Genomic DNA, 225,519 nt, shown 5'->3' with positions numbered 1-225,519 from the left:
CCAGATTTCTATAGCTGAGTGTCTTATTTGCTGGCATTAATCATGTACCATGGCTATTGAAAACCTGGACAAGAATGACCAATAGACCTTTCTTTGTAAATGGAACTTGGCAATAAAAATGGTATTACTAAGAAGGCCTTCCCTTTCATGTTCTGTTGCTGGATTTGATGGGCAAGGATGTTTAGTAACAGTGAAATTTGCTGGAACTTTCTTTTGTTAGTAAGAGTAGTGTGCATATGTGAATGTCAGACAGTTTCTTGCCCGAGCTAGAAACTGGAATAGCTGACGTATTTTTGCATTCTGTATGCAGGGAAGACATAGCATGAGAGAGCAGAAAAGCTTGTAGAGGTGATGGCAAGTTGATGAGGCCAGGGGTTAAGAGTGGCTGGGCAACATTTAAAGTGTCTATAGACCACTTTGAAAGTACCTGTCATGTGTAATTTCTTCCCTGAATATATCCTTGCACCCTCTGCCTCTCTCTGGTGTGTGTTGCCAGTTCAGTATATGGATTAAATCCAACTCAGTTATTAGCTGGATTCCTGTTAATTAGCCTCTCCATCTATAGGAATTAATTACAGTCAATACACATTCTTTGTGAAATGTTATTTCTCAAACTAGGCATTGCTCCAGAAGCTTTCTTAGGAAGAAATTAAATCACATTGTACTTTGAAATAAGCAAGCTAGGTATCAGGGGTAGGTGACAATGCTGTGCTTTCCTGTAGGATGCAACTGCTAAAACGTGGTGTGGTTACCGAATACAGCAGGAGAACTCCCAAAGACCAATGGAGCGTTAGGGAGTAGCATTTCTTTATCTCAGCACCGCACACAGTCTTTTTCAATCTCAATTTTTCTTTTAGAGTAGATTTCCTTGTTATTCTGGGCTGTCACAAAGGCTAGAAATGTTTTTACTCAGAGATGATGTTCTTGGGTAACACTAAGAAGGATGTTAGAATCCTAAGAGCCTTCCCATAGTTAAAAGATTCATCATAAAATCACAACAGTTAGCACCACCACATATTCTCCTAGTGTTCCTCTTGAGGTGTAGGAAGGATGCAACTGTATATTACTTTCTATTTGCAACAGATTTTATGCACTTGGTAGGGCAGAGTTCCTCTTGCAGTATTTGTCACACGTGCTAAGTTGAGTAACGATGTGCACAGGAAATCCTACTCAGTAACTTGTACCAAACAATCAGCTTTGGAGGTCGATTCCTCAGCAGGGAGATGTCATGCTTAGGACAAGCTGTTTAAGTAGTGGGTAGTACTCATGAATTATGGAAATTCATAAATTCATAGATTCACAGAATGGTTTAGATTGGAAGGGACCACAGAGATCATGTAGTTCCACCCCCCCTTCCATAGGTAGGGACACTTTCCACTAGACCACATTGCTCAAGGCTTCATCCAACCTGGCTTTGAACACCTCCATGGAGGAGGCATCCCCAACTTGTCCCAGTGTCTCACCATCCTCACTGTAAATAATTTCTTCCTAATGCCCAGTCAAAATCTGCCCTCCTCAAGCTTCAATCCATTCCCTCTCATCCAATCATTACAAGCCCTTGTAAAGAGTCCTTATCTGGCTTTTTTGTAGGCCCCCTTTAGGTACAGGAAAGCTGCTCTAAGGTCTCCCCAGAGCCTTCTTCAGGCTGAACAGCCCCAACTCTCTCACCCTGTCCCCAAAAGGGAGGTGCTTCAGCCTCTTGGTCATCTTTGTGGCCCTCCTGTGGACCCACTCCAGCAGCTCCAAGTCCCTCTAATGCAGGAGGCACCAGAACTGGACACAGTACCCCAGGTGGGGTCTCAGAAGAGCAGAGCAGAGGGGCAGAATCACTTCCCTTGTCAGGTTGCTCACATGTCTTTTGATACAGCCCAGCACATGGTTCCCTTCTGGGCTGCAAGTGCACGTTGCCAGCTTGTGTTGAGTTTCTCATCAGCTGACACCCTCAAGTCAGACTGCTCTCAAGCCACCCCTTGCCCAGCCTGGATTTGTGCATGGGTTTGCCTTGACTCAGGTGTAGGACCTTGCAACTGGCCTTGTTGAACTTCATGAGGGTGGCTTGGGCCCCCCAATCCACCCTGTCCGAATCTCTCCAGTGTGTCAGCCAGACCATGCAACTTGCTGAGGGTGCCTCAGTCCCTCTGCCCATGTTGCTGACAGTGCTTGCTTTTTGAGTATGCAACAGCCAGTATATTTCTGTCAGCAGCATTCTCAAGTTGAGCAGAGATACTGGCAAGTTTTAGCTTACTGTAGAGGTCTGCTGTGATTGAGTGGTCTAAAAGGACCCACTGCACTTGGTCACTACTAAAGCTGTCTGCAGCTTGATCTGTCTTGTCCTTGTAAGAGTTTAAAAAGCATCAAAGCTGTCATACGTAGTTAAAAATAAACTTTAATGCCCTGTTTAGAGGAGGATTTTCAAGTAAGACAGCAATCAGATTTTAATTGAATTTATTTTTATCTATTGAGATCTATGTGCAAATGGAACACATGAAATAAAATAACTGAAAGCAAAGCACCATAACAGATTCTATCTGTCCAGTAATCATCTAGCCTTGTGTTTCCAGTGTTTCTTACCCTATTTAATACATCTGTTCATCTGTATGAATGCAGTCTGGAATGCATTGTGATTTGGGAACACTTTCTATGCATGTCTTGTGATTTTTGCCTGAAATCAGTGATTTCTGCATGGAATCAGTGTCTTACAGAGGGTTGTCTTTGAATGTATGATTTACCTGCTGCTTGTTAGCTATCGCATCCCCCTCCAACTAGTTCAACTAGTGGCACTGCAAATAGTAACTGTTGGCAAGATTTACACCACCTAGGACTGCTTTGGTTAAAGACAGAACAAGTGGCTTGCTTCTGAGGCTGTATAGAAAATGAATAATCACAGAGAGTAGAAAGAACTAGACCTTTTTCTATCCTTAGACAGGAAAGGTCCCAACAAGCAAAAATGGGAATTGTTAGGTGAGAGAGATAATAACCAGAGAAATAATTCTGTCTTGCTTGGTGCTTGCAAAACAAAGGCAGAAAGGAGCAACTTTCTAAGTTCACCCTGTGTGGTTATTCTGTTCCTGCCTCCTGGTAGCTCTGATTATTGCCTTTGTGCTCTCCCTAAAGATGGCAATGTGGAGATAGGCCATCTAAGGCCTGAATGGTTCTTGCAGTGCTGTGTACCCACTGATTCATTGTTTAAATATTCCAGAGCGATTTCAGGAATTTACACCAATAAATTCCTGGCTCCATTCTGTCTAACTGTGGTAAAACAGAAGAGTTTGATGCAAAATTTGAAGTTAGCATTTTGGGGTCTTGTGTTCCCTATAAATAGTCCAGGAGGTTTTTATATACATTTCTAGTAGACAAGAGATCAAAAACTTTCTTTTGAATTTAAAGACTCATCTTTAAAGTAGTACAGTAGTTTCCAGTATCTTTAACAAAGCAGGCACATAGTGTTGCTTATGTGATTACAGCATTTTGAATGGTTAGGACTCCCCACATCTCTGACAACAGAGCTGTTTTCCCCAGTATAACTAGGGGTGCATTTTCCATAGCATGTCATACCTTAAGCTCAAAATGAAGTCCCTTTGCTTTGTCTCTGGTCACAGATGTTGCTGTTCCATTTTTACTTCTCGTGGTTCAAAAGCCTTTGTTAAGTTTCATGTAACTAGGTCTTGTTTCAGGTATTAAAGTTTTAAAGCTTTTAGAGAGAAGACTTCCAAGTCATACAAAGAATGAACATAGTAGCTAGTTTGACAGGGCAGTCCCAGAGCAAAGAAACATCTGTATGTAACTTTTTTATATGTAATCTTGATTTCTGTTCAGGACACCTGTTACGTTAACTGATGTATAAAACACATAGTCTGTAAGAATGTGCTCACGTTTAAGCCACACTCGTTTCCCTAGTGTGTGAAGGGTGTAACTTTGGTCCAAATTTCTTGGGAACAATATGTCAGCAGCTTTGCTTTGCTGCTTCTCCCTCATGCAGTTCACTTGAATTTGTTTATCAGAGTTTATCAGCTTCAAAGCTTTCCTGTGAAAGTGTTGTTTGCAACCACTGTCTGCTAGATAATTTGTAATTCTTACACAGCTGCCAAAATGCTTCAAAGGAAAGTAGGTTTGCTTGACTCAGCTAACGTTTGGTTAAAACAGGTCTTGCAAGCTTCATTGTGAGGTTCTGAACAGATCTTCCTATTAGATGTTTTGTGGGGGAGGGAAACGTCACATTCTTTAAAACCACAGATCTCTTTAAACCACAGTCTTGGAGCTGAGCTTCCTCTGGTTTTAATTTGAATCTGAAAAGAAAATCAGACCTGTTATGGGAAATCAGACCTGACTTTTCTGTGGCTGCCTTTAGTTTAGTTCTTATTTGATGCACAATGTGTGTTATCCTGGCATCAGCAGGCGTCGTCTTTGCTGTAGCTTAATAGGACTTTGGATAGATCATGAGCCTGTCTCTTCCTTAGTTCACCCTTTTCAAATATATTTACATCAAACAATTAATGAAGCACTTGTGATTGGTGTTGATGCTAAGCATTTATCTTTTTAACTCCTTGTCATAAAGGAATATTGCTAAAATTTACATTCCAGTCTTACTGCTTGCTCTAGGTAATGTATTTCCTGGTGAGTATCTCTTACTTTGAAATTCAACACAAAGGCCTTTTGACTTTTTGTCTGCTCCATAACTGAACATTCTGAACAACTTCCAAATGCTGGGGGGGAGGAAAATTCCTCTTAATTTCTAGGGCTGATTGAACTTTTCATCATAATTTGCAATGACTCACTGTTGTCCAGGCTGATTACTAATCTTTTCCATCCTTCCTGTTTCTTACTAATAATAGTAAGGAAATTGTTTATCCTCTAAGATGTCAACTGAACGCCTGAGTCAGTCTTAGAATGTTGAAACTGTTTTAGGAGTCTGTTTGTGTATAAGCTAGAAGTGTGAAAACTTAAGAAAGAAATTCGTAAGAACAGCAAGATACTGTGGAAAGTTTGCCTTAAATTCAGCCACAGCAGTACCAGTATGAGAGTACAGGCCATCTCTGAAAAAGCCTCAGTTATTCGTGGCAGAATTATTCTGAAAATAAAGAATTGCAAAAGCAGCATAGTTCAAGATACTACTACAGTGCAAGCCCAAGAGTCAGTGGAAAAGAAATGTGACTGGTTTTCATCTGCCCCAGTGACAGTCAGATGTCTTAGTGGCACTGATAGGAAGGGTATTTTGATCCAACATGCAAAGGTTGGTGTAGGTGAGTAGCTCTCAGACATTCCCTTTTGCTCTTTCTCTGAGTTAAGACTGTAACAAACTTCCTTCTAACAAGGCAAAGGAGGAGTCTTAAGTGTTGGTAATATGAAGAAATCTTTGACTGCTTGAGCAGTAACAGGACAAACCCAGAATGACTGTTCAGCCAGTCTGGATGTGGATCAACTGGAATGTTGCCTCAGCTGCCCACAAGTGTTGATGAAAGGGCAATTTTCTATCTCCTCCGTAATCTGAAAAGTGCAGAGAAATATTATTGACATCAAGTGTCCTTAATCAGTCCAACTGCACTTCTGCAGAGCCTTATGGGAACAGTAGCTGAGAAATCATCGTACCGTTATGATCGTTTGTCTACTCTGTCCTGTTCAGACTACGTAGTTCGTGTCATGCAGTGTCACAGGGAACGGTGCTGTGCCAAAAGGGAGCTATAGATAAGTTTCAAACATGACTCATGGCTTGGTTATATATGAAGTCTTTAAGCCAGGTTTTAGGGAACACTAACAAAATTTATGATGTCAAGCTTTGTAATGGAAAAAATGGAAAAAAAGGAATTTCAGGGGGTTTAATGAAACAGTATTTCATTGAAAATGTATTAAGCAACTTGCATGCAAGCCTGATTTAGCCAAAATTACTCTACTAGAGATTTTGCAAGAAGTTAGCTTTTCTGTTCAACCAGACCAGAGGTGCAAGGTGTCTGTCAGAGTTCAGCAGGATACACTGTTCCTCTGAAGAAGTGTGTTGGAGGAGAATGGCAAGCAGACATACAGACAGGTTTACTTCTGCTAGAGACATGTCAGTGTTAGCTCTTGTTACTCTGATTTACACATGGAGCTGTCATGTCTCTGAACTGCTTCTAGATTAAGCAAAAGATAGGAAAGAAAACCGCAGTATTTCTCAACTCTGAGAACTGAAGTATAATTAGTTCTGCGAATGGGCCATTCTCAGACATTGCAGTACAAGCAACAATACCCTGCCTATGTCAGTGTTTGAGATCTGGCTCAAGCTTGAGTTCTGGGTCAATTATTAGTTTACTGTTGTTATTTTAATTATTTTTGGTTTGTTTGTCTCAGTGTAAGAAAGAAAACCAAAAGAACGCTTCCACAAGCACTGACTTCAGCCTTTGTAAAAATGCACTTGTGTGCTTCACGCAGGTACTCCTTTGACTGGAAGAGCCAGCCAGCCTTACAGATGTGTTTGTGTGGAGAGTTCCTTTTGGAGCAAATCCACAGCAGCATGTTCCTGTAAGGTGTTTTGTTTTATTTTTAGGTGGTAGATCAAATAAACACCTCTGTATAATGAGCCAGGAGGATCTCTGGCAAGCCTAACCTGGCAGGCAAGAAGGAGCAGCTATACCTTGTTTTATTTGCTTTTCTCTTCCATTGCTGGAGACTTGGGAGGATAGATCCTTAGCTCAATGTACAAAGTGTAATCCTGCTCTTAGTATTAAAACAGGCAGTGAAGAAATATACTCAGGCAGTGTGAAATATACTCAGTATGCAGTGGAGATAGTTTGTAAAATGAGAGGGGATTATCTACCTGTGCAAGGGTATCACAGTGCTGAGCAGCACTGCAGCAAGGCAGAAACATCCCAAATTTTGCACTCTGCCATGCCAGGAAACTCCTTACCTTTGCTGCTGCTGTTCCTTAGGCTTTGATTCTGCAGAGCAACCTACTTTTGTGGCTAGTAGATAAATTTGTGTATGGTCTCCTGATTACAGGACCTAAGTGTGCAAGTATTTTGCAATCTCATTCATGGGACCTAAGCATGACAAAAGTATTTTACTATCTCTTTCATTCACTGAGCATTTGTTGCCCATCATAGAGGAGCATGTTTGGAGTGGTTGAGCCAATACTGAAACTTCTGAGCCACATTCCAGCTTCCACATGATGGTCACTGGCCTCTAGTGGAAGATCCAGTTGTAAGATTTATGTGAAGATATACATTTCAGCATTTAAAATAATATAGACTATTTATTTGTGTTTATATTAGTGCACTAACTCCACGCACACGCACACCCCCGCCCAGGGTAGTATACCATTTTGTGCACAAGATTACAGTTTGCAGTGAAATCTGCTTATCTTCTTAAAATAAAAATAGAATCCTAGAATGGTTTTGGTTGGAAAAGATATTGACAATCATTGAATCCAACTATTATCTAGGTATGGGGGGTTTTAATAAGGATGATCGTAAGTACATGTGTACATACATAAGTACATACAGACTCAGGAATGGTCTCTTTGTATCTCTGACTTCATGGAAGTCAACAAGAGCTAAAGTAGAAAGCTAAGTGAGAAAGTAAAGCATTACATGCTTTAGGCATTTGAATAGAATAGAATAAACCAGGTTGGAAGAGACCTTCAAGGTCATCGCACCCAACCTATCATCCAACACCACCTGATCAACTAAACCAATCAATCATGCACCCCATCAAGTCTTCCCCTAAACACCTCCAATGATGGTGACTCCACCACCTCCTCAGGCAGCCCATTTCAATGGGCAATCACTCTCTCTATGAAGAACTTCCTAACATCCAGTCTAAACCTCCCCTGGTGCAGCTTGAGACTGTGTCCTCTGAATAGAGCAGCACAGACTTCAGTGCAGTGACTGCAGAAGGGAGCCCTGCAGGACTGATCAATGAGCCTGTTCTGCCTGAGTAGATAATCTAGAGTTTGTTTCCCTCTTTTCTTTTCCAGCTCCTCTAGGATGTGGTTAATTCTACAACGTTGCAGTGCGGCTACAGGGGCAATTACTGCTTGTGAGAAACTGGAGAGAAATGGGTGGTTAGGTTTGCTTCAGTGTAATTAAGTCTGAAATGTCTCAGCGGTCACATTAGAAGCACTAACTTTAAGCTCTCTTACTGGTTGAGGCCATAGCCATTTGTTATGTAAGGAAGCAAAGGGGTTTTTTTGTCCTCCAAATTATTTTCTATGGGAATAGGAAAAAACAGCATCAAGACAGTAATACCCACTACAGACTCCCTGTCCTGCCAAAATAAATTAGTTAAGAAACCCCAAACCACTTTTTGAATGGGAAAAAATTATCTAATCATCATTTGTCCATCAGCAGAGCAGGTCATGCCTGCAAGTTCATCCCATGGGTGACTGTTTCTCTGTTTGTGAAATGTGAAAGAAGTTGAGAGATGGAATTTTCATGTCAGGTTAGTCATACAGAAGCTTATATTTAAATTTCAGTCTAAAGCATGTCATTTGCATGTATTTTTGCCTTGGAGAAGATGGTTTAAGAAGTCTGGTTTATGCATTCTCAGCCAGTGATCTTTGGACACATGTCACTGAAGTTTGCTGGTTCCATCACAAAACACATGTTTTTTGCATGTGCTGATCCATTGCAAACACGAATAGGTGTGGATGGTCAATATCCTTGCTTTTCTTCAAGAACCCGGTAACATTTGTGATGTTTAGAAACATTCCTGGTCTAAGTGCTATTGCGGAGAAATGGAAACTGAGCTCCTCCCTCGGTGATGGACACAACAGCTGAACAGAATGAAAAGTGAAACCGCCCTTGTCACTTCAAGGATTTCTGCAAAGTCAGTGCTAAACAGTAATTTGAAGTTTTCCCTGAGTTTGAACTCAGAGCTGCCTTAACTACTACAATTCATCATTCTGCTCATCCATGCTCTAGCTTTCTGCTGATGCATCTACATCAGCTAATGACTCAAAACATAGGAGTCAACAGGTGGTGAAAAGCCCGTCTGCAGACTGTGCTGCTGCCTGCCCACTGGTGAAATAGGTAGGTAATTCTAAAGTTTTTTTTCAGTTCAAGGTTACTTTAAATCACCTGTGAAAATGTATTAAAACATATGCTTATTCCTTTTTAATCTGATGTTTGAGTTGCCAACAAACTAGAGACCATTTCTATTACCTAGCTTTGAGTCTGAATGAGTTATGCTGATATGCTAACTTCGACGCTACTAAATGGCCTAATTTCTTCTGCCTTGCAGCCTTCACAGAAGTTGCTTTCACCTTTATATGACACTACAGGCTGAAGTGGAAATACCAAAAATACTCAGTTGACACAGACTACAGAAGAACAGCTGTTGAAGCTTTTCAGAAAACAGCTCTTGGACATCCTCAAGTTGCTTTCTGAAGCTGCCGTGCTGATCGCGGTTCTGTTTGAGCTGTTTGGTGGTCTGCTCTCTCACTCCAACCCTTTGTTTACCTAATGTATTCTGACATTTTTTCCCAGAAAGGATTTAATCATAAAACCAAAAAGTACTTGAAGCACTTGGGCAGCATCACATTGGTATACATCTGTTTGTCTTTTGTCTCTTCCCAAACCTGGGTCTCTTCTGCCTGCTTAGATGTGGCACTACTCAAACAGCACCCAGCGGTGACCCATGTTGGTTTGGAGTCTCATACATTCTCTAAGAAACAGTGCTCCACATGGTCAAGTGGACAGGGGTAGGATGGAATGGAGGAGAAGATTGACACTTCTATTTCTCTTTGTTTTTCTTGTAGGTTTATGGGTGTGAATTGATTATAGTGTGGAGCAGTAATGAAGGAGAGGACAGAGCAAAGGGCCTTAAGGGCAAATGAGAGTGGAAGCAGAACAGTAGGAGAAAAAGGACAATGTCTTATTTAGAGCAGCCAGAATATGCAGGTTAGTGTTGAAGCCCCCCTCCTCCTATGTGTTCAGTGCACACTGAAAAGGGAAAACAGGTACTTACACTAGACTCAAATTCAACTTTGAGCCCAATTCCCTCAGGTTGTTTGGTATCTTGTCTTCTAGTCATTGGAAGATCAGTCACAGCAGTTTTGGGAGAGTCACATGCATTGAATGTTCAGCTTTCAACACAGAAGGGGAAGCCTTAGTAGCACTGAGAATTGTTAAACATATGACATTCTCTCCAAGGAGTAGAATTCATTCAGCTTCTCACCCAGGAAATGTCCGTTTGTGCCCTTTGCTCAGGCAGGTACCTCCTGAGGGCACCGTTTCAGCTGCTGCATGTAACCAATCACATTGCTGTTCTCTGTGGTAGCACTTGCTCTTTATCAGCCCATTAAGCATGGGCTTTCAGCCAGTGAAAACATCAGATATTTGCCAAAGCATTTATAATTAGTAAGTGTTGTGGCAGAATAATGGAATCTGAGGTCTTGGAAACCATCAAGTGTGCCTGTTTCCAGCTGATAATCCCATGGAGGCAGCAGAATGGAAAGTGAAAAATACCAAATTGAAGAAGGCAGTATGCAGAGTTTGGATTTGCTGCAGTGTGTCTTGCAGCAATCCAGACTATTTCCAGTTTGGTACTCAGTGCTGAAGACTTTGCTGAGAAGGGTATTTTCTGCCCCCTTACCTGTGTTTCACAAGCATTACCATGCCATCTTGCCCTTGTCATTTGTCCCTATGCTGTTCAGAAAGCTTTCTGTGTTTTGATAAGGTGTACTTGGGGAACACATTCTCATATCTTGAAATAGTTTGATATTAAGGACATGGTCACATTGTTGGGAGGGGAGGCAGGCAAAGGCTTGAAGTATGCTTTCTCTTGGCATGTCTGGGCCAATTTCCACATAGTCTCACCATTTATAAAGTGGGAATCTCCTTAATTTGTTCTCCTTCATATGTTTTGGCTGATGATCTTGGATCTTTCTGGCCAGCTCTGAGCTACTTCCTGCTCTCAGGCATGGGATATTAAGACATAGCCACTTTGTCAACAATGTTGTCTTTTTTTTACATCTCCTGGCATGCATTTGACAAGCTTGCTTTGGCATCATCCCTGTCTCTCAGACTATTGATAGGAACTGGCTTCTGAACTTTTGATATTCTCTGGCTAGATGTCTTCCTCCCGTAGCAGAAATTCTTCTCCCCTCACATCATTGTCCATCTGGTATTCGGAGCCTATAGAATTCAGATGAAAAGTTTTTCTCACCCCACTTGGAGAGTCTGAAGAGAGTGTGCTCCAGTGGTTCAGTGTGTTGAGGCAACAGTACCCCTGTTGAGCCAAGTGTGGTCAGTGCTCAAGATTTAGTTTATTTTATACTTTGTCTAGAAGAATGCAAAGAACTGAGGAAAGGGCTTTGTGAATTTTACTAGCAAAAAGATTCAATATTTCCATTGACTGAATAAGGATCAAATGATAGCAGCATGACTCGTGTCAGCTTCAGCTCATCTGCTGGGGGTCCTGGCAGCCCTTTCTCCCTGGCATCTGCTGTGCAGCCCTGTCTCTCCTCTCCTTTGCATTTGTAATATTGGTGAAGCAGCTAACCTGCCTGAACTCTAAACTGGAAGGGAAAAAAAAATCCAGAATAATTTCTTTTTACTTTGCCAGGCTTTTTCATTACAGAGCCATGTGAACTTTAATGCTGGCACAAGAGAGATGAGGAGGGAGGGACAACAGGCACAGGACCACAGCATCTTGACTGAGATTCAGTTAAACTTCCATGAAATCTTCCTCAAAACTCTCAGCATGTCCCAGGCCCTGAGTGCCAGATACATGCTTTTTCTGAAGTACAGCCTTAACTGCTACTACTGCTGATTTCTGCTGCTTTATCTCTCTAATGAAACCATCCCTTCATTTTGAAACTACTGCATCTGTATCCAGTTTTAAGAAAGCCCTGCAGAACAATGATTTAGTCCATGCAGGATTTGGTATGTGTACCAGTACTGTGGGCTGTAACCTCCTTTTTTCTTTATCTATCAAGCAAATAGCTGCATACAAAGGGAGAGGATTACTTCTGTTCTTAGTCAAGTATTGAGTGAAAGGTGTTGAGCAGATCTGAGGAATTTGTACTGGCTAGGAATCAAAACTATACTATGACTGTAGCCTTCCTATTTAAAACAGAGGCTCAGATCATATGAAATGGATTTCTTCTAAATCCCTGAGAGGGAGGAAGGAGCATAGCAGAACACGTTATTTTTGAGTCGTATCATATAGTATCATAGTATCATTCAGGGTTGGAAGGGACCACAAGGATCATCTAGTTCCAACCCCCCTGCCATGGGCAGGGACACCCCACACTAGATCAGGCTGGCCAGAGCCTCATCCAGCCTGCTCTTAAACACCTCCAGGGACGGGGCCTCGACCACCTCCCTGGACAACCCATTCCAGGGTTTCACCACTCTCATGGGGAAGAGCCTCCTCCTCACATCTAGCCTGAATCTCCCCACCTCCAGCTTCATTCCATTCCCCCTAGTCCTATCACTACCTGAGATCCTGAGAAGTCCTTCCCCAGCCTTCCTGTAGGCCCCTTCAGATACTGGAAGGCCACAATAAGGTCACCTGGGAGCCTTCTCTTCTGCAGACTGAACAGCCCCAACTCCTTCAGTCTGTCCTCATAGGAGAGGTGCTCCAGCCCTCTGATCATCCTTGTGGCCCTTCTCTGGACATGTTCCAGCACCTCCACATCCCTCTTGTAATGTGGAGGTATCCAATGTCAGAACCAGCTGAGTCTATACTCCATGTTTTGCTTTGGTTTGATTTGTTCTTTGGAGCATAAAGGATTGAAGAGGGAAGATACTGGTTTGGCAAATGTAAGCTATGCAGTCCAGGGACTCAGTATCATTTTCAAATGGTCACTTCTGCGCTACTATAACAGGCATGAGTAGGCTGTGCAGCTGTGCACTTGCATTTAGGAATTTCCCTCTGAAGTCCAGACAGTGTCTGCATCTGTCTTGCCCACAGAATCCAGGCCCAGTGCATTACAAGTGTGCTGAGGTACAAGCTCTCCCAGGCTATGCTGCCACAGCAGCAGCAAATAAGTTGGAGTGAGCTCTGGAAGTGATGTCTGGCAGGTCTCATCAAAATTTTTGCAAAACTTGAAATGCAGGAGTGTCAGTGTGGGCTGAGTACAGCTGTATCAGACTAACACAGGTGCTATGATTACAGGCCAGCCTTATACCATTGTGCCCATAAACTGCATATAGTGCTTTTTTTTGTTACAAATGAGGTGAAGTTCTCCCTGGTTGGTATTTGGCCCAGTCCTAGGCGTTAGAGTAACTTCCTACAGAGCAAGCCTAGGTGTGATTTACAATGCTGTTTTATTTTCAGGACTTGTGGGAGTTTGGCATTAGCACAGTCAATGGGAAGGCAATATTGGACAAGAAAAAATTGCAGGGGTTTTTAGCAGAATGATTTCACTACTAGCCAGTGTTGTAGCCTGGATCTAATTAAGCCAGCAGAAAACTAAGCTTATTCATTTTTCTTGCCAAACTTGTAGCTATACCACATTAACCTTGATATAACCAGCAGACATGTTAGAGGTGGCACTGCAGCTCTACTAATAAACCTCCTTTTGTGCAGTCTGAGTATTAGCTGTAACAATGAATACTTGCAAGACTGACTTCAGTACTACTGAAGTGATCTCAGCATCAGAGACCTGTTCCTCCAAACTTTGGTCCCCTTGCCCCTCAGCACCAAGCAAGGCTGCTACTATATAGAAGCTTTTCCTAAAACTTGAGAGTTAATTTTCTACTTAGCCTTTTCTTGCATACCCACAGATTTAAGGTGTTCTTTTGTGTCACCACTGAAATATCTTTGAGGGTGGGAACCATGTGTTGTACATGTTTGGTTTTTGAAGCCCAGTATGACAGTGTTCTAGTAAATGCCTTGGTTTCTGTTCATCAGTTCTTGAGGTGTTGCAGCTCAGTGGCGTCAGTTAACTTGTAATGTGACTCTTAAGTTTCACTTTCATGTCCTTGAATTGATTGCATTTCCCTGCCACAGTGAAGGGCAGGGTGCTTGTTTAACTACAACTTTTCTTCTAGAGGTTTGAAACAGAAGTAGTAATCTTACAGGGTTTTTTCTGTTTAGTTTAAATAAATAAAAAATTGTTCTCCTGAAATTAAAAACAAAAGCAAAACAAAAAAAAATGAGAGAGACAGGAAATTTCTGAGCTAACCTTGCTTTGTGCTAGGCCCATCTCCTTGTATTCCTCCTTGCTGCTTATAGGTTTAGCTACTTCTTGAAGGGAGTGGATGTAAATACCAACGTCTTCATAGTTATGGGAGAAAGCAGGAGAAAAAAAACAGAGGCAGCAGCAGAGACAACTTCATTAAGAGCAAGCAGAAAATAAGCTTTGGGATAAATAATGAAGGAAAAATGAGCAGGTATGATAAGGAGCAAAGGCTTATTTGAATAGGGATAGGGACAAGAATGTTCTGGAAAATTGAAGAAGAATGGATCACAGGAGACCAAATGCTCCAGGGAAATAAATCCAGTGGTGCATAACAATGACTGCTCTGCCTCCGCGATGCTGAAAGCATTAGCCATAATTCAGAACTCATTTTAATCCAACCCTTTGAATCAGATCCAAACCAAATGTGCTGTCTGGAGAGCTGTTGAACTCAACACACGGTATCTGTAGAAGTAAACTCAAAAGAGATCTCTGGAGTCAACAGCATCTTTAGGGCCCAGCAATTGTCAGCAGAATCACACATTCATGATGAGTTTTGAATTTAGGATCCTAAATTCTGCTGTAATCTCACTTCATAAACCTTTATTTCTTACTCTGAATACTGGGGTTTGGGCTTTTAATGGATGACAATGGAAATCTCATCCTGTGAAAACATGACCATAAGTTGTGTCTTTTTGATTCATCAAGTGTAAGCTAGGAAGGAGCAAATATGCATAACATATGGTAAGACTTAAGATGCTATTACTACCCATCTTCATGCTTCCATTCTTCTCAGTTTTAATGTGCTTTGGAACTTGTTGAAATAAATATCTTTATAATGCAATTATGACATAAAGACAACAAGCAAATAGCTCGAGAACTTTAACCTTGTACACTAATCCACCATTAACAGCAAGCAGGAAGGGTAATTGTGACTTTCCTTTGTGTTCAGGTTCTTTCCACAAATTCCTTGTGAATCCCTAGTAAAGACAGCAGCTACTAAATAGACTAGTGTTTTAAAAATTGTGCACTGCTTCTGGGAGTGAGACAACAGTATTTATGTAGGACTTATTTTACCAGAAGTACAGATGGGGGAGGGAGGGATTCACTCCCTCACAGAAAAGAAAAATCAATCCATTCTCATAAATAATACACAAAATTCTCAGCAAGATCTAAATTCAGTACACTTAAGATGTCACTAGGGTTCTAGGGCTGACTGGCCAAGGAGCTGGCTGGGGAAAGGCTTTATTCAGTTCAATTGCTGTCAAAATTGGGGTGCACCTGATCACCCTTACTGTCCATCATATTCTCTGGAGAGAGGACAATTTATCCCTCTGGATAGCTGAACAGTCAATAAGTCACTGCAGTTGGGCATTTGGGAAAAGCAGAGGGTTGTTTTTACCAATTTACGCTAGGACATTAAGCAAAACAGCTGGAAGAATAGACTCAGTGGTAGGTTTTCAGCCTACAACTGCATAAACACAGAAATTGCCTAGTTTAATTCAGGAGTTGATCTCATAGTGGCTTAACATGGGCCAAGAGTTTTAGTTTTCAAAATAAAAATGCTAGCAGGTCTTGTTTAGTGGGGTCAGGAATTTTTAACCTACAGATCCAATGCTAGTTGTCCTATTTCAGATCTGCCTTACCACTTTTCCTCTATATTTGCAGAGCAAGGTAACTGAGTTACAGGGTGTTAAGAAAAGGCCATGTACAGTGACAATTCATTTAATTGTTTTCTGGATAATTGGCTAAATCAAGACTTGAGTACATCCAACTAGCAAAATATTGGAATGTTGCTTCTCTTGGACTTCAGTGCCTTTACCAGAAGTTTCATTAATTGATCCACAGCCTTGTTTCTGATGCTTGCTTTTGATTTCTGTCTTGAGATGTTGTAAAAGCATAGGAATTAAAATCTAGCAGTATAGGGAAAGTGTAGTTAATGTTTCTACTGATTCTAATTGCCTGTGACGGTAAGCACATGGGCTTTTTAAACAGGTGTGCTTGTTCAGGTGCTCACTGAATCTCCTTTGAGTGCTCCATTGTTGGGGTTTGGTGGTTGGTTATTTAAGATTGCTGATGTCTGTTGCTATTGTTGCTTTTCCCTGAGTGGTTATCAACAGAAATTGTAATACAGCAAGTTAAAGTGACAGATCATTAGTTTTCCATCGCTAATTAAGAGGGCTGTCTCCCTCTTGGGTGATGAGAGCAGCTAGACCATTAACAGCAGACCTTACAGAACTGCATCTTCCTATCAATTTGTCCTGCATTTCTGAATTCCAGCTCAAATCTTCTGTAAGCTCCTACACAGCTGTACATCTAGCTCCCTTACCATCTCTGTATGTAGTGGCTTAGCCTCGTACTGTTGGCTTGTACATGTCTGCACACACATGCCAAAAAGGCATACATGGTTAAGAGATGAGTAAATGCTGGCTGTTGCCTCCCAAATAAGAAGTGAGCCATCCCAAAAAACCCAAAGTTGATCTGTTTGTACTTTTTCCTTCAAGATTAGGTGAGCTGTCAAGAAAATTTTCCCCTCGCTTTGCAGCTGCAAGTCTTCAAAGGGCCAGAGGCAGCAGATAACTCTGGCACTTCAAGCTTTGTAGGAAATTGGTTTGGAATTTACCAATCCATTGAAGTCATCATGGCAGGAATAAGAGGCAGAAGAGGCAACACAATTTCCTGGCTGTCCCACGGGACCACATTTCTGCCTACACTGTACTTCTCCTCTTTATTTTTTTTATCTTAGGCACTCTTTCTAAAGGAAGCAAACACTTTCCTACCCCCTCATTCCCCCCCACCTCCAAACTAGCAAACCACCCCTCCCATATCATTTTCTAGAACTCAGTATGTTCCAGGTGGTTTTAATACCATTTGCCCTTTTTTTGGAAATTAAAGCCTCTTCCTTACCGCCAGGCTGCCAGATCTCTGAATAATGGATGTTTTTTAAAGCTATGCAAAGAGACCTTGGCAAATACTTCTCTGTCAGGGAGTAAAGCAGTAATTGAGTAAAGTCCCAAGTTGCTTGATGCTGTCCCTCCCTTTTCCCCTGAGATTTTTGTATCCATTGCTTTTTGCCTATAAATAGCACAGTGACAGCTAGAAAGGAAAACCTTTTTTGAGAGGTGATATCGTCATTTGGCAGCTACCCAGTTAGGCCCTATTGACTCCTATTGGCTTCCCTGAGAAAAAGAAAGTCTAATGCTGATTTAAAACAAAACAAACAAACAAACCAAAACAGAAACGGAAACAGCAGCAACCAAAACCAAACCAAAACCATCACTGTTAGCTGTTTAAAGGGAAAAGAACCGAGAATGTTTTATCTTCCTATACAAGTAGGCATGGAGAGACAATGCTGCAGCTGAAAGGATTTCTCAATCCCTTTTATCACTGGAGATATGTAGAGCTGTGGATGGTGCTTTATGGCAGATAGAGGAGAACCAGGCAAACTGGCAGCTGAAGCACTAAGTGGTTCTAGGTTACTGCCTGTGCAGTGAGCTCCAAGTGCTGAGAGCAGAAGCTCCTCAGTACTCTGTACATCTGCTTCTGTCTAAGTCTGCATCTCCCTGTGCCTCAGCTGCAACAATGCAAATACATAATGAGAAACCCTGTAAACCAGAGATTTCAGTGATGTTTGCCTATTGCTATAGGACATGTCCTTCACTCGGTTGTAACTGCCTGTGTGCTCAAAAGGAATACAGCTGAAAACTTTTGTGCCTGTGTGCAGACCACAAAATGTAAATGAGTGTTGATTTAATGGTTGAAAACATAGCAGGTCAGCTGCTTTGCATTAAAATCAAATCAGCATGTCTGTATAGTGGTGTTTGATGACCCAATACCTTCAAACTCTTCATGAGTTCTGTAAAGCTCATCTTCAGTTCCACCCCCCTGTACATCTTGCCCTTAATATAGAGACAGCCTTACACCAACTGCACCAACTGTTTCTGTGAGCCAAGGAACAAAGTGTTGTGGAAGTTTTCTGATTAAAATGGGTTTGTGGTTACATCTAACTATAATGAACAATCAGAAGCTGCTGCTGGGGAACAAGGAAGCCAAATACCCCATACAACCAAAGGGCCTTGATGAGTGGTGATATTTAGGGGTGACTAGAAAATGAGCCGGAGCTATACAAGCTACCACCTCTTTTCTCCCATCTGTATCATCTTTTGTCTTTATTAAAGCCCTTCATGCTTCAATGCCTATTCCTTGAACATAGCAATGTGATGTACCCCAAGTTCTCTTATACCTTATTTTCTGAGGTGCTTTTGGTTTGCACCAGGATGGGGGGAGGATGACCAGAATTTAGGTTAGCTGGAGAAGGATATAACAGACTGGGATAAGAAGTGTCTGGAGAAAGGTAGGCTCATCCTCATATCCAAAAGGTAAACAATTTTCAGAGAATGGCTTAGGCTGCCACATGGCATTTGAGCCAGATATTTACAGTGTTAGTGTAAGTCAAGGACACTTACATCATGGATGAATATCTGATGTGGATGCATGTGTGTGGATTGGCCTTAATGTTAAGGAATACATCTAGCAGAGACTTTGTTAATGTAAAAATACCTAGTTTTTTGTGATTCCAAATTTAAATCATTGTTACTACTTCCTTCTGTCTGGTTAATATCCCTAGAATTCCCTAGGAACTGTCTCCCAAAGAGGGGCTATCTGCTTTCTGTTTCTGCTGATATTTTTTTTCACTCTATGAAACAAGCAGATAATTACTTGCTCAGCTGAGGCATTTGGGAAGCCTGAACTAGTATCTGATTCACCACAAGGTGAAATTTGCTTTGATTAATTGCTGCTAGGTAATGAAATCTGGCTAGAGGCTTTATAACCAAATCCCTAATCCATGATAAGTAAATATGGCAAGACCAAGGAACAGTTGGTGGTTTAGGCAGTCTTTTCCTGGAACAATAAGGAAATAGTTTCTTTGTTAAAGCTGGTACAGCTCAAGGTTGTGTAATGGTGCTTGATGTTGCAAGGATAATGCTGAGATCTGCAATAACATTTTTAGGAATACAAAGCCCTGGCTGGGAAATGGAAATCAAACTAAGACCAACACTTGATTATAAGAAGGAACAAAAATAAGCCACATTTTCTAACTTCCCAGCAAGTCAGTAGAATGAGGCCTGTAACGGAGCAATTTTCTTTTGTTTAAAGCAATGCCAAGATAAGAGCATTCCCTTCAATCCTACTGCAGTCTCTACCCAGGGAGAGAGAGAGAGGCTTCACTTGCTCACTTTTGAGGCTGACCTCAGTGTAAGCATTATGACTGGGAGGTGAGAAAGGTTCCTGTTCTTCACAGAGTAAAATGTTCTATGTATGTTACAGTTTCCCTCAGCATCTTCCTGACTCTGACAAGCTTCTGTGTCTGTTGGGTAGTGTGTGAGCATTCCCTGGGCTCTGATTGCCCTGTAGGGACCACACAGATGCTTGCAAGCTGTAATTGCACTTCCAAAGTTGAGGCAGGGGCCAATTTTCTTCTATTTTATTCTGCTTATCTTGGATATTGGAAGCCAACAGAAATCACAATGAGTAATGAAAAGGATGTTTCTCAAGTAGCTTTTTAGGAGAGAGAGAGAAACTATGCCGGAAAGACTGCTGAAGAGTAGCGCACATCAGTTAGTTCAGCCTGTATGAGATGCTTGCATGCACACATGTGCACATCTCTTTTCAACAAAACATTTTAGCAAAAGCTGACTAGAGGGAAACTTCTGCAAGACAGAAGGCAGCAAGAAGTCACAGGGCAGTAGGATGGGACAGAGTGATCAGAAGACCAAGAAGCTCAGAAAGCTACTGAAAAAGGCTTTGAGAGGATTTCCTATATCTTCTCAAAGGCGGTTTACCAGCCCCTTCCAGCATACCACTGGCTAGCTGAGTGTGCACTGCAGTGAAATACCAATGAGGAAACAGTAACCAAATGCTATCTCAAATGAATTTAAATTTGAAGTACATCTTCAGACTGGTATTTTGGGGATAAATGAATAGGACTAGAGTCCATGAGAGGTGTGACAACATCCCTTAGATAAGATCTTATGAAACTCTTTGTATGTGTGCACAATCTGTTATGTAAGCTTAGTTTTATCCACTGTGTAATGTATAAGGTTTACGTAGTGTCCTAAGAGGTGGAAAGCTTTAGTTCAGGCAAGAATAGAGTAGAAAGTTATCAGTCAGAACTGTTAAAAAATTGTTTGACTTTCAGCTAGGATAGTTTTACTTTCCTTAACCTTCATTCTTCAGTGGTACTCTCTATTGCATTGAATCACTTATCAGAAAGGAGCCTTTCAGCCCTGCAGCAGAAATTTAATTGCTTCTGTTAAAGTCCACAGAAAATTTCCCATCTAGCTTTAGTTTCCATTGTGTTAAACACTCTTTCAGTATCTGAAGAAAGTCCCGTGAAATCAGCAGGAGTTACTTCCTTCTGGCTTAGTGAGAACTACAGTATCTTGTTAAAGAAATCAGTGCAAACTGTAGTTCACAGTAAGCTAAGGTTTGTGTGGTTTCACATTATCAGTGCTGACCAGAGTGCATCACCCCACAGCTGAACACTGCAGAGCCTGCCCTGGTGTTTGGGTTCAGCATACTGCACAGTTCACTGGTGCAGGCTGAGGCTGACAGGGCTGTTCCTCTATCACACAGTAGCTTGCTATCCCTTATACTATGGCTTGTCAATTAACCTGTCTCAAAACCAGTCAGTCTGTGACCATCCTTCTGTATGTAGCCCTTTATTGTGTGATTGACTAATAGAACTTTGTTCAGCCAGTTGCAAAAAGCCATTGGTAATAAAGGGCTGATTGTGCAGCACTTTGATCAGACAGTGTCCCCAAGAGACACGTAGATGTTGCATCCTTAGCCAGCTGCTGCCTCACATCTTCCTGTTGCCAAACAGAGTGCTGTAAGAGATGTCTACATTCCAAAGGAACTATTTTTGTTGCAGAGATGTTTCTGTGTTAAAGATATTTAGCAGCTGGGTGAAATTCCCCTGAAACCCAGTAAAGTTTTGTGTTCCATACAGTTCTAGATAACCTTTCAGATATCTCTACTTACATAGTTTTGACTTCTCAGCCTGGGCAGCAGCCAGGTGTATTTTAAATGCATTCTAAAGATGTTTAAATGTTTTGGCTAAGTTGGTGGTGGTGTTGCTGGGTTTTTTTGTTTTGATTTTTTTTCTTGGGGTTTCTTTTGTTTGATTATTTTTGGGTTGTTAGTTGTTTTGTTTTTTTTTTAGTAGAGCAATTTTCTGAGAAGCTTGATAGAAAATTAGGCACCACCATGCACACAATCATAGTATCATAGTATCAGTCAGGGTTGGAAGGGACCACAAGGATCATCTAGTTCCAACCCCCCTGCCATGGGCAGGGACACCCCACACTAGATCAGCCTGGCCAGAGCCTCATCCAGCCTGCTCTTAAACACCTTCAGGGACAGGGCCTCAACCACCTCCCTGGACAACACATTCCAGGGCTTCACCACTCTCATGGTGAAGAACCTCCTCCTCACGTCCAGCCTGAATCTCCCCACCTCCAGCTTCATTCCATTCCCCCTAGTCCTATCACTACCTGAGATCCTGAGAAGTCCTTCCCCAGCCTTCCTGTAGGCCCCCTTCAGATACTGGAAGGCCACAATTAGGTCACCTCGGAGCCTTCTCTTTTCCAGACTGAACAGCCCCAACTCCTTCAGTATCAGGATATAACACTCTTTGTATGTGGTCTAATTATGGCATGTGTCAACATTTGCATCCATCTATTCTGCTACGACTGTGTTGTGCAGCCATTGCCTTCCTGTTTAAATTCTGCCCAGATCAGGCTGTTTAGAGGTGGTTTTTCTTGGAATTGGCAGTGTTCTGTTATATTTGTCCTGGTAAATTACAGAGCAGGTGTGCTGCCAGGCAGCCTGCCATGAATGCTGTAGAACAGAATAGAGAAGCAGAGTGGGTGTGATACATCTCTTAGGATCCAAAGCTGAAGTTCTGCACCAATCAAGATCTAAGAGAGAAAAAGATGTCTGAAAGTTGGGGGTTTAAAGGAAAACCAATAAAAAGTCATCATGAAGCAGACAGTAAGCTGTTGCTGAAAAAATTTCTGTGTGAAACCACCCCCAGGATACAGGATACCCAGCAAGTAAGTGGCAGAAGATTCATAGTTACCATTACAAGTCCAAAACTGCATTTACTAATAGCTGAAGGAAGTATTAAATGTACCACACAAAAATTTTCAAGCTCTATCATTGCTGGAAACCTTTTTTATATAGCAGTTATCTGTGAAATTAAAGCAGATTTGTTCCTCACAGTATCTTTGTCTTTCTCTGCTGAGAGAGAGCTCTCCTTGTAGTGAGTTTGAAGGTGTATAGCACTCTATTTCATCCCATCAGATCCATCTTCCCTGATGTTCTTAAAGTAACCTCCTTGTGTTTTCATTCTTAACCTTTTGCCTTTTTTTTTTCCCCCCTTTATTGTTCATCATATCACCGAAATGACTTCTCATTGTCTGGGAAGAAGAAATTTCACTGCAAGTCAGATATAGTAGTGTATAGCAGATTCAGGGGTGTCATGTTCTACCAACCCAAGAGACTTCAACCAGTGTTTCTCTTGTAAAATGTTGCACTGTACATGGTGTGAAACATGACTCTCTAGTGTTTTCGTGTCTCCTGAGTGCCTCCCAGATGCTGCCATCTTGTTAAGTCAGTTGCCTTTCTGAGTTCATACTTTCCTTCACTTCTAGTGGAAGTCACACAACATAGGAGTAAAAAAGTCTGTCACAATGAAAACTAAAAAAAAGTCTACTAGCTCCAGCCACAGCATTTGCTTACAGTTTTTCTGTTCTTTGTCTTTAGGGTGGTTTGTTGCTGTGCTTTATGGCAAGGTAATTGTTACGGCTGAGAAAGATGATACATAGATAAACGTTTACAGGTGAATGGGAAATGAGTTTCAGTTTCTATTACTCTGTGCTTTTGGATTCTGCCCTTTTGCCAGGAATGAAGTGTTTACATACCAAATTGAAAACACTGCTCCCATGTCTGTTCTTTTGTTTATGGGCTTCAACCTGGACATAAAAATTGCCTTTTTAAGTTCATGGAGATAAAGTTCCACTACACTGTTCCAGCTGAGACAGAAATTTGTTCAGACTTGGTGGAATGAGAATGGAAGAATTTTTCACTTGCAGTATGTTCAAATGTTGCTGTTAGACTTAAAACTGCTGATGAGCACAGCAGGCATAGGAATGTTTGTGCTAGTTTGTTTTACTGGGTAATATTGTTACCATGGATTCAGGCTGATTGAAATTGGAAGGAAACTTTGGAGGTCATCTGGTCCAAGTGCCACCTGCTCATGTAGAGCTGGTTTCGCAAAACTCTGAATATCTCCAAGAATTGAGACTCCACAACCTCTCTGGGCAATCTGTGCAAGTGCTCAGTCACCCTTCTGCTAGGAAAATGTTTCCTGGTGTTCTGACAGAAGCTCCCATGCATGTTTCAGTTTGTGCACATTGCCTGTCCTGTCACTGGGTATCCCTAAGAAGAGCCTGACTCTGCCATCTTTGCACCCTACCTTCAGTTACAATCCCCCTAAGCCTTCTCTTCTCCAGACTTTCCTCCCAGGAGAGATGTTCCAGTTCCTTAGTCATCTTTGCAGCCCTTTGTTGGGCACTCTCTGGTATGTGGAGGTGTACTGGGAAGGTCAGAAAATAACAGCACTCCAGGTATGGCCTCACCAGTACTGAGCAGAGGAGAAGGATCACCTGCCTTGACCTGCCGGCAGTGCTTTCTCTAATGAAGCCTGGGATACTGTTTGCCTTCTTTGCCACAAGGGCACATTGTGTCCACCAGGACTCCCAGGTACTTTCCTGCACAGGTGTTATCTAGCTGTGTGGCCCAAGCATTTATTGGTGCAAGGGTGCTCCACAGGTGCAGAGCTCTGCCCTTCTCTCATTGTTAAACCAAGAAAGGTCTGTGTCAGCCCAGTTCTGCAGACCATCCAGGTCGCTCTGATTGGCAGCACAACCTTCTGGTATATCAGCCACTCTTCCTAGTTTGTCTTCTGCACACATGCTGCCCCATCATCTAGATCATTAATGCAGCTGTTTAAGAAGACTGGACCTAGTATTGATGCCTGAGGTACACCACTAATTGCTGGCCTCCAACTAGGCTTCATGCCAGTTTTCAGTCCACTTCAAGGTCTGCTCACCCAGCCCATAAATCAACAGCTTCTTTGAGGATTTTATGGGATAGAGTGTCAAAAGTCTTACTGGAGTCTAGGTATGCAATATCTGCTGCACTCTCCTCATCTACTAAGGCGGACACTTAAAGGGCTTTTTAAGTTGTTCAAGCATGACTTTCCTTTGGTGACACTGAGGCGATTCTTACACATTGCAGATCTTTGAACAGAAGAGTTGATAAGATAAATTGTGATGTTATTGTGGGGGAAAGGAAGCAGGAACAAAGATAATTTTCTGCCTGAGAATCTGGAGTCTGATTCTGACTGACATTACCATGAGGAACTAGACATTTTTGCTAGGCTGGGTTTTTTTGAAAGGGGATAGATAGCTCAAGTGGCTGTGTGAGGTATGAACTATAAACACCAGTAAAATAGATTATACTTCCATATGCTTTATGCTGTCCTAGATACAAGCCAGTCTCTGAAATCATAACTTCTGCAGCTTTCCATACTGATATCACTGATGCCAGAAAGGGTTGCAGTGTCTAAAGGAAAAGGAATTGTATGGCTGCACCCTTGAATGAGGAAAATAAAGACTGAAAATGTTCAAAAACTTACAGGAATCCCAGTGCAGGAACAGGACAGATATTTTGTGTCCTTAGGTTTTCTGCATTAGCAATCACTGCTGCCCTTCAGTACCTGCCATAGTGCCTCCTGCATGGCTACAGTGCACTCCTTCACCCTGGTGTTTTTATGTTCCACTTCCCCTTTTTCCACTGCTTTCTCATCACATCAGAGAGCTTCTGTCTCATTCCAGTATTAATAAGATGACTTATTTGCTATTAAAACTGTTGTTGGTTTTTAAGAAATACTTGAAGAAACCTTAGAAAATTTTGATCACTTCTTGGAAATGAGACTGAATTGCAGAAATGCCATCAGTAGAATTGTTTACTGTTTTGCTGCAGCATCAGTGCAGCCACCACGGCTGTGCAGGGGACATAAGGACAGAGCCATTGCATATAGCTTTGGGAACACCCCATTGGATTGAGTTGCACCACATAAAACAAGCAGTTGCCTTTTACAAGGATCCTTACTATAGTTTACTTTATAGCAGCTCAAGTGTATAACTTGAAACATTTGTTTTATGAAACTTTATGAAGGAGAGGTCAATAATTCACCAAAGAACTTTCTTAACAACCTACTCCCCAAAGCTAGTAAGCTCTCTGCATTATACAGCAAGGTGTAGATCTGTACAGAGAGGTGTGAGGTGTGGTGACACAATGTTCTTTCAGGATGAATAACTTTGCTTGAAAGCAGCCTCAGAAGCAAGCCTTTCAGTATAGCAGTGGATTAGGCAGTGAAAACTGTTGTAGGATGCCATGCTTTTGTGCATGGGCTTCACTTGAAAATAACTTGCTTTGCATCTGGAAAAGTAAAGTGACAAGGTTTCAAAGAGATGGGGGAAGACAAATGGAGGGAGGTCAGCTGAAGAGAAATTTGGGAACCAGGCAAATCCTAACAATTAAGAGAACAAAGGTCGTACTACCGACAACTGACTGTAAGGGCCCTTAACTTTCTGTTACAGGCCAAACCAGCAATACTGGCTTTTGGAAAGGTCATTTTGTTAGTATCTTACATACCTGTCCAGAAGTGTTGACCTTCACAGGGGCCTCTTTAGGCACAAACCACCAGTTAACACAGCAAAATTATGCTTTGCATGAGCAATAGTGTGTCTGTGTGCAAGAGGGGGCCCTTCCCTGACTTCTGGAGGGAGAAGCCATGCTGGCAGTGGGCAGACCCAGCAGTGAGGAGGATGGTGAGCATCTCATGGAGGACACTTTCATGCTGTCTGATGGTGTTACACTAAGCACATGGTTGGTACTGGGAAGGGAAGGGCAGATGTGAATGAGGCTTGGCCTGCAGGTAGCAGGACCTTTCCAGAGGCAGGAAACTGACTCTGTGGCAGTATCCTCCATTTCCAAGGATAGCAAAGCTTCTATTAGATTTTCTGAAGTGCTGCCAGGTCTCTGCCTATGATTGAATGTGGTACTTCATGGGATTTTTAAAGGATTTGATTACATTTGAAAGAGATATATTAGTTTGAAACATAAAATACTGCCTTGAATTTTGTTGGTATTTACATAGTACTTTTCCAAGACCTTTAGGTATATCTGCAGTCACTGGTGGTTTGTAGTGCTATGTGTAAGGTGAGCTATGATGTCTGTGTGTCTTTATTAAAATTTACTGGTGGCCTGTGGCTGAGCCTTTCACCCTGAGAAACAAGGGATATGTGACAGCTTTATTGAGATGCTGGTACAGATGAAATCCTAGGAATGGTGAGCAGAGGCTCTCGACTAAAAGGCTGAACCAAGGACAAGTCTGGGCCTTGTATCTTGAGTTCCCTTAGACTGGAAGACTGAGGGGCCTTGAGGATCAAAAGTCTTATGATTCTTCAAATTGCTGACTGTCTTGGAGTGCCTTTAGCTAACTTGAGATGCAGTAAGAAACAGTGTATTAATCCCCTCCCTTCAGCAAAAAAGCCAATAATGTTGGTCTGAAGAGAAGCTGCAGAGCACAAGTGACAGGTTAAACAAAGATTACATGGAGAATCCTTTGATTTTGCGCTGCTTCTCTCAAAATCTAGCTGCAAATGGAGGTCAGAGCAAAAAAACTACTTGGTCCAGAAAAATCCAGATGTGTAAAGACTGTGGACCCCTGTCTGTTGAGTGGTGGAGGACTAGCACTGACTCAGTCCCTCTCCTGGGAGATAGAATTATTTGTGAGAAGTTCATCAAGCCACTGCAAGGCCCTAGCTGCTCCCATCTGGGAACCTCATCTGAGTACAAATGCTGGAACTGCATTGGTCTTCTGGGAAGAGGAGGGAAAGTTGGTAAGGAGCCTCTTCCCTCTGTACTATCAGGCAGATGGTGATCCCCTCCCCAGACATAGTGGATCAAGGACTGCTAGGATTAATGACGCTTGTCTTGCCCTACACTACCCAAGTTAAAGCTTTCATGTTGAGAGGTGTAACATGTAATGCTCTGGGTCATTTTTCCTCTTCTTATTATTAGATGTTTATGAATATGCCATCCTGACACTATGTTCTGTGCTCTTCTCCGTGATCCAGAGCTTTGAACCCTGCTGGCACTTCTTGTGAACAAGGAAAGCACTGACCCTGACTGCCAGGCACATAGCAGTCACAGTTCCTGCTAAAGTGCGGCAACTAGATCAACCTGGTTCCATGGTGTGTTGGCTGCAGTCTGCAGGGAATGGTTCATTTGTAGCAGATGCAGAAAAGACCAGAACCTCCTTCCTTCTATTTCAGATTAAAAATCCAGCTCCTTTTTTTTTTTTAACTTTTTTTCTTCCTTATCCAAGCCCAGTAAATGAAGTGTTCTGTCCAAGACACTGATTTTACCCACGGACCACAAATAACAGTAGGAACAATGCACTAGTGGTCCTCTGCAATATTAAGTTTCAAAAGAATGTGGTCTCTTCCTCGTTTTTAAAAGAGCATATTTATGTGCTCCAAACCCCCTCTATGGGAATGAAAACAGTATCAGTTTAGATTTAGTTGATGTGAGCATGAACAGCTCCATCTGAAAAAACAGTTAAACAAGCCTTTCTTGCAAGAGAAAGGGAGGGCTTCGACACTCCCCATCCCCCAGCACAGCCACAGATCTCCTGTCATGTGAATTAAACAGGCTTGATGCCCTGGTGATAGAAATCTCAGCTGTTTCAGAATTTTCTCTGGGCTGGGAAGGGACTTGCAAAGCAGGGATGTATTATGTCAAGAGCAGGGGAAAAAACTCTGTGTTTGTCCTGGCATAACAATGACTTGGCAGGGGCTCAGTTCTGCTCAGCAGCTTTGTTTCTGGGGCCAGCCTGTAAGTTCAAGAGGAAAATATCTAACCAGCTGGTCCAATTGCTGTAGGGCGGTTTCTTTTTAGAAACCACCATCAAGTTATAACGTGATTTATCTTCTAATGAAATAACATCTCCACCCTTTAATCTCAGTTTAAGGACTCAGAGACTCTGGTGAGTCTTTTCTAAACAATGTTCTTAAAATCATTTAGACGTGTCATATGACTCTGCTGGAGGTTGCTGCGGCATTACCCTTCTCTTCGGAGGAAGAGGCTGAGACGTGGTTTGAGTGTGCGTGTGGTGTCACACCAGGGAGGTGTGATGCATAAGGGTGTTCATTTGCAGTAGGTTTTTGCATCCCAGTCACCTGAGCTGTGACCGTTACAAAACTGCTTACAACATCCTCTCGGTTTTACTTAAGCCTGCCTGTACATGTGATCAATGAAGGTAACAGTGACTCTACGCCCACAGCAGTATGCTTCAGGACAATAATAAAATTGCTTTCAGCTAATTTTCAAAATGCTGTCCTTTGCTGACAAGTGTGCCAGTAGTGGGAGGCCCCTGAGTCACTCGCGGGATGCTTTGCTGCCTGTGTTCCAGCAGTGCTCAGGCAGTTCCTTGCAGAGCACTAGCAGCTGTGTGGGTGGATCAGTTGAGCTGCTCCCCGCTCATTTGTGGCAGATTACTAGGCCTCCTCTTGGCACCCAGTGTCGTCATAACTGATGCATGACTAAGACCTCAAGCTTTAAGAAAAAGAGAACTGAATTTCTCATTCCAGACTTCAGTTTTAATCCCTGTAGACAAAGAATATTCTTCGCTCCTCCCTAAAGTACAAACACTAGTTGCTGAGGATCTGCCAGGTAATATGTCAAGCCAAAAGCTGATCAGATCAGCTGGAGGGATAGTTGTGTGTACCAGCTGCAGCAGAGAACAGGCAGCTCTGTGTATACCTGTTGGTGGCTTTCCAAGGTAAACGAGGGATCATCAGTACCTGGAGGAGGTACTTAAGGAGTAGGATGCAGGCATATCTTTGTAGAGAAGAAGACAAGACAGTGTTAGGAATAGCAGTTTCCCTTGAAAATTAAAATGCCTATAAATCAAGTGTTCTAACAGAAAAGATGAAGTAAACCATGTGCCTTTCTTACCCATGTTTTCCTCCTTCATCTTCATCCATTGTTTTTCACAGGTCAAGTTACCCTCAGGCTACTTTCTCTTTGCTTTTTCCTTCAAATGAATCCATCTATTGTTTTCCTCTTGAAAACAGCCTCCCTCTTCCTACCCCTGTCGGGTTGGTTTTTTTACCCTCTTTTTCCTTTCCTTCTCTAAAAGTGCTGTTGAAAAAGCTAGCACCACCACACAGTCTGTTCTGGAGTAGGAGAGACCATTGGATACTGGAGCACAAAGGTGGGATTTCCCTCCCTGGCAGTTAGCTACTTACATTATGGACTCAGTGGAGAAAAATAAGTATTTTGAGGGTATAAATGCCTCAAAGTGTGTTGGATTATGCTTTAGATTGAGATGAAACATACTAAGACTCTTTAGTGTCCAGAGGCGTAAGAGGTTGTGACTATGTAATCAATACATCATTTTTCAAGATTGCTACTCAACTAACTAGTGGGTAATTTGGAAAGTCACCAACCTGTAAAGTGAATTAGCATTGTGATTTTACTAAAGACTGTATTTTGGTTAAGTTTTACTTTGGCTACAGCAGGATTTGGCTTTGAGCAGTTACTTTTGCCTTCTTGTTTAAATTTTGGACCCTTTTGCAATGGGAAGTTGTCATTTCTTTAATTGGAAAAGGCTGGTCCAACATCTGCAGCCAAAGGGATCAGAGCTGGAGTTCTAGAAGACACCTCTTTTTACAGCTTCCTTTGTCTCAGCTAACCCTTCCCTGAGGGCTGCTGATGTTTTGGGGAAGAGAGTGGCAGAGGATATCAAATGCTTTCCTCTTTGCTTACTAGCAATTTCCTGTCCTCACTACAGGATGACAGTAGAGAAGTTCCCTGCATCAAAACAGCCCTGTGAGCTGTGGCAGGTATGAGTGGAGGTAGGCAGCAAGCTGGCTGGGGTTTGCTCCTCTGTTCTTTCTCCTTGAGGGAAAGTGAGGGTAAGTCAGCAGGAAACAACAGGTTACAGTGCCCTGAGTACTGCAGTAAGAGTACCTGAACTCAGACAAAACACAAGATGTGGGTGAAACGCTGAGCAGAGTGCTCAGAAGAAAACCTGCCTGATGCAGTGGCTTTGGCAGTGTAACCAGGTTTCTCAATTTCATTATGGATTTGTTATATTTTTCTCAACAACAAACAAACAAATCCCCCAAACAAAACCAAATTTTTGTCAAGGAGAAAAAGCTGGCAAATGCAAACCATGAAGTCTGAGACTCCAGATCAAAGCAAAGCCCTGTCTGCCAACAGGTTCCAAAGTTAACTGTAAATTTTCACGTTTTTACTCAACCCTATCAATTTCTAGGGTCCAATTCAAACCTTTTGAGCATTCCTGAGCCTCCTCAGTTTTGTCAAATGTTAAGACACATCAAGGTCAGCTCATGGTATTTTCTCTTTCACTTCTTGCTTTATCCTATTTTTTTATTGCATCTCAAATCTGAGGTCACCAGATGCAGCTGTGCTTTTGCACAATTGATGAGCTGCATATTAGCACAACTGAAACTGTTCTGCTGTTTTCATCTATGCATACTTTTACCAAACAGCATTTGTATTCTTTTTCATCCCACAGCTTTACCTAATTTTTTTGCAGTACAATTCTCTGCCAGGTTCCCCAAAGGAACATTGTGATTGGTAAAGGGAAGGACTCTCTATCCTCTGCATCTGTGATTGATTTGGTTTACAGCCTCTGTAAGCTGAGGTGCTGGTGATGTCCTTGGGGGAGGGGGGATGGGGGGACACAAAACAAAACAACAACGCACCACATGTTCAGTTCCATGCATGACAAATGAAATAATAGGATAGCTGGTTCTTCGTTTCCTTACATATTTCTGGCCTCTGGTAAAAGAGAAAGACTGCTTAGTCATTATTATGGTGACAGCCTTATACAGCTGCTCACTGTGGTGTCTTTTGCAGGAGCTCCCTGCTCATTTACCTCTTCCTGAAAGGTGAGAGCGCTGCAGTTCCAAGTGCCTACAGTTAGCAGGTGCTGTGCTGGTTTAGCAGTGCGCAGTCTAGCTCTTTCATTTTAGACCACAGGCAAGAAAATGGCCTGCACCTGTCAGAGTATCAATATTTAAATAAGACAAGATGGTTCTGATGTTGTGCAATGTACTGTGGGGATAAGCATTTTTAAGCTTATCAGTTATATATGCAGGACCTTTGGTCCTTCTTAGCCCTAACATTTGCAACTTTCAAAGTGTGCTGCTGGATAAATCTCATGCTGTGATGGTGGGGCAAAAAAAATATGTCAGAAAGAGCAGCTTCTCCATACAACCACTTTGGTTATGTCTTCTCTCCTTTCACTTCATTCCCATCACCTGAGCAAAACACAAACACAAAACAGCCAAGGACCACAAAAAACATTGTAGTGCAAAAATGATGCTTATAGTTCTCCCTCAGGTGACTGGTTCAGTTCTTCCTATTCAGGCTAAAGAAGCTGATGCAGATAGGTGTTTTCTGTATCCTCAGGGTTTTGGTAGTAGCACACACTGAAAGTATCTGAGAGAGAAGAGGACGGCAGCCTGAAACCAACAAGGACTGGCTACATTTGAAGCTGCATCATCTGAGAGTGGACCCCAGGACAGGCTGTGAGTTCCCTTTCTCCTGTTACATTTGAGCTTGTGGGCTCATTTTTAACTCCTAATAGTTAGCCCTGCTTGTAGAATTTACTCTATTCTGTTGTTCATGTATGAGGCCCAGGTTAGAGCCATGGGGATGCAGCAAGATAGGAAGTTTCTAGGAGACAAAGCTGAGAGCAGTATGCTGAAGTACAAGGATTTTCCCAGCTGAATGGCAAATTTGTACTGAAGCCTTTATCATTTCACCCACAACCAAGTATCTGACTTCCACTTTGCAAGTTGGCAGTCTTGCGATTAATGGAGCAGTGTAGCTTGAGGATAAGGCTCAAGATCCTAGGATAGATGAAGCCTTTCATAACAAGTTTGATCTCACTGCGGGAGGTCTAATGTCTGCCCTCCACACTTAATATCAGTGAAAGGGAAAATGTTTTATAAACAGTGGATTTTTTGCTAGTGTCATTAGTTTTAACCTAAAACAATAGCACTTTACTTCTGAAGATCTGCTGCTGCTATCATGCATAGGATTCGCTTCATCAACACACAAAGCTATGTGTCCCTGAAACAAAAGGTCTGCTGTGGCTGTGCTAGTTGATACTTTTTCTGTTGTCAGTACATCTGTAGTCAATCTGTTGCAGTCACAGATCCATCCCATGAGTACCCTAAGCAGTGGAAGCCAGGAGCCATTTTAGTCTGCAGCTGCTGCAAAAACCCTTCACAGTTTGCAGTTGCACATAAGCTCTACAGTGATCTGCTCTCCTCAGCAGCAGTCTAGGAAGTGGATTTGGAGCCAAGTGTTTTTTTTTCTGGTATATGATCAGGATTATGACAAAATCTTTTTTATACTTGGAGCTGGAGCTCAGAGCCTCCTCTCCTTGAAAGAAGAAAAGTCCCAAAGGAGAAGGGGAAAGGGTTTTGCAAACTGCATGACTCTTGCTTGTTGAGCTGCAGAGCAAGCTTGACAGATCACAGGATATTAGGGGTTGGAAGTGACCTCTGGAGGTCTTCAAGTCCAATCCCCCTGCCAGAGCAGGACCATATAATCTAGTGCAGGTTGTGCAGGAATGCATCCAGAGAGGTCTTTAAAGTCTTCAGAGAAGAAGACTCCACAACCTCTCTGGCGAGCCTGTTCTGGTGCTGTGACCCTTATAGTAAAAAAGTTCTTCCTCATGCTGAGGTGGAACTTCCTGTGCTGTAGTTTCCATCCATTGGCCCTTGTCCCATCACAGGGCACAAGTGAGCAGAGGCTGTCCCTTCCTTCCTGACACCCAGCCCTCAGATATTTATAGTCATTTATTAGATACCCTCTCAGTCTTCTCTTCTCCAGACTAAAAATGCCCAAGTCTCTCAGCCTTTCCTCACAAATTGTGGTCCACTCCCTTCAGCATCCTTGTAGCTCTCCATTGGACTCTCTCAAGTAGATCCCTGACCCTCTTGAACTGGGAAGCCCAGAACTGGATGCAATATTCTACGTGGGGCCTTGCTCTACTCCCTCAATCTGCAGATGTCACTGAGTTGCCCTCATAGGCAGCTGTGTGAGATGGTGCTTTAAAGCCCTATGTGCACATTGTCTTCTGATACAGCTCAAAGCAACCCAAGACAGCATTCCAGAAATCCATTTAGTTACACTCTGATTACTCTTCTCCCCCTACCCACCCCTGCCCCGAATCTTTTCATGTCACTTGCCTAATACCCAGGCCAAGTTTATTGTTGTTCAGCTGCTGTGCCCCTTTTAAGTTTGGGCCCCAGTGACAGAAAAGTTTTGTCATGTTAACCTTCTTCCAGGACTCTGCAGCACACGTTCTTCTTTTACACTAAAATAAATAAAGAACATTTTTAGAATAATAAGAAAGTGTTTATACTGAAATAAGTGGAGGGTTCACAGATAGGACAACTTACTGAGTGTTTTCAAATTAATATCAGATTCCTTCTCATCTCAGACCAAACTGTATCTAGCAAAAAAAGCCAAAGTAATATTGTACAATATCTGTGTTCCTGGAAATCATTTCTTCCTTAACTGTGTGCTTTAATCTTTTCTGCACCTTCATTCTTATTTCCTTCTCACCTCTATTCTGACTGTATCTGGATGTTACTCTTTCAGTCACCTCCAGCTTTTTGCTCTAGAGTTCACTGCAGACTCTCGTAACTCAGATCTTCCCTTTTTCATGCTATCAGTCTGTTAAAACATTACTTCTTGCTTCTCTGGACCTATGTGCATTTCCCCTGCTCTTAAAATATTAAACAGGTGTTCTTTTAGAGATAAGTTAGTTAAAAGTGCTATCTATTAGTTTCATTGAGTGTATCCTATAAAATCTGTGGTAAATATAGCTTTTTTCCACCTATATTAGACATACTTAGGATGCTGTGAATCGGAGTATTTACCATGTGAGTAATTTAATTTTGTGATTTACTAAAGCTAGACTTTTTGCAGGTTTTCTGCTTAATGTGGTCCTGATACGGATTATCATGTGCATGTTTCTGTCAGAGTGGCACAGTGTAACCTACCTGAAATGATATTCAACTTGTCCGGCTTAGCAGCAGGATTTCCCCTTCTCTCTAGCATGCTTCCTGATGCTTTTTCCAATAATTTTATCTACCAGGTAAGGATTATTCCTTTGGTATATTTTCTCAAGCTAGTTAAGCTCAGTGGTATTAAATTAGTTCTTTCCTTTGTGATGTTAAATTCTTCCTTGCTTACTCTTCTGTTGCCCTTTTAATCTCTCTTCCAGACCATTCATCCTGATTATTGGTTAGTATTTATTATATCAGAAGGATTTGTTCAGGAGAAGAAGGGTTTCTAGTCAAGAGGAGTTTCAAACCTCAGTGGGTAGATACACATCTGAATGAGCAGCCAACCAGAATTAGAATCACTTAGCATACCCTTACCAACATACAGCATCAACAATATACCAGCATCTCACCAACAAGCTGGTTTGGCTGAGTGACTGCCAGGTGATTTAAGTACTTACCTGTCTGAAGAATTTGCATGGAGTCAGGATGTGTGGGCATGATATATAACCTGAGATAGGTAACTTCCTGTTCCAAAATAGGTGAGTGGCATAAGTTCTTATGGGGCCTGGCACTAGGGCATTGTGGCAATACAGTCCTGAATATTCCTGGTAACAGGGCTTTAATTAAACATTCTCTCCTATAATACTGAATAAATTATTTCCTTCTTCCTATACTCAATCAATAAATAATCCACCTTTGAACCTTGTTATCTGTTACTAAGGTATGGATTGTGTCTCCAGCTCTTGCCAATTCCTGTAATTTCTATTGCAATAATGGAATAATCTAGTAGGGAAAGACCTGAGAAGAAAAATACCATCTTCTACCACTTCTCATCATGCCGAGTCAGTATCACAGAAGACAGTTTCTTTCCAGTCTAATGGGTTTTTTTAGTCATAAATGAAACTTTTGTTCCGTTAGTGACTGTTTCTGGTGCTTAAGTCCAGAGTTCCTCTCTCCAACTAGTGAACATACAGATCTCCAGAAATGGGCAGGGGTTAACTGGAAATGGTGATTAGAACAGGGGCTTTGAATATAGGAAGAAAGTAAAATGTAAGTCAAATGTAAACTGCTTTTGAACATTAGTGAAGGTGGCACTTACTCAAAATGCTTGCATCTTGAAGAGCACTGGATAGAATCCTTCAATGAGAGATGAATTTTGGATGTGATCTGAAAATATCTGAGTCTAGAGGAAAATGGACTCAAGTCCTGGTTAAAGACTTCAGCTTAGAATCTGTATCTTAAAAGTTTCCATAAAGAAGCCATTTCATCTCTGTCTCAGCCAGTCTAGGCTGTAGAATACTGGGATAAATTCTGTTACTTTCTATGTTGCTCTTAGCTGCTGAATGGGGAGAATTCTTGGCATGTTGGTACTTTGCAATGGGGTTATTAAAGTATCAATCATTCTCGATCATCACAGCTCTAGAAAGCTGACAGCTGAGGTGAGAGTCCTGTGTTCTGCAGAAATCAACACTGAAAGATGCTCAGTTTGCTGAGCTTTAATGGAGCTATTTTGGGACCTGGAATTCCTGCTTATCAGCCACAAACTTCTGGGCTAAATCATTCTCTCACCAGACTGTTTTCAATTAAGCCATCTAATGGATTGTGGGCATTGTAGAGTAATTCTGGTTTTAATGAAGACACCCAATTAAGTGACTTCTTGCTAAATGTGTCTTTAGCTTTATGTGTATTTCTGATATTGAATCACACAATCAGCCTACGCATAAGCTAAACATAAGTTTGCTGTTTCTTGCTCTTGTTCTCAAGTCTATCCTGCTCTCATCTGCTTGGCAGAAGTGATCTGAAGTGGCTGTACTCTCCAGGGACACCAGATCTGGAATACAGCCTTGTTTCCCTAGACTCACACAAATATTACTCAGTAGGCATTTGTGAGCCATATTTAGCCTGAAAGACGTGCTTCTGGTCTGTCATTTCATCCCATAGAAGATATTGAAAGCCTGATAACGTAGCAAGTATCATCTAGTCAGCCAAGTAGCACCACAATGGGAGATAAACATGGATCCAGGGTACTCCTGTCTGCCAAAGAGCGGGAGGGAGAGGGGAGGTGGGAAAGGAAGAAAATGTAGTCCAGTTAGTGCAGTCATAGCTGCTGCTGCTGCTGCTTGAGAGTTGGGATCTCCCAGCAACAGTGCCAACATGATCAGGATATCTGCTTGCACAGAAAGAAGTTGTGAGTAGGAAAGAGTTGGGACAAAGGCAGTTGTAGTTCTCTGGAATGGAGAACTGTTCAGATCCCTCTGCAGAACTTCCCTACCCTCAAGCACGTCAGCACTCTCTCCCTTAGTGTCATCTGCAGACTTATGGAGGGAGAACTCACTCCCCTCATCCAGAACACTGGTGAAGATGTTAAACAGAACTGCCTCAACACTGAGCCCTGAGGAACACCACTTGTGACCAGCTACCAACTGGATTTGATTTCACCACTTTTTGGGCCTAACCATTCAGCAAGTTTTTTACCCAGCAAAGTGTCTATCCATCCAAGCCAATGAGAAGCCAGTTTCTCCAGAAGGATGCTGTGTGGAGAGTGTTCAGTGCTTTACTAAATGACTTAGTAAAGACAAATTTCACTGAGATTTGGGGCCCTCCTTGTACATGAAGTTATTGCCAAGAATCTTTACAGTCCAGGTTCTTGAACAAGAGTATACTTTAGCCTGGGAATGATAGTGAAGATTTTGTCATTTATGGAAGGAAGTCTCTTGGCCAAAGTGCACATTTGTAAATTTTGGCTGATTTTGCTCTTTATTTTTTATCTCTCTGCTTATAAGCCCAGGTTTCTTCTACACAACAGCAGAAGTCTCTGTGGGAAAAGATTAAACAACATAGCTTAATCACAAACTGTTGTGGCCATGTTAAAACTCAATTATTCCTACTGAAAGAGGTGAGTCTCTTAAAGGAAAACTCTGGATCTTAAAAACTCCTGTCTTCAGCTGCTATTTCTGTTCTTCACTCCATGATTAACAACAGATGAGGCCTGCCACTTTTTTTTATAATACACCACTTTCAGCTTTTTCATGTGTGACTGACACAGTGAGCTCCTTAGAAGATTTATATACCTCAACTTCTCCACTGACCTAGCAGAAACCTGGCTTGTCTCTGAGGTCAGCTGATAGTTCTCATAGTTCAAATTAACTGAAATATCAGCCATAGCACATTCCCTTGCAGTGCTCAGTTCTTTGAGTTCATGGTCTGTATTTCCAGGGAAGGATCAGGTCGCTCATCAGCACATGAGGCTCTGGATCTGTCTACTGAGAAAATTTGTTAAATTATATCCAGACTTTTGCAATGTGATTCTCTCTCATGAACCTGACATTTCTGGGGAAAGAGAGAGGGGGTTTTCCTGAGACCTCTCATGTCTCTGTCATGATGACAGTTTTCTTACAAAAGAAGTAGGATTACTATAACCCATTTACAAGCCTGTGAATAGCAGAACAGAAACTGAAATTACACATGCAGTTCTGCTAATGAGAGGGTTGAGGTTATTTTGTTTGAATTCAATGACCATTTGACAGGAATACAATCCACTGACACTTTATTTAGAGTCTCAAAGGTGACATAATTTTTTTAAAACCCCACAACGTTTTGAGTTTTATTAGCCATGGCCCTAACATGATACTTGAATCATTTGATCCAAAGCCCAATCGTCATCTAAACCAATATTGTAAGTAGAAAAAGGCAGCTACTTCACTTCATGCAGGGGCTATTTCTGCTACATAGTTCCAGGCAGCTGCTGCACAATAAGATTCCAGATATAATTATCTGAAAGGCTGTACCTTGGAGTAAAAAGAATGCTATTGATTTTCATTTTGAAGAGTTACTGAGATCTAGGAGGAAAGGCAGTGAGGGATTGTGAAGTTCCAGGTAAAGTAAAACAGAGATAAAGACAACTGTGAGGAAGGAAAGTGGCTGGGCAGCCAGAACGTCTGGCTGTCTTTAAAGCTACATAATTCTGTAGCAGCAAACTTCGGGGAAACAGTCAGGTTTGTTTTCCAGGAAGAGATAATAACTTAGAAACCTCTTTCTTGTGGCTTTCTTTAATCACATGGAGGGATGGTGTTAAAAGCCAAATGCGAGCTGAGAGATGTTCCCTTTGAACTACAAGAGCACAACAGATCCCAGGTTCAGTTCACTGAGCGTGTGCTTTACTGAAAGTTAGTCATCTCTCATGTTCAGATGACCCTCTGCCTCTTTCAAAACCAGCTATTTTAGCAGCCTTTGGTGTTACAGTACTGTCAGGGCAACTCAAATATGCCAAGAGCATGCCACTGGAACTGATATCAACGTGTATGTGCCATGTTGTATGTTTCTCTTCAAATATTTTTGAGTACATTTACAATAGCTGCGCAAGTCCAGTCACAATATTTTCACTGGCTGAGTATTGTTTCTCCAGAACTCTGCTGGGAACGATTTGCTGATCTACTATAGTATCCTATTTCGTTTCAGACTGGTAGGTCACTGCTTGCTTCTAGTGCGGACTGAGCTGGCATTTTTTGCGTGGGCACAATCGAATCCCTGTCTTGTATCCCTTCAGTATTTCCTAGGAGGGATGAGTTGTTTGGTGCTGCACTACATCAGGAGCACCTTTAGAACCACAGGTATACCAGGTTCTGCTACAAGCAGAAACGCAGAGAAACATCTGTGATCCTAGCAGGAATCTTTGTGTGACAGAAGTGTATTTCTCCTCAATAGACCAGTGGAAAAGTTAGTCTGCCCTGCCTGAGCCCTACAAGGGCTGATTTTGGTTGCACTGTGATGAGGTAAGAGCATATTGTGACAGAGCAGTTGCTTTGCTAGGTTGGAGCTAGCAGGAGGAACTGGTTATAGCCCCTTTTGTTCCCCCTCTGGTCCTCACTAAATTTATGCTGTCTTCTTTAACCAGAACGTGTAACTGAAACACAGTAGACTTGGGAACCTATCCTCAGCCCACATCTCCCTGCTGCTTCCTTACCTGGGGAAGAACATTCTCCAGTGACACATTGCCCTGAGGGGCTCCTCACACAGATGCTACTATCAGACCTCAGGTATATGCCAAGCACTGAGAAAGCTAAAGTTTTGTTAAAATATCCTGCCTGTGAAAGAAAAGAACATACTGGCCTGAAGCCTGTGCTTTGTTTTCAGGGAATTATCAACAGGCAGATTACAACCATAGTTCTCCAAATTATAGTAACCAACCACATTTCCTGTGAAGATGATCCTGGATTCCAGTAAGTAAAAGTTATTGTTTTTTCTCCCTCTTTTTTAACTTCTTCCCATTTTCCGAAGAACTCAGCATTGTCTTGTGTGCCTGCTTTGAACCAGTAATGGCCTGTACCTAAATCCTCTGAGCACAGCCCTCTGGTAGGCCCTGTAAGTGCCTGCTGTAGGCCAAAAAAAGCTTCAATCTTCATGCACTCAGAAAAAACTCAGCTATTTCTTCCTGTTCTGATGTTTAAATCTCCACAGATCTTTGGAAACTTTCTGTCCATTGCCAATGGCCCTAGGATCAGATTCTCAGGCTCTTACTCAGCTGCAGACCTTCCCCAAAGGAGAGCTTAGTTTCTGGACAGCTAACATCTGATGGCCCTACCCTTGAAATCTCAAATTAAATATGACCTGATGTGGAAGATGTAACTAGGCAAATAAAATAGTCTGCTTTTTCTCCAGCCCCTCAAGTATTCCTTATGCCAAAGGGATTTCTTACATTTTAGCAAAAACTCAGATCCTTTTGAGATCTCTTTTGAACTCAGTTTTGCAATCTGTTAACTTTCTGCAGCAGCTTCAAGGGGAATCCCACCTTAAAAAGCCTGAGGAAAACTGAGGCCCTAATTCTGTATTGCTTGCTCTTGCAGTTCACTGTAAATCTAAAATGCTCTTGGATGTCACTAGCATGCTTTTTCTCCTGGTCAGTCTTTTATTTTACTCCATAAATATTCAACCTTAATTACAGCTATTTTGGTTTGGGTTGGTTTTTGGGTTTTGTTGTTTTGTTTTGTTTTGCCAATGAAAGCTAAATATAGCATTTAAAATTTTAACTTATCCTTCCTGGAGAATTAACAGAGAGAAAGTTTTGAGTCAACTCTTTATTCAGCAGGCTTTTCATATCATTCCCCTTTTGTGGCAAAAGCAGCAAAATCATTTACTTTACATGTTTGTTTGGATCCCACCTGCCACTCATAGACTCTGAATTATTTCTCTCAAATGTTTGGTACATGCTTTCAGTTCAGCATTTTATTTCCAGTGTAATCCTACCAAACTCAATAGCAGGCTCCTACAAGAGCTGTTCAGTGACTCTATTCTAGATGGAGAAGTTTGTCTTTTATTGACTTTCTGCATAACTGATTTGCCAGAACTGGTAAGCAAACAGGAGCTGGTACATCCTAGAAGCACTCCTTGTTCTGTAATGCACAAGGATGTTTCTTAATTATAACAGTGTGGGCATTAACACAAATAGCAGAACCATTAGTAAGCCTAAAATCTAAAAATTCTAATCTATCCCAGCTACATGTTCCTGCTGCTGTTTTGCACTGACTGACATTCTTGGATGCTTTCATTAGCCATTTTAGCTCTAAAAAGTTTTGAGACACCATAAAGGATGAGGTGAGATTCAACTGCCCAGGAGCGCAAGGCTGGAGAAAGGCCAAGTTGTGAGGGAAGTGCTGCACTGCCTCAGCTGTCAGTGACACCACACTTAAGTTGTTTCAAAACCACCCATCCTACATTGCTTCTATCACAGAAAATATACAGCCAGCAGCCTTCTAGTTGCTGTCTTACAGGAAAGAGCTAAAATTAGCGAGAAAAATGTCACATTCAGGAATGCAAAATATAGATTGGAACTGGTTTGACTTACCAGACTTCACCAAAGAGAGCACAAAATTAGACTTAGGGCAACTCAAAGAAAGTTATACTGGCCACACTGTTGAAAGTCAAGCTAGTTGGACTGAGTCCTTCAGGTTACCTTTAACACTTTAGTGTGGGGGCTACTAAAAGAATAAGGATAAGCCTGCTTTTTCAGCGAGTATCTTTTACCTGCTTATCAGTTTCAGTTTGGAGGATCAACAACTCAGGGCAATGTATATACTACAGGAATGTACTGAGGGCACTGTGTTTATGCAGCTCTAGAAGGGAAGTGAAAAGAATTATCTCCTACTGGTAAGAAGAGGAGCAGGATCTGCCATATATATGAATGGTTAAAGGAGTTACCTTATAGTTCCTTGGATGAAATATGACCCTACTTCCCATGAGTAAATGCATTTGCCCTACCAAGTAAGGACTCCAAAGTGTATTGAATCACCATTTTAAGGAAAAGCATGGAAATTTCACATAGCACATCATAACGAGTGAATGGGCACCACTTTCCCAATGCTAAATGTTTCCATCATTACTCTCCTCCTCTGCTTTGGCTCTCCCTTATGTGAGTATATTCCTGCAGGTTCAGCAGAGGCAGGAAGAGTCATCAGTCCATCATGTGTCTGTGTGCCTATCTATACCACACCCACCTCTTTTGTTTTCTCCCAGTTGCTGACACTGTGTATTTCAGCTGATATAGGTGCCTGAGACTCCTTCTGTCAGAAGTTATGCCCATGGTAGGTAGATTCAAGCTTGCCAACAGTAGCTGGGTGGCTGTGTTTAGACCATTATCAAGTTGAAATGACTAATGCCTGCCAGAGCAGGTTGGCTCAGAGACAGCACCTCCTATACTACATAACATTTTACAGGTACCACTATAGACACAGCGGGTGGAAGTCTACCTACCTCTGTCCTTTGCTGTCATCCAGTTCCAGCAAGTTACTACTTGCCAGCTCCCCCTCTGAGAAGGATAGGGCAGGTTTCACAATTTGTGTAATGATTTTGGAAGTCCCACAGGAGGTGACACACAGGTAAGGAAATGCCATGTTAGTTTCCTTATAAATTTCTCCAATAAAAGAGGGGGGAAATCCCCCAATTCCTTAATTACAGGTGAAGGTGTGGCCTCCACCTCCAGGTTGTACAGCTCTTTGAGAATGAGAAAGCCAGGACAGCCGTCCTTGTCATTCTGTCCTTTCTCTGTTTTGCTTACTTGAAGCCTGGTTGCAATGCAGCAGTTTTACAGGACTTCTGAAGACAGCAGAGGTTTTTTTAAAGGGGATTCCCATCCCCCAACTTGTGTGTGAGTGCAGATAATAAACTCCCTAAGCGTCTTAGAGGTATGGAGAAGGCCAAGGGTGAAGGACAACATGGGTTTGTGACATGATTTCCCTGTGTTGCCTCTATAGAAATTTCTCTGTAAAGCTTTGTTTGTTCACATAGAGCAACTGAGCCCTTTACCATAGAAGCTGGGAGCTTGGTATTGGTCAAAAATCATGATAACAAAATTATAGGGCATTAGTGGAGCCAAATCCTGACAGAAAACCTCAGTGTTACTCATACCACATACTAAAAACAGAACCTCTAATCATCTGAGCACTGACAAGCTGCTGAAGTATAACAGCATCCAAATTCATGTTTATCATTAATGAAGTGGCAAATAGAAGGTTAATATCCTCATCTGCAGTCTGATTATCCTAAAATAGGCCATATACTTCCTAGCTGTGTGCAAAACCAAGAGCTGGTGAGGAAGCAAATCTGACTTTCTTGTACTTTAGCACCTGAACTTCCTGTCATCTACCAACATCCTGTTTCTGTTACTGTCCGAACCATTTTACAGTCATATCTGATTAGTGCAGGCCAGGTTGGTGGGTCATATACAGGGAGTAAGCCTTTCTGCTGAAATTAAGGCTCTTGACTAGTCCTAGGAGGGAGAACACCTATTATGTCAGCTTGATACATGCACAACCTTGTCCTGCTTTTGCTGCCTCTGTGATCAATAGTGAAACTCTCTTGACCAGTAGAGATTCAGGGAAGTATTTAGTTCTTTTCATACTTCTATTGTTGGGACATGTTTGTCTTAGGCATATGGATGGCCTAGATGGCCTTGCCCTTTCACAGTGTTCCATAACCAAACATGAGAGTTCCAAGGTAGTTGTATTGTCCTTTCTTTTTTTTTTTGTCCCAAAGAGGCTTGTAACCAGAGCACTTAGTTCCAAACAGATTCAGTGCTGGGAGAGGATTTGGTTTAAGTCCTTGTTGACTGCCTCAGAGATGAAGGTCCTGCACTGCACAGGTTTCTGTGGAGGAGAGGAAGCATGTTGGTCTGTGAGGACAAGATTGTACAGACAGTAGTGCATCTCTTTGTCCTGAGCAGAAGAGAGCAGGGGAGGTCTGCTACCTTATGCTTCAGTTGCTCCCTGCATCTGAGAAATTCATGACTTAGTCATTGCTGCAGAAATATTTCTGGATTTTAGTTACTCACTGTTAAATTGTCATTCTTTCCCCCATGCATACTGAAGTCTCTAGACACTGAATTCCTTTTCCTGGACTTGCTCCTGTGTTACCAGCTCCATTTCCTAAAGTGGCTGAAACAGAGGTCACAGACTAAACTCCAACTTCAGCATATGAGGATATTTCTTTCATTTAAGCTTATACTAAAATTAATAAAGCTGGACCAGATATGGAATATTGACTGGTTCATCCTCCTCAAACCTCTTAAAATTAAACCATACCAAGCAGAAAACCTTAACTAATTTGTAAACCAGAAACTGAGTTCAGCGAAAAGTTGGTCGTTCCCCTCCTCCACCATCAATGACGTTAGTGAGTATTGTTTGATAATGCTCTTTCCTCTTCTCAGCCTATGATTTCCTGGAGGACCATATCTGACCAGCAAATGTAGAAGACTGTGCTTGTGAGAGATGTGCTTCAGCTGTAGTTGTTCTAGTGCTATACACTGTGTGTAGAACAGGTCACTGGCTGTTCTGGTTAGATTTGTAAGCATTATGTCTCTCTAAAATGGCATTAACAGCAAACAGCATTACCACAAGCAATTTAGCTGTTTATTAGTTACCAAGAGATAATATTTATGCCAGCTTTGCATGGCAGGTCAATTATTTTGTAAGCTCAGGCAACAGTATGTTTGTATTGTGCAACTCTTCCTAGGAACTGAACTCTGCTGGAGGACAGGAAATCATGGGAAGCAGGATGGACTTGAATTAAAGGGAAGGGAATTGTTTTTCATGTGTTTGGATGCAGTGCCGGTTGAGCTGCAGTGATATACTCTATCATCTGTGCATTTCCTTATGCAACTAAGCAAAAGGGAGACCTGCAAAAGATTAAAGTGAACAGACTGTAGTTATTCTTATTTTGACTTTAGTTTCTTTTCTCTTAATTTTTTTTTAATGTGGTGACACGTGGTCACGACAGGTCAAACATCTAGATTCTGGAACAGTTTTGCAAGATGCTATTACACAAAACTTCCTGAGCTGAATTTGACCAACCTGCCCTAATCTAAATGTATAAATAACCACCTAACCCAATGGGCAGTATTTCAAGTTCAGCTGCTTCTCTATGTTTTATAACTAGTGACGACAATCTGCTTTCATGATCTGCCTGCTACATGAAGACTGTATGATTCAGTCTGGGGAAGTTGCATAAATATTTTGTTCATTATTATTTAGAAAGATGCTATATGAAGGTGTTTAATAGGTGTCTCATCCCTCTCCTTTTGTTCCTCTACAATCAGCATATTATCTTAATTGTGCAGTTAATGTGTGTCTCTTGGATAAAAGAGAATGTATTCATTTCAGCTCAAGCACTAGAGGCTGTTAAAACTGACCTGCTATAGAAATTTGGACCAACAGCAGCATAATTTATATGGTGATCAATTAAGTGGTTTTTTCAAGTCCTTAATAAGGGCTCAGGCCTTCACTGTGTTGTCAGTGGAAATTGAGCAGTTTTAGGAAATATGCTAGATTATGCAACATGTCTGAATCTTGGAGTAAAAAGCTGTAAACTAGCTGCACTTGGGACTCCGTTTTTATAGCAGATTAGAGCTGCCAAGAGAACTTGTAAGAAACACCTGTATGCCCTTGCAGCTGTTATTCCCTCTGTGAAATTCTTTCTGAACCCAGATCATATTTTCTTTGACTCTCTCAAATGCATTACCTCCTTCCAAAATTTCACAGCCTTCCAGGGTGCTTTCCTCTGACATCTACAGTCTTCCCAGATTTCACACAGAAAACATTTTCTCTCAAGGTTAGTTTTGAGCTCAGTTCTTTTGACTTCACTGGAGACTGAATTAGGTGCTGTAGGAGACCCCAAAGACCACTGGCCCTAAGTTAAACCTGGCATTTGCTTCTGGCTGGCCTTGCAGTGATTTTGTTCCACCAATGGCCACCATTCAGGCTCATGGAGCTACACATGCACTCCTAAATTCACTCAAAGCCTATTTATACCATCTTGGACTACACCTGTGGGTTGGGTTTAATCAAATATATGCATCTGCCTTTGGGCTTCAGATGAGCTTGTATACAGTATTAACAGATTCCAGTCCCAAAATATATTTTGGATGGATGTGAAATGTGCTGCATTTTAAAATCACCATCTTCTTAAAACTGTATTGAAATAACAAAGGAAACAAGGTATGTAGGAAAGCAAGGGTAAAATAATATGGATAGCTGAGAAAGGCATAGCCTTACCTGTGTATAGGCATAGCCTTACCTGTACTCTTGTCTCTCTTAATGCAGATCTGGAAGTCAATATCTGGATTTGGATATGTCATTATCTGTGATTTCAGTTGTCATTGTGTTCACCTTGGCAACAAGCTCATATATGGTTTTGCAAACTGCATAAATTACACTTCTTGGGAAGAAAGATTACCTAGAGTTTATTAGTTCCAGAGCATAATAAAACAACACGCAGTACAGGCTGTGCGGTTCATGTAGACAACCTCTTCCTCATTAGGTATATTTGTTTTAAAAGGAGATATAAAATAACACTTAGACATATGAGCAAATAATCAGCAAATACTTCTTGGTACTTAGACATGGTTTATATTGTCCATACAGTTAAAAGAGGGAGAGATTACCATAAAAAGTAGTATGATGTATAGAATATTTTTTTGGCAGAATCCAGAATGAAACCCACAGTTTCCTCACGCCTTGGAACGGCCTTTCTCAGTAAGTCTGAACTATAATGCTTATCTCAAACTATTTATTAATAGATATGCTGCACAAACTATATAATGCAAGATTCCAGAATCAAATGGCAGGAAATAGTTTCCTTGTTTGGAGTTCAGAGTCCTAAGTCTCATTTCAGCAGCACTTCACCCAAAGGCTGGGTTTCTGTTCTTTTCAGTTTTGTTTTCCTATCCCAAGTTCTTCTGTGGTGAACTGGAGCATCCTTTGTGCCATTCAGCTTCAGCAGGCCTTGCTATTTCATACTCCTCACTCTCTGCCACTGAACCAAAAGCTGTCCTCCTTTATTTGCATTTAGACTCCAGAGAAAATCCCTTTGGCCAGTATATACATGGTTATTATTCACAAAATTCAAGGCCAGAGTGGCTTGTGAGACGCTCATTGAATTTTGCACATTAGAAGATACCAGCTGTTCCCAGTGTGTTCTGTATGGAGCTTAAAGTTCTCAAAACCGTGTCCCTGGCAGAAAGCTGAAGATATTTGAAGTCTCACCAGTGCTTCACACCTCTATGTTTGGGAAACAGAAACTGTTCAAATCCCAGAGAGGATGCCTAAAATCTCAGTATGAAATCTCAAGCTGACTCAAATGCAATTAGTTGTTAGTTTCTCCTGTAGGGAAGTTGATTTGGGGAAAGTTTGGTTAGGGTGAAAATGTAGCATAGTTACCAGTTTCAGTTTGAAGGGCACAGGGGAGACTTGCAAATACTCTGCCAGACTGGAAGGGATGGGGGCAGGAAATGGCACACAATCTTTTATGCATACTTTTGATATCAAAACAGCAGCATAGATAAGGTTTCATGTCACCCTCAACCTGTGAAGTTAGCTGGTGTACTATCAAGTAAGAAATTGTTGTGAGGCAACTCACAGATTTAATTTTAAAAGGATACTTATTGTTATTTAATAATATCATCTATAGAACAGTTGATCTTCCCTGCAAATTTATTTCACTGTTGCTAAGATTTCACTCCAGCTGTTTATATGTTCTGATGTGATAAGCCTGATAGTGAATACAGTTAATATTTTTCTTTTTCCCACAACATGTGTAAATGTGACTAGAGCAGATATTCCAAGAGAAATAACAGGTACACAGTACCCTCCCTCCCTATCTTCTTGCATTCACACTGTCTTGCAAAATGTCCTTCCATTCAGGATCCATGAAAACAGTACAGTGCTGGGAGCATCTCCATGCTCCCATGACTTCATGCTGCTGGCTGTCTTGTGCTAATGCCATCTCTAGGGTGCCTGTTAGACCAGTACAGTACAGCACCTTATTTTCAGTTTAAATTTTGTGAAAGATGTAAGAGATTGTTGAAATTATCACTGATCTTCAGTATAAGATAAAGGTAACTTAATTCTGAGGCTTCCTTTACAATGACAATGTATTAATCTGCCAGTACACTGATAACTTTTCAGTCTATCCTGACTGAACCTGGGAGCATTGTAACCATTTGAAGGATGGCTTTATAGTCACATGGAAAGTACAGACTTCAAGATTTAATCCCACTTGTGCCTTCCCTCTAAAGCTATATTCTCATCTCCTATTCACTGCTTCTGCTGACACCACCATTAAAAATGTCATTGTGTTCATCACAGTGGAGCCACCCTTTACTACTATCTTCTTTGAAAAGTTCCTAATTATTTTCCCTTTTTTTTTTCTTGGTTGCCACTAGGTTTATTCTCCTTTCTCACCATTAACATGTTCACCTGTGTACATATTTTGTATCTTGACTATTGAATCACCTATCTCTTTTCTGCTACTCGAAGTCCACAGTATCATCTCAAGAGGATATTTAGTGGTGGAATAAGAAAGGGTCAAATAGTTGTTTGCTTCTTTAATAGATCCAGGATGTCCATTTATGCTATGAAAAGAAACTAAATCAGAGCACAGAACCAGGAGATATCACAGAACCTAAGTAAAGGCCTAAATCCCTTGTATTACTTACCTAGCCAACTGGGTAGGCCCTTGCTGCTTTGCCATACTTGAGCAGTGGTTATGTGTTGGGATGGGTGGGTAAAGTTGGATTTTTCTTTATGCTCCCTGCTGGCATGTGTTTCTGTTGTTCCATAGTGACACAAAGAGAAATTGGACCCTGATGCAGCAAATTCAGCTGCTGTGCTGGTAGAAAAAACTCAGATACAGTGACAAGATCCCAGTACTATGCAGAAATATGATAACAGTCAAGTCAGTGGCAATGAAAAGCCTTGAACAGCACTTCCTTGCAACTGGGAGACACTGCTGGAAACCTGCTGCACATGAAGCTGTTAGCTTATGCTTTAACTGCACAGACAGCAATGTAGAGTCCGAATTAAGTTGCTGTAACACAGCCTTTGTCTCAAAGCTGGAATTAATGAATAAATGCTTTGCTCACACAGCTGTCACCAACATGAATGGACAGGTGGAAGGACAGCCAGAAACTGAATGGCAGCCCAACACAACAGAAAAGACTGAAAGAAAAGGAGAAAGCAAGCTATAGGAAGGAGATGGATACACTGTTCAATAGAGGATTAAGTACAAGCTGGGAGAGGAGTATTGATGGCTAGATATGGTCAGTGTGTTGCCCTAGGGAACACTTTTTTCTTGACTGTTGAAAATAGCATCAGTGCTGACTGCAGCTGAAGCCTCACTTCTTGTAAATGACTTCAATCATAACAGAATTAGTGTGACCACAGCTTCACAGTGGGTGAGGTTATGCTTGTCATTCAAAAGGCTCCTACTGAGCATTCAGTGACTCTTCACAGCTGAGTTAACCAGGTTCTCTGAACCCCTACAGGTCTATTCATTAGATCTGTTCATTAGCAAATGTTTTACAGCTGCAGCATGGCATCTAAATTAACCTACTCTGAAAGCAAATGTGCTTTTCAGTCTTTAAAAAGCAAGGAAGCCTCAGTCTTACTGTCTGTGGCCATAGGAGCACTGCACTGGAGCAGGGCTGAATACTATCCCAGTAAAATCTCTGTGGGACAGAGCCGCCCCCCCCCACCCCAGGTCCTTGCAGGTGACACAGCTGTGCTGCAAATGGTATTACTGTAAAGCTATCCCTTCCCCACTAACTATAAATATTGGAGTCTCTTCAGAAAATGGAACTTTGTTCTCCCACTGAGCATGGCTTAAATTCTTCCATAGTCCTTTACCAGATTGACTGTTTACTTCACTTTCCAGCCACAGCCAGGAGTGAAAAGGTCAGAGGAAAGAGCTGGGCAAGAGGGGGAGGGACTAGAAACACCACTCTTTACATACCTTTTAGCAGGGAGGATTAAAATCACTGCACTCTTGTGTTTCCATTGCTTTAGGTGCAGAATACAGCAAATTCCCTATTTGACCTTACTGGTACTTTAATAAACAGTGGGTCAGAGATTTGACAGATTGAATTAATACAGAATCTTTGTGAATCTCTTACTATGCTCCTTAGATGGGACAGAGTCCTTAAATTGGACATTTTAGAGAGCCCTTCATGAGATCTTAGGGCAAGGCAGAGAGACACTGAACACACATACTGTGGTAAGGGTTTCTTAGTTGCTAGAATAAGGATCTACCTACCCACTGCATTATTTGCTGGGCAGAGAGGAAGAGAGAAGGAAAGGAAATGGGAAAGGAAGGCAGGTGAAAAGATAAGTGGTTTTAAACTACAAGTCAGCTTAGTTTCCTCTTTCCTTAAGAGGTCTTTTATACAATTCTGACTTTCTTGTTCATGTTTATAGTCTTTTATTTTTCCTGAAATATCCTATGTTTGCATTTCAAATTAAATACAAAATTCATGTGAGAGGATAATTTCTGCTAAACATACTCTAAAGCAATAGAAGGGAGAAAGTAGGCTTTGTTTCTGCTAGGAAGAAGTTTAAATCAGTGGAATCCTCATGCTTTATGTTCTATGTGTCTCAGTAGGAAGCACCTAGTTTTGTTTGTTTTTATCAGAGGTAGTGGAGAACCTTCTAAATTATATTGTATTTGTTCTACCTATATTTCTGTACAGCAAGGCAAAAGCTGTTTGAGAATGGAAGGGTTAAAAGATTCTGCCGTGTGAGGCTGGGAAGATTGGGAAAGGGATAACAATCTCTGTTGACAGCAAACCAGTTTGGCAGCCCTCACCCTACAAAGACTTTCTTTTTCCCAATTTAACTTCTTAAAGCTATTCACATACAGTTACTTTGCTCTGCACTGGTATCTGCACAGCATTTTCTGCTTTCCCAATTTACATCCTTGCAGCTGAGGGGAAATGCATCATTTGGCAACAAATTCCAACTTTAGAATTAAGCAGAAATGCTGTCTGCTAATCTCAGCCAGGGATGGCTGGCAAAAGAAGAGACTGCTAAGCAGGGCCAATCCAAAAGAGCATTTTTGGGGAAGCAGCAAAGGGTCACAATACTGCCTATATGATCTTTTTCCTCTTTTCACAGTGTCCACTACACTCTGAGTGATCCTTAGTCATGTTTGAAGAGGAAACCTATTTATTCCAAAGAAACATCAGCAATGTAAGAGGTAGAGTAAATGATATTAAACAAATTACTCAGTAAGGAACACTATGTAACATGTACTCAATATTTCCTAAAAGTGGCTTTAGCAGGAACGTGATTTACAGTAGAGGGTTAGACCTTTTGTCTTCCAAACTCTAAAGATGACTTCATTTACTGCTCACAGTTACTGTAAGAGCCATAGATCTGTGCTGAGAGTACATTTCTGTGAAAGACTCTGCCTTCTTTGCAGTGATTTGGTTCAGCTGGTTTTCTAAGTCAGCTTTTCATGGATTTCAGGAAATGCTAGGGGGAGGGGAGAATAATAATAATGCAGGTGATATTTCACTGAATTAGGCATCTCATGTATAGTTCAGTTTCAGCTGATTTAGCATTTTATAAGCAGATAGAAAATCGGTGATGGGACCACTGAGTTTCTACAGATGCTAATGTATTTTAACTTTCTCTGAATGCAGTTCACCATTAGAAATTACAGCTGCAAACCTATAGGCTTCTGCTGTCTGGATCCTGTCACAGAGTTAAGTCATAGATTCTTTTAAAATACCAAGTCTGTGCTCTGTATATCACCAGGAACTTAAGCAACAGCATTTTAAAGTCTAAACATGTCTGCACCTTTGCAATTTTGTGTATGCTGAGCTAAAGAGAGCTAAAGCTACCCTTTCCCCAATGTATCATGATGATAGTGTTCACAGCCTTTCAGTGTATGAATGGCAATCCTGGTAAGTTTTATTTTTCCCTACTAATGCGGTTTGGTTATCTCAGACAATACCCTCTTCTTTGCGTAGACGTCATAGCTTTTAACAGATAAGGCAGGCTAGGATTGGTGCAACTAGCTCAGCCAAGGGTTTGAGTCACTCTTTCAAAAACTATGCACCACTGTAGTCTCAATACAGCTCCTGGTCTCATGGATTTAGGAAAGAGCTGTATTCCTGAACAAATTCATCCTAAGTACATTTTCTACTTGCTTGCCATCTTTCCCTTCCAAACTTTTTGGGGCAGGAGTCCTGTCTGCTGGAGTAGCACTAAAGCAGGCTAGTTTGGTAGGGCAAAGAACAAGACCACATAGAGACCTGCCTGCAACTGCACACCACATCAGTGGTTAAAAATTGTCATCAGCAGGAAAAACGACTTTTTTCAAAACTTCCACAATAAAGTTTATTATTTTAACAGCATTAAAAATATTATAAAATAATAAAATATTCTGCTTGGCAGAAAAATTATGCCAGGGTTTTAAAACCCCAGGTTTGTGCAAACAGTTTTTGTAAACATAAGAAGTCAAGTGTTCAGGTTCCATCCCAAAATACAGTAAATTGCTACAAAAATAGGTTTGCTCACTGTCAAACAAGTTTAAAAACCCAGAAAGTTGGATTTCTTTAGGCATTTCACACATTCCTATTCAGTTAATGCTCTACTTATATCTGAAATGGGAAGGATTTCAGATAGTCCTTTAGAACAGGATTGAGGGGGATCTGGTTTAAGTTCTCTCTTCCAAAAGCCTTCACAATGCTCTTCCGGCAGAGCTCCTGCAGGGGCTGCACACGGACTTTGCGCAGGGGGGTAACTAATACCTTCCTCGGGGAGCTTAGGTAATGTTCCAGCAGCTTAAAAAGACAGTCAAAACTCTCTTTGCTGCCATCCAGGCTGAAGCGTCCAGTCTGAAAATTTATCCGGATGCTGGTGGGCCCAGTCGCAGTCTTAACACTGATGGCAAAGAAGCAATTCTTTTGTGTGCTGTCCCTGATGAGGAAGGTGCCCTCAGGCTCAGACTTCAGCTTCTCATGGGCAGCCGTGACAGTCAGAGGTCCCCAGTAGAAGCCACAGGCATCCAGCAGGCTGCTTGCTCGAGTGATGCTACTAAAATCCGATTGTGAGCGAAAGGTTCGGAAATGCGTGTTGCTCTGTGCCTGCACAGTGCTGGGCCGGCCTGGGCTGCGATAGCCCCGAGCCTGTGAACGATCTGGTGCTGGAGGGTCAAGTAGACATCTCGGGTCTGCTGCAACTGCATTATCTGCTGACACTTTGCTGTGCGCTACCATCCTACAGCCTAGACCGGCGGATGCGGTTGCCCATAGCGTCAGTGGCTACGGCAGGGCAGCTTTCCAGCAGCTATTCTGAAATGCCAGAGAAAGACACAATGTGAGATCCCCAGAGAAAAGTGACTGCAATCTCTGAATGACCAAGTCTTCCATTCACAGGCCTCCTGCCCATTATAAAATAAAATATTCATTTGTCAATTCACACTGGAGAAACAACTGCTTACTTTCTGACAAGATTAGCAGTCTATCACTATGGCAAAGTCCAAAGCTCCAAAAATACTCAGCAAGGATCATTAACAGCCACAAAGGATAATGCAGTTTCCCTGCCATGAGCCCACAGTTTATCAAGACCTAAAGCGAGTCAAATGACAAGAGGCTCTCCACAGGATGTTATCTCGTGTATGCTGCATCAGATTCTCAAGTTTTTAGAGATCAAAGTAACAAGTACAAGTAACAAAGTAACAAGTACAGCTCAGTTAAATTCCTCTGTACTGCCCCCTCTCTTCCCCAATACAAACTGAGATGTCAGAATTTTGAAAACATCACTTGGTGCATTGTGTGGAAAAAAGAGAAAGGAGCTGAAGTAAATGTTAACTCTGCAGCTGAGCATGTCTGGGGGAAAAGGGTGAGGATAAATAGATGTCATTGTGTGACTGAAGTGTAACTTGGAAGGGCAGCCTGTAACCCTGCCAATTTACACAGTAATCCTAAAACTACTTTCCTCTCTCCTGTTAACCTGAGGCTCAGCCATAAATGGCAATTTCCCATTCCCCCAACTTTCCCTTGGGACAGCAACGCTACAACCTCACTAGCTTACACAAATCAACCTCTATGAACCCTTAAAGCATTACTCCTCAGTCTCTCTGTTTTTTGTATTACATGCACTTTAAGTGCCCCAATCTAAATTGCTTCCTATTGATATATCTTTCAGCATGAGGGACTAAATTCATCCCTCGTGTTACTTCAAAGGAATTAGTAGTGCGGCACCAGGAATGAGTTTGGCCTGAGATGTCTACCTCTGACAGTGTGGTTCAATACATCTCCGCTGGCTGCCTTGACCTTACTGGCAAGCATAGATTTTAGGATTTATTCCTGTAGTCAGATATAGATCTGCAGCAGAAGCTTGTTGAGAAACCTTGAAGTATTCTCAGAAACGAATCCCTCAGCCATCTTATGATTCAGGGCAACATGCTAATGAGGATTCCAAAGAAAGTATGCAGCTGGATTCCTGTCTGTGATAATTTAACAGCTTGATGTTTGATTTCATTTAGGTCATATTACCTCCTGAAACAGCACAGAGAGCTGTAAAATCCTTATGCTAGCAAGTGACTGTTAGAAAGTTGAAAGTAATGCTGGGCTTTCTTTACACAGCAGGATGAAACTGAAGTCAGTTTTTCCAGTTGCCGGGCCCGGATTATGGCTCATATTTAACGTTAACAAAAATTAAAATTCAGAGCACGCTGGTGACAAATAACTACTAAGACCGAGATGTAAAAATCACAGAAGCCAAGAAAGAGTTCGCGGTGCCTTTCCAAAGGACGCAAAGATGGGGGTACGCCAGTCTTCAGCGTCTGAAAACCAGAGCTGGCAGCCTCGACCCTGTCAGAGTAGAACCGCCGGAGGGAGCTCCTCCTGGCCCCGGCTCATCCTACCCAGCCGCCGCGCTCCGGGCCAGGGGCTGCGCCGGCTCCCAGTGCCGGGGTGTGTTGTCCCAGGAAGAGAGCGGGGCCGTGCAAACCGCCGCGTGTCCGCCTTCTTGGCTTTTCTGCTTTTTTTATACCAGGCACGACAGCTCCGTCTTGAGCGTGGACATGGAGCCAGAAAGGGAGAGCAAAAAACGAATGGAACAAGAAAACACCCAAAAAAAAACCTCCAAGCCAAAGGCAGAAGCCCCTGAAGCCACCATGCTCCCGCACATCAGTTCGGGCTCCCCAGTGACGCTTCTGCCAACAGTGGGGCCGGAACGCTCCGGCGCACCGTGAGTACAAGACCCTCCCTTACCTTCGCCCGGACCGCGGCGGGCGGGGGCCGTCCCCAGAGCGCGCAGCACACGCGCTGGCTGCGGGCAGGGGTGGCCGGAGCCGGCAGCTTATCCTGGCCGCGGCGGTTAGTGTTGGCCCCGGCGGCCGGCTGCACATCCTCTGGGCGGGGGCCCTGCGTGGCGCCGCAGCGAGCAGGGGCAGGTGCTCCCGCTAGGCGGGCTGGCTGGCTGCTCCTCCAGCCCTCTGGGCCCCCTCATCCTCTCTGCTTTTTATTTAACGCGGCGGCGCTGGCGCTGTTTTGCCCGGCTCCTCCCCTGCCTTCTCCGAAAACACGTGGCCACCAGTTCACTTTCACTTTCCGTAGCACTCACAACCCCGCCCCGCCGAGCCGAGCCGAGCCGAGCCGGGCTGAGCTCCACGCGGAGCGCGCGCGGGGGGAGCGCTGGCGGTGAGGCGGCGGCCTGCGCGCCTGGGTGTGCCCTGCCACCCTTAGCCCTGCCGCCGGTGCTGGGCTCCGATCTCGGGTGATCTGCTCGGCTAAATCGGGTTTAGGGTTTTTTGTTTTGTTTTTTGGTTTTTTTTTGCTGTGTGGCTCTGGATGGCCCCGGCGAGGCGGTGGTGCGGGGGCTGCCCCGGGTAGCGGCGGGTGCAGGGTCGGGCGGGCCCGGCAGGAGGTGCTGCCTCAGTGCGCTGAGGCCCCGAGAGAGGCGAGGGAACTAGAGGTGGGTGATGAATAATGCTCGGACCTGGCAGCCAGCTCAAAACATAAGGGAAAAAATACAAGAAAAATGAGCAAGCAGCCAGCGAGGGAAGTTTTAAAGTGACGATAGCTGCTCTCACAGCTGTCAGGTCAGCATGGACAGAACAGGTGAGAGGACTTACTATGTAACTTAAATGTACAGGAATGGGAGGAAATTTAGACCAATAATAATTTGAAAGTGAGGAAAATATTTAGGAAAATCAACGATCCTTCGACTGAGAGGACTCTGCAGGCACCACAGTGGGTTTTGAGTTCTCAGAACAGAATTTATCTGGGGTTTTCTACAGGGTCACCAGCTTTAAAAGTAACTTAAATCCCTAGCTGTATTTATAGCCTTGCAACAGCAGCCCATGCAAGAGTCTTGGGAGGCTGTTCTGCTTGCCCAGAGGGAGATTTGAAACCTCAAGTAGCAAACCAGTGTTTTATGTGCACCCTCATGCAAGCCCCAGTGCTTTCTGCCAAAGAGAATTTTTCTTATAGTAGTAACCAACATCTGTTTAAAAGTCCAAGAAGTCTTTCTTCTGGTAATTCTTTTTCCTTTTGAAAGCCAAGTGCCCTAATACGTACCTTGTGCAGTAAATTCATCTGAGTAAGCATGTCCAAAAATAGAAAACCTTTGTGAAGAATTCCACTGACCCTTGAATCTGGAATCACTCCATGAACATACTGCTTCCAGAGCAGATGTGGTTTGGAACATGTAGTATAATATTCAGGTTTTGCAGCCAGAATGCTTCTTTACATCAGGAGCAAAGAGAGGATGTTTTTCCCCTTGAAGTCAACAAGATGTTTTGTGACAATGAAAAGGAAATGTTTCTGTCAAACAATTACAGCGACAGGGGCAGGCAAGGGCTTGTGAGTTGTCTTTCGGGAAGTTGAGGGAATGTATTTTCTGAATATTCTTTTTTGATCATAGACTGAATTAACCTGACGGCAATATGGCACCTTAAAGGGATGTGCAGCCAGTGTACAATAGATGAACCTGGAAATTTCTGAGGATGCTTTAGTTCTTACAAATGGAGAGAAACAGAGCTTGTCATTAATGAGATTTGCTTTGTGCTCAGCTTTCTCTTGCAAATAATTTTGGAGCAGCTAAGCTTTGTCTAAAGTTTGGCTTAAGCAGCTGGTGGGGGAGGGAAAGTCAGCTGTTTTTCTGTGTAAAACAAAAGCATGAAGGAATAGTGGAACTGAAACTTACTTTAGAATTTGAATGTGCAACAGTGAGAAAGGTTTTGCCACTACCTGCTCTGGGGTAGTGTGTTCCATGCAGTGAGTAGGTTTGATGTCTGTTTTACATAAGGCACTCTTCATGTTCAGACATAGCTAGGCCTTGCCTGTATCATCCTGAAGTCTGCTTAGGCCAGACATAGTCCTCCTCCTCCCCCATACTCCTCCAAAGAAAAGGGTTTTGAAGTTCTTAACTGGGTCACAATAAGGCAGATCAGAGCCAAAAGTACAGCTCAGATCCTCTTAACTCCTCACCTAGCCCTTGAGGCACCCAGCCCAGCTATCTTTCTGCTACTGCATCACTGGCTTCTGCCATCACTGTGGCTGTAAGGAGTGGAGGCTGAAATGCAGCACAGCGGTATGTGTGTTTCTGAGATGAAATGGAAATTGGCTGTAGGTTCCTGCAGAAGTGCCAAGAAAGCTGTTCTACTCTCATGTAATATTTAATTTTGTAAGATCACAGGGGAAAGAAAGATCCTCCAGGTGCACGTGCAGTCTGTTCTCTTGTACTCAGTAATGCAGCTGACAAAATATTGGTCCAAAAAGTTGTCTTTATTGAGCAGGAATGTGGTAATAAGATATAGTGGCAAAGCTTCAGAGCCTGGCTTGAATGGGTAGGTGAGGTCGCAGTCACTGAGGACAGCGATGGAGTGAGCTGGCCAGCTTGGATGCCAAAAGCCAAGTGTGTCAGGCTGCTGAGTTTGATACCATCTCTATGTGAATCACAATGAAAGTGATCTAGGGTTCTCCATAAGGTGCCTTAAAAAGGCTTGTCCAGGAGAAGTGAGCAACAATTGTAATATGTGAAGGAGACTTGTACAGTGAATGAGTTTTAGATTTGACAGTCCCACATATTGGGCTTTCTTGGGATATGTTCAGTTTTGCCCACTTGTGTTTCCTTTTGAAATCCTATGCTTCTGTTTCCTTTCCTACCTCCTCTCCCTCTATTTAAAATATCCATGATCTGAGCCTTGGAAAGAACTCCATGCCAGCAGTATTGGATAAAAGGAGATTCCTCTACCCAGTAGGGGGCAGTGAATAAATTAGGAGCTGGTGCAGAGCTACTGGGCAGAGCACACATAGAAGGTCTCTAGAAATGACTGAAGTTGAAAGCACAGCTGCTAGTTCAGATGATTTTATCACTCATCTTAATGGGCACTTACTGCTTATTGCAAGTTGAATTACACTTAAGAGTCTGTTTGGTAAGTAAAGCCTTCCTTGTGAAATGTCCTTTTTGCTCCTCTTCACAAAGTACCATTTCACATGGAGAAGGAAACTGTGTTCCCTTTGCTGCTGATGGACTCAGAAAAGAAGGGCAGTGACTGGAGAGAAAGAAAATTTTTGGAAGACATTTTCTTATACCCCACTCTCCCTAGTTTCTTGGAGCAGGAAAGTAAATGCTTTTGGTCTGAAGGGTTGTATCATTGGCCTGGAAAACTCAGAAGAATCACTAGGTATTTGTGCAGCAGGAGCACAGCTTACTGGCTAGAAACAGGTCAAAGGCTCAAGGGATTCTGTTCAGAAAGCATTGGGAATGTGCATACCAGGAAAGGCCTGCCAGGAGGCAGCAAGGGAAAAAACATGTTTCTGAATATGCTTTTGAAGGTAGGAGAGTACAGTATCTATTTGGGATATGAGAGGCCTTTACCTGTTTGTTTTTCAAAATCCACACTCCTAACCCTACTAGCAGCAGTGGCATACAGGCAGAGCTTCCTTTATGCTCCAAGCATTTCCTCACATGTGAAATCACCAAGAAGGAGGTAGTTGTGATACCATATATGATATTCCGCATTATAATTTCCCTTTTGGGGCACTCCACACCCTGCTGAATTCTTTCCTTCTGCAGGGACAGCAGTCTGGGGGAAAACCAAACAAACAGAAATCCCCAAAAAACCCAACCCAAACAAAAAAAAAACCTTAAAAGGTATCAGGAACTCCCCATTCCAGCTTTGTTCTTAATTTTTGAGATTAGAAGCAGACACGGATTCTGTTATTAATTGGTAGACCAAGGAGTCTGTGGAATAGCATGTTGTTTGGTATAGCAAGTCGGTGCTCAGTGTGACAATTAATATGGGAATGTTATCGTTACGAAGACAGTTGTCATTGAGAAATCAGATTATTTTTTCAAGTCTATAAATTGCTATTTGCTTGTAAGAACAGTTCAAGTAAATAGGGTCATGTATTTTACTGTTTTGAGGTTAGAGCCTCTCTGGTGCTGATACTGTAAATGGTAGCTGTCACATGAAAGCACCCATTATTTAAGCTGACCGAACCAGCACCACCATTTTAGAAAGAGGAACTGAAGCACTAAGAGATTCAGTGATTTGCTTGAAGCCACATAGCAAGACAGTCTGCAGAAGGGCTAGAAATGGAACATAATTGAGGTCTTCAGAGCCCTGTACTAGAAACTTAACCACAATACCATGCTTCCTGTTTTAGTGGGTTTTGTTTTCTTCTCCAGAATCTGGATTTTCATTTAAATGAAACCCCTAAAATCAGAATTCTTTGATTTTACAAGTAAATTAGACACCACACTGTTTCTGAGTCTGCTTTCAGATGCACTGAAACCAGCAGCACTGACAGGAGTGTGAACTTCCATCACCCACTTTAAGTAGGTATTAAGGTCAGAGTTTGATGTAGCTGATTGAGACATGCCCAAAAGATGTGACTATTGTGACTAGACGTTTCTTTATACATCACCATTTCCATACTATTCTATACTAATAAAGTGGCCCTGGTTAATACAGCTCCATTCTCATATCCTTTTAGTCATTTACTCCTGGGGAAAATGGCTAAAATAATAACCCACTTTACATTGACCTTAATTGTTATGCTGGATGTCACTGTAGAATGATGTGTGTATGGCACAGTTATCACAGCATACACAAGTCATTATACCAAGTACAAAACACATTTTGAAATGTCACCAATTGTTATCAAGCCTTTATAAGCATCATACCTTTACCTAGACAAGGGCTAGTCAGTCACCACAGAATTAATAATTTCTGTCTGAACTGGAATTCATGCTGTTCTGCTGATAATGCACAATTCAGATTCCCTCCAGCTAGGATGGATGATAGAAATCAGTGTGCTTGTCTTCTAAAAAGGATCACTGTGCATATTAGTTGTGAGAAAGTGCCTATTTCTGCTGGCTAAGATGAAACACAGTGGAATTTAAGTGAATTAAACTTAACTCTTTACTAAAATTGAGTAAGAGTTGAGCCTCTCCCTCCCATAAGTTCCTTTGTAAAGTCCACATTGTCTGAAATGTATCTTTGTAAGAGATATAAAATGGTATTACTTCAAATAAGTAATAAATCATCAGAAGCTATGAGGTAAGTTTATTTCTAAGCTGGCTATTCTGGAATTGTTTATTTTAAATTATGTTAGTTCCTTCTTCTGGGGCAGTTAATGCTGGTTTCCTCGAGCCCAGACTAAATGGAACAGTTAACCATACAAAAATGTGGTTTGGGTTTTCTACATTAGAGTAGTTTAGAAATCTTTTGTAATTAGTTCATTTCAGGGGAAAAAAAAAAGGAGGGCGGGGGGAAAGGAAAGCCTCAAATGTTGGTAAAAGTGTTGTGAAAGGGCAGCCTCCTTTCTGGTGTTTTTTTTCATATGAATGAGAGTTCTGTGTTGCTTGGTGGAGTGTGTGTGTGTGTGTGTGTGTGTGTGTGTGTGTGTTCATACTCCACAACTGATGGAGGAAGTTTGGATCTCTGAAAATAATGTTGATGCTAATTGCAGAGGCAGCAGGCTGCCTTTCATGCAAAGGAACTGCTGTTATAAATGCAGAACTGGATGGATATCTTAGAACCATATGAAGGTAGTTTGACTTCCAGATACACTTACTGGACTACTGTGGTTTCAGTGCTGGCTGGAGAAATATTGACCTTGAATTCCAGAGCCATTTGCTAATTTTACTTCAGTCTGGCTACCTCAATACCTGAGTGATCCTTTCCAAATGAAGTCAGTACAGACCTCTGTTGCTTTTCCATTACCTCCTGTGATGTCCCAGCACCTCTCTCCCTTGCTGTTGAAGCCACCTTCTGTTTCTCCAGTTCCTTGATCTCATGTCTTTTCAGATCCCAAGCCCAGGAAAATAGAGTGGTAATACAGCACAGAAAACTCATCCATGGCACCAAACTCTGTTACAGGGTTTGGAGCTCAGGTTACTGTTTGAACCTGTAGTTAGAGTCCTCAGTTATATTATCCATATAACACAAAAGAGGATGCTGACTGTAAAGAGAGCACAGGAGAGGTTCTAAAAGGCTTGGGTGAAAAATTATTTATAAGTGGGAACCTGGAAGACACCAAGGAAAATGTCAGTTCATAATCCAAAAATGCTCCCAGTGTCTCTTGATTGCTATTTTAATGGTATCTTTACCCTCTGCTTTTACAGTTTCCCATTCTTACAGGTATTTTCTACCACTTCTCTTTATTTTCAGTGCCTGTTTAGTTTGTGTCCTGCTCCATTTATGTGACAACTTTGCATTTGCTACTGCAGGTGATCAGTGTTACTGCTTTTTTGATGTTCCCATAGTTCCATCTGTTCAAACCGCATGCAAATGCTGAGCTTCTGCTGAAGTAATTCAAAGGTTGTGGAATCAGTTTCTGATGCATTTCATTCATGGCCATAATCAACACATGACATTTTTATGGTTGGGGTGAGGTGGAGCAAATGACTCAAATGTTCCCTCATCTTTGGTTTTTAGTCCACAGAAGCTGATTAAACTTCATTCTTAATATGGTCAAACGGACCCAAATCTCAGTTCTATTTCCTTAAATGTAGAGCAACTCAGTAATCCAAATTAAAAGGAAAAGAATGGTCTTGTTCTTAAAATGAACAAAGACCAATACAGTGCTGTTACAGGAGACAGAAACAGCATACAGGAAAATGAGAAATCAAGGGATGTCATAGCAGTATGTTGTAGCTTTTCACCCAGATCCAGGTGGACAATAATACTTCTTTCACAATTCACTGAGACACTTGCAGATGACTGGGATGAATACTTCATGTGTGTAGGCATCAAGCTTGGATCTGAATAAGCCACTATTAATACTCAACTTCCAGAAAATCTCTTTTGTGGGCTTTCCTACTGCATGCCATGCTAACTTCCATATCACTACTGTGACTGTAATCTATCCTTAATTGACAGATCTTTGCTACAGTTGCAGTCTAATCTCAAAGTCATAACCCACCCAAACTCATGATGATGGAATATATTATGATCCTGCAGTACCTAATATCTGCACTTAACAAATAGAAAGTAGTGAATATGGATCTTTTACTGTGCTATACAGATAGATCCTGTATAGAGTTTATTATTATCTTATGGTCTTGGCTAGTTACATCATATATGTCTGCAAAGATCTAGGCAAGAAATAACTAATAGGAATTTTACTTTCTCAGTTTTCAGTGTACTGAGAAATTAGCCATATTTCTGTTCTTCCCCTGTCCCTGGAGGAAGGATAAATTCTGATCGGTTGGTCAACAGTCTACTTCAGAATACAAATATTAATTCCTAATTTCATAGTAGTATCATAGTATCATTCAGGGTTGGAAGGGACCACACAAATAATCTAGTTCCAACCCCCCTGCCACGGGCAGGGACACCCCACACTAGATCAGGCTGGCCAGAGCCTCATCCAGCCTGGGCTTAGACACTTCCAGGGACAGGGCCTCGACCACCTCCCTGGACAACCCATTCCAGGGTCTCACCACTCTCATGGTGAAGAACCTCCTCCTCACATCTAGCCTGAATCTCCCCACCTCCAGCTTCATTCCATTCCCCCCTAGTCCTATCACTACCTGAGATCCTGAGAAGTCCTTCCCCAGCCTTCCTGTAGGCCCCCTTCAGATACTGGAAGGCCACAATAAGGTCACCTCAGAGCCTTCTCTTCTGCAGACTGAACAGCCCCAACTCCTTCAGTCTGTCCTCATAGGAGAGGTGCTCCAGCCCTCTGATCATCCTTGTGGCCCTTCTCTGGGCATGTTCCAGCATCTCCACATCCCTCTTGTAATAGGGGCTCCAGAACTGGACACAGTACTCCAGGTGGGGTCTCACCAGGGCTGAGTAGAGGGGGAGGATCACCTCCCTCGACCAGCTGGCCACACTTCTCTTGATGCAGCCCAGGATCTGATGGGCTTTGCGGGCTGCAAGTGCACAGTGAGAGCTCATGTTGAGCTTCTCATCTACCAGCACCCCCAAGTCTCTCTCCTCAGAAAAGAAAAAAAATTTGCCAAGAAAAGAAAACAAACAAACAAAAAACAACAAACAAACAAACAAAAGCCCACCACAACCAAACCCAAACCCAAACAATAAGAAAACCCCCCCAGCCCACACCATTATTGCTCTTGTGGAAAAAAGAATGAGATTTTTTTTTCTTCAGACATCCTCCCTCTCCAGATGTATTGCAGACCTCAGCTACTTTTACATGTAAGCTCAATAAGATGTGTTCAGAAGAGATTATCTTCACCATAATCCAACTCCATTGGAATTTCAAGAAATCGAGAATATGACAACAATTTCTGGCACAAAAGTCATTTAAATGTAGGATTTTTGGCATCTGTTATTAAAGTGGTAAATTAGAAACATCATCCAAGGGTATTAATGAAGCATTCTTTAATTTTAGAAATATCTATATTAGCTGGATACAGACTTCACCACACATGTTTTTAGATTAATTAATAAGAAAAATTATGTAAATTTATTATATATTAGCCTTGATGTCCCCTATCAGTAAATTAGGTAATTGAGAATCTGAAAGTGGGAAGAGCACACAGCCTGGAGGATTTCCTCCTGGAGTTCTGGAGTCATCTCACTGAGTTGCTTGTAAGGATGTGACTCAATTTTTAAGGACAGCTTTGTCCTCTTACACTGTGAGAAATGCTGTTACCAGTTATCTTAAACTGGAGAGAAGTGCTATGCTGTATTTCAACTGCAGATCTATTTCAGTTTATAACAATGTCAAAACACTGGCAAAATGTCTGATGAGTCTAAAGGAAGTGTTAGACTTAGTCACATCCACAAACTGAACTGAACTTGCCAAGGTGACTTTCAAAAGCTTACTGAATGTGCAAGTGAATGTATGTGTGTACATGTGATGACCTAAACCACAAGTCATTCTAATACAACTTTAATCCAGAAAAACCTTTCAGTAAGGAGCTATTCCTATATGTAAATAATTTATATGTGTGCTTTTCATTCATTCTATGCGCCAGCTGTCCTATCCTGGCTGTGTCACACCATGACTTGGACTGTAGCCAGAATAACCTTTCAGTTTCTGCAGCAATACCATGACTTCATGGCTTTACTTCTAAACAGAATGATCTGTATGTTCCTTATATTACAGCCCCATCCAATACAAATTTATGCAACCTTCAGGCAACTGCTGTTTTAGTAGGTATCTGAGTAATCTGGTCTAGTGAAAGGTGTCCCTGCCCATGGCAGGAGAATTGAAACTAGGGGATCTTTAAGGTCCTCTCCAACTCATGATTCTATGATACCTAAGCTGAAGTTCTGTAATTAGATTTCTCTAATGACCAGTTTAAAAATTCAGATTATCTGGGTAATAACCTGTGAAGAAAAAGCAGAAATTATTTCAGATGTTAAGTGTTCAGGTGTTAAGTGTTTTCCTGAAGAACTTTTATAGGCAAACAGATGCAATTGAGCACCTACTACATTGCTACCAAGAAATACCAATGAACTGATGACCATGAATATAAGTACTGAGGTCTCTCTCATGGTTTTCCATATAAATAGCTTTCTATCCCCTCTCTCTGAGTCTATAAAGAAAGGTTAAAATATTTATAGGGAGTATGGATTTTCCAGTTAGTTAATTCCTTTGTAATGCTTGTAGGTGACTTACACACAGCGAAGGTGGAGCACTTATTACAGGCAAGGTCCTGCACATCCTGAGAGATCTGACTATCTTCAGAGAAATTCTGGGTACATTAAAAATGCCAGTATTGTTCCAAGTCCATGCTTATCTTTTGTCATTTTAGTTTTATTTGCTAAAGGCTTGACAGAAGCTTCATCAGAGCCCTTCAGAAGATGTTCAGTTATAGTAGTAGATAAACACAGTATCAATAACACAATGTCTGTAATCTTAGGACATTTTTCAGGGTTTGTTTTCTTTGTTAAGCAAAGTGGACATTTTGTTCTGTAATATGTGCTGGTTCTTTAATAGGACTTCATGTTAGACTTGACTTCTGTATCCAAAATGCTGCATTTGGGCAAAGATCTTCAAGTAGATGTTTTTAGCAAAATGGAAAAGCAAAAATGCCTCTAGAATAGAACAGTGGGGTACAGACCTTAGTGTTACCTCTAAAAATAGCTTATTTTTGAAGAGATGAAAAGCAAAGACACAAAGATCAAAACCAAAGATCACTTCCAGATGCACTTCTGTTGCAGATTATGAGTTAGCTGAAAAGATGCAACCTAATTCCACATATTTTCCTCCCTTCATCCTGTTTTTTCATTCCCTGTATGTTCTACACTTAGTGTCTCAGCATCCCATTTTTCCCCTCACAGTTACTGACAACCAGGCCACAAACCAAGCAGGGTGAGGCTGTGTACTGTGCCAGTGGAGCAGCCCAGGGATCCCTGCACTGGAGGGCTCCAGGTGTCAGGGCTGCAAAAGCAGCTTGCCTGGTTCAAAAACACACCTTCCTTTCTTGCTTGCTCAGGGGCCATTCTAAAACCAGCTCATCACTGATAAGTCTACAATATGTAATAATATGGTATTGCAGCACAAAGTTACATAGCATTCTGCATTTGTCCTCTTCTGTCTCTGTAAAAAAATCAATAAAAAACTTAGTCAAACACACACACACAAGAATACATTTACTCTCAGCGGCTGCATTTACCATCAAAGTTAGTAGTGCTTCCTGAAATTGGTTTCTGATCCCCCTGAAAGACTGGGGACTTTTTTTTACATTACTTTTTTGAAAGGTTAATTTCAGGGAAATTGAACAACAAACATGAAACTCTCAAATATCAAATGGGTAGATAAATTGTGGTATCAAGGGTGTAGTGCCTGTGACCTGTTTTCAGTTCCCTGAATTCCAGTGAATTCCCAGTTTCCACTAGCGGGTGGCAGGCAGATCTGAGGGTGGTTATTTTCTGTTCATTTTGTGCCTGCATGTGTGTGTTTGTGGTGGTGGTAGAAGGGTAGGAGACTTGTGATTTGCCAGGGAGAGTGGGAAGGCAAACCCATTGGGTTTTACAGTGCTGCACACATTGAGTTGTTTCAGATCACATCTGAATCCTCTTCATGTGACAGACATGCTTCATAAAATACCAAGAATGGTACGGTCTGCAAATCTTTGGCAAATAGATCATTCATCTATGATTCATTCCACATCCTTTCTCTGCTCTGCATATGCTGATCTCTCAAATGTGTCCCTGAAAGGCAGGGCTAAATCTGAATCTGGTTTTAAAAAAAATGAGTCATGAGCAGAGTTCTGTACGGCATAAAAAAGTGACCCTCCGTGTCCAAGGCTGCCAGTGTGCATTGCCAAAGCAATTGCTGCTGGATGGAAATGGATGTTTTTACTGGCTATTCAGAAACAGCTTTAGGAGACTTCTCTCTTAGTTTTACTCATACCTCAACTTTGAGACACTGAGACACTGACAATTTCCCAGAAGTCTTGTGGCTGATTCAGATTTGCATAAACTTTTCTGTATACTGGTATATGCAGAGAGGAATGCGTCCAGCTGAAGTATTTTCTTGTCTTTATGTCTCTTTCCCTTTCTCCCAGCCCCCCTTTTTCAGAGCTGGGGAAACATGATGGCATGCTTGTGCAAGAAGAAGCAGATTTGGGAGAGCAGTGTTGTAGCACTGTACTCCACCGGGTTTACTACACCAAGGAGCACTCCATAAATGGAGACAAGTCCTCATCACTGAGGATTCAGCAGCCATTCCCCTCTGAAAATGGGATTTTGGTGCAGTCACAATGCTGTGCAGCTCCCACTGCTGTACCAGACAATCACTACCCTATTTCCTCTTTACTACCAGTTTGCCCTTCAGTACAGCACATACCACAGCCTTACTCCCATCCTACTCCCTGGCATGCACTTGCATGGTTTACAAAGCCAAGAACTGTAAAACTGGGCAATATCAGATTTACATTTGCACATGAAAATCTGCCCACTCACACACCCCTGCACTGAGTGATGCAGGGGTGCTGGTGAAATGCATGACCCTAACTCACAAAACTAGGACAGAATTTGCAGGGAAAGACAAGGAAGGTCCTGTCTAAATTTTAAGAGCTGAAATATGCAAATAATTACATTTTAAAAGCATAGTTTCCCATAGATAATTCTGTATTTTACAGAGGGGAAAAAAAGTATAAAAAGAAGCTTTGCTAGCATTCCAGAATGGGGTTTTTATACAAACTTCTTCTTGTTTGAATTATGTTAATTGCTGGAAGGATAATGTGCTGTATGTGGAAGAGCAGGACTCTGACTCCAGGTGCTCAAAGTGGAGATCATGGAGTTGATGCAGGATAGGCTGGCAGAACTGTGGTTCCCCCACCTTTTCTGGATCACTGAGCTCCTGCCTTAAGGGTAATGATGAGACACCAGAATTGTCCAGAGTCTGAAGACAGGTGCTTTTGTACTACTGTAGCTGCCCATGCTTCTAAAATACAAAATAACAGCATGCTAGTTTCTAAACAGATACAGTTCAGCAATGCAAAGTATGCAGCAGGTCAAGTTTGACTCAAGCAAATCAGAGTGGATGAAGGTACTTTTGTACCTGAGGTAGAAGGGGTGGTATTTCTTCCACATATGGTGAATATAAAGAAACCTCATGAAAAACCCATGCTAAACATGTGGCCTTTTGGAAAGTGTCTCTGTGGAAATGCATCCACAACATCTAGAGTGATAAAAATCATCTACTGAGCTGAGTTGAATGGCATAGTTGAAGTGGAGCTGTAAATAAAGGGTAGGCGGTTTCCTGTTAAAACTCCCCTGCATGTCCAAGAACCTACTGTGACTCAGCCATTGCAGTCACTGGGAACTTGACACAGACACCCTTTTCTAGTTGGGTATTTTTGCTTCTCTTTTTGCACTGTACCAACAGGGGCTCCATTCATCCGTGGAGGAACCAAATTGACAATATGACCCATTGGTTTTTGTTGTGTTAAGGTAACGACCTTGCAGTAGGTCAACCAGACCTACTGTTACCAAGCTACCTGATTATCTATGACCCATGCCTGCAAAACTGCCTGGATCTGTGTTGGACCCTCACATGAAAGTTCCTGGGATTTACATTAACATCCTAACTGGGCTCTGTCTGCATCTCTTAATGGACTAAAAATTGAATTTTCATTCTTTCATTTCATATGCAAGAAGACTCAGGGTGACTGGGATTTTTATTTTTCAAAGTGTGTACCTCTGGCTGAATGGAAGGGAGACAAGTATTTGTTTAGTATTTGTCTAGTAGCTTTTTGGTCAGCAGCATCTAGAATATTGCCCTAGAATATTTTATGTTTGAACCTGTCAGATGTCACCTTACTTCCTCTGGGCTCATAATTTTGGTACAGCCATGTCACTCTCTAGCAACCAGCACCAGAACAAGAGGACACAGTCTCAAGCTGTGCCAGGGGAAGTTTAGGCTCGAGGTGAGGAGAAAGTTCTTCACAGAGAGAGTTGTTCGCCATTGGAATGTGCTGCCCAGGGAGGTGGTGGAGTCACCGTCCCTGGAGGTGTTCAATAGGGGATTGGACGTAGCACTTGGTGCCATGGTCTAGTCATGGGGTCTGTGGTGACAGGTTGGACTTAATGATCTTTGAGGTCTCTTCCAACCTTGGTGATACTAAGATAATGCTTTTCCCTGGTCCATTTTGAACCTGCACATATAATTGCCTGTCCATGTGAAAAGTTCTTTACCCATATGGCTCTAAACTTGGCACTGGCAGATAAATAAAGCAGATTTGGGAGATTTCCAGGTTCCCTTGAGCTGAGCTAGAATGGGCTGTTCAATTCTTTTTCCCTCTTTATTCCATGCAATATTTACTCTATGGATTCTTTCTGTCCTCTTTCATTTCTAGCTTGTCTCCTTTCCTCCAGTTCACAGCCCTTTTCTTTTTTTTTTTCTTTTTTAATTACTGCACTCCCTCTGTACTAGTCCCATCTAACTCCTTATTGGCTTCTTTCATAATGCTGCTGGAAGTTTGTCCCCATCTGACCCTTCTCAGAGTGAACAAATCCCGATGTCCCAGGTTTAAAATTCACTACTCCCTTTTTTTCTGCTTTCCAGACTGATGTTTTCTACTTGCTTCCTGTAATTTATGTTTAATACCTCTTTCAGTTTCAAGATGCCCTCTGTCTTTTGCTTTCTTTCTGACATTAACTATACTTGGTATAAGTTGTGGTTTTGTTTTGTTGGGGTTTTTGTTGTTGTTGTTGTTGTTTTTCTGAGAATTAGGCCCACCTTCTCCTCCAGAGTTTTCAGTTTAGCATCTGAAGGTTTTCTGTGGTTCCTTGTTAGTGAACTTCCTTTCTGGGAAGTTCACTCTCCTTGTATTTTGAGTCAGGTCATTAACATCAAAGTAAATTCTTTTCTTCTTGCAAATTCCCATAACTACACACTTTTCTTCTCTTTTCTCTTCCTCAGTCCTCTCCTGTACCACATGCAGCAGTGCTATGTGGTGCATTGCTTTATGAAAGCTGGCACCTGGTTGCTTTCCCTCAGCCCTCTTCTGCTGCTCTTAACAGCTGTGAATAGTGGAGTTTTGAAATTCTCCCATCTGAAAAGCAGGAGTCAGGGTTTTCACAAAGTGCACTCCAGGACTGGATACCCAGTGAGCTGGTGCCAGGAAGGAGCTTAGATTATTGCAGAAGCCAAAGGGAATGTAGGGATGGCTGACACTAAGGCACCTGACACTGGGAAATGGGACAAAAGCCAGGGACAGCACTTGGAGTACATGAGGCTTATGAGAAAGCAGCTCTGGGGTAATTCCAGGCAGGCAGAAAGGGATGGTGTGGGTATGATGTGTAGCCCAGGGTTTTGTATTAGAGAGGGGATGCTCTCATGTGGAAGGGTGAATATTTTTGTTTTGTGAGAAGAAAAGCAACTCTATATTGAAGGGAATTAGTTCAAAATGGGTTTGGAGAAATAGGGTAAAGGATGTGGAGGGTCCAAAGACTGGGGGAACTGACAGTAGTGGGTTGGAAGTGTTGTTGATAGAGTATGAATGAGGGTGTTCAAAGGCAGGAGGGGATCAGCATCTAGCAGAACTGATGCCATTAGCTGGGTTGCTGGTCTGGGCACTGAGGACATGCAGTGACCTGCCATATTCTGCTTCCTTCCTGTGGACGGCTGTAACCCTTACAGCCCGTCTTTTTCTTCTATCAGCAATACAGCAGTATATAGTGTCTCAGCGCTTGCAAAGAGAAAGTTTAACAGACAATCTGATACCCATACTAAGTGATAATTTTATTTCAACAGGTGACCAGAATTCTTCTCTTCTTCCACATACTCTTTTTTGAAGTATATTAGTACTGAAGGAAAATTACTGCACTACGTGGGTGACAAGTCTTGTACCCCACAAACACAGAGCAGCTGGTGAGACATGCCTTCTGAGAAGAGCTGAGCAGAATGACCAGTGAGGCCAGAGAGTAGGCAGAGCCCAGGCTGCTGCAGGGTGCTGCACCTATCAGCAGCCCTGCAAGCTGACTGCTGCTGTGCTTGTATCAGGACAGCCTGTCCTCATCTCTTCAAGGGAAAGTGATGCATCCTTATTGGTCATGGTGAGTCATTTGTACCTTGTGCTACATTTGGCATGAATTTAATTTTAAGTTACTCTTGTACATAATTATTTTCAGTATTTTCTTCACCAGAAGTTAGAGTCACAGGTGTGAAAATAATTGCACTTACTAGAGTCTGTCATTAAAACTGGCAGCTAGTTCTCCCTAGATATAAGGCTCAGATTTTGAACAGCACTGTACTCACATTCAGATACTCACCTGTGGAGTAAAATTCTATTCATCAGAAGTAATACAGTGAATATAAGTATTCAAATGCTGCCTGCACTTTGTGTAAGTGGAAGTCAAGCAAGGAACCCATTTTTGAGGGACAAATCCAATTAACCATGAAAAAGAGGAATTTACCATAAGACTAGCCAGTCTGTTTTAATTTCAAGAGAAGTGTGTGTCTTTCTGTTGTCTTGACATTAACACTATGTGCAACTTAACACTAAGCACTAGCTTTAAATGTGCTTCTGTACATCACCAGCTTGGATTGCATTCATGCTTTTGGTCTCACCCATACTGTGAGGTTGTGGTTCTTGTGGCCATCCAGGTTTATGTCTACTGTTTAAAACTAAAAGTGGCCTCAAATAATTAGATAACTGTTCTGTAAACTCATGGACTGCTCCAACAACATGTCCTGCTTTCAAATACACAGCTTTCTGGTGACTTGGAAAACTTTCCACTTCAATGTCTTCCCTGTTTTTTTGTTTGTTTGTTTGTTTCTCTTGTATTTGTATTGAAGTAGTTTACAGGCACAGGTTTAATAAGAACTTGGACTCAGCTTTTCAAAGGAATTAGGAGCAAAATCTTCTTTGCTCATACACTGTGCCTGTCAGCTCTAACTGCAAGGCTTTCTGCTGAAAGAGAAAAGACACTGAGAAGGGAAACAGAGATAGCCAAAAGAACGTTCAGTTTGAATTGTGTCTGCTTATATTTGTATCTCTTGTTTCTAGGAAGTTCTGGTTTTGTCTATAATATCATGCAAGTTCCTATAAAAGTCAGTTCAATGTTAGCATTACTCAATTTCCAAAGAAATAATTTGGGTTTGTGTTTAGAAAACTTACTGCTAAGCCCCCTCTGGTGGACAGAAAAATCACGTTTTCATCACTGCATGCTGAAGGCATCTCGTTAAAAGCATTCTCACCTATTACTGTTCAAGTAATTACAGCTCAGAGTTAACATGATCATTGCTATCTTTCTATTGTTATCTATCATTATCTGACATGAGTTGAGCTTTAGAGAAGAGTCAGGATGATCACTGCAGATGTGTTCAACTCCCTCCTTTTGAATGAATCTGTTGAAAATCCATCCTGTCATCTGCATATTTTATCATCCAAGTCATTTTCAGTAGTGTCCACCCTCTTCATCCCCCACTACGTCTCATATGTATTATTTACATCCTCTGTCAGTGATCTCATTGCACACAGGACCTTGCACAATATGTCCATACAGGAAATAATAACAATCTGAATCCAAGAAGCACACATGCTTTTCCAGGGCAGTCCAATCTGCAGAGATTTGTTTTGCTTGTCTTTATAGTGTGACAAAGGAAGTTCTCTAGGTGAAAGACAGTACTATGTGCTGTTTAAACCATGCTTGTCATGTGTGCATGACAAAGCCTTTTGTAGGGACCAGCTTTATGTGTACAGATCAGGAAATAGGCCCAGCAAGGAAAAGCAACCATTAGCTTGAGTTCTAAATTGGGGCATGGATTTAAGCCCTGCTTCTGAAACAGACTGCCTGGTGACCTTGCACTCATTAATTAGGCTGGAAGCCAAAAGAGAAGTGTGCTACAACATTAAGCATTGTCCAACAGTATTTTGAAGTTTCTGATACAAAGTGTTGGACCCATTTGTGGTCCTCTGTAGTGCACACTGAGAGGTGAGATACAGAGCAGGCAGTATGCCATACAAGCAGCTTCTAAGGCTGCCTTACAGAGCTGTGTCTGAAGATTTTCCCTTTCCTGAGCTTTTTCAAAACTTGGTCTTTGGAGAATGGCAGTCTTTTAAAAATGGAGCAAGCCAAGAGAACTGCTGGAGCAGCTGATTAATACTTACAAGGCCTCTTTAGTATGTGTATTTGTGTCCCTGCTTGGCAAAAGGGCAAATTTCTGTTCCACCCTTTCCTGGTAGGCAATCTAACTGCTAAGTAGAGGTCTCTTCTCATTGAAAGGGAAGAAGGAGTATGTTAGCCAAGAGCAACTTGAAGCTTAACATCTAGAGCACTCATGCGTCAATTCTAGTGCCATCTCTGAGTGCTGTTACATACACTGTACATTAAACAGTTCTTAGATAAGCCATGTAACTGGTATTTTAAGCTGAGCCAGAATTCAGTTGCTCACCTCTCTCAAATCAGTGCCCCCATCTGCAGACTTACAGACAAGTCCCATTCTTACTGCAGGTCAATGGCTCTTTAATTCCTTTCTGTGAACTAAAGCAAGTTGATGGGAAGACCAGAGAATGTTTCCTTCTATAGGCTTGCGATGAGATCAGCATTTCAAAACGAGCTTTACAAGCATGTCCTTGAGTCCCTCTATGCTGGGAAGGGATTTCAGCCTGAATCTCCCACTGGAATAATCTGCCCGGAGAGGTTGTGGACTCTGCTTCACTGGAGACATTCAAAACTCACCTGGATGCATTCTTGTGTGATTCTGCTTTGGCAGGGCCCCTTCCAACCCCTAGCATTCTATGATTCTGTGATAGAGCATGAGGTTAAATGAGTATTCAGTCTTAGCTGTAGTAACAAGTAAATGCTAGAATTGACAAGTTTAGACCAGAAAGAAGTCTAAATTGCCCTTAGTTCTATGGAAGTTAGAAAACTGAGCCTGTGTTGGGAACTTATATCCAACCTCTCTGCTCCCAGGCAGAGGGTTCAATGCAGGTTGTCTCAGTTTTTGTGTATGCAACATTTTGTGACTACATAACGTTTCCTGTCTGCTCAAGAGCAGCTGCATTGCCTCACAGGTTTAAGTCATCTGTTGCTTTATAACTACAGAGCAAGGAAGAGTTCCTTTTGCTTCTGACAGAGAAGGTTTTATTGCAGGCTTTGTGTACACTGAAGGAAGAGGAGAGGAAGAAAAAAAACCAAACAACACAATAAAACAAACAAGCAAAAACCCATAAAAAACCAAACTGAAGCAGGATGTACTTCAGTCCCAAGCAGTGGTAATTTGACAGCTCTACAACTGGGGCAGTAGTTCCTCCTCCTGAAGCATTTGGCCCATCTTAAATCTCAGAGTTTTCTAGGTCTTCAATCCAGTCTCACCTTCACTGGAATCTTGCAGATCTATGATCAGATACAACCTGCTTGCACAGAGGCCACACTGTGGCCTGACAATCTGTAGCACATGGTTAAAGCTGGGAGCAGAAGGCAGAAGTTCCTTCCTACCTGACTATCAGGGCTGACACAGGATATGACTTGCCATTTTCCTGAGGCCTTTTCATGCAAAACCTCTTCATTTCTGACCTTCTGAAATGCCCAGTCTGCCCACTTACACAGAGCTGCAGCATGAAGATACAACTTTAGAGCCATTAAAGTTGAGGAATATTTAAACAGTTACAGATAGTGTAAAAGTGTGAATGAAAAGTAGTGAAGAGAAAGCCATGATGGAAACTTGCTCCTCAGTATGTTTTTGAATGAGAAATGGTTACCAGGAGAGATAAAGCATTACTCCTAAACCATCTGCCTGTAACTTTACTGATGAAGCAACTAAGCAACAGTACAGCTTTTTCTACTTGCGTAGAACAGGGCTTAATGGAAGATTACAGACCATAAACTATAGTTTGAGATCATTACAAAACACACAAATGGCTTTGAACTCAAGAATGGAAACTTAAACGTTCCCCACAGTTAAGGAGTAAGAACTTAATGGTACTGCTTCTTTTTTTGACGTTTCAAGTACTCTTTGCAAACGTTATCAGCTTGCAACACTCCACAGCTGTGTGATGAAGTTTGCAGAAGTACTGGTGGAGGGAGCTCTGTTGTTTTACAACTGGGAAATATAGCCTTTAGGAGGAAATGTGTGTCTCTGTTTTACAGAGTAGAGGATGAATAGAAAAGATTCTTTTATTACTTTCAGTTCTGTTTCCTTTGGCTGGAATCATTCCGGCATGTGTCCAGCTAGAATCCAGGGTTGTACAATGACTTACAGGAAACAGAAGGGACAGTAGCCACAAGCGAAAGAGACATCACTGAATGCTGCCAGCTTTGAGTAAAATGTGGCATGATTTAAGTGAACACTCCTGTGACTGTAAACTTCAGCAATTTTCTTCAAAAGGTTTGTTCCTCACAGTCTTGATTTTGCAAGTCGCTTATCACTCAAGCTGATACCAAAGAAGGCTTAAAGTCAGAGGAATCAGTAGACTGATTCTGAGCAGTGGTGGGTTTATAGGTAGCATATCATGTAATTTGACTAGGACAGCCACAGTATTTCATTAACTCTATCCACATTATATATGCTAAATCTAACCTATACACCTAGATGCTTTATTTTACCAAGCCGGACAAAGAAATGGAAATGGAGAATTATTTGGGTCAGCCACACTGCATTTGAGAAATGTCTGCACTAAGCTGCTAATTCCTTCAGCAATGTGGTTAACCATTGATAACCAGCCTAGATGGAGCAAAAAAAGGGGCCTGGAGAATACTTTTGCTGTTGTCTAGATGTTCACCCCATTATTTGATTTGGCAGAAATGAGCCAAAAGGAGTTGCATCAAACGCAACACTGACTGTGCTTCAGCCTCCTTCACTCCAGTGGTGAGTGCTAAAGACTCTTGTGGACAAACATACCACAGAATTCCCAGCAAAGAAAGAGCCAGAGGTACCAGAATGCAAATAGACTGTTAGGCTCTGTCAAATAGAAGGTTCAACTATTCAATTTTCCCTCTGCCTTAAAATCTGAGAAAACAAAATACCTAACCCATATCTGTTTGGATTGTTTGTCAGTAATCACAGTATTATCTTCTAAGAGAGTCTAGATAAAGTATAGTCATTATAGAGAGATCTGTGGATAAGAAAAAGAAACTACATTGTGCCTTTCACTTTCCCCCTGCACAGTTTCTTGTAAATGAAGCTGTTAACAATCAACAGTCTGAGTACTCCAGTGAGCTTTGCCTTGCAAAGTGAAGGTCATGTGCTGTACTTTTCCGTTCTAAAATGCCTATTGCCTGAAATTCATATCTGTTCAGATCTTTAAATGCTCCTGCACAAGATTTGAAATTGCCTGAATAGAAGTGCTCAATATTTGGGACACTGAAACTCCAAAGCAAAAATGTGCACACGTTGTCATGCCTGCTCTGCCACTTTATGCTATATTGCATTTACATGAATCTTTGACACCATCTACACTGAACTGATGTCTCCTCGTTGGTTCTTAAAGTATTGACAGTTTCTATTTTGAATAAACAAGCACTGTTGGCATTTGCATAGCGTGCACAACTGCAAGTCTGGGTTTGTGGGCTTGTCAGGTTTTGAAAATAAGGCATACTGGATTTGCATTTATCATTTCTTGCTGATTATCATGACAAGCTGAAGGCTTGCTAAATTTTTGGCTTCCAAATTTCCGATACCTTTTAATTGTGTTTGACTTTCCAGTCCAAGTTTCGTTGTTCAGTTTTGAGGGCTGCCCTATATAGAGCTCCATTTAGAAACAACCATTGTGTTGCACAACTATGTGTGCTGTAGCCATCTACAAAAAGTGAACTATATTTTAATGCCATTCATTAACAATTATTTACATTCATTCAGATAAATATATGTGTGTATGGTTGACTCACTGCAGTCTTCAGCACAACCATTATTTCAGTAGAAAGGTGAGATTACATGTACTGATTTCACTATTTTGCCTTGAAGTGTTTGTTTTTTTCCCATAATTTCTTTGTGTGCTCCCCTGGTTCATTTTGTTTTTCTGTGTAGTTGTACATTAACAAAAACTGACTACCATGTGGTACTCATGGACCAGCTGTCAGTGATGGCTGTTCAGTAATAAAAGTCTGATCTTCATTATACCAAATTCATGTTTGATCCTGCATATTCTGGCCTTAGTGGAAAGAGCTGGATCTTAGTTAGAGAGTTGCAATATAATGTTTAATATAAGCACAGGTTACAAATTTAAACCTATGGTTAAAATAACATAAATGAAGAGGTGGGGGCAGCTTGTGACATTTTAATGTCAAATTGTATTTTAAAATGTGACATTTCTGTATGAGTTGTAGAGGTCTTTGTAAGCTGATGAGATGTCTCCCACTTGGTTCATGCAATCTTGTGTCTTTTGATTTTTTAGTAAATTAAAGAAGCCTAAGAATGTGAAAACATTTCAGCAATTACACATTGACTATTCTGATTCAGGAAGACTTGTGTGACTTTTACTTACCATTTTATGCCTTCTCTTAGAGCTGTTATGAGATAAATAGGCCTTGTACAGCCTGTACACTGATGTGACTTTCATCCAAGATGAATGCCATTGTGTGTAACAACAGTCATTCATTTGTGCCATCAGCAGCTGGGGGAGTGAGCTGCTGCTGTTTGTAGGTGGTGTGGCAATAAAGGCATTCCGTGTCCAGGCTTGTAACTGCTTCTAGGTTTGAACCTTGCCATACAAAATGCATGCCATAATGTGAGATATGGAAAAATCAAGCTTATTTAGTCCCCAGGCCTTCTAAGTACATCAGAACATATAAATGCTGTTGCTGAGCAGCTTTAAACAAAAGTTTCTGTTCTGTTGATTTCCTCTTTATATTAGTTTTGCCTTTTCGGTTCATTCAGCCGTTTGCTTCCATGCTGCAGAACAAAGTACTGGGCCAGGTGTTCCTAAAGATAACATTTTAGCTTTAGCTTTCTGAAGTACCAGTACCAGTGCCTTCCCACTCTTCGCTTGGCAGCACTCTTCCCAGTCAAGGCCATTTGTGCTCTTCATTCCAGTATTACCACCAGCACCAGGAGAATCAGGAGGCCAGCTGCTCACAAGCGGTTTCTGACAGAGGCCAGTGCTGCTAGTGCCTAGTGTCCAATGCAGGATCCTTTCCATCTAGCATCCCCAGGCAATCACATGGGGACTAAAGAGTGACAGCTTTACAGAAAACAAATGCAGCCATTTTATGTGGAGATTCTCAGATCTCAGAGCAAAAATTGGTTAGTTATGGAAATACCAGTAAAAAAACATTGGTCTTAGAATATGGAATAGTAAGGAGTATTCACTTTTCACAGATTTTCAGTGGCTAGAGAAGAGCTGACTGGTCTGCTTGGCTGTGTGACCTGCACCTGCCACCAAAGCTACTATCAAATCTCTGTCTCCTCAAGGCTGTGCAGAAAGCTCCATCACACAGCAACGGAGATGTGCTTTCTCTTCTCTAGCTCCCTTTGAACTCTTGGAGGCTCACTTCAAACCTTCCTCTTTAAGCAGCTTGTTTCCAAAGTTTTCTCCTGAGTGAATGCAGCTATGTGCCGACTGTAAGATTGGTATAAAGTTGCTGAGTTACTATATTAAAATTCAACTCCTTTTAGTTGTATTCTCACATTATATTGATTTCAAATTACCTTGATTGGTGGTGGTGTAGCTGTGATTTTTTGGTTTAAACAAGGTGAGACACATAGGGAGAGATGGTTTCTTTGATAAGACCTGAGAAAGATTTTGGCTGCTTGAAAATGTGACATTTGGTAAAAGCCTCTTACTACTAAGAATCAGAAATGTATTCCATGGATTTTGAATGGGCCTTAAATATTGCAGAACCCTGCCAATATGTATGCTCTGGAACTTCCCAGCTTCACTGGCCTCCATCTATATTTCTAGTATTTTACATCTCAGATTTTAAGTTTTCAAAAATAAAATGCTGTCTTCTGGTCACTTTTCTTTAGGGAAATGAGTGTGTTCTTACTCCACAGGATGAACCAGATGCTGACTATGCTAATCAGAGTACATTTATGCAAAGCCAGCAGCTGTGAAGGAGGTCTGTATTCCCCTGCCTTAGTTATAGGGGCCGTCCAGTGCTGTTAAGCCTCTCCTAAATATCCAATTCATTTTTGAAGTGTAATGGAGTGGGAAAGGCTGAATAACTGAAGTCTCCCAGCTACTTCAGCTAGGACGAAGATCTAACACTTTGGATGTCATTCATATTTCCTGTTTAGAAAGGGGCTTTTTTTTCCTGGTGAAGTTTGCATAAGCTCTTCTCAAAGCCAGCTTTACAGACTATTTCCAGAGCAGCAAGCAACACTGGTAAAGACTATGATTAATTCAATTTTGTTTTCTTTCATCATGTCATAGTCCTATTCCATAGAATGTTGATTTATTTCAGTTACATGCCAGCATATTTATAGCATGAAAAGAACAGAACAGGTGACACCCAGTTCTGCAGAATGCAACTGGATCTCTGTGAGCATTTCCTCTTATTCTTTGTAAGTGAAATGAGTCAGCTAAGCTGAAGAGCCTCTCACTGCTTTCATAGCCTGTAGGCTACCATCATAAGGGCTGTGGTAAGTAACAGGAACTGGTTAAATTTGCGTGATAGTGACACAAGTGAAATAATTTCTCATGTTAAGGCTGGCTGTACAAGAAGGTTTTCACCCCCTTTGAGGAGGTGCCTGAGCCAGATGCTGTGTTTCCTCTGCCAGATACTGGGTGCAGCTATCAGCTCCTGGCAGCTGCAGGAAGATCTTACCATAATACTCTACTGATTCCACTAAGCATATGCTAACATGCAATGTATAGCATCTATATTAGGTTCTCAAGAAAAAAAGGTTATTTCATCTTATTTTAGAGTAACTCTCATGCAGTTTTGGCAAGACAACACTATGGAACAGGCCACAGTGTTGTTAGTAGTAGCAATATGATGTCTGTTGCTCACATTTTCCTGTCCTTGTCCAAGTCATATCTAAAATGTCACTTATTCAGAGCTACCTGTTAACTAGAACTTCACCATGCTGCACCTAGAGTTTAGTTCTGTTGCAGCACATGACTTGCCTGGTTCCAGGTCTTCTGAAATGGTTGGTGGAACATAATTTAGCCTCTGTATGCCAGACTGATCAGACCCAAAGAATAAATTGCAAGCAACTGAAGCTCAGGTTAGGGATGCAAATATGGCTGACTTTCAACCCATTAATTCAAACCCATTGACCCATTAATTTAAAACTATTAATTAAATTCAGTTATGATGAGATAGCCACCCAAAAAAACCAACAACCCTGAAGGATAAGGATGGTTTTCTAGACTTAATCCAGCATGTCAGCATGTCCACATTGCATTTTCTATGGAGTACAAGTCAAACACCAGGAAATGAAACTATGAAACTATGAAACTATGAAACAATTGACTTTTATAGTCTTGTGATTGTTCCATATATTTCTGTGAGCATTATAATAAGCATTAACCAGGGTGGTTCTCTAAAGGTGAAACTTGACAAGCCTTGTCTGTTCTAAAAGTTGTCCTTCAGTGAAGCTCTATAGGGCTCTGCAGAGGGGCCTCGACCGACTGGACAGATGGGTGGACTCCAATGGGATGGCATTCAACAAGTCCAAGTGCTGGGTGCTGCACTTGGCCACAGCAACCCCATGCAGCGCTACAGGCTGGGGTCGGAGTGGCTGGAGAGCTCCCAAACAGAGAGGGACCCGGGGGTGCTGATTGACAGCCGCCTAAACATGAGCCAGCAGTGTGCCCAGGTGGCCAAGAAGGCCAATGGCATCCTGGCCTGTATTAGGAATAGTGTGGCCAGCAGGAGCAGGGAAGTCATTGTGCCCCTGTACTCTGCATTGGTTAGGCTGCACCGTGAGTACTGTGTCCAGTTCTGGGCCCCTCAGTTTAGGAAGGACATTGAGACACTTGAACGTGTCCAGAGAAGGGCAACAAGGCTGGTGAGAGGCCTTGAGCACAAGCCCTATGAGGAGAGGCTGAGGGAGCTGGGATTATTTAGCCTGGAGAAGAGGAGGCTTAGGGGTGACCTCATTGCTCTCTACAACTACCTGAAGGGTGGTTGTAGCCAGGAAGGGATTGGTCTCTTCTCCCAGGCAACCAGCACCAGAACAAGGGGACACAGTTTCAAGCTGCGCCAGGGGAAGTTTAGGCTGGAGGTGAGGAGAAAGTTCTTCACTGAGAGAGTAATTTGTCATTGGAATGTGCTGCCCAGGGAGGTGGTGGAGTCACCGTCCTGGGTGGTGTTCAAGAGGGGATTGGACGTGGCACTCGGTGCCATGATCTAGTTATGAGGTCTGTGGTGACAGGTTGGACTTGATGATCTTTGAGGTCTCTTCCAACCTTGGTGATACTGTGTGAATACCAAGGAATGCAAGGCAGTTTTTCTCAGATCCCTCTTCTCACTTACAGAGTAATACTTTTTACAAAGTATTGTTTGCTCATCTTGCTTCTGTCATGCCTAACTCCAGTATGCTGCTTCCTTTTAGTGAAGGTGGATACAGAACACACAGTTGTTTCACTTTGCAGTTTACTCTCTAATTGCAGGCAGGGTCTGCAAGAGACGCTATCACAGCAGCACGTGCCAGCAGGTTACAGAACAGACTATGTGAAGAGCTGCCACTGGCATTGCCCTATCACACTGGAATTCCCTGAGCTTCTGGGCTGCTATGGACATGTTTTTCTATAGTATCAGCTTTATGGACTTTTGTGAGCCACACAGACATGGTCCATCTATGGGGAATGGAACAAAACTAGAAATGGATAGATTCAAATTGGATGTTAGGAAGAAGTTCTTCCCCGTGAGGGTGGTGAGACACTGGAACAGGTTGCCCAGGGAGGTGGTAGAAGCCTCATCCCTGAAGATTTTTAAGGCCAGGCTGGATGTGGCACTGAGCAACCTGATGTAGTGTGAGGTGTCCCTGCCCATGGCAGGGGTGTTGAAACTAGATGATCCTTGAGGTCCCTAACAATTTTATGATTCTATGTGTTCAGCAGCCCCATGCTTCATGGCTTTTCTTCCAGTCATCTGTAGCCTTGTTTCTAAGGCAACTATTTAGAAAATATTAGAAATACATTGGGGAAAAAAGATCTTAATTGCTTGGATTCAAAATCTTAAAAAAATAAATGCAAAAAGGCAAAACTATTTGGAAATCTAGTTAGTGACTTCTCAGTACAAGGAAAGAGAAACTGAGAAATCAAAGAATCCTTTCTGTACACAGTAACCAATGAACTGGGACAGAGATCTTTTTAAAAATTCTTTTGGGTTGAGTGGAAAACTGAAATACCAGAATTCCTGGCCAAGGGAAAGAGGAGTTCTTCTGGTTGTGTAAGATCAGCCTGTTACCCAAATTAGAGAGGGCAGTAAAGAATTGCTTCCATTTTAAGTAGCACTTGTCAGTGAGCGTGAAAAGCTCCACCATGGACAGAAAATTTCAAGTTGCTGCTTTTCTGTAATCTTTTAATGGAGATGTAGGGTTGAATTATTTTCTAAGTTCCCTTGACACCATACCAACCAACCAGTGCCAGAGTAATTGCAGGAGACCTGTCTGTGGATAATCTTAACTATGCGTAGTCTGACCTCTTTTTATTTATATTGTGACAGCACCTCACATGCATGTCAGAGTGAGGAATAATGTCCTTCAAGACTGCTTTGAAGAAATGTGAGTATTGTAGTAGACAGCAGAAGATTCATTCCATCTTTTTAATCCATGCAAACCAAAACTGTTTCATCCAGTGTGCTCTCAGAAAATGTGCTCAAATTTAATCCAGTCTAATTTACAGCTTGTCAGCCACCCATTCATTGCCCTTTCCAGCTGTGTGCTGAGCTTCCTCTGCTACCCTTAAACCAGAGAATGATCACAGTGGGATTGTATCTAGAAAACAGTCTGTGAGGCATCAGCCATTTTTGCTGCAACTGCAGAACTCGTCTCCATGCTGAGTCAAACCAGTTCTTTCATAGTTTCATAGTTTCATTCAGGGTTGGAAGGGACCACACAGGTCATCTAGTTCCAACCCCCCTGCCATGGACAGGGACACCCTACACTAGATCAGGCTGGCCAGAGCCTCATCCAGCCTGCTCTTAAACACCCCCAGGGACGGGGCCCCGACCACCTCCCTGGACAACCCATTCCAGGATCCCACCACTCTCATGGTGAAGAAGCTCCTCCTCACATCCAGCCTGAATCTCCCCACCTCCAGCTTCATTCCATTCCCCCTAGTCCTATCACTACCTGAGATCCTGAGAAGTCCTTCCCCAGCCTTCCTGTAGGCCCCCTTCAGATACTGGAAGGCCACAATTAGGTCACCTGGGAGCCTTCTCTTCTGCAGACTGAACAGCCCCAACTCCTTCAGTCTGTCCTCATAGGAGAGGTGCTCCAGCCCTCTGATCATCCTTGTGGCCCTTCTCTGGACATGTTCCAGCACCTCCACATCCCTCTTGTAATAGGGGCTCCAGAACTGGACACAGTACTCCAGGTGGGGTCTCACCAGGGCTGAGTAGAGGGGGAGGATCACCTCCCTCGACCAGCTGGCCACACTTCTCCTGATGCAGCCCAGGATCTGATTGGCTCTGCGGGCTGCAAGTGCACATTGAGAGCTCAGGTTGAGCTTTTTGTCCACCAGCACCCCCAAGTCTCTCTCCTCAGGGCTACTTTCCAGCCAGTCACTGCCCAGCCTGTATTTGTGCCTGGGATTGCCTCGACCCAGATGCAGGACCCTGCACTTGCTCTTATTGAACTTCATGAGGTTGGCTTGTGCCCACCTCTCCAACCTGTCAAGGTCCCTCTGGATGGCCTCCCTTCCCTCCAGCATGTCTGCTGCACCACACAGCAGTCTTTGATAAGACCCTTGCAGGTAATTCAGTATAACTTTGCATTTTATTGAAATAGAAGAATTTTTCTGGCTTAAGAAAACATTTCTTGGTGCAGATTGCCAGTGCTTATGCCCTTAACAGTTCTTCAAGAAAAATCTTTTGAAAGGGACCTTTTAGTCTCTCCTGGAGGTTACTCTCTTGTAGGGGTCTTGCCTTCATCTGTAGATTTAATGGCTTAATAAGCATTAGACCCTCCTGTTATACAGTAACAAATAGGAATACAATACTTTTATCAATATTTGGCACAATTAATTTTTTTTAATGTGAAACTAAATATTGATGCTGTCAAGTGACTGCAGCTTAGGGACATAAATTACAAATACTCTTCTGTGAGCATTGCTCAAATTCTGCATTCATATACAGTAACCATCTAATGTCTTTCTGTTCCTGTAAGCCATATGATTTGATTGCCAGATTACATGTTTCTGTATTGTGCTTAGATGTCAGTGTTTTTATTGTTATTACCCATATTATCTTCTATTCTTACTGTAAATGGTAACAAAAAGTTTAACTGCTTCCTTACACTATAAAAGGAATAAAGTCCCATTTACCGAATGTTTCTAAAGAGAAAATACATCTGGAAAAAAAGATCAGCTGAATAAATAATTCATAACATGGTAAGTAGGAAAAAAAAAAAAAAGGTCTTGTTGTATTTTGCTACTCAAAACAAAATAGGATTTTTAAAAATAAAGTAACTTTGAACAGAGAAGAAAATCTGCTTTAAAGAATGATTGCAGGGGGGTCCATTTCTCTGCATTTTCACCCATTTTGCACATTTTTCAGTAACAGACCTTGTGAAATTGATGAATCCATCCCTTTGGTTTTTCTAACTCTTTTGTTTTTCTTTGTTCTATCCTCCTGTTTTTCCATTAGCTTACTCTCTAAATGCAATGTCAATCCACCCACCCAAAGGAAACTCGAAACATTTCAAGGATTTCAGATTGCGGTCAAGCAAATTAACCTGTCTGCAATATATACAGACAGCAAGTAAGATCTTAAAGGCCCTGTCTTAGACTTTCCATGCATTATGCTCCAGATTTCCACAGAAGTATGTACAAGAAAAAGACACCCTGGAAGCATCCCTGAGAAAATCGGCATGTACTTTCCTTTCTTCTCATTAAGCCAGAGGATCTTCATCAAAGAGCAAACATTATGTGATAATTTCTTGCTAAGTAGTGAAGAAATACCACAGAAAAATATCTGGGATGGCTCCCAACAGCCTGAGAGGAGGTGTGGACAAGATTTCCACTAGTGTAACCTAGGCTGGGGGCAAGGAGCTAAAACCAATCTGCAAACTTTACTCCCAGGAAGTTAAGGCACAGCAAAAAGCATTTTCTCCTCAAACCAACCACTGATCCAGATTCTACACCAGCTGTTGTACCTAAAGGAGTCGATCCTACATTGATTCCAGACGAAATGAGCACCATCTGGTCTAAAACTGGTGAGGCTCATAGTAAATAATGACTCTGTAAGCAGGGGTGCTGGCGCCGAGCTCCCGGTGCATTGCTCGCTCAACGATCACAAGCGACAGCTGCTGCACAGGTGACTTGCTCGGATCAGGCAAACCACCTGGGAGTTAATTGCTCTCGTTTGCAATCTGCATCAATCATTTGCACATGCGGGCAAGGTATTTTCCCTACAAGGACTTTCTGGTTTGGAGGCAGAGAACTCGGCAGCAGATGTGGTGGCTGAGCAAAACGGAGTGTCGGTTCCGGGGAGCAGGGTGTCTGCGCTCCCTCTACCTGCACCAGGTGAGTGGTTGATCGCTGACGGCCCTGCCACGGCGGGACACAAGCACCGCGAAGTCACTGCGAGTGCCAGGCAGCGTGGGATACTGCTTTGGCCTTGGTGTAAAGTGCCGCGGCCCTACCCTGGGTCGGGCTCCGAGTCCAGTCCCCGCCTCACCCCAGCCCTGCCCCTCAGGTGGCGGCGCTGAGCACGCGGTAGACGCTGAGGCGCCGCCGGGGCGGGGCGGGGCGGCCGCGCGGCCTTTCCCGCTTTGTGCTTCCGTCAGCGGCCGCTTCCCGCGGGCACCGGGCTCTCCTCAGCTGCTCCGGCCGCCCTTGGCGCCAGACTTCCGGCGTCACAGCATGGCCGGGCCCGGAGCGGGACCGCCGGTGAAAGTGCTGGCCTCCCAGCTGCGGGGGGCGATGCGTGACGCTGACGGGACCTGGCACTTGGGCCGGGCGGAGATGGGCCGGGCGCCACTGCGCTTGCGGGCCGTGTGGATGCAGGGGACCGTGCTGGAGGTGGAGCTTGGCGGCGCAGGCGGTGGCTCGGCCCGGCTGCAGGACGGCAGCGGCCCCTTCACCGTGCTGGGGGTGGAGGAGGTGCCTAAAGGTCGGCCCTGCCTCAGCGCAGGTACTGGCCGGTGCGGGAGGCGAGGGCTGAATCCTCCCCCTCAGGGGTGGGTGGGCGTGGTGTCGCCCCTGGGCGTTGCGGGGCACTTTCGTGTATTCTGAGGCTACTAAGCGGGTTCTTTCTCGGTGCCCGTCGGGTACCGCACCTGGGGCCGCAGGGGTCGGTGAGGTGTCGCTCCCCCGGGGGGGCACACACAGGATGCGGTACGCTCCCGCCTGCAGGCTGGGTGCGGGCCCCGAGGGCGTTCTCGCTTGCACCATGGGCCACTATTTCAAGTCCTGGCCATGGGTATAGGAGGCATCACGTGCCCGCCACTGTAACGGTGCTGCCTGCACAGGGTTGTCTGAAGGCAGGACGCTTGCAGGCCTGTGTGCGCACCGGCTGCACAGAACGTTAAGGTTAATGGTGCTTCTGTGCCTTCGGGGGACGTTGAGCTGCTGCTGTTGCACAGACGGCATACTTTCATATACACCACCATTCGTACAAGAGACATCCTGAAATGCTGTGCAGCTGCAGCAGTCACTGCAGGAGTGTGTGTGCTGCAGCAGGATGGTGGCTTCTTTTGACCGTCAACATGAAGATTTAGACTGTTTGCCACTGTGAGTTCCAGTAAGGGAGGGCCTTGTTTTCACTTCTTCACAGTTACAGGAAATGTTTGATCAAACAGGTGCTGCAGAGAAGAGCTCTGAGTCTAGGCATAAGGATAGACAGCTTTTTTTCCCCCTTGCCTTCCTTTCACCAGAACTATTAATTCAACTGAAGAAGTGCTAGACTGCAGCATTGTGGTACAAAATAATCACGTTAATTAATTTTCCATCTTCTGAATTGTTCTCTCTTGCATGGCAGAAGGAGGGATTGTGTGCAGGTTTTGACTCTTGCTGCATGTGAAAAGCTAGTGAAATCTACAGAAGTGGTTCTATGGATAATGAAGCCTTTTTCTGAGAGTGGTCTTGGCTCTTGGAGTTTTCTTGCAGTTATTGGCAGCTTTAAAGCAAACTGTTTAACTACTTGGTTTTAAATATTTTGCTTTTTGAATTAAAATGCAAAGGTTAATTGAATGTCATGCTTGCTTGGTTTTTTAGGGAAGTATGTAATGGTGATGGGTGTGGTGCAGTCCTGCAGTCCTGAGCCTATCCTTCGAGCAATAAAGATGACAGATCTTTCTGAAAATCCCGTGCATAAGAGTATGTGGAGCCTTGAAGTGGAAGATTTGCACAGAGTCATCCCATGATATTTTTACTTCTGCCTGAAATAACTGCAAATGCACCTTTTTGGGTATCTTTTTGGTGCAAAACATTGGGCTGTTACATGCATTTGTGGTTTAGAACACTTGGGAGTATACTGAAGTAAGGCTCAAGACTTAACTGGAAGGATCTGCACATATCTGATACTCAAGGTGTTCAACGTTTTCAGTCTTTATACCAAGAGGTTTGGGATACACTTGATGCCTTCTAAGTAACATCTATGCTGTTAAGAATACTGCATGTTCCTACATAAGTTAGCTGCTGTTTCTAGAAACCTATGTTGAGTCAGTCATTCCTATACCAGAGTATTCTTGGCAGCAGAACTACACAAAACCAGGGTGAACATGGTGTGTGGAATGAAGACAAAATGTGCTTTGGTCCATTGGAAAGGACAACTTCACCTGTGTTCTTCAGTAATAACCATGTCAGTAAACTCATAAGACAGCTGTCTCTTTCTATCTGTAAGCAGTCTTGTACATCTCTTTCTAGTTTCTGTGTTTCTCAAATACTGAAAGTGGTATGGCAATAACCACTGTGTTCCAGTGAAGTGGAATTAACTGAAAAGATGCACTGAAAAATTCCTTGGAACAGGTTCTTTAGGTTAGTAGGCAGATACTTTTACTACCTCATGAAACAAGCTTGCTGTGCCAAAGTGCATTTTGGGTTTTGAAAACTTCTGTTCCAGTGTATGCTATTTTTAGTTGTGTAAATGATTCTTAAATATATTTTATCCTTCCTCCTCCTGTGAAAAAAAGAAACTATGAAATCAAAAATACCTTAAAAAGCAGAACTACTACTATTCTTCATTTCCCCTCTTGTCTAAAGAGAATTTGGGTGCTAAAGAAAGCATTATCCCTGAGGTTTGGCTTTGTAAATTGGGACTGTCATCCAGCAATACAGCTCTGTTAATGAGGAATGCATGCAGAAAAAGAAGATACCCTCTGATTCTACAATTCAAGGCAAGAATCAGGTGGTGGTAGCTGAATTTAAAAATTGTGGGACTATGTTTTCATAGCATATGGAAATCAAATACTGTCTTTTAAGCAGATCTTTAAAGGAGAGCTTTACAGATTAAGGACTGGATTTCAGAGTGCAATTCCAACCTTGAGTTTAGTATTCCAAAACAGTCCCTATCAGAGGCAGTCATATAATAGAAGGCCTGTGCTGTGAAACCCAGCTGATAAAATGCCAAAGCATACACATACAGCATTTTGGCAGCCAGAGTTTGTTTACTGGTTTTATGCTGGGGGGAGAAAAAATGGCTTGTGGAATGCTGTAGTCTTTCAGAATCGATCCACATGGTCAGTGTATTGGCTGGTAACTTCTGGTTTGGTGATAAATACTTTTCCATCTGGGTGCTGCTTATGCCAAGAAGCTGAAGCTTGTTCCAAATAATTCACTTTGTTGTGTTTTGTAAGCCCTCAGCTAAGGCAGGTTGCTGTTGTACAGCAGAGCATGTAACAGAAGATACAGGGTGATGGACTTTTCTACCCTGGTCTTGTGAAGGGGAGATCAAAGCTGGGATCTTGTGCTAAGGTTGCTTGGTATTTGGACCTTGAAGAGAGCAGGAGAATGGCTGTAGGTTACAGGAGGGCTTCAGTGCATTCTACCTTAGCTCTGGTAACTGGAACAAATGTGGATTTATCTCCACACAAATGTGGAGAACTCAACTGGCAGAAGCCTAAGGGTCTGTGTATTTCAAAATTTCTCAGCCTGTGGCAGAACCTCAAAGCCTCAGCTTTGCTGTTTTGGGGCATAAACAGCTTGCATGGCATGTGCAAATGTCTGTGAATGCTGGAAATTTTGTGTGTACTATGTATAAAGCATATATTAAAGCTGAGTTGTAGGCACTAAAAATACTTTTGCTTGGCAGAATGACTTAATCTGTGTTCCTGCAAGGACAGCTGGTGTGGGTGGATGTTACTCTGATCAGCATGAATTACAGGTGCAGAAGTCCCTGGTCTCTAGCAAGCTGTGAGGCAGGATCAAAGCCATTTGTGTTATGTGATGTGTAGAATCATGAGCTGTTCAATGGGTTTTATGCATTTTCCATAGGACAGCAAGTTTGTGTATTAACTGGCCTTCAGTCAAGGTATTCTTAACTCTGCACTTTCATCAGGAGGTGTATACTATAAGGTTAGGTCTGATAAAGCCAGAGGTATTGCAGTAAAAAAATGTCCATTGAGAAATCCTGAAACTGAAATATTGACCTGAGAAATGATTTAGTCAAATCCTGCCACGGGGATTCCTGGATGATCGTATCTGTAAGGAATCACAGGCATACTTTAGTTGGCTTGAGGGATGCTTTTTGCTCTCTCACCTCATCTTGGCAGGCTCCTCTGCCGAAAGCATGTCAGCTTGAAGCAGGCCAGGAGACTGCTATCCAGCCAGCATGGACTGTTGGAATGTCCTTTTCCCTCAAAATCCTCTGTCACCTTCCTACTGAATGACTTGTTTGCTAACCTGAGCTGTCTTACATTGTAGCTGGCATCTTGCTGCTGTTAGGTAGGGAATGTGCTGGATTATTTCCAAGATTTAATTCTCAAGGTAAGAGATCACCGTGGCATGGTTAAAGCATACATAAAAGTCATGTTGATGGCAGGTTCCTTGGTTCAGTAAAGATTCTGCCAAGTTCATTTGAAGAGCCTCTTATAACCTGTGACAAACTACTGCATGTTTGTTGCTAATTATTTATGAGCAGGCATGAAAGAGGTTTCCTTTCCACCAACACCAGTAGTCTGTCTGGCACATGGAAAGGCAGAGCTGCCAATACTTAAAAATGGAGACTTGATTCACAAGAACTATAAATCAACACTAAACAAATTATGAACAAGGTCTTGAAGTGTGGTTTGTGGTTTGTTCGTTTTTTCCCCTCGTGTGCCACCTAGATCAGTATTCTGTTAGGTCTGTTCTGTGTAAATGGTGCTTTGTACAGCCAACCCTTTGTCACTGGTCTGATGCAGTATGTACTGCTGCTGTTGGTAAGCAGAGCTGCTGCGGCCAACCCTCGGAACAGCAGGGCAGGAGCTGCAGAGGTTCGTGCTGCCCTGGGTGCTGGCTCCATCTGCTGGTCCCTGAGCCAGGCCACCCTGACCTTCCCTTGTGGGTTGGAGGGACTAAGAGTTCTTGCCTTACTACTGATTAGACCCAGACTGTTCCCAGAGACAGCCTTATCAATGTGCTGAGCAGACTGGGTGTAGTTCAAAAGGTTTATTGTGTTTCAAATGGTATCTCTGTCATCTGTGGCATGTTAGCTGCAGCTTCTAGGAGACCCACCTGCATCCACCTCCAGACTACAGCCAAGTACATAGTGGAACTCTGTATTTTTCCTATTTCTGTACTCTTACCCTGCACTGCAGTTACTTGAAAAGCAAAGCAGTTCTTTGGACTCTTCTGCTCTGCTTGCTGCCATTTTACTTTACTCTTGTATCTCACCTCAGTATTTTTTTAAAGGTGCTGAGCATGCCTTAAGTGACTGGGGAGATGATGCAAATTTTTAAAAGAATATTACAGCAGTGACTGATTATTAACTTTCAGAAATATTTCATACAACTTTGCTTTCATTATAACACACCTCTGTAAGATGACACCAAGCTGGGGGCAGGAGTTGATATGCTGGAGGGTAGAGAGGCTCTGCAGAGGGACCTCGACCGGCTGGACAGATGGGCAGAATCCAACAGCACGAGATTGAACACATCCAAGTGCCGGGTTCTGCACATTGGCCACAACAACCCCATGCAGTGCTACAGGTTGAAGTCAGAGTGGCTGGAGAGCAGCCAGGCAGAGAGGGACCTGGGGGTAGTGGTTGATTGTTGGCTGAACATGAGCCTGCAGTGTGCCCAGGAAGCCAGAAGGGCCAATGGCATCCTGGCCTGGCATCAGGAACAGTGTGGCCAGCAGGAGCAGGGAGGTCATTCTGCCCCTGTACACTGCACTGGTTAGGCCACACCTTGAGTACTGTGTCCAGTTCTGGGCCCCTCAGTTTAGGAAGGATGTTGACTTGCTGGAACATGTCCAGAGAAGGGCAACAAAGTTGGTGAGGGGTTTGGAACACAAGCCCTATGAGGAGAGGCCGAGGGAGCTGGGGCTGCTTAGCCTGGAGAAGAGGAGACTCAAGGGTGACCTTATTGCTGTCTACAACTACCTGAAGGGAGGTTGTAGACAGGCAGAGGTTGGTCTCCTCTCCCAGGCAACCAGTACCGGAACAAGAGGACACAGTCTCAAGCTGCACCAGGGGAGGTTTAGGAGGAAGCTCTACACAGAGAGAGATTGCCCATTGGAATGGGCTGCCCGAGGAGGTGGTGGAATCCCCATCACTGGAGATGTTCAGGAGGAGACTTGATAGGATGCTTGATTGCATGGGTTAGTTGATTAAGTGTTGTTGGATGATAGGTTGGACATGATGATCTTGAAGGTCTCTTCCAACCTGGTTTATTCCATTCTAAGCAGTTATAAAACACAGGAAGACTTGATTTCTACCTAGTTTTATATAGCAGCAGCTCCTGTGTGGGAATCCTAACAATTCTAGGATTTTTTCCCAACTAATGTGAGAATTACATTTTATTTAGAATTTGTATAAAAGCACAGTGTAAGTGTTCAGAAAGCAATTCCAGGCTAACATAGTAAGCACAAGGTAACCAAAGCCAGCTGCTGGTTTTGTCCCTGTGAACCACAGGAGTCATTTAAACTCAGCCAGTCCCAGTTCTGTAGATCTGTATAACTTTATTCTTACAAATGATTAGTAAAAATCTACCCAGCATAAGAATAATGAAGTCAGATGTTTAACAACATTGTTTCATAGTTCAACCACAATTATCTCAGTGTTGGCAGATGAAGGATTTTGCAGTGTTACCTTTTACTAAGGAGTAATTGCATTCCTGGGACTGTGGAAAAATGTAACACCTGTTTTTAATCAACAGCCCTACACTACACAATGTAATTTGACACAGGAGACACTCACACAACAGTATCTAGAACACTGGAAAACTACTTTATGGGTAGGACAGGATAATGTAAACTGCTTTCTGAGAAGAGGGTTCTAAAGACACAAGGGGAGAATGTGAAACTGATGAACAGATAACAAGGCGGCTGTTTTCTATTATAAGGGAAAAATCAACTAGCATAAAAATAACATTATGAAGTGCTTCTAATTATTTAACCATCTTATTTCTGTCTTAGCATTCTTGCATGTTGCAGCACTTCCCTGGAAAAAGGTCACTTTCTCCAGAACTTCCTGAACAACTGAGTTTCAGTTCTGGAGAAAAAAAGAGTCAACATCTGCACAGGTTCAGAGCTGATAACGCTGCTGTCACACAGTAGCCCACATGTACTAATCTGATCTGGAAATTACCTTTTTGTTATCTTTTAAGTGCAGTAATGCTTGTTCAAGGCATGTTCAAGTTTTACCACTTGAAAGGGAGAATTTTTTGGAAGTAACTAATACTCTTAAGTCCAGTTTCTTCTGACTGATTATAGTTTGCTGTACTGAAATCATTCTTCTTATCTCAGGTGTTTCTTTGTGAAAGGCTTTCCTCTTTTACTTCACTATGTTTGTAGCCCATCACACTGTTACTGTTCTCCCTAATACTGCTAGCTTGTTGACTTTAAAATAGCTGTTTTATTTTGGGTGCTGAAAAGGCTCTTCCATCTTCAGGGCTGGTATCTGCCATTCAGAACTGACTCAAGCTGCAATAATGGAGAGATGAAATCCAGGTAAGTGCTTAGTAAGTACTTAAAGGACAGGAAGTTACAAGTGACAAATGCTGAATTACAAGAACTACATGAAAGAAAAAGAATAAAATATGGCAATCAAAAAGCTGTGGGGGAAAAGTCTAGAAGTTTTAGATACAGTTTTATCATAGATACACTAAACTGAAATATAGAAAGTTCTTTCTTGTTTGATGATAAAGTGACATGTAGGAGGAAAAGAATCTTAGAATCACAGAATGATAGGAAGTGGAAGGGACCTCTGGAGATCATGTAGTCCAAGGCCCCTGCCAAAGCAAGATCCCCTATGGCAAGCCACACAGGAATGCATCCAGGTGGGTACCTGCGCAGCATTATGACTAAAGTTTATGAGCTCTAGCTAGTTCAGCTCTCCAGTGGGAGCTCTCTGACAAGAATCAATTTCTAGGAGGTTATGCAGAGGTAGGCAAGTTTCTGTTTTGTTCTCATGCCCTCACATGGGGATCAGTTACAGTGTGTGTGTGGCCCCTGCAAACTCTTTCACTACACCAAGCCTAATTCTCCCGTACTGCAGGCTATTAAGCTTCCTTCTCTGTAGGTGGCTGTAGCCAGGAAGGGGTTGGTCTCTTCTCCCAGGCAACCAGCACCAGAACAAGGGGACAGAGTCTCAAGCTGCGCCAGGGGAAGTTTAGGCTCGAGGTGAGGAGAAGTTCTTCACTGAGAGAGTCATTCGTCATTGGAATGGGCTGCCTGGGGAGGCGGTGGAGTCACCATCCCTGTAGGCATTCAAGAGGGGATTGGATGTGGCACTTGCTGCCATGGTCTAGTCATTGGTCTGTGGTGACAGGTTGGACTCGATGATCCTTGAGGTCTCTTCCAACCTTGGTGATACTGTGATACATATTTAAAGACTTAACTGAAAGACTTAGAAGAGGCATGAGCTTTTTTCCCTGCACAGACACCTCTGGACCTTTCTCAGCAGGTTCACAACTTGACTAAAGCATGGTGTCCAAACCTGGATGCATAAAGTAAGCTAGATATGTTTATTCACCCAAACACTCCCAACTCTTGCTTGTTTAACAGCATGCTCTAATGGCATGTTAGTGTTGTGCACTGGGCTCATGATGCACTGGAATTCCAGTCCCTTTCCTCAGAAATGGGATCAACTAGCAGCACTAGCTGACTTCTGGCTTTTGGCTACTGAGCCATTCTGAAACTGTTTTCAACTCAATATTCAGGCTCAGATTTGTACCATTATTTCATACTCATATATTGAAAGGTTTATATAAACTATTGGAGCTAAACCCACTTACTGTTTGCCAGAATACTACCCAGAATTTTCATGTTGGTGAACTGAATACATGAGGTAGATAGAGACATGTGGCATTACAGCACATAGGAATGTGGACTTGCATGTCTTTTTTCTTTACAGAAGAATTACTCTTTCCTTAAAATTCTGCATTTATCAGGTAGTACAGGCACAGTTGACAGAACACAACTGCATCTCCTTCAGAGCAGTAACTGTCCTAATTGAGCTTCTGCAGCAATGTGCAGCTCCACCAAAGAATGGAAGGATCTCTAATTTGCACAATAACAATAGTGGATGGAAACACCAAAAATTTTAAGCCAGCACTATTGCACCTTTTAGTTTTTCAGCTTTCTTTGCATTGTTAAATAGATTCCCAGAAGATTGCTGCATTAAAATGTAAGTATTGGTAATTCTAAGCTTAAAGATAGGTTTCCTTAAAAGGGACTGAAAAGTACAAAAATAGGTCACTGAGTATGTTTAGTCTGCCTCTACAGTATGTATCACTGTTAATAGGAATCCAAACACATTACTCTGATGGGAAAAAAAAGTCCAAACAAACCCACAAAAATAGTATCTGAGGAATGGAACTCCTAAGAATAATCACACCATGTTCTGCAGGTATCTTTCTGCCTCCTACCTACCAAACTGGGAGAAGAATAAAGCCATTAGAGAGCATGATTTGGATGGGTTATGGTGTGCTTCTCAGTGAGCAGCAGAAAGGATGAAGTAGGCAAGGAATAAGAATAATCCCAGCAACACGATCGTCTGTGCTCATGCCCACAGTTAGATTCCTTAGTTTTTATTTTCTCATGCACTCTTGAATAATGCATGTCACAGTATCACAGTATCACCCAGGTTGGAAAGGACCTCGAGGATCATCGAGTCCAACCTGACACCGCAGACCCCATGACTAGACCATGGCACCAAGTGCCACGTCCAATCTCCCCTTGAACGCCTCCAGGGTCGATGACTCAACCACCTCCCTGGGTAACCCATTCCAATGCCGAATGACTCGCTCGGTGAAGAACTTCCTCCTCACCTCGAGTCTGAACCTCCCCTGGCGCAGCTTGAGACTGTGTCCCCTTGTTCTGGTGCTGGTTGCCTGGGAGAAGAGGCCAACTCCCTCCTGGCTACAACCACCCTTCAGGTAGTTGTAGAGGGCAATAAGGTCACCCCTGAGCCTCCTCTTCTCCAGGCTAAACAATCCCAGCTCCCTCAGCCTCTCCTCATAGGGCTTGTGTTCAAGGCCTCTCACCAGCCTTGTTGCCCTTCTCTGGACACGCTCAAGTGTCTCAATGTCCTTCTTAAACTGAGGAGCCCAGAACTGGACACAGTACTCAAGGTGCGGCCTAACCAGAGCAGAGTACAGGGGCACTATGACCTCCCTGCTCCTGCTGGCCACACTATTCCTAATGCAGGCCAGGATGCTATTGGCCCTCCTGGCCACCTGAGCACACTGCTGGCTCATATTCAGGTGGCTGTCGATCAGCACACCCAGGTCCCTCTCTGTCTGGGAGCTCTCCAGCCACTCCGACCCCAGCCTATAGCTCTGCATGGGATTGCCATAGCCAAAGTGCAGCACTCGGCACTTGGACTTGTTGAAAGCCATCCCATTGGACTCTGCCCATCTTTCCAGTCGGTCAATAATGGAGCAATGCAGCCACAATATTCAGGATGAAAAGAAACCAAACTTACCACTGAGGAGGAATTTCCACAGGAACAAAATTTCGGTTGCACAAATGAAGAAAAGCTGTGGCTAAACTGCAGGCAGCCTTCAGCTCCCGTGACTGACAGGTGTCATGTGTGCACATGCTGTAGAACGGTTCAGGGTCCACCTGCAACAGAAAAGGGAAGGAGGTGGTTGGAGGGGTGCGAGGCACACAGCTCTGCAGGTAGCAATCTGACAAACATCTGCAAGTGTATTGAAGGGAAGTTTGATTTGGGTCCCACTCCCCTCTAGGCCCGTGTTAGGACCATTCACAAACCTTTATTCTCCTTCTGTGGAGGCGTTTTCATTTGTATTTCACAATTCTACACCTGTATGATACAAGTGGTGCAAAGTCATGCCACTCTTTTGTGGATGTCAAGGACCTTAATTTGTATTTCTGCTGATGTAACACTTTGGTTTTCTGCCTGGGTGGTGTTCTGACGGCTCCTAAAGTTATCTGTAACTGAACTTCTGTGTTGTTGCAACAATTAGGTGTGCTCTTTTGATGCATGGTCCTGAAATATCCAGATAGCCTTTGGTGGCTGAAATTATACTTACAACTTTGAAGCAGTTCCTGAAAGGTGAATGAGAGTCTTCAAAAAACACTTTACAGAGTTTCTGCTTAGTTGTAACTGGGCACAGCTTCACTTTCCTCTGTACGAGGCTGCACTCGTTCACCTGGGAAAACAGAATTGCTCAAATTCAAGGATTTTTTTTGGTGGGGGTTGGTTTGTTTGGTTTTGTTTGTCTGGTTTGGATGTGGGGTTTTGGTTGGTTGGTTTTTTAAACATCAGTGTTGTGTGAATCCTTCACATGTCCAGTGTGAGATGGTTTGAAGGAAGATACGAGTAGTTCACTACGCTGCTCTGATTAGCGTTTATTGCTCATTAACGTTGAGGAGTACCTTGCACTCTTCCTAAACAGAAATGCATGTCTCCTAATAGTACAGGTTACAGACATAGTTTCCTCTTTCTGTTGCTTTTGTTATTCACTGAAGGACTTTGGTGTGTGGCTACTGACACAGTATGTAGTAGGCTGGTTGTCTTCACTTGTATCACAGATCTGAGTTGTATTCTTACCTTCTGTTTAAGAGAAAACAATCTTTATATCCTTGCTGGGTTATTCATAGCTAATAAACAAGAAGGGCTTTAAAAAAACCCCACCCAAACAACTGAGGTCCCTACAATCATCAGCATTTTTTGACAATAAAATGTGAATGGGTTTCTGATATTCAGGTGAGGTCCCTTAGCACACCACTCAAAGACTGATGATACCAAATATTAACAGAACTAGTAATGACCAGTATTTGCCAAAGTTTCTTAGGATTTCTTTTGACTGACAAATGCTTTTAGTACCCTGTATCAGATCAGCAACTTAATTTTTCTTCAGTCAGCAGAAGTTTAGAAGTTCTTCAAGTAAGTATAAACTCCAGTTACTTTAAATGCTAAGAAAAATTAACTGCCAGCTTAGCCTCTTGGATAACTCTCATTCTGCAGGAGTTAGGCAGTTGCAGTCTCCTAATAACCTCCTCACTTTGCACAATGGCAGTTGGTCTGCTAACACTAGAACCTTGGTGATCTTAGTGGCAAGGTCAGCTATGACAAGGGCTCATAAAAAAAGCTCCTGGTAGTGAGTTGCCAGTCTGAGTTTTACAGCTCACTGTGAGGTGACTCCAGCAATGTGGAGTGACTGACTGATTTCATTTCAGGCTTTGATACCTGGCCACATTTCACCTGATTGTATTTTCACTGCCCATGTCGTGTGCAGTTGTGCTAGAACTTCTGGCCCAGAAGGATTTTGCAAGCTCCATTTTATCAGCTTGTTTGAAGCAGGTATTTGCATCTCTTCCTACCACTTTGTAAAAGTTTCTCTAAGACTGCATGAACTCCTGACTTGGCACATTGGTGTGTCTGGCCATTGCTGTCAGGACATATGACAGCAGTACTGTATTGGCATCTCTGTCTTTTTATTACCCTTTGCTGAGCAGGATATGACTGCTAACAGCACAAAGGTCAGCTAGTGTCATCTATAAATTTTTCTTGGCAATGCACAGCACTGCAAAGATGCTGTGGCGTACAAATAAATTATACTGATCAATATGAGCAGACATGATGCCATCAGCCACATAAAGCAGCATGTAAGTGACTTCCCAGCTTGTTTATGACAGTAAGTTTCTTACGTATTGCTTTTAATTGATTATTAATTTTGGCTCAATGTCCCTGAGTAGTTCTGCATTAGATGTTTGCAGTTTTATGAATGTATAGGAAGCCAGTTTGTAGCAATGAAAAAAAATTGCATTCAATCACAGGTCACAGTCCCACCTCACTGTTTATGAAAATAGGCTACAAACTCATTAGGTGCATCCCTCCAACAGCAAGGAAAAGTACACCATATTTAAAACAATCTAAGTTGCTGATGTAAAGCTGAAACCAGGATTTCTGTGAGCAGAACTTGCACATCTGGTGAGAGACAGTAAAGGGAAGAGTCACAAAATCTCAGTACTAATTATACACTGGTTTCTTTTTTGCTTATACATTCTGAAAACCAGGCTTGAAGAGGTTTAGGGTATCCTGTTAACATGGCTTGAGAGCAGAGTGAAGCTGCTTTCTGGTTTGGGTCAGTTGCATTCAGAAAGGGCTATGTAGACCTGCCTGTTTTCATATTTAGGTTATGTTCATCTGATGATAAATGACATGAATTGAGGTTCAATCTCTGAAGCAAAGAAACAGAACACACTTCTACAAATCCTTTTATGCAAGTTAATAACTGAATTAGTAGCAGCTAACCCTCCAAAAGGGGTTCAGCACTTAGTAGTGTGGGCATGGAGAGCTCTTTACTAGTAACTGATCTCTAAAGCACACACAGGCTCAGCATGCCCAGCTTACAACAAAGAAGAGTTCTAAAGGAAACAAAGAGGGAAAACTTTATGGTACAAATTTGGCCTGACTGATAAACATGGATATCTGGCCCAGACCAAGTACCACCTGGCTCTGCATTCCAGAAAGATGCTCTATGAAGACAGCAAAGTTGCTTGGTTCCAACTTCAGTTTCTTTTAATAGCAGAAGCAGCCCCTATGCTTTACCTTAAACTGAGGCCAAAAATGCTCAACACCTAGATACAGGGAATTCTTGTAAGGTTTCTTGCAAATATGTGTAACTTTTTACCTGGTTAAACACAGGAACACAAATTATATCCAGTATGCTGCTGTTCTCACTATCCAGCTTACATTTATCTAAGCTAATAAATGTCAGGTGTATTCCAGCACCAGTGGTAATCTGCACAGAGAGAAGCCCTTCAGCTGTTACCTGCCAGCTCTGTGTGAACTCTTGCACATTGTCAGTGAAGGAATGATTAGGGAGCATCCATTCATTTCCAGCTTCATTGTCATTGGTACCAAGCAGCCCAGCTGAAATACCTGGAATGAAATTGAAATAAGGTAAAATAGTAGCTGTTAGCAACAGAGACAGGAAAACACAAGTGGTCTCTGGGCTGCAATTATTCCATACAGTAGAGCTCCAAAGAGGGAATGTATGCCCAGGCACCCAGAATAGATTCTTCTCAAACTGCTTCTCTTTTGTCAGCTCTTCATTGCTTCTCCTGACCAGATCAAGGCATCACAGCCACTCTGCTAACTCAGGGGTCTGAGTTTTAGTGTGAAGCACATCCATCAGAATGCATTCTAAGTGTACCAAAAACTGGAAGCTTTTAGGCTTCCCTCTTCTGTGCTCTTGCAGGTTGGACAAGGTAAGCCTGCTACAGAACAGGGATTCACAAAGAGGGTTTGGGGTTGGGCATTGCATTTGCCCGCTTTCTGTCTGCTTCACTGCATTGAAACAGTAACCCAGGTTAAACACTTGCTGTCCTCTGGAGTGGGACATTCAATGCTTCAATTGGCAATGGCTGGGAAAGCCGAGGGCCATTTCCAGGGTGTGTATGAATGCAGGTGCTAATTCAGAGACAGAGGGAAAAAACCTACCAGCTGACAAAAAGCTGTATGATCCAGACTCACCATGGTGCCAGCCAGCCAGAGTGACAGTACAGAGATCATACTGGAAGTCACAAGAGACAGAAACTCCTTTCTGGTTAGACACTTCTATTTTGTTGGCTGCTCTCCTTGAATTAGTGGTGTTCTTTTCAAGGGATTGATCCAGTAGTTGACAGTTCTCTTCTGTAAAATTGTACATCTTGGATATCTGTTTTCAAATGAAAATGTATTTTCAAATGCATCACAATAGAAGTTCAATGACAGGCAAGGTCAGTCTGGGTTTGCAGGTGGGATGGGATCCACCTTGCTCAGCTCATAGTTTGGGATTAAGTACCACTGAAACAGTAAGTACCCCAGGTTGTTCTCCAGACCTCTCTAACTGCTGTTCTCTTAGACCATACAAGTGGACAACTGAAGAGTTAAGTGAGCCTTATTTAAGTACCCAGAGAGCAAAAAGCCAGCCCTTGAGTTAAAACTTGTTTGTTTAGGGCTGTTCTTTACTGACTAAAAAGTGGTTGCATTCTGGCACTTACATCTGAGAGGTGTTCAGATCTGTATTTTGAGTACTCATATTTTGAAGACTTTTGGGTTTTGTTCTTTTGTTCTGGGTTGAAGGTAATTTCTGCCCTGTCAAAGAAAAATGTTTGATTTTCCCTTCCTACCTTCAGTCTTGGGTAGATACTGATCACGGTCTGGTTCATCTCCACATAGAGTGACCTTGAGTTACTAGTTTCTTCATTTAGTATTACAGTGAAAGTATTGTGAACAAAATCCTTGGCAAGAAGCACACTGCACTTTGATGGCAAGTCATAAATTTTCCCATCAAAAGTCATAAGATGCTTGGTTCCCATTAACATAGCATGATCTAGAGGACAGTATGTCAGAAGAAACATCAGTGAGTTTTCTACAGAGCAGTAAGTGTTGTGCTGCAAATTTCATATTCTCACACAGTTTCTGGATGAAATAATTTCTTAAACTATTGCTACAATTTAATTAGCTACAAGTTACTCTGCAACAAAAATCTCATGCTGCTTGACAGTCAATTTTAAGCACACACCATATACACATTATACATTCCCTGGCAGAAAACAGCAGGAACACTAAGTGTCTAAAGAAAAACCAGCCCTGCCAAACCAAAAGCATCAGTCACAGTCCAGCAAGCCCTGCTGATGCATCATGTAAGACCTACGTTCAGTGTCCTCCATTGTGTCTTGCCTACTGGGAAGCCTTTAAAAATGGCCATTATCTCTAAGGGACAGCTGGGACTGATAATGTAGACCCTGCTTTTTCAGATCCTACTGTCCCTGCAGTTTTGGTAGGGCTGAACCTTTTCATCCTAAAGTCAACAGAAGTGACATCACCAGTTCCAAAGTACAGACAAAGCCAACAAGACACAGGGCCACCAGGGATGACTAGCACTGAATTACAGTGTCAGCACACAAGAGCATGCAGGTAAGACAGGTAAATGCCACCTGCTGATTTCTAGGCTCAGCAGTAGGAAGTGTAGGGAGTGGCAAAGTTTGCCTGAATATTACATAGAGGAGTGTTTATTTCATGTCAGCTTTACCTGAAATGGTGACATACATACAAGTAGTCTTCTACAGGAAACACTACATAAACAGGTCATGGGAAAATTATTAATTAGCAACCATTTCTGTAAATTACTATTCCAAATACAATGTCCAAAACCAAAGCAGCAGTCTGAAAGGGCTTACACTCAAAGGGGCTCTCCATCATCCTCCGTTTGAATCTGTAATATTCTGCAATGATGTTGATACTGTAGAGGTCTCGGAGAGGCCTGATTAGCCTTTCTTCAATGAGATAATTAGTAACCTTTGCCAGATCCAGGGAGCGGGCTGCTCTGGGTAGCACTGGCAGTTTTACTGCCACTGAACAGTTCCTGTAGAATACAACCAAGAGAGTGTGTGCCCTTGTCTGGCAAGCTGATGAAGTGCAGTACTTTATTGTTAGAAATGAGCAGTCTGGTTAGAGTGGCAAAGCAAAGGTACACAGAGGCCAAGAGCTGCAACACACCGTGCCGCGTAAGGCACCGTTATTGCTATTCTGTGTGCTGCCGAGGAGCCGCCTTTGAAATGCAGCGCGATGATGCCAAGTGCTCAAAGCAAAGACTGGTCAGGTGGTTATCCACAACCAGCATACAAGCTGGTATGAAGCCTAATTATGCACATATTCATTTAAACCCCTACTTGGCAGCAGGGATCCTGCAAGAAAGCAGCACTTACCTGGATGAAAAATTGTAAAGATTGAATAAGGGCTTCCGGATCTTGCTCACAGCTCTAGAAAGCATGGCCTCTGCCCACCTGAGCATCTGCTGTGTAGTCTATTGGAGAACCAGAAAAGAAGATACAAAACTGACTTCAGTATGGCTTCAGGGCAGGGTCAGTACCTGATAATGAGTTTTGAATCAATAGCTGGTGAAATAGCACTTTAGTCTCTCTTGCATTTGTCACTTGCCTGACAACATTTTACCGTTTAGCAGTTAATATCCAGAGGACAGACACTAGGCACTAGAGCAACAAATAATGGACAGAAATGTAGCCTTCCTAAAATAACATTACTTAAAGCATACCAATACTTCACTGAGTTAATGTGCTTCAGGAGCTTACAAAGAATTGGTATCTTTGCTAATACAAACTGGTGTCATGATATATCCTTTATGCTCTTCACTTCAACCAGAGGAGCCCAAACCTAGCCATGCCTTATTTGTTGGAATGACAATCCCTCCTCTCCATGGACGAAAAGCAAAAGCTACATAAATTGCAGATTAGTACTGATGTGATTTCAACTAGACTGGTAAAACAATTTCTCCTGTGGCTGGAAAAGCAGTCTGACTGCTTTCAAAGCAGGGCAGATCATTCAGGAACAGCAAATAAGCTGTGCACAACCGTGTTCTGTGGAAAGATAACCATACTATTGCCATAAACTACAACAGTTGCTTTTGTGTACCCACAGTTCACAGCTGAGACTTGACTTTGTGGGCCTTGCTTTCGAACCATTAAAAATGGAGAACTGAATGATACCAACCACATCCACGCCTGCTTTCACAGCCTTTAACGCCACCTGGATTGGTTCCATTAGCCACACATCTTTTACAATCTTGGGTAAAAAAGCCTGGATTTTCTTCATGTACTCTTCTGTCTTCTCTTGCCAAACTTCATCCAGTGGCTTTAAGGTTACATCATAGTAAGCATCCTTCAAAGTTGCTAATGGCTCTGAAGCAAACACATTACATGAAACAAACCTTAGCTAGTATGTTACACAGGGGTGTTTGTTACCCCACAGCTTCCAGGAAGTGAAGGAGTGACACAGAGAACAGGAAAAAGCAGCTTTGTTTTCATGGCAATTAGGCACACTTCTCAGCTGGTGTGGGTGGACTCGGGAGAAGCTGAGAGGTATTTTGCTGTAACCCTGATCCACTCATACACCTGACATTACAAATACATGGCTGCTTTCCAAAAGGAAGGTAAGGAATGCTTTGCAATGTGCCACCATCAGAGCTGTGCAGCTCAACCTGCACCTGCTGAAGGACTAAGATGACAGTTTGGTCACAACTGATTTCAAATCGGCTTTATCAACTAACCTAGCTTCTTTCCACTCAAAAGGGGGGAAGTGGCCCAAAGTGAGGTTTTAATCTGAGAACTGAAAGTTCTTTCACCTAATTTCAGCTGACCACACTTCTCAATAGTTTCAGTATGGCCATAGTCCAGCTGAACAGTGGATTAGTGGCTACTTACTGGATAGACTTGGACAAAACAAATCAAGTGAAATCCAATTAGTCCAAGCATTCAAAACTCAAGGATGGATATGAACAGCCCTTTGGGAGGAAATGCTTGCCAGGGAACTGCTGGCAGAAATGCTTCAGCTTAGGAATTAAGGCTCTCTTCTCATCAGATTGAACCCAGACTTGTGTGTCCAAGAGAATTCTCTTCAATGATTCCATTAGAAAGGTGTCACACTGAGGTTACTTAGAGCTTATTGCATCAAGGCTCCCACTTTGTAAACCAAGAGCCAAGGTCAGCACTTTCTGCTAGATCAAAATAGAAACAGTTGTGCTGTTCAGCATTTTTTTTACTCAACTTTGTTTTGCCCTGCACTGACATTGTCCTTATTCTCCTTGCTTTGCATGGTTTTGCTTACTTTGCAATTCGTTCTGCATTTGCTGGACAACATCTTGAATTTTATCCAGGTAAAGCGGGAGCTTGCTTCTCAGTATCTGCCTGATTCCACTCTGCTTCCACACCTGGGCAACAGCTCTACCCACACTGTGGAGGAATCCTGCTACCTTCTGCAAGGCTACTGAAGGCCAGTCAGCTGCTTCAGACAGAAAATCAATCTGCTGCACCTACAGTGGTTCCCCAAAAAGAAATACCAAAATACACAGTGATCACAAACCAAGTTTTGACTTCATTCCAAAGCAGTTCTGAACGCCTCAGTGTTGCTGCAGAGCTATAGGATCTTAACCTTGAAACATGCTTTTGGCTTACATGTGAATTGCAAGTTAGCACAGGATTAGCCAGGTAAATGTTTGAGCTAAAGGAAACAAATGGATGCAATATAATGGCTTTTAATTAAAACGGCATGATCATTTCATGGTGCTTTCACAGGTGATGCAGATACTTACTGATCTCCTGAATCTCCACATATAGCCCTCAAACTTCTTCATCTTCTCCATCAGTTTGACTTTCAGAAGGCTCCCAATTTCATTAAGTTTGTGCTGTGAGAAGATGAATAAACCCCTTGAATTTATGATTCAGAATTGCTTGTGCTGTATTGTTTTTACTAGTTTAAATGCCAGCAAAGATGCACAGTGACCTCCCATTTCTCAGGGGAAAGTGCTTCTGTGTTCTTCAGGGAATACAAATGGGAACAGAAGAGCCTAAGGATGAACCGAAAAGCCTCTTCCAAGCAGAGTATGTGAACCCTGTTGGCAGTGAAAGCACTTTCAGGAGTTCTACTTTTGGTTTGGTAACCAACGTGCTAAGCAGCCCTGGCATGGTACTACTGCTCTCACTCGATTTACCCTTTAGGGTAAGAGACACCTTTAGGAAGGGTCCCCTATTTTCTATGCTTTCTAGGTCTGGCTCCACTTTTTTTTATTCTCAACACCTTATCTTTTCACACCAAAGTGTAAAATGCTGTTATTATGACTTTAAAAATTGGGAAATTCTCCCTTTTGTCTAGTTAGTCACCAGGTTTCATACCTAAAGCCTACTTGGAAGATGCTCCACCAAAGTGGTAAGATTAAACAAAAAAAAAGAAAATCACACTGCAATTAACTGCCACTGAAGGGTCTTACCTCAGCCTTAAGAACTGGATCCCCACAGCCATGAGCTAGAAAATTCAAGCTTCCATTAGCAGCTGCTAGAGTCATTTGTGCCATGTTTTCTTGCCTTTCACCGTTAATGTTGAGATAGGTGTTAACGGCAGCCATCTGTTGCCCATCAGTACAAGCACTGACTTCCATTCCTTCTTCCAAATCCCCTCAGAGAATGAAAAGAGAAAGCTTAATCTACAGAGATAGCACTGCTAGACATTGTTTCAAAGCCATTTTTTTAATTACTTAGGTGAGTCTGAGTGTGTTGTTTGTGGGGAAAAAGCAAGGAGATAAACAGGAGACGATTAGATCAGTGCCACTGATTTTTCTGGTGTGGCTCGTGAACAATTCCCAAATACAGATTTGCTGCTGCAAAGAAAGCAGGGCATTTGTGTTAATAATTAAGTCCAAGGGATTTATAGGCCGTTTTCTGTGAGCCACAACAAAAAGCACTCGCAGTTAACTGTAGTTATCTAAAATGTAGACACAGTCTGAGCCAACAGCGCTGTTTCCTCAGTCAGTCAGAACTGCAGAGGATGATCTCTCTCAGCATTGGGCAGAATCAGCCTCTGGAGGTGCTTCTCTCTTCCCTTCATTGAAATCAGAATGTAATGATTACTTTAAACATGGCACACAACTTTCAGTTGGCTAAATCAAGATTAAATGAATCCTGTCTCTGATCACCATATATTATAATCCTTCCCTAGGTAGTTACCATACCAATGTCTCCTGAACTGGTCTCTATGTAACAAGTTTTAAGCTTCGTCTTTTCATTATCTGAAAGACTACAGCTTTAATCACCAGGGAACCGAGCTAGCTTGGCACTAGGGGGACACAGGCTTTTTTCCTGCCTCTTCATACCAATGACAGCTATGAACCACAGAGTATCTCAAGTTGGAAGGGACCCATAAGGATCTTCAAGTTCCTCGCAGAAGTACCTAAAACTAAATCATATGAGTAAAAGCGTTGTCTGTGAAGGTACATACCTTTCAAGTACCCTATGTAGTACTGAACACACTCCTTTCCTGTAGAAGCAGCTACTTTTACTTTCTCCTTCTGATCAATAAACCCCTCCAGCAGGATTTGGCTCTGAACAGATGTGGAACTAGCAGTTCCTGTCAGGCCTAGCCAAATATCTTCAAAAGCTTTCAACTGCAGCCATAAAGGAAAAACATTTATTCAAAGCCACCATGCAGAATGAATGAACACTGAGAGATGATGCTCAAGTACCAGCACTTCCCACAGGAGTGCAAGTAGTGAGGGAGATGCCTTCTAGTGCCTGTGCACTACAGGAGTGACAAGTGGATGATTGGCTCAAGAGCTGAATGACTGGGGAGTACAGGGCTTGTCCACAGAATTTTACCAGTAGCAGCAAAAGAAACATACTCTAATAGTCAGTTCCCTATGAGGCTGCTGATTTGTGCCATTTAGTCCAAAACAAAGAATATAGACGACCCTGGTAGAGCAGTTGATACTTCTCTTATCTCCCTTCCTTCTAAAGAAAGAGGGAAAAATAATTCAGCATTTGTCTTAGCCTGTTACTAATTGAATCATCATTTTTACCTTATTCATTTTATAGAAAATTAAGAGCAAATGCAAAAGAGAGGGAGAGAGAAAAAGGGAGAGATTTGCCTCAGGATGAGCAACATATTCACTGCCCTTTATCTTTTAAAGGCCATTTCTTTTCTCTGCTAAATGATACTTTGTATGAGTTTCACATATTGTTTCCCTCTTTTAGTTCTGTTCTTGGTGTGGGTTTGTTTTGTTGTTGTTGTTATTTTTTGCTATGGTGCAGAAAGCCCTGCCTCACCAGACAGCTACAGCTCATATACAGTCACTGTGTTTGTCACTGAGCTCCGCAAATAACCCATGTTGGTGCCTTCCTTTCTCTCTTGCTCATACTGCATGCATATTGCATAAGCGCTCCTTTAAAAACTGCACTAAAGTAACCAGCAGCACCTTCAAGCTGCCTGCTGCTTTAGTCACTGGCTACACCTGAGTGGTTTGGATGACAGATGGCAACAGGCCTTTACAAACCAAACCCAGACCCCCAGTGCCACCAAAATAAAATAAAAACTCACTTCAATTTCCAGAGTATAGTTCTTCACATCAGCAGTGCTCTGATTTCTTAAGGATATTCCAATTAACCCCTCATCTCTCCCATGATCAGCAAGGTTGAATCTGCCCTCTGATTGCAAAATGATGTCATCTTTGTTGAGCTGGTGTTTTCCAGCGAAAACAATTACCTGAGTATGAACAGAAAGGGTATTAAAGGCTAATTCCTACAAGGAAGTGGGCTCTGCCCAGAGTAGTAAGAGGTTATTGTTATTAGCTTCTCAAGAAGTTACACAATGAAGTGAAGAACTAAACTTGGGAGTTTCAAGTGTTCCTTTTCATAGTATGTCTCACCCAATTACGTTTAACAAACCACGTTCAGTGATTACAGCTTCAGGCAAGATGAACAGCTAAAGTATAACTCTATTTTATTAAAACAAGTCCATTTTTTTTGTCTCATACCCCTCAACTACTCTAGCTAGGCATATTGACATGTGCCTTTGAGGAAAAGGATCCAAAAGAAGACAAAGACACTTGATTTTGAAATGACACACACATACTTTTTTTTTTCCAATATTGCAAACAGGCTCTAACACATCTTGGTCTTGGAAGGTTTCCCTGGCATCAAAATTTGGCTGCTGTTTCCCATTGCTAACAGGATGTGACCTGCTCTGACAGTAAACAAAGAAACCAAATGTGCTGTGTTTTAGCCATGAGGAACTGGGAAAAGACCACATTTATTACAAGATTTAAGTTTTGGTCTTGTGAATATCTCTTTAGGCAACTCTGGGTTCAATTGTGCACCTAAGGAAGGCGAAGCATGGGTCTTTGGTATGTATGTGTAATAGAAAAATAAATGATGATATAAGGTGCACTGAGGTTCAAAAAATCCATCACTACCAGTGGAGCAACCATAAAAAAAACCACCAAAACCAAACAAAACACAGTAAACATTTCCCTACAGGGGAAGGAAACCACTTCTTTCCTCTCTAGTTTTGGTTTCAATCACTTATGAGCCTGTTTTGATACCATGCAGAAAGAAGAAATCAAGAGACCTTTGAGAGAGGAATAGGAAAGAAAGAACATGGAAGAAGTGAAAATGTTTACAACTGGAGCAGGCCCTAAGCAATATACTGCAATGGCAAACACAACCTTTCTGCCTCCCTTCAAAAGACAGTGCTTATTTAGGCTTCCTTCAGTTACAGAAGTATGGCAGTTCTCAGTAAAAGATACAGCTGACAAAAACTGAGTCTCCAAAACAGGAATTACATCAAAAGGGAAGTAGATTCACTATGTTTATGTGAGACTCACATTTGGAAGGTCACAGAACTCAAAGCCCATGTAATAGTCCAGCCAAGATGAGTAGTTTGTTTCTATTTTACCCAGAATCTTCTGTTTGGTGCATGAGGAGAGGAAAATATTTTCCAGAATAGCTTCTAACTGAAACTTAACAGGGTACAAGAATTGATTGATCTGCAATGAATCAAGAAAACAAAGTTAGACTGCAGACACACCTCTGTGTCCACTCATCCCAGCTCTCCACCTTGTCCTATCCTCCTGATGGTTTTATTCCAGTAGCTTAAGGGTTTCAATCTAATACTTCCTAAACATAGCTTGATAATCACTAAACATAGCTTGACGTCACTTGACAATGTTCTGGCTTACCAGCACAGGATGGTCCCCATCCTACAGAATTAACATGGTAACAAATTTATGGCAGAAGTGAGGCCTCCAGTTTAGAACTTTTTTGGTTTTTATCCTTAACTATACTAAATTTAGCTTTCTTCCTACGCACCGAAATTGTGGCCTTCCAGTATCTCAAGGGGGCCTACAAGAAAGCTAGGGAGGGACTTTTTACGGTGTCAGGCAGTGATAGGACAAGGAGGTATGGAACAAAAATAGAAATGAGTAGATTCAGGTTGGATGTTAGGAAGAAGTCCTTCACCATGAGGGTGGCGAGACACTGGAACAGGTTGCCCAGGGAGGTGGTAGAAACCTAATCCCAGGAGGTTTTTAAGGCCAGGCTGGATGTGGCTCTGAGCAACCTGATCTAGTGTGAGGTGTCCCTGCCTATGGCAGTGGGGTTGGACCTAGATGATCCTTGAGGTCCCTTCCAAGCCTAACAATTCTATGGTTCTATGTAAAAAGTAAAATGAAATAATGGTATTTCACAGGAAGTGGTACTCTACAGAAGCTTCCTTGAAAATCCACTCAAACTTACATATAAGAACTAAATAAATTCCCATCTGCTAAAAGCAGCTCCCATAAAAATGGTGATTTAACAGATACCTTCTTACCTCATATGTTAAATTGTGTTTGAATTTTTTATTATCCCAGTTCAGATCTAGATATTCGTTAAACAATGCTGATCTTTGCTCTAGAGACCCACATGCATGCAGCTGTTCCATACCTAATACTCTCTGAAGCTGGAAAAGGGGAAAAAAACCCAAATATACATATTAGTAATCGTCTAGAAGTTGTGTTCCTTCTACACTAGAGAAGTGTGCTTTCTGGGAAAAAAAAAACACCACTCTGTGAGAACATCTGAATGGTCTACAGCCATAAAAGACTGCTTCAACCTCTACCACAAGCTTTTGTCATCAATTATTCTGTCCTGGAAAGCTGCATCCCAAATACAAACATATCTGGCAACACAAAATACAATCCTTCAGATGTTTTCTTTTTTCTCTTCTGACACATGAAGAGGTTGGCTTCAAGTAAAAGATTTTCATACAATAACAACTGCTACACCGATCCCTTCTTAGACCAAAAGACTCATACCTGACCTGAGGAGACTATCATACAGCCACCCCAGGCAGTGACGTTCATCTTTGATTTATCCTCCAGGGTCAGTTGGATGTCAGCAGGCTGCCCAGCATTTGCTTTGAGCTGCAGCTGAAACCAGAAGAAAAGAACTTGTTCAGTGAGGCAAGACTTGAACTGGCAGGAAAGCCTGAGGGTGACCAGCAGAATGATCTCCACCCAGTGGAGGAAGAAGGAAACACACTGAAAACTGCGACAAAGTCCACCAACTCCACGAGGCCGAGGAGCTCAGGGCCTTAGACAACCACACAGGGAAATTGTATACTTAAACTGAGGCAACAAAATTCTTCCTGTTAGTGCCTCTGGAAGCTGCATTGGGTCTATCATGCATACCAATAAATGACACCCTAGAGTAATGACACTACGAGAGAATTTATGCCTTGGAACATGACTCTTGTGAAAACAACCTAAGGCCACTCTGTGGCACTGCTGCGAGTTGAACAGAGCACTGCACAGTTTCTTATTGAGCAGAGCTGTCAGCCTCAGGAACTGGAGTGTCCTGGCCAAAATGGTGCATTTTCAGACAGAAAGCGCTCTGTACTCTTTGATCTTGAAGGAAGATTTGTAGAGCTCTTTTCCCCCATACATGCTTTGCATGTGCACCTCACAATTTTATTTCAAAACCTTTCTAGTCTCACACAGTTTGGCTACTGTGTTATTTCCTATACAGTCCCAAACCTGCAGTTTCCTCTACATGGGTATCAAAGGGTTTCTACTTGGTTTTGGGTTTTGTTCATCCCTTTGTGGACAAAATTTGCCTCGTATTCATTGTGGGGCATCACTGACCAGGCATTTAATCCCTGTGCAAGACAGATATTGTCAGCTAGCAACAGTTATGCTTAGAAAATGAATCAATGCTGCTGGTTGGGACACGTGGCAATAACAGCACTTGCTGTCCTTGACATTTTCTGGGGATGATATCTGGTCTTTGAGATGAAAGATTCACTAACAGTACATACAGCATTATAGCTTTGTATTTGGCACTGCTCCCTGCATGACCTCACCTGCTGGTTGTATTTTTTGCCTCTTCTTTCTGACAGGGAATGGACCTCCAGTTGCTTCAAAGTGTAATTAAATGGGTGGGCAACAGTGGCTCTGTAGTTCATACGGTCTCTTCCAAACTTCAGAGAAGACGACACTGATATCTGGATCCATATCAAAAGACAAAATCAACTTGTGAAATAAAACACCTCCCACATAGTGACTTCAAACATACACCCAGTAGAATTTTCCTGTACTTTGTCCTCAATTATATGTACAATAAAGTCCTCCTTGCAACAGTGAGGCAAATTATTACTTGAATGAGGACATTCTTGCTATATGAATTTTCTACATGGCACAGCTCAAAGTACAAGTATCCTCTGTATTTTATTGAAACCATGAAACACACTGAAGTTTGATGAGGCTTAGGTTTGTCTCATCTTGGGGCACTGTGGGCTCCACTGCCACAGAGTGCAGAGATGAAGCTTGCACAGTTGAGGTGCAATAAAAAATTATATTTGAAGAACCAGGCACTAAATTCTGTGGTGGTGGTGGGAGCAAAATATTTTTGTGGCAACTTCAACAGCAGCGGCATTTAAACAGTTGTGGTAATTGAAGTAGTTGTACAGAAATAAATTCTATACAACTTCTGAAGTAAATTTTGGAATTCTAGGACTTTTAAAATAAATTAAGAAATTGTTTCTTTTGGCAGGCACATGTGTTTCTGTACAGTAACATATTTCACACATTGTCTTTTACCTTTCCTTTATTCAGACAATAATGTCATATTCAGCCAAGGTGCTGCATTTCAGATGCATATCTACCTGCAACAGGTAGGTCTTCCTTCTTTTCAGCCGTACACTAATGCTCACACTCATTTCTCTTGGATTTTAGTACTGTCTCCCTAAGCTTCTTTAAAGGTGAGTACCTGTGCTATTCCTTCCACCCACTCTCAAAAGCTCTTCCAGAACCTTGAAGAGTGCTGGTAAGAGCCTCTATCCAGTGCTCAGAACCATACACACGGGCTGAAAATGCTTCCTACAAGTGCCTCAGCTGCTCATCATTTGTAGTCATGGACTTTCATACATGTAAGGAGCAGGACAGATTGTCTCCTATTTGAATTCTCTGGCTTGCTTAATGCCTATTGTAACAAGAGAGGAAGAAAACCCAACAAAACAGCTACTTGATATTCTTGTAATTGTGCTGAGATGTGTTTGCTCTGGGCTGCCGTACCTGGTCTTTCTCATTCCACATAACAGTAAGATCGTCCCGGTGACTGCGTGATGAGTGTTTCACATATAAGTTGACCCTGGCATGCCATGGGAAAGGGATGGAAAGAGGATGGAAAAGTTCCACTACAAGGGAAAAAAACAAGTAAGTTTGCCCTGTCACAAATCATGACTGTTCATTTTCTGATACCTAAACCCAAAGCAAATTCCAGCAAGAACAGCCTAGAAAGTGATCTTTACAAAGCTCAGCTGACCTTGCACTTGAAGAGGAACATCTTACAACTCTCAAACAAGTAAGTGCAGTTATTTTCTCTATTTTCAGATAGCATAGCTCCAGCACAAGGGTTTAGTACTTCAAGCTATGGGCCAGAATGACCAGTGCTCCCTGCCATACCCAGTGCAGCAGAGAAACAGTTTATTACTTTCTGACAAAAAGCCTTAGAAATGGGTGACAATAAAATGGAAAACAACAACCCAAAATTATATCCAAGAGGCACAAAAACATACAAAGAAAGAGGAAAATGGAAACCAAAACCCACAGAAAACCCCAAGACAACAACAGCAAACAAACAAAGAGGGGGGAAAAAACCCACAAAAACTTAACATGAAGTGTTTTTACTCTGCAAATTCAAAACGATACTTGGGCAACATCCAGAACAAAGCAATCTGTTGGATGTATCTCTTTATACATCTGGTGCAGTGGCTGAAAGAGCAATATGAGATGTGGGCCTTGGAAGGCCTGGATTGAAACCATTTGAATACATATTCTAAAATCAGATTTATACATTTTATTTTGTAGTCTGCTATCAACAGTGGCAAAGGACTTGAGAAACCTACCTTGAATGTCATGACCTCCAGGCAACTTTGGGAAGAGTCCAGTGTAAGAGCCTGTTACCTTTACCTCTTTGCCGTCCCACAGAGTGATGTGCTTCACCATTCGTGTTCTGTTGCCTTTTTGGTAAACTGTCATAAAAACGAGCTGCCCTGGAAGAATTTCTAACTGAAAATAAAAGAGGGGGAAACATACTAAATCACAAGTTTTCAGAAAAGTTACAAACCTAAATGTGTAATTTTGATGCTATAAAGTCCTGTGGAATCTACCTTCAGAAATATGTCTATAGAAAGTCTAGTAGAATGACAGTCCACTGTTTTTGCATATGCAGCTCTTCATTTCTACTTGACTTCACTTCTACAATAAGTCCTGTTCTCACATAATGGAACATACATAAACAACTGAGTATCTCCTTTACAACAGACTTTGCTTATTATTTCCTATCTTTTAACTCACAGAAAAATCCTTACAACATCAAGAGCCCCATTATTACAGAATAAATCTAGCAGACAGAGCAAATGGTAACATGTGTCTTTGTGACAGCTTTTCTTCCTTATTTGGAAGTATGTTGTACCTGCATAATACAAAAACTGGAAGTTAGTCAGTTTGTAATCTACTATTTGTCTCATTTCCTGTATTTCCTATAAACATGCTCTGTCTATAGGAGCAAACAAATCTGAATTCAAACAGTTTAAACCACTAATCTACAAATGTTTGCTCATGCTACTGGAGAACATGGGCAAAACGCCTCACAGCAGCTGGAGCTGTATTTGACCTTCATTGCTTGGCAGTCAGCATCCTAAATGTCATACTCTAGGAAGAGGGCAGTCACAGCTTGCCTTTTGCCATCTGAGTTGATGATACAAACCTGGGACACGGTCTGTATTATTTCAATGACATTAGTGTAGCTGGTTCCACTGAAAGTTAGCTTTGCTGTAACACTGAAATCACTTTTTTCCATCCTGAGGTAGAGTTTGCCTTTTGCATCACTCATATCATAATTCACCTTCTCAAGTTCAATTAAAGAAAAAAAAAATTAAAGGGAAAAAAAAAGAGAGAGAAAGAAAATCTTAAATACCATGCCTGCACTGTTCACACATTATAATCCTCAGGACCTAGGAGAGGTCTGTTCACATCATAGAAGGCACAGCTACAACACAGCAAGAACTGAATAATACACAGCAGAAATGAGTTTTTATGTGAGCAGGAAGAAGTTCTATACAGAAAGAGTGATTGCCCATTGGAATGGGCTGCCCAGGGAGGTGGTGGAGTCGCCGTCATTGGAGGTGTTCAGGAGGAGACTTGATGGGGTACTTGGTGCCATGGGTTAGCTGTTTGGGTGGGTTGGATTGGTTGATGGGTTGGACACGATGATCTTGAAGGTCTCTTCCAAACTGGTTTGGTTTATTCTATTCTAATAAAGGAGTAACTGTGCTGCACTGGACTGGCAAACAACCCTTCTCATACTCCTTGCTCGTGGTTGCTGTGGTGTATTTCTGCACTGCAAACAGCAAATACCCAGATTTGTTTTCTGGCCAGTATCTTGTTTCTTCACAAGCCTGATTAATTAAAAGGAGCCTTCCAGAGTAAATCCTTTCCAGTAAGCAGGGATTTTAGCATCTCTGAAAACATGAACATCCTCAACAACCCAAAGGTCAGAGATACTTGTTTTAGAAACAATGCAGCTTGACTCCTAAAATGTTAGTCTAATTTGTAGTGATCTATGTGACACACAACTTGCAGATAGTTACCTTAGAAGACATTTCTGCTGCACTGGGGAAGTACTGCAGAAAACAGGGATGGCTCTGGAATGCTTTTATATTCAACTCCTCACTAAAGGGAAGAAATGTACTTTTGTTCAACAACGTTTCAGAAAGAGCATTCTCACTAACAGCACAAGTTCAACTGAGTAATCTGAGTCTGCCACAGCTTTCAGAGTTACAAACTGCAGCAGCTTCCATTGAACACTTACCCAGATATCTTGCTAGAAACTTAACAAATGTCTGAAATATTCCAGGATTGAAAATATTACACCTCTTAGACTCAAAGCCTACAGTTTGGTTTATAACCTATATTAAATACTTCTGATACACATTATCAGACACTTTGGAAGTAAAGTATTATTCTAGTCATTAGTTTCTGTGAGGACCTTAGAAATTTTTAGAAGACAGAAAAATAGAGAAAGTAGCTCAGCAGGCACAGCCATACTGATACCAACTAAGAAAACTGAGCAACTCTCCATATTTTCACAAGGTTAAACTCTACCAAAACTATTTAGTAAGCCTGAAACAGTTGACTGGCTCAGACCCAGAGTTTTCTGTATTATTTCACTGTCTGCTACTTTGATGTTATGGGGGCCAGCAAAACGGCAAGCATGGCCCAAGCTATGAGGAAGAGAATCTCTCTGCAGCCATTGATAAACTTCATGAAGTATACAGACTGTTTGGTGAGACTATTCACTTCATCAAGGATTGAATATGCATTTCACCAGTGCTTTGGTGACTAAACAGTAACTTTTCCATGGAATTACAGTGGCCTAATGACATTTTTACAGTGCTCAGAATGACCCTTTTACCCTTGCTGGTCTTTTTTCCTACTGATGGTAAAGGAGAAGTTTGTGTTTTGGTCGTAGCTCAGCCGCAGAGCTCCTTCAGTTTCATTATCTGTTAGGACTTCTTTAACTGTTATCTGTTGGGAGGTGAAAACAAACAATCACACACCACAGCTTCCACCCAGCATTTTCCCTAAACTGAGCACAGTCACAGATTCACAGAGTGGTGGGGTTAGAAGGGACTTTGTGATCATCTACTCCGCCCCTCTGCTAAAGCAGGTTCACCTAGAGCAGGTTGCACAGGAATGCATCCCTTGACTGACATAAACCCATCCTGACTGAAGTTCATCTTCCAGACAGGCCACCCAGATGCTTTCTAGACCTGAAGCGAAAGCATCAAGAGACACCTTCCTTTTTTCCTGTCTGTTTCTATAGCTATTGACCTGCATTACTGACCAATACTAGCCTTACTTTCAACATGCCCTTATCTGGTGATACTCTGATACTCTGATCTGGAGCCGCTGGTTCTTTCATATGTCTCCTCCACTCCATTTTTTTCCTTTTTTTTTTTTTTTTCTTTTTAATGAAACAGATGGAGCTCCATAAATCTTTTACTCCAGAGTATTTTCTTCCTCCCACATCTGCTAGCTCATCTACAGCTTTATCCTGAAACTGCTAAAGAATCCCTCTGGGGAAGATGAACGAACTCCCAGACTCCAACATCAACACACACTGTGTTTGCCAAAGTCTGAGAGAAGAGTCATTTCTGAAGTGCCATGATTACACTCACGCTTTATACACGAATAAGCTACCTAAACAATTACCATCTCTGATTTTCTTATTTTCACTCAAACATTTAGAGGCTAGACCACATTTCACTAAAGAGTAGAGGGGAAGAAGCAGGGTGATATATCTAATACCTTTTAATAAAATGTTGGTATTAAATATTCCCTTGAAGCACTGAGACTTAATATGCAGGTTTAATATTGATCTAACATTTGTTTTCAGAAAAGTCTCCCTTTAATCTTGTATCCTAGTTACAAATCCTCTTCTTTGAAGATGTGGTGATGGAATACTTGTTCTGTGTATGACTTTTCAAAAGAGAAGGAGACATTTCAACTAATACTCCTTTCTCCCAAGGGATGAAAAAGTATAGCCTTTGTTGATCCTATAAGTAGTTTGGAAGACAACTCTAGTTCTGTTTTCTTCAACACTCAAGCATTTTAGGTATCTGTTCTACAAATGGTTTATCCATGCCCAGTAATTCTCAAGGTATGAAGAACAGTTTTCTACCAAAAGTCCTTTCTACTTTAGTAAACTCCATCAGCTAGGAAGTGACAGTAAACTCATGCCTTCCTGAAATGATTAATCCCAAAATCAGGGATTTCCTTGGAAACAGACTTTGAGCTGTGTACTTGTTAAGGAAGGATTCAGATAAATTGGGCCAAGCCACCTCTCATCTGCATTTCTGTAGACCAAGAATAATTCTGCTGAGGCCACTGGAGTTGCTTTGGATTCATGCCAGCATAACTCACACGACAATTCTAATCAAAGCACAACAACAGATCTGTGGTTTATTACCTTAAAAAAGAAGGGGAGTCCCAGGTGATGGAGAAGTGATACAGAATGCTTCACCTCTGCCATGAGAAACACACCATACAGATGAAAGCTGGTGTCAACATCCATAGTCACAATTATGTCTTTGTTGTCATACTGGATTTCACAGATAGTCTTGGTTTTGTTATCTAAATATCAAGAACAAAATAGTGTCATTGTGAGGTGCTCATTTTCAAGGACTATCAGTGGTGTCTGCATATAAACAATCCAGCTAGCTTTTGAGTTAAGACTTTCATCATGAAAAAGTCATCCATTCAGGATAACAGCTTTGGCCTATAGCTGGAAGACTTTTTTTTGTGCTCTGTAACAAGGTTTTTTATTGATATTTTATTTGTGCAGCTATCTTGGGGATCACCTCCTTTTACCAGATATTGTACCACATGAGATCTTTCCCAGAATTAAAAATTCAGTTGTTAACTAGTAACAGATGCAGTTGAAGGATGACCATGTTACTTACATACAAGAAAATGTCCCTTTTTAAGTACTACCAGCAAATGGCCAGTGTGTAGCTATTGATGGAGTAGACTCATTTAGATCAGAAGAGACCTTTAAGATCATCAAGTCCAACCATTATCAGAGTTGATACAGATGTTTCAAACCTCTTCAAAGAGCCATAGAACCTACGAGGAATAGCAGGTACTTACCTGATTTCTGTAAACTGAACATCAAGTTGATTGCCTTGGGGTAGCCAGATGCCTGTAGTGCCTCACTACTATGTACACTTTGGCAAACGATATCCACTTGGTGACCAACATAATAGGAGTTTATTATGCATGTGATTGATGTTTCTCCAGCTGCAATGTGCACGTATCTTTTTTGAGTAGTATTCCTTCCTTGAAAAAACACATCTATCTAAAAAGGGCACGCAGATACACATTCTTGAAACAACATTTAAATACTACTTCATTTTAAAACAGAAAGCACATGGAAGTGAAAGTCCTCTCTCGTCTATACTTGGGTAAAAACAAATAAAATCTATTTGGTAACAAAAAAATGGTAGCCTTTCCTTAAATATCTATGATTTTCTACTATGAAATCCATTCAACTGAATGATTTTCAAACCATGCCAGCCTCATTCATTAGGTTCTCTTTTACTCCACAAAAACACGACTCCCTTTCTATACAGGATCTTCGATCCATGCACACTGCCAGTATTTACCAGGTAATTGATATTCCGGTGCTTTCAAGAAAATAGCACTTAAAGAAGTACTGCTTTAAGTATAAAATCCCCTTAAAGACCACAGGAGATACTGCAATTCCTGATGCAACATGCTGCAATTCTCCTATAGACTTACAGTGTCAACACCACACACAATGCCAACATTGATCAGAATGCAATCATCTGGTACAGGAAGCAGTCAAAAAGAAGTTTTTTTGTTTCAGCAGTTCGGCTTTTAGCCATCCACAGTTTTTAAATGTCAGAACCTCTGGGTCCCTCCTACACCTTACAAAACAGTAGTTTTCATTCAAGCCATGGGCTTGACTCATAATAAAGGACAAAAACATTAATGAAAAAAAGCCCCAAACCCACCTGTAAAGATGATGGGACTCTGGCCTGCAGCAGCCATGGCCAATTATGACGGAAATTCCCAGTTACGTTGGTACTTGTTTCAAACTCCTGGATTTGTCCTTCAAGAATGGTTGTGTGAGCACCGTAATACACTTTCATACTAAAGCTCTTGATCACTTTCAGGTTCAAAGCAGTCTGTGTGTGATAGAGGTAAGCCATGAAAAGGTATCTTTGTAAGAGCTAAAGGTGCTGCTAGTTAGGGTTCTTTCTTTGGTTCAGGCATTATCATCTACACAGCATAGTTACAGATGTCCCTTTTATTTTTGCAATGCAGCATTTTATTAACACATTCTCCAGTACAGCCATGCCTTAACCCAATTCAACCAGTAACATGATTAATAAAGAGCAAGTATTGTGCTGCAGACTTGAGTATCTTGGACAAAAAGGTAATTAGAGTCTGGGAGGAAAATACCATTTGGAATGCAACCAGTGACATTGTATCAGCAGCCAGCTCTGTCTAGTCTATGCAAGGTACACTGCAGATTTACCAGACAGATCAGCCATTGGCCCTCTTCCTGCAGTGCATGCTGCAAGCTCAGCTGTGGCTTGGGCCATTCATACACTGGGAGCCAACCTCCAGCCTCCTGATTTCTATGAAAAGTTCTGGTCCAACAAGCTGTTTTGTAGCAATTACCTTTTTCTCCTGTCTAAACCTTGACTGTGAAGCAGTATTATGAAGCAACTTTGAAATCTGTGCTATGATCTCATGCAAGATGGCATAACAGAAAATATGATGAAGCTGCCCAAGTTAACTGAACGAGTAAAATTCTAAGCACCTTGACAGAGCAACAGAAATGTTACCCAAATAGTAAATGCACAAAATCACATCTACACCCCCTGTTCTTTGCCACCTGACTTGTACAGCTGCTGCTTCCACCATGGCCATGGCCTGATTCCAGGTCTCCCCTGTCACTGTCTGATAACTTACCTGCAACTCAATCCTGTCTTTGATTTGCAATGTCTTCAGTGCCTCTATGTTATGAGTAAGTTTGTAGTTAAGAGACACAACATCCAAATTCTGGACAAAGCTGAGTTCTTCTGTAATCTGTTCAGTCCAAATAAAACATGTCAGAAATTAACTGGCACATCTCTGACATTGAGACTGCTTACAATTTTTGTATTAACTATACATTAGACTAAAATTATGACAACTATTAAAAAATCATGGTGAAAAAATAATGTTATAATCCACATCTTCGTGCTGTGAAAGGGAATGTTCTGCACCAAGAGAGCTGGTAAGAAAGGTTTGGTAGGGTTTGAAACGAGATCATGGATCATTGCTGCTGCCCAACTTTTTGGCAGATTGCAGAGGAGTGGCTGAAAGACACTTTTTTGTTTAACTAAGGCCTGTAAAACCAAACCCCCAGCTGCACAGTATTCCTGAGAGGGCCTCACGCACAGCACTTTCACATGGAGAAAGTATTTACCGAACCAATTAGCACTCTTTAACCTCTGCTTCACATCTTACTGACATGGAGAAGACACTTACTTGCTTGCTGTTCACACAGAAATGAATCAGTCTTTTATAGAAGTGGCTGCTCTTTTCTGATACCACATCAACTAACGTTCTTGTAGGAATGCCGATGTCTGCAAATCCTTGAATGTTATGGGTGAGCACCACATCCAGCTCTTGTCTCTCCTGTTAATATTCCACAGCACATCTAGCAAAGCATGTGTAGAACCCAAAGCTTTCTCCAATATACAATTCAAACCAGAGACTGAGCAAATCTGTCTGTCCTACATTTAATGCTAATTAAACTCAGTTGCATGGAACTTAAGAGAAGTTACAGCGGGAAAGAGAAAAAAGTCAAACCAAAGAGACAGGGGAAAAAAAACACATTCAGCCATGAGGGGAAAAGATGTAAATGTTTCTCCCTGGTGGCAAAGAACTCCCACTAGCTTATCTGTTTCTTCAGACCACAGAATTTACTAGTTATGGCAAGAAAGTGAATGATCACAAGGAAGACAACACTTCTGTGTGCGCTATCCTCTCCTGCAACTGATGACAAGAGAAGCTATACTTGTACCTGTCCAACAGGACAGCAACAGACCACAGCCTTTCTTGTGCTGTTGTTGTACAAAAGAAAGCAGCAGCAGTGTCTCAAATAACCACTGCCTATGATTTTGCAATGTAAATCACAGTAACCACTCTGTAAATCACAATCTTTTTTTCTACTTTTGCCTGCTGTATACTTTTCTGGTGAATGAAGTGTGTTATATTGGAGTACCTGCTGATACCTAGAGTGGTATCAGCACCTGTGGCTTTGCATGTCTTATACCTGCCACATAATGTAAGGCACACCAAATAGTAAAATGTAAAAGAAACAAACTGACAAAGCATAACAAGGAAGCAATTCAAGAAGTGCCACAGCCTGCATCCTATGATCCCACCCCTCTATTTTACTGCACATTAAAGGTGCCAGGTTTTATTTTTATTCTGGAATTTATTATCAAAACATGACTATTTGTCCCCAGGAAAATAGTTTAGAGTATTTCACTCAGTACTTTGTACAAGCAGGCTAACCGTCTGCAGGACACTTACATCAGTGACTTTTAGTATGAGGAGTCCTTGTAATTTACTTTCATCGATAGTGATCAACGTCTGTGAATCTACTTTCACTCCATCCATCAAAACATAACCTGAACCATCAACTTTTAGTGGTGCTCCAAGATCCTGTACAAGCAGAAAAAATAAATCTTTTAAAACTTCACCACTTTCACATTTACCTACAGATACACTAGACATGCAAAACCTTTTATTTGACTGCAATATGTTCAAGGATCCTGGTTTAGATGTATAAATTCATGAGAAAGAAAAGAAAAAAAGACTCCTTCCAATACCTGAATTGTTTGGCATTTGTTTTCTACAAACATTTTCCACTGAAGCTTATTTTCAGGGTGGAAGTCCCCATTCATTTGAAGGTCACAAGCATCCAATTTCACTCCTATTCCAATATGGTATTTTAATTGTTTTTGTGCAGTGATAGACAATTTATTCTCCCTTGGGATTGTCTTCAGTTGAGGGAGATTATGCCTGAACTGAATTTCCAGTGTAATTTTTGGCTTGCACTCTGCTCTCACTTCAAGATGGGCAGTCTTGCCTTCCGTTTCGAGGAGACAGAGAAGTTCTGCTTGGCACTTGTCTTTCTGAATAGATCCTGTGAGCCGTGACTGAGTTGGAATACTGAGACCCTGTCAGGATTTAAAGAAATAAAATCCTTTGGATTATACATGCCCTTGTCAAACAAACCAGCCCACAAAACTAATAGGCCTAACAGGCATTCTTGCATCTGGTATCACAAGGAATTTTTTTTGATACTGCAATTTTGAGTTTGCTTTGTGCAACTGCTCACTCTCATGTTCTCCAAATATTGACAAACACACTGAAAATTGTATTTTAAATATTTGAAGTGGTTTTCATTCTCTCTTCACTATGGATGACACAGTAATTTTGGGGTTTATATTGCTACTTTGTAGTTGAATAAATTGGAACTAATCAGTTAAAACCAAAAAAATGAAGGCCTGTGAACATGGAAATAGCCACAATAGTCATTCTATCTAATGTAGTTAGTGAGGCTGGATTTAAAAAAACCAGGGAAATTCACAACTTCTACTTTGATAAAAAAAGACAGACCAGGGAATATATATCCTTTGGCAAACAGTTCAAACTAAAACTGCAGTTCAGCCTTAGATGGCAGTCTTGGACTGCAAAGGCAACAAGCAGCAGCGGCTGAGCTGATCTCAGTCTCTGGGAGCACCTATGAACAGGATACATTAGACACTTTCGTTGCCTAATGCTGTAAGTCAGAAGCATCTTTAGAGTGGCTTCCAACACTCAGTTATTTTAGCCAAAACCCTGTGTGCTCTGCATTTGATCCTGACTCTCTCTTTTAAAAGCCTCCAAGAGCTACCTGCAGAAGCTGACATTCTGTTTCTGCTTCCAGTGTCCATTCAGCTTTCTTCTGATTGCAGAAATCTCCTCTAGCTTTAAGTTTACATTTGCCAGCCTGCAGTAATAAAATGCCCTCAGTGGTGGAGTCTGTGGCTGCAGATAACAGGACTGAGTTTTCAGAAGGCAGCCCAAGCTGGCTCAGCCAGTGAACTGAATGCCTGAGCATCCCTTGGAGTTTATATTCATGTTCGCAGGAAGTGTCTATCTGCACATCAAGTGTTCTGCCATCACACTGGAGGTTCATTAACAAGCCAACGTTGCAGATGTTCTGTTGGAACGAGCCCCCAAAGGCTACAGCATGAGGCAATCCCATCCTCTGCAACAGAGAAGATTATACAATTTAAAGTAAATAAGGCAAAGCAACTGTCTTCCTAATTAGTTTCTCAGTAGTAAGACAGCATTTCTTCTTTCTGAACCAATAGTCTTTTGAAAGGACCATACAAGACAGCTTTTATTTCACAGAGAAATCTATGCAACAGGAGAAAAAGAAACAAAAAATAAATGGCATGGGGGAAGAAAACCAAAGAACCTTACAACAGTGTTTTCATAAGTACTGTAGAAGTTTGTAATTCCAAAGAGAATCTCCACAATTTCAAACAGAAAGGAAATACTTTTCACTAGATTCCAGGACAAAAGCTCATTGTAATTAAAAGAAACTATTATTAAGCAACTATTTTACGGTAACAGCAGTAACATCTCCCACTGTATTACTCCAAAAAGTTAACTTCAAATACACTCAGCAAGTCTTCTGACTCATTGCTCTGCCACAAAAACTTCCATAAGAAAAACTCTCTCTTCCCTAAATAATTGTGTGAGGAGCTATTTATCTATGACTCTTGATCTGAAATACAGAGACTATAACATCATAGAGGAAATACTCCAGGCTTACCTCTAGAGTGTCACACTTGTTTCTAAAGGTAAGTACCCATTTTGTATCTGTTTCATTACTTGCCAGGCTCACTTCTCCATCAACTTTCAAACTGCAAAGCCCAAGGACAACAGCAAGCATGCCCTTGTACTTGTCACTTCTTAGGGCTGACACCTTCACCTGGTTCTCTCTGGCAATTCCCAGAGACTGAAGCAAAGGAAAAGAATGCTGGAAGTCAATTTCTAAATGAGGCTGGATGTTAGCGGTGGCATGGACTTGCAAGCAGGCAAACGTGTCAGGAAAAGAAACACATCCAAAGAAGATGCCAGTAAAATTGTTGGTAAACATTGACCCATTCAGTGAAACTCTTGCTGGAGTCTGAAAAATTAAGCAAAATCATTGTCAAGTTTGTTTTCTTGTCAGGCCATACACTGGTTTTAAATGTTTATGTTGCTAAAAGAGAACAATTTCCCTTCTACCATTTTGTGTTTATCCTACATATTTATAAATGCCTAAGCAAATGGAGAGATGGCCTTCATTTGAGAGCTCCATAACAAAAAGAACAGAAAAAAAGCCCAACTCCACAACAATTACTAATACCAGAAAAATCAACTGCTATTGCTTTTACTATCCCCACTTCTGGTTTTATTATAAGTAAAAAGAGCTCTGTCACTGTGAGAATGTGTTCAGCTCCTAGCAGCAGTGACAAGTGTAAATGCATATCACATCCATGTTATACAAGGGGAGAACTGAAATGCATTTGCCTTTTATGTCATTAGAACACACATGGGAATCAGAGTTGGTAGTTATTGTCTTTCTAGAGACAAACATAACCTTCTGTAATGTCACTCACAAGTTTTTTACACATTCTTTAAAATCTATCAGATTATAAAATGTATCTCCAACAATGCAAGAGCCACAGGAACTTTCACAAACAGATGGTTAGCTAGAAAGAACAGAAAACGCAGAAGTAAACCATGCAGGTCTCAGCTTATGCCTCCAATGCTCCCTTGTCCAGCTTGTATTAGGTCAGCTGCTCAATAAAAGAGCAAGACCATTTATATGAGTTCAGTTCTAACTGACAAGAGTTACAGTTTGGAGACTTCAGCTAGAAACATTGATATGACTTTCACCTTTTACCTGGTGCACATCTCTTATCTCCTTTATACTAGTTTTCTGCTAGGTGCAAGCTCTTGCACTGAGCTCTGAAACAGCACAACTTGATTGTTTGCTGTTGGACACGGGAATATCACCTTTAAAACTAAACCTGTTGGCCCCTAAACATCTCTTACCTCTACTTCATACTCTGTGCTTGGTGCACAGCTGTGCACTAAAGATCTAAATCTGTATCACCTGAATGCAAGCCTGTTGACAATTCTGATGTAGACCAAACAATCTGCTGCATGATGGTGAAACTGAGTGCAACCTTCTTCATTGACTGTTTGTATATGATCTGTTTGTATATGTGAATAAGGAAGTAAAAACATCTGAAAGTGTGTGCAAAGCTTCCAGCTAACTCAAATCCACTTCTACATCTTTGACACTTTTCAGCAGATTACCACTACTAGTGATCATTAAGACAGTATGTTGTTGATAGCAGAGTTTATAAATGAAACCAGTACCTCAAAATGATGAAATGTAATTACTCCATCACAAAGGCCAGAAAGTCGTTTGTTAGCCAACTCTCCACTGCAAGCAACCTGTTGGCATTATCAACAAAGCAGATTCAGAGCATGAAGAAAAGCAGAGGACTACAATACAAAGGAACAGCCAAAAAGCTGCTTTCAGGATAAAAAGCATGAAGATACTAAAATAGTGCTTTAAGATAAAAAGTCAGAGATTGTTTTAAAAAAAGACAGAGGCTAAGTCATGTCTTTAATTGTGCATTATCATGGCAAAATTTTATCAGCATACATAAAGACAGAATACCTTCAAACAGTAGGAAACCAGTATTTGCTGACAGAACTATTTTCAATACTCTGGCTGCAGATTTTGACAGGAGATATTGGCATTTCCTGTGTTTGGCACAGAAAATACCACTGCCACAAGTAGACAGTGTTTCTAATGCCATCAGCAGCATCCCCTGTTGCAGAAGTGAAGCCCTTGGGAAATGCTACTGGCTGTATGATAACTATTGCCATTATTAGTCACTGCTGTCAATATCACCCACAAACTGCCCTATGATCCAATGCAAACCCTACTTTAGCAAGATGGAAAAGCTGGGGCAGCATGTTACTGTGCCTGGGCAAAACCCACTCCAGTCTCATGACACAAATGTTTTGTTACCCACCACATCCTGAAAACCAAACCTGCTTTTTATTGATAAGCAAACAGATTTTAGGCTTTTTCTCCTGGTCTTGTTTGACAAAAATCTCTCTCCCTTCTGAGCTGCTAGCTTGCTCTCAAGAAAAAGCTACATCAAATATGCTACATAGTAGAATTTCTGCTAACCTCTAGTACATACGGAACAGTGTCAAACAGTCCTCCCATGTCATGGTGAAGTGAAAGAGAAATTTCCATAGTACTTCCACTGGTTTTCTTCTCTATTTCAAATTTGAGCTGTTCCATCTCCACTGTGGCTGTAATCCCTGCAGCAATTTTTTGGGTGAAATTCTATGCACAAAAGAGACCAAGTCATGCAAAGAAACAAACAACACCCAGCAACAACTGGAAAAGGGAAGGATTATTTGAGATGCAAATGAGCTATAAATTTCTCACAGATCTATAGCAGAAATGAAGATAGAAAGGAGAGTGTACCAAGTAGCAGTGTCCAGGAAATAATCCATGACACTTCTGTGGGTAGTGTTTTCAAAATGGAAAGCTATGGTAAACAGTCTTCTGCTCTTTAGCAGACATCCCAAGGATGACAACAGAAGTAGTTAAATCCAGTAGCAGATGCAGTACCTAGGCTCACTGAAACTTACCTGATGGCTATGTAATCAGGCCTACCAGTTTACTTCCCAGTTATAGCAGAAAAATAAAATAGAACTAAATTCCTGTTTCTACACAGTAATGTACTTCGCTTAAATGAGAACTGGATGTAGTATCTCATTTAGTCCAGACTCAGGTCCAAGACTCCAGATGACAACTACACAGTATGACAAGTCAAAACCCATTTCTTTCACATAGTACTTCAATACACATTCATATCAGTACCTCTGAAAAAATGGAGATGTTTGTGGAATAGTGCACAGGAATAAGCTACAGTTACTAGAAATTTTTCTGACAGAAATTACATTAGAGGCAGAACTCATCTTACCTCATAATAGCCAGCAGCTTCCACAATAAAAGGTATACCATGTTCCTTTATCTTTGAGATGTTGTGCTTTAAACTCACACATAGCTGGGATTTAGGAGGCTCTGTGGACAGTCTGCGACTTCCAAACACAGCAGTAATGCTTTCACTGCCACTCTGTAGGGCTATTGTAATGGTGTGATTTCTTATGCCGTGGTCATATACGGCAGTAAGAAAGCCATCCAAAGGCAATCCTACAGACAGGGAAGGAAAGAAACTCAACACAATACTTCTGGGTTGCCATTGTAAAACACAGAAAAGATGTATTACAGATTAAGGGAAGCCTTCTTTCATTTTATGGTAAGAAAAGACAGGCTGTTTTAAAGTGCCATCAGCCAGTTAGCTGCACTTACTGGTAATTTTAGTACAAAAGAATATAACCTACCATAAGAAAATCACATTTCAAAGAGGATTGTTAAATTAAAATCTGGCAGGCACTTTGGAAGTCAAGGATATTATATTATATTTTATTTAATAATAAAGGATATCTGTCAATGGGTGTTGTGTCTAATTCCAGATGTTAGAAAGTTTCAAAACAGATTTCTTTAGTCCAAAGTGCCACAGGTAATAAATATGCCAGTTTGAAACCATTTGTGACTTCAGCTTATGAAAACCTTTGGTTTTGCTTAGGAAACAGTGCTTGCCATATTTCAGTCTTCACTGTGATGTATTCACTGACTTTCAATGTTTCAATTCTGGTCCAGACCAAAACAGGCATAAAATATGCTTAGAGGAACTGCTCAGCATGCAGGAATACAAATGTACAAGACAGACATCATCTACTCTGAAGTAGTTCAAAGAGTTTTAAAGCCCTTTAGTATCCATTTTATTCTATTTTCTCAAGTTTCTAAAACTGGATCACATTTTGTTCTGGTGTGAGCAAATGCAGCTCATCTATTTCTACTGGTCTGCACTCATTCAGGTAAATTCACCTTGCCACCTTGTTATACCATGCCAAGTCAGAGTTTTCCTCATACCTGCATTCTGTAAAAAGCTGCTATTATGTGTGAAAGTCCCACTGACTCTGCTGTGCCCATGACTCATGAAATTGGAAAAATCTAGAGAAAGGGCTTTTTCATCCACCTGGAAGCTAGCTAGTAGCCTTTTTATCTCTTTACTCAGCTCAAGGTGTCCTTTGATTTTGGCCTCCATTGGGACTGCTTGACTCCCATTCTGAAACACAGCAAAAGTGATATTGTGTATGGTGGTATTCCCAAACACATTTCTGTTCCTCAGATGGAGTCCATATAGTGTTTTGTTGACCACCACATTGATGTTACCTGTAACAGGCAGAAATATTGCTGTCAAGAAAATCCTTTGGGAGAGAAATAACCAGAATTATATAAGCAACATAAAAAGTAATCATTAAAATTAAGAAGCTTCCCTAGATAGCAGCAGACTTAGTGGCAAAACACAAACTAGAACCCTACCATCATGACTGTTGGCTTTGCACTTCAGTAATCCATTCAGAGAAAGAAGATGAGGTATGGCTTTTAATCCCTCAAATGTGTGTTGTACTCTTCCATTTAAGGACAAAACAAAACCAACTTTCTGTTCCCTGGCTCCCATGAAATCCACATGAAGCCTATTTTCATCAAGCTTTATCTGAGAAGAGATCAAAAGTCTAAAAAGACAGAGATAAAATTTGCTAGTAAGAACTTCATATGTTTCACTCATGACTGTCAAGGCAAACTTTCTCTCACTCAAAGCAGCATCAGTGATAGCTAAGTATCTCCAAGTGTGGAGACTCCACAGGCTACCTGGGCACTTGTTCCAGTGATGTGAACCAGAGAATCAGATGCCTTGCAATAAATATATGCTATTCACCAGTCGTTTATTCACTAAACCCTCAGAGATTGGCAGACTGATTTTTGACTTCACATTTCTTGGATGCTTTTGTTACAATTTTAAACAGTAATGCCATCTGAGTTTAGGACATGAACCAACAACTGGTTTTTTTGTATCCTGGCTATGAGTTGAAGTAGTGGAGAGACAGGTCGACCTTTCAAGGAAACCTGCTGGAGCAACAAGAATTTTCTGTGTTTCAAGTGTAAGACTAAGACACAAAATTTCAGAATGCCTTCAACAAACTTCCCATTGAAATATTTGGCTTTCTAGACTCAAATATGGCTACAAAAAAATACCTAAAAGTGAGGTAATCATAGTTTCATAGTTAGATATTCCTCCTAGAAAATGATGATGAGTAAAACCTCAGTGAAAATCCACCTGATGAGAAGAACTGAACTATGAAAATCAGGGAAGTAAGGTTTGTTTCACCAGTCAGCAATTCGAGTCCATACAGATTCCACCTTTTTTATTCAATTTTTTTGTCTCTTTTTTCATCCCCGTAAAATAAATCCCCAATAAATCGTAAATCCAGAAATTTTAAGTGTTCTATTCTACTTCCTGTGCAATGAGCTGCAATAAATTGCTTTTACAACCTATCCTACTGGAAGCCCAGAACTGCAAGTAAGCTGCAGAAACATGTTGGATATTTTCCTTGAACCTTTTGGCTTATTTTTAATTTTACTAGCAAATCTAAGGAGCTTCAATTAAATGGTAGTAACTTCTGATTTCTTTAACTGTGCTTCCTCACTTTCCTTATTCCACCCAACCTGTAAACTGCAAAACACTGGTACTTCTACAAAACCATGAACTCCTTCACTGCACACCACTGTAATTATGAAATTTGAAAAGTCAGCTGGAAGACAGGTGAAACATGGGAGGGCCAAATTTCTGTTTCCTACCCCTGCCACCACAGAGCTTTTCACAGTACTGAGTAAAACTTTACTCTTCCATTGATGTAGCTTGTAAATACTAGTTCCTTACTTCTGAGAGGACAAACAATGGGTGGAAAAAATAAACTGCTCATCTAAACCCAGTATAACAGTACTCCCTGTCCATTCAAGTTGTGTTTACAGAAAACCCTAGAAAAGTTATTAGAACATGTTCATGTAACTTATTGTATCAATTTATGAAACAAAGAGCAAAAGTAACACGTATAACACGTGACGTGGAATTTGCTCAGTGCCTTCTGCAGCTCTATTATTTACATTTAAATACATGCAACAGAACACTCTTCAGCTCCTCTATTAATCTCCTCTCTACCTTGATGGAAGTATTTTGCCCATGAGCTTGAACTGTATTGATTCTGGGTTTGTCAGAACTGTCTGATGGATGAAAGCCCTCAAGTCAACAGCTCTGGCCTTCTTCCTTTTTTCACTGCTCATATCAACCTCCAGCAGCAGCACCTCCCTTCCATGGGAATGAATGTAAAGAGAGCCATTGAAATTGTTCTCACCATTACTCTTTAGAGCTGCCTGGGCCTACAACAAGAGAAGAAGAAAAAAGAAAAGAAAAAATAAAAGAAAAGAAAAAAAAAAAAGAGCAGTACATTAAGGATCTCAGTTCATAATAGAGAATACTGAAACATCAGTTTGAGGAATATGACTCCAGACAAGTTTGGCCTGGGAAAAAGCAAGGCAGGGAGTGGAAGAGGTGTTTTTAGACTTTTGTCTGACCCATCTCACACTATTTTTGTTTCTCCATGAATGTAATAGATAAGTGACCTCTCTCCCTTTCTCTCAAGGATACAGTTAATCCTGGAGACAGAACCTTTTGACTTGGTAGTAAAAGCTACAAGTGACTCCTGATTTTGCACATAAGCTTGTTACCAAGATAGAGTTTTCAACCAAAAAATTCTGAAATATGCTGAATTGTAAGTACAATTTAACATGACTTTCAGAGTCATCTGAATTTCAGCAAAAACACAAGCCACCTATTCCAGCTTCATGTAGCCATCTACACAAAATAAACTCTAACCACAGAAAGCTGTTTCCCTAACAATTTACACCTCTCCACTACACAAACTGAACTGCATAGGAGTTGACCAGCTTTGTAGTACACACACACACACATTTGTATTCCCATGCCTGAAAGTTAATTGTAAAGTAATGCACAGCACAAAGTTCATCAGCTGCCAGACTAACATATTCCAAACAAGAGACTCAACACAGCTCTGAGCATACGACCTTCAAAAGCTGCAAATTCAAGCACGGAGACTTTGGTAATGAGGGAACTCACCTGTGAGGACAGATTCCCGTTGATGATGGTTTTTACACTCACACCATAGTCAAAGTGTTCCAGTTTAGTCTGCTTGGAAAACAGCTCCCCACTTAGGCCCATTGCTTGTGGCAGCTCAAGCTATTTGACAAAGCAAAATGCAAACACAATCACTGCATTCCCACCAACTTCTTCATGTGATTTGACTGCTGAACTTTTAGCATGAACTGGAGGATAAGCAAAGGTGTGTTATATCCAGTTTTATTGACAAATAAATCAAATGCAGAAAAAAGTACGAAAACAAAAGGTCAGTATGTTTGTTACCAGATATTATAGATACAGATTACTATTTCATCTCCAGAAATCCCTAGGGCCTTTGTCAGGGCCAGGATTTTATTGAACTAGAAAGTTTACAAGCATAAAATAATCATAATTCTAAAGACAATGCAGTAAAGCAGCCACCAGGACATGGAAAACAAAACAAAACAAAACAACATAAATGAAAACCACTATACCTGGAATGAATGTGTCACATCCATGTGTAAAAGATGCCGGAAGTCTGCCTTACTGGATTTGTCCTCATACCTCCCTAAAAACCTGAGAACATGCTCCTTATTGACCTTCAAGGCAGTCTCAAGCTGATGCTTCACCTATGTGTTGAGAATGTGAATAAGTAAATTGCAGTAAGCATCAGCCCTGTGTATTAAGAAAGATGAGAGAAGTCATTCACAAGCATTATGAAAAATTAAAGAGTTGTAAGCTATTACATTATGGTTCAGAATGAAAGATGAGCAAAGCAGGAAAAAAATAACTGCATTTGGTAAGAAAGATGGATACATCTAGACAAGAATGAGAACCCTGAATCTGTTTCTCCCCAGTACTTAGTAGTAGGAGTAATATTAATGCATAATATTATTTGCAAAACACTGTATTATTATCAAATATTACTACACAACATAGTATTGTTATACAAAACATTGTATCAGAGAGGCACCAACCACATCATTACCCTCTGAACTTCGTGGTTGCAACATTTGTATGGTGAGGAACTAAATATCTATAGCAAGTTAGGTCTGAAAAGCCAATAAACTAAACCGGTAATGAAACTCTCCTAACTGAATATGATGGGAAATTTACTCACATTTTGGTGACTCTGAGTTAAAATGCATATCTCAACATCTCTGGGAAACAATGTGTAGTTATAAGGATGAGTTAAGTCAGCACAAATCTAAAAGAAATGAGAGGAAATCCAAGGAACATAAGATATATACAGCAAATCACTCATTTCTGGCATTTTTGGTGTGTCAGATTAAAAGAAATTCTTGTATAACTCACATAGGGGTTTTCAGGTTGGTAACCAAGTGTCAGAGTTTGAACTGTTTCATCCACCCCATTTATCAAAACTTTTGTTTCCAAGAAATAGTATTTTTGCTTTTTGTCAACAGTAAATGTCTCCTGAAGAAGGAAGCTCTGCAGAATGGGTACTTTAAAAGGATGCCTGGGACAAAACAAGGAATTAGCAAATTGTAAAAGATCAATAGACAAATACAAACGGAAATCACGCAGAGTTCAACTTCAAAATTTTGTATTGCAGATACCATCAGGGTGCTAGGTAAGCCAGATCATTACAACTTCAGAGACAGAAATAATACAAGTACTGAACCTAAAATGGAGGGTTCCACGTTTTTGATAAAGCATCTTCTCCTTCCTCAACTCTTCTATCTGACCTTCAAATTGCAGCACGACAGGCAGACTTTTATACTCTCTCCATACTGTCTTCACAGAAAAGTTTGTCTTCCTAGGCTGCAATCAAAGCGTGAGACAACAAGAAGAAAGGGTAATTGCATCAGATATACTGCATTCATATTCAGAACATCGATATTGAAACCACATTCTTCATTAGGCTGCAGTGAGGCTTTCATTTCACCAATCAAGCCCTTTCTGTTTTAGTTTAAATCATGATCTCCATTTATATGGCATTAAAAGTAACTTACGTAGAAAACTGACGTCAGCAGAAGACTAATGACCTGTAATGTATCACTTGAGTGTAACCTATTCGCATTATGAGCAAGCTTCAGCTACGGCTATCAGTAAATTTACACACAAAAAATGCCTTGCTTTTCAAAGCATGGAATGCTATGACTAGAAAAGTACTTTAACCTTTCCTGCAAGGAAGTGACCTAACTATCTCCTTGGAGAACAAACGGTTGATCACCCTTCCTGCGCTGCAGACATCAAACAAAGGGAAAATCATTTCCAGATTGGAAGGCATGTAGAAGCTACAACAGGGTAAATGCCTAGGCTTTTACTATGCTCACTAGCAGGCAAGCTATTTTGATTCTCAAAGACAGCAGATTCTTCCATACCTGCCACACATCTGCATCAAAATACAAGTAATCAGATCTACAACTCTCTCATCTCTTTTTGTCCTTTCCTCCCCAACTTTCTGTCTGTAGATGGCCTCACAAATAAGGGAGAAGTACTCAAAACTACAAGAGATTAGTTTTTACTTTCTTTTTGAACCTAGTTTTACACTGCAGGTTGTCAAACAGACAGAAATAGAAGCAGCAGTAGGAGTGTTTAAGTTCCACACTAGCAATAACAGCTCTCAGGACAGTGGCAGACCTGAAAAACAAAGACTGTATTTCTTTCTTACCACTGACAGATTTTGATAGCTGGCTGTGAAGTTAAATTCCTGTTTTGAGCTCTTTATCTTAAAGCAGAGAAATTTGTCTCGTTCATTATTCTCCAGATGAATCTCACTCTTCACAAGCTGATTCCACAGAGATACCATTTCACTATAGCTGTGCAAAACACTCCTCCCAAGATGATTAAATGTGGATGCCTGAAAATCAAAGAGAAATAGATTAGCCTGGCTGAGTTAGGGCAGACAGAATCCTACAGAGATTACATGAATGTGTTTTCTTGGGAAAGATCGTTACAAGAACTATTAGGAGTAGGGTGCCACACTCTCCATTATCAAAACATTCTGAGTTGTCATAGACATCTTAAACTTTATTTTATCCCTTCTAATGAAAGGGGAGAGAAAAGACTTCCATTTCAAAGAAGGGAGAGATGGTGGCCCTAACATTTTTTCAAAGCTAATACAGAGACCTTGGCTGTGCTGGTTCAGCTGCCCCAAAGGAAGAATAGCTAGCTCATCATTTAAGCATAGGCAATAGACGAACATGGGCATTTGAAGCTCCTCTCTTATAAGCTGGTGCACAGTGCATGAGTTTGTCTAACAAGCTACTTCACACAGCATGCTGAACAAGTGCTATTTCAGTACAACCACAGTTCTATTGGGTATCTATCACAAAGCTCTTTCACCAAAGCCATATACTAAAAGAAGCATCATGTTACTAACCTGCAAGTACTTGGTAGCTGGTGTGTAAATATGAACTTTTCCTTCCTTCTCATTGCCTTGATCTCTATAGAACAGTTCCACTACAAGATTCTTAATGGAGAGAGCTTTTCCTGTTGTCATTTCCATAGTCAGTAAATAAGCAGAATGCTGAGGCTGCTGTAGCTTGTGAGCTGCATATAGATACAGCCACGGAGTGTCTATATTTAAGTAACCTGGAAGGAACATATATTAAAGCTGGCAGAAAAGTGAGATTTCAAGCTACCTGGATCCTAACTCTGCAATAAAGCTGCTTACAGCTAACTTGCAAGTAAATGGCAAATACAAGGAACATAAAGCCTTCAAAAATGGCAGACAGCACAAGGGATAATGGCCACAAATAGCAGCTAAGGAATTGCTGGAGAGGCTAGGCAGCTAGGCTGTGGAAGGTTGGAGATTCCAAAAACTCAGATACACAAACCACATCAGATGTGATCTGCTGTTAGGAACAGTCCTGACATGAGCACGAGGTTGGTCTATGTAATGTCTTTCTATGATTCTGTTACACCTATGCAAAACTACCTCCTAAAACCCCAGCAGCAGCCTTCAGTGTCTGGCTTTTCTAATAACAGTCTGGAAAAATAGTTTGTGGTACTTCACCTTCCCAGTTCTTCAGGTCATTTCTGGATGCATCTTTCCACTGCAGCCCAGCCACAAATGGCACATGGTCATTATACTGCACCTCAAATCTGGTGCTGCTCTGTGAATAAACTTGAAAGTTGTGTGAGTGCTGCAGCTGGGTCCTGTAAGTGACTTGCCTTTCCAGAGCTTGCACAGTAAACTGCGAAACAAGTGAAGCAGGATTCAGTCCAGAGGGCTGTCTAAGCTAACACACACAGACATAATAGCAGAAAGGTCACAGCTAGTGCCTCTGCTCTGCACATTTGCTGTTGACTTTGTAACTTTTCATGTATGCTGACCAATTACAGACTGAGATTTCTTTAATATGCAATTGTTATATCTATTAGAAATTCATAAAAGAAAATGTCCACTAATTTTTAGACCGTTTACACCTTGCTGGACTATAATGCTAGGCCAGTCTATGCTGGGATCACAGATAATTCTATACTTACAGGTACTCCCTATGGAAATAGAATAATGACAACCCACCTCGGAAAATTGCTACCTATTCTAAGACAATAACAGAGAAGACCTGGAAGTTCTAAGAAATAATGTAAAACAGCAATAGTTTCTGTAGCTTCTGTAAGAAAAGCAAAAGGTAAGAGGGTATGTCAATACTAATAATTATTTTCTTTCCTTTTGTTACCCATAGAATATGCTTCAAAAGGCAGCATAACCCCCTTCTGAAGCTTTTAATTACATTTTATTACATGGAAAAACTTTCTTCAGAGCCAAGACAGAAATCAATTTATAACTTCCCACCACCAAAAAAAACCAAACCACAAAAAAAAACCCCAAACAAACAAACAAAAAAACCCACCACCAAAACCAGGTCTGATCTTAGTTCAGCTACTGCATTCCACACCAACTTCCATCTAAATGCTGTAATATTCTAAGTTATTATAACCTGCACCCTCCTTCCCATTGTGTGAGCAATGCAACCTTTGTAAATCTCTGCAGTAATTTTGTATGTACAAACTCTGCAGAAAAGCCAGGACCACATTATATACAAACCTTTTATAGTACTTAAGAAACTCATCTGCTGCCTTTCTCTTGTGTGTTTTAAATGTCAATGACCTCTATGTGCCTGGGTTAAAACCATACCTAATTCAACTTACTAGGTCTGAACGTCTGACGTATGATTAATGTGCAGTATGGTTAGAAAAAAAAGTCTTAATGAACAAATTCATCCCAAACTTTTTCTTAGCTTTCCTATTCCATGCTGAATAGCAAGACCTTCACGTCAAATAATCATGATTACCTCCATGAAATAGTTGACTAGAGATGAACTGGAACTGTTCTTAAATGCTTGGCTGATCAACAGTTTCTTCTTGTTGTTTATTTCATTCCAGTGTTTGCCATAGTTCACTTCCATCTGGGAGGAAAGCCAAGATGCACTTGCTTCATGTTTCAGGTGAACCTAAAGAAGAGAAAACCACCTTTTCCTGTAAGTCGTGCCGCCTGTTTTATTCACTGCTGGTAACTGCAAAATATTCCCAACAGCAAGGCAAAAGAAGAAAGGGTTACATTTTCCAAAGGAAAATCATGTTCCAACAGAAGATACAAATTCGGTGTACAAAGCCCAAAACTTTAGCCTAAGCACTGCCAGAATAATTGCTTTTCTCAAAAGCCAAAGTAACTGGACTCAGGTACTCTTGAACTAACCCACGGATTCACTGTGCAGCTGGCAAGCCTCACAAGATCGCACTTCATGGGAAATCCTAATACTTCTTGGCTAATTTAGACCAAAAGCAAACCTGAAAGGATACATTTCCTTTTAATTGAGAAGCTTATTTTTCAGTTAGCTTTCTATTCTGCAGCAAGCACCCAGTGTTAACGGTAATTTTCCTTTAATTTAACCTCTGTCTTTGTGCCATCTGTAAATGAAGACATTTTAAACAGACCTTCTTTTCTACATGGAAGGGTCACATACACTGAAATTTCTAAGAAACCATATAAATCTGGACCAGAAAATTAATACAGAACATTGTAAAATGCCTTACTTTCCAGGCGTACAAGTTCTGATGAATAAGTAAAGAGAGTTTCTGGCTTGAGTTGCAAAAGGACATAATAAACATTAATATTATTGTCTTATATATATAACAAACATTTCCACAACAAATGTTCTGCAGAAGTTCTGGGAATGAATGCATTCAAAAAATTACATAACTGGAGAGTTCTATCACTTATACCTGAGATGAACTGCACAAATCAACTACTTGACTAGGTATCTGTGCCAACGCGGAAAGGAAAGAGAAGCAAAACAAGAAGAAAAAGACTGATCCAAAAAGGGTATCTCAAGCATTGCTCTGTTCAAGCCCCTCAGGACACAAGGGTACTCAGCACACAAGTGCTTTGGTCAGTATCTCTACCTTGTGATTATAGTTCGGAGTCTGCATACAGTGAAATTCATGGCCAATATCAAGTTTGTATACCGCATGTGCATCTGTCTCCTTTGTCATCTTTTGCAGCATACCGCATTCATGATGAAGGTTTTTTGCCTCTCCTGTTCAAGTTAAATCACAAAGGTGCCTATTTAAATAAATCAGAAGTAAACTTTCAAAATATTATTAGTATAAATCTAGTGCTGGCTTCAAGGTTTCTATTTTTCCAAATCATTACAGTGAAATTTATCTGGTTTTCCAGATAGATACTTGCTGAAGTATCCAATCAGTCCAAAGGAAAGCACACGTGTAATGGATCTGCATTTAAGAACAGTGAGTTTGTATTTGCTAGAACAGTGAGTTTGGATTTGCTAGACAAGTGATTGATAGCTACAAAAATGAAAATACTACCACAGTAAAAAGTAAACAAGAAGCAGATATTTAATTCATGTAAGAGGTCTGGCAGTATGCCCTGTACAGGTGACAGTGTTGCTGTCAAAACATTGTTTCTGACACCTGAACTTACTTTCCTGCCACATGTATGTTCGACCTAACAGCATTCAACAGCTTTGTACTTCTGAATACAGGCATGCTGCATATGCAGAACTATTTGTAAAACTTTGGAAAAAATGTGTTAGGCATTGTAAATATTTTTTTTCCTACAAGCTGCCCTACAAATGAAAACCCTGGGAATAGCCACATTACAGGTTTTACACAGAAGAGTTTGAGACTTTGTTTATCATAATTTGAAATGTCTCCAAGTTCAGACAATTAGAAGTAACTGGTTTGTATGAAGAATGGAATAAAAATGATCCAATGATTTAGACCAATATTGTTTAAGTAAAGCAAAGGCTTTCCTGAGATGTTGACCATATTTTCATATTTTGTCAACTCACTGTTACTTCAGAGGCAAGAGATAAACATGGGAACTAAGTTCATTACTTAGATGGAATTTTACCTCAGTGAAGTAAAAGCACTACAAACTAACCATGACCAGCCTTTGCAGCTTTCTTGGGGTCTCACAATATTTGATGATCTTTTGTTTCTACTCAGCTCCTGATATCACAACTTTACATGACATCTTAAATAAAAAGCTTCTAGCTCTTCTGGTCACTGAGAAAAAGCTTAAAATAATGAATCTGAAGTTTCAACTAATTAGTTGGATTACTTTGTTTGCTTTTTTTTGTCTTTGGTTTTGTGCTTGTTTTTTTAAATACAGTACTTCTACAAGGAATCACTTGCTGACTGCTTGTCATAGGTCTCAGATCACAGTTTAAAAGTAAATAGAAATCTTTCTTGTTAAGAGTGTCCTAAAATAGGCAAATGATTAGCAGAAAAATGAGACAAAGAGAATGCTTTCACTTTCCCACTTTTTTACTGTACCTAGGAGTCCATATTTTATCGTCGAACTGTGCGACCACAAGCCCTCATGCTGCTGGAGAAGACCAATGACATGAAGTCCAAGAACACCTGGAAGGTAAGTCTCCCCTTTCAGTGAGTATTGTCTCAGCTTATCATCAACCTTTTTCTCCAGAAATCCTACAAAAAGAGAAGAACTGATTATGCAGAGATAGAACATAAAGTTACTTTAGCTAGTAAATGGAATACTACAGTGAAACAACACAAATGCATTCAGGCTTCTGCTAACTGAGGAACCCCACAATGTACTCCTCATACTGGGGGGGGGGAAAATAATAATTAAAAAAAAAATATCAAGCTGGATATTCTGTCCTTCTCTGACTATATATATAGCCTGTAGACTGTATTTCTTAGACACTGCTCGAAGTTTAGTGAAATGAATGAAGCCAAAGCTGCTTCCAAAAGGAAAATCAATTCTAACAGACTGATCTTTTAATTAACTAAGGCCTAATGTGAACCTGTAGATTTATTTACCTCTACATCAAGTCAGAGCTAGGTTGTGGCTTTGCATCAAAAGAATGCTCCAGCCTAGTTCTCAAGGTATAAGAGTCAGACATTGGACCAGAACCATTTTTAGGTGCAGTCACTGACATTTCTTGTGAGAGCTAAAAGAGAAAGATTTCACCAAAAAATGATCTCCCCAAAACCAAACTGGCATTCTATATTCCTTAAAAGTTTATTTGAAAATACTGTGTAATCCAACACTTCAAGTGTCTTTGCCACATGGAGACTACAGTAAGACAAAGGAAAAAATGAGAGCCTCAGACTTAAGTTACTGGTTTATTCCACTGTATTAATTTACCTTCTAACAAAACAATGTTATACAAATAGTAAAGCCCCCTTTCTGATAGTTTCTCTAATGGTTTCTTCTTAGTGTATTTGTGAGAAAAAAAAGATGTCAAGATTTTTAGAACAAGAGGTCTTAAGAGACTTTTAGCCCCATGTATATCTCTCTGCACCATTTTGTACTAATAAAAGTGAAAAACTATTTTAAGAGCTGTGGGGATTTTGTTCTGTTGGGTGACTCCTTATAACTTATTTCCTCCAGCCTCTTTCAACAGTAATTAAAAGCAGAATTAAATCACAATTCATTTTATAATTCCTGTTATTCTGAAAACCATGGCAGTACTATTTTATCAAGGAAAATCACTTCCCAAAACAGTCTTATGATCTGAAAGGAGCTATAGAAATGTGTGTCCAATATCAGGAAACCTTATATATTAAGGGCGCCAGAACTTACATTTGTATGACAAATACTATTATTGTCCTCTGACCTGAAAGAAATGCAGCATCCTTCAATAAATTATTCAGGGATACTGAAAAAGCTATCTTCTTGCCAAGTTGTTTAGTGATGTTTCCTGACAGAATGATAGGACTGCTTTGCTTTATCAGTTTTACCTCCAGTTGGGTCATGTATCTTTGCTCTCCACTCAGCATCCGTAAATTTGTCATTCCCTAGAATAAACACGTAAGAGGGGAAAAAAAAAACCAAACACACCCAAGCTTCAAGTCACTCAACAGTACAAACTGTTTTGAGAAAGCAACAACAGACTCAGGAATTTCAGAAATGAAATGAGGAAGAAAAGAGATTCTTTTTCTACAGATCCAGAAAGCCTCCTTCCACCTCCTCAAACCATAAAACTTGCTGTAATAAATAACACTGTAGTACTTTAACACTGCAGTAATTTAACTCAAAGGTTTTGAGTACATCTGAATGTGAAAACATTGCTTTAGATTATTTGCAGAAGCCATGCCCTAAAAGCTTTTAAAACTCTGTAATACCACTATAATAAAGGTAACTAGTCATTTCTCTGATGGATTGCTCACAAAGCTATTGTTCAATATTTGTATTTTTAATTGCCCTGCTCTTCTGTGCTTTTGTTTAAGCTTTCATCCTAGTCTGAGAGCTTGTGATCTCAAAACATACCTTAATGTAATACACATCTTCATCATCTACTATCAGTTCCAGGTGTCCAAGTTGTGTATTTTCAGAAAACTCAATTTTCCCTTGGAGAAAAATAGAAGTGTTTACTTTTTTCTGGACATATGCTGTTCAGTGATCCTTCATAAAACTGTACCCAAAATCATAATTGCCTTTGTTGTGAACAATAAGTTCACAGAGTAAGAACATAATAAATACCAGAGCAAAGGAAAAAAGTTAGGAACAGAATTTGCAAGGACATTGAAGTGCCCTCAGGATATGCATCTCACTTTGAAAGGCCATTCTGAGAACAGTAATTGAGAAGAGGCAATGAAGCTGCCTCCTATGAATCAGCTTAGTTCTGGAAGCAATTTACACACTTCCTTTAGGCCTGTGCTAAAACCTGTAAGCTGTGGAGACATTTCATGAGCTCACACCACTGTGCATACAAAGCTTTGCACAGTGTAACTAAATCTTTCATGCAACCCATTTGAAAATAATCAGGATTAAAAAACAAACAAACACCAAAACAAAACTCTGGGGGGACAAATTCTAAATATAGGATATGGTGAATACAAAACCAAAACATCACTTGACCAGTATATCAAAGATCCTGAAGTATGTTGTCTATACTACTACCATATATTTATCAGTTTATATTTCATCAATGTGTGTGCTGATTTTGTTTTCTGTGTTACACTGTGATTTGGAAGCTATTTTTTATTGTAATGCACAGCAGCATCACAGTTGGTACTCCGCTGATTTGGTAACAAGTAATTTCTTATCATAAGTAAGAGAGTACAGCAAACTAAAATTCAGGCACACTAAGGCCAGTTCCACATAAAGGAAAGATTACAGAGAACAATTCACTGTGTTCCTTAACCTGAACTTCATCCATACTGGTACGGGCTTTCCTCTTTAACATGCATGAGCCAGGTACTGAACTTCTGGCTGTGCCAAACAGCCTCTGCCAAAATGCAGAAATTCCTGGGAATGGAGGTCACCCAAAGCAGCTAATTGAATGTCTATCACTCAAGAATATGGTTTTAGCATTAGATTACTGTCTGAAACATACTGTTATTTCTCTGTTAATTCTAATGAAGGTCTCCTAACTGACATTAAGTGATTATATGGTTCATAGCTGAAAACCTACCATCAATCTCGATTTTTTTCTTAGGTTGTATAAATCGGACTCTGAATTTCTTTTGTGGGATACTAAAATTTAGGTCAACACCAACATCCCTTTTCAAATCTGACTTTGGAGTCCCAATGAAGAAGTGAAGGACGGCTTCATTTGGGATCCATGAACTCTCCTGGAAGAAAGAAAGGATAACCACATTTGCAGTTGGCAGAGCATCTACAAAACAATCTATCAAAACTGAGTTACATCACATGATCACAATCACCTTCATAGCTACAGAAATTTTTCTCTTATCTGCTTTCAAGATTTTCAGCAAGAAATTTGATTTTTCCAGGCTGTATTTTCCATTCCCTGTCCAACACCTTGAATCTCACAGCATACTGACCTTCTCTTGAAATGATGCTGAATCCTGCCAAAATGTATGGAAAAACCAGACGACACTTCCAGTTATAAATTTAAGCTCCAGAGCTCATACTTAAGTGACTAGAATTTGGCAGGGGCACTAAGCAGGGGGATACAGTACATAGCACTGTGACCTCTCTAGTAGGTGCCTTAGTTGGCAGTTTTGGCCTTGCCCTGCCTATAGACAGTAGATTCACTGGCAGAGGGAAATGCCTGTTCCCTCTCCTGCTTTTACTAGAGAAAGTCAGAAAAATTATATACTGAAGGGAGAGTCACCCTGCTTATTGCTGTCATCTCACTGTCTTAGAAATATTGAGCAGCCATTGAATACAGCCAAAGCTCAAGTAGTCTCCCCCTAAGAAGAATTATCTCAAGCCCAGCAGCATAGCTGGGCTGTGATGAGTTCAGTTACGGCCTATGTAAATACCTATACTACCCTTCTAGAAAAAGCCTGCAGAGGATGAAAAACATTCATGAAACCTTGAGCTTGCCCAAACAAACATTTTAAAACCACTTACAGCCTTCTGGAGTGGATTCATGAGAGCCTAACTTCTACTTTTAAACATGATGTTTAATGTAAAATAATGATTTGGGTTCTGAGGGTTTTTCCCACACAGACAAGTAAGTTATCGAAGTGAAGCCAGGTTGCTTAGTACTGAGCACCAAGCAAAAAATCCTGGATTCTACTTCCAACTCAATCAGTCTTATCCAGCCAAATGACTTAGTATTTGTGTTTTCTGTTTTGTATATGGAAATAGTATTCACCTGCAATCATATCTGTAGTTTGTTTTCAACATATTTTCCCAGTCTAATCATAGAATCAAGGCACTGTTAGGGTTGGAAGGGACCTCAAGGATCGCCTAGTTCCACCAACCCTGCCAGGGGCAGGGGCACCTCACACTACATCCGGTTGCTCAGAGCCACATCCAGCCTAGCCTTAAAAACCTCCAGTGATGGGGCTTCTACCACCTCCCTGGGCAACCTGTTCCAGTGTCCCACCACCCTCATGGTGAAGAATTTCTTCCTAACATCCAATCTGAATTTACCCATTTTTATTTTTTTCCCATTCCCCCTAGTCCTATCATTACCTGACACCCTAAAAAGTCCCTCCCCAGCTTTCTTGTAGGCCCAAGAAAATGGAAATAATAGTAATGTAGACCTTGAATGCCAGTTAATCAAATACATAGTAGTGAGTTATACAATTCTTTTATCAGCATAATAATCTAAGTGTAAAGTCAAAGTAAAGCATGCCATAATGGTACCTGAGGAATATAGTTATATGCAGCTTCCACAAGGTACTGCTGCAGGCCTTTGTCTTGTTTAGTTAATGTGACAGCCATTTTCAAAGGTCCTGCGAGAGGGAAAACCAAACCACTGGCAGGGTCAGGATATGACATTTCGGAACACAGCTGCCAGCCAATAACCTCAGACACTGGTGGAAAACAATTGAATATTCAGTTAGAAAAAACAAAGAAAACATGCAAATGAACACTGCATTGAAGACATTTTTTGTTTGCAAAAGCAAAATTCTGCTGAATAGGATGATCTGTTATGGATATTTCTGAATGATCAAGATGAATGGAACAGCTAGATTTACCTTCTTTCCCAGTGCAAGATCTGGTTTCTGTGTGATCCTGGAAAACATCTCTCTCTTCTGTCTCATCCACCACTGTGAAGTAGAGTTTAGAGCTACAACCAGGAAATGCAAACAGTCACTTAAGAACATTTACAGCACTATTGAAGCAAAATTCTCAGTTACATGCCGTCTTATCCTGGATGGGAAAAATAAGATGAGGTATTCTGCTAGGGTCAGTCTATATTTCTACTAATTAGCACTCATTTTTATCCACACTTTCCATGTTTAATATGTCACTATCTTGAGATTCTTCTAAAGCTCTACACAGTCAATATTAGATTTTTATTTTCTGAGCAAATGGGTCAGTTTATTGCAACTCCACTCACTTCCTGGCTTCCAGACTTTTTTTCCCCCTCCCTCAGGCTACATATGGATATTAGTTTCATTATAGTCTTGAAGTTCTTCCAGAACTTCAGAATCTCTCTAAACTACTTGAACAAGAATCAAAGTGCCTGCACTTGATAGGAGCAAGGGAGTTAATGCAATATCTAGTAGACTCTATAGTAATGTATTTGTTCAAATAATGCACAATACAGGTTTGAAATTATTTTGACTTTCACTCTGGTGTGTCATCTATCCTGGCTGACAGAAAAAGAATTACATCCCTAAGTTTCCCAGAGCCCCAGAGGAATGGGTGGTTGAATGCAAAGTCCAGTTCTTTTCTTTTTTGAACAGCATATCCTGTAGTACCACAATATCTCAAAATGAAAAGAAATACAAGCAGATGACAATCCACATACTGTAGATACTTCATCTGTTATCATGTCTAAGAGAGATGTAGCTGCATGTAGTCTACCATATGTGCCTTCTACTTGGACTTCTATCAAATCTGAAAAGTCCAAAGAAAAGAGGAAGCCAGCAGAAAAGAAGATGAGGTAAAAAGCCTAGCTTGCACTAACACCAGTATCTAATCTGCTGAACACCTGACAGCTGTTGAAGTGGTATTTTACAATGTAATCTTTATCTTAACATTAAAGAACCAAACCAAAAACTCACCAGAAGGGTACAAACACACCTTGTTAGTATAACATTCCAATTACTTAGATGATTTGATAAATACCACTGTGTATCTGGTTTTGCAAAATAACATCTACAGAAGTAATGCTAAGCTTTTCCTCTACCATTTTAATACTTCACATTATTCAGACAGGATAATTCCAGAAACATCACCAACACTGAGTAGGAAAAAACAGGGGAGTATGAAAAAAACAACCCACATTTGTAACCTTTTCATAAGGCTTTGATTTGAACCTATGCTTCTATAGTAAAACAATGTAAAATGCAAAGGCTAATTTCCCCTTCCTTTTCTTCTGAATGGCAGATTTCAACTATGATTCAGATTGAAACAGTTTGTTTGCTGACAAAAATATTTCTGCTCTATTAATAAGATTTCCAGTCAAGAAAGTTACCTTGATTACTCAATCTTACCTGAAATTAATTATCTCCATGGATTCTTCCGGAGTGTTCAAGAAAACTTTGAGCTCTTGCCCCTTTTTAACTTGGATTCCCCCATCAAGACTGCTGGATGTTCTTATTCCTGTTACCCATCTTAAGCCAGCTTGTCCCAGAGTCCCCACAATTCCCATTTGGGCAGAAAGCTGCACGAAGGCACTGCAGAAAAATTTAGATCATAGTCTTCTATGAAAAGTATGCCCTTTTTAAAGCACTTAATTTAAAGCATAGGCTGCCCATCCTCTTCATAAATACAGAGTATTTGATCCTGTAAATCAGTATACTCTAACATTAAAATCATGATGGCTACATTGTTTCAAGAAATATCTGAAAAATATTACATATACACAGTCATACACTTCCTAACACAAATTAAAGTATAGTTTTATTACATCTCCTAAGTAAGGGATTTGGACCCAGACTTCAATATGAAATATCAGGAAAGGGGAAGTGGTTAGGGCTGAGTATCACAGTTTACTTCTGTATATACAGCACTTAGTGAAGTTCAGTAAAAGTATATAGTGTGCATAAAAAGCTACAGCAGCCAGGTAAGGAAACACAGGGTTAAGTCATCCACTGGTCTGCAGATCCATAACCTCTAAGTGCATGTCTGATCCTGAGAAAAATCCAAAATGCCATCCCTCTAACAGGTAAAGCATTCAAAAGATCATCTGCATGCAAGCATTCAGGAATTTGATTTACAGACAGGGAGAAACAGTCCACTCAAAACAGTACTGGAAAAACAGCAACAGAATTCAAAATTCAGACAGACAAGATAGGAAACCACTGCTGTCCTTACAGCACTGCAACCATTCAGCAACGTAAGGCTGATGACTCCTGGCGTTCTTCAGGCATCTTCCAAACGATTACAACCAAGTTTGATTCACACAGACCTTTCACATCAGGAACTGCTACTTGACATGAGGAATATGTGACAGTGACATGCTTGCAGTAGATACTACCTTGGTTTGATATGTCCATTTAGAAAGAAATTTGACCGTTGTTTGAAATCTGCATTCCCTTTGATTTTTACGTTGATTGCTGCTGAGGCATTGACTGCCAGCTGAACAGGAAAGCCTGAAATGGATGGAAACTGCAATTCTTCAGTGGCCAAACTCAGCCTTTTATTAAACTGCACCTCTTGCCCCTAGGGTGAAAAAGCCAAAATAAATGAAACACACACACAAAAAAAAGGGGGGTGGGGTGGGGTGAATTTTACATTGCATAATAGAGTCAGTATTCAACAATTTTTCCAGATATAAAAATCCACTGCATTTAACTAAGCTGATTTGGGTAACAAGGTAGAAAGCAGCCCAAAGCCTGGATCATGCATCTGGCCAGGGCACAAGTTAGACACTAGTCGTACTCCAGTGAAAACAGAATTATGTTTTGTTTAAGCACAGATGGATTTGAATGAGAAAAGCAAGAGGTAATAAGCACCAGACAAAACAACAAGTTTCAACCCGCTATTTGCTGGTGTCTTCTAGAGTTCAGTTTAGAGAGGCAGTAAATAGTATTTTGTATCTTTTATGTATCTGTCAGAAAGTAGTTTCTCAAAATATTTACTTTCAAGTAGGAAAAAAAACTTCCTTTTACCTTCAGAAGTCTGACAGCCAACTCAGCCAGATTTAAAGAATAATATTTCATTTGTTTTCTTAAATCTTCACAATCTAAGAAGGTAAGCTCGTTTCCAAAGATCTTCACGCTTAGCTCACATTTTACTGCCTCCTTTCTCACCATTCTCTCAGTGAACTGATCAGATAAAGAAATAAATCAGGAAGAGAATGATGTTTATATCCCTTTCCTTTCAAATTCATAATAAACAATTACTCAGTGCAGGCTATGTTATTAGTAAACAGACATTAGGCTCCCTTTTATAAATATTTTAAGGCCACTTAAGATCTGAATTAGTATTTGTATTTTCCAGCTAAACTTCAGCTCCACGCCACACAATCTGACTTTCACTATAAACGCAGGTAATGTCTAGTCCTAAGACAATCAGGCAAAAGGAGAGCACTGCAATGCATACCCACAGACTAAGTTTTGAAAAATAAAATCTCAATTAAAACAACATTATGGGTGCCATAACTGCTAAATAAACCTCTAGAAGTAAAAATTTTACATTTTCCCTCTTTGGTATAACAGCAACACAACATGAACATGAGATTACATCATAAGACAAAACTCTTAAGAAGATGAGTCCCAAGATGAAAGATTTTCTGAGACAAATTAAATAAATCATAGTTCCCAAGTTTTCCAGATAATGCATTAACAGTTGAAGTAAATTCCAAAACTTCCTTGTTATATACATAGAAAATAGGTCTTTCCCAACATGGGTAAATTCACAAAAGGTCAATGTAACATCTGACATCACACTGGGAAGTCAGATCTCAAACAGCATGACTTGGGAACTGGCTGAGAATCATCATTTTGAGACAATAAAACAGTCTTTAAAAAATTAAGATCTGGCCCTTTGTTGCTTTGTATTTTATGTAGCTGTTAACTACTTCTCTTCAAGTTGAGTGGAACACGTTACCAATGATTTGTGCAAAGGAGTAGACAGTACCAGAGAACAGTTGTCCAATACTAGATGGGGCCCTAAGTTTAAGCAGGGACTGTCATTAATTTTTCCAAAAGCTACAGAATCAGTTACCTTTTTGACTAACTCACTCATCTTACTGTACTTTCTACCAGGACAATTCTGATTAGCATGTCTCAACTTTGGCTTTCCAGACTTGGTCACAAGATGATCAGCAGGGTTGTACCGCTTTGAAGTCAGCCTTCTCTGCTTGGCCTTTCCTGTTGTTTCCACAGGGTTTTCTGACTTGTTTCTTCCATTAGCGTTTGCAAAAAAAAAGTCACTGAAAGTAGCAGAGTTCTGCCCAAAAATCTTCTGCACAAGAGCTTCAGCATTCTCTAATCTTGCACCAACCTAGGGGAAGGCATACAGCACTGAAAAGACTGACAATGAGATGAATAAACCATGTCCAGTTCTATAGGCAAAAATTAAAAAACAATACCCAAATGCAACCTTTAGGGTTTTGTATGAAGAGAGATTTGCCATACATGATCACAGTGGTCTCTAAGTTTAGTATCCTAGCTCATGTAGCATCCAACATGGGATATCCAATACTGGATATCAAATCTTTCCAGTAAAAATTCTTTTGTTGTTAATTATGTGAAGCTCAGTACAAAATAAAAATCCTTTTCTTATTCAAGTACTGCTTCATTCACACCATGATGGGACAACATGTTACAAACAGTATTTTAATTGGAAAACATTTAACAGATCCTTTGACTGTTCCTGAAATAAGATTTTGCTTGGAAGTTTGACTGAAACAGTATTACTAACACACAAATCCAGGGTATATGACAGTGAACAAAATATTTTGTTCCCTTGCAAGATTAAACTTGAGATCTGAAGGCTATATTAAATTTGTTCTTTTACATCCACATTTTTACCTGAAATAAAGAGTCTGTATGCCAAATACTGTTTCCTCTCAAAGGCAGTGTAGATTAAAGATGATGATGTTGCGGGCAGGACATATAAACATCCCAAGCATGGGATGCTCAGTGGGACTAAACCAGTGACTTCAATTAGGTATGTATGATTCTGTTTCCTGTATTAAAGGAACAGTGTACTCAAGCCAATCTCCGTTTTCTACTCTATGTCAACCAAAGAAAATATTATCCTCTACAGGAGTTAGAGCAGTGCCTCAGCAAGCACTTCCAGCTTTCGTTTGAATAAACAAGAGCTGAGTATAACTCACTTGGCTAGTCTAGGGTACTAAGAGTGAGAGTGGTTTTATTATGACTACAAATCCATAAACTTACCTCCAGCAGGTTTATAGCTTGCCCCATAACATGAACAGTCAAATTTGTCATGACTGATCGTGGTAGAAAAGATGCAGGAGAAAAGACCACAGATGCTTCCACATTTGCACCTGAACCCGCTGCAATAGAAAATATCAGAAGTCTGTCATTTAGAGATCAGCTATTCTCACATATTTTGCAAGTCCCACCACTTTTTGGGAAACTGCAGCTTTGCACATTGAGAAGAGGGTGAATAAAATATTAAGTCCACATCAAAAACATTAATGGACACTACTGAAAAGCTATTATTTGACTAACACTGAAGGAAGAGCATTTACAATACAAATCATAACAATTGCACTGGAAGAGGTGGACAGAAAAAACAAAATCTAACTCTGAAATTATTATCTAGTGTTTTTGCTAAAACCAGACAATGAACAGATAGTAAACAGGAAGGAGCTTGTCTGAATCTTCTCTTATACCAAGGAAACATATGAATCAAGAAAAAATACACTCCAGTCCCCTTTTGCTGCAAAAGAAGCTCACTAAGGAAGGAATCAAAAGTTGATGTTCACAAAAACAATCTAAAATTTCTTAGGTTCTTATGCTCTTCTCTCACAAAAGGCAAAGCTGCATGGTATCTGGCTTGCTGGAATAACATCTGATATAATTCCATTACGGTCAGAGCAGAGTCAAGCCTACATTTTTCATATCTGGGTATTATTGTGTCATAAAAACCTGTTAAAAAAAAAAATCTAGTCCTTTCTGTGAAGCACCAGAAAAGTCATGTGGAATTTCAATAATCCATACCCTATAAAGCATTAAGTTCTAAAACTCCACATACCTGAGTGGAATGTGACATCAGAATATGAGGAGTATTTCCATGTCTCTCGTTCAAAATCTCTGCTAAGGATTTCATCTGGAATAGAATCTCGGAGCTGCTCCTTCAATGGATCATCTGTCTCCAGGAGCTGAGAGAGATGACTCCAAACAAAGGAGCCCACTTAAATTAAACAAAGAAAAGCATTTGGGAATTAGAGAAATAATTAAAACAGTTTTAAAAACTGATACAAAGACTAATTCTATCAACAGTCAGCTCTTTATTGACTACTGCTAAGTACCAATATCACAACTCTAATACAAACAATCAAAACAATCTTTTTAGAACAACCTACAATGGATTAAGATTAAATAAAAATTGATATGGGTTGGTACCACTATACATGTAAAGTAAGCATTACATTGAAGCACAATTCAGGAATGTGTAAGACTTCAGTAGTTGCTTGGCTAACCTTGACTGGATGTTTCATTTAGCAAAGTCCTTTGTACTTCATTAAATAATTCTTTATGGGGACATTTCATTGCTGTATAATAAGCCGCAATCCTTATTTCCACATCTTCATTGGCTGCCTGGTACAGTTGAAGTAATGTATCATTCTAGGAGAAAAAGATAAGAAGGTTATCTTATCAAAACAAAAAAATAGTTATGACCTACTCCCCTAAGACACCTCATGTATGCACTTTCAGGTACAGGTGGGTTTTCCTTTCTGCAAGAGATAGATATTGCTTTACACCTGACAAAGTGCCTTCATGCAACATGCACACAAATAGCTGTATGTCATCTTATCCACAGATTTCCAGAACAAACTGTCATGATGACCCAAATCCTGCACTGACTACCTCAAGGGAGGTTGTAGACAGGCAGGGGCTGGTCTCTTCTCCCAGGCAACCAGCACCAGAACAAGAGGACACAGTTTCAAGCTGCACCAGGGGAGCTTCAGACTGGATGTTAGGAAGAAATTCTACACAGAGAGAGTGATTTGCCATTGGAATGTGCTGCCCGGGGAGGTGGTGGAGTCACCATCATTGAAGGTGTTTAGGAGGAGACTTGACAGGGTGCTTGGTTGCATGGTTTAGTTGATTAGGTGGTGTTGGATGATGGGTTGGATGCAATGATCTTGAAAGTCTCTTCCAACCAGGTTTATTCTGTTCTATTCTAATTCATACAGGACTGTCTGCAACATGAGCCTCACTTGCTAGCTCTACAGGTAATGACAGTTATACTCCAACACAGTAAGAGTTGTCCTATTGTATTTCACACATATGCAACAGGTTATACACAAACAACAATGGCCACATTTTTGTTAACAGGACACTAAGATCACTGCCTCTCATCTTAGTCAAAGGATAAGATTGGAACAAATTTATTCTGTTCAATACTTCTGTGGTATCAACCCATGTGAGATGTTTGGTGAACTGCCAGGAATTGAGACCTCTAATACCTCCAGGGTGCCAGCTCATTTGACAGACAGTGACGGGGTGTATGACAACACACAGACTTCATGCTTTCAACAGGTCTAAGCAGCAACACTGAGCTTCATTAACTACAAAATAAATAGATTATGCTAATCCATGCTGCAATTACATTTTAAACAGCTACAGAAAACACTTCTTCAAGTGCATGTTCATCTGGAACTTCTTGTTCTTCTGAAGCAGGACTGCCAGCTTTGCCCAGGCTAGCACTCCTGGCTTTGCCATTCTTTTTTTATCAAGGTGAGATAAACAAGTTTTGAGTTTTCATCTACTAAACCTCTGACAAAATGTTCTAACCATGACAGTGTATTGCCAATCACAACAAGCTTCTCAAATTAATAGTTAGCATTTCAGAGAATGATAGAGTGGAACAGCCTACAGGAAAAACAAAGTACCGTGGGTTTTCAGCCATAACCCACACAGACACATGCCACCCAACCGAGGTAGCTTTATGAGAAATTGTAAACTTTACCTCAGTTACTGGATGCATTGCCTCAACTACAGCATAGTATATTATAGGTCTGCTCTTCAGGTGGTCCTACAAAGCTCTCCAACAGCAGAGCTCAGCTGGAAGACACATTTACACTGGGATAGTGCCAGGAAGCAATCAGTCACCTGCTACCAATAAATCACTTACCCTAACAGAACAGGGAATACGCCTGAAGGCCTGGATAGCAGCTAAACGAATTCCAATTGGATTACTCTTCAGGAAAGCACACGAGCTCAGAACAGGAGCTAGTGAAGGTGCTGCCAGTCCTGCATTTCCAATGGCTTTTAACACCAGCTGCATCTGTAAATATAAAGTAAGGCAGAACAAAAAGCTCTCCATATGCTGTCAGTTGTATGTGAAATTCTGTCACATTAACATTTCCTGTGCGAAATTCTCTGTTTAAAATTATTTAGTGGGGGGTTACTGCAGCCCCTATTGTACCTCCTATATTCTGTCTTTAGGGTGAGGACAAGACTCATACAAATATGGATGACTGTTCCAATGCCATGTAGCACTTGTAAGTAAAATTTGGCTTAGACCTGATGGAATACAGAAGCACTTAAAACAAAAAACTACATCACAATGACAAAGATGAAGTCATGGATTGGATGTACTGTAGAAGTTTTTCAAGTCATTTTTGATCACAGATATTTTGACCTTGTAGTGATTCAACACAGTTCTGGACACGGTACCTACTTTAAAATAATAATTTGTCAACAGATGCCATAACATAACCAGTTTTTCCCACTAAACATCAAGGAAACCTGTGCAAATTCAGAAGCCAGAAATTACGTTAGTGCTGGCAGTCAACGAATTTCAATGACAAGCTCTATATTAAAGTTTAGGTACTTCAATGCAACACAGTGCCTGATCAAAACTTTGTTCAAGGCTCCCAACCCATAAAATCTGTTCTTTTAAGTTACTTTTTCCATAAATGGGATAAGAATTAAAAGTGTGAAGACTGCTCACACTATATGAAGAAATATACAAATCTGGTGTGTTTAGCTTGCACACTGGAAAATTAAAGACAGGAGATAAAACTTAGCTTTTGAGCTCTTGCTGCTATCTGATACACTGTTACTGGCATCTCTATTTTCTAAGAATGATAAGGAAGAACTGATTAAGTAGATCATCAACAGAAGATACTAAGATATTTCTTCATCAGCAAATGTAAACTAAAGATATGCTTCTGTATGAATGATACCTTACTGTGTCCTTCTGAATCTTGCACAGCACAGTTTCCTCTCAAAAACTTCTTAAGAGTTCTCATCACACTCTGCACAGCGGGTACACCATCACAGGAGCTGTAAGCTGAACAAAATCTGTGTAACAGAGCAGTTATTCCTAAGAAGCAGCTCTGGCTTGCTCCTGGTGACTTCAGCAAAGGCTGTAAACAAGCACAAGAAGAACAAGGTGTTTCAGAAATGTCTATCATTACTGTAGCACGCCACAAAATAAATGTATCGAAGTATTTACATACCAAAATTCAATCTTAACAATGTACATTTTCAAACAGCTCTTAAAGGACTTAAACACACAAACGAAAAAGGACAATCCTGCAGAGCTATAGTGGCAAAGTCTTCCACATGTGGACATACGGGCTAAATTAGTGTCACTCTGATACAGATTTCAGTTCATTTCAACAGAAATCATGCCCTAAATGTTTAGGAAGGAGTGTGAAAACAAATCTATAATATTTTCCAGGTTTCTCAAAATACAATAAAACCCTAACCAATACAGAGCTTCTCTAAATCCCACATCAACACTTAGTAGTGGGACCTTACTAAATCATAGGCAGTTTACCATTTTTAGAATGAAAATTACTTTTTCTCTTTCATGAGCTTGCAAATTCCAAATTTCTGTACCTTCTGAGGCAAGCCTGTTACTGTTGAAAATCCCACCATTTCAACCAATGTTTGCAAAGCCCAAATGAGCTGAAGATTAATCACTTCCTGCAAATGCTGTGGGAAGCCTGCTAACCCTAGGAGATAGTTTTTTTGTGATGCTGGTCAGAGTCTGTATGACTGAAACAGCAGGTTGTGATATACTGCATACTCACAGCTGATCAACATTTCATTAGGACACTAGCCAAAACTATTCTTAATGAGCTATTTAAGCTACATATCTATGATTTTATCACCTAAACCACTGCAGCTTCACAAAAAAAAATAGCAAGCTCAACTTCAGACTCTAAAAGCATGATAGGTTCCACTGTATATGTGGAAAAACATACTATAAAATGGACCCAGTGTTATTCTGCTGACAACTTAGTTAAGGAAAAAAATCACAGAATGCTAGAGGCTGGAACCGACCTCTGGAGATCATCTAGTTCAATTTCCCTGCTGATGTAGATATGCCTAGATATGGTTGCACAGGAATGTGTCCATGTGGGTTTTGAAAGTCTCCAGAGGAGACTCCACAACCTCTCTGGGCAGCCTGCTTCAGCACTGTCAAAATAAAGAAGTTTTTGCTTACGTTCAAGTGAAACTTCCTGTGCTCTAGTTTGTATCTCTTGTCCCTTGTCCGGCCCCTGGCAACCACTGAAAAGAGCCCAGCCCTATTCTCATTACCTCCACCCTTTAGATATTTATAAGTATTGACAAAATTCCCTCTTAGTCTTCTCTTTTCCAGGCTAAAGAGCCACAGGTGTTTCAGCCTCTCCTTGAAAGAGAGATGTTCCAGTTCCCCAGCCATGTTGTAGCCCTGTTGAGACTCTTTCCAGTAGTTCCCTGTCCCTCTTGAACTGGGGACCCCAGAACTGGACACAATACTGGAGTATTGTGCAACCTCACCAGGGCAGAGGTGTCAAAAGCTGCAGTACTGCTGCATATACAAAGGACTGAAATGTTGCCAGGTGCTGAATATAAAGCCTGCAAGGGACTAAATTGGAATCATGTTTAAAATAGCCAGTAATTTCACCACCAAAATTAGCTGAGCAGGTAAGAGTTTTTATAAATCTGTGCCAAAGACTATTAGTATAACATACAAAACTCATGAGCAGCTAGATGGATATAAATTTTAAAAAGATAAAGCAACATCCACTCACAGCAAGAGATTCAATCATCCCTGAGGTGGGTTTAGGAACGAATGAAAGTGACCAGAAGAAATACTCCGCTTTGTCTTCCTCTACTTCTCCAGAAGCTATCATTTCTTTTATTAGGACAACACATGCCTCTGTAGTGCAAGAGAGGAGAGCATCTATGAGCGGCTGCCTGCAACACATGAAAAAAAAAGAGCAAATCTAAAATGATCAGAATACTCAAGAATCAAACAAATGCACTGAGGCTGGGCTTCTTTCAAAGAAAATAAAGGTCCACTAGATTAGCAAATACTGGGTTCCATAGAAATCAGCATTATCCTTTGGTTTAGTGACCTTACAGAAATAGGCCTTAGCCAAGATGTGAAGAAGTGTTTTGATTGTTTCAAGAACTGTATGCAACCAGGCTTTTAAGAAAACATTCAGGTGCTTTCTCTGAAAATGAAGCCAAAATGTATCCCAGGTTTGACTTCAGAAGATTGAGGTAGAATAGAATAGAATAGAATAGAATAGAATAGAATAGAATAGAATAGAATAGAATAGAATAGAATAGAATAGAATAGAATAGAATAGAATAGAATAGACCAGACCAGACCAGGTTGGAAGAGACCTTCAAGATCATTACGTCCAACCCATCAAAAACCTTAAAGCATTGCATTTCTTTATTAACATTGTGTTTTTCCTTTCATTTCACCAATAAAAACAACAACAAAATTTAAAACTGAATTGAAAAGCTCTTAATTCCTGTGCTTTTTCAGACCTTAACTAAGTGGAATGGTTATACCAGCATGACAAGCAAATATAAATATCACTCTTAAGAGTCCCTCTATAACTATTCTGAGCCTGCCTCCTATACTGGTGGAGGGACACTTGTAGTAATGAGGAAGCAGTCAAGCTAATGTGGGTAAAAGTGGGTGAAAGCACCTTATCTTCATCAGACTAAGCAGTCTGCCTGGGATTCTTTTTAGCTCCTAAAGTTAGTAACTTTGTCCTGAAGTTAATACAGAGGCAGAGTAGTTGAGACTACCCTCCAAAATAGAAGAGTTGTATGACTGTTTGTCAAATGATGAGAACAAACCTAAGCCATAACAAAACTTCCCCCTTTTGAAAGAAGTTTAAGATAGTTACAACATGGCATTAGATTAATTTCAAACAAGCTGATGCCATTTTGTACTGAAACTGGGTAAAAACCTTGTTTCTTTATTTACACTTTTCAGAATGCTGATTTCAGAGGGAGGGAACAAATGGTAATGATTTTAATAATGCTGGGTGGGTATTTCTGAAAGTCTCAAACCGACAGAACAGAACTATGCCAGACTGCAGTTCAATGACTAGAATAACTGAAATCAGGCAGCTACTTTAGAGATGTGGTTTTACCATGCCCATACTCCCATCTTAACATCTCTCTCTTCTCCCCAGTGAGTATTACAGGCACTGAGGTAGAGATCCAAATAAGCTTCTTCATGATAAATGGCTGTAGATGCTTAAAAGCAGCAGCGCTGATTTCCATCTAAGTCATGACTCCAGTTTCCTGTTTGCATTGCTCCTGAAACTAGAAGTCTGTGGGAATTAGCATGGGTTGGGAAAGACTGCTTGATACACAATGTTCATTCAGTAAGAGAATATTATCCTTCTGTCAACTTAAACAAGATTTGCAATACACATTGTTCTTTAAAGTGCTCCAAACTTAAATCCAACATTGAGCATGGATTTAAGAATTTAATCAAAAGTACTTACAAAACTTTTATACCCTATATATATTTCTTAAATGCAGTTATTAAAGGGTCCTTACCAGTTGTCTCTGCATTTAAATGAAGATCTTTGCCATAGTGCTTTTAAGGCCTCCAGGGAAAGATGTCTAAGCTCAAACACAAGAGTCATGAAAAGGTCTGCAGCCTGTAAGAGAGCACAAGAAGAAATGTAGTATTACAGTTGTGCAGAAACAGGCTTTAGAGAACAGAGCACAGCAAGAGACTTTGGGTTATACCAGAATTGTCACTGATTCATTATGTAACCTGAGGGTAAAACCTCCTCTCTTCCCTGTGCCCCTATCTTCCTACCCTCTCTTGCTTTTATTTTCAGGCTGCAAACACATAAGGAGAATAGCTTTCACTTACACTGACAGTCAGACCCACAAATAGCAGTGCTCAGCAATCACTAGGCACACCTCTAGCATACAAATATATAATAAACCAAAACGCAACACTGTGGTTACAAGGCAGAAGAGAAAGCCATCATCTTCTCTGACTTTGTACAGCAAGTTCTGACACATGACCAGAACCACTGACATAGCACACAAGCAACAGTCAAGCCAACTTTATATTTTAGCAGTATTTAAAGAAGTTCTTCAAAGGCATGTGTAAACCACAGACCTTATGTGTATTTTTACATGTGCAAATACACTATGGGCAGTGTGATTAGGGAAGCTGGGGAGCCTCACAAGATGTTAGCACAAGGAGCTGCTGGTGAACTCAGGTGGCTACCAGCTGGTGGCAGCAGTACAGTTCAAGATAAGATTTCCAGACTCATGTATTTCCAGGTGATGTAATTTTAGCCTGTAGACTGGCTTCATTCTGCTTCACACCTGCTGACAAGATGAGCTAGCATCTGACGACTCAGTGCAAAGTTTTGCAGAGAAACAGCTACTTTTATTTCCTAATAATAGAACTTTTGATGGAACTGTCTGGTCAGGTGGGCTGTTTTTACTTTTTAAGGCAGGATACATTGAAATCGAGCTGTCAGATAAACAGTAACCTCATAGTCAATTTCTCTATTTGTGGTATCATAATAACAAACTACATGCAAATTTGGCTCCCATTCCCACCCCTAAATCTAACAGGAAGTCTGGCTTTTATTCTACACAGAAGCTTGCTTTTCCTTCTATCTGCAGACTTACTGCACCTCTAGCTTAAAAAAAAAATAAAAGTCTTCTGAAACTACAAACATGGTATGATTTAGATTGGCAGGTAAAGCAGTAAAATGCTTCCCAATAAAAATGTTTCTATTTGTGATACATACAAACCACTCTTTGAAAGCTTGACACCTTATTCCCTGCCAAGAGGGATGTGGAGGTGCTGGAAGGTGTCCAGAGAAGGGCCACAAGGATGATCAGAGGGCTGGAGCACATCTCCTATGAGGACAGACTGAAAGAGTTGGGGCTGTTCAGTCTGCAGAAGAGAAGGCTCCCAGGTGACCTAATTGTGGCCTTCCAGTATCTGAAGGGGGCCTACAGGAAGGCTGGGGAAGGACTTCTCAGGATCTCAGGTAGTGCTAGGACTAGGGGGAATGGAATGAAGCTGGAGGTGGGGAGATTCAGGCTAGATGTGAGGAGGAGGTTCTTCACCATGAGAGTGGTGAAACCCTGGAATAGGTTGTCCAGGGAGGTGGTCGAGGCTCCGTCCCTGGAGGTGTTTAAGAGCAGGCTGGATGAGGCTCTGGCCAGCCTGATCTAGGGTGGGGTGTCCCTGCCCATGGCAGGGGGGTTGGAACTAGATGATCCTTGTGGTTCCTTCCAACCCTGAATGATACTATGATACTATCAGCCTATGTAAACACAAGGAAGGCTGCTTTGAAAATGTGTTCAATAAACTTACTAATTTATGCTCTTAATGAAAGTGTGAGGCCTTCTCTCTAGTAAATTTAGGAACTACACAACTGTCTCTTCTATATTGAACTTCAAGTTTTCAGCTGTGTGATTTATCTTTTTATATATATATATATATATACACACACACATATATATGTATATATGTGTATGTATATATATGTATGTGTGTGTATATATATATATGTGTGTGTGTTAAAGACCAAGTGATTTCCTTGAAGACCAAGCATGAAACCAGATAAAGCTGATGCACCCTTCTCCCTGAAGTCTGCTGTTTGAACAGCTGTGGCTACTTTCTCCCTGCTTCCCTTCTTTATGATCCTTATTGGATCTTTCTTACTTCCTTTCTTACTTTGCCAGTTACCCTTATTTCACCCTCCATTTCAGGAAGGATGTAACTGCCCCGGATCACAGACCAGGTTTAAATGACATAACAGGATATTCCCAGTACTATCTTCTAAGGCTTTCTGACTCTAAGCAGACAAAGACTTCTGTTCCTGGTTAAATTATCATATAATCTCACAGGACAAAATAAGCCAAATTTCAAAAAGCAAAATTATCTATGTAACTACAGTATCTTAATTAATTTTAATAAGAAGAACATCTTCCTTACCTGGGAAATACTCTGTCAAACTCTCTGCACCCACAAGATAGAAACATACAGATCCTAACACCCAGCTAGGTAGTAACTAGCAATTAGAATGCCTTATGAGGAAAACAAATGGTGAGACCATACCCTAAAGGTCAGTTCTTTTGGGTCAGACGGGGGTACAGGAGTTGGCCAGGGTGAATCTAATATACTCTCACCCGCTCTGCTTCATGCATACACAGCCACTTCACCACAGCTACCAATCCCACATCAAAATCCAGACAGCCAAATACAAATGCAGGCCCTAGCAGAAACTGTGTGACAGGCTTCCTTCAAGCTTCTCTCAAGTGAGGGTTCCTTTTCCCTATCCCTTTGACCATCCTTTGTCAGCATGCAGCTTGTTCACTTAATGGTCCATTAGCTAATCCACATCCGCATTGAAATTCAATCTTGTCTCATAATAGCATTGAAAAATTAAACAACGACTTTGCTTCCTTGCAAATTACATAGTCTCCACCCCATTTTCTCATCCCTTCACTGTTTTCCCTGGAGTTAGGGATTTTCACTTCCATTTATTCCTCATCTTGTGTCCTGAAAGAAATGCATAATCTTGCTTCATTCAGAGTCAAACAATAAGGGGACAAACAAGCTATACATGCCTAACAGTGGAGCTGTCTCCCAAGCAACACTGTGAGCATTCCCATAACTTCTTTCCTGGCCCAAAAGACATTTTATCAGTTGGAATGGGGCATAATAAAGATCCCTTTTGAAATCTCTTGTCACATAGAAGGAACACCCTGAAGCAGTGACAACCAATCAAATCCTGCGCTGGAACAGGCATATGATGAATAATTCACCTCTTTTTTAGGCAGTGGCACAGACAGCAGCCACTTGTGCTAATCTTAGTAATTCACAAAACAAATTTCCCACACATGAAGCCAGTGGGCCTCTTTGGAGACACAAGTAACATCCCACTGTTACTGGGGCAAATCGTCTACCATTCTCCAGAGAACTTGAATTATGGGTGTTCAAAAGAAGCTGGATTTAGAGTCTCAGGTTCACTGCAATATTTCTTCTTTTTTCCCCCAATGTTTTCCAAGCAGCATGCAGCCCCCTAGTCTGTTCCTAAATGCCACTGCATACTGCTGTTAAGTAACAGCCACACAGAATTAAGTATTATCATACCCAGAGGCTGTTTTTATTCTACATTAGCCTGAATCACACTGTCTCTTTTCTTAAAGGCACAGCCTCAAACGGTCACACCTAAACAATGGAAGGCTTCAGGATCTCAAAACTGCTGCTCTCCTAGTCACCTCTTACCTGTGTAGGAGAACTCTTGAGACCACAAAGGGCCTTAAAAGAAAATAGAGGTTATGTGTAAAAGCTTACCTCAAAACTTGCACTATGTGCCAAGCAAAGCTTCCACACTAGTTCAGTCACTTCCCGTTCTGTCACTTCCCTCTCAGTTTCTACTCTTTCATAGAGCATGCTGGTCACATACAGATCCTCAGAGTCCACTTGAAAAACATAAGGAAAAATCAGGTATCTGGTGCTTGCTGGTCATCTGCTATGGCTAACCCTAAATGCTGGGGGACAGATTCCCTTTGAGCATTTACTTTTGTTTGTAAGAATCTCTCTAGTCTCTGTAAAGCCAAGGGGTGAATGTGAACGTCTGCAGTCAGACTGAATTTAAGAACAACAAAACAAAGGTCTAAAGACAAGTGTGACCTAAAAGAAAAAGTCAGAGAAACAAGACAAACAAGATATTAATGAAAAAGTCCCACTTCCCATCAATGTCCCTGTTACTTCATCACCCTTTCCAATTTTTTCTAATCACTGGCTCCCATCCCACACTTCAACCTCCCAAAAACTCAACAGAACATGTAAGTGCCAAAAAAAAACCCTAAATGACTGGACTGTTGACCTCTTCCTGAAGAAGAATCTTGTCATCTTATGTCAGCATAACTATAAACAAAAAGTGTTCTGGAAATCTGGATTTTCTTCCTTAAGAACAACCCACCAATAGGTGTAACAGACAAAAAATAATACACAATGTTTCTCAATATTTAGAGTTCAAATTAAAATCTTTCCTCAGGCAGGCCTCCTATTGACTTCATTCTCTTAAGAAGTACACAGAGCAAAGAAGGAAGAAAAACTGAAACAGTTCTCAGACACGGTATATCCTTAGCTCCATAAGGATCTGAATTATTTAGACTTCATTTGTACAAACACTGGGAAGCTGATACTCTGTGTACAAGGGGGCTTGGTATGCAAAGTAAAAAGGAGTTGATCATTAAGGAAATCTATCACTTCTGGAGTCCCTAGAGCTGAAGCCAGCTTCTTTCTAACAAGCCCACACTCCCAAAGAAAGGGCAGCTCTCTATAGCTCACACTGTAAGAACATCCACTTTCTCAAGCGTTACAGGAAATACCAGGGGCAGAGAGTTCTCACAGGCAAGACCCAATCTGAAGATTTTTCTAGGAATAACAGAAACAGCGTGTTACCTTTTTTGTACAGCGTCTCTGTATCCACCTGAAAGAGTTTCAGGGAAGACTTTGTCTGCGTCTGCGCCCCACTGCCCTTCCGAGCAAACAATGTAACAAGGTTGGACTCAGCACATTTGGCTTCCTCCAGGATTCCATCCTTAATACTCTGAACACATTCCAGTCTGGAGGACAGGATCTGCTGCTCAGACTGAGAAGAACAGATACTTCAGGTAAAGTCTTGATGATCTGTGACAAATCCTTTCTCTCTCAACTTCACAGAGGATTCCAATCCTATGATACAGTGCAAAGTCTCTGTCTAGTCCTTAGCACCCAGGCTGTGGAGGTTAATACACTCTTTATTTTCAGTCTAATTTTTCCATCACTGAAACACAACTGCTACCAACTTTCAGTGTCAAGTGGTCTCAGTCCATTTCAGTTCACAAAGCAGTACTGTTAAGCAAATCTTTTTGGTCAGCAGAGCTAAGAAAATGGTAAATTACAACCAGGTAGTACAATATAAGAAACAAGTAATATTCACCTAATAAAAACTGCACAAGATACAAACATTAACTGTACTAGCCACCAACAGCAGGAAGCTCTGTCTTTTAGAAAAGCAACTATCTTCCTGAAGTTTTCTGCAAATAGCAACTCTCTATTCCTCTTTTTCATGCTTCACTTTGTTTACCACTCTAACACATTTCAAAGACGGAGTTTAATCTAGGTGCCTAATAGCCTCTTGCTTTTTTTCTTTTATTGTTCATTGACTACAATTCAAATTTGCATTAGAAACAAATTCTGTGAATAACAGGCATTACAGAGACAATAATATCCATCACTTCTTTCCTAAGGATTCATGTTTAGGGAACACACACATAAATACAAATGACTTTAAGTGACAACTTTAAAATGTTTTCAACACTCTTCCAAGAAATTAGAAGGTTCTGGGAAGAATCAGTCATTCCTCAACACTTACTGACACATGTGGAAGAACAACAGACTGCACAGAAGTAAAACCCGATGAGCGGTGAGAGCAGAGATTTAAGTCCTTTGTCTTAACAAGAACAGGACCTTCTCGCTGGTACCTGGTTGGGCATATTCCCAGAACATCCACCTAGTAACAAACAGACAGTGTTGAAGTATGCATGCAAATACAGAGTACAATGTGCTATTAATGTTACTAACTGCTTTGCTGTAAAACCAATGCAACAGGGACCTAAAGTTTCCCTTGCAGGGCACTGCCAAAAAAGCCATGGAAAAGTAAATAATTTTAAAGATCTTGCTCACACTTGATAGGGTTTGTTGATTTGTTTAGCCTCACTGCATTATTCTCAATTAGGTCATTCAAAGACATTTCCTTTTTCATTTCAATTTCCTAGGTTTGCAGGAAAGCATTAATTCAGAAGACCATTTCTACTCTGAAGAAATGTAATTACAATGGGTGTTCCCAGTCCTCATTGCAGAATATCTATTTAAGCACTGATATATAGTAAAAGCGTGAGAATGAGGCAGTGCACATCATGCTGAAGGTCAGCCTAGAAACTGCTCCTCAAAACATTAGAGGTACAAGATCTGCATACAAGAGTAGGCAGGTGACAGCATACCCTGGACTATCATTGCAGTGTAACACAGTAGATCATGAGCTTAAGTACTAAAAAAAAGTAAAACATTGCAAACAGCTCCAAGAAGCCTGATCCTAAAGTTTCCTGAAATTAATGAAAGAAAGTAATGATGTATAGTCGTAAATAATGACATTTGTATTTTCCCCAGAGAACAGATAAAGCACCAGCCATGGTTGTGTAACTCCTTAGCAAATTCTGCAATTACACAGCTTTTCCTCAGGTACCCAAATAGTGGATTCCAATGCTCACCAAGACTGCAAATTACAGATAGTTTCATAACACTCATTAAAAAAAGCAAGCAGGCAACCACCAGTCAGCAAGTGGCAAAGCGTACAAAGGCTAACTGCCACCCTAAAGCATGACTCCACCAGCGGCCTCACCTCTTCAACGACTCCACTAGCAGTGGGTGCTTCTGATGTCTGCAGGACACTGAGAATGCCTCGCTTTATGTTCAGTGCCCAGGTCTGTTCACTCCTCACAGGACAGAGCTTCAGAACTTTCCCATCATGGAAAGAAAAATGAAGAGGATGCTGTTCTAGTATTTCCCTGGAATAAAATAGTTTATAATTTTTTGCTTCAAACAGTGGCTGCGAGTCAGTTTATGACATTAGACTCAGATTTTCTGAACAGAGCTGTTCCTCCACAATGAGTCCGTCCTGTTCTGGATTCTCCATCCTTTATAGCAAGCCTCTCTTCTTCAGTAATTCCCCCTGACCCTAAGAGCCCTTAAAAACAAGCCAATCAAACAAAACCTATTGAGATAACCACAGCATCTCTGACATAACTGTAACACTTAGTAAAGCCCACTCCTGGTAAATTCTATACAAGTAACAATACTTCCTGGCAACAATTTTTGTTTAATGTAAGAGAGACATTCTATTTTATGATTTAGGGTGACTTTATAATAGGTAAGCATGTCTCAATCACAAAGTAACTGCATACACTCTTTATCATTCTTCTTCAGCTGTGGTGCACACAAGAAAAACTCTTTTCCAATCAATCCACATCTTCCTGCTCTGCTGGGTGGACACACCTGGGCTCAGTCTCAAAGTAGGCTCTGCTGTCAGTCCACTCCCTGATAGCCTTTGCTATACCAGATTGAGTGTACACTGTTCTTTTGCTTTTGCAGGAGATCACTTTTTAACATGATTTCTTCCTCTAAATGGGGGAAAATAAGCTGTCCAAAGGAAGAACTCCACAGTATCCCAAGTCAGCTCCCATACAGGGAGCTACACAACTATTCCTCTAAGACAATGTAAGAGAAAAACTTTTAATGCACCAACACCTGGATACAGGCTTTCCGGGAGATGAGAGTGTGCACATGGGATAAGGGTTTCTGAACTTCCAGGCAACTGCAGATGCTTTTTCCACTGTTTGTGGAAATTACATGCATGTTTAGAGGACAAGCTAGACCACTTTATATTCACAATAGGCTGAGGCAAATGCTAATAAGGTTCACTTGTCTGAATAATTATTTTCAACAGCCAAGCTTCACTGAATGTTTTCTTTGCTACCCCTTTTTGAGCTTCCCTGCAAAGAATAAGACACGATTGCTCTTATCACTACAAAAATCCTACAGAACTTCCCAGAATATGTGCCTGTATAGTCAATACCCATACTGTGGGATGCTAAGCTCTTCCTGACGAATATAAAAAGCAATGCATTTATTCCAAACTTGCTCTTTTTACCCTTTGAATTGAATCAATCAGCTCAGTTCAAGGCTGAGCTTAATCAGATAACAGAACTGCTGTTTTTTTTCATGACACAAGCAGCAACAGCTTTCTGAGAAAATACCAAACTTCCACAGTATGAAGAGACCTTTTTATATAGGCATCTTCACTAGTCTAATTCTTTGCAAGTCAGAAGGAAACATACCAACATATGTTATGAATGAGCTACAAGAAGCAAAAATATAAAAGGAAGAAAATGGCATTAGACAAATAAATGACATTTAAATATCCTGGAAGGAAAAAAAAAACCATGTTTTGCATTGTGAGGAGCCTTCAAACCAAGAACTTTTGAAATGTACTTTAAAATTCAAGAGTAACAACAACAACTGCAGCTCAGAGAACTAGTGGGCAATGAACACACACTGCTAGCCAGCTAGAGGCCTGATAATTTGTACCCAGAATAATATTCTCTTCTCTCCACATTTTTACATACAAACTGATGAAAGTTATGTTAAAGAAAAAAACAAACAAACAAACCACTTTATGGCCTCCCATTCTGCAGACAGTGCTCATATCTTGAGATATATATATATATATATATTTAAATACAATCCAATACATGCAACTAAAACTAAACAGAGCATGAAACAGAGTGTCTGGTCAAGTTATCATAGTATCATTCAGGGTTGGAAGGGACCACAAGGATCATCTAGTTCCAACCCCCCTGCCATGGGCAGGGACACCCCACACTAGATCAGGCTGGCCAGAGCCTCGTCCAGCCTGGTCTTAAACACCTCCAGGGACGAGGCCTCGACCACCTCCCCAGACAACCCATTCCAGGGTTTCACCACTCTCATGGTGAAGAACCTCCTCCTCACATCTAGCCTGAATCTCCCCACCTCCAGCTTCATTCCATTCCCCCTAGTCCTATCACCACCTGAAAGTTGCTGTTAAGCCACATAGCTTCAAAAAACCAAGAACTAGACCAGAAGTTTTTCTACCTTAGCCCGTCCACTTCCTTCAGAGGCTCCTTGCTGGATATAAGACTTTTCTTAATCTGTACATCTTGCACCTAGAAGCAAAGATTATAGGGCAACAAATATAATTGTCTATAGAAATTCGTGAACCTTGTCACATGCAGATATCTTCATAGAATGTCACAGACTATGAAAAAAGGTTCAATATTGTAAGCAACACAACTGCAAAGGCCATACCTTCACATTGCATATCCAAGATGGTTTCCAGAAATATCTTTCACAAAGTTTCACTCACTATTAAATACATTTTATATGGTGCTACTGTATTTCTTTCATTTTCAAGACAGAAGCAATCACCTGCTCTGAGATACAGTAAGTGCCTGAATAAGCATAAATTCTTTCTGCTCCAGCTGAGAAGCAAAATGACTAATCTTAACGTGACTCTTGAGACACCACCTGGTAAAGTTCTTAGTATATAGTAGTCATTCCATAACCACCTACTTCAAAAGTCAGAGGAGAGAATGCACCTTAAGTTCCTTATGCAATTGCAAAAACTACTTGCAGTTTGGCTGGCTGTGATAAGGAAGAATTGTTTCAAATGGTAGATCAAAAATGGTGGAGCTCTGCCTCATTATTAGTAGAGCAAGTAATGTTTTCATTAGCAATTCTCTTTTGTAGTATCTTCTACTTTTAAAATTTGTTTTAGAAAGACAAGTATTCAACTACATGTTGTTTTGGAAATCTCAGGAGGCTTCAAATTAAGATAAAGAAATAGAAGTTGGGGAATCCAGACACTTATATTCATAGTATCATAGTATCATTCAGGGTTGGAAGGGACCACAAGGATCATCTAGTTCCAACCCCCCTGCCATGGGCAGGGACACCCCACACTAGATCAGGCTGGCCAGAGCCTCATCCAGCCTGGGCTTAAACACCTCCAGGGACGGGGCCTCAACCACCTCCCTGGACAACCCATTCCAGGGTTTCACCACTCTCATGGTGAAGAACCTCCTCCTCACATCTAGCCTGAATCTCCCCACCTCCAGCTTCATTCCATTCCCCCTAGTCCTATCACTACCTGAGATCCTGAGAAGTCCTTCCCCAGCCTTCCTGTAGGCCCCCTTCAGATACTGGAAGGCCACAATTAGGTCACCTGGGAGCCTTCTCTTCTGCAGACTGAACAGCCCCAACTCCTTCAGTCTGTCCTCATAGGAGAGGTGCTCCAGCCCTCTGATCATCCCTGTGGCCCTTCTCTGGACACGTTCAAAAAGAAGACAGTACCTAAATTTTCATCTTTTGTGTAAAATTACAAAACTGATGAGCAGTTAATTTTATCCATATGACCATATTAGGATAGGGACAACTATCCTGTTCTTTGCTGGCCTCATGTGTACATACATGTCAACCCTCTACAGAACCCAAAAATTATCCCCATTGTTTCCTTAAGGAAAACCAGGGAAATTCATTTTCTGTGCTCCCTCTCCTAAAGCACTGTAGTTGTCAAACCACACTCACCCCAGGAAAAGGTATGTAATTTGAAATTGCTCTTTTGCTCTTGTTACAGAGAGATCAATGAAGAGTCAGAAGATTCAGTTTTACACTGGGCTAAGAATGGCACTGATCCAGCACAGCATGTGAGTTTCTCAAGTTCTCTTTAAAATGCTCACTATTTTAAAACTACTGCTTCAGATACAGAAGTGCTTAAAAATAAAGGAACTAGCTTCACCTACAGTTCTGCACTTCACATGGCAAACCAGTGAAACTGTCATGCCACATGGGAAAGAAAACAGTGATTTGTTTAATCTGCCCTTTAAAACTGGCACATATTTAATTTGAAGCTGTGTCACATCACATTAATTCTGCAACCCTAATTATAAGATCCACAATTTTAGATGCTTTTAATTACAAGGAAAAAAAAAATATTATAAACATAGCAGTAGTCCCAAAGAACGATACAGTTCCATGTGAGCTAATCCCAATCACTCAGATTGTGACAATACTTACTTTCAAAACCATCTGGCAACTCCCCAATACCTCAATGATCACTGTGCTCTCCAGAGCGATGCCGCTGCTTTTGTTAATACTTCCCTGAAGAAAGGTGTTGGTGACTGCTGAGTACCTGTAGCTGTATCTAGCTCTTTTGGGGAAGTATGATGCACTGTGTCCTAGGAAATAATTTTTTAAAAGGGGGGGTTAATATACTAGGCTTCACACTCCCCCTATTTTTTCTTTTCCTACTTTTTGTTTGGCTGCTAAAATCAGCCAAAGGGGCTGAACATTCAGAACGTGCCCTTCCCGCCTGGATTTACAATTGAAAGGCATGGGTTTCTGAAAGCACCATGCCTGCTAGCAATAGCTCCTGTATGGAAGGGGAAAGGAACGCCTCTCACTCCTATTCACATAACCTCACAATTCCCATTGAGGCAGGAATCTAATCTCCAAGAGCAAAAAAACTAATGCAATCCATTTACAGCATGATGTTCTTCTCACACATTTCAGAGAGCAGCAAAGCAGGACCTTTGCAACAGCATGATGAGAAAGATGCTGATACATTCAGTACTTCTCATGACAATGCTGTGAACTACACATACACTGGCAAATTAAATGATGTGGTTTTGAAGTAAAGACCTTTGGTTCCAAAAGCCTACCTGAAGAGATCTGGGGGAAAAAAAAAAAAAAAAAAGAAAACAAGGATTACTTTGTATGTATGAAGACACTGTAGTGACTTGGCAAGTGTCTGCGGGCAGCACTGCCTTCCAGAAAATATGTCAGACACCCTCATCTGTGCTACATGGCCTCTGTGTTCCTCTAAACAAAGGATATTCTCTTCTAGACCAGGTGGCAAGAATTAACTCTGAAAGATCAGTCATTAATACCTTCAATACCAGACATTTTGGTAGCAGGGGTATGTGAGACTGTAAAGAACATAGTATTCGTAACTGTGAGCACTGAAGTGCAAATGAGGGAAATTCAAAGAAAATACTTTCCCTTCCCTCAGATGAAGACAATACCCAAGAAAAATGACCACTTTGGCTCCCATAATACAGAACTTCTTTTTCTCTCAGCAGCACTGCAACACTCAAGCACTTTTCAATGACAAAGCCACATAGAAGTGAAGGGGGTCTCTAAGCCACAGTACCTAAGTGGATAGGTAAGAGGCCAGGGCAAGATATTCTTGGAAGCAGAATATCCATGTTTCCCCTCCTGTTACACTGAAAAATCTTTTTACACATTCAAGAACCTGCTAGCAAAGTAAACAGGAAAAGTAAGTTACAAACTACATGTCAAGTCACTTGACCAAACCTTTCCAGGTCAGTTCAGTATCTTATCTCCCTGTCCACCATTTTCAGTATGAATGGAGCGAACACTGGTACTGGGGGAAAAAAATCACTCACTCACACATGGCTGGGTTTTCTTCTGCAGTGGTTTAGTAGTTTGCTTAGCTCTAACATCTATGAGTTACCCAATCTCACAAAATTCAAATTTCGGGCAGGTCTGCTCCTGATAAAACTTGATGAAACTTTTCTGCTACTGCCATGAATGCTCATCCATCAGATTATCAGCATCACTCTTCTAAGAGCAAAGCAACCCTGGTGAAGAGAAGGAAGTTTTCAAACCCCTCCTTTCTTATCATATACAACACCTGAATACAGTCTTGTTTTACTCACCTACACACTCTGTGAAACAGGAAGCTCCATAATTCAAACTCTCCAAGGATCCTGCAATGACAGGTAAGATAATAGAAAAGCACCGAAAATGTATGTGCAGCTGAGAATAGACCTACTGCTTTTCAATTACAAAGAAATAACTGAACCCAAAGCATCAAGTGGATCAGGTAGGAAAAGGGCTGACTAGCTCACCTATTTCATTTAAACATCAGATTTTTAAGATGTTGAACATGCCTCTCCAGGACCAGATTTAATAGTGCTCTCTGCTCCCAAGTTCATACCTGAATGCTGTGATCAGATTTTTAACATCTGTTCATCTCAGACAGAGGGTGGTGGGCTGAGCATGCTGAACAATCAGGCATTTGGTCAACTTTGTGAAGGTGCCTAAATTTAGAGATCCTGCTCTTTGCTTGTTCTTTTTAAATGTTTACTTCCATAATTTTCATTCTGCATGCAACTCTTTTCAGCTGACAAGTGTAACAAAGGACCACATCACTGACATTTCATTGTCTATTCCCACTTCTCAGAATCCTTCATCTGCCAAGTATCAAAGTGAGCACAATTTTAGAACATGATACTAACACTTCATTTTCAGGTGAGATAATTAACTGATGGCCACCGTACCACTGTTCCTATTGTTTTCCCTAGTAATGCTGAAGGAAGACACGCTATTTAACTGTACTCCTTAACAGGGCAGCTGCCCTCCCACCTGCCCAGTACCACCCAAAGCTCAGTAAAACAATTACTACACTACACTGAAAATTCAAGACAAAGCTTCTACAGAAATTACTACAAATTTACAAGTTGTAACACACAGCATCTCAAAAGTTTCACTAGTAAGACTATTCCTGAGCAGAAGTATTTTGATTTGAGAGAGATCAATCTTAGCCAAAGTTTCTTCTACTTACTCCATGAAGCTCCTGCCACAACAGCACAGAATAAAATGATGGTGTGCGGCCCCATGGCCATTGAAATCACCTCCTCAGCCCAGAAGTTACAAAAACCACATCAGTTCTCCTCTGAAAGGCACCTCTGAGTAAGGCAGTGAAAGAAAATTTCCTTCACAAAGCGGTAGCTAACTATTTCAACTCCCCTCTTCCAGCCAGAGGAGGGGCTCCAGCAGGGCTGCCAGCCGAGGGGAGGGTGCACATGTGTACTAAGGGGGAGCAAGAGCTGACAGTATTTCAGCCTTCTTACAAAAAAAGAGAGGCTAACCTATTAGAAATGCCACATAACTGAAAGGAAAAATAATTATATGGCATCAGCACATAGCAAATGCTCAAAAACAATGTCACAATGTAAAGTTTACATAAATAACTACATTTAAAAATCACCCTAGCAATCATTCCCTGATGATTAATCAATCAAAAAGCACACAGGCTGAAAGCAAAAGCTTTGAGGCTGAAGGAGAAGTATTTCCATCTGGAGGAAGCAGGTTCACAGGAGGCAGCTCAATCAAAATCCAAATGTAAGATGGATGAAATTGTGCATAAATTATACATACACTCACTAAACTACAGCCCTCCTAGTAGCAATAGGGTTTTTACAACACAACATATATAGGTCTGATAGGGTTCACTGAACTTGTGATAGAGACCTTCCACTCCTGCTTCAGGGAGATTCACTATCTACTACTGACAATTCATGGAGCTGAAGGACTTGCCACACATCTTTCCCTATGGCCATGTTTACTCTTTGTCAGGTAACATTTACCCAGTTCAAGACTCTTAGAAATTTTACTTAGAGGGAAAACAACTTCTGACATGTGCTTCACATAGATCACCAACCAGTGAAGGTGAGAAAGTCAAGTCTAAATAGTCAGTTAAAAAAATCCCCTGATAAAACCTGGAGCCTTGGATCAAAATCCCAGACCTACCAAACGCCAAACTCAAGGCCAGCTCAGGAGTGACATTCAAATTAATGATAATTAAAAAAAAATCATACAGATTTCATACAGTGTTGCAGACTCCCCCAATTTTAAATTAATACAGAAATAAACAAAATGCAATCTTTGTTCACCAAGAGAGCATCGCTTTAGTCTTTCAACAACTTATGCTGTTTACAATCCTACTCAGGCTGATTTCAAAAACAGTGTTTTCCTCTTCCCCTTGTGAAGGCACAACATGCTGTTACTGCTTACATGCTAGCAAACAGGCTAGCATGGCACTGCAAGCTAAGGACAAGCACCCATGCATGGTATATTTGCTGTAGTATTTTCACAGAAACTTGAAAATATACAATTTTAAATGTTTTGGTATCAAAATGGGTCTATGAATCTATGAGTTTTTAGGGGAAAAAAACTAAACTCAGTATGATTTTGTAGAAAATATCATGAAAGCCATAACATGAATATGTGTCCTGCTGTTGATAACTTAAGAACTGCTCTAATTTTAGGGAGGAACATAATACTACCTAGTACTACCTAGTCTATTTGGAGGGAATGCTTGTTTTACAGAAAAACAAAGGCTCCAGATTAGTTCAAGTATAAAGCCTGAACATGACATCCTGGATAAACTACCTCAAATTTCACTTTTACCTATACAACTCAGTTTGTGAGCCACTTTACAAAGCTGTGGTCCAACCTCTAAGGAACAGCCAAACCTGCAGACTTCAAAATCCACTGTTGAGACTCAGAGCAGGAGGCTGCTCCCTGGTCATGAAGTTACATGTGATATGATATGATATGATATGATATGATATGATATGATATGATATGATATGATGTGATAGTATGGTGCCCATGGTGTGGTGGTGGTGTGTGTGGAGTGGGTGAGATAGGGTGTGGGTGAGATGTGGTGGTGGTGGTGTGTGTGTAATGTGATGTGGGATGCAGGTGTTGGGTGATGTAGGGTTTGGGTGTGACAGGGTGTGGGAGAAGAGTAGGGTGATGTGGTGACAGTGTGGGATGGGGTCATGTGGGGGTGTAGGGTGATGTGGTGGCAATGATGGTCGTAGCAGTGTGGTGTGAACAATATGGTGGCGGCAGCATATGTGTGGGGGGGTGGGTGATGGGGTGTGGGGGGTGACGTGCTATGATTTCAGTGACTATTTCTAGGCTAACAACATCTTCATGCAAAAATAGCTAGCATGCCATAGAAGAAGGGTTCTTTCTACAGATCAACAAAGAAACCTTGCAATTCTCTAAATAGAACAAGTTTTCATCTGTAAACACTAGACATTAATGCACTTATACATATGTTTGATTTTAACCACAAGTAATTCTGTTAAATGTAAAGGATCAAATAAATGCAGATGCACAACACACACTTAAAATGGAAGACAAATTCAAATGTCTGTAAGAACAGAGCAGCAGCTATTCAGAAGTTTCCATCAGAGGTCACCACATTCCATTCTGAGAACTGGACCAGAACAAGGGGACACAGTCTCAAGTTGCGCCAGGGGAGGTTTAGACTCGAGGTGAGGAGGAAGTTCTTCACTGAGCGAGTCATTCGTCATTGGAATGTGCTGCCCAGGGAGGTGGTTGAGTCACCATCCCTGGAGGCGTTCAAGAGAAGACTGGACGTGGCACTTGGTGCCATGGTCTAGTCATGGGGTCTGTGTTGATAGGTTTGACTCGATGATCCTCAAGGTCCTTTCCAACCTAAGGTATACTGTGATACTGGACAGATCCATCTTCTACTAGCCCCGACACCAAACTCAGGATCAATAGCCAGTAATAATACTGAGCTGCAGACTGAACACTGACATAGAAGGTCCACGCAAAGTAACAGTGTTGTAAACAAAAAACCATTGATGACATGTCAGCATGTTAAGAGACTCACAGCTCACACTCACATTCGATCTTGGATTCAGGCTGTGATCACAAAAAAAAACCACAAAAAAAAAGGTGCTTTAGCAAACTGGTAAAGGCTGTTCTGTAAGTGCCCCGCAAATTCGTTTAAATTAATTATTATTATAAAACTCATGTTTAACCTTAACAGCCAAAGGCAAGAGGAAAGTGCCCTTGGCGCTGACACGCGGCATTCTCTCTTCCCTTCAGCACCTAACTCGCCCCCCATCGGCGCGAACACCCGCGCGACCGCCGTCCTCCTGCGATGGCGGCAAGGGTCAGCGCTGCCCCCGAGTGCCCCACGGCAGCTGAAGGCCCACCTGCGCCCGCTCCCACTTTCCCGTCCCTACAACTATAGTCGGTGTCTTGACTTAACTAGTTCTGGACTTTGTCACAAGGCCCGGAGAGCAGCCGACCGCACCCTGCCACCGCCCGACCAGGCACACGAGGAGGAAAGTCCGCGGCCGGGAAAACCCTTCACGGAAGGGTACGCTTCTCAGGGCAGGGCTTCGGGAAGAGCTTTACAGAAACATTATTTCCCTAGAAACAAAGAAGCCAACACAAAACGGTGACGCACCCACAGACACATGAACTTCTCAGGCCTTTACCAGGAGGAAGCGATGCGCAGAAGGCCCTCTCTCCGCGCCTTCCCTGAGCTGTGGGGGCGCGTGGCGGCCGGCGATACACACCACACAACCTCAAAGCCCGGGCGACCCCTAACGCGTACCTCACCACTGCCCCGGCCGCAGAGGAAAGGCCGAGAATGAGGCTCTGTGGGAAGGAGGGAAGGAGGCCAGGAGGGAAGGAGGCCAGCCGAGCATGAGGTTGACCAGGACCGGGTGAGGAACCCCACCCCACGGCGGCCCCGCCAACCCTCTCCCCGCGCAGCTGCGCCCCCTGGCGGGGCTCCAGCAGCAGCGACGCCGCGCTGTGCGGAACCGCGGGCTGAGCAGGGGCACCTGCGCAGGGCGTGGAACCCGCGGGCTGGTTGTAGGCTGTGCACCACTACAGCTGTATTTGTTAGCGCGGAGAAAGGAGCTGCAGCGCTGCTGGGTGAGAAACGACAGCACTTTATGCAGCGTGGCCGCAAAGGAACTTTTGCAGCGCTGGTCGCTACGACCGAGACGAAGCGGATGGAGCTTTGCTTTCCTCTCTGCCTCCAACACTACTCGTGGGACCACGCCTGGAGAAATGGCTTCATAGGCTTTGTGGGGCAAGACACGGAAACTGCTTTGAGTTTTTATTCTCCCCCCGCCCCCTCCCATACTTTTCTGTAATCCCTGTTACCACATTCATACCGGCCCCAGCTTTACATTCTCGAGCAGCGTCTGTCACAGACCCTCCTCTGGAGCTCACTGAAGTCAGGCTTTGTGGATTTGTTATAAAGATCCAGATGTTGCATTCAGCAAAGCAGGGAACCACAAAAGGACTTTCAGAAAGCCTCCTACTCACTCTTGGTTTATTCTAGACTTGAGCATGACTACTTTTAGTGTTTCCCCATAACACAGGCACCAGTTCAAGCAGCCACTCAACTTTCAAGAAGCACTTCCTTTTTGAAAGCAGCAGGTTTCACACCACACCTTTTGGGGACCTGGTTTGAAAAAGTAACGGCATGTATTGCAGAGTTTATTTCTATATTGAATTCGTGTCTGGCACACCGTACAGGAGGGTGTTCACCTCACCAGAATACATTAACAGTCATGCTACTGCCAGTGATTTCATAGATTGCAGGACCTTGCAAAGAAAATAGGAATACAAAGGTTAATTTGCTATAAACACGTGTTTCATTTGAACTTCAAGCACTTCACAACTGTGTCACAGTACCTGCACATAGCTTTTATTTCTAATCTGACAATGTATACTCTATTACTTACATTTCACTGCTCCATTAGTAAGAAGTGTATTTGGGTTTACAAGCCACAACTTAATTCCTTCAAATTTCACAAACACCACAATAGGAAAATTTCAAACCACTCTGTCTTTGCTTAACACCTCCCTCTTATCACCTATACTTTTTTTTAAGCAGATTCTATTTCAGTTCCTCTTTGCATGGCAAAAATGTTTTCTTTCTGGCTCAAGCCTCATCAGAATTACCCACACCCGAGCGTTGTGCAAGTTCTGTCAAATAAAAATAGAAGTGTACACTATCAAAGTGTAATGGAAAGCAGTGTCACCTTGGAAAGCTAACTGAAGGGGAGCCTGAACTGAAGGCTTCACCCAAATTTGCCATGTAAAGCTGTAGGACTCCAGGTGGCATGCTCCTTCCTTATTTATGGAAATGGCTTGAGAAAGGAAGGTCATCAGGCCATTTCTGTATCTATCAACAGAGGACAAAATATTTGTTCAGGGCTTAACTCGCTTATTAATGAATTAACCAGAAAAGTTGCTTAATTATAAGTATTAGTGCACTGGGGCAAAATTGTTTGAGGTATTAATCCTGTCTTCCTGTATTTTCTGCACTTCAAGATAAAAAGGGAAAACAAGAAAAAAGTGTTTCAGGCATAAAAAGAAAAAGGCAGAGTATTCTTGCAAGGTGTGATTCCTTTTAAGAGAGCATAAGGTTATGTAGTATGTTTTTTATCCCTAGTGGTCACTGATATGTAAAAGTGTAGTCATACCTGTATGTATTTGTTTAGTTGCATTATAAGTAAAAGTTCTACCCAAAGAAGTTTTAACTGAGAAAACATGTAAAGGGCCTAAGCTGTAGGACACCACCAAATCTTGCAATATGGCTTTGTGCGTAAACAGTTGGTCTGCAGCAGGCCAGAGAATACCATTTATCCAGGATCCAGCTCAACTGAGACTGAAGAATTTCACCCTCTAATTACATTTATCAACTTACTTTTAACATTTCAGGCACCTACATTTGAAAACATTCCAAATATTGTAATTTTTCCATTACAAACACTAGATACCCAAGTTTTGGTGTTAAATGTACTCAGTTTGAAAAAAGCCAGTAATGTCAATGTAATCAAGCACAGAGCACACTCACAAAGCAAGTTATATCCTGCATTTGTCTGTCTAAAATAACTTCCATAAAGCAAGTTGCTTTGTTCTCTTTTGATGGAATTATCTACAGCATGTGTCAAACAGACTTTGTATTTTTAAAAAGTATATACAGCAGCAAGTTTTGCAGAATGCTTGATTAAATGGAGTGTGTGGCAACAATCCTACTCTCAATTCATGAGGAATTTGAAGAAATGCAATGGCCTGTGCCCACAGAGCAAAACAAATAAAACCCCAAATAATTTTGGCTTTTTGGTCAGTGTTAATTCTGCATTCTGAAGCCACCACTGCAGAAAAGGAGACCCACAGTAACAATTTGAAGACTTAGTCACCAAATGAATACATGGCAGGAGTGTCCAGACTAGTCTGACCTGGGTACCAAAAGAACAAAAAATCACCACCACCACACAAGCAAATACCAAGTTTGGAAACTCTTCATGATTCATTGCTTCTTCCTGTCTTGCTCTGAGAGTAACATGGTAAGAAGTACATTTTCCATGACATTCAGTGGGGGTGGGAGGTTGGGGGGAAGGAGAATACTACTACAGTAGCCCATGTGAATACTTAAAAATCACTGCTTATGTCATCAAACAGAAAAAAAATCAATGGAGCATCATCCAGTCCTTTAAAGAACGTGAAAAGCATTATGGTGGTACAGCCAGTACCACAAAGTGAAAAGCTACAACTTTTTATTTCCATCACTCTCTTGCTCATTAGTAGCTACTAGTGAAAATTATTATGGTATGAGGAGATACATGATCAAAAACCTTTTCCAAATGCAGAAGGACATTCTTAAACCACTTGCAGATTGATCCACCCACAGCAGCAGTTTACAAAAACTAATTACAAGGTATAGAAGTTGTATTTGTGAAACTCCTGGATTTCAAACACGAAGGAGTGAAAGACATCTGAAAAGTTAATTTGTACCAAACACTTAGAAAAGGCACATTTGGCAAGAACAGTAAATACAGACATTTTTGTTTGCATTTATTTTAGATTTATTTTTTTGTTATTGGCAGAGATTGATACAGTGTTAGCATCATAGCCTTGTTTAAATACACCTGCCCTTTCTAGACAAAGATCAAATGCATCACGAAGTTAGTTGGACCAAGCCTGCTCCATATGACATAGTAAAACACTTCAATCTTCAGAGTCCCACTCCCTAATTTTTTTGTGATCATTGCCTTAAACAAGCATATCCAGCTGAAGTTTCTGAAAACAGAACTTCTCTCATTGAGAAAAAAGTCAGTGTACAAATCTAAATAATCACCACAGAAACTCCTTAAACATACTATCTTCTTATTGAAGTAATTGATAAGCAGATCAACAATTAAAAGCCCAGATCCTCTGCCTTTTGCAGGTGGAATTCAAGCCTTAAGACAAGGCTGAGGTTTGTTTAGGACCTGACTTACATAAATGTACAAACAAGTTTTCCAACTCTATAACCAAGGCTCTATGGGCATTTCCCACCAAGGTGAAGAGAAGTGAACACTTTACAAACTTAAAAGTCATCAGTAAAAAACCCCAACCAAACAAAAAACAATTAACAAATACCCAGTAAAAATTCCTGTACAAGTATCTTTACAGAGATGTAACTAGACTTGAAACTAGCAAGGAAACTCAAGTACTAGATTGAATCACCATTGATGCACAACAGTCTGAGTTGTCTATTTGTTAAAATGGCCTTCAAGAAGGAAGAAGTTGAAAGAACCAAACCTAAAGGCTAAGAAAATTTTTGAAGTGAATTTAAGTGCTTGTGAAAAGATACCAGCAAATCACTTCTTTTGTTGAAGAGAGGCACCTGTATCAGTGGCAAACAACTCCCTGCCAGTCTGTAAACAGTGCTGCTGCAAAAGCATCAACACCAAGCAAGAGAATACATAGGTCTACTTACACGTTCTCACCTCGGTATCTGCTGAGACTAAGTAGGGACACCAACATGCAACATGACTGAGACATGATTAACTGAAGACTATCACCAAAGTGTTTTGCATACAGCAGAAAAGGAAAACATTCAGTTGCTATCAACTGGTGCTGGACCGAGTGGCCCATAAAGAGTACATACAATTTTACAGACCTAAGTCAGATTCCCCTCAAGCAAATTCTTATTCAAACAATCTAACAATAAACATTGCTTTTGATTGGTTTCCTGTGACAAGAAGCACAGAAAAAAAACCCACAGAAATCTCCATAAAGCTTCAGAAAGGGTTTGTAGAGGTGCTAGGCAACTTCACTGGTCAATTATCAATATTTAAACACTGCCTATAAACGCTTGTAGGAGCCAATGAGAGCATGGCAGTTTGGACAGGTGTGATCCACATCCTTTAAGGCATCAACGCAGAAGGGAATTAAGCAGCAGCCACCAATACACCTGCAGAGAGGGGGAAAATTAAAAATAGATCTGTTTTACTACTTGTTACATACACAAGAAGGTAAAATGTATTTCCTGCAAAAGCCATCCATAAAACTGATGCCATGAAACTTTAGGAAGAACACACATGGCTGTGGAAATCATCACACTAAAGTTCTAGAGGTGCTTAAGGTCTTGTAGGAATTAAATGCATATGCAGGCTACTCAAACCATAGAAGGTCAGGTTCCAAAGAGTGAGAAAGAACTGTGCCGAGAGCGTTGTTACACCTTAAAGCTATGAAAGATCATGTAAGAAGAGAAAAATAAAGTGCAAATTGGAATCAACCTACCCCACCAGGAAGAGGCCGCCACATGACAGCCAAGTCAAAGCTCCTGATTCATACGAGAGACGTGTCACTATCATCTGGTTACATGAAGGGCAGCACATCTGAATCGGGCGGTCATGAAATACTACTGGTTGCTGCACATACACTGTCTGAACTGCAACTGAGCAGAAAAATATTTTGTTTACTCAGTGGGTAAATCATGAAAACGGGTAATTCCACTTGTGAACTAGAACCAGCTAGTACTCTGAAACATTTGACGCTCGTAAGAATGAAATACACTGTGACAAAGAGGAACCATCACAGTACTTCCTAATGCAGAAGCACTCTCTTAAGAATAAAGCTGGATTTAAAATTGCAGAAAGCCAAATGACATAATTGGTACTAATGCACACTGAAGGATTCACAAGAATTATTCATCTTAATCCCATCAAAAATATTATTGGACGGTGAAGAACACCTGGGAAATGCAATATCTCATCTTCTGCACAGCACTAATTACACAGCTACCCTCTGTAAAGTGAGGCAGAGTTTGAGGCTTACCAGGGTTATTCACAGGTGCAGGCTGTCCCATGTACGGGGGAGTGTTCATTCCCTTCCCATCTGGTTTCTGGCCAGGTGCTGGGACAGGATAGGGGTGAGGATAGCTCACATTTATTCCTGTTGTTTCCTCATAAGAAGGTGGTGCAGATGGGACAGGGATGCCACTTGGAACAGACATTTTATCTAAAAGAAATAAAAAGAAAATAGAAGACATTATTTATGGAAGTGACAACTAATTAGGCTCTATTCTGACAGAAAGCACGAAGATAGGATTAATATGCACATTTATCAGCATAAGATTTAACACCATCAGAAACAAATAACAGACTCGGCAAATGTTGTTGCTTCCTTCCCTCTATTTTTTCCACAGGGTAGTTTTTACACTTTTATCACCACCAATTCCTCCTTTATAAATTAAACATGCTAAAACAGGGACACAGGGTATCTTTGTAAGTACGCTAGGCTACCTGGCAGTTTCTCCAATAATGCAGGAACAATATTTCAGATCCCTCTCATTCCCCTGAAAACTCACATAGTATGACAGCCCACATAGTATGACAGCCCACATAGTAGTTGCCAATTCAGATGGCCATGGTTTGTGGGGAAGCTCAAATACTGTAAGACATTATTTATCTGTGCTGCGATTTGATCAAGAAAAAAATACTATTTTTTTTAATTGAAGGAAAAAGAATGCCACTCAAAATTAAGCACATACAATTCAACTCGAAACTCTTACAACTCTCAAATATGTCTAGGGTTGCCATTTTTGATGCTTATCAAAGTTTCAATGAGTTTAAGGCAGCATTCCTCCACCAACTGTTATTTCATTACAGAGTATTGGAATGTTTATCATCACCTTTTCCCTAAGTGAAAAGAAATTACCATTTCAACACAGACTTCCTTTCTTACTCCCTGCCTCTGCCCATCCATTTCTCTGTTGAACAATTTCTCACAACATCAATGCTGATTAAGCATCTCCCTTTTTTCTGTCCCTCCTAAGGGTTCTCATGTGAAACTATGTATTTACAACCACTTCCTCCCAGATCATCTCATTCCATTCTGTTTACATATATGGAGAAAGTCCAGAACTAGTTTGCTGTTTCCAGTATACTGTAATGCTTAAAAGCACCAGTTAACAACCAACTGCATCAACAAGACTCGTTCCAGTAAAGCATGTAGCTATTTTGTGCACAGATCTAGAACTTTTGCACTGCATATTCTGAAAAAGGATCTTCTCATCACACTTCAAGACATGTATGTAACAGCCACTTAGAGGTCAAAGCGTTCTTCATTCAAAAAACTGATCAATTTGGTATCCAGACTACAGAGAAGAATCCAGCAGATATAACCAGAAGCTGAATATAAGATATCAGTTCCATGAAAAGGGCAAACACCATGCAGGAATGCATAGCAGAACCAGTACCTGTATGGCAGCTGAAGAGGTTCTGCTGCTCTGGGAAAGCCCCCATGGGAGCACAGTATCTAAGAAACATACAAGTGAACAGATTCCAAACAAAAGTGCCAAAAGGCTAGAAAAGAGGACTTCTGAGGAAAACCAAAGTTTCCTTCGTTCCAAAAAATCAGAGAGGATAATGAAGACAGCTAACAATGAAAAAGAACTAAAGCTTCTGAAGGTAAGTGTTAGAAAAGCTTAAAAATCATAAACTTTTCCCTATACCTATTACAAAGGCTATTTGAGTACTAGATAAATTGGCAAGAAGGTTGTGGAGCATTTCTGCCTGAAAGTTTTAAGAACTTACACATCAAAACCTGCCTGTCATTCAACATTAAGTGGATTAGAAAACATCCCTTTCAACTGTATTTGCCATTATTTCAACACTTGCTTCTGAAAATAAGCACACCACCTTTTAAACACCTCCTCTTATGAGCACTGTTTCAGAAGTGAGATACTACATATTCCGCAGAAAGTAAGGCCTAATTCTGAACAATCTGCTTGCAAATCAACATGCCACTTGAGCACACTGTAAGACTGGGTCTGGAACTACCCAAAACCCAGCTTCCTCTGTTTAAACAACAAAAGAAAATAAACCCCAAAGCAACTAAACAACAAAATCAAACCAGCCATGATTATAAAGAGTTTCTGAGTATCAAACTTGTTCAAGCTCCAGGTGAGACAGTAAACTCATACAGCAATAAGCATGATTAGGTAGCACTGAAAACAAAGGCAAGAGAGACTTTCTACATTTTGTTTTAGCTTAGGCAAAATGTAATCCTCAGGTAAATAAACTGCACTTTATACTTCCTCTGCAATCTCTGAATGGCACTAATAGACATTCCGTAATTTCCATTTGCACTTCGCTCCCTGCAAGTAGGTACAGAACAGTTTATAACTTCAATCAGGAAGTTATAGTCATGAGGTCTGTGGTGACAGGTTGGACTCGATGATCTTTGAGGTCTCTTCCAACCTTAGTGATACTGTGATCATACCAACATGTCTGGGAAGGGAAACTAATGCTTAATGCTGTATTACAAATGAAAGATCAGTATTACAAACCAACCCCAGGTCATATAAAGAGTGATACAAAATCTTAATCACCAATATAGGATAGAGAAGACATGATTTTCTAGCTTAAACTCAGATACATGGGAAATAGCAGCAACTTATTAACTTAAAGGCACAAAACCCAGGCAATGGCAACAGCAGAAACTGAACCGACAGGTTTTGTTTTCTTAAAGCAGAATCTCAAATGCTGCTCACAAATAACTCAAAAGGGAAGACTGTTCAGTGAAAGGTACCCAAGAAAAGACAAAGGACAAGACAGGTAACAGCCAAGTCAAATGCACTAAAATGTTACCGAGAAGGCATATAGTTGTAAACCATCAGGCAACATTAAAGCTCTCACACCAGGATATGCAAACACTGAATGACCAACAAGCACACTAAATGCAAGACTGCGTCTGATGCATAAGAAGTTTCCATTTACATCTGTAAGTTTCAGATCCAGATGCTGAGCAGTTCTAGCTTCCCTTCCCAGACTCTCACTGCTCTTTTGCTTTGAGACTTTAGAAGTGCATGTGGTAAGACAAAGACCAATGACTTCACCTACCCATCCCACATAATTCTTTTGTCCTTCAAAAAAAATCCTCATGTATTCCAGGTGCACAACTATAAGGTAGACATTGACTCACTGTGTGCCCAGCTGCACTGAACTTCAGGCAGATGAGTCAGAGTGTGGAGAGTAATTGGTACAGTAGCAAATGTACCAGCACTCTCCTCCAGAATTTTCTTTATGTTCATTAGCTTGAGATGAAGAATTCCAAGTGCTTCAAGCTGCAGGCACTTAGCTCAATTTCCTTCATAAACTCACACTGCAACAACATTGGCACAGGACACAGAACCCTTCTTGATCATTCCTTTCTGCAAAGGTCTGCAGCTCTACATACAGTATGTAGAAAAGAAAGTTGACTTAAAGGGAAAGAAAAGGCTGGTAAAACACACAGCATTCAGAAACAACTCTGTTAAAATGAAACAAGATCAACTAATTCTGCTCCCTGAAAAGCCTAGGAAGACTAGTCATGAATTCTACCAACAGAACAAGGCATAGAGATTGCAACACAGCTGCATCATTTTTACAGCTGCATTAAAGCCACATGAATTTTGGGGAATGGAAGCCTTTTAAAACTGCTGAGTATTTAGTAAAACTCAGAGGTGTGCAGCAATTTTTGCAGGGGGTTGCATTTTGGAAAGTGTATTTCAGCTACTTCAAACATTCCACTCACTTTTTTATTCCTAATCTCTAACTCCAGCAATCTGAAACCAGAAGCAGGGTCTGCATGTGCTCCCTACCCAGAACTTTCAGTTTTAACAAAGCAAGATAACTTGCAGGCTGCACCTGAAAAAAAAACACCCGTGACACCTGGCTAAACTTTCCTTTTATCTTGCTATTAGATAAAGTGAATAAGAAATTCTAAGGTAACTTATCTGAAGAACTTATTAACCAAGCATTCATTACAAAGGCAAGATTCTTACAGCCTCCAATCATGAGCTTCTGGGTTTGTACCCAACTAAAATTATCCAAGATAAAACTCTGCCTTGAAACTAGCAGTGTGCTCAGATACAACTACATACTGCAGGATCAATCAGCAGATTTATATCCCATCCGACAACCACCCAATAATGTTTCTGCAATTAGATCAAAAATTGTGTAGTTCATAGCCTGTATTTTAACAGTTGTACAGCAGTACAGCCTCCCACTATGTGGGTTTGTAGAAGTTACGCAGTTTCTTCAGAATGCTAATTGAAATATCAAACTGTAAAACCTCGTGCAGATGAGGAAGACTTACTCTGACCTTCTTCATCAAGATGTATACAGGCATTACAAGGAAAATAAGGAAGAACATATATTTATCACAGTCCAGATGCTACACAGGTTTTGCTTAATATGCCCAAAACAGACTACCCTGTGATGACCTACACCTGCTATATCTGCCAGGTAATATGCACCTGACAATTTACAGCACTGTCTGCTCTAGGCAGGGAAGTGTATTCCAGATTCCCTCTCTCAAGAGGTAGATTTTCTCTAAGGCTCCCAAATACAGAGATGGACAAAGCTACATTGCTGCAGCCATCTTCCCCTTCCCTCCTCACACTCCATCATGACACAGACCAGAGTCAGAGTCTGGCTCAAAAGTCTTTTACGCATCTTCAACTAGTGATAATCACCATAAGTACAAATTGTCCTCTCCACACCCAAAACTGAACACATCTGTTACCAATTTCTCATCACAGGATGCATTCCCCATCTTATGAAAACTTTTGACACTGCCCAGATTGGTATGCTAACATCACAGAAATTAAAACTGCAGCTGTCTTCTAAAGGCAGGACGGAAGTGTGTATTCTAAGCATGCAGAAACCTACATTTTCCCAAGGACAAATGGAAAAAATATAAAAGGTGAGGAGGGAAGAGGTCAAAGGGGAAAGGCAAGTCATTCATGCCTTACCCGATGACTGCAGGTGACTCACTGGGCAACATTTTTTTTGCCAGCTAGTTTCCTGGCCTGCACAGGTGTCTCATAGGAATGGGCTGCACAGCAGCTCAGAGGTAACAGCAACAGCACCTCAAGAATAACTGTGGGTAGATAATCTCTTTGCCCCTTATCAAGAGGGAAGGAAAGGTCTGTGCAATCCCCACACTAGCACACCACAGAAGAAGAAACTCAGGCACAGAAGGAGTGCTCCTGGGAGGCTGGTGAAGAGACCACATGTAGAACCATCCCTCCCTCCTTCCAGGCAAACCAGAACCTGGCACCTGCTTTTAGTGCAATAGCAAGTACTGCTCTTGTGAGAATGAGAGAGCAAATGCACTTACTACCTTAGAGAAACATCTTCCTTACCTGGTAAAGACCAGAAATTCTCTACTTGCTTTCAGATAGGCTCCTCTGAAACTAAGTAATTATGCATTTTTGTGAAGTCCTTCCAAATCAAACTTTGGTATAAAGTATAAAGCCCTGCCACTGCCATCCAACTGTGAAAATTCGCAATTTGGCTCAGCAACTCTTGCCTCTCGACCCTGCTAATCTACTCCCAGCCCAACCACCTTCTCCTGGATACAACGTCCTTCCCTTAACTCCACTGCCCAAACTTATTCTGAGAAGCCACACCCATCAATTCGGAAACTTTACATAAGGAGGTCTCAAAGTGCAGAGTACAGCATGGGCTGCACTGGGCAGGGAGAGAAACACGTTAAGAAAATTGGAACAAAAACACCAACCCAAAACCCCAAACCACAACCCTTGAAATAAACCCAAACCAACAAATGACAAACAGAAGAAAACAACCAAACAACAAACACACACACACGTCTGAATTACTTAAATTGTTGTACATTTGTTGCCCACAGCAGAGAATTGCTGGCTACAGACAACTGTGGTATCCAATCTCTTAAATCCAGGAAAACACTCACTGGGAATACCAGCAGAATCTGTAGGCAACACGCAGAAGGGCAAAGAACAGATTTGTTGGAAGGAAGCAGGCACTACAACTGGACAGTGTTTACTATGAGTAAGCAAAAGTTACAGTAAATGAGCCAGAAAATAGTGTAGAACTTCCCTGTCACAACCATTGCTGGCTCTAAGTAATTCCATAACAACAGAAACAGGAAAACACATTCAGTTTCTATTCCTAAGTGCAACAGAATACACAGCCAAAGAGCCTTGAACAACCTCCTCGAAGCACGTCCTAAGCAGGAGTCTGATCCAAATGTCCTCCAGAGATCTCTTACCCAACTTACTCTGTAATAACCCAGGAAACAGAAGTTAGATTACCATATTAGAAAAAGAATACAATACTTACTTTTGCTTTTATCTATACAGTAAAGCCTAAATACTAAATTCTGTCATAACTGCTGCCAAAGATACCAGTCATGATGTAAACCACTTAATTTGCTTCAAAGACTTCTTCACTAGGAATGATTCTCCAGAAAACTTCCTTACATGCTGGGCTCTCTGCATTGCTGGCAGCTAGATTGAGGTCAGAGAAGCACTAATTCATGCCAAATACAGAGACTGGCAGCAACCATAGGAATTGTGTGGTTACTAAATACTCCTTCTGATCCAAGCACTGCTGTACACGTGGTAGAATGCAGATTCTGGATCAGTATCTTGGTATCAAAAGGAAGATGGGTTTTATTGGTACATGTGATATTTCATTAGCTTTTTTCCTTTCTTTACAAGACATACCTATCTGGGAACACAGAAATTTCAGACCACTTTAAGACAACCTTTATTTCCTTGCTTTTTTGTGAGATGCTCTAGAAGCTCTTCTGTCATGGTTCCACAATTCGTAGTAAGTTTTAGCTTTAACTCACAACCAGCTTCTCTTGTATCTGCCCCATCCTTTAAGCAGTTATGCGTCATACGCTTCCAGTAGTGTAACTTCTGAACTAGAGTTCTCAACCACTGACTCCTTTCTAGTAAACATCTGCTGCTCTTAAAATGTCCATGGTGTCTCCTCACCACTTAGGTCTCTCTCTGTCCACGTCAGCACTGATGCCCTCCAAGATTATCTGTCTTTTCACACTGTACCTAGGAATAATTGGCTATCACTAATGTAGCCAGTTACCCTCAGTGTCTCTGCAGCTGTAAAGAGCTGTCAATTTCTCTTCTGAGTCATCTGCCAGTACTTAATGCTGTATTGTATATATCACCTAAACACATCTGCCTATCAAAAAGGGTAAAGTAATCTAAAATTGTTGTTGGGTCCTGCCCTAGCAAGCTATTTGTTCACCTTTCCGCTCATAATCTAAAAGTCTCTCACATAAACCTTCAGCTACAAGGACAAGGTTCTGTGGATCACAGTATCACAGTATCAATTAGGTTGGAAAGGACCTCGAGGATCATCGAGTCCAACCTATCAACACAGACCCCATGACTAGACCATGGCACCAAGTGTACTCAGGCTACTGTGGGGTTTACAGTAGCCAAGTAGCCAGGATAAACAGGACCTATGTGGCTACAGGTGCAGTGTGTACACAGGACAGTAACTGTGGCAATCTACCAGTTCCTTGAGGACAGGCATTGCTCTTTCACAACATTCTCATACTCACACTGCAGCTTTGCAAGACTGAAGAGGGAAAGAGACAGCAGGCAAAGATTAATAAACTCAGGAGTTTTTTGTGATGGTATTTACAGTATTGAATATTCCACAGCCACATTTTTTAAGAAAACAGGAGGTCAGTGGGGTTTTAGAAAAAGAGGTTTTCCCTTGAGACTAAACTACAGGGCTGAATCCTGATCAACTGTGCCCCAGTCACAGTGTGGCAGTTTTGGCTGGGGGTGCACAACAAGTTGGGAGAAGGCATAGCCAGAACAGGTGATCCCAACAGACCAAAGGGCTATTCTGTACCACATAACATCCTGATCAGTAAAACAACTAGGGAGGAGGTTGGCCAGGTGCCTGGGGACTGGCTGAGCATCAGTCAGTTGGTGGTAAGCAATTGTCTTCATTTGCATCACTTGTCTTCCTTGGGTTTTATTTTTCTCTGTTATTTTCCTTTTCATAACATTTATTACTATTAATAATTATTAAACTGTTCTTATCTCACAGTTTTTTCACTTTACCCTTTCGATTCCCTTCCTTCCATCCTGCTGTAGGCAGAGTGAACTAGCAGCTGTCTGGTGCTTGTCAGTTGAGGTTACACCATGACAGGTAGCTACTTCTGCTGCACAGATTTTGAGCAACTGAAGACCATCCTCACTTGTTTTACTGAAAAGTAACTTCTGAGAAATCAGCACCCTTTCAGAGATTTCAAAATGGATTTCATAGGTCAAAGATTTCATGATCATAACATCCAGTATAAACACTTCAAGTGTTGATATTTAACATTCAATATATGGTTTTATATGATGTCGCACTTTTCTTACCACTGACTAGTTTTGGACACCTGCTGCAATTTAATAGTAACTGCTACGCTTTTTTGCCTTCCCTCTGCCCTCTTCCTTAAGACAGATGCACAGAGGTCTTAGGTCTTTGCATTTACGTGGCAGCACCCCTGGCATGGCAACCACACCTCCTATACCTTTGTTTCCTATTCCTTCAGAGTTTAAAATCTAAAAAGCACAGATAACATTTACCAAGTACCCAATGAATGGTATAAAACTAAAACTAAGCATCAATCTGTCTACATTATCTATCAAAACAGAAATCCCTAGTAAAGAACAAGATGACACCAAGACTACGAAACAATCTCTTCAAAATACTGACTATTGTAGAAGTAACCACAGCTTCAGCTTTTCAACTTAATTTTACTAATGTCTCTTTGCTTTAAATGTCAACTTTGAAAAGAAATTTTAACTATTACTTCCGACAGCTTGTGAAAATATATCTCACAGTCCTGAGCACTACTTGAAAATTAGCCAGGGTCAAGAGAAAGAGAAGGTAATAGCCCACCTCTCTGCCTGATATTAAAACCAAGCAACCAAACAAAAAACCCCAAACACTGAACACCACACCAGAGAAACTAACTGCTTATAAATACATCTTTCCTAACTCAGCTTGGCTAAGTAAATACGTTGCTGCCCTTCCTTTACTTTCTCTTGCTAGAATTCGACATGATTTCATCCCAGAAATTAAACAATTCCTACACAGATCTCCTCACTAAAAGTCATAAGCTGTTCTCCAACACTGTAAGTAATGACAGTAGCTCCTTGCATAGTGGAGGTTAAGACAGCCACTGATCAGCAGCACCTGGAATGAAACACAAGTTGAAGGCTAATCTTTTTTTCAACCAATCAGGCAGGATATACAGGTTTATCAGAGTACTCTGCATTCTTGCCGTGCATAGCAGCAAGTCGCAACTCTGCACTTGTTACGGCCCAATATCCTGGTTGCCTGAGCTCTGGGACAGCAACTTCCTAGTTCACCAACCTACTGAGAAAGCACTTGTGAGAATAAAATTCAACAATAATTGCAAAAACATACTTGGATCTGTTCTTCAGTACGACAGCCAGTGCCACTTGGCTCACACAATTTTATACTGGCAAAACAGAAAGGGTACCACACCACAAGTTCTTCCAAGCAAAGATACAGACATTTAGTAGGTGACTTTTACCTAGCAATCAACAATCTCAGAATCATCCCGTGACACGCCTCGGCTGGGGTCCTGGTGAGGCAGGTGAACCCCTCCCTGGGGCAGTGCCGTTTTCAAATTAACTACTGCTGTCGTGACGCTCAGGACGTCCCTAAGGAAAGGACACTTTTCTGCCAGAGCCTGGCTGCCACATGCAACAGTTGGGGTTCGCTTATCTCTTTGCGCACGGCTCCGGCTCTGGCCCCGCCAGCCCCACACCCGGCCCCGCCAGCCCCACACCCAGGCCAGCGGGCATGAGCCGCCGGCCACGGCCTCTCCAGGGTCGTCTCTTGACTGTCCCCCTGGGGTAGGCCCGCTGCCGTGCTGCTCGGACACCGCTGGCGCCCACTACACCCGGCTTTCCCCAGTGCCCCAGGCGCGGCGGGTCCGGCCCGAAGAGCAGAAGCAGCTCCCCCTGAACCGCAGCCAGGCCAGGGAGGTCCGGTAGAGTTGGGAGCGGCCCCAGGAGCGGCGGCCCCGAAAGCGGCACCCGCAGTAGAGCAAAGCTTTTCGCCCTGCCGCCAGCCGCAGGGCCGGGTGGATCCCGTCGGACACATCCCGCCGCGCGCACCGTAGCTCGCAGCGGTCCCGCAGCTCTTACCGCTCCGTAGCGGGTGCCGTTCTGCTCTCTGCTCGCTCGACGCCACCGCCCCGCGGAATTTGTCCCTTTCTCACTCTCCCCTTCCTCTTCCCCTTCTCCCGAGGACAATCCGCCGCCCCAGCGCTGGCACCGGGGCAGGCGCTGCTCGGAACAGGCTGCCTACCCCGTTCCCACATGACTTCCCGGCAGCGTCCTCTAATTGTGTCACTGAAATCGGGTCTAGAACTCCTTACCGCTGGATTTAGCGCTCACAAGCAGGCATTGCTATATTACAAAACTGTGCAAGTTTGGATACTCGGACATTTCCAGCAGTCTAGCACACCAGATTCCCGGCGGATAGTCATACAATGAAACACAGCTACACCTCATGTTAACATCTACTAACCAACCTTTGGGCTGTTTCTTGTTTCTTCGCGTTAAAGGTCCAGCTTCTTTTAAATTAACGACAGGGTGATGGGTAAGAGGTGTGGCCGCTGATGGTCTTCAGGACCAGAAACTTTCTTGAACTTTGGACCTTAGAATTCCTATTCCTTATATAGTCATGTTAGATCATCACTATTTTTTTAGGGGGGGGAGGGCAGGTTGTGAATCATACCGACTGGTTCTTCCTAGTTTTGAGGGACACTTTGCTAGTTAAGGGAAGATAGAGGTGAAGCTTTGTCAATAACGATGCAAAGACTCAGTTTCAGGTGATAAGAATGTAGTTAAATTCACCCAAGCAAGTTAAATTTGGAACCATTTCTTTCAACAATTTTACAGTGTTTCAGGTGAACCACTTGGCAAGGCCTGGTATTTAAGTGGTTAAATCCAGTTCAGACTGAAGGAAATCAGCAACCTTCGTGGTCTCAGCAGGGACTGTGCACTAAGCCTTTTGGCTGAAATCATCTTCTGCTAAAGTTCTATATTTGTATTTAAATCCATTCTTGGACCTCACTTTAAGTAACATGTATAAAACTTTAGTTCAAACTCACCCTGGCACCAGGATTCAGGTTTCACAGGACAAAAGGGGCTCTTATGCCCAGTGACAATAAGCCCAGCAGTGAGCTCTGCAGTCACAGAACTCTGCTGACACTCCTACAGGTACAGCTTCATGGAATTTTCATCAGGTGTTGCAGTATGAGGGCTCTGGCAAAAGGAATATTCCCATTTCCCCAGTCTCAGGGGAAACATGGGGGGAGTTGATTCAATAGCATTCAGTCTCCTTACCACAAACTGGAATTTGACTAGAACTAGACTCAGACATGAATAAATTTGCATACATTATCAAGAAATCATATTATGATCTTTTACTTGGGAGCAGAATATGAGCAAATTTGGCTTTGTTGCCCTGGCTTAACTACAAATTTTGAATAATTGTTCTCATTGTAACTAAATCCCCTTCCCCAGATAGCTTTGGATAGCATAAGAACCAGGAGAGAGCCATGACTGACCACATCTCCCTAGGTGAAATAAGGCATGACCTTCAACTGAAAACCATCTTCTTCTGACTGCCATGTTCTCCCATGTTTTTTTTGCTTACACCTAGTCAGAGGTGGCTGGTGACACAGCTTATATTCATCCTTGAGCACCCCAGTAACACTATGCCTTTTGCCTTACTACAATTTCCACCCAGTGTCCAAATAGAGCAGGCAGCACCCATTTATTGCTGCATGAGTGTATTTCCTCTCACTACCCCTCCTCCTTCTCACCTATCTCACCACTCACTAGTTCTCCCCTTTCACAGAATCACAGACTCACAGGATTTCAGGGGCTGGAAGTGACCTCAAAAGTTCATCTAAGTCCAACCCCCATGCCAGAGCAGGATCATCTACACCAGATTACACAGGAGCTCATCCAGGTGAGTCTTGAGGGAGACTCCACAACTTCCCTGGGCAGCCTGTTCCAGTGCTCCATCACCCTCATAGTGAAAAATTTTTTCCTCACATGAAACTTCCTAGGCCTCAACTTCCACCCATTGCCCCTTGTCCTGTTATTGGACACCACCGATGCACCTGTCCTTTGCTGACTGGCTCTGGGTGAAAGAAGCATCAGCTTTAGCTAGTCTGGGGCTGGTCAGGCCACTGCAGCGCCTGTGAGCAGCAGCTCACCAGCCTGTGGGTTAGGCAGGGTGGGTGCCTGCCCTGTGCGGCAAGCCCAGCACAGCTTCCCAGCAAAGCTGCCTTTGCAGTGGGACCCAAAGAAATTCTCTTCCTGCAGTAGACTGAGTGACTGGGTGGGGACATGGCATGCTCAAGGCATGCTTGAGGAAACACTGCTAGCAATTAAGATAGATCTTTGTTATCTCTCCCCACCTCCCCATATGTTGTGTACCTGAAGATCATAAACATAATCTGTTTTGTGGAAATTGTAAGAAAAGGCCATATGGCAATTCCAGAAGCATACCCATTATTGGGTAAGGCTAGCCCCACTCATGCCCTGTCTGAAGCGTGATGTGCTAGGCAGCCCTACCTGCTAAGTTTGTCTGTTAATGCTTTTCTCTACCTTGCTGAGTCATCAGCAGGGCTGTTCACAGTGTCATGGACAGGAAATGTACACAGAGTAGGATGTATATTTGGTCATCACACTAATGCATTGTATGCATTGTATTACAGAACACCAGTAGATGTCAGTTTAGCTCCAAAAATGAACTCTAGATTTATTATGTGCTGTAATATGCCCTCAAAGTGTAAAATAAGTAAAAAAAAATAGAACTCCTTTTTCTCCTTTTCTCCTGCCTGGAAATTGTAGGACTTGCACACATACAAGTCCTTTTTTAAATTTTTTCCCCTGGTCATTTTGCATCTACTGATTTGTTGAGACTAGAAAAGAGTTTCTATGAGTTTTGATCATTTCAGGAATACTAGACATTTACAAGAGTTGTGCCAGAATGCAGTTTCAGACCAGTAACAAATGTACATGCCTAGATTTACAGAGAAGGCAGTAAGTCAGGTAATGGCATAGGTTGGAAGGGACCTGACAGATCATCTACTCTGTCTGATTCAAGTTGGAAAGCAAACAGAGAAGGAACTCCAACACAATTTGAATTGTATAAGCAAAATAACAGCCAGTCATTTTGGTATTGCAATTGCCAGCCAATATCCTGACCTATAGTAAGAGCTACAATTTAAGACACTCATAGGTTTGCTTTTTACACTATTTTAAAAGGAACAAGTATACAATAGAGTTAAAAAAAAAAACAACAAAGCCACAAAACCACAAAAAAACAGTGCCATCTAGAAGAGAAACACTTCCAAATATTTTGGAAACCAGACTAAATATCAGAAGTTATCATTTCTACATAATTCACTGCTGCAAGCACCATTTAGCTGAAGAAAACCTACTTCAAAGTCCCAAGGGCATGGATTTCCAGGTGGGATCAATACTGATGAAGAACCAGTTATTTATACTTACAGTGTTAGGTGGTACTTAATAAAAAAATCAGCTTTTGGCCATGGGAATGTTGACTGCTTGAGAAAGCAGAGCTTGTGTGTTTAATGTAGCATAGCACAAACTTTCCTAATTCTAAATCTTTTCTTCAAGCCTCAGAGCAAATTTAACACCTATGAGCTAAATTCTTGTTACTGTAATTTTGAGTATAAGACTGACAAAAAATGTAAAAGCTGGAAAGAATTTATATGTAATTTGAGTCAAAATTATCTCTTTGTCTCTTGGCCTTTTACTCTCCATTATCAGGAACGAGCTAGGTTGTTGCTGCTAATGAATATGCAGTTTTTTCTTATGTTTCTCCTTAATGCAATAGTATTGAAATGAAGGCAAATATTTAATGTGAGTATTGAATCTTTTCTATGATTTGATGATACAATTTCTTCAAGTTTAGTAAATTATTGTCCCAAATCACTCACTGGATTATAGTGGGAATGTATCAGATATTGAAGAGCTTTTTGATAAAAGAGAGAAAAGTATAGTAAAAACCTATGTTCAGAGGACAAAGCTGGGAAAGTGAAGAATAATGTCTTATTTTTCCATTTCAATAGTTAAGTGATGAGCAAATAGAACAAACTGCCTAAAAAAGTAAGTTTTTCTGCATCTTTGGATTCCTTGCAGACTTTCTGGAAAATATATTTAAGACAAGACTAGACCATTACAAATTATGTGTTATCTGCATTGTGTAACATGGCCAACCGGTGAGCTGCTAATCCCACCTAGTTTAGGAAATAATGCATGAGTTAAATAAAAAGCCAAAACCAAAAAAGCAAACCAACAGCAAAATAACCAAAACACAACCTCCAACCAAAACAACACTATGAAACAGTAGTACAGCTTGCTATTACATCATTTGATTTCTGCTGACTTTGGTCAGATTTTAATTCTTTAAAACTGAGCTGCATTTTAGCCAATAATAAAATACACATACCGTCAGTGCCACTGGTGTGAATCAGTATTCTGTTCTACAGGTCCAAGGTCTAAATGAAGATGTTCTGCTGCCTTTCTGGCTAACAACAGCTAATCTTCAAGGGAGATTTTCTCTATGACTAGCCAAGCAACCACGTGACATGAGCTCTGAGGTTCCCACTTCAAATGTCAAGATACACATCCCACATTTCAGTGCAAAGTGCAAATTCACATTGCTGAGATGTCCCCAAAGCACTGGTAAGACTTAGCTGTCATGAGCTGGGCATAGCTTGTCAAGATGACCTAAGCAGATCCTTCATAGTAGACTCGAGCATGAAAACAGGAATTTTGGCTGTCAGAAAAGCCTCCCTGTTAGGGTGTTAGCTGTGCTTAGACTCTGGAGATCTAAGGAGAGGGAAAGGTACAAGTTTCTTTGAGACTGCTTGTTGAGGAACCGGAAAAACACCTATTAGCCACAGTAACAATGCCCCCTTAGTGAGGTACTATGGCTATCTAAAGGTGGCATTTGCATGCATATGTGTATTTGGTAGCCACAAAATTAATTTGCATATCCCTACTAAAGTACTAACAGCACCTTCATTAACACACAGTAATTATAGATATCCTGGCTAAGGTGAGAATTAATTTAAGTAATTCAGTGGGGTTTTATACAATGCTTTTATAATGGTTGGCACCCTGGAAGGATCATGAAGGAAAAGAGTGTAATTGACTTTTGTTTTTAAATATCCTCATTTATGTTTGATCTAGAGCCTGGAGCTTTTATAAAACAAGGAATGGGACAACATATTAGTTGATTTGGTAAATATTAAGAAATAAAACCTGCCAAGTGCTTTATGAGTCAAGGTAACAAAGGATAGGCAAGAGCTACATTTTGAAGGAATAGTGTTAGCATGTAGTAATTCTGTCTTCTCTGACACAATTTGTGCAGGGGAAATTAATTTCAACTTCTACATGGTCCTCTCCAAGTAATAGCTGAAAGGACCACTTGAGCCTTAAGCTTTTGATGAGCTTATGGTTAAGAGTTTCATCAGCTTCCAAACCCACTCTTTAGTAACTTCAGTGCTTTGTGATTTCAGTATGGTGTAGACAGCTTCAGTTTTATTCTCTGAGCTACTACTAAGTAACAGTGAGTGCACACAAAAATGTCAGCAATAATTAAGTACTGCCATAAAACATACTTTCTTTCATGTACTACTACAGAAGCACTGATCTCAAAATACTTCATAGCTAAGTGCACTAATGAACAGGCATAGATGACGCTGCTGTACTGCTTCTGCTTGAGTGAGCACTGGCCCTGTTCAATATACACAACTGTATTGCTATGTGCAGCTACCAATGAGCCTGACATTACAGGCATCAGATTAATTTGAAAGGACGGTGCAGTTTGCTTGTGTGAACAAGAGCAGAGCCTGAGTTTCAAGGCTACCAGGAAGTGGGTTGCCTTAAATGCTGGACCTTTTGCAATGGTGATTTAGGAGTTAATAATGTCAATTTAAATTATCCCCAGATAAATTCTCTGTATGACAGAAGGGGCAGAGGAAAAAAAGCAGAGAGCCCAAATACACCCTCCCTTTCAGAAACTACTTTGTGACATCATCATTGCTTAGGTTCATGGATCAAAACAATACTATTGCTCCACATCAATATGGAACTGGTAGGAAAAAACCCACAATAAACCCTCATGACTCCAAGTCAGCCCTCAGACACAAGTTATCTTGCATAAACCCATCTTCTTTCTCAGTTCCCAGTTTCTTCTTTTACACTTCCCCTGCTGATCCCTTCCCGCAGATGCTAGAAACTGATGGGACGAAAGTCTCCAAAGTTTTGAACCTTCAAACTTTGTTCCACATGCCATATTCACAACAGCCACTTGGATGCTTCCTGCCTGATGCTCTCCAGTGAGACAGGTTTGAGGCTGAGCTTTTCCTGGTTGCTGTTTCTCATTGGAAGCTGCAGCTGCCCATTTACCACCATTTTAGCAGGCAGGGAACTCCTTACCTAGAGCCTATCCATGTGCTGGGCAGATGCATAGAGGTGGATTGCCCTGCCTCCACAGAGGGAGGGAGGCAGGCCAGCCCTTAATTTAAGGCATCACAACAACTGCTTCTGGCACTAAACATCTGCCATCCTCTTGCTACTCTTTCCTAAGCATGCACCCTCCTCACCATACGTGCTTTGCTTAGCACAACCATTAAGGAAAAAATACTGGGTTTTTTTATCTGCAAGTTGGTAATATGCAGAGTAATATGCTTGTGGAAGTCTGGAATATCTGTGGATTTATTATGTTAAAAAGAAGCATATCAAGTCTGAAACTGCAAATGACCTTCCAGAATTGCAACTGGTTGACAGAATTGCTAAATTAATCCAATCCTAAATATTAATAATTTACTGTCCTTCTTTTAGTATTGCTTCCTTCTTAATTACCAATTCCTGTATTGTTCTTCCATTGTCATAACAGTTAATAACAGCTGCCAGACTGCAAAACCCTCTGTCATACTACAGTAGAACATGTAAGTATGTAAATGATATCATCTCCCCTAAAGAGCAACACAGCAGTGTGGTGTCAAGAGGGGTAATGATGTATTTATTTTTCCTGGAACACCTGGCACTTCATGTAAAGAATTACAAGGAGAATAATCATTTATTTTATTATTTTTTCCCCATTAATGATTCTCTTAGTATAAACAACCAAAAAGAAATGGTTATGATAGAAAAGCTTCCCATTTAAAAATGGCAGATCTGTTCTGATTAAGTCAGCCTTTATTTGAGGGATTCTTTAATAATGCCATCAGAAAACAGAGAGGAAAGTTACGATTCTTCAAACATTTACACTTTAAATCCATCTCCCTACTCCCTTGACAGGATCCAGGAAGGATGTGGTTTTAAAAATAAAGCTGATTCTTTTTCCTATAGACAGAACTGAAGCATAATTTAAACTGCTGTGAAACCATTGCTTAATGAAGGAGTGCAAAAATTCCATCTTCGCATTCTTCCTGCATTCTGACCTGCTGTTTGACCAGGCTGTGATATTGTCTTGACTGTAAATGAGCTTTGCTGACCGCTGAAACCACTGCTCTAAACCTTACATTTAAGTAAAGTTGTTTTACTTAAGGCAGCAGCCAGACTTATTTTAATCAACTGCTTTGCTCCAACTCTGTGGGAATCTAAAGTGGGTAAGGAATGATACAGTAGTCTCTTGTGCATAATTCTGACATCATAATCTCTCACATAGGTGTCACCTGGACACTAGAATTATTACAACCTAGTTGTGATATAGGCAAGAAATACCAAGTAATATATAGAGATGAAGATTTTATTGCTAAAAATTCATAGTTATTCAATAAGGCCTCAACTATCCACTTCTCAGCATATGATGTGCAAAGCTGCATGCTATTTGTTCCCTTAGGCTCCCCTCACTTCATACTACAAACGTGAACTTAGCAGTAGTAATATATACTGCAGTTCTGGCAACTGCAAAGTTGTTGTTTCTGAATTCTGTCTTGGTTTATAATCTCTGGCTGCTGTATCTTATGTCACATGATTTAAGAGTAGCATTGACATAAGGTTTAGAACAGTCTCAGCTGGAAAACTGCTAGTTCCTGTTCCAGAAAGTCAGATATTACATGTCATGTCACTTGATATTGCTTGTCTGCAGGAAGCAGCAGACCAGGAAGCTTATCATCTGGGGACAAAATCAGTTTGAGTGTCATAGCTACAGAGCCAAAACAGTGATAGCAATGTGAGGATTAATCTCCATTTACCAAAACAATTACTAACTATCATGAATGTAATCTTCATCATCCATTGCTACACATTAAGAAAGCATTTCACCAAATATGCTGGCAGCCTTGGGTGACTTGTTACGTATGGATGCCAAATGTTCAGGACACTCCTCAGTTGAAACGAACCCTCCCTCTGTCTTTTCAGACTAATCCATCATGACAAGAAAGGCAATCAGTAAACAACTGAATATCCTTGCAGACAAAAACTAGTGATAAAAATAAGTGAACTAGAAATCCTCACATGATGTTTGACAGCATTTTGGGATTCTGAGAGCTGTCTTATCTGCTGTATGCATAGATTCTGCAAGTCTTGATTGTATACACAGCTTCCTCTGAATTTACCCTGCAGCAAAATCATGTGAAATACTGCAAGTCTTGATTGTATACAAAGTTCTTCCTGAATGTGCCCTGCAGCAAAATCATGTGATCTGCATCACAACCAGAACAGAATCTACAGTAACTAAAAATAAACTACTAGTCTGCAAATTCATGGCTCATTTTACACCAGCACTGGTCAGCAATCAGATCCTTGTTATTACCACGATGTGCATGGCCTCATTAATTGTAATATGGGTGGGTGATGTCAGTTTCTTCAAATACTTGTAACACTTGGTTTTGGTCACAGGTGTTTGTTTAGTAAGTCATGAGTTCTCTTACCATCTTCATGATTCCCTCATTTGGATGGGGTAGAACTGTAGAACCATCTGACCCAGCTGCTTTCTCTTAACAGCTTTCAGAACTTCAGAGGAGCCCAGCAATATTGGGAGGTAAATCTGTTACCAGATGCTGCTTAACACCACTGTAGCACTAATTCTGTTACACATGGGAAAGCCTATTCATTAGTCACCTCTGCAGTATATCTGCATGACCAATTGACAAAACTATCTACCCTAAAGCTAGGAAGGGGTCTGCTTATGTGCAGGACAGACAGAGCTACCAGCACAACGAATGTTAAAGGTTTTTTTAATCAGGATGTGATTTTTGAAAAACAATCAAACAAACAAATGCTTCTTACTGAATTAAATTTTAAGTTAGGTCAACTCATTTGATTTTTTTTTCTACTAGAATTGTATTCTCACAAAAACTTCATAACCATCTGTGTCTTACTTTTTAAATGCTTGTTTTCAGATAGATTTACCATAAGATTGCCTTATTTTAGATTTTAGAAGAAACAAGCAGTAGGCTCTCTCTAAAGGACTTTTACAAGACAAGAACTGTTGATCTCTAATCTCTTCATGAAAAGGGAAATTATCTCATTCAGTGAGCACAATATTTTGACAAATTTTGGAGTTTTTAGAGCCTTCCCCTGCTTTTGGAAAGGACTTTATAGTCACTGGACTAGATGATCTTGAAAGTCATTTAGAACGAAATATATTGTGTGATTCTGTGAAGAATGCCTTAAGAGTTGTCACTTGATTTCTACCAAGAAAGGATCAAACTAGAATGGGTCAATAAAGAGTAGAGGTACCTTAATTTCACATAAAAAAAAAATCTGTACAAACTGCTTATGTCTTTAATAAGAATCTCTTTCTTTCATTCTCAAAGCAAGGAATTGTCCAAAATTAGGTTTTTATTATCAGCATGTATCAATATGCTGCTTTGACAAACGTTTCTCAGAATTATTTTGGATTTGTTCCCAGTTGAACATAATTCTAGATCATTGATTTAAATTTATTTGAGAAGAAAGCTGCAAAAATTATGTTTGATAGTTTCACAAGTAGTAACAAGTGATTCATATCCTAGCAAAAGAAATTCACCTTCCTCAAAAGTAAGGGAACCAAGCAAACTCAAGTAACTCCAATTACAAAATCAGCACTCAGGAAGGGGGACTGTTTGCATTGGACTACAAATGTGTACTATTTGTCATACTGCACAAGTAAGCAATTTTATCACACACACACACTCATACACACTATAATGACCTTTAAATATTTGTTTCAAGGATTCAGGCAATGTGACGTGTCCACAAGATGGCATACGCTATGTCCAAAAGCAACTTACACAGCAAAATGCTTTGTAACATCTGTAGGACAAAAAAGCTTCAATGTAATTATACTTCTTCACTTCATTGTCCTTCTAGACAACTACAGAAGAAAATCTGTATGTAATTATTTTAACAATTTGCTTATATAATCTAAAAATCTGCTTGCCTCAGAGGTAAACAGAGCCTTCAGTTCACACAGAAAATGTCTGTCACCCAGAGGAACCGGTTTTTCTCTCTGCGATTTCAAGTGGCTGTAACCAAGTTAAGTCATACACAAGAGGCAAAGGCATTGTAGAGAGAAGGATTATAACCAAACATATGGGTTTACCAGAGTCTTTCTCACTGCCTAGGAAAAGCAGGCAACAGGGAGAAGAGAAGGAGCTTAGGGCTCTGAAAGTACTCAAACCATAAAAAAATCAGAGTGAGGATGTGCTTCACAGGAAGATGTAACTAAGAACAGTCTAAAAGAAATTGTCCGTACATACCTGATAACCAAAAAGGCATCAAATTCTCAGTAGGGTCTGTTCAGGGTAAAAATAAAACAAAATACAGCTTCTCTACCCCAGCCCACATCCTGCCACAGATGCAGCCAGAAATAGAAATATTAAATGAATACTACCAACCCATCTGCCCTCTTTGAATCTCAGAGCTATATTGGACTATACCTTTTCAGATTGTTTACACAGAGTGGTAATATTCTTCTATTAGACTCACCTATGAAGCTAATTTTCAAGTCTACATGTGTATCTTCAGATGAGCTCTTATGTGCCTTAAAGTCACCTTATGTTAGATAGCCTAATAAAAGGGCTTGTCATTGTGCAAACCTGACCTTCTTTCCATCTGTTGTAACTTTAGCGTTACTACTACTGCTATAGAGACAGCATTCCACAGGGATTGGTTTGTTTTGGGGTGTTTGTTTTGTTTTAAAAAAAAACTACTACAGTTCAAGACAAATTCCAAGCCACAGCTAAGGCTAAAACAATCACAGGCATATGACCATGTCCTTTAGACACTTGACTGAAAAGCCAAAAGGACATGAAGCTGTCTGGGTTCTAGTACAAAGCAATGTTTTCCAGATAAGCTCAGAAATGCTGGCACCAAGTGGCTTAAGAATACTCCAAAAGATACAGTTACCAAGTTGCCAGCCTTGCACTTTTGCTCATAGAATACAAGGATTTTCCCCTTTTTTCTTACAGTGACCAAATCATCATCAGATCCTAATCAAACCAGAGCCAGGATTCTGGAATTAGTAGTGCAATTCTCCCATTTCTGCAAATAGCAGCAGTTCTCTGAGCTGTGAACTAGCTACTAGTGAGTGCAAAGCGGAAGTGGCACTGAGAAGAAATTGTTTTTAAAGTTAACAGCTCTGCAGAACTTGTGAAAATGCCCAGAAGAGAAACACATACACACTATCAGCCCTTATTTGACATTTAGAAATGCTGTAGAACTTGGGGCTGAATTTTATCTTCCACAAGGTTAGGGCTCTGTGAGAGTGAAGTAATACTATAGCTTACAACTCTTACTCCTCCATAACCTACTTTGGCCCCCTGTGCTTTATTCCAGCTAGTAAGTTCTCTTAAGCATACATCAGGTCTGCTTACACAGCTTGGGGAAACTAGGAACAACTGAAAACTCCCAACAAGTATCTGAAAATTTGAAAACTATGTGAGGGGAGAGCTGATAATAAAACATTGGTAATAAAACATTTATAGCCAGTCACAATATCCAGGTTTAGCTTTCTATTTCTTTACTGAGCTGCTCTATAATGGAGCAAGTAGTTGCGCTGCACAGTACTACCACTGGCAAAACAAGATTAATTGCCTTTACTGAGAGACCACAAAGCTGACCTGCAGAAAATTACATGGGAAAGCCAAGTCCACAGTTGCCAGACAAGGTGAATCAATACAGTAAGAACATGGAAATTCTTTTGCTGCAGATTATTATTATGGGACAGTGTTCCGAGCAAGTGTAATGAACAGTCCATTATTTATCAGTGTGTTTTCATGACAAACAAGAAAGGAAAAAGATCAGTTTAAAAGTCATCCAGATGCAGAGGTAGAAGTTACATCAATTGTTCCTTAAAAATAAAATAAACACCATCCCCAAGGCTCCCAACAACTTTATATCACACACACACAAAAATATATGTAATATAATCTGCATGAACTATTCCAGGTCTAAAGTAGGAGCTACATGTCTGTGTAATGTCTCCTCTCCATTTCAAACAGACATTCAAACAGTGTACAATGGAAAGCTTCTGTCTGAAAACTTTGCTCATGCACACAAAATTCTCTTTGGTACTCCATCTTACCTGGAGTTATACTGCTCCTTGAGGTTACTGGTGACTGTTGGCAACAAGATCAGTATGTTGCCTAGCCTGAGAATTTGAAAAATGAGATAAAAGTTACTCTAGCCAACCAGGCATTTTATTTTCTCTCTCCTATGAATCAATATGCATGGCCCCATAACTGTATATGATACTATTAACACATCCTCTATTCAATTATTCCTGAGTTGGAGTATGCATACTTTGTTCCAGAATGCCCAAACCCTTCAATGTTCAGCCATTCTTGATTAGTTCAGACACTGAGTCTGAATACCCAGAGGAAAGGCAGAAATGTCAGTTACAAGAGCAGACAGGAAGAGCAATGTTAAATCAGTGTGAAATCAGCATCTAATTTCCCCATGGAAAGGAGCAGTGGCTATGTTACATGCTTTCTAATTAAATGTCAGCCTGTCAATACTTTTCAGATTGGTTATAAATATGAAAACTGCTTACAAAAAGGGAATTAAAATAGACAAATTGGTGAAACTCCTGCAGACACATTTCATTCCTATTCCCAGTCTTTTACCAAGACCATTCTGAGAAACTACAGCACATCTTTTTATTATGGTAATGACCCTGCATGCAAGGCAGAGAGCAAAATAATGTATTTATTCCAGTTGTCTCAAGCCTATTCCCAGAGAACACCTTTTGCAGTACTATATAATAAAGTGTGGCGTTAGGTCAGACTTTATTATAGATGCCATTATTATTTTTTCTTAGGGGTAATGGAATGGGTCCTATTTAATGTGAATTAATTAGTTATGATGGAGTACAATTTAAAAACAATGATGTATCTTTTAATCTAAATTAGTGGGAGTTGTGTTTTTTGACTCCTGTGTCTGAAGAATTGTGGCCTTCCAGTATCTGAAGGGGGCCTACAGGAAGGCTGGGGAAGGACTTCTCAGGATCTCAGGTAGTGATAGGACTAGGGGGAATGGAATGAAGCTGGAGGTGGGGAGATTCAGGCTAGATGTGAGGAGGAGGTTCTTCACCATGAGAGTGGTGAAGCCCTGGAATGGGTTGTCCGGGGAGGTGGTCGAGGCCCCATCCCTGGAGGTGTTTAAGCCCAGGCTGGATGAGGCTCTGGCCAGCCTGATCTAGTGTGGGGTGTCCCTGCCCATGGCAGGGGAGTTGGAACTAGATGATCCTTGTGGTCCCTTCCAACCCTGAATGATACTATGATACTAAGAAAGGGCTCCATACAGTGGATTTGGATCAGAATTTTGTTTCTACCTGTACCAGCTTCTGTCAGGTGTTAACAATTGCTACAGCATGAAGGACTTATCTCTGACAGTGGTGAAGTTACAGAAGTCTCAGACTGAGCTCTCTGGAAATGCTCAGGGACAGGCTGATTACAGTGCACCAGGGAACAACGTGCATCTGCAGCTGGTAGTGCAACACCCCTCTGATCATCTGCCATTATATTAAGGGTCACAAATAGAGGACAAAATTGGAAAAAAGTATTTTCACTGATATAATAACAGACATGAATTTACTTCAAAGACATCTACTAATTCCCAAATTTAGACTAATGGGATTGAGGCAGATTTTGAGGCCTGAATTCCACCATATTCAGGGTTTTACAGGATTAGTCTTGTCAGAAAGGAGTGATGCTATAAAGCATGAGACAGATGGAGTGGATCAGGAAGAATCTGTTAACCTGATATCATTTACTTCCCCCCTGCCACTAGAGGTAGAAATTGTATACAATTATGAAATATGACATAGATTCAAAGATTTTCCTTTTCTTTAAGAAGCACTGACCAATTTTGTGTTAGAGCAGGAAGGGCTGAATTTACTTACTGATAAACACATTGCTCTGTTCACAGGATGCTAATGGACTACTTTAATTTAGTAGCAACAGCCTTATGTTGAGGTGCCCTAGTGTTAAACTTTTAAGCTGCAATATCTCTCTTTAAAAAGAGACTGGATGAGGCACTTAGTGCCATGATTTAATTGATTAGATGGTGTTGGGTGATAGGTTGGACTCGATCTCTGAGGTCTTTTCCAACCTGGTTAATTCTGTATTTTGTATCACCCTTCTGCAAATGAGGCTGTGTGTTCAACCATACATTATTATTCTGAGAAGCACTTATCTGAAAAGAAAAACAAACAAAATCCACTGCTCGTCTTTGCTTCAGTATAAGCACACTACATGCTTTTAGCTGTGGTTGTCTGAAGCATTTACAAAATCTCAGTGCAACTCATGAAAGTCTTTCTTCAGCAAGAGATGCATTGAATTCTCAAGTATCCTGCAAAAATACAAGAGAAGACAAATGACCTCTGCACTGATTCACACACTAGAACCATACTGCCAGTTTCACTGCTGTCAGGCTGTAGTGATGACTTAACACCAGCATTGTGTTGTGCCTCGGCACTTATCTAGTGCCTCCTCATCCTCTTAGGAAAAAAGATGCAATTTCTAGCCAAGGTACATTCTGGTGTACAGTTAATTCTGAGTCCTTGCTCACACAACACATTTATGGAATTTAAACAAAAATAAAATGAGTCATATCTGATCTTGTTAAATCAGTGGAAATTACTTCAAGGACACTAATTTAATTCCTACAGATTGTCTCATTGCAACTCAGCTGGTTAAATATTAAAAGCTGTTCCAGACTCTCCAAAAATGAATTTCAGTGTGATCTGGGCCATTTGAAAATTCTATTGTTTCTAAGCTATAGGATGTCCATATGCCTTTTTGTACTCCAGATGCTCAAAAAATATAAGCTGAACAAGTGTAAACAGCTCATTCCCAGTAACAGCCAAAATTGTTACTGTAATTTTTTTTATTAAAAGATCTGACAGCACTGCCTTCTACAAACATAGAGGCTGGGCAGAAAGATGGCATGGGGTAAAGAGGGCAGTACAGTAAAGTTGGAGATCTAGAAGAAATAGGATCACTTTCAAAAACACTTCAGTGAGAGCTTTAAATCATTGTACTTTATATCCAAAAAGCATATTAAAATTGGAAAAAAAGGTGCCTAAACATACAGTGAACTAATTTTGTTTTCTGTCTCACAAACTGTATCTTCTGTTGGGCCATAATGGAATCCAAAGTATCTGAAGTTAAATGACAAGTTTCAGTCTTGCTGCCAAGATCCTAATGAGCTGCGTTCCCAGATTTCTGAATGAAGAACAAGATTCCTTTCCCATAGAAAATGATGGAGATGATACAGCAGCAGCAGAAGGACTGCATGAACTGCAGCACAGGCCAGGGGATTCAAAAGGCAGTGGAAAAGGAACATTGTTTCCCTCACAAAAGAGGCAGTTATAATGACAGAAGACTCACAAGAAACTATTAGGCATCTCTGAGCCAAATGTATAATACTCCACTCGTTCCTCTTGAAGAAATATATTACTTTCACCCAAACATAAAAAAAAAATGGATTCCCTACAAGAGAAGTTCAGTGAATGTCAGAGCTTACATCGCTGCACTGCTAGTAACAAGCCTTGAAGTATCAGAAGGTACGTCTCTTTAATTTTGTTGATGGATTGCAGGAACATTTCCTACATACAGTGTCAAACAGGACTTTGTTTGCACACATACATGTACCTACATAGCGACTGGTATGTTGTGTTACAAAGACTTCACAGAAAATTGACCAAATGCTACAGGAAAAATTAAGACTGTCACTTTTATGGTTAAAGCTCTTATTTGTAGAGTTCTCCTTCAACTGTATAAATGAAGTCCCTAGAAGATTGTTGAGGAATAATATCCCTAGAAACTACAAATGAAAGAGGTCTCTTGTCTGACTGGCTTTTGTACATGGACTTTTCAGTAAGCTAGACCATGGTCTTCCTGCATCTATGAGTCATGCCTACAGTCGCTGCTTACATAAAACTGAGCACAGTGGGTTTGGATCTTTGGGGATTCTTACATAAGAGCTAGATTCCATGTATGTCATGAGTTGTATGTCAGACAGGTAGGTATCTACGGCTTTGGAGAAGCCTAATATACTCATCAAACAGATAAAAGCAATGACTGTACAAGATATCAGCTAAGATACTCTCTCTTGGTCAGTTTATCACACCTTAGCTGGATAGTTCTGAATGTACAGCTTAAAACCAAAAACAATCAAAGAACTTACAGAAGAGGTTTACACATTTCTTACCCCTTCTTACAGCTTTCAGACTAGGACTGTCTTACTTCTTTACCTCTACTAGGCAATTTAGAAGGGAAGATACTGGCCATTTGTAATGTCCCTATAGACCGTGGAAGGGAGGCAGCAATACCTATTGGCTAAGCCTTCTGCCCGCCCGAGAATATCATAAAACAAGAGATGCCTGTCAGTGTGAATGGACTACCATCTTCCTTCTTCCCTAATGTTCTGTAAGTCACAGTATCACAGTATCACAGTATCACTTAGGTTGGAAAGGACCTTGAGGATCATCGAGTCCAACCTATCAACACAGACCCCATGACTAGACCATGGCACCAAGTGCCACGTCCAATCTCCTCTTGAAGGCCTCCAGGGATGGTGACTCAACCACCTCCCTGGGCAACCCGTTCCAATGACGAATGACTCGCTCGGTGAAGAACTTCCTCCTCACCTCGAGTCTGAACCTCCCCTGGCGCAGCTTGAGACTGTGTCCTCTTGTTCTGGTGCTGGTTGCCTGGGAGAAGAGACCAACCCCTTCCTGGCCACAACCACCCCTCAGGTAGTTGTAGAGAGCAATGAGGTCACCCCTGAGCCTCCTCTTCTCCAGGCTAAACAATCCCAGCTCCCTCAGCCTCTCCTCATAGGGCTTGTGTTCAAGGCCTCTCACCAGCCTTGTTGCCCTTCTCTGGACACGTTCAAGAGTCTCAATGTCCTTCTTACACTGAGGGGCCCAGAACTGGACACAGTACTCAAGGTGCGGCCTAACCAAAGCAGAGTACAGGGGCACAATGACTTCCCTGCTCCTGCTGGCCACACTATTCCTAATGCAGGCCAGGATGCCATTGGCCCTCTTGGCCACCTGGGCACACTGCTGGCTCATATTCAGGCGGCTGTCAATCAGCACCCCCAGGTCCCTCTCTGTTTGGGAGCTCTCCAGCCACTCCGACCCCAGCCTGTAGCTGGGTCATTTCCAACAGAGTCTACAGGCCAGCAATAATAAATCCTCTAGAATAATTTTGAAGATGGATATGTCTGGTTTATAAAAAGCTTTCTATACCACATTATCTACACAGAGAAATGAATTAACTCGTACCAGCATTAAATTATAGGCTGTGGTAGCATTGTAACTCCTGAAGGAAAATCTGCATTGTCCAGCTCAGTTGCTAATCAGATCTTCAGTTAAATAAATTGTTTCCATTTAATGTTAATCACATTTGCAATTTGTTGCTGACAGAGTTTCTAATTGCTTTTAGTAAGGGCTTTCAGGACACTGGAGGACTGCACATTCAGGTCTTGATCTGATCCTAGTTTGTGCTCCATCATAAAATGAACTGCTTAAATAATTATTTTTAAATCCTTCTGTGACTATTCATCTGGAGTGTATATCACAAGCTACAGGGAGACTGGACACCCTCTGAACACTGATGCAAATCCACAAACTTTCTTTCTTTATTTATTTATTTATTTATTACTGCAGTATGACCAGATGATTCTCAATTAAGCACTAGTGCCTAAATGTAGAGATTGTGGCTGAAAAAATGAAGCAAAGCTTAGGGCTATGTCAAGATTGCAGAAATTTAAATGTATACAAATCCATAAAAGCAAAAGGTTGCAAAATTTGGAATGGTTTTCTCAAATCTTTGCATATATAACTTCCCAAAACTGTGGCATGAGTTTCCCCTTACACAAGAATTGCATTATGAAGAGAACAAACATATCTCTCTCCTGACAAGGCTGCAATTGAATTCAGAAGTAATTCTTACATCTTGTACTTGAAAAAGTATGACAAAAGAAGAAAAGGAATGCTGCTAAGGGTTTGCTTAAAATACCAAACTTATCTATTCCCTCCTGTCCAAACCTGGTGGCACCTGATGCACTCACAAAAATCTGTGTTCATACTTTGGCTATAAAATTAGTTGCGTGGCAGCAATCAAATAATATTCTAGCTTATTTTACCAGTTCAGCCTCAAATGGTGTTTTATCACAAACACATGATTAGACATGACCAATCATTTGATATCAGTGAGAATGCTCAGATTTCTACATTGTTAGCTCAGTCTATTTACTTCTGTCTTGCATAAAAAATTCTGAACAAACTAAGAGCTTATTTATGCCTCAAATTTTGCAAGTAAGACACTGAGTGTACTATGACTAATTCAATATATTTCTGTTGCTCTTAATTGCAAATGCATCACTCCCTCTCTCTCTCAAAATACTGGAATTAATTTTGCCCTTAGCTGTACCTATTCAGTTTTCACATATCATAGCAGCAGTTAGAACTGCAAGGGCTTGTTTTGTTCCATTGAAATCAACGATAAAACGGCAGTTTAGTTCAATGACAACATGCAATAAAACAGGCCCTCAAACTTTGCTGCCTATTGAAGAGAGAGGCTGGGAAATGGGGTCTTGCAGCTCCAAGCTAATTGTGCCCGTATGAGCTCTTGTATGACTGCTCAGGTCTTGAGCTTGGTGCTATAACAGCAAGAGAATTAAATGGTGTTAGGAGCAGCCTCCCACAGAATTTCTTCCAATGCTTAAAAAAATTACTGATTGTCCTACATTTGTGCAATTTGTTGTTTGGGGGGGGGTGTTAATTTTTTTGCCATGCAAGAAGGTTTAGAAGCCTCTCACTAAGTATAGGTGCAGCTGACAGAGGTGAAGTTGACAGAGCGTCCTCTCTCTCTCCCCCTTAATTCTGGTCTGACAAAGTACTTTCAGTTCCTGTCAGGAGAAAAGTCCTCACAGTGAAAACCACCAAAATATGTAGAACAGAATGCTAATACAATCTTAAAGAGATAAACAAAATCTTCTGAGCACAGACATTATTACACTACACTAGTTGCTAGTCTCTAATGCCTTAGAAGTTACTTCAGAACTACTCAGGATTCCTTCTCTTGAGAAATAAGCCAAAACTACAGTTACAGCCAGCATCAGCCTTGCCAATAGAAAGACGCAGCTAAACACACTGTCCTTTCTTCAGCACCCTCAAAATAGAGACAATCTTTGTGGTGCATCAGCATGGGTCCATGGTGACAGTGTTTCATAGTTTCATAGTTTCATAGTTTCATTCAGGGTTGGAAGGGACCACAAGGATCATCTAGTTCCAACCCCCCTGCCATGGGCAGGGACATCCCACACTAGACCAGGCTGGACAGAGCCTCATCCAGCCTGCTCTTAAACACCTCCAGGGACGGGGCCTCGACCACCTCCCTTGACAACACATTCCAGGGTTTCACCACTCTCATGGTGAAGAACCTCCTCCTCACATCTAGCCTGAATCTCCCCACCTCCAGCTTCATTCCATTCCCCCTAGTCCTATCACTACCTGAGATCCTGAGAAGTCCTTCCCCAGCCTTCCTGTAGGCCCCCTTCAGATACTGGAAGGCCACAATTAGGTCACCTGGGAGCCTTCTCTTCTGCAGACTGAACAGTCCCAACTCCTTCAGTCTGTCCTCATAGGAGAGGTACTCCAGCCCTCTGATCATCCTTGTGGCCCTTCTCTGGACACGCTCCAGCACCTCCAGATCCCTCTTGTAATAGGGGCTCCAGAACTGGACACAGTACTCCAGGTGGGGTCTCACCAGGGCTGAGTAGAGGGGGAGGATCACCTCCCTCGACCTGCTGGCCACACTTCTCCTGATGCAGCCCAGGATCTGATTGGCTTTGCGGGCTGCAAGTGCACATTGAGAGCTCAGGTTGAGCTTTTTGTCCACCAGCACCCCCAAGTCTCTCTCCTCAGGGCTACTTTCCAGCCAGTCACTGCCCAGCCTGTATTTGTGCCTGGGATTGCCTCGACCCAGATGCAGGACCCTGCACTTGCTCTTATTGAACTTCATGAGGTTGGCTTGTGCCCACCTCTCCAGCCTGTCAAGGTCCCTCTGGATGGCCTCCCTTCCCTCCAGCGTGTCTGCTGCACCACATAGCTTGGTGTCATCAGCAAACTTGCTGAGGGTGCACTCAATGCCACTGTCCATGTCCCCCACAAAGATGTTGAATAAGACAGGTCCCAGGACTGATCCCTGAGGGACTCCACTTGTCACTGGCCTCCACTGGGACATGGAGCCATTGACAGCCACTCTTTGGGTGCGGCCATCAAGCCAGTTCCTTATCCATCTAGTGGTCCACCCATCAAACCCATGTGTCACCAGTTTGGAGACCAGGATGTGGTGTGGGACAGTGTCGAAGGCTTTGCTCAGGTCCAGGTAAATGACATCAGTTGCTCGCCCCTCATCTATTAATTTTGTCACCTGCTCATAGAAGGCCACCAGGTTGGTCAGGCAGGATTTGCCCTTGGCAAAGCCATGCTGACTGTTCCCAATCACCTCTTCACTATTCTTTTGAGCGAGTAGTGACTCCAGGAGGATCTGCTCCATGATCTTTCCAGGCACAGAGGTGAGACTGACTGGCCTGTAGTTCCCTGGTTCCTCCTTCTTACCCTTTTTGAAGATGGGGCAATGTTTCCCCTTTTCCAGTCTGTGGGGACTTCACCAGATTGCCATGACTTTTGAAATATAATAGAGAGGGGTTTAGCAACCTCATCTGCCAGTTCTCTCAGTACCCGTGGGTGTATCCCGTCGGGTCCCATGGACTTGAACACTTTCAGGTTCTTCAGATGATCACGAACCTGATCTGCACTTACCATGGGCAGTTCTTCCTCCCCGTCCCTGGCTTTGACTTCCATAACATCAGGAGTGTGGCTAGAGGCCCTTGCAGTGAAGACTGAGGTAAAGAAGTTATTAAGTACCTCAGCCTTTTCCTCATCACAGGTGACCATGTCACCATTTTCCTTTCTGAGGGGGCCCACACCTTCCCTAGTCTTCTTCTTCCCATTAATATACCTGTAAAATTTCTTAGTGTTCCCTTTAATCTCCCTGGCTAGATTCAATTCAAACTCTGCTTTGGCTTTCCTAACCAGGACTCTTGCTGCTCGGGCAGCTTCCTTATACACCCCCTGTTCTACCTGTCCTTCTCTCCACTTCCTGTAGAGTTTCCTTTTAAGTAATAGTGTGTCCAGTAGCTCCTTGCCCATCCAGGCAGGCCTCCTAGCATTCTTACCTGCTTTTCTCTTTGTTGGTATACAGAGCTCCTGGACACAGAGGAGGTGGTCCTTGAATACTGACCAGCTGTCCTGGGTCCCTCTTCCCTCCAGGGCTTTGTCCCACGACACTTTGGCTAGCAGATCCCTGAAGCGATCAAAATCTGCACGCCTAAAGTCTGAACTGATTGTGTTCCCCAGGTTTTACCACAATGGCTGCAAATCACAACCTGGAGTCAAGGGAGAGCTATTGCTGTTCCTAAGGTACGCTTTACTGTGGTTTTGAATGATCATCATGTAATTGAATAAAGTTAAAGAAGAAGTAAAGCTAATTCTTTCTGAGGTTCATTAGAAGTATACTGTGAAAAACTCTGAATTCATTGCCTTATGAACTGCCATTTTAATGTGTGATGTAGAGAAATTGACAGGAAAATATTAGATAAAGATACAACTGGACCCCAGGACCACACAAACCATAGAAGTATTTTTAAAAATATCTTTTGCGTACTAATTATGTAGAGCTGTTGCTATCTTTTACTTTTATAGCTTATGCTATAAAATCTAAAAATTCTGAATAGCAGCTATTACAGAAGACTTTTCTGTGAAGTCCTGAAGTATGTAACCAGACAACAGCTAGCAGGCTCTGACCACTATGTTCATCTGCCAGTATGAGGTAAATCTGTTCTCTTATCTCTATTTCTGCTATGAAAGAATTAAAGAAGTGTAACTCAGGAACACTTTTCAAAGAAAACACAAGACCCCAGCAAGCAACTTCATCATCTGCAGTGTCAAAGTATCACACATCTAACTTGAAGAGCTTGAATAATAAATAAATAAATAAGACAAATTAACTCCTCTTTGGACTTAGGCAATTTCCTTACAAAGCAGTAATGTGGCATAGTGAGAAGAGAAGGCAGGAAAATTATAGCTGGCATTCTGCTAGAAATGATGGGGGTGGAATTTCTTTATCTTTGGTCACTTCTCTCATGCTCATTTGGCCATGCTGCATTAACCATTCACTTGTGGAAGTGGGAGATGTGCACTTGTTGAACAGCTTGGAGACCCAAAGTCTCACAAAGCCCTTGGCAAGGCAACATCAATTAGAGAGTAATATCCCTTGGCTTCTTGTGTGCACAGAGAATTTACCTTCAGAATAGTTCAGCTTCTATTAGGATAGCAGATAGGGGAAATCACAGTTAAGAGCTCAGTCAACTCAAATCCTGGCAGAACCAGACAGCACAAAAACCTCAATAGGCTCTCTGGTTTGGATTTCCCTCTCTCCGTCTTACCGCTGGCTGAAGGTACCAAAAAGAGAAGTGTCCTGCTTTAGAAGTATGATTCATGTGCCACACAGTCTGAAAATGCTGACTATACAGCCCTGCTATCCCCACTCCCCTGCCTGCAAGATGGGTTTTGATAGACTAATGAACACTTGGCCAATCTTTCTACCTTTGGTCCCGGCCCACTCATACAGTATCTGCTTTCACAGTAACTAGAATAAGCAGAGACATGCTCTCTTATAATGAAAAGAACATTTTGGTCTATCCAGCCAGCCATCACTAAACCATTTCCCTGAAGCATCTGTAAAGACTTCAGCTGCACAGTACATTTCTACTGTACAGTGTTTACTTTCCATTTACTCTTGTGCCTTTATTTTGCCTATAGCTGCCTGATCACAACACAGATGGCAGTAAATTCATTGACTATTCAGAAAAGCTTTTTTCCTCTGGGATGACAGAAGCTGCATGGGCAAGTTTAATGCACTCTGCAGCCTGAAGAGCTGTGTGCATTTCCTTGCCTTTCCTCCATAAAGGCTGCAGCCAAGAGACTGAACTCCAAATCCAGAGCATGACCAAGAAGGTTTGTCGCTCTGTCTCCCACTTGGGTTCTGTGCTTTAGAAATGAGCTGTAACAGTACATACATGGTATATATTTGCTCCTGTTGCCAATACTTGCTTTCCTGTGAGGGGTGAACAGTATTTTGGGGGTGTTTTCTGTGTGTGGCCCTGTGACATGTATGATATTGGCAATATTGCCAATATTGGCACAAAACCTTTTGAAATGGACCCAAAATCATCATATCAAAATGTTTCTCTACAACAATAATCAATGTAACAATAACTATTAACCATTCCCTTTGCCATCAGAGATGCACACAGGCACTACTGGACTCTTACCAGAGACAGTCATGAATCATAGAACCATTTCGGTTGAAAAAGACCCTTAAGAGAAACCTGATCTAGCTGGGGGTGTCTCTGCTTACTGCAGGGAAGCTGGACCAGGTGACCTCTAAAGGCCCCTTCCAACCCAGTGCTTTCTATAATTCTATAATTCTAAGATCATCAAGCCCAGATGAAGAAGCTTAGATACAATGTAGAATATGCAAACACCTCTTCAGTTTAAACTCTCTGCTTCAGTCAAGCCACAAAACATCAAAAATCAGCAAAAATGAGAGGATTTTCTCCATTTATCTGACACCTGAAGAAATTCTTCATTAGGCCCTCTTCCAGGGAGAAATTAAGAAAACATAACTGACACTAGCATTCTGGGAAGCACCAGTCACTAATCTGTCATGTTGCTATATAGATATATGTTTACATGTATGTAGACAGTGGAGCTGCTCCTCAGTTTTGTTCTGCTAATGCAACGTGCATGTGTGCTAACACAAGAAACCCAAGGGGCAACTGCACTGTCAGAACACAGATAACCCAGATACTTGTTAGCTCACATTTGTTGCCAGTCCTAGGTCTCTCTGTAAGAAACCCAGATGCTAAATAAAATACATTTATGTCTTTACTTGGCTCCAATGTGTGGACACTAAAGATATGAGGATACCAAGTGGCTAGACTGTCAGCTTTGTTTAAAAAACAAACAAACAAACAACTCCTCAGAAGTTCTAATATTATGTGCCCACAGATGGGCTTAGGTCTGTAGTTAAAGCAGCAAAACAGGCTCTGTTAAGGGATGTTAAGGACTCTCAGTTTCCACTACAGCTGCTTAGTTTCTGCTGTTTACTTAATAGAGAAATAATTGAGGCTTGGAGTGCTCATACTGCAAATATTAGTTTGGATTCCCTGGCCTCACTATCTCCAAGCACATTGGCAGCACATGAATTAATATAAAACCCCTAAATACTAAAATATGTAATAAATTATGTAGCATGTTTGTATCACATTTTAAAGATAAATACAGAATCTAGTAAACAAGTACAATGTCAAGAAGTCCCTTCGATGAAGTGGAGCTCCATCACTAAATATTGCTGCTGTTACTTCAGTTTCATTCTGTCAAGATATCCAAGCCCAAACACAGGAGTCTTTGTGACCTGAAGTATTACTCATAGCTTTATTCAGGGAAATCACATCTTTGATCTCTGCATGTGAGATGACCACACTGTGCAACTGTTTTTCCTGAGAGAGTGTGTGTGTGTGTGAGTGTTACAACAGCAAATGATCGCTGCCCAAAATAATACAAAGGAAACACAAAGGCTGCAACAGTGAAATCCATGACTGGGCTGGGAGAGGCACTTGAGGGGGGCCAGGAAGTCAAGCAGCCTCAGCAGAGCTCCAATGATGGTGGCATCAAGTAGCTGGACTCACACCAAGACACAGAAGTGTAGGGACCTGGCATGGAGGCCAAACCAAAACACAAGGAACATATGTTCACCTGTAGAGTAGGATGGTCATTCCCTGCCTGTCTTAAGCTCTGCTTCACCTAAATATAAATAAAGGAGCCAGAAAGCAAGAAGGCAACAAATGATCACATTTTACTACTGGAGGGTAAAAAAAAATTGAATTAAAAAAAAAAGAGGGGAGAAAAGGTAGACAATTTGGAGGAAATGAAGGGAAACAGAATAGGGGAGTTATCTCCCTCCTACCACAAGGACTGTAAGTGCTGGTTTGTTCATTTGTCCATCTGTTGGGCAGCACAAGACCTGAGGTTCAATCAGACATTTGTTCTCAGCTGTGAGCTGGCTTTGAGCACTAGCAGCTGCTGTTCTTCCCCGCCTGTGCTGCCCTGATGAGAGGCGTGAGTCTGGAGAGGGGCTTGGCTAATTCTAAGAATGGATGCTGTCCAAAGTCAAAAACAAGAAATGAATCATTACTTTCCAAATTCACTTACTCACGGGTTCAAGCAGTGGTTACCAGAAATGCGCAGAAGCAGGAGTGAGGGGGCCATCTGCACCTGCGTTGTGTCCAATACCTTGCCATCACTGGTAGCCATGGCCCACAATCCCATCAATCCATTTCTCAAGTTGTTTTCAGCTAGCTGAGATTTCTACCCTACCCCACCAGTGCTCTGGGAATGCTGCTTGCTATCCCAGGGCTGTGTTACTTTCAGGAAACTCAAACCACTTAGGTTCCTGTTTTCTAAAGCCATGGGCTATTTTAATTATCAAAAAAGCTGAGGTGCACAAGCCATTCCTCAGGGAACCCCAGTACCTCTAGGAAATGGTCATGCCAGTAGTGCCTAGGCCCATGTGTTTTTCTGAAGGCCACTGAGGTACAGGTTTTCAGCACCAAGACAAGAGCCAGGAGATAAGTGACAGAGTGCTGATGGACTCAGCTCTGGGATGCAGTGAGAGCAGTGTCTGCCTGGTATCATTGCACTAGAGATATTTTGCCACCAGGTAAACCTGGGTATACTGACAAAATGAAAAAAACACCAGAGGTACAAAAACTGTCAGAGGGCCGGAGCACCTCCTCTGTGAGGACAGGCTGGGAGAGTTGAGGTTGTTCTGTCTGAAGGAGAGAAGGTTCCAGGACATCTTATTATAGCCTTTCAGTACAGAAAGGGGGCCTATAAGAAAAATGGGGAGGGATGCTTTAGCAGGGTCTGTCACAACAGGATACTGGATGAGGGTTTTAAACTAAAAGAGGGGAGGTTTAGCCTAGAAATAAGGGATATATTTTTTATGCTGAGGGTGGTGAAACACTGGCACAGATTGCCCAGAGATGTGGTAGATGCCTCATCCCTAGAAACATTCCAGCTCTGAGCAACCTGCTCTATTTGAAGATGTACCTGCTCTCTGCAAAAGGTTGGACTAGATGACATTAAAAGTCCCTTCCAACCCAAACCACTCTGTGATTCTACTTATTCTTCATTTGAAAACCACCAAGACTGGAGATTAATATGAGGAGGATCTGTTGATGTCTTCAAGTGTAGGTAATGAGAAAACTGTTACATAGTGTAGCTGTTTCACTTGCAGTCACTTGGCATTTTACCTGCAGAAGTTCCTTGGTGGAACTTCGCCTGCCCACATCCATCTCCAGGCAGCAGTTCAGAAAATCAGAAAATTGAGCAGAGTGTTGCTTGGAGTTTTGCAGCTTTGGTGCCCCTTTGGTTGTTATCAGATACATGGCCTAGAGAAAAAGGAAGCACAAGATTTCATCTCTCTTTCATACCCACAAGTACTCATACAGGTGCCTCTCTGGTTTTTAGGGTCCAGTCTCCAGCAACAGTTTCTTCCCTGACAGAGGGTAAGAGATGATGTCTCTATACCAAGAAATAACCTCAAAACCATCAGTTTATCTCTCTAAAGCCCTGTTCTAGAAAATTTTGGTATTTGGCATTTTTTTTTTCAGGAAAGATAACATTAAATCTGTTATACTTGCTTCATGTTTTCATGGTCATCTTCAGAGACAGAGAAGAGCTGGAACAACATATAGTGTTACTTGAGGATTGGGAGTATTCATCTGTGTTGAATCTTCTGTGAATTCCATTCCATGATGTGCATAAACATCTGGCATGGTCCTTCTGTGCACACAAGCCTATCCAGACACTTGAAGATTCCAACTTTTCTCCTCCTCAAGAGCATCTAGCCTTTCTTAAGGAAAGTCAAGGACCCTCACTTCCATGCAGCTGACAATGTTTGTACAGCTTAGCAAGTCCTTCTATCTGATATTCCTCAGGCCCAGGAATTATAACCCAATTTTGTGAGCAATATCTAAAAAGGTTCACTTGTAACCAAGAGCTAACACGAGGAGAGATGAGTTCATCCTGCTTTGGCAAGCTGATATTTAGAAACCTAAGAGAAATATTTTGAACTATTCAAACTTAAACTTGCAAAACATGCCTAAAATATACAATGGTAATAAACTGCAGGAGAAATTTCAAGTACAGCACATTTCTGCACTGGCAACATGTCACTTCACTCTTGAGGTTCTCCGAGTGACGTAACCGAAGCTCCAGGATGTGCTTATGTGCTTCAGTGACATTTTTAGAAGCAGATGTTGGTGGAACTTAGTTCAAGCTGATGTGATTGGGATTTTGTCTCATGGGAGACAAAACGGGGACAGATGAGAAAGACAATGATATCTATTTATTTGCACCTTACCCTGAGAGGACTTTTACTATAGTAAGGAGGTTTGCCTTCCAGCATTTCTACTGTTGTGATCCCAAGTGACCAAACGTCTGCTTTGGGGCCGTATGGCTTTTCTTCTAGCACTTCTGGGGCCATCCAGTATAAAGTCCCAACCACTGTGTTGCTCTGCTTGGAGTTAATCTGAACACAGAAGCCGAAATCAGCTGAGGAGAAAAAAAAGTATTGTTAAAGCCACAACTAAGCAAAAGGTTGCAATTCCTTCACTCTGGAAAGAACCTACCCAAACCTAAGCCACTCTTTACATTGGTTTTCCTTTCTACATCTCCCTGCACACTGGAACTGCACTCTTAAAGCTGCAGCAGTGGTCAGTGCACTACCACAGACATCCCTTTCAGGTCACTGGCAGTCAGTCAAAAGTACCCCCACACCACATCCTGGGAATGCTGTGCCTGACCAATACCTACCCAGTTTGACAGATCCGTTCATTCCCAAAAGGATATTGTCACTTTTGATGTCTCTGTGGATCAGTTGATTTGAATGAAGGAAATGCAGCGCTTGAAGGCACTAAAAAAATACAAAAGAAACCTGAGGGTAAAAATGAATTGCTTGATTTGATCACATAAGAAAGGAATGTCTTTAGAAGATTTAATTTCTGGAATATTGTGCTGTCAAGAGGCCTAGCTTGCTGGTCCAACACTATTAAGGGTGCTTTAAATGAAGGCGTAGGAACTTCTGGAAGAGAAATGTCAATTGTTACAGACTATCCCTCGAAAGCACAGACAGAATGACTGCTGTTGCAATGAATGTGCTGCCTCCAGCCATATGACAAACTCTGGTTTGATAGAACAGAAATGGTCCCCTCCTTCACTATGAAGCAGATCTCTTTCAGGTGGGAGGTTGCATAACAAAGATTTTTATGGTTAGGCTCTACACCAGATTTGGCAATAGCATGTTAGTTGTTTGTCAGAAGGAAACACCATTTTGAGTGGAACGCTACCCTTCCAAGATGAAGATTGTGACAAATAAGTCTGTTTTTCTTTGCAGTTATTTTAAAATTCTGCCACCAGCATGTTTGCTTTCACAGGCAAGGAATCCAATACAGACACACTCCAGGGAAATGCTGAAAGAGGCAAAGCTGAGAATAGCCAAAGTAAAATTAAGGGATAGTGCAATAAGAGTATACAAGAGTGTAACAACCAAATTTAAGAAGTACAGTTCTTAAGAAGCACTGGCAGGCAGTTCACTTAAGATGCTCTTTCTTCTTCATGTGTTAAAAGCCACAGAGAAACAAAGGCTCTGAAAATGGCATTGCTTATGTTAGAAGTACCATCCTGTTCAAATAATGAGAAGCACACATGGGATCCCTTACCTCCCTGCAGACTGCTGCTATGTGTCCTTCATCCATGCATACCAGGGTAACAATATTGAATAATGAACCTCCATCTAAATATTCCATAACTAGCCAGAGTTCATTATGGACTAGGTAGCTGAAAGAAGAAAACAATGGCATTGAGATGAATGTGCAGAGATAAAACTACCTTATGAAAAAGCCTACAGTGGATTTTCCTTTCCAGGTCAACGTTGAATGAAGACAGAATAAAATGAATAGGCATTCAATGTTCTGCCACTTAATCTCTGGCTTGCAGTATCTAGATGAACATAGACGGGATAACAGCAGAACTCCTTACCTGTCTAAATAGGTCACAATATTGGCATGCTGACTTCCCCTCATGATTTGGATTTCATTAAGAATAGGTTCCTTTCTGGACTGTCGATGGAGATCTATTTGCTTTATGGCCACCTGAAATGACATTTAAAACCATTAACCTGAGTAGTCTGTTACACAAGATCAGAATGACCATGGGAGTGTTTGTGGAGTGCCATAGCTGAGCTATAGCAAACTGTCTTGTGGGCAGTCACCTCCTCTGTCGAGTCCTGCTCTCAACATGGCACAGAAGAGACCAGCCCTCTGCTCTCATTCCTGCTTTTCCAGACAGATTTTCTGGCAGGGTTTCTATACATTCAAAAATTCTATCTTGGAAAAGGAAATTAGTGTTAAATTGCCCCTATTAGCCTGAGCACAGAGAGCACCAAGGCTCTTCCTGACTGCAGTGAGACCAGGACCTTTGCAGGCACCTTTTCAGGCATTAGTCAGTCCCTGTGTGTAATGGCTAATAAAAAGTGGATAGCCACAGTAAATGTCCAGTTACTGCAGCAGAACTACTTTGCCCATAAAGAGCAAACTGAGAAGCTGAAGAGAGTAGATGATGGATTTTGTCTGCTGACACTAGTCTGTGCTTCAGAGGAACAGCCTTTGCAGTACAGGTGACCTGAAAGCCCCACTGCAATTTGCACTTAAGAGGAAGGTGCTGAAGACCTGCAGGATCTGCTGGGGCAGTTGACACTTACCACTTGTCCTGTGGTGATGTCAACTGTTGTATAAACTGTTCCTGATGCCCTAGAAGCAAAACAGAGCAAAGAAATAAGTTTAGTGGTTTAGTCCTTGTAAGTGAAATCAAGCCCAGACAAGAAATCTCCATTGCCTGTAGTGTTTATAAACCACCTTTGTTCATCTACTCCTTCATCCTGCAGCACACAGTGCAGCAGGCCACCATCCCTCTGCCATGCAGGATATGCAAGATAGAATCTAATTCTATCATGAAAGAAAAAGTGGTGCAGCAGTCTGGCTCCTCCTGATTGTCGTCTTTCATTATCTTTGCAATTATTTTTTCTATGAGATCTTTCCCATCACTCTAAATTGGCCTGTGGCATCAGTCATGGGCTGGTTACAGCAGCACACTCCTCTAGTTGTTGAGGCACCTTTGTACAATCTTACTTGGATAAAGATCACTCCTAAGACTGCCAAAAGATTCTGAGGGTGATGGTCGTATTCTTATGGTGACAGCAATAATCTGCTTCATGCACATGTTTATTCTGACTCTCCTGTCCTTAGCTGACATCTTTTGAGATGAAAACAAACAGAACTGACTGAGATTCAGACCAAACTAAGACTAAAATTTAAAGTTGCATTCTACCAATCTACCAATGAAATTCGTTTAGAATATCTTTGTTTTCCTTTTGACACCAAAACATTCAGCCAGAGTGTTCCAGTCCCTTTCTTAAAGGCATAGCCTGAAACGGTCACACTGGCACAGCTCTAAGTGTCCACTGACATTTTACAAATTACAGTTAGAACCAAAGCTTCAGGTATAATGCAAGCTGGAATCTAAGGAGAAGGGCTGACAGAATGAATGGAGCAGAAAGCCCTTCCCACAAGTGCTGTACCAAAAAGGATTTATCTATGATAAAGCCTTCCAGAGAAAGAGCAGGAGCATGCTTGGTTTTCCGTAGCATGTGTCACTTCTAGGCCAGCAATGTGCCAGACTGAGTTCAAACCTCACAGACAGTTAAGGCAGAAAAGAATCTCTTCATGCCAGTAAACAGCTTCTGTCACAGTGACAGCAGTGTGATCACCCTGGTGTTACACAAATGGCACCTGCCCTCCTGGATTGCAACACAGCTGAGGAAACTCGGACCAATCCAAGCAGGGATTCTGCATTTAAAATACCAACCAGAGACTTAGTTTCGATGTAATTTCCCTTGTTCTTGCCTCCTCACATAGGAAATCCTTCCAATCAAAGCTATTTACTGTAAGCAAAGTTGGATTTCAAAAGGGAGGAGCATCATAAGCAACTGATGCCTTTTCTCATCAAGTGCTTTGTGCATCGACACTGTGTTTATAACTGAATGTTTGGGGGTTACTCCCTCTGCTAGAAAAGAGAGATTATTATGTCATCTCTGGTGTCAGTGTCTAAACTAGGTAGTTAGCAATCCCATCACAAATATTTGAAGCCATATTGGAAGTTGTTACTTACCTAACAACTATCAGGTGGGAAGTGGCTCTTTTAGGCAATGTTTTTTTCTCCTTTCCCTAGCACAGACACATTATTTTGAGACATTCAATTATTTTTTTTCTCTGCCCACAGTTATAAATTCTGACTAGTACTGAGGGACAGGAGAATCCAAACCCAGTGTCTAAAGATGTCTGGAGCTTGCCCAACTTCACACCTCATGTGGTATCAGCAAAAGACCTGGCCCTTGTTTTTGTATAAGTAACTGTGAATGGACTTACCCCTGGCCAATTTTTTTAAATTGAGTGTATTTATTCTTGGGATCCTCCACACTCACAATGCTCCCTGAAAGAAACAAAATTAAAGACACTCACTTAAAAATCAGGTCACAGCCTTCTGCTCAACCAGAAACAATCTCTGCTTTTGCCTTTGGCATAGAAGGAAGCTCAGGCAAATCCAGTCTGGTCACAACTGCCCTCAGGAGCAGAAGGAATACCCAACATGCTCTCTCACTTTCTCCAAGTACAATCACAGTTTGTATAAGGGAGTTGCACGAGACTCTTGATACTCAGCTGAGAATTAATATTTAGTACAGTTCACTGCTTTATCAGACAAGAACTACAGAATACATACTCAGTTTCTCTAGGATCTCCTCATGTGTCATCTGAGATTTCTTTGGTTGCTCATCTGTCTCTCTGCATAAACTCTCTGAGTTTTCAGACAGGGCAGGTTTGACTGCAGAGTATGTGCAGATCTGTGACAAGAAATTGTTTTGAGTCAGAAAGGTGTCTTATAGACACAGCCCAGAACAGGTATTTCAAATTCAGACTATTAGGAGGATGCTGCTTGCCACATCCAGACCTCTTAAATTGATTGGGTTTGCCGTCCACCTCTCAAATTAAACTGGCAAAAATGAAAGCCCAGTTTTAGATACATTCATGGCTGGTTACATTTCTAATTTTCACTGATTTTCTGAAAGTTGACTGAAACAAGGAATTTTCTGTGTAGCAAAGATACAGGAATAGATCTGTCCAGGGTCCCACAGTTTTGTTCCTTAATGCCCATGCATTTTCATGGGTATCCAAAAGACTCTTCAGTTTGTATGTAAGTATCTTGAATAGAAGCAGGTAGCATCTCCCTTTTCTGATCTTAACTATTGGAGTGACTTCTCATCAGTATTTCAGGCTTTAGGCAGTAGCCATTAGGATTCATTCTAGTCCTTCAGAGACCTTCTTTCTCTTTACAATGCAGAGATGTGCAGGATTCTTCTCATCAAACTTCAGTCATGTAATAGTTAAAGGCGTGGTCTAATCTGTTCATGTAGCTACTCAAAGAGTATGTGGAGAGGGACAGGTACCTCCAGAGGACAGTTTCTCCCATGTATTATGCAAGGTTGTGATCTGCATCCAACAACCACTTTCTCCACTAGTGACAGAGAGCCTACACAGACACTTTGGATAAAGTTGCTCCTTTTTACACCAGCAACATCCAAAGATACAATGCTATTTCTTATCTGATACTGTGACTAATTCACAGGCCCTGTCAGAATCACAGGAAAATCATGACTAAATATAAAAAGTCAAAGCAGAATTTCCTGGGGTTAGTGGCTTGGGTGATGCACTATATCATGGTGGGACTCCAGCCCTCAGAGTCTTCATGCAAGTGCTGTCTTATCAGAAACATGCTGCTCTGATTACACCAAATACAGTGCTGATGAAAGATAGGACTTACAGATTTTGTATGTTCAGGCTCTGGTGCCATAACAGATGAAGATTCATTGTCATCTTCCTCAGGCAGTGGTGTGACAATAGGTAGAGATTCATGGCCATGCTTCTCCAGCCACAGTGAAGAGTCATTGCCGTCATACTCAGACTCCAGTACAATACACAAAGGTTTATTGTCATATTCATCTGGGCACTGTGCAATAGCAGGTGGAGATTCAGCATCATCTTCATATGGATATAGCGTGGTAACAGGTGAAGATTTGTTGCTATGTTCCTTCAGCTGTGGTATGGTAGCAGGTGAATGTTCATAGTCATTTTCCTCCTCTTCACCATCTTTATCCTTTCCACCAGAAAGAGGGGAAGGTACTGGGGCTTCTGATGCTGGCTTTGCACTCTGTGGAAGCACAGAAGTATGAGTGACAGTCACCATTTTGGCACTTGGTAGGTTTGGTAACTACACACAACTTCGGTCTACTTAGACACCAAAAACCAATCTAGACATGCCTAGAGTTCTGCAGGCCTCCATTCTAGGTTGCACTCAGCACAATACAATGGAAAGGTCATGAATCACCATGCTATTTTGTTAATGCATCTTGGTGGCTTTAATTTCTGCTAAAAATAACTAAATCATTCCCACACTTAGTCTCATTTCACAAAATGTAGTGGTTGACTAGATCACTGGACTTTACATCTAGTCACTGCTTTGATTAACTGCTGTGGCATTGTGTCTACAGAAATGGTAACAATTCATTAAGCTAAAGGTTCCTGCTGGCTAGGTGAATTAACACCCTTCAACGTGCAAAGCCTCCTTGGTTGTCTGGATGGGAATTTGGTTGTGAAGAGAAAAGATGTTTTTTTCTTTACTTTTTAACCTGTGGGATAATGACATTGCCTGTTTCCACAGCACTGAAACAGTGAAAGAGACTACTAATGGCCAAAGCAGTAAATGACTCATCTGCCATTCTAAACAGCAGTTTAAGGACCAACTCTGTCAAGCAAAGGCTGTCCCCTAATGGGAAGGTCAGTGTTACCTTGTTGCACATTAGATCAGTGTATAGCTTTCCATGTACTTTGCTTAAATGGACATAGAAGAGGATGAAGAGAAAAGAGGAGAACAATCACATTTTGGTGCTGTGACAGTGGCATCAATGAAAACCTGAAGTGTGGGTATTCAAATATGATTTTCCTTTCACTACACACACTCTCTACTGCATAATCACAAACCTAAAATTATGTTGCTTAATGCTTGAAAATAAAGGCCAGATCCCCATCCAGTCATTTGTTACTTCATGCACTGTCCTGGGTTTGGCTAGGAGGGGGTTAATTGTCACAAGAAGCTAGGAGGGCCCACAACCAGGATAGCCAACAAAGGGAGATTCGATGGCACGTGCCGCGTTTCATATCCCTTGCTTTATACACTATTTCATCATCATTATTGGCACCACTGTGGCTTCTTCTCCCTTTCTTTTGCTCTGTTAAACTCTCCTTAGCTCAGCCCATTGGGTTTTTCATTTCTCTCCCCATTTTCCTTCCCATCCCACCAGGGCAATGAGATGGAGGAGACAATGAGTGAGAGGCTGTGTGGAGCTCAGATACCAGCTGGGTCTAAAGCATGAACACTAATAAATCTGGTCAGCAGCAATGTGTATGTCACTATGGCAACCCTTTGTTCATCAGAGGAGATGATTATCTAAAACTTTGTTTCAATGGTTCCAGTGAGTTACATATCAATTACAACCTTACATACATTCTGCTGCATATCCAGCTGTAATAAGGATAAATCACAAAATGTAATACAAATGGATTCTAAATTGTTAAAACTAAATTAAAATGGGCTAATTACATAGAATGCCTACTGTTGCCATTATATATTCTGTCATGGCAAAGAACAGCAAATAATCTTCTGTCTGCATAACCAGACCTTCATCTCTTTAGAAGTTCCTAAACAAAAAATCATCTCTACTGTTCTGTTCTGAAACACTCTGGAAATAAAAAGTGACTTTCACACTCACCAAAGGAGGGGCTCCTCTGGACCCAAGGGCGATCTTATCTGCAATGTGCAGGAGAAAATTAACCAGATACTGTGATAAAACTGCCTGCTGTGGGAATCCCACAGAATAAGTCCATCCAAATAGATGGCATCTTTCTTTCACAACATCCCTCCAATAGCAATGGTTATTTTACACTGAACTCATGATAACAGGGCAATATTATACTAGGTTATTATTTTTCTACGATTTCTTAAGTCTATTTTTTGCCCTGCTTCACCAGTAAGTCAAATAAATAGAAACTTGGTCAATAAAAG

The 225,519-nt window shown here is 41.3% G+C and overlaps 5 protein-coding genes and 1 long non-coding RNA gene across 9 annotated transcripts; 2 read left to right on the top strand and 4 right to left on the bottom strand.

Annotated features, from left to right (window-relative positions):
• Positions 1-52,008: 52,008 nt before the first annotated feature.
• Positions 52,009-55,147, bottom strand: SOCS1 (suppressor of cytokine signaling 1). The gene is made up of 2 exons (XM_068147125.1): positions 54,905-55,147; positions 52,009-52,978 (listed from the first exon to the last, which is right to left on the bottom strand). The coding sequence occupies exon 2, from the start codon at positions 52,901-52,903 to the stop codon at positions 52,280-52,282; it is 624 nt and encodes a 207-aa protein (XP_068003226.1). The 5' UTR covers positions 52,904-52,978; positions 54,905-55,147; the 3' UTR covers positions 52,009-52,279.
• A 198-nt stretch (positions 55,148-55,345) lies between these two features.
• On the top strand, positions 55,346-102,774 carry LOC137445424 (uncharacterized). Of its 2 annotated transcripts, none has more exons than XR_010988403.1 (3): positions 55,346-55,753; positions 84,277-85,154; positions 102,670-102,774. It is a non-coding gene; the product is annotated as an uncharacterized lncRNA (long non-coding RNA). The 2 variants fall into 2 exon arrangements; XR_010988404.1 differs by lacking the exon at positions 55,346-55,753 and adding an exon at positions 70,332-70,632.
• On the top strand, positions 85,407-89,881 carry RMI2 (RecQ mediated genome instability 2). Its single transcript, XM_068147127.1, has 2 exons — positions 85,407-85,764; positions 86,847-89,881. The coding sequence occupies exons 1-2, from the start codon at positions 85,494-85,496 to the stop codon at positions 86,993-86,995; spliced, it is 420 nt and encodes a 139-aa protein (XP_068003228.1). The 5' UTR covers positions 85,407-85,493; the 3' UTR covers positions 86,996-89,881.
• On the bottom strand, positions 91,227-170,484 carry LOC137445421 (uncharacterized). Its single transcript, XM_068147124.1, has 73 exons — positions 170,421-170,484; positions 169,513-169,563; positions 167,849-168,009; positions 165,869-165,939; positions 163,578-163,743; positions 162,552-162,689; positions 161,597-161,786; positions 160,481-160,608; positions 156,691-156,794; positions 154,908-155,073; positions 153,066-153,248; positions 152,009-152,161; positions 150,351-150,495; positions 149,903-150,061; positions 149,080-149,198; positions 147,899-148,177; positions 146,842-146,997; positions 146,208-146,392; positions 145,222-145,404; positions 143,755-143,846; positions 143,420-143,589; positions 141,768-141,927; positions 140,621-140,700; positions 139,968-140,148; positions 138,658-138,813; positions 137,263-137,396; positions 136,152-136,310; positions 134,870-135,050; positions 134,234-134,445; positions 133,523-133,711; positions 132,530-132,669; positions 132,202-132,364; positions 132,008-132,094; positions 131,382-131,516; positions 130,888-131,007; positions 129,913-130,130; positions 128,235-128,428; positions 127,782-128,084; positions 126,769-126,998; positions 125,961-126,122; positions 125,132-125,209; positions 123,531-123,887; positions 122,601-122,957; positions 121,531-121,881; positions 121,232-121,363; positions 120,179-120,328; positions 119,618-119,734; positions 118,651-118,824; positions 117,764-117,971; positions 117,084-117,247; positions 115,527-115,639; positions 114,703-114,784; positions 113,820-113,957; positions 112,957-113,119; positions 112,124-112,245; positions 110,914-111,054; positions 109,868-109,981; positions 109,384-109,512; positions 108,398-108,559; positions 107,113-107,277; positions 106,018-106,183; positions 105,014-105,198; positions 104,339-104,431; positions 103,855-104,059; positions 102,742-102,929; positions 101,940-102,037; positions 101,412-101,596; positions 100,359-100,561; positions 99,721-99,904; positions 99,017-99,126; positions 96,269-96,388; positions 95,698-95,837; positions 91,227-92,693 (listed from the first exon to the last, which is right to left on the bottom strand). The coding sequence occupies exons 1-73, from the start codon at positions 170,479-170,481 to the stop codon at positions 92,678-92,680; spliced, it is 11,574 nt and encodes a 3,857-aa protein (XP_068003225.1). The 5' UTR covers positions 170,482-170,484; the 3' UTR covers positions 91,227-92,677.
• A 6,798-nt stretch (positions 170,485-177,282) lies between these two features.
• Positions 177,283-194,171, bottom strand: LITAF (lipopolysaccharide induced TNF factor). Of its 3 annotated transcripts, none has more exons than XM_068147123.1 (4): positions 194,089-194,171; positions 179,546-179,728; positions 179,009-179,165; positions 177,283-178,679 (listed from the first exon to the last, which is right to left on the bottom strand). In XM_068147123.1, the coding sequence occupies exons 2-4, from the start codon at positions 179,721-179,723 to the stop codon at positions 178,571-178,573; spliced, it is 444 nt and encodes a 147-aa protein (XP_068003224.1). In that variant the 5' UTR covers positions 179,724-179,728; positions 194,089-194,171; the 3' UTR covers positions 177,283-178,570. The 3 variants fall into 3 exon arrangements, with proteins under 3 accessions (XP_068003224.1, XP_068003223.1, XP_068003222.1); XM_068147122.1 differs by lacking the exon at positions 194,089-194,171 and adding an exon at positions 189,735-189,931; XM_068147121.1 differs by lacking the exon at positions 194,089-194,171 and adding an exon at positions 182,696-182,946.
• A 20,927-nt stretch (positions 194,172-215,098) lies between these two features.
• LOC137445525 (serine/threonine-protein kinase PAK 3-like) lies at positions 215,099-223,644 on the bottom strand. Its single transcript, XM_068147371.1, has 10 exons — positions 223,222-223,644; positions 222,124-222,244; positions 221,772-221,835; positions 220,049-220,097; positions 219,328-219,440; positions 219,009-219,126; positions 218,104-218,203; positions 217,652-217,842; positions 216,540-216,677; positions 215,099-215,384 (listed from the first exon to the last, which is right to left on the bottom strand). Exons 1-10 carry the CDS (start codon positions 223,642-223,644, stop codon positions 215,298-215,300), a joined length of 1,404 nt encoding a protein of 467 aa, XP_068003472.1. The 3' UTR covers positions 215,099-215,297.
• Between the last annotated feature and the right edge of the window lie 1,875 nt (positions 223,645-225,519).

This window comes from Melanerpes formicivorus, unplaced genomic scaffold (genome assembly GCF_026170545.1).
Source record: "Melanerpes formicivorus ecotype bairdi unplaced genomic scaffold, bMelFor1.0.p_v2 SCAF_14, whole genome shotgun sequence".
Classification (NCBI taxonomy): Eukaryota; Metazoa; Chordata; class Aves; order Piciformes; family Picidae; genus Melanerpes; species Melanerpes formicivorus.
This window is presented reverse-complemented; position numbering and strand designations above follow the sequence as displayed.

Coding starts and splice junctions, on each gene's coding strand:
- SOCS1 (XM_068147125.1), bottom strand. CDS start 52,903: ATGGTAGCGCACAGCAAAGTGTCAGCAGATAATGCAGTTGCAGCAGAC.
- RMI2 (XM_068147127.1), top strand. CDS start 85,494: ATGGCCGGGCCCGGAGCGGGACCGCCGGTGAAAGTGCTGGCCTCCCAG. Junction 85,765..86,846: donor TCGGCCCTGCCTCAGCGCAG/GTACTGGCCGGT, acceptor TTGGTTTTTTAG/GGAAGTATGTAATGGTGATG.
- LOC137445421 (XM_068147124.1), bottom strand. CDS start 170,481: ATGGCCATGGGGCCGCACACCATCATTTTATTCTGTGCTGTTGTGGCA. Junction 135,051..136,151: donor TAGTCAACTATTTCATGGAG/GTAATCATGATT, acceptor CTTGTTTCGCAG/TTTACTGTGCAAGCTCTGGA. Junction 133,712..134,233: donor CAGCTACCAAGTACTTGCAG/GTTAGTAACATG, acceptor TTTGATTTTCAG/GCATCCACATTTAATCATCT.
- LITAF (XM_068147121.1), bottom strand. CDS start 182,804: ATGAACATAAAGAAAATTCTGGAGGAGAGTGCTGGTACATTTGCTACT. Junction 179,729..182,695: donor TCAGTGCAGCTGGGCACACA/GTGAGTCAATGT, acceptor TATTTCTTTTAG/ATAAAATGTCTGTTCCAAGT. Junction 179,166..179,545: donor TGCACCTGTGAATAACCCTG/GTAAGCCTCAAA, acceptor TTTTCTGCTCAG/TTGCAGTTCAGACAGTGTAT.
- LOC137445525 (XM_068147371.1), bottom strand. CDS start 223,644: ATGGTGACTGTCACTCATACTTCTGTGCTTCCACAGAGTGCAAAGCCA. Junction 217,843..218,103: donor GAACGGATCTGTCAAACTGG/GTAGGTATTGGT, acceptor TTTTCTCCTCAG/CTGATTTCGGCTTCTGTGTT. Junction 216,678..217,651: donor ATAGTAAAAGTCCTCTCAGG/GTAAGGTGCAAA, acceptor CTTTTTCTCTAG/GCCATGTATCTGATAACAAC.